Source organism: Abramis brama, assembly GCF_963993115.1.
Source record: "Abramis brama genome assembly, chromosome: 24".
NCBI lineage: Eukaryota > Metazoa > Chordata > Actinopteri > Cypriniformes > Leuciscidae > Abramis > Abramis brama.
The window spans coordinates 13,399,449-13,687,806 of NC_139986.1; the positions used below are offsets into that span (position 1 = coordinate 13,399,449).

The window sequence follows — 288,358 nt, forward strand, 5'->3', positions numbered from 1 at the left end:
AATGGAGGTTGGTTGCTGGCAAGCAGAGGTTGCACTGCACAGTTATATTTCGTTCTCCCTTCTCTTACTTTAATATGAAATGCTGTTTGAATTTCCAAGATAGAAACGCATTCTTGCCCTGGCTCTGTTGTTCCGGCTCCATCTGCTCCATCAAAATGCATGGAGTTGCCTTAATTTATTTAGAGAGTGAATAAACTCGTGAAACAGAGGTATCGTCATGTAATCCATTGATTTCAACAATGTAACTGTATTCTAAATACCAACTATTTAAATTGTAACTGTAACAGAATACAGTTACTCATAATTTGGATTCTGAATACGTAACGCCAGTACATTCCGTTACTCCCCAACACTGATCATACAGATGTAAGCTATGTGGTAAGTTAGAACAGAGAGAGTAAGTTTTCACTTAGACTTTAGTCATGATTAAAAATGTCTTATTTCAGTACATTCAGATGTTGCAAGCTAGCTAACATCGTAAGCATGTAGCAGTAGCACGTCATTACTCTAAAAGTGCATGAAAAGTGCATTTTACAAAATTCTTTTACAAAGGCTTAGCCCCCCTATATTTCCCAGAAAAAAAAAAACTTCCTGTTTGATGACATTACATTGGGGTGTTTTGCAATGTCACGTCATGAAACATGTTAAAAGGCTGTTGGCACAAAGAGGACAGTTTTAGGCACTTCTGCTTCTTATAAACTACTTTTCTGAGGTAAGAATTTTTACAGATTTTAATCTTTTACCTTTCTTTCACACACAATACATTTATAAGTGTAACGTCAGCAGGTTGAAGAAGACGAAGGTCAAGCGAAGATACAAAATACTCAATATTTATTTCCATAGACAAAATCCAAACAAACTCAAAACAGTGTGCTAGTGCACAAACAATAACCAGCAGTGAACAGAGAAACAAGGGGAGCTTAAATACACAGAGATAATGACAAGACAACAGGTGAAGGAGATGATGATGAGTGAAGACAGGTGCTGAGGATGATGACAATGTGCAAGTGAAGATGATGATGACGGAGGATTCTGGGAAGTGTAGTGCAGACACAGACGAAGACAGATGGTGAATGTGACAATATGTCTTATGTGGGCTATAATTTGATCACCAACATGTTCATTATTTCACAGTTTAGCTACACATTATCTGTAAATAACAGAAACAGTGAGATCTGAGTTGCTATGGTGAGAGTTTGCAGTAGCAGACTGTGAGTTCCTGTGAGTTTTACTGAATCAAGTAACTGTTACAGGAATTAATCTAAAAAATTGTTTGTGACAATGAGGAATTAATTTGGTATACATTTTTTTTTGTATTAATGAAGTTAAGTGAATAAAAATAATTTATGTTTGTCTGTAGCTCAAATGTATCACTTTTGCTCATGTAACCAAATGCAGTCAGGCTGATGGAGTCAGATCAAATATATAGTAAAAATTGTAATTTTGATGTTACGACATAAAGCATTTTCTTTTAGCTTATTCAACATGAATATTTACAGTGGATGAATAAAAGAAGTTAACAATCAATACAACATACATGTATCTGTGTGAGTCTTGCAGTGAAAATATAGCAACTCATTGTTCTATATCATCAATCTAACAAATATTGAAATGAACAAATGTTGTATGTGTGATGAAGTGTACTGTGATGGTGTTGTGGACTAATTTGTCATTATTGTTGAGTCCAATGTCATCCTCGCCACAAACCCTGATGGCAGGAATCCAGATCACTTCCTTCATTTTCATCAGCTCTGTATTGATACATACTTGCTCAGGTAGGTAGATCTTTGATGTCATTATGAATGAGGATGAGTATTATTATAATGTGCATTGATAGAAATTTAAACCCAAATGCTCAAATTTCTAGCTTGACTTATGTGTTTTTATGTTTCAGCTGATGATAATATCTACTCTGCAGTGATGCCTGAGACAGTAACAGCTCTGACAGGCTCTTGTGTGCAGATTCCTTGTACATTCAACACCTCCAATTTTGAGGACAAACGTAACAAGGCAAAATCTATTAATGGGATCTGGTTAAAAAATACATCAAAGTTTGCATATAAAGACAGTTTAATAGCTTTTACAGTTTTTTTCAATCGCTAACAAGCGCTTACCCATACTTCAGATACTTTTTCTAAACTCTTAACACAGACTCACACCTTCAAAACACAATTGGCCAAATGGATAATTTTCTTCTCAAAAACACATTTTGTTTTATATACTATATATACTAAATATATACTATATAAATATATACTAACTCTTCATTTCAAAATAGAACACATCTTTCTCTGCACACACTAACTTTACCAAAACACTGGAAAGCTGACTCAAAATGAAATTATTCTGTCAAAGAATAACACTTGTTTTCACTTCACAAGGTACATGCAGTCAATCAAAGTACACCAGGTTTCAAAATACTGGCTATTGTTGACATTACAAAAACTGCATAGACTTTTATGTTTCAGTTTTACAGGTATTTGCATGCAAAACATGCAATCCACCGTTTTTACACTAAATTTCTTGGTTGGGAACTGTATGTCTACATGTACAGTAATGTTCACATTCAAAAGCATTCCAGTAAAAAGCAAATCATTTTTTTTTAATTTAGTGTTTACTACAGGAGGTACAGTAGAAACACGGTATGATAGAACAGATAAAGTTTTACAGTATTGCTTACAGTGAACAAAATATCCATGAAACACACAAGAGCATTCTGAACAAAAAAAACAATAGCAAAAAGCCCAGATAAAAAGGGGGGGGGACTAAAAAAATCACAAAATTACTGTATCTAATCTCTGCGATCTTCAGGGTTAGGCCACATGTTTTCATCAACATCACATCTGATATTATCCAAGGCGATGCTCCTGGGATAAAACCGCTTCGTATGTCGGATCCACCCTTGGCAGTCATGAACTGTGATGTCCCTGCAGCCAGCATCCATGGCTTCAAGGAGGGACATCTGGTCATGTGGCTGATGGTCATAAACCTTCCACCTCCATGCAGAAAATAACTCCTCTATGGGGTTGAGGAAAGGTGAATAGAGTGAAAGGAACTTCAAACTATGTTGTTATTGCTTGCGAATGATGGAAAGCCACATTGTCCCAGGTAATTACAAAGGTCCTCATGTTTTCACCCTCCTGATCCTGCTCTGGAACCAGGCGCTGGTGGAGATCATTAAGAAAGGCAAGGAGGCGCTCGGTATTATAGGGTCCAACCTGACATCTGTGAAGGAGTAATCCTGCATTTGCAATTGCTGTACACATGGTAATGTTTGCCCCTCTCTGTCCTGGCACATCAACTGTGGCCCTTTTTCCAATTACATTTCGTCCACGTCGACGCCTTTTGGCCAGACTGAATCCTGCCTCATCTATGTATATGAATTCATGAGGGGCCTGGTTGGCCTCCAATTCCATAACTCTCTGAAACAAAGTTTATGTAAATCATGTCATCACTGTATACCATACTGTACTGTAACCTATTACTGTGTAGGTTACCTACTTGCAAAGTGCAAAGCTTATAGAACTGGACATTGAATTGAATATACACTATACCTGGACATACCTCTACAGTGTAGAGCTGCTTCATCCGCACTCTGTGTTTAGACAATGTCCACGAAATGGTTGTGAGGATGATGCTATCGATATTGTCAAATATCTCATGGTCCTCCACAATTCTAGTTTGAATTTCATGCCGTTTTATTGCATTATTTGCAACAACCATTTCTACAATGGCAAGCTCTTGATCATTATTGAGGAGCTTTCCTCTTCCCCCAGAGGGTGGAAGACGTTGCATTCTTTAGAGGGACAAAAAATTCAACATATGCATTACTGTATGACCTTATTGACATGTCAAGTGAGAATAGAAACTATCCATGTAAAATGCAATACTGTTGGTTTGTTGAAAGATACGTATAATGTAGTAGTAGTAGTAGTAGTAGTAGCTTTATTGGTCACTAGTCACAGGTACCAGCGAAATTCCGCCATCAACCTGTCCATACAAACATACATACAATATGACAAGGGGGAAGACAGGACAGGAAGACAGAGCATTGAGGAAAAAAAATACAGCATAACATGAGGAGAGGTGAGGAGGAAAAAAAGGCAACCCCCAGACTATGCTCCTGTAAGGAGTACAGTTTGGGAACAGTAAAAAAACACCTCAGCAACATTAGCACATAATCAGTACACAACATGAACACACAAGACTTGCAACAGGGGAGGGGAGTGGGGGGTGGAGGTAACCCAGCACAGGCAAGCAGCCATCCGGTCCTGCAGCCATTTTCGGCGCTGGTCAGACCCGCCTGTCAGACTGGGGGTACAAAGCGTCGAAGGCGAGGGATGGGGGGTGGGGGAGGGTGATTGCATATCTGTGTATATGTAAGAGTCCGTGTATGTGTAGGCCTCGAGAGTCGCTACGCCTGACATCCTAATCTAGGTGCTTCAGTCCGCAGGATGTCATAGCGATACACAGCAGTTGCCATGGAGTCAACCTTGATCAGGTCCCAGACAGAGTCAACAATCAGCAGGTGTCAGTGGGGAGTGGGGGAAGGAAGGCAAGAGCGTCTCGCTGCAGTGCTCTCTCCAGAGGGAGTTGTTGTTGCAGCAGCAGCCTCGGCCAAGGCCAGTGCTGGTAGAGGGGGGCCGAAAGCAGATAAGATTGGGGTTGTTTGGTCTTGGGACGAGTAGCCGCATTCCAATTTAAACAGCTCCTGGTCCATTTGGGTCTCCGAAACGATCCATTTGCCTTTGCAAAGCTGTAAGCTTCTCCAAGATGTTATCAATATTTTGGTTCATAGTCACCAAAGTCACAGTCTGAGTGCTGACAGCTCTGCCCACTGCTTCAATCATGACGGGCAGCCTTGTGGGGTTTTGGACAGCTGTCACCGTCTTCTTAATTCCTCGATAAACCAGGGCAATGCCTAATCCAAACAGCAGAAAACCTGTTATCATGGTTCCGAAAAGGTAGATATCTTCAATGTCCTCCACGGAAAGAGCCGCCAGACACACGACCCGCCACCTCTCCCACGCGTCCATCGTGTAGCCAGCTGCGAACGTTCCGGCAGGGCAGTCAGGTTCCCCCGAACCCAAGCTTCTCGTCGAGAAGATGGTGTCAATTGCGTTGAGAGACCAGTTGATCAAATCCATAATTTCTTAGTTTGGAGAGCAGTGCGGAGAGAGTCTCTCAAAGTACAAGACAGTAGACTAGACGAGACGAGAGGAGCAAAGCAGGGGAGATAAGGGAGAGGAAGGGAAGAAAATGCGACCGCCTTCGTTGAGAGCCAAAGAGAGAAGGGAGGCAACCGTTGACCGCCTCATACTGGGCTGCACTCTTTCACCAGCCTCTCTTAGTGAAAGACCGTGGTTGATTACATGGTCAATGATAGTGGCACGAATTTCATCACTGACTTCTGTTCTTGCAGCCCTTGGAATGCCACCACCACGCATTCTTACACCTCTACCTTGCCCTCTCCTTGGGCCTGCTCTTCTCTCTGGCCCTGCTCCTCTCACTGCACCTGCTCCTCTCACTGCATCTCTCACTGGGCCTGCTCTTCTCCCTGGGCCCCTTGCTCTTACTCTTCCTCGTCCAGACATTACAGTGTTTGTCTTTTTCTGTTTCTGTTTCCAAAAACATCACTCCTCAAAGTCCTCCTTTTACTGTATAAGTGTCAATGTAATAGAAAAAAAATAACCCCTGCCACTGCGTCTATGCCAGACTGGAATCAGCTGTGGTTGGCCCAATTTACCCAACATAAATCAGCTGTGTGTCGTCAATTATTCAATTGTTTGTTTATTATCAGCTGAGATATATTGTTTTTGAACTGATATCATTGCAGAAGCAGAGGTTTTTATACTGTATCTAAGGTTTGGAATATTGTTTTTGCTATTGTGGGATGTTGTGTGTTAACATTCGTAAATACTACAAAAACAATCCATAATTTTGTTGGGACTTGGGAGGTATAGCTTGTCTGTTAAGAAAATGTAAGCATTGTGGAAATGTGTTCACTGACTGCATATTGTGTGAAAACGACATGAAATGTGTGAATGGTATGGCCACAAAAGACTGTTGCTGTGCTAATTGTGTTTAGAGCTTTGAAAATGTGACAATTGGTTGGACAAAGCGACTGAAAAAAACTGTAATAGCAGCAAAAACATCATACAATGATTTAGTGACGTACAGATGACTGGAAATCTCAGTGAGAGGAACTGCACAACTGTCTTCTATAACATCGTGATGAATCATTCAGATCTTTACTACTTTAGACTGGAAATGGAGCCAAATGTGTTCAAAGCAACGTTTAACCCCGATACAGATCATTCAAGAAAGACTGTGAGGATCACTGTCAAAGGTAAACGTCATCTCCACTGAACAGACAATCTACATACTAAAGTGGAATTGTTTAACCTTTGAGAAGAATCATCATTTCTGACATGAAAATATTAGTTAATTATAATTGGTAGCTGGTATACAATGATAATAAATACATTTGTACACTTTACGATATGTACAAAAAACTGTGACTGAAACTATATCTTCAGTGTCTCAGTCTTATGGATGTTGTATTTTATAAACTAGCCCACACATAGAATTAATATAGATGGAAGATACTCACTGCATACGAAAGTGCATACTGTCTGACTAGGTACTACATTTGAATTTGAATTTACTTCCTGACCGTTAAAAAAGTATATTCTATATATTATGAATGTGGGTAGTATGAATTCAATTCAGACATTTTAATCCCTGTATATCTGCCATGTTGTTACTGTCAAATGACATACCAGCGTCAGTTGTGTCGCTTCACTTCCATTCATAAATCCTCTCCTGTGGTCTCACGGGATAGTAAAGTGCCCATCGAATGCCACTTCAGAATCTCCAAGGAAGTAGTAGGTAAGTCATGGACTTTTTGCCTACTGTTTTTCGATTACTATGTATTCAGACATATCTAATCTTTAGGGTAACACTTTATATTACGACCCGCAAACAACTGCGTAAGTAAACCGAAATTACGGTGTACGTTTCTGTAATTATAGTGTACTTCCGTGTAGGTATAAAGGAACAATAATTAAGTTTTGGGTAATAAAGGGGTAACAAGCAGATATACAACCTGCAAAGAACTTCGTAAGTAAACCGAAATTACGGTGTACGTTTCTGTAATTATAGTGTACCTCCGTGTAGGTATAAGGGAACAATATGTTAAGTTTTGGGTAATAAAGGGGTACAACCAGATATACAAGCAAATTATTTATAATGTAATTATTTTAAAACGAACAGGTACCTATTCTGTTAATATATTCCAGGCAAAAATTGTACGTCTGTTGTATATAAAAGTTTTTATCACATTTCTGGCAAAATATGTTCTTGTGCAATGTAGTTACAGGGTAATTTTGACATCTGTGGGTTGTAAATTAAACTTATATATATATGGCTGCATGTAAGCACAGTATGATAAAAATTTAATTTATTGGCTTTTCTTGCTAAACTACTTAACGTTAAGCCCAAAAAATTAGTTTCTGCTATGATTTTAATTTAGAACGTACCATGTAGTACTTAGTACTTACCTTATCACATTGTATTGCAATGACACTTAAATGTCAGGGCAAATATACTGTGTAATTAAAACGTGTTTTTTTATTTTTATTTTTTTATAAGAGTACCTTTCTCTGTAATTACTGTGCAAATAGTGTTGTTTCGTATTGTTACATAGTAAGTAGTGTTTGTTACCCCCTTGTTCTGTGTAGTTACAGGGTAAGTGTAACTCCTGCGGGCTGTAAATTAAAGTGGCGCTTGTTACCCCCTTGTTCTGTGTAGTTACAGGATAAGTGTAACTCCTGCGGGCTGTAAATTAAAGTGGTGCTTGTTACCCCCTTGTTCTGTGTAGTTAAAGGGTAAATACAACATTAAACCAGTATTCTGAAACAGACAAACCTAGCTTTACCATTAGCATTATCAACAAATTTCTAAATTAGTACTTGTAAAATAACAGTAGCACAATTAAACCAAAAACATTTATTAAAACAAGTTTAACAATAAACAATCACAATGTTGAAATGACATCAACACTGTACAAACTGTAAACAGAACAGAAATAATCTTGAAATCACACTGTACAAAGTGTATAAATAACAATAATCGCCAACAGTTGAACAGAGAAAACAAACAATTGGTTTAAACAAATTGTAAAAAAAAAAAAAAAAAAAAATCAATGCCGAAACTTATTTTTGTAGCAGCTTATTTTCTTTTTTCATGTCCTCAATTTTCTTCCGAAGTTGGGCGCAATGATCATTTTCACGTTTAGCGCCATGTTGTTTAAACAGCAAATGCATTTGCGCCCAATTTTGCGCCCATGGGTGTTCTGGTCTGAAAATGAGGTGTGTTCAGGCACATTGTTGGCGTGTTGCTATTTTGAGGCAACTAAAATAGACTACGCCATTGACCAACTAAAACCTGCTCTAAAGTCTAAAGTAAATGGCGCAATATTGTTTTTGTTATTTAATGAGCGCATTAGTAATACGGGACCATACGGGACGACAATGCGCGTTTGCTTATCACACATGGATGCGCAGCAGCACACAACCCTTTTTATAATATGAAAAATTAAAGGATTAAAATGTAAAAGATTATTATTGAGTCTCTTGGACATAAATGAGGACCGATTATGAGACAAAGCACAAGAACATATTTTGCCAGAAATGTGATAAATACTTTTATATACAACAGAGTACAATTTTTGCCTGGAATATATTAACAGAATAGGTACCTGTTAGTTTTAAAATAATTACATTATAAATAATTTGCTTGTATATCTGGTTGTACCCCTTTATTACCCAAAACTTAACATATTGTTCCCTTATACCTACACGGAGGTACACTATAATTACAGAAACGTACATCGTAATTTCGGTTTACTTACGCAGTTGTTTGCGGGTCGTAATATAAAGTGTTACCATCTTTAGATATGTCTTTCTAATCTTTTTGGCATACTGTTTTTAGCATACTACATAGTAGGGAATTATTCGATTTCTGACGTAGCAACTGTTTTAAAAATTGTCAGCAGAACAAATTTCTGATCATACTTAACTACCTATGTTCGTATCATGTAAGAATGGCTTTACGAACAGAAAAACAAAAATGCATTCTGCTCATATTTCATGAATAGGGCCAAGTAACCCTCTGGGCCCTATCATACACCCGACGCAATGCAGCGTCAAGTGCGACACAAGTGTTTTTTGTTAGTTTCAGCCCGACACAGTTATCATTTTCACGTCCTGTGCCTCGTTGTTGAAATAGCAAATGCATTTGCGTCCATTTGTGCGCCCATGGGCGTGCTGGTCTGAAAACGAGGTGTGTTCTGGCGCATTGTTGGCGGGTTGCTATTTTGAGGCAACTGAAATAGACTGTGCCATTGACCAACTGAAACCTGGTCTAAAGTCAATGGCACAGTATTTTTTAGTTATTTAAAGGGTGCATTAGTAACATGCGCCTATAGGCGGATCCACAACGCATGTACACTCTGCTTTAAGTAAAGTAATATGCCATTTATGGGTTTTGACAGTTTGCACATGCAGTGAATGTAATGTTAAAGAATGTGTTTGAAGGATGGGTAAGTTGGGCTGCACACAAATATCAGCACACCAGAATCTAAACTCCTGACCGCTGTTACACTGTGTTTAATCTGAGACGTGCAGTAGCACAGAAACATGCCAAATTTAAAAAAATAAAAGGATTACAATGTAAAAAATTATTATTGTGTACATAAAGATATGGTGGCATCCGGCTTGTCCTGTAAATGGTCTGCTCACGTGCTTTAACTTTGCGAATCTGCCATGGGAGCGAGTGTAACTGGCTTTTTAAGTGAATGGGAAATTGCACTCTGATTGTTTTTTTTGCACATTACGCCCAAAACACACCCATTAATCATTAAGAGAATAGGGACAACCCTTTTAGACCATGCGCTGGGTGCGCCGACCATTTTTCCCGTTGTTAAACTAGCCAAAGTGGATTTGGACACACCCTAAGTGCACTTGCGCAGTGTGGTTTAGAAAATGCACTTAGATCATTAAAATAGGGCCCTTTAAAGTTTTTCTCAATCGATTTGGTACATTTCTCCAAACTCAGGCAACAACTCTCAAAACAGTTAACACAGCAAACTAAACACACTCTTATGTTGGCGAAACAGTTAAGTATTCACTGCACAATGAAACACAGCATTTTATTCTAGTAATGCATTTATTAAAATTCAATATTAACATCAAAACTAAAAGTGCGTTCTCTGTTGATTTGATAACAAATTCAGCTGAAGATACACAAAGAAATAAATGAAAATGCATGTTTTTCATCAAGTTCTTTAATGAGGAGTTCAGGTGTATAACAATGAGTTGTCACCCCACAAAAAAAAAAAATATATATATTATGCAAATAAGTACATAGGTAAATCAAAAAAAAAAAAAAAAAAAAAAAAGTACTGCATTCATTGAATCAATTAATTTATTGATCATGCCTCTCAATTACATCTGGCCAGAGATTTCATCAACATCACAGCAAATATTTTCACGAGTCATGCATCGTGGGAAAAAACGCCTTGAATGCTGGATCCATCCTTGACATGCTTGTGCCCCAATATCTCCACAGGCATCTTCCATCGCTTGAAGAAGACTTACTTGGTTAGGGTTGCAATCATGTACTTTCCATCTCCAAGAGGAGAAGAATTCCTCAATTGGATTCAAGAAAGGAGAATATGGTGGAAGGAACACCATCCTGAAATGTGGGTGATTCTCAAACCACTCTCGCACTAGTGCTGAATGGTGGAATTGGACATTGTCCCAAACAACTACAAAATTCCGCACCATTTGCTCCTGATCACCCTGCGGAAAAGAGGATTTTATTGAGGAGGTTTAAATAATGTAGGAGCCTTGCTGTGTTGTATGGTCCCAAGACAGCATTGTGTGCCACAACACCAGTTGTAGAAATTGTGGCACAGAGAGTGATGTTGCCTCCTCGTTGTCCAGGGACATTGACTGAAGCACAATGGCCAATCACATTTCTCCCTCTTCTCCTTTTTTTGTGAAGATTGAAGCCTGCTTCATCAATATACAGGTAATCATAATGAGTTGCACTGCTATCCAACTCCAAGATTCTCTAGAGTAAAAAGAACACAAGGTACAATACAGTAAGTTAGTGTTTTACAGTAATGGCATTGATTGCAGTCAATACTACTGTGAAACTGTTGCTGAAGTTTGAGTTCACACTTTGAAGCAGCAGTATACATAGATATGCCTAAATCTTTTCACTTACAGTAGCATGGAATAGTTTATGGACACATACTTAAAATTCAGGAAAATATATCTTTGTGTTGACAGTAAAAGTGCAGTAATTGGGTTGCACTTACTTGAACAAACTGGAATCGCAACTCCTTCACTCTAACAGAGTTCCTCTCAAAGGGCACTTTGTATACTTGTTTCATTCGGATTGCATTTCTCCTTAGAACACAATCAATTGTGGAGAGACTGCATTGGTGGATATTGTGGAACAGCTGATTGTCCTGTGTTATTCTTTTGTAGCAACAATGACATCTGCTTTTCACATTAAGTGAATCATGTGGGTGTCGAACACATCGTCTTTGTCCTTAGGAAGACAGCGCTGGTTAGTTATTCCCCACGGGGCAATTTACCAGCGCCCATGTGGCTGGGGTTCCCCCCCCTAGTTCAGCGTGAACTTCTCATGACTTTACAGCCTCGTGACATTCCAACGCACACACACACACACACTTTGGACTTTGAAACAGATATTCCCCCACATAACCAGCCACTAAATGTTGATATGTATTCCTGTGTTTCTCAAGTGTCGTCATTTGCCATAACGGAAACACTGACAATTTTATTGTGTGTTTAATCAAACTTTATTTGTGTGTGATTATGCATATAAATGTGACGTTATGTTTCCCCTATCTTACCTGTCATATTTGGTATCTGTCTGACCGTCCTGTTTTAATTCAACCAGTCACACATAGGAGATTACAGTAAAATGTATTGTTCTGTGTGTACAATCTTACGAGGAAATATGAACTCTTTTTCTCATAAGACATATGGTCAAGGTAGGCGTTTCTTCTTCACACAAAGAAACTTTTTCCCGCTTCAGATCAGAAGACCTGATTTGCTGTTGTCCCAGAAAGAGGGCGTAAACAGATGTCTTTTAAAAAGAAGAGACCTCCACTTCTCCCTCTCTCTCATCTCTTGCTATTGCTCTGACCTCCTCTTCTCCACGCGCAGCGCTGCTCCTCCCAACGGAACCAGCTGGACAGGCCTTGCCTTGGCCTCTGGGACGCGCATGTAGGAGCTGCCCTGCCGTCTTTTGCAACTAAGCTCATCCCTGCCTTTCCCCCTCCACAAGGGAAATGATCTGAACTTTCTCGGTAACGTTAAATTCAAGTGAGTCTTACATCGTCTTGCGAAACGACACCGGAAGACGACGCTAGACGCAAACCAGCCGGACCCGTGCACACGCGCGTCCTTTTCCAGCATCCCACTGAAAGAGTACAAAATCGTGCAAGTAATTTTGATCTCTCTGTAAAGCTGATTTCAGGTGTCTGGCTCTTAGGTCTGTGAATTAAGTTACCCTCTTTTCTCTTCTCTCGATATCCTTCCTTCTTTCTTTCTTTCATTTCATTCATTCCGATCACGTTATGTCTTATGTTTTTGTTTGGTTAAATGTTTGTATGTTTTATTGTTTGCATTTTTACGTACGTTTATATTTGTAGCTCATATAATCTCTAGTCTTACATTTATTAAAATTAATTTATACTTTTAACTGTCTCTGTGTTTGAAAACCCACCATTATAAAGTCAATGAAACAAAAGATCTAATTAAGCTACAAGCTCGATATTATAGACTACATTGAGTAGTTTTAATTAATAAACTCAGAAAGTTTGATGTTCGTGGCCAGAAGATAAAACTTTCTTGGAGTTTGTAAATAGAGATACCCCTTCCTAACTGTAATAATCTTACATTTATTCGCTGGACGAATGACTGATGACCAGACCAGTTACAGAACAAGGTAATCTCGATAATTGATAAAGTAAATGTACATGCGACTTATGAATTATGACCATGAGTTATGATTATTAATATTTCCAAAATTCCCTATATCCTTGAGCTAATTCGCATTTACCCAGAGTCGTTCATGTTACACTTTGCTGAATTTCTTTGAGGCGGAGGGTGTTGTTCTGGACCACCATGTCAATGTCAAACAATGGCATGCTCTTGTTCAATTGAAAGAAGTCTTGTTCGTCCACCTGAATGTTCTCTAACTTCAATTCTGAAAAATGTTTGGACAAGCAGGAACATTTACTGTAGAATTCTAGACCTGTGTCAAACAAGACTACATGGACTCTCATTGTATAAGTAGAATGATATAGTTACTTACCGGTTTTCCCTCTGAAATGTGCAGATAATTGAAGCCACTGTGGATCTGTTTATATTGGGCTGAACTCTCTGCCCAGCTTCTCTCAGTGAGAGACCATGATTTATGACATGGTCAATAAGTGTGGCTCTGATTTCATTTGAAACACGTGTGTACCCTATCCTTCTACCTCTCCTCCCTCCCCTTACAACTTGCCCTCCTCTTACACCTTGCACTCCTCTTACACCTTGCCCTCCTCTTACACCTCGCCCTCCTCTTCCTCTCTGTCCATCTCTTCTTATATTTTCTCTTTCTCTTTCCACTATACCATCTGCATCCTCAGCTCTTCTTTCTCTTTCTCCTACATCCTCAGCTCTTCTTTCTCTTTCTCCTACATCCTCAGCTCTTCTTGCTCCTTCTCCTACATCCTCAGCTCTTCTTTCTCTCTTCTTCATCTTCAGCTCTTCTTGCTCCTTCTCCAACATCTTCAGCTCTTCTTGCTCCTTCTCCAACATCTTCAGCTCTTCTTGCTCTCTTCTTCATCTTCAGCTCTTCTTGCTCCTTCTCCAACATCTTCAGCTCTTCTTGCTCCTTCTCCTACATCCTCAGCTCTTCTTTCTCTCTTCTTCATCTTCAGCTCTTCTTGCTCCTTCTCCAACATCTTCAGCTCTTCTTGCTCCTTCTGCAACATCTTCAGCTCTTCTTGCTCCTTCTCCTACATCCTCAGCTCTTCTTGCTCCTTCTCCTACATCTTCAGCTCTTCTTGCTCTTTCTCCATCTCCTCTTCCTCTTCTTCTCCCTCTACCATGTCCACCACCTCTCACTCTTACACCTCTTCCCTTTCCATTGCTCATTCTTCTTTTTATTGTCTTTTCTCCTCATTCGTCTTCTTTGTTGTTTTTCTCTTCCCCTTTTGTAGTTGTTGTAATTAAGACAGCTGTGTGAACAATTAGGAAATTGGCTTTTTCTGTGTTGAGTGGATTACTAACTCATCAGATATCAATTTGGGGTTAATTGAGGACATAAGGTGTGCAACTGACTATTTTACAATTCACAGAGTTTTGTTTGTTGTGTTTTGGTACAAAAATGGTACACAAATGCTTGTGATCTTTGTGAAGACCATTGAAAAAGCTGCAAATGTTTTTCCTGATATATTAAAGATTTGGTTGGCTGTATGAACTGCTGTGATAACATTAGGGAATTTTGTGCATAGTGTTTTGAGAAAATGATGCTTTTGATTTGTAATTTGTATGAAATGAAGTAGAATTTACTATCTGTTTAGGACAATTACAAAGTGTACAGATCACTGTGTTAAATGTTTTGAGAGCAGTTACCTGAGTTTGGAGAAATGTACCAAATCGATTGAGAAAAACTGTAATGTATTTTAGCACGATTTCTGCGTGGAATCATATATTTTTATTTTTTTATTTGATTATGTTAAATGTGTTTTCCCCCCTTTCTCTTTTGTGTGTGCATTACAGTTTTTTACAATCGCTATGACAATTTTTTCAATGCTTTTAACAAATTTCCTAAACTCTTAACGCACCAACACACAATTGGCAAAACACTGCAAACATGTCTCAAAATTAAATAATTTTATAAAACACTAACATATGTTCTCGTCCAACAGGAAGATTTAGTCAATCATAGCACAATGTCATAAAAACACTGACATCAGATGGAATTACAGAAACTGCATTCAGAGTGCTTTATAGAATGTATGGTTAATGAAAAAACAAAGACGGAGACAGAATTGCTGCAATAAAGACTTTATTTGCAAAAGGGACATTACTGCAAGATAACCAAAATATGCAATATAGCTGCCATTTATTATGTGAAAATACAAAATATACAAACAGAAAAAGCACCAGAAGAATAAAAAAAAAAAAGAGAAAAAAAAAAGAAGTCATCTTCTAATCTGCCCGGTCTTCTGCATTTGGCCACATGTTCTCATCCACATCACACCTGATATCTTCTCTGGCAAGGCATCGTGGGAAGAATCTTTTGGCGTGCCTTATCCACCCCTGGCAGTGTTCAGCTGTGATGTCTTGGCATGCAGCATCCATTGCATCCAGGAGGGACATTTGGTCTTGTGGATGATGGTCAAAAACCTTCCATCTCCAGGATGAGAAAAACTCCTCAATGGGGTTGAGGAAAGGGGAGTAAGGAGCAAGGAAAAGGGACGTCATCCTAGGATGGGCGTCAAACCATGCTGTGACTGCACGGGAATGGTGGAATGCCACATTGTCCCATGTGATCACATATATTGGCAAGTGGTCTCTCACCTGTCCCCTTTCTACCACTGGCACAAGTCTTTCGTGCAGGTCTTCTAAAAACAGGAGAAGGTGGTTGGTGTTGTAGGGGCCAATCTCACATTTGTGCAGGAGTGCACCATCGTTGGAGATTGCGGCGCACATGGTGATGTTGTGTCCTCTCTCTTGCCCGGCACAGTAACTGTGGCCCTTTTGCCAATTATGTTTCTTCCACGCCGACGCCTTTTCGCTAAGTTAAAGCCAGCCTAATCAACGTAGATCATTACATGTGGGACTTGATTGGCCTCCAACTCCATTACTCTCTGAAAGTAATCAGACAGTGTATGTAAATGCTTTGCTGTATATCTACTGTACCTAATGTACTCCAAGTTTATAGAGTAGTTTACCTCAAAACACACAATGTATAGTACAGTAATGACTGTATTGCATAACCTTACCTGGATGTATTGGTGACGGAGTTCTTTGATGCGCTCACCGTTCCTTTCAAAAGGAACTTTGTATAATTGTTTCATTTGGACTCTGTGTTTAGCTAGAGTCTGAGAAATGGATGTTGTGCTGATTGCTGCAATGTTCCTAAAGACAAGGTTGTCCTCTACAACTCTGGACTGAATGTCCTTCAGTTTTATTTCATTGTCAGCAATCACCATGTTGACAATAGCAAGTTCCTGTTCTTCATTCAGGAGCTTTCCTCTGCCCCCTGAGGGAGGTAGACGTTGAATCCTTAGAGGGACAAAATAGTAAATACAGTTACAAATTAGAGACCGGAGGCACACAGTCACTGTAATACATGGTAAAATAATATACACTTTGCAGTAGGAGAAGCAATATCCTACCTGTTGGTTTCTCTAAAAATCCAAACAATTGATGCCACTGTGTCCCGGCTGAGATTTGGCTGTACTCGTTCACCAGCCTCTCTGTATGATAGCCTGTGGTTTATGACATGGTCTATTATAGTAGCTCTTATTTCATAAGTTACCCTAGCTCTGGCCCTTCTTTGAGCACCACCACGCATTCTAACTCCTCTCCCTCGCCCCACTCCTCTCCCTTGCCCTTGTCCTTGTCCCACTCCTCTCCCTTGCCCTTGTCCCACTCCTCTCCCTTGCCCTTGTCCCACTCCTCTCCCTTGCCCTTGTCCCACTCCTCTCCCTTGCCTTTGTCCCACTCCTCTCCCTTGCCCTTGCCCTTGCCCCACTCCTCGCCCTTGCCCTTGCCCTTGTCCTTGTCCCACTCCTCTCCCTTGTCCTTGTCCCACTCCTCGCCCTTGCCCTTGTCCTTGTCCCACTCCTCTCCCTTGCGCTTGTCCCACTCCTCTCCCTTGCCCTTGTCCCACTCCTCTCCCTTGTCCTGGTACACGTCCACGTCTTCCTCGACCTAGTGCAGACATTTTTCTTTCTTTCTTTTGTTGCTCTATATTGTTCCCTTTCCACAAAAGATCAGCCCAAAATGTCCTCTTTTATACCATATGGTCATGCGATTGAAAGAACCTCAACACCTGAGTGTGTTTCCTAGATGGGAATCAGCTGTGATTTATATATTTGCATAATTCAATCAGCTGTTTCTCAGTAACAATAGAATAAAATACAGGGGATATATTTGTGTTTCAATTCACAATATAAACAGCTGTTTACCTTGACTTTAGCCTGTAAGGTTAGGTTTAGAACATGGTGTTATCTGTTCTGACATACAGTGTTAAAGCATTGGTAAATTTGGCAGTAAAAATCCATTGTTTTGGTCTTGTTTGAGCTTGTGTATAAAAGAAGTTCAAGCATTTTAAATTTGTGTTAATTGTATGCATTTTGTGTTAAAGCAACAATAAATGTGTTAATAGTATAGCTTACACAGACGGATGTAGTGCTAACTGTGTTAACAGTTTTGGAAAATTGTTTAAAGTATTGAAAAATCTGTCATAGCAATCGTAAAAAACTGTAATATAAGATGCTTTGTTTTTTGTTTTTAGGGTGACTTTTTAACATTCTGTCAAGGGTCTACAGATGAAAAATAGCCTTTTTGCTAATTCTGGCACATTTACAGCCATGTTTATTGTTGCGCACTGCCCCTGTAAACAAACTATTTAATTGTATTCTAGCATAAAGCATAACATCGTAGACAGGTAATGAACAAACTAGCTAACATTTATAGTTTATTTACGACTGAAATGTTGCACGTATATTTAACACGCAAAGTATTTATAATGTATTTCATGTGAGCTTAAATGTTCAATTCTCTATACCTATATCAGCTTTATTTTAACTAACTTCACAACTTTTACTTGCACTGACATAGCAAGATTTTTTCTTTTAGTTGTCCTCTTTCATTGAGAGCTCTTCCTCTTGCTTTGTAAATTTGCTTACATTTTTCAATCTCGTAATATTCTGCAGAAGTGAATCGCTCTACTTCTCTCATGAAAAGTGAATTGCAGTTTCATTGTTGCTTAAAAAACCACAACATCCAGCCTTCATCTTTTAAGTAGACTTACAACATATTGTTTGTTTGTTTTGTGCTGCAGAAGCACCCAGCTCCAGAAGACTGGCTGTATAAAGAGGCTCGGGGTCTGTTCTTGGAGCCCGAGGTCGTGGACGGCCCATCTATCGATCTGAAGTGGAACGAACCTGACGAGAAGAAACTAATTCAGTTCATGTGTGCTGAGAAACAGTTCAGGTACAAACCAACTTAAATCTCTACAAATACTTTCTGCCAAAAGGGTTCTGGACTGCAGCGACTCCTAAAACATGCCAGTCTCAAACCTGGAACTACTAACATCACAAAAGTCAGTTTAAAATAAAATTATTTAAAGGTGCTCTAAGCGATGTTGGGAGACGTAACTTCTTGTTGACGTTCGAATTGTTGTCAAACAAAACGGAGGCTAGCTAGTCCCTCCCTCCTCCTCATCCCATCTCCTCCCTCCTCCCCTCCCTTCCGGCATAAAGGAAAGTCAAAGTAGTCACTACAAACAAAGTTGAGTTTTACTGATACTTCATTCAATGTGTAATGTCGCCAAGTTAGGCAAGGCAAGGCAAGGCAAGTTTATTTATATAGCACATTTCGTACACAATGGCAATTCAAAGTGCTTTACATAGAAGAAATTAAAATAATAAAAAGAAATAAGAATAATTAAAAACGGTTTAGAAAAATAGAAATAAAATACAGTACAGTACAAACAGTCGGACGAAACAGTGGCACAGTGCTTATTCAGCATAGCTAAACAGATGTGTTTTGAGTCTGGATTTGAATGTGACTATTGTAGGAGCACATCTGATCTCCTCTGGAAGCTGGTTCCAGCTGCGGCTGGCATAATAGCTAAAAGCAGATTTGCCATGCTTAGAGTGAACCCTTGGTATTTCTAGCTGATATGATCCTAATGATCTGAGTGATCTGTTGGGTTTATATTCAGTGAGCATATCTGCAATGTATTGAGGTCCTAGGCCATTGAATGATTTATATACCAGTAATAATACTTTAAAATCAATCCTAAATTTAACTGGGAGCCAGTGTAAAGACCTGAGGACTGGCGTGATATGTTCATATTTTCTGGTTCTGCTCAGAATCCTGGCGGCAGCGTTCTGTATGAGCTGCAACTGTCTTATGGTCTTTTTGGGAAGGCCAGTGAGGAGTCCATTACAATAATCCACCCTGCTGGTGATGAAAGCATGAACAAGTTTCTCTAAGTCTTGTCTGGAAACAAAGCATCTTATTTTTGCAATATTTTTCAGATGATAGTATGCTGATTTAGTTATTGCTTTGACATGACTACTGAAACTAAGGTCTGACTCTAGTGTCACACCAAGATTCCTGACTTGATGTTTAGTTGTTTAACCCCTAGAGTGAAGGTATGCGTTCACCTTGAGAACTTCATCTTTGTTTCCAAACGCAATGACTTCAGTTTTGTCTTTGTTTAACTGAAGAAAGTTTTGACACATCCAACTGTTGACTTCATCGATGCATTGGCACAGGGAGTCAATGGGGCTGTAATCGTTAGGCGATAGGGCTAAGTAGAGCTGTGTGTCGTCTGCATAGCTGTGGTAGAGTGGCTGAGTGGCGCAAGAATTGAGCCTTGAGGGACTCCGCATGTCATGGATGTCCACTCAGACTTATGATCTCCTATACTCACATAATAACCTCTCCCATCTAAGTATGACCTGAACCATTTTAGGACTATCCCAGAAAGCCCCACCCAGTTTTCCAGCCTGTCAAGAAGTATGTTATGATCGACAGTGTCAAATGCAGCACTGAGGTCGAGTAATACCAGCACTGATAATTTGCCTGAATCAGTATTTAAGCGAATATCGTTTATTATCTTTATGAGCGCTGTCTCTGTGCTGTGGTGCAGTCGGAAACCAGATTGAAAATTGTCAAAGTATCCATTCGAGCTTAAGAATTTGTTCAGCTGATTGAAGACAACTTTTTCAATGATCTTGCCTATGAAAGGAAGATTTGAGATCGGCCTATAGTTGCTTAATATGGTCTTATCCAGATTGTTCTTTTTCAGGAGGGGCTTGACAACTGCAGTTTTAAGGGAGTTTGGAAAACTCCCAGAGAGAAGTGAGGCATTTACCACTTCTAGAAGATCTGCTTCTAAACTGTTTAACACACTTTTGAAAAAAGATGTGGGAAGTGTGTCAAGGGCGCAGGTTGATGTTTTAAGGTGCTGTACGATTTCTTCCAAAATTTTGCCATCAATTTCTTTGAAATCAGACATAGTAACTATTTTCTCAGGTGGTCTGATCTGTCTGACCCCAGGGCAACTCAAGGATGTGCTGATCACCTTTCTGATATTATTGATTTTCTCAGAGAAGAAAGAAGCAAACTCACTACACTTGTTGTCTGAGAGAATTTCACTGGGAATCTGGCTTGGGGGGTTTGTCAGTCTCTCTACAGTAGCAAAAAGAGTGCGTGTGTTGTTTAAATTGCTGTTTATAATATTTGAGAAGAAAGTCTGTCTAGCTTTGCCTAGTTCCATACTGAAAGCATGAAGGCTGTCTTTGTAGATGTTATAATGGACTACAAGTTTTGTCTTCCGCCACATGTGCTCTGCTTTTCTGCATTGTCTTTTCATATTTTGCACTGCTGTTGAGTTTCTCCAAGGTGCTTTTTGTCTGCCACTCTTCTTCCTGACTTTAACAGGAGCAATATCATCAATTACACCTTTAACTTTTGAGTTAAAAGAATCAAGGAGAAAATCAACAGAGTCTGCAGATATGCTTGGTGTTAAGGATATAGCCTTCATAAATAGTACACTAGTGTTCTCATTTAAGCATCTCTTCTTAACAGACACAGATCTAGCTTCAGTGGCAGGAGAGATCAATATATCAAAGAAAATACAGAAATGATCAGACAGTGCTACATCCTTAATAACAATCAGTGAAATGTTTAGACCCTTACTGATAAGTAAATCTAGAGTGTGTCCACGATTGTGTGTGGGTCCATGTATATGCTGAGTCAGATAAAAAGTTTTTAAAACAGTATTGATTTCTTTTGCCATATTATTTTCTGCACTATCTATGTGGATGTTAAAATCTCCAGCAATGGCAAAACAGTCAAACTCTGAGGTAATTGTTGATAACAGTTCTGTAAAGTCCTCAGCAAAGGCTGGAGAGTATTTTGGAGGCCTGTAAATAATGACAAGTAAAATGCGTGGAGCACCTTTTAACACAATACCCAGATATTCGAAAGACAAGTAATTCCCAAATGATATTTGCTTACATTGATAGATATCTCTAAAAAGAGCAGCTAGACCCCCACCTCTCTTAACAGCTCTGCAGACACTCATAAAAGTAAAGTTCGGGGGGGCTGCTTCATTGAGGATTGTTGCACTGCAGCTTTCTTCTAGCCAGGTTTCATTTAGAAGCATAAAATCCAGGTTGTTTGTGGTTATTAAGTCGTTGACTAGAAGTGATTTATTTTTAAGTGAGCGAATGTTTAAAAGTGCTAACTTAACAGTCTTACTTTTTGTCCCCACAGCAATATTAGTTTGACGTGTAATAGGCACCAGATTAGTTGGGTTTGGTGTGCGGCTATTGAAGGCCTTAGACTTTCTATCTTGTAATAGAACAGCAATAGAGAAAGATACAGGCACACTGGGTTCCCGCTTGTTCTGTAAACATTTGAGAAAGTTACTGTTATCAGAGCGGGGACCCGACACATATCACTGAGAGGTGGTATCAGTTGTTTTTGGTTCACCTCGAGCAGATGGAGGAGGGTGTGGGCCCTGGCGTTGTGGCAGAGGCCGAAGAGCTCTCACAGGAGGGGGAGGGCGAGCTGGGCCCGCAGGCTTTGGTGCAGGCTTTGGTACGGGTGGTTGTGGTGCCTGTCGTTTTTTGGTTGGTATCTGGGGGCTTGCAGCAAAAGAGTGGGATAGTCTGGTTCCAGCATACACCAGTTCTTCCATTTTCTGTGAGAAGCACAGAAGTGGCGATGCTGGAGAGAGGGAAAAAGTGTCTGGTGAAAGGGGCTGTCGCTCTGGCTGTGATATGCTGTCCTGGCTTCCCTGGCTGTTTTCCAGGAAGTTGTCCTTGGGTGCTGAATCTTCGAGCAGTTCTAATATGTCTGTCTGTGGTGAGCTCTGTGGGAGCAGAGGTTGTTGTGGCGGAGTGGTGTTATCATTGTCCTTGTGTGATATGTCAACCGCATGTCCATTTTGCTGCTGAAGTGAAGTCCCGTCGTCATTCATACTGTGTCCAGGTGTGTGTGTGCCGTTCAGATTGAGTTGATTGGCACACACTGCAGAAGGATGATTGAGGGAGAAGTAGATATTGTCCTTTAACACTCTTGAACCAAGTTTGTTTGGGTGACGGCCATCCCGATGAAAAAGTTGTCTCTGACTCCAGAAAAGATTGAAATTGTCAATAAAGTTCACTCCTTTTATATAGCAGGTTTTTTGCAGCCATGTATTAAGCCCAAGCAACCGTGAAAACCTGTTTGTTCCTCTTGCTGGGAGTGGACCACTGATGAATGTTTGAACTTTAAGTCTTTTAAGTGTTTCAAAAAGTTGAAATTGAAATCCTTCTTAAGGAGTTCTGACTGCTCTTTATGAATATCATTCTTCCCCACATGAACGATGAGTCGTTTTGCAGTCTTATGTTTCATCAGAATGTTCTGAAGTTCCTTGTTTACATCAGAAGTTGTTGCTTGTGGAAGGCAGCACGTAGTTGTATCCCTGCTGCTAATGTTTCTGATTATGGAGTCCCCCACTATCAGAGTCCTGGGCTCGGCTGCGCTCTGAGCTGAGTGCCGCTGTCTGCTCGACCTTGAGTGCCAGTTAGCATCAGTGTTAGCTACTGGCCCATTCAGTCTGTGTTCGATCACATTCATCACATTTGGGGATTCCTCATTTACATTCATTAGCACTTCAAATCTGTTCTCAAGATGTATAGGCAGTGGTAGAAGACCAGTGTTTGCAATCCTTGTCAGAGCTGTATCTGGGGTAGAGGATGCTACTGCGGCAATATGTGATGCTCATGACAATCTGATGTCTCGAGTGCCTTTGGGTCTCGCTCCCTGTTTGTGCCATTGATTAGTAAGTTGATCGGCTTGTTTCTCTACCTGTCGAGGAGCACTAGTTTCATGGGACTCACCGGCTATATGCTGAGGGTGTCCATGACGAAGCTCTGTTGTGTGCTCCGCCTGGTTTGGTTGTCCCGTAAGTAACTTTGTTTCAAGAACTGCAATCCTTTGTAAAAGTCTGTGGCAGTTGGTGCAGCAAGAAGATTCTTGAACCAGAAGAGGCATTTTCTCTTATCCTTGTAGGCAGTTGTGTTTTCCTTTCCCGGAATGTAAGCTGGTCGGGTAAAAGAATTCTGCGTTTTTGTAGTAATCCAAACTTTGTCGTATGAGCACTGTGCTGATTTGCTGAAGTTAAAATTAGGTGATAAAAGGAAATAAAATATAAAAATATAGGAGATAATATGTAAAAGCGATAGAGCAAAGCGCGGAGCAGTAAGCAAGGGCGTCCGAACAGTAGCTGAGCAGGAAGAGGAGAGTTAGATAAATGCTTTTATATATTGCAGAACAGAATGCAGAAAAAGAGAAACATTATCTTAAAATCGTTTCGACACCTGAGGTTATAACTATAGTTCCCATACAAGGATGCAATAATAGCAAGATAACAATAGCTTCGCGTTTCCCAGTGAGCATAAACAACGGCGGCGTCGTAAACAAATTTAGTCAAAGTTGTCAATAGCCTATAAATGAACATTCAAATTTATAACAAACAGTGGGTGAAAACAATAATTCACACAAATTGTCACCCTACTGTGAATTTGCTTGATCATTTTCAATAGAGATTGATCGCTAGCTGCTAGAAACATATATGTTGTATTCACCAAAGTTAACGCTGACTGCATAGTTCTAGCTAATTACATCCTTGTGTTGGTTTGGCGAACATGATCGTCAATTTAGAAAGAAAAATGGATTTACCCACCTGTTCAGCAAAAACAGAGCAACCTGAATGCCTTCTGCCGGCGGAGTTCTCGCCACCTTTTGAAGGTTTTTCCGATGTAAATTCGGTACTTCGCGCGTTCCTTATCCTTGTCCCTCTTCATTGCAATTTGTTCATCGGAACGTCATCTCTTTGGTCGTGTGTCGGCCATAATTCAAACTTCCCTCTTCATGCTTCTCTCTCCTCCACACCCCCTTCATGTGTACGCGCACTAACCCCCCAAACCCCACCCTCAAATACTTCTTGCCAGTTATTGGCTGGAACACTGTTTGTTGTGTTTCGTGGTGCGGGTGAGCCCAGTTTGTTTTTGTTGCCGTTTGTGGAGCCTGTGGTGTCTACAGAGACCGCGTTTTTTTACAGTGTGACATCGCTTAGAGCACCGTTAAATTACAAATACTAGTTACACTTTATTTGGTAACACTTTATTTTACAGTGTCCTTGTTACACGCTACATGTATTTAGTATAGTAATTACCCTAAATTGTGCATAATTACATGCAACTAACCCAAAAGTACACCCTAATCCAAACCCTATAGTAAGTACATGTAGTTCATTAGTATTACTCAGTACTTAAATGTATAATTACACTGTAACACGGACACCTTAAAATAGGTGTCTTTTAAGGTGTCATTGTTACAGTGTAATTACACTCAGTACTGTGTAATATTAGTTAGCATGTACTTCTAATAGAATTAGGGCTTGATTTAGAGTTTACTGTCATATAACAAGGTCACTGTAAAGTGTTAATTTCATGTGACAATAAAAACAAAAGCACAAAATATTCACTTGTGCGAGGTATGAAGAAACACATTCACTATAATTTATGGTTGTCACGATACCAAAATTCCAGTAGTCGGTACCAGTACCATTAAAATTTTACAGTTCTCTGTACCAATTAAGGTACCACAGCAAAATCTGTTGGAACTATTTATTTTAACTATTTGAAAAAAATATTAAATTAAATTTAATGAGTTTATTATTTATGATGGTAATCATTATAAGTAAATAATACATATAAACATTTGAATGCCACATGCTCTTTAAAAGTAAACTGTTTATAAAAAAAGATCAAGTAAAACATAAGCAACCCTCTACACACACCTAGTAATAATAATTATTAGTGTTAGTATTATTATTACATTGAGACATAGCTAAATCTACTGTACAACAGTAGCCCAATATATTTCTGTCAATTTCTTAAAGTTAAACCAAACTTTTATTTTGACGGTTGCCGTGAAGACCTTGAGTTTCTGTGGGTGTATGATATGATGACAAATTTGATTTTCACAAATGAAACTGTAAAATGCTCATGAAGTGATTTATGTCTCTGGCTGATAACACAGCGAACATCACGCATGCTTCAGTGTGTGTCTGTGTGTGTGTGGTAATTGAAACCGTAATTGTAATTCACACAGAGATGCGCAGAACATCTAGCCTGGAAATCCAGACCTAAATCTAAAAGATTAATGGTCTGGTGTCGACTAATGAAAATCGGCCAACTCGAGGGGCAGCACCAAGCATGTATTTGAAAATCTCACTTCACGCAATTGGATAACAAAGCCATTTCAAACAACTGGTATTTATCCATAGCCATCTTGCAATGTTTACTAATGACTTCAACGTCACAGCGCTGTCGTCATCTGTTTAGCTCGCCTCTGGCCCGCCTATATCAGATAACCCGATGTTGCAGCTCAGATCGAGGGGCATATTTAATGAGCATCATTACTCAACACCAGAGTAACTCGCTGAGCAAATTCAACTTGTGCTCTCGCGAGAACTCTGGATTACCAGGGTACAGAACATCCAGGATTCATATTTAAATAGTCTTTTTGTGGTCAGTTAGGCTGGAGCCCTGAGCTTAGATAAACACGGAAACGACTGAAAGCAGCCATCTGTCAGCGGGTACCTAATATATCCGGTCCTCTGTACTCACTGTAAAGCTGCTTTCAAAAATCTGTATTGTAAAAAGCGCTATATAAATGAAGGTGACTTAACTTGACTACCGGTACTACAGAAATGCTGGTATCATCATATTTTCACAATTTCAGTACCGACTTGGTACCGAAGTACCAGTACTTTTGACAACCCTACTATAAATTATACATTATAAAATAATTATATTACATTAATGGGCTATACCAACAATAGTGCCTTTACTGTTAATGCTCTCATAAATATGATTACTTGTTAAACGTAGAATTTTAAACCTACACTTAATTTCTAACAAAATGATGTTTTATAAACAAAGTTTGGGAGGAGCACGTTCAAATAATCAATCAATCAACTCGTCATCAAACAATTACCATGTCTACCCTATCAGCATGAGAGGAAGCATATATATATTCACTCTGTCAACTCACCTAACATTCCTTGACAGTTTTCAGCATCCCTCCACCACCCCGACTCCTCACTCTTTCACAGCCAGGAATACGGGGGAAGTACTCTGGGTTCGGGCCGAATACCGAGCCCGGAGCCCTCTCCTCGGACAGCACGCCAAATACGCATTTATTCTATCTGACTTATTTGTAAGTGTGAACTCGTGAAACATATTTTAGCTAAATGTTTATTGTAGACAGAAATATTGCACTCCTATTCTACTGCGCTCTGTCTGTTTGATGTTCTTCCTCCACCAGCGCTTGTTCATTGAACACTGAAGTTTAACAAGACTCACTTGTCAGAATATGCAAACACTCACAATGAGGCCTGTTGTGCTGTGAGGTTTGAGATGAAACAAAGATGAAATTATTATTTTGTGTGTTGTTAGTGAGGATCGTATCCGCAACGGCTGTAAGAAGATCATGAAGAGTAGACAAGTGAGCACCCTGACAAGTCTGGACACGTTCTTTATACTGTAACCAGATCAATCTCTTCTAAGCGTAAGGTACGATGCAATGACTGGAACTAACTTGTAATAGCTATGTTGAGATAATTTAATACTCTGAAAAATATTAATACTTTCATGATTAAGTTTATGGTAATTGTGTGGATTTCTTCATGATTTTTTTTTTTTTTTTTTGCTTCATTGCAAAGTTATTTGTAAATTATTGTGTTTTTATTACTTAGGAGCCTGAAATAAAAGGATCTGCCAAGAAGAAACAGAAAACAAGCGCTACACCGGGCAAATTTAAGAAGGGTAAATTAAAGCGATTTCAGCCAGAGGAGTTCAGCACTGGTCATGCCCTTAACAGCTGTTTCATTTCATATTGACGAACAAAACATGAGAACATTATAAGTATTTTAAGTATTTTTTTAAAGTATTTTTTGGGGGGAAATAAGTTTTAAATGCCCTGTTTTTCTGTACTGTCTTGAATAAAGATAACTATTTAAAAACTATGTTCCCTTTCGAGGGAACTCGAACGGTGTCGAATGACACTTTGGGGGAACGCCCCTCAGCGTAGCACCTCTGAAGTATGAATGAAACTAAGCCAATCCTGATTGGTGTTGCGTCATGACATAATGTGTGACGGCATATGCGGAAGCTACAAAAGGACGCCGGCACACAACAGAGATAGCTTTCTGTTCTTCAGCAAGCACTCTCTGTCTTTTGTCTGTCTTATTTGGTGTTGTATTGTTACAATCACAGTATATAAAGCAATTATGGCGAGTTCAAGCAGTTACAGGAGGTGTGTGCATCCCTGCCCACGTTATATTATGGGTGGGGACACACACCAAATGTGTGTACACTGTTTGGGAGCGCAGCACGCGCGGGCAGCTCTCGAGGGGGCTGCTTGCGAGGATTGCGAAGCATTAACAATCTGTGTGCTGCGCTCCCGCCTGGCCATTTTCAATGAGGATGGCCAGGCTCACGAGCCCTGTGGTGCGGGACGGCAACGCTCTTCATGGGGCTCGCAGATGGATCTGGCAGGGGATCCCGAGACTGCCAAGCCACGTTTCTTGTGATTCATCCGCCAGTTCCGATGCGCTCCCTCCTCGTGCGGAAGCCCACTCTGCGGCTTCCTCCGCACGAGTGGAGAGCCCGATACTTGAGCTGTCTGCTTCCGAGGAAGTAGACGTGCTCAGCATCGAAAGCGGGGATTTTGGGGATGACTCGCCACCCCATGTCCCCGCATATGAGGAGCTGGTGGAGGTTGTCTCTCGTGCAGTGGCCCGTCTTAACATCAGTTGGCCACATGAGAGGCAGGAAACACTTATAAAAAGCAAGTTGGACAAGCGTTTCCTGCAGCACAGAGAGCAACCTCATCATCTGGGTTTACCGTTCTTTCCCGATTTACACCCCAAGTCCGCATCATCCCTAAAGACCCCGGTGCTGCCCACTAAACCATGCCAAGATACATCTTCGTTAGTGGGCAGGGCTTATATGGCTGCGGGTCGGGCTGGCGCTAGTCTGCACACTATGGCAGTACTTCAAGCGTACCAGGCCGACCTTCTTAAAGACATCAATGAGGGCGAGGGTCCAACTCCGGAGGACATTGTGCAGTTGAGGAAGGCTGCAGACCTGTCTCTCTGAGTCACCAAGGAAACGGCCCGTGCAATCGGCCGTTCCATGGCGGCAATTGTGGTCTTGGAAAGACATTTATGGTTAAATCTGTCGGGCATCAAGGAGAAGGACAGGGCTTTCCTCCTTGATGCCCCAATTTCGCCTTCTGGCCTGTTCGGCGACTCAGTTAACATCGTCGTCGACAGGTTTCAGGAGGCGAAGAAACAGTCTGCAGCCTTCAGACAATACCTCCCTCGCCGCTCGAAGTCTAAGAAGCCTGCCCCAGCGGGCAGCCGCAGTCATCCACCAGCTCCTCCGCCTACATACAGGCGCAAAAGGAGAGCATCGCTTCTAGAGCCCCCCCTCTAGCAGCCTGGGGACATATACGACGCTCTCAGCCGAAGCCTCAGCCTAAGCAGGGCAACCTGAGGGCCGTCCTGCAAGCAAAGAAGGCTTCGACAAAGAGGTCCTAGCCAGCCTAGGTCCTCTGCGGGCGGCCCCACCCATGGGGGAGCGATCAAGGTCGCCTCCTCCACGGAGCCCGCAGGAAATCGATGTCGACTTCCCGCCGCCAAGTGCGCTTCGGGACGCATTGGTTTCCAGCGAACGCGTCCTGCACTGTCCGCCCCACAGGCTTGCGGCCAGGCAGCACTCGCGTCCGCACATCGAGAATCGTGTTCGGTCGAACCCTGCCGGAGATCCGCTTCAGGGGGCCAAGAACAAATCCCGATTAATACCCGAAGCCAGCCTCGAGAGCCCCTTAGTAGAGTATTTCGATGCATGGAAAAATCTCACGAATATTTCTCCTTGGGCTCTGCGCACCATTCAAAAGGGGTACAGTCTACAGTTCGGTTCCCGCCCACCAAAGTTCAACGGGGTGGTCTGGACTGTAGTCGACCCAGAGCAGAGTCGGGTATTGGAACAAGAAGTAAACTCTCTGCTGGTAAAAGAGGCTATAGAACGTATTCCTCCTCCAGACAGGGAGTCCGGGTTTTACAGCCGCTACTTCATAGTTCCCATAGTGGGGGGGTTGTGTCCGATAATAGATCTCAGGCACTTGAATCGGTCTCTTCAAGATGCTCACTATTCCCATTAACGTGAACTAAATTCAATCCGAGGATTGGTTTGTTCACGATAGATCTGAAGGACGCATACTTCCACATTTCCATCCTTCCATCTCACAGGAAGTTCCTGAGGTTCGCTTTCGGGGGTGAAGCGTACCAATATCGGGTTCTTCCATTCGGCCTAGCTCTCTCCCCTCGCACATTTACAAAATGTATGGACCCAGCTCTAGCACCGCTGAGGCTTCAGGGTATCAGGGTCCTCAATTATATTGACGACCGGCTGATTCTGGCCCAGTCACAAGAGCTGGCAGTTCGGCATCGAGATGTCGTCCTTGCCCACATCCAGAGCCTGGGGTTGAGACTCAACACGAAAAAGAGCGTGTTGGCACCAGCCAAGAGAACCACGTTCCTGGGAGTGGTGTGGGATTCGGTCAAGATACAGGCACAATTGTCTCCTGCACAGATCGAATCCGTCCTGGCCACGGTGGCCAGGATAAAGCTAGGCCAGGCCATCACTGTAAAACATTTTCAGAGAGTGTTAGGGCTCATGGCAGCAGCATCCAACATCATTCCATTCGGTCTGCTGCACATGAGGCCCCTGCAGTGGTCGTTGAAAACCAAGGAGTTCTCCCCGAGGGGAAACCCATTTCTCATGATCATGGTTACGTGCAGATCTATGTGGAAGAAAGCTTGGTTTCTGTCCCAAGGTCCCATGCTGGGAGCGTCATGTCGCCGGAAAGCCATTTTGATAGACGCCTCCCTCACAGGCTGGGGCGCGGTCATGGACGGCCATTTTATGAGAGGCCTATCGCAGGACCATCATTCCTCCTGGCATATAAACTGCCTGGAAATGTTGGCGGTGTCCCGAGCACTGAGGAGCTTCCTGCCGGACCTCAAGGGTCATCACGTCCTTGTGAGGACGGACAATATGTCGGTGGTGTATATATATATATATATATATAAACCCTATATAAACCATCAGGGGGGTCTGAGGTCTCGCCCTCTATGCAGACTGGCGCATCAGATCCTCCTGTGGTCCCAAGGGAAATTGTTGTCTCTCAGAGCAACATACATCCCGGGGAATAAGAATCAGGGAGCAGACATCCTGTCGAGGCAGGGGCTGAGGCTTGGGGAATGGAGACTCCATCCCGAGGTGGTGGAGTCAATATGTCAGAGGTTCGGCCCAGTGGAAGTGGATCCATTTCTCGTCTCGAGAGATGACTCACTGTCCACTGTGGTTCTCCCTCACAAATCCAGCCCCACTGGGGTTGGATGCCATGGTACAGACGTGGCCGAGGCTGCGTCTGTATGCATTTCCCCCGATCACTTTGCTCCCGGGAGTTCTAGAGAGGGTTCGTCGCGACGGGATCAGTCTATTATTGGTAGCCCCATTGTGGCCGCAGAGTATGGTTCTCAGACATAATATCACTCCTGGACGGCCCTCCATGGGAGCTTCCCATCAGGAGGGACCTGCTGACACAGGCAGAGGGCTCAATATTTCACCCTCAGCCTGAACTGTGGAAACTGTGGATCTGGCCCCTGAGGGGGCACAGTACCAAGAGACTGGCCTGTCAGCAGGAGTAGTAGAGACCATACTCAGCTCTAGAGCTCCCTCCACAAGGAAATTGTACGGCCTAAAATGGAATGTTTTCACCGTATGGTGCCGAGAGCGTGAGGTGGACCCAGTTAACTGCCCAGTGGCTTCAGTGCTGGAGTTCCTCCAAGATCGCTTCTCGGCTGGTCTTACCCCGTCCACTCTCAAGGTGTACGTGGCTGCCATTTCGGCTTTCCATGCTCCTCTGAGTAATGGGCCTCTGGGGAGACAGCAGTTGGTCGTACGTTTCCTCCGTGGGGCTTGGAGGACGGACCTGCGGCTCGTACCAGGGTTCCCACTTGGGAGCTGGTGGTGGTTCTCGAAGGGTTGGTTGAGGCCCCCTTCAAACCGTTGGAGTCAGCTGAGGCCAAGAACCTTTCCCTAAAGGTGGCTTTCTTGTTGGCCATTACTTCTCTGAGGAGGGTAGGAGAACTGCATCCCTTCGCCACGCCTCTCCCTGCCTGGGAGCGCTTGCTTCATCACAGAAGCTATCTCTGTTGTGTGCCGGCGTCCATTTGTAGCTTCCGCATATGCCGTCACACATTATGTCATGACGCAACACCAATCAGGATTGGCTTAGTTTCATTCATACTTCAGAGGCTCTACGCTGAGGGGCATTCCCCCAAAGTGTCATTCAACGCAGTTCTCGTTCCCTTTCTCAGAGAACAAGGGTTTTGTGTGGTTTGTTTTGAGGAAATTATGTCTGGTTTTAAGATATTTAAATAACAGGCTGATTACATGAATATATTTGTTCCCATCCCTACTGTAGGTTAAACGGTAACACTTTAGAATACTGTTCCTTCATTAATGAATAATTACACAGGAACAAACGAGTAACGCATTATTAACATTCTAGTAACTACTATTAACTAACAAGAAACTCTGATTAACAAATTAGTAAGTAATAGCGCTCAGATGAATGTAGTAGTTCATTATTAGCTAATCAATAACTACTATTTTTTCATACCTCCCAGAGAACTACTATCTACAGGTTCATAATTAACATGAATAATGCATAATTTATAATAAAAGGTAATGGCAGAGGTGGAAAGAGTACTGAAAATTTGTACTCAAGTACAAGTACCGTTACATTGCTGAAATAATACTCAATTACAAGTAAAAGTACTGGTGTCAAAAAAGTACTTAAGTAAAAGTACAAATTACTCTTCTCAAAAACTACTCAGAGTATAGTTACTAGTTACTTTTTAGTTGGCGATAGTTAATGTATTGCCAATAAATATTCAACCAAATCATAGATTTATGTAGAAAATGGCTACTTTTAACATGTTTTTACCTTATTGTCGAAGGACATTAATTAGTGGTCATGATACTGGAATTTCTAACTTCAATATGACACCTTGAAATATGTCAGTATTCAGTAGGCCTAGCCTATAATTTTTAATACCATCGGGAAAACTACCACATACTTAATATTTTAATATCTACATTTTTGTCCATCCATTTTGTCAATGCATTCATTATTCTCAAGCATCAAAAAGCACAACACTCATTGTAACAGTAATCTATTTGAATAGAAAAGTTTAATTCAAGTCTTCTGAAGAGACACGCCACTTTATATGGTGAGATTTTAATTTAGGCTTTTGTTTACATATTTAAACATTGATCAATAACCATTACAATAATCTAACTTAAATATTTACTCACTCAGTGTATTTGTCTTTACAATAGGGTAACGTTAGTTACAATAGCTCACACACAGCACAAGGAAGCTTGATTTCAAACTGAATTTAATTTGCAAAAAAGACTAGATTTTTCATAACTTTTGACAACGTTTAATTCAAGAGCATGGAGAGATTGGAGCTGGACGTCATTTGAGTCTGCAGTGAGAACCACTTGGAGAGATTCGCGATTGCACATGATGACACAGTCCGAGAGCGCACACTCAATTTCCGAGTCCAGTTCATTCGTATTTGAGAGCTCGCGTCCAGTTTTCTGCGATCACATGAATGTGCCCTCGCGTTACAATATTGCACTCGTGACATTTGCCATTAAAATATGCCATAGCAACTTGCAGGTATTAATAAAATTATGCGTAATAGGCCTACCTGCAATCCCGTGCTGAGAGGAGGCGGGTGTGTCAAACTCGCTGTCGTTGAGATGAGAGAATGAGAACGCGCAGCTGGTATCGTATCGGTGTATAGGCCAAAATAAGTATTGACAGATTTTTCAGTATTGATATGTATCAAAATATAGATATTTTGACAATGTTTCTCCAACTTCCTCCTTCACTTAAAACCTGCTGCGACTGCGGCGGCTTTAATTCAGTCCAAATATCAGGGGTTTTATTGGTCCGTTTAGGATTGAATATTTTTATTGGCTACCGAAATGCCGGTCAAAGATTTGAATATCAATTCAAATTGTACTCAGTAACGAAATGTGATTTTACAAGTAGCGAAGTAGATTACTTAGTTTAATATGTACTTGAGTACAAGTAAAATTACAGATTAAAAAATAGGACAGTCCCCTTTTACAGTCCCCTAATTACTAGGTATTTACCTGGTAAATATATGGTAAGTTATAGTTGGTTATTGGTAATTACCACAGGTAACAAGAATGTAAATGCAGAGAAACTACAAACGCCTCGGTTACGACTGTAACCTCGGTTCCCTGAAGAGGGAACGAGCGTTGCGTCGAGAATGACGCTATGGGGAACGCTTTGCGTGATGACGTCTTGAAGCACATGTAAAATCAGTCCAATGGTGTAGCGGGACGTCAGAGGCGGGTGACGTCACGTACCAGGAAGCTATAAAAGCCGGCCCGAAACAGAAAACGAAAGCTTCGTAAAAGTCTGAAGTCGAGCTGACAGGCATGAAGGAGATATGGCAAGGCGACGCAACGCTCGTTCCCTCTTCAGGGAACCGAGGTTACAGTCGTAACCGAGGCGTTCCCTTTCAAGGGAACTCCCGTTGCGTCGAGAATGACGCTATGGGGAACGTCTATACCAACGCCTCCATAGCTACGAATGTCTGTCCTGTGTGTAATCTAATAGAGCAGCACTAGGATGACAAAACATGAGACCCTGGAGCAGAGTCTAGATCCAAAGAGTAAAACCTGACGAAAGTGTGCGGTGAGGACCAGCCTGCCGCATCACAGACATCCTGTAGTGAAACTCCTGAAATAAGGGCCTTAGAGGCCGCCATACTCCTTGTAGAGTGCGACCGGACAGCCAAAGGAGAAGGCTGCCCAGCCGCCTCATAAGCAAGTGAGATAGCCTCGACCACCCACTTGCTCATTCTTTGCTTAGACACCGGCCCTCCCTTGTTAGGGGAGCCAAAGCAAACAAACAACTGATCACTTCTGCGCCACAGGGCAGCTCTGTGGACGTAGGCGTCTAACGCCCGAACTGGGCAAAGCAAATTATTAGCCTCCTGGTCCGCATTCTGGAAGGGAGGAGGACAGAAGGCCTGCAGAATAATAGGTCTGGCCACATTAGTGGGGACCTTGGGGACATAACCCGGTCTGGGATGGAGAAAAGCTTTCACCATACCCGGAGCAAACTCTAAGCAGGACGGAGCAACCGACAATGCTTGAATATCCCCAATTCTCTTAAGAGAAGAAATGGCAAGAAGGAAAATAGCTTTCAAAGTCAGAAACTTTTCCGAAACCTCCTCAATGGGCTCAAAGGGGGCCAGGGACAGGCCTTGTAGAGCAATGGACAAGTCCCATGGCGGCACCCTAGAGCGGACTGCAGGCCTCAGCCTCCAAGTGCCACGAAGGAAACGAGATACCAGAGGGTCCTTCCCCACAGACATTCCACCCAAAGGAATGTGGTAAGCACCTATGGCCGCCACATAGACCTTTAAAGTGGACGGGGTCAGACCTGCAGTGAACCGGTCCTGCAGGAACTCCAGCACTGTACCAATTGGGCAGTGGACTGGGTCCAACCGACGGTCACTACACCAAGAAGTGAATACTCTCCACTTCAGGGCATAAAGTTTCCTCGTGGAGGGAGCTCTGGACTGTAGAATGGTCTCAACAACCTCAGTTGAGAGACCTGACTCTATGAGCTGGGCCCCCTCAGAGGCCAAGCCCACAGGTTCCACAGTTCTGGGCGGGGGTGAAATATTGAGCCCCCTGCCTGGGACAGAAGGTCTCTCCTGACGGGTAACTCCAGAGGATGCCCGTCGAGGAGGGAGACCAGATCGGGAAACCATACTCTGCCCGGCCAACGCGGGGCTATTAGAAGCAGGCAAACCCGGTCCCTGCGAACTCTCTCCAGAACTCCCGGGAGCAGAGCAACTGGGGGAAAGGCGTACAGACGTAGCCTCGGCCACGTCTGAACCATAGCATCCAGTCCCAGAGGAGCTGGATGCGTGAGGGAGAACCAAAGTGGACAGTGAGACGTCTCTCGAGACGCAAACAAATCCACTTGTGCTTGGCCGTACTCCCTCCATATCAGCTCCACCACCTCGGGGTGGAGCCTCCATTCCCCGGGCCTCGGCCCCTGCCTCGACAGAGTGTCTGCTCCTATATTCTGAACCCCGGGGATGTAGGCTGCTCTGAGTGACAGCAACTTCCCCTGGGACCACAAGAGGATATGGCGTGCCAGATTTGATAATGGGCGCGAGCGCAAACCCCCTTGGTGGTTGATGTAGGCGACTACCGACGTGTTGTCCGTATGCACTAACACATGGTGTCCCCTGAGGTCTGTGACAAAGCTCCTCAGAGCCCGGAAGACAGCTAACATCTCTAGGCGATTGATATGCCAGGAACGATGATGGTCTTCCCACAGACCTTGAGCTGAGCGACCCTCCAGGATCGCTCCCCAACCCGTGAGGGAAGCATCCGTCGTTAGCAGTCTGCGACGACAAGAAGCTCCCAACACTGGGCCCTGGGACAGGAACCAAGGTTTCTTCCACATAACCAAGGCACGTAGGCATCGCCGCGTGACCTTGATTGTGCGAAATGGGTTGCCCCTCGGGGAAAACCCCCTGGTCCTGAGCCACCACTGCAGGGGCCTCATGTGCAGCAGTCCAAAAGGTATCACGTTGGAAGCTGCTGCCATGAGACCCAACAGTCTCTGGAACTGTTTGACAGTGAGTAGCTGGCCTAGCTTTACACTTTTCACAGCTGCAAGGATGGACTCTATACGTGGCGGTGACAGGCGCGCCTGCATCGACACTGAGTCCCAAACCACGCCTAGGAAAGTGGTTCTCTGGAGTGGAGAAAGCACACTCTTCTTGGCGTTCAGCCGTAACCCCAGCTCTTTCATGTGGGCGAGAACAACATCTCGATGTTGAACCGCCAACTGATGCGACTGAGCTAAAATCAACCAATCGTCGATGTAGTTCATGATGCGAATCCCCTGAAGGCGCAGAGGCGCCAGAGCTGCATCCATACATTTCGTGAAAGTGCGGGGTGATAAAGCTAGGCCGAATGGAAGAACACGATATTGGTATGCTTTGCCCCCGAAAGCAAACCTCAGGAACTTCCAATGACACGGACGGATGGAAATATGGAAATATGCGTCCTTGAGATCTATCGTGACAAACCAGTCCTCGGACCTGATCTGTGGCACGATCTGTCTCAATGTCAACATTTTGAACTTGAGCTGCATGACTGACTCGTTCAGAACTCGAAGATCCAAAATGGGACGCAATCCCCCGTCCTTTTTTGGAACTATGAAGTACCGGCTGTAAAACCCGGTTTCCCTGTCGGAGGGAGGTACATATTCTATGGCCCCTTTCTCTAACAGAGTGTTTACTTCCTGTTCCATAACCAGAACCTGCTCGGGGCCCACCACTGTGGGTAGGACCCCCATAAACCGAGGTGGGCGTTTCTTGAATTGTATCTGATACCCTTTTTCTACGGTCTGCAGGACCCAACGAGAAACATTTGACAGTAGCTTCCACGCTGTCAAAGATTCTACTAGAGGTACCAGCCTCTCGAGACTGGTTTCTGGATTTTGTTGTTGTTGAGCAGTCAATTCGACGCCCTGTAACGGCGCACCGGCAGGGAGCGACCGAACAGACTGCTCTAACACCCTCCTCGGAGGGGGCGGGCATCCCGAGGCCACTACGTTTCCGGGTGGTCCTTGAGATATGTGCTCGCCGGAGACCGCTGCGCCCTGTAACACCGATGGCGGCAGGGTTGGCAGAACGGTCCCCTGAGGGTACCGAAGAGAGACGGGCACCGTAAAAAGAGGTGTTAACCGCTCTGCTTCGGGGGGGACTACCCTCATTAATCCTGAGCCCTCGGACGTCAGGATTTCTTCCCAGCAGCCTTCTTGGCGGTAATAACGGTCCGCAGATCCGTTCTACCCCTCGAAGACTGCTGGGTTTGAGCGCGCCCTCCGTGTCCCCGAGATTTTTGTGGGGGAGCACGGGAGGACACGCTCTGCTTCTGAGTGGCACGATGCTCAGCACCCTTTTTAGAGGAGTGAGGCTGCTCCCGCTCAGCAGCCTCATAGAAAGAACGGCGGGGAAGAAGCTTTTGAAGAGCAGATGCTTGTTTAGCGGCTTCTTGTGATTTTGCAACCGCAATATTTACTGCATCCCCAAATAACCCGGCAGTGGAAACCGGAGCGTCTAACAGAACATGCTTTTCTATGTCCTTAATATCGCTCAGGTTGAGCCACAGATGCCTCTCAGTGGCCACCAGGGCTGCCATAGACCACCCGATAGATTTAGCGGTCTCCTTGGTGGCTCTGAGAGAAACATCCGTGGCTCTGCGCAGTTCAGCCACAGTGTCGGGACCGATTCCCCCGCCCTCCTCTAAATCCCCCAATAATTCTGCCTGATAGGCTTGTAAAATGGACATCGTATGCAGACACGCTGCAGCTTGACCAGCGGCTGCATACGACTTATTAATCAGGGTAGATGTCAACTTTACTGGCTTTGAGGGAAGTGTAGGAGCCTTCAGGGAAGATGCCGTTGCTGGAGAGAGATAGCCCGCGAGCGTCTCTTCCACCTTCGGCATCTCCCCATAACCATGCTCTTTATATTGTGAAATGGTAGAATATAGAGAGGTGTGTGGTGTGTAAACTCTGTAGGAGACTGGTCTCCCCCACGATCTCGACACCTCGGTGTGGAGATCGGGGAAAAACGGCAGGCTCCTACGCTGGGGCTGAGCACGAGATGGCAGGAAGCGTTCGTCGAGTTTGCTTTTTGAACGAACGTCCTGCCTATCCTCTGGCCACTCAATAGACAATCTGTCAACTGCTCTCGTGATCACATCGAGCAGTTCTTCAAAAGCATGAGACTGAGGTGGCGAATCCTCAGACTCAGCATCAATACTTACAACATCCAACTCCTCAGAGCTGGATAGTTGCAGTACTGGTGCCTCTATCGGGGGGGAAGTAACCGCAACGCGTGCTTCCACACCCTGATGAGAGGCACTGGATCTATCAGAAGGAGGCTGAGATAAGGCAGAGCCCGTCTCAACATCCACTGATAGATCCATCTGCGAACCCCAGGTCTGAGATCGACGCCGTGCCTCGGCAGCGGCGGGACCAAAGCCCTGGGGAACGTGGTCGGGATTGAACCGAGCCAAGCGGGATCGGAGCGTACGCAATGGAAGCGCACAGCAATGCTCACAGTCACCACCCTCGAGTGCTGACTGGGCATGCTCCTCTCCCAAACAAACAACACAAAGAGTGTGTGTGTCACCTCCCGTTAAATAACGCGGGCAGGGATGGACACACACTCTAAACTGCTGCTTGCTCGCCATACTGAATATAATATATATATATACAGACAACACCAAATAAGACAGACAGATTTCACACAGAGCGCTACTGAAGACTCAGAAAGCTTTCGTTTTCTGTTTCGGGCCGGCTTTTATAGCTTCCTGGTACGTGACGTCACCCGCCTCTGACGTCCCGCTACACCATTGGACTGATTTTACATGTGCTTCAAGACGTCATCACGCAAAGCGTTCCCCATAGCGTCATTCTCGACGCAACGGGAGTTCCCTTGAAAGGGAACTAATAGCTTGTTTGCATATGACGTCACCTCACTGCGTTGCCATGGCGCGAAATGCAGATGGAGGGCAGGAAGTGATTTGCTACATTTAGAACCACTATAACAAACTCAAAATGCCTATGTTTTGCGTCGTTTATGGTTGCTCAAATCGATGAAACCACGAGGAGTTTTTATCGAGTACCAAAAGTTGTTGTTCATAAGGGGGAAAAAGGCAAGAAATTGACCGAAAAACGCCGGAAAAAATGGCTTGCAAACCTACGTCGGAAAATGCCTGTGTGTGCAGTGATCACTTTGTCAAAGGTGAATTAACTTATGTGGCTATGTTTGTGTAACGTACCAGTTTCTGAACTTTGTAAAGTCAAAGTAATTGTTTCTTCTTTTCTTTGAGTTTGTAAGTTACCCCTGTAACTGAAGACAAACTCGTAACGTTACAGGCAAAATCTTTCAATTCAGTTGAAAAATCGCTCCTCTTCATAACGTAAGGATAACGTCCAACATATGTTTCGATTTTTTTGTTGTATATTTCTCTTGTAATAGCGTCAAAAGTAGTCCAGTACGGACTTTCCGCCATCTCGTCCATTCCGCTCTTCACTTCCTGCCCTCCATCTGAATTTCGCGCGTCATCACAATCACGTGACTGCAAACCACCTATTACTAGGTATTTACCGGGTAAATATATGGTAAGTTATAGTTGGTTATTGGTAATTACCACAGGTAACAAGTATGTAAATGCAGAGAAACTACAAACTAATTACTAAGTATTTACCTGGTAAGCATATGGTAAATTATAGTATTTTAGTGTGTAATTACTTAAGGTGATTAGTATGCAATTACAGAGAAACTACCAGGGAAAAAAACACCACTGTTAAATATCAACTCAACGAAGTACTGTGTACTTGTTACCTGTTTAGGTTGCACTGTAAAAAATTCACCCGTAAATTTACAGTAAAATACTGGCAGCTGTGGTTCCAGCCCTTTACCGTAATTTTACGGTTTCAACAATGCTGTTATTTTACAGTAAAATACTGGCAGCTGGTTCCAGCTCTTTACCGTAATTTTACGGTTTCAACAATGCTGTAATTTTACAGTAAAATACTGGCAGCTGTGGTTCCAGCCCTTTACCGTAATTTTACGGTTTCAACAATGCTGTAATTTCACAGTAAAGTACTGGCAGCTGTGGTTCCAGCCATTTACCGTAATTCTACAGTTTTTAATTTTATGGCTGTGCTTCACAAAGTACTGGCAGTAATGGTTCCAGCTATAATTCTATAGTATAAAAAGTTAGAATATAAATACTGTTTTCTATTTACTCTATTGTCCGATATCTATTAACATCCCTATATTTACTCAATGGAAAAAATGAAGAAAATATAGATTATGGTACAGTATTGTTTGCCATTTATTTAAAACAGCTAACAAGTTTTAACAATACATTAAAAAGTCACAGAAAATACATTGTAAAATTCAATGTGAGGAACCAGTAGGCAAACAAAGAAACCTTACATTCAACATGTCACATCAGCATCCAGGCAAGAGAGGAATTCTGAGTCTGAGAGGAAAATATTGAGAACCGATGGATGAAAAATCCTTGATAGAGGCAAAAAACTGCCAAAACATCTCAAACCTGCTTTTGAAAGATCTGGTCTGAGAGGAAGTCCGGATCTGAGAGGACAAGAGATCCAATGGGTGAAAAAACGTAGGAAGAGGCAAAAAACAGCCAACACGTCCCACATCAGCTTTTGACCCATCTGGTCTGAGAGGAAATCCCGATCTGAGAGGGCAAGAGAACCAATTGGTGAAAAAACGTAAGAAGAGGCAAAAAAAAAAAACTGCCAAAACGTCCCACATCAGCTTTTGACACATCTGGTCTGAGAGGAAATCCAGATCTGAGAGGAAAGAAAATCAAGAAAATCTTAGTGGTAAAATAAATCACATGACAAAAACTAGTGATGACATATTCTACGAACACTTTTAAAAGAGACATAAAATGATCATGTTATTGTACATAACTAATCTTAGAGATTATCTATACTTTACTAAACACATCTCATTAAACATTCACAGTGCTGCAGTAAGTGAACTTCTTGTTACTTAATGACCCACAAATGTTTTTTTTTGTTTTTTTGTTTTTTTTGTAATAGTTGTTCATGATTCGCTTGTTTGTTCTGACAAGTTAAACTGTCCACTGATGTTCGGAATAAAATCATCCCCCTGGCACCCTATATAATAGTGGAGTCCTCTAACTAATGAGTAGTTCTCATTGTGAAAAGATGGGTGTTAAAACCATGCAGTCACTATTGTAAAGAGTTTAATTGTTCAGAATGTGCTGGAAAACCAAAGACTGTGCAAGACATGGTGGATTTTTCTGAAGAACATTGGGCAGTTTAACTGCTCAGATCAAACAAGGTACTCATGAACAACCATCACGAAACAAAAACAACATTTGTGGTTCATAGAGGTAACAATGTAGTCACTTACAAAATGTACATTTTTATTACACTGCACTGAGAGTGGCTAATGGGATGTTTAGTAAAGTCATGAAAGATTATAATTGTTTGTGTAGCTAACTTAAACACTTTGTTTGTCTATACATGTGACTGATGAACAAATTTTATGACAAATTAATGCAGAAAATCATCCAATTCCAAAGGATTCAGATATTTTCTTACCACTGAATGAATATGAATGCAGTTAAGAGGTGTTGATTCTTTTAGGAAGCTGCACAAATGTGAGTGTCAGTGGGCATTTAAGTTTAGTTACCTAGACGAAGTTCCATTTGAAATCGAAGAGGTTCTTCGGGAGAGAAGCAACTTTGGGATTGACAGTGGCAGACTTCTTGCTGACAAGTTTTCCAGTCTTCTTTGAAACCACCTTGCCTCTGCAGGTCTTCGAACCTCTTTCAGGGTTTATCCCAATGAATCGTCTAAGGGTAATAAAAAAAACACACCCCCACACACACATTAAAAAAGAAAACTTACTAATTTAAATATTGGATTAAATATAAATAAGCTGTAATGCAACTAATTTGTCTCTTAACTTGAAAAGAGACAAAAAAAAAATTGCAACCAGGCAGAGCACAACTAAAAGTTATATTGGAAACATGTCTGAATTCGCATGTGCCTTATAAATGCACATGGTGCTGCATGCTTGTGCACAAAGTTTGCAAGTATACATGGCGTGAAACTCACCAAAGATTAGGCCTAGGGTTGTGTACTGTCTCAGTAAAACATTTACATAAAGTGAATGATTCCTAGAAAAAAAGAAGAAATAATTATTATTTCGTCATCTTAAACCAAGCAAAGAAATTCGATGTCGAGCACGGAGAACATTGAATAGTGAAATGCCTCTTAGCTGTTGAGAACTATCTGTATTCAAAACGTGTTTCGCGCCGAAAAGTCGAGAATATCCGCCTCGTCTTTCAAAAATAACCTCTTTGACTTTTTAATAGTATGTAAGTTACATGTGAATCTCACAAAAACACTGGTAACAGTTACTCGCACCACTAAATCGAAATATATATATATAAATATATAAATATATATTTTGCTTTGGGAATTTGAACAGCTTTACATTATTTGCATGGAAACTAAACAAATTGACCACTAACTTTTAATTATTATAATGGATCTGGATATTTCGTGTAGTTTTGTAATTATTCTCCATCTTATGTGCATGATATTATGCGAATATCATTAAGCATCTGGTAAAATTCGCATCGTGTAACATTACTGAATCAGAAATTCATGTAAATCGAGTTCAGGGTACTACAAATGAAAGCCAAACTAATTTCTAAATGGTAACTTAACTTTAATCAAGCAAATAGTTCGCCGTGATAATCGGAGCTCAGAGAACATTCATTAGCAGGCGAAATGCCTCAACCGTTGAGAGCTCTGTCTACAAAACGCGATTCGCGCTCAGTAACAGCACAATCAAAAATACCTCGTGAAAATGGCGATTGTACAGGTTGGGACTGGGAGCAACATAACAGAATAACAGTAAAGAAATAAACTTACCTTGAACAATGTCCTTCTTTAAGACCGTCTAGATGAGTGTTGCGAAACAATTCTGTTATTTGACTGCTTTCTGTTCGAAAATAGACTGCGTTGAAGATGCCCCGCCCCCACGTGCTATTTTTTACAGTCCAAGACTGTTTTTTCCAGAAACAAATGGGTTTACACATAAATGCTGTAAATTTACGACAAGTAATTAATTTATGGAACATAGACTGTAAATTTACAGGATTAAACTGTTTATTGAAATAACAGTATTTTACTGTTGGAAATTCACTGTATTTTTACAGCAATTTTTAACAGTGTGGTAATAACTCAGATTTAATTGTGTACTTCCTCAGAATGTAGGCAGCCAATTTTTAGAAACACCTCCAGTATTACCCATCAATTCAAGTTAGGTGTGTAGTTATCCTAAGGTTATGTTGGTAACAGTCCATGTTTATTTATTACTACCTTGAAATTAAGATGGTAGTTTCCAATAAATTACTTTGTCTTACATAGTTGTTGTTCATTGCTACACCCATTTATAGAGGGTTTATCAAATAATTTACCTTACACTTACCTGGTAACTACCCCGCAGGAACAGTTTTCCCTAATGTCATGGCACATCTTAAATACTGGGTATGTTCTTGCAGATGTTTTTACAATTTACTCAGTAAGTAAAGTGCAACTGTACTGTAAAATGAAGCCTTGTTTATTTCCATGGAATTACCGGAATTGTACCATATAACCTGATCATTCCCTTTTCCATATAGTCACAATTTTATACCTTGTATGTCCTGCAACGTTACCAAGGAAAACATGACAATTTACTCAGTAAGTAAAGTGCAACTGTACTGTAAAATGAAGCCTTGTTTATTTCCATGGTATTACCAGAATTGTACCATATAACCTGATCATTCCCTTTTCCATATAGTCACAATTTTATACCTTGTATGTCCTGCAACGTTACCAAGGAAAACATGACAATTTACTCAGTAAGTAAAGTGCAACTGTACTGTAAAATGAAGCCTTGTTTATTTCCATGGTATTACCAGAATTGTACCATATAACCTAATCATTCCCTTTTCCATAGTCACATTTTTTTTACCTCGTATGTCCTGCAACGTTACCAAGGAAAACATGACAATTTACTCAGTAAGTAAAGTGCAACTGTACTGTAAAATGAAGCCTTGTTTATTTCCATGGAATTACTGGGATCTTACCCTATAATCTAATAGCTACGTAACTGTAGCTATTACAGATTATTGGGTAAAATCCCAGTAATTCCATGGAAATAAAAAGGCTTCCTTTTATAGTAAAGTTGCACTTTACTTACTGAGAATGTTCAACGTGATCTCATGAGAATACGTGTAGCCTATATTTTTACGTAAAGTGTAATTCTACCGTACATTTACTTACGTTTTATACACACAGAAACGTATAATACTGACGTATTTACAGCACTAAAATGTAAAATGTTTACGAATTAACAGCACAAAAACGATTAGCCTACATGCATTTAAACAAGAATACACTTTAAAACCTTAAAAATACCTTATTTAATCGTTTAACCATTTTAATATTTAGTTTATTTACAGTGAGACACAAAATGCGTTTTCTCCAATAGAACAATAATACACCAACATAAATTCACAAAATACATCAATTTTATTATACTTGATATAATCCAAATCTTTAGAATCCATACGTTTGCAAGAAAGAGATCCAAATTCAGCCCTTTATCCAGTGAGTGATCTTCATCTCCATTTCACAGGCTATCACAAGCAGCGCAGTCCGTAACTGTCAAATCCCGCGCTCGTGATGAATTCAAAATTCAAAAATTGCGCCCTCAAGAAGCGTTACGACATGTTTTACGGCAGTGATATCAAACGCTCATTGGCTCTCACCTGTTCGTCCATGTTCGTCACAGATTGCAACATGCCGTATTTCAGTCGGTAAACTACATTTGAAATGGAGAAGCGCGCGCGCATTCACACAGAGGGAAGCCGGATTAACATTTTCATGGATTAATAACTTAAATTATGCTCTGTACCTCATTCAAAACTATTATATACTGAGAGAGAGGACTGTGACTGCAACACATCGTCATGTGAACGACTTTTGGTACCGGTTTTGACATTTTCGCAATAAATAAATTATTGTGATTACACGTATGTTGTTTTTCTTCATAATTGTAGCCTATGTAGTTTTCTATCTTTGAAAATTACGTATTAATACTACTTATTAATGAGACCAGGCTGGAATGTTCCCTCAGACGGTCTTCGTTTTCCAGTCACATGCTGGGCCTTCCCGGTCAGAAGTGACCGGAGGCCTAAAAATGAAACTTCCTCCATCCCAGTAAAACCAATGCAATTTATTTTTGTTCTATAATATTTATTCTTTTTAATTTAGTATTTTGAGATCATTTTATTGAATTTATTAATATTTATGCAATATTTATGGTCTATTTTTGCCATTGAAAATAATTAAAAAATTTATATAAATATATGTATTTAAAAAAAAAAAAAAAATATACAGTATTTTAGTTTAATATAGAGTCTAGGCCTTCAAAAAAAAAATGTTTGAAGCAGATTAGCACCATCTGGTGAGAGTATGGAGGAAAAGCGTAGGAGCAGGGTGTAACCACTAGATGGCATCTACAGTTCTCTATGGATAGGCATGTGAATTCCCCAGCTGTTTATGGACACATTTACTTTTTTTTTGTACAGAATTTGTAACAAAAAATGCAATTCATTCAATTATAACACTTTTTGTAAAATAATATTACATTTTTTTATTTTTATTTTTTATTTTTTCAATTTCCCATTCATTTTCTATGGGGGACATTTTTGACCGAAGACCACAAGTGTGACTATTTTTTTTATGACCACTTAGCATGCTCGAATCATGACCTCAATTTTTTTGTGTGTGCACATACCTATTGCCATAAAAGTCACCGAGTTTCGTAACATTCCAATGAAGCTGTGATTTTTAAAAATTCAAAATAGATTTTTTGTAATCAAAATTTATTGGTGTTTATGTGTATAAAAGTGTGTGTGTATGTGTGTGTGTGTGGGTGGGTGTGTCTTTTTTGTATTCTTGATGTTGTGTAGAGTGTCACCCCTTTACAGCGGTGTACTTTTTTTTAGGATTGAGGCCGATTTGTAGATTGTACACACAAAAATTCGGAGAATTATTTTTTTTTGGTCAATTTCCCATTCATTTCCTATGGGTCGGTCATTTCTGACCGAAGACCAAAATCGTCACTATTTTTTTTACGACCACTTAGCATGCTCGGATCATGACCTCAATTTTTTTTTGTATTCACATACCTAATGCCACAAAAGTCACCAAGTTTCATAACATTCCGATGAAGCTGTGATTTTTAGAAATTCAAAACAGAAAATTTATCGGTCAGAAATGACCGAGGACCGTCTGAGGGTTAAGTTGCAGAACACACATGGTAAAAGTTTGTGATTTCAAAAATGTTTCAGCAGCAAAGGATGTGGTAAGAGTCTGGTAATACAATAGAAATAAACAAGGCTTCCTTTTACAGTACAGTTGCACTTTACTTACTGAGTAAATTGTCATGTTTTCCTTGGTAACGTTGCAGGACATACGAGGTAAAAAAATGTGACTATGGAAAAGGGAATGATCAGGTTATAGGGCAAGATCCCAGTAATTCCATGGAAATAAACAAGGCTTCATTTTACAGTACAGTTGCACTTTACTTACAGAGTAAATTGTAAAAACATCTGCAAGAACATACCCAGTATTTAAGATGTACCATGACATTAGGGAAAACTGTTCCTACGGGGTAGTTACCAGGTAAGTGTAAGGTAAATTATTTGATAAACCCTCTATAAATGGGTGTAACAATGAACAACAGCTATGTAAGACAAAGTAATTTATTGGAAACTACCATCTTAATTTCAAGGTAGTAATAAATAAACATGGACTGTTACCAACAGTTAGGATAACTACACACCTAACTTGAATTGATGGGTAATACTGGAGGTGTTTCTAAAAAATTGGCTGCCTACATTCTGAGGAAGTACACAATTAAATCTGAGTTATTACCAACCTAAACAGGTAACAAGTACACAGTACTTTGTTGAGTTGATATTTAACAGTGGTGTTTTTTTCCCTGGTAGTTTCTCTGTAATTGCATACTAATCACCTTAAGTAATTACACACTAAAATACTATAATTTACCATATGCTTACCAGGTAAATACTTAGTAATTAGTTTGTAGTTTCTCTGCATTTACATACTTGTTACCTGTGGTAATTACCAATAACCAACTATAACTTACCATATATTTACCCAGTAAATACTTAGTAATTAGTTTGTAGTTTCTCTGCATTTACATACTTGTTACCTGTGGTAATTACCAATAACCAACTATAACTTACCATATATTTACCAGGTAAATTCCTAGTAATTAGGGGACTGTAAAAGGAAGGGTTACCCTGAACGCTATGACTTACTAATTCGTTAATCAGAGTTTCTTGTTAGTTAATAGTAGTTACTACAATGTTAATAGTGTATTACTCATTCGTTCCTGTGTAGTTATTCATTAATGAAGGAACAGTATTCTAAAGTGTTACCGGTTAAACCTATAAACTTTTGGTTCCTATCCAGATCTCTAATCTACGGAAGCTTGTTTCCGCCATTGAATTAAAAAAAAATTAATTGTGACTTTTTATCTCACAACTCTGACTTTTTTTTTGCTTGCAATTGCAATTTTATATCTCGTTATTCTTTTTTCTCAGAATTACATATGAAGTCACAATTCAGAACAGTAATCTAACTCTGTACTAAAGCTTCTCTGTTCTTTGCTGATGGGTTGATAAACAGGTTTGCATGAGGACGTACAATAGACTGTTGTTTAATGCAGACAAAACAACTGTTATATGATATTCTAGTGACAAAGTACAGAAAGTTTTTAAATGTAAATAGTCGATATGCATGTTTCACAGACTTGGACATTCGGTTTATTTTATTTTATTTTATTATATTTTATTCTGGTAATATTAAATGCTTCACCTGTTGAAAGTACACATTGGGGACTCCTCGAAATAGTTAACCTCTGCATCATTACTCTTGTCTGAAAACTAGTAGTCATATCACAGAATCCTATGAGGAAATCGTGCTGGACTTCTGTTTTACTCTGAATGAATGACGGACTGTACTGCTGGAGGTGAGGCTTCTCTATCATTTTGTTGTCTCTCTTTAAGCACATTTCAGACTATCCAATTAAAAATTATTCACATTAAAATATAATTTAGAAAATATACCTTTTTAAGAGTCAAAAGAAAAAGTGATATCTGTGTGAAGCATTTTTGTAGATTGGAAACTCGTGTTTTCGTGTTTGTACCTACAGCACTTGAGATGTCTGTCTTTCCTTTCATGGTTTTTCTGTTCTTCACCAATTAACTTGTACTGGTATCTTCAGGTGAGACAGCTATTGCTGTACAACTAAAATGAAAATAATTAAAAACATTTTGTATTACAGTAATATGTACAATATTTTAAAGTGTCTTTGTTTGTTACTTTCTTTTCAGAAATTGTGTATTTTGTAAGAAAATTTATTTTGCTTAAATTTTGTACCCTGTATTACACTCATTTTGCAAAACGAGATATTCTAAGGTGTTTGTATGTTTATATTGCTGTTCTGTTTTCAGAAACTGCAGAATTGCCAAGCAAAATAACAGCACTGAGCGGCTGTTGTGTGCAGATACCTTGTACATTTGAAGTGCCAGAGAACGTACTGAAGAATGCAGAAAGTATATTTGGCTTCTGGATAAAGAATGATCCTTATCCCGAACCATGGGCTTTGGTAGTTTTTAATGGAAGTACAAACATCAGCAAAGGATTCAGTCGTATAGAGATAACTGGAAATCTTAGTCAGCGTGAATGTACCACAGTTTTCTATGATGTCATGAACAATCATTCAGACAGTTATTACTTCAGGGTGGAAATAAAGCCACAGGATTGGAAATACACATATCTGAATCCCATCAACATTTCTGTCTCAGGTAAGTGGGGCTCCACTATAAACTATATTAATCTGTTTTGACATTTTAAAATTACTTCCTGATTATGATTCATGATTGTGAAGGCCCTTATTTAATTATTTCAATATGTAACAAATATTTCAAGCATCCAAGACCAAATCCTATCTATTTGAATGGGAGAATCCTGAAATCTCAAAAACTGTTTGCTGGACAAACAATTGCATATTTCAAATCCGCAACAAAATCCCATATGTTGTTTCTTATGCTCAAATATAATTAAAAATACTTTTTTTTAAAGCTAGACCAGCCACAGCACATGTGCAGTCCTAAGTGAGAGTAACAGGTGTCTAAAGAATTTAACAATTAATTAATTAAATGAATTGCTGTTGGTGCAAATAGATTTAGCAGAAGATTTTAAAATTCATAAAGGAGGTAGCGGGTTGTGGTGAGAAACAACAGACAACACAAGTTAGATACAAACTGGTATGTAATTTGATTTCCAGTGAAAATAATAAACAGAATCAGAGAAGGTTAATTACAATATCAGGCAATGATACACAAAGTTCAAGCATGAAAATCTCCCCTTGAGTGCACTCTTCTTTTACCCCAAAAAACATACACAGACCGGTAACTGCAATGACAAAAGGAAATAAAATAAAATAAACAAAAATAATGAATAATGGAGTGGTTTCTTTTTTTCTTTTTCTTTTTAAACACTTTTCTCTCAAAATATCACAAATATCAATTGTTTAATTGAACAAGGACCTCAATATCAATAAAATTTTGGCTATGGGTAACCATACACCATAAAGAGTGTTCAATGCTCTTCAAAGCACAGATCAGTTTCCTATCAGTCCCTGTATTTGTCAGTCAATCTCAAAAGGGAACTTAATAGTCTCTAAATTGGAATTGTCTTGCTTAACAAAGCAAGACTGGAGAATGAAAGAAAGGATATTGTCCTCTTCTTTATGAATTGTTGTCCTTTCTCTGTAGCAGATTCGGGTGGCTCACCATCAAACGTGAAATTTCACAGGATATCAGATCACAATCCGTAGAACCAAGAAAAAAATAGAAATACAAAGAAGAAGAAAAAAGAAAGAGAAAAAAAACCCTGGCCTCTTGAACACTCCTATTTGTCTTTCTCACACAGGCGCATGTGACCAATAATGGTGCCGATGAACTCTATATTAATCGTCTTTGCTTTCACCCAGGCGTGTCTCACAGGCATGCATGGCCAGCAATGGCGTCGGTGAACAAGGAATACCCACGCGATTCACTATAACCCCGGAGTAAAATGTGACTCAACAACATTCACTCAGCTTCTCCATACAGTCTTCTTCTCAGCTCTCTCTCTCTTCATCTCTCTTCGTCGCTGCGTGATGACGGAGCGCTCTCATTGGTCAATCACAAATCAACTAATAATAACTACTCGGTTACTATCGTAACCTCGTTTCCCTGAGAGTTTGTATTGCGTAGCTATACGCAGTGGGGAAACTCCTTTTCCTCGATTTACTGAAGCCTAAAATGTAAAAAGCATTTTGCAGCTGCACAGCTAGCACAATGAGTGTCATGCCATTACACGTCAGAGCCCGCCAAGGGGGCACAGTCTTAGCCTATATTAGTCTCCGAAAAACGCCATTTTAGCAGGTTTAAACGACTGAAGCGACAACTTTCCAGGTTACAGTGACATAACTTGTAGACAAGACCAGACACTGTCGGGCCTTAATCATACCGAAAGTACCTTCGCCTGTAGGGAAGGTACCTCCATGTTATGTGGAAGGTGAAGACCAACCGGCCACCGCACAAATATCCTGAATAGGAAACCCAGAGGACCAAGCCCAAGACGAAACCATGCCTCTTGTCGAATGAGCTCTAATACCTATAGGTCAAACCTGACCCACTGAGGTATATGCCATAGATATGGCATCCACTATCCATCTAGACAGTCTTTGCTTCGTGACTGGATAACCCTTAGATCGGCCACCAAAGCAGACAAAGAGCTGTTCTGATCGTCTAAAGATGCAGAGTGCTCCAGATAGATTCTCAGTGCTCTGACAGGGCAGAGTAGATTAGCCTCCCCATCCTCAGCAGAAGGGGGAAGAGCTAACAATGTGATAACCAGTGCTCTAAACGGCATTGAGAGCACTTTAGGTACATAGCCATGTCTGGGTTTGAGGATGACCCTGGAGTCATCCAATCCAAACTCCAAACAGGAAGGGCTCACGGAGAGGGCCTGCAGATTCCCCACTCGCTTGATAGATGCCAGTGCCAGCAGGAGAGCAGTCTTTAGCGAGAGAGGTTTTAGATCAACCGACTGGAGCAGTTCAAAAGGTGGTCTCTTCAGGGCCCCAAGGGCCGTGGAGAGGTCCCAAGACAGCACAGACGGAGGTCTGGAGGGGTTCATCCTCCTGGCTCCTTTTAGAAACCGTACCACCAGGTCGTTTCTTCCTAATGATTGGCCAGCCACCGGAGCATGATGAGCTGCAATGGCTGCCACATAAACTTTGAGCGTGGATGGGGAACGGCCCGCATCCAACAACTCCTGTAGTAAGGAGAGTACCACAGATACTTCTCATGACCCTGGTTCAAAGAGTTTTTCCGAGCACCAGCTGGAGAACACTGACCAATTCAGAGCATAAAGGCGCCTGGTAGACGGGGCCCTAGCCTCAGTGATTGTGTTCAAGACCTTCTCAGGAAGGTCCCTGGGTACCCGTTGAGGGGCCAGACATGGAGGGCCCATAAGTCGGGTCGCGGATGCCATATCGTCCCGTTGGCCTGTGTGAGGAGGTATTTCCTCAGCGGAACAGGCCAGGGGACTCTGTCCGTCAACTGAACCAGGTCTGGAAACCACGGCCTGAATTTCCAGAGGGGGGTTACTAGAAGGACTGGGCATCTGCTCTCCTTGACCCTTTTGATGACCTGGGGGATCATTGAAATGGAGAGAAACGCATTAAAGGGGCGGCTGGGCCAGAGATGAACACTGCGCAGTGGGTATTGGTTCTTGAGGCGAAAAGGTCGACTTCGGACTCGCCGAACACATTCGATATCAGACTGACCGTCTGTGAGTTCAGGGACCACTCGCTAGGGGAGTGTTGTCCCGTGAGAGCATATCCGCACCCAGATTCTGAATGCCAGGGATATGTGCTGCCCTCAGAGAGCTCAGATTTGTCTGTACCCACAAGAGGAGGTCTCTCGCCGTGGCGTACAGGTTGCCTGACCTGACCCCGCTCTGGCGATTTATGTAGGCCACCACTGACGTGTTGTCCGTGCGGACTAAGACGTGGTGTCCTTTGATGTTTGACAGAAACGCTTTGAGGGCCAAACAAACTGCTTACATTTCCAGACAGTTGATATGTAAGCTCTGCTCCGTGCTTGACCAGAGGCCGGAGGCAGGCTTACCCTCGTGATAATACCCCGTGGTCACACCCTCGTGGTACCAGCCCTGAGCCCGCCAGGGAATCAGGGTCCGTAAACAACTGTGATTCACCATGATGCGCAGGCTGCCTGACTGCCATAAATGGGTTGGCACACGGCGTTTGAGCCAGTGCTGCAGCGGGCGCATGCGCAGTAATCCATACGGAGTACTAACGATGCCATTGCAATGAGACCGAGAAGTTTCTGAAACTTCTTTAGAGGTGTGTGCTCGCCTGCCTTGAATGAGGCTGCTAGCTTTGTACAGAGAGCGCGCACTCTTGTGTAAGCCGTGCTGTCATCGTCATAGAGTCGATAACTGTGCCCAAAAAGATCACACCCTGGCTGGGGTTCAGTTTGCTCTTGGTTACATTGATTTTGAGACACAGACATTTCAAATGGCCGAGAATCAAATCCCTGTGTGTCAGCAGTTCGGTTCTCGACTGTGCCAGGACCAGCCAGTCGTCAAGATAATTTAGCACGCGCACTCCCTGATGCCTCAGAGGAAAGAGTGCTGCATCCATGCACTTTGTAATGTACGGGGTGCTAAGGACAGACCAAACGGCAGAACGGTGTACTGATAAGCCTGCCCCTCGAAGGCGAATCTCAAGAGTGGCCTGTGACGAGGGGTTATCTGAATGTGAAAGTATGCATCTTTCAGATCCACCGTAAAAAAACGCTGGGCTAACTTGCGCGAGGATATGTTTGGTAGTCAACATTTTGAAAGGCCGTCTCATGAGAGCCTTGTTCAAATGTCTCAAATCTAGTATGGGTCTGAGACCGCCGTCTTTTTTCCGGACTAGAAAATAGCAGTAAAGCCCCAAGTGTTTGAGCGCAGGGGGGACAAATTCTATCGCCCCTATTGCTGATAGATTCTGCATTTCGGAGCGAAGCACGTGACCCACGCTGCTTCTCACCAAAGTCTCGATAACCGCCTGAAACTTTGGGGGTCTGTGAGCGAATTGGAGCGAGTAGCCTCGCTTTATTGTGTTTATAACCCAACTCGACACAATGGGAATGGCTTGCCAGGCCAGGGCTCGCGTGGCTAGGGTTTGACACATATTTTGGGACGGGCTGCCTAACACAGGGGGACCTGATACCCTTATATTGTGATTTGTGCACATACTGAGTGTTGGGCTGACTATAAAGGCTTTCGCCTGGAGCAAAGTCAGATAAACAACTGGGAGGGGGCCACCTAATGAAGGGGGACCGTGAACCCGTGTGTTGTGTTTGTGAACATATTCTTTTTGTGCTTTATGTGTTTGTTTTTAGAGGCGCGCACAGTGCAGCGGGCCTGTTTACAATAATAAAATCTCCAGCCGCCTGAGCTAGACAGGGAGCTGTGGTGGCGCGCGCTTTGTAGCGGGCGCACTGACTGCAGTGATATTGTGCGGCATGAGTGGCGTACGCTTGTAATGGGCCTAATGACTGATTTGAGAACGTTCCCAGCCACCTGTGAGCGGGGGCTGTGGGGGAACATTTATTTCTCACTCTGTTTGAGCTGCTGTGAGAACAGCGATAGTTTGCAGCTGTGCACGGTGAATTAACATGACTAACTGGCCATGCTTCATCCAATTGCACTCATGCTGGGTTTAGATGGGGGGCAGGGTCAAACTCTGAGCCCGACCAACCCCTTTTTCGGACTTGCCAAAGAGGGTGAGTCATGCGGGGGCGGGGCCGACGTGAGCTTGTTCGCTTTGGTGAAAAGATTCAGTGCAGCTGAGATTCGAAATCGGGTCTCTGGCGTGAGAGTTTCAGAATCCACCACTGAGCCACAGGGGGGGATTGACAGAGAAGAGCTCTTATAGTACTTAGAATGGCGGCTTGTTCTTGCAGTGAGAGAGAACAGTTTCAGCATGGTTGATTCCAGGCATGAAAACCGCGCTGTTGTGTCTGAATCACGGAGAAGGTTCTGCGTGATGAACAGAATGTAAGGGAGCGGTAGCTCTCGTGTTGTAAAGAGAGATAGCCGCGTGCACATCTGACCACGTGCTTCTTCTGTCGCTGCTCAATGAAGGAAGGAAGCGGGCAAGTGCATGAGAGAACATTCTCAGAGAAAACGCGCTTCTGTATGACGTGCAAAACGGAGGGCGGTGTAGCTCTCTTGTGTCGTAAAGAGAGCTAGCCACGTGAACATCTACCCGCACGCTTCTTCCATCGAGGCTCGACGAGTGAAGAAACGGGGGGAGCGCAAGAGGCGGTTTGCCATCCCAAAGGAGAGCTAGCAGCGAGCGCATGATGTAATAAGCCGATCCGCCGAGTGAGACGAGACCCGCCGCTCGAAGGGAGGGGCCCAGGTCAGCCTGAGTGAACAGGACCAGCGAGTGAGACTGAGATGGGGAGAACGAGACACGCGGGGACTAGGCCGGTGTGGGCTCGCTCACCACCATTCTTTCGGGCTGTGGCGCTTCTTTTTTCACCTTAAAAGGAAACGTCTTTGTTCAAGATCTCTTGTCTAACATAAATTCTATCTAGACAGAACAATATCACGTCTGCAAAAGTTTTCTGTTTTTAGCTGCTGCTCTTATTCACACATTTTGCTTATCTCTATTTTCATCAAAGCTGCGCACATACTTTTCACACTTGAAGTACACAATAGGTCACTTGAAGTACACATTGTCTCTTTGTTACTTAGTCTTCTAACCCAGAACATTTTGTCCCTGCAAGCTTATCTTAACTTATACATTTCTAAAACTTGATTACATATCTTTAATAATGTACTTTCGCTTATATGATTATATTTCTTTAAATGCTTATGAGTAAAAATAAATGTTCAACGTTAACACAAGTTGCACACACCTAAAAGTAAAAGAACACATCTAAATGTAAAATTTCCATTACAATCCACCCCATGTTCATTCAAAGAACATACACACAATTTGACATTTACTTCTCCATAATCATAGTTGCCTGGTTTGGCCTTTCCTATAACAATTATAAGTCAGTGACTTTAATAACACCTAATATCTCTAATCATACCATGTTCCATCTTTTACTTTAGAATACCTGTCAAATATTCCTTTAATTAGCATCCTAAGTTGTAATTAGAATACCACTTGTTTCCAATGTTACCACATACACATCTTCTCCATCTTCTTCATCTTCTTCCCAACATTCTATCTTCAAGCAATCTAATCCTATTTTCAGTAAAAAACTAAACATACCATAGTACATTGCCTGTTAACTTTGAATCAAGTTTCATTATCCTTTGCTAAATTTTGAATCACATTGATCTATTAGGCCTTTAATAGGCTGATACCTGCTGATTAACCATTTTTCTTAACCTTATTTTGCTATAGCTTTTAGGCTATTGTTTTACTTAGTCAGATCTATTTAAGGATCTGTGTAATAAAATCTAACCAAAAAATAATATAATCTTTTCATTTTTATCTTTTAACACAAATATCAATAATTGTATTATTTTGTTTCAAACAATGTCATTATTTTTTTTTAAATTATCTCTCACCCAGCTGTTGCCATGAGAATAGCTTTAGCTGCTGACATGCCATTTAATCATTAATTACCTATCCTAAAATCCTATTTTTCCAGAATTAACTGATGGACATAACATGTCCTGCCTCTATTTGTTGGCAATGCGGAATAATTCATAATGGATCCATTGATCCAGATCATTAAATCCGTAACTTCATTCTGAATTAAGAGAGCTTTTTTTAGAATTTTGCTTTATGAGCAAATATACTATTTCACTGAAATGTCTTAACTGTTTAGATTCATTTTAGTTTAAATTTAACATGTTTGGGTTACATTGTTCTTGGTCTAGGTTTTAACTTTGTGCTCCCTACCTAATTTTTTTTCTCAACAAAACAAGTCCATATTTCATTTCTGGAAGCCGGGCTAAATTAGCAAGCACTGTTACTGTATTCATAGATAGACTAGACCCGCAGTCACCTCTCAGATATCAAATACAGACATTAGACAATACATGAAAGGAACATTTCAATAATCACACTGGTAACTTCTTTAACTAATAATAATCCATAAATTAAATATGTTTCCAAAAATCAACCACCTTTTGAAAGTTTTTCTTTTGCTATTTTAACAAATGGAAAAAATATTTAATTTAGTCATTCATTCATCGCTATAGAAGTCTACCCAATTATCTATTTGGACCTAGTCCAGCAAAGTTACTTAGCCTCCCTTATTAGAGAACAATTATTACCACTATTCATTTTTTAGCATCTATGATATCTGAATTAGGGTTCTAAAACCCTCAAGTTTCTTCAAAAATAGTCCTTAGATTATTTATTATCTTTACAGTAATGTACCTATTTAGAGTCCTTATACTCTACAGAATTAAGAAATTTTCCTCTTTCCAATTTACATATACCTGAAATATTTTCAAATTCATCAGTAATTGTTCAAATCATGAGATCTAAATACTCAGTCCTACAGTTTGATTGAACTGAATAAAACATCAATTAACATCACACACAATTAATTATTATGCTAAGCTTAAACCATTAGTTGGTTCACATCTTCCTCCAGATGTGTTGATCATCTCGTTGCCCCATGGACGTTCCATCTTCACCAGGGTGATTCTTTGCGAACCGTTGCAATGGGCTTTCCTTCGCTGGCAAGGGAGGAATGTTACTAGCACATCCTTGATCCCCCACTTGATGCTTTGCGTTGTCAGGTGTTGCCGTTGTTGAGGGCTGGTTGGTGTAGTTTAAGTCGAGATGCTTGGACGGAGGTGTCACTGCACCCCAGATGGGACCTTGTTTGTGGAGTGAACCACAAGAACAACCTGTGAATGGAGACCATAAGTATTTTTGTTAGTGACAACATGTATCATGTCGCCAGACTCATCTGCTTGTCTGGCCGGTCGTCCTTTTTTGATGAGACCTGTAAAATTTCATGTTAAACAGTAACAAGACAATATTTTATACATTTGAAACAGAATCAGTTCTGTTCGCTGAGATCCATCATGACATCCTGTAAAAAGTTAAATATGGGGTGGACAGGGCAAGCTTGCTTGCTCTCTGCCTTCCCAAAGTTATACGCTGCGCATGTGGCATTGTTTATTTCTGCCACAACAATAACCCAGCTCAGGATAGTTAGCCAAAATCATCCATGGCCGTTATTTTATTAGGTATATTTTCTTCCCTGTTGGGTCATATTTTAACCTGTGGGCCCACTTTATAAATTTAGATACAGCTGTTTTGATTGACATCATTTATCTCAGTGTCTCTCAGAACACCATCTTTCACACACTCACTTTCACACACTCCACACACCCCTCTCTGGCCAGAGATTCATACATTCTTGTCTGCCTTAGCAGTTTATGAACTGAATGGGGAACATATATTTATTAGGAGTGGAATACCACCAAATATGAACGGTAACAAAGTTCGACGACGACAGAAACTACTGAACGTAGGCACACTGTGGCATTCCCCTTGCGACAGTGTCTGAACGTTAGGATATAAATTTTCAATTGTCCGATGCAGTCATCATATGTCTGAGTTTACACAGTGAACGTAAACCTAACTTTTTCAAAATCAAATAGATTAAACACTTTAAGAGCACCTGTTGCTCGGTTTTATATATCTCATCTACATAAATACATAATTAAAGTCTAACTCATAAAAGTTTATTTATGACTCAAAATTTCCTAATTATCACAGAATGCATATTCCTATTATTATTATGATTTATAATTTTATCAATTTCTTCATTTTTTGCCATTGTACTATCACACATCACTTCAACAGTTCTGATTCCCTTAATATTTTTTCTTAGTGACTGTTTGTAAACCCTGTGCTCTCAGATTGCCACACATTTTTGTCAGTGGTTGGCCACCAATCTTTTAGTGAGTCACATTGTTTCACAAAAAGCCCCAATTCTCTCCACTCTGCAGTCAGTGGTTTAGCTAAAGAGATGTGAGGGACGGCCCCCTCCAAATCATACAGTGATGCTTGGCTATCAGTCACATCATTTATCTGACCAAACTAACTCTGAGGTTTTCAGTTCCTCAATCTCTAGTTCAGACCATTTTTCATCAAAAATTTCATCTGGCTCACTGCTAACATGATATGTGCAATGCAAATCACTTTCTTCCATGAAATCATGGTCAGGAGGCATCCTATTTGTGGCTTTGTTTTGCAGACCACACTGAGGAGTGCTCCATTCAAAAACATATAATGTTTCAGTTGGCATTCGCACCATACTCATATCAGCAGTGAGGCCACTGTCATCACAATACAAGTTCAGCTTTAGTTTACACATCAAATCTCTTCCCAGAAGATTACAAGGACAGGTAGTAGTTACAAGAAAAGCATGAGAAAATGAGCGATCACCAATCTGACAAGACAAATCTGCTGTATATGGTTCCTTTACCAGATGCCCTGTGGCACTTCTGGAGGTTGCCCATTTTCCAGATAATACAGTTAAATCAGGCAATTGTTCATTTTTAATTCCTGAGTTCGTCACTCCACTGTCAATTTAGAACTTGATTTTCTTTCCCTCGACACTAATGTCAATCATTGGTAATTTTGCAAATGCTTTATACATTCGTTTAGTGTCAGCAAGCAAATTTTCTTCATTGCAAGAAACAGCAAGCACATTTTCTTCATTGCAAGGAGCAGAAAAAGAGATAAGATTAGACATATTTACCACCTGGGAGTCAGACCCTTCACCGTCGCTCCCCTCCCCCTCCTTCTTTCAATCTCCTTGTGGCTTTGGTGGCTGTTGGAATCCTCTCTTCTTTGGAGGATCCGGACAGTCATTTCTCCAGTGTCCTTTTCACCCACAATTATAACAAGCTTCAGGGTCCATTGCGGGTTGGTCACCCATTCCACATCCTCTTCCTCCTCTGCCTCGTCCTCTTCTGCCACCTCTTCCTCCTCCTCTTGAGTAATTTTCCATCATCAACCCTCCCATCTTCAGCAGAGCCAGTTGAGTGTCTTTGTCAGTCTTTTTCTGTTTGTTCTTGGCTTGGTCTCTCAGCAGCTTTTGTTGATGCGTTGCGTGTCGTTGGATTTCTTCCAGCCGCGCTTGGTGGTACCCCACACAAGACGTTTTGACCTTTTTCCATATTTCAGGGTCCAGACCGTCCAGAAAAAAACAGTTTTCAGATATTCTTCATACGTACTTATCTTTGATTGTCTGGCCTGTGCTTCTCTTTGGGTTGGTGAACATTTACGAACTTTGCAGATGGAGGAGTGTAGTCTGGAGGAGCAGAGGGCAGGGTGATCGAACCTAGCAGGCTTCGATATGGGTGTTTTGGTGGTCTTGCTTGCAGACTCGTTTCCTCTTCTTCTTTGTCTTCCTCAGGATCTTGACCTCCCATTGCTCCTGGTTGTCTTTGTGGTTCGTGGAGGGCCAGCAGTGGTGGTGGTTGGTAGGGGGAGTAGGGAGCCGGTCAGCGGTCGTCCTCAGCCAGGCGGGTTTTCATGCATCTCATTTCCTCGGAAGAATTAGAAACAGAGTTTAGTAAAGTTTTTCTGGCTTCCTCTGCCTTGTCTCTCTACTATTTGCACTCTCTAATGGTGCTAATGCTGCGTTTATCTGTCTTCTTTGTCTGGTAATTGCCTCATTTAACCATACATCTATAATTCGACCATCAAAGTCATAATTATATTTTTCTGTATATTTTTCTGTATATTTTTTATGCCACCCTGTTCCATTTTTCTTGGTCATGGAACAATAATTCCCTTTTGAGAAATCCACTGTCTCCAACTCTTTATCATTAACATTACCCATTTTTGCACTAATTTTACTCAACAGTATTTGTATTTGCGTATTTAAATTTTTCCCCTGCGTGGTCACCACGCACTATATTTACTGTATTAATTCTTTCCCCAGCGTGGCCACCACGCACCTGCCTATATTCATCAATATAGGACTTTCAAAAATGCCTGCATCCGTCGATGTAGGTCTTTCCCAAACGAGTGCCTCTGTAATGTTTGAAAATTACTATCAGGCTTATTTCAAACAAGCACCCGTCTGGTGTTGAGAAATTACTATCAGGCTTATTCTCAACTCTGGCCCTTTTGGGAAAGCAATTAACACATGGCATTTGAGAAATTACTATCAGGCTTATTCTCGAACCCTGTTTGGAAATTACTTTCAGGCTTATTCCAAATCCAAAATCCTGACCCTTTTAGGAAAAATATTCAATACGCAAATAATTTTCTTATTTACTACGTAAATAATTTTCTCTCACCGTCTTTTGATGACCTTGTGAGTTCAGTTCTAGGAGTGCATCAACCTAGGTCGTCGTGATGAGTAGAACAATTCTCTCTCCTTAAGATTTGAGGATATTGAGCCGCAGAGTATGGTCTCTCGGGATGGTCAATTGTTCCCCTCAGTCACGCCGATCGTCGGTTTACTGCATCCCATCCTCGTCGCCATTTGTCGTGGAAATTACTTTCACGACTTTAAATAATAATTGGAAGACAGCTGGAAATTTCAAAAGTTATAAAGATCTTTATTTCTTGCAAGAAATTTTGGCATTCACATACAGAGAGCATCTAATATGAGAAGGCCCTGACTTCTCCTTTTTGCCCAGCTTATATACTCTTAACACATCCTGGTCTGTCTCAAAAGATCGCCTTGGTTTACCTTAAAAGGAAACGTCTTTGTTCAAGATCTCTTGTCTAACATAAATTCTATCTAGACAGAACAATATCACGTCTGCAAAAGTTTTCTGTTTTTAGCTGCTGCTCTTATTCACACATTTTGCTTATCTCTATTTTCATCAAAGCTGCGCACATACTTTTCACACTTGAAGTACACAATAGGTCACTTGAAGTACACATTGTCTCTTTGTGACTTAGTCTTCTAACCCAGAACATTTTGTCCCTGCAAGCTTATCTTAACTTATACATTTCTAAAACTTGGTTACATATCTTTAATAATGTACTTTAGCTTATATGATTATATTTCTTTAAATGCTTATGAGTAAAAATAAATGTTCAACGTTAATACAAGTTGCACACACCTAAAAGTAAAAGAACACATCTAAATGTAAAATTTCCATTACAATACGCAATACGAAGTGACCATTCTCGAAAGGGAACTTAAAACTTCAACTGTTTTACTTAAATCGCTTTTACACATCACTTTTCAACCTTTATTAGGGAAATTAGATGTTAATAAATTGTGAAGAAGTTAAACTTGATTTCCTTTATTTAACCAGGGTTACACGAGTCTCATGCCCGTTTCACACATACTCCGTTTGCAGTGCCTATGCAGTGCGTATTTTTTTCCATACCCTTGTTAACAGGTTAGAGCTCACACTGCACGCGGATGCAGTCCGTCGATCCGTTCCAGCTGCGGTGCTTATAAAGCAGTGCAGCGATCGTTTCCGCACCGAGTCTATTTTTGCTGTGCTGCACGCGCTGAATTAAAGTGACAGCGCATGGTTCGTGGTCAAAATGAACACAGATTGACTTGAAAATGTAGTAATTTCACCATAAATGCATTTAATTAAATAAAATGTAGTAATCTCACCATAAATGTATTTAATTAAATACTTTTTTCATCTTTTTACTTTAAGATCGGGGTAAAGCAAGGAAAAACAAGGCGACCTCAACAAGGCGACATAATGAACAACACTTGTCTCATTCTGAAAAACAAATTCTTTGTGACATGCAAGATTTATTAAAAAAAATGGTTTTTGTCAATTTTAAGTTTTAATTTAAAATGTTTGCGATTTTACCATTAAGTAAATGGTTAAATATTTTACCACTTGCTTGAGCAACTTAATACCTATATATAGAAGTAATGCATGGAATAATAGGCCTACGTTGTTTAAATTGTGTTTAAACGTGCATACGTCCATTAAAGAGTGTATGTGTACAAAGAGAATCGCAATGCTGACAAAACTTCTTTTTTATATAAATAAAAGTTGCTGCATAACTTCTGGATTTGAAATAAAAATAGTAAGTATGTGTTTGTGGTACAGCCGCGGATCAGTTGCGCACTGCAAATGCAGCATATGTGAAAGCACTATAGCGTGTGCTGCTCCTGCACCGCATACACACCGCAACACGCACCGCATACGCACTGCACAAGGAGTATGTGTGAAATGGGCATCAGGTTTCTAGTAATGCAATGACTTTACGTGGGAGGTAGGCTATTCCGCCCAGGGCGCTACTCATCCATAGGGGCGCCAAAATGAGTGAACAAGAGTTTATATATATATATATATATATAAAATATATATAAAAAAAACTCCACAAAAACTTAACTAAGTCCCCCGGCGCATCAATCGCCCCAGTAAGGGCTATAAAAATGTGGCTTATTATTATATATAATTTACCTGCCGCTGACCAGTTACATAATTAACCGTAATATTTTTACTGTAAAAACTACATTTGACATCACTGTTTTATCCAGAGCGGCTACTGTATATATAAATGAACTAAATTAATAACTTTTTTACAACAAAAATTAACCATCACTGAACTTACTTAAGATGGACTGTGACGCTATTTTCTTCTCACTGAAAAAAAATTATTCTGACCCCTTGTAAATGTTACATGTTTTTATCTGGTTAATTTCACTGATTTTAATGTGTTATTTAATCCTACTTATTTATTATTATTAATTTTCAAATTCACTGCCCTTGTTTAAAACAAGTTCATTTCATTAAATTAAAAGTAATTAGAAAAAAATAAGTTTAATTTAATTTCCGCAGAATCATTGAAGGAGAAAAACGTAATGTTAAAACCGTAATTTTAAGTTACCATCACAGGGATCAGTGTGTGTTTTAGTTGGGCTCTTTACCCTTAAACCGTTAACTTTAGAATTTGTTTGGCTGCTGTACCTAAGTTTAGGGATGGGAATTGATAAGAATTTAACGATTCCGATTCCATTATCGATATTGCTTATCGATCCGATTCCTTATCGATTCTCTTATCGATTCTTATTGGGTGAGGGAATAAGTACAAATTTGTTTGTATTAACTCGCTTTAATATCTGATCAGAAGACACAGCACAGAGTATACACAAATTATGTGTAGCAACCTCAGAACAAACCTTAAAGTAGGTGAGCTACTTCTCAAAGTAAAGTCCAGGGACCTATAGCCTAGGGCAGTGTTTCTCAACCTGTGTGCCTTGAAAGATTATCAAGAAGAGTGCCTTAGGATTAGGAAATTGACAATTTTCACATTCATTGGTCCGGACAAAAAAATAAATAAAACTGCCATTTACGTGCCATAAAAACTAAAAACACAGACTGAAAACAGTTTAGGAAGAGCTTGTGTCTTTTGGAATATTAACAGTGCTCATTTGGATTAGGCTATTGAGTTACTAAAACAATCTTTGTCAAATAATACACGGGTTTTCTTCACATTTTGAACGTTTTTGTTTCCATTTGTTTAATTTCAAGATCTGATGTGACTTATCCATTGTTGTTTTTACAGCTACAAAGCTGGGAGCACTAAATGATATTCAGGCACATTATACACGCTTTTAACATTAAATAAAGCACAAAAATAGTAGGCTACCTGATTGCCACACTTTGAGATTGTTGTTCCAGCGCGACGTCGCAGTAAAATAGGATCCGTTTCAAATAGAATCGTCGCGTGTCGCGGCTGGTTAAACTTTGATTAACATGGAAAATGATACTTTTTATCGCGTGTCGCGCCGTCGCGTCGCATGTAGTTAGGACGCGGTCAGAGCGCTTCTGCCTCGATGCCATGTTTGCTCATAGTGTTTGCTACGTTCTGAACCAAAACAACGCAGCACGTGTGTGACGTCGTGTCACATTTGAACGAGCGGAACCGATAAGCGGAATCGTTAAGCAGGCATGCTAACGGTTCCAAGGAATCGATTCACTGGGCACCGGTTCTGAAGAAGAACCGGTTCTCGGTTCCCATCCCTACCTAAGTTATAACAGCCAGATGAACAATGAGAAAAGGTGATTATCAGATTATCTGATGGTGTTGGTTGTGATTTAACATTATCATTATTTCACAATCATTTTACCTGAATCATTGAATTCATATAGAGGCCAATTTCTGAGTTAGGTTTACTTTATTAATTATAGCAGCACTGTCCTTGTACAGCATAATATTTTTTAGCCTTTTCAATGAAATCCATATGATCAAATCAATTAAAAAAAATGATGAATCTCAGTAATGGTGACGATCACCTCTGATCATGAGCTCATTATTTATTCATGCAGCAATGCATGATGGGAGCCATGAATGAGTTTTGATTGGTGGCACCCAGAATGCACTGCAACATGCTTTATAATTGTCACCATTGTTGAGATTCATAGGCTGATTCTTGAAAAAATGTAGTAAATTCAACTCAAAATAGTTTAGCTATAATTATGAATATAATTAATCTGAAATTACTTATAAAATATAAGTACAACAAATTTACAAAATATAAGTACACTCACATTAAAAAATATATCTGGATTTAGATAAATTTATTTCGTGCAACCCCTTGACATAATAAAATTAAGTAAAGTCAACATAACATTTTTTTCAGTGCTGGAAACAAACTTTATTGCATTATTTTCCTGTTATCACTGTAAAGCTGCCTTGAAATAATCTGTATTGTAAAAAGCACTATAAACATAAAGGTGACTTAACTTGAATTCTAGATGTAATACTCTTGCTATTTGTGTTTTGGCTGTAATATATATATATATATATATATATATATATATATATATATATATATATATATATATATAGGCTAAATAATCATGAACACAATGACGGGGTGAAATGCAATGGGCTGTGATGCATGGGGCACCAGGTAAAATCTTGCCTAGGGCAGCAAATTGGTCAGGGCCGGCCCTGATTCCGCAATATTGTGTATTGCAGTGGAAGTGCGCCATATTTGTATATATCTGTATTATTTGATGTTGCTGCAAGAGGCAGTGGAAGTTATTTTCATAAAAAATTATGAGGGCACATGATTAAAAAAATTATATATATGGATAAATCAATTATATAAACACATTCAATAAAAAATAGAATTGTCCATTTTGATTTCATGACGACTTTAATAATTCATGCAAAATATATGATGCACATATGCGTAGGCAAATTCACTTTACATGCACAAAAAAAAACAATTCATGAAAAAAATTATATATTGGCCAAAAGCATTTCTCAAAATAAATTTATATATTCAATAAAATATTAAATAACAATAATATGTTATTTAAATGTGTCGTTGCAGTATGGCCGCAGAGTGAATGGACTTTCCATGAAAATATACTCACAAATCCAAAATGATACATAAACTCATGAAGAATTGCAATTCCAGATTCAATATTAAACTCATAAAATGTAAACATTCAAAACTTTTTGTTCACAGTTGTACATCTGTGAATTGTGTTTTGGATTTGTGAAATGTATTTTATGAATACATAATTTGATTGTGTGCACATAACTTGATTTTTGTGAAAATATAATATATTTGTGCATGTGAATTGGGTTTGTATTTTGCCTGTGCTTCACATCTTTTTTAAAAATATGGTCTTCTCAAGGGTTATTTAAAAAAACTGATTATATCCTCTATATGTTTATTGTGTTTTTGTAGCATGTAGTTTTTCTTAAATTTAACAGCAATTTATACTGTGTTCACTTTGCCCTGTAGATTCACCACAACCTCTCATCTTTAAACCCACTGATCTGAAAGCAGTGATGGAGAACACAACAGTCAATCTGAGCTGCTCTGCTGAAGCCCCCTGCCCCAAACAACCTCCTACAATATCCTGGTCCAACATCCCTGAATCTGCCCACATTACAACACAGTTACTGGAGAAACCTGATAAAACCCAGTCAGTGTTTTCACACACGACCTTCAAAGCTTCATACATGGATCACAGAAAGAACATCTCCTGCACTGCTACATATCCAAGAAAAACATCTGAAGACTCAGCTGTGGAGACCACCGTGATGCTACAAGTCCTGTGTAAGAGATTTAGAGTAGTTTTGCTCTTTCATTAGCATTATTATGTTCAGATGTGTACTATTATTACATCTAGTTTATCTAAAGAAGTTTCTATTTTGCCCTCAAGTTCCTCCAAAAGAAACTTGCATCACCATCGATCAACCTGCTTCAGTCTCTGTTGGCACTAATGTGACTTTGACCTGCAAGAGCAAAGCCAGTCCATCAAATAACATGATCTTCTCCTGGCACAAACGTGGACAGGACAATCAGCTGGATTTAGGAGAACAACTGATCTATACTGTAAATAGGAGCAGTGGAGGCTGGTACTCTTGCAAAGCAAAGAATGAACATGGTATTCAGATGTCAGAAGAGATCCAGCTGATTGTGGAAGGTGAGTTTATTTCTATGTACAGATACTAAACGTTACCTGATGATCATCATAGGTAGCTCCAGATTTATGATTTATGATTTTTGACGATCTGCACAGCCTTTTGACCAACTAATTTTGCTATATTTTTTTCAATCAGGCTCAGTCTCTTCATTAGATCGGTCTCTGATCATTGGCTGTGTAGTAGGAGTTTCAGCAATTCTGTTGACATTTCTTCTGATAACACTTTTCCTAAGGTAAGCACAGTTAGATGGTGAATTGTATGGAACAGAGCAACCTGACTTAAGAATAAATGAATTCAGACCTGTCATTTCTCTTTGAAACATATAATATGGTGTTCACAATATGGTGGTACATTGTGTATTTTATGAATTTTACAATAATGGTTTATTATGTACAGAAACCAAAAACTGAGGAAAGTGTATCCACATAAACAGTCATTTATTATGTTTGCTCTTTCAGGGTCAGGAAAAACAAGTGCAGACCATGTATGATAATGATGGTTTTGTGTCGGGCGAAGAGCTAGAGATGCCAAAGGATGAGAATGTCATAGTCCACAATGGAGAGATTGACTTCTCCACTCCCCAAACCAAAATCACCACAGTACAGGGCTCAGGACAAGAGACGAGGTCAGAGGCCCAGGGAAGGAGATGAACAAGGATTAGTTTACATTAGAATAAATGGCTTGAGTGAACTGTGTTATGTAGTATGCTTTATTGGCTTGGCTTATGGAAATAAAACATTTAGCAACTTTATTTTTTATTTTAAATATATTACTGTACATCACATTCATTGTTTTTTCTCATAGTGATTCCTGTGTCTTCCAGTCAGGTGTTTAAATGCCACATCATACGTATTCTGTAATTATAAACTTGATTTGTTTGTTTTTTCCTGTTACTTCTCAATTCCAGGTTTTCTTCATTCATTCCTCCCTAAACGGTAGTTCAGTATATCTAATTATCATCCTAAACCTCAGTGCATGCTTATGTTTTAGTCACAGATGAGCAAATATTAAACTGTTTTTTGGTAAAAGGGTGACAGAGCAAATGTATTTATAGGATTTTATAGTTTAGAGCATTACTGTCTCGGTTACTTATGGTAACCTTCGTTCCCTGAAGTAGTGCACATTGGCGTGCAATCATTTGCATCAGCTCTTCAGCCACGCAGCGCGGGTATATAATAAGCAGAGGTGCGATTGCCCTTCAGTTTTTTGCTGAGGAGCTGAGCCGATGAGCTGGCTGCCCCCAGCAGGTTGCAGCAGATGTGGTGACGGGACGTACGTCTCCGACAAATAGGAATCCCTACCAAAGCGCCACAGCTGCTGACCCCATCCACTTTCAGCTCCCTCCAAGATTTTCTATTGGGTTCAGGTCTGGAGACTGGCTAAGCCACTCCAGGACCTTGAGATGCTTCTTATGGAGCCACTCCTTAGTTGCCCTGGCTGTGTGTTTCGGGTCATTGTCATGCTGGAAGACCCAGCCATGACCCATCTTCAATGCTCTTACTGAGGGAAGGAGGTTGTTGGCCAAGATCTCGCGATAGATGGCCCCATCCATCCTCCCCTCAATATGGTGTAGTCGTCATGTCCCCTTTGCAGAAAAGCATCCCCAAAGAATGATGTTTCCATGTTTTCATGCTTCACAGTTGTTCTTGGGGTTGTACTCATCCTTCTTCTTCCTCCAAACACGGCGAGTGGAGTTTAGACCAAAAAGCTCTATTTCTGTCTCATCAGACCACATGACCTTCTCCCACTCCTCCTCTGGATCATCCAGATGGTCATTGGCAAACTTCAGACGGGCCTGGACATGCGCTGGCTTGAGCAGGGGGACCTTGCGTGCGCTGCAGGATTTTAATCCATGACGACGTAGTGTGTTACTAATGGTTTTCTTTGAGACTGTGGTCCCAGCTCTCTTCACGTCATTGACCAGGTCCTGCTGTGTAGTTCTGGGCTGATCCCTCACCTTCCTCATGATCACTGATGCCCCACGAGGTGATATCTTGCATGGTGTAGCAAATTAGCTGTATGAAATATTAATAATCAATAATAACTGGTTATAATTGATTATGAATATTTGGATCAGTTAATATAATTAACTTACTGTCCTGAATTAATATTACAATCAATTAACCTGGTTGTCCCGTGAACACTCAGGATTAATTGTTTATTAATTCTAAGAAATGTACATTTCTGGGGCATGGGAAATGTCTTTCTTAATTTATAGTACTACTAAGAGCAGTAGCCAAAATCTAAATGATTAGTGACTCCAGTTATGAGCTTGAGACACGGACAACTTTACCTGTGTCATGAACAAGATTGTATTAACTAGTCTAAACACTTAAACTACTCTAAAATACACACACATACATGCATACAGTTTACCAAGGGAAAGAGAGCTGAAGCAGAATACAGGAAAGCATTGTTTGAAATTCAGCAGATCAACAGCCTTGAGCAAACCATCAGTTTAGTTCTAACATGCCCTTCTTTAAAAGGGGTAAGGATACTGAATGTATCAAATAATGAGACTAAGGCTCAATCCCAATTCACCCCTTCCCCCTACCCCTTGGCCCTACCCCTCCGTTTTGCGCGTTCCCGTGAAGGGGTAGGGTTGTCTCGATTCTCTTTTGGTTGGAGGGGTAGGGGTAGGGGGAAGGGCCAGATAGCCCTTGTAACAAAGATTTTTCGGGACCACACTTCAAACGAAGGGGTATGAGAAATGTACCTGCATACACCGGCTACAGAGGCACATGACTGCCAATAATCATTTTCTTTATGTCACATTCAATCTTGTGTTCATATTTACGGTCATGTTCTTCAAAGAAATGGTTGCAAAAAAATCGTTAACAATATGACGCGTGTAAAAAGCAAAAGTTTGAAGCGAAGTGGACGCGCGAATGAGGCGAATTCGCGTCCACTGCGCCGCGCTAAACGCCTCATTCGCGCCGCAATACCTCCAGACGCGCGTAAACGCGTCTAAACATTGAAATCACTCGCGCCAGACACTCTATTCGCGTTTGGTGTGAACGCAGCATTAGGCGTTGAAGATATCGTCATCTCCGTTGTTTTCTGCGAACTTCAGAAGAAAAATGCAAAAAAATAGCTGTAACTCACGCAAGACTACAGCTGACGACGGCATCTTGGAAGTTTGTGATAAACATTGGCACATCTCCTGTGACGTAGGCGCTAGCAACGACGTATAATGACGTGTAACGGTGTAGTAGTGGTGTCCCATTTCTTAGGGGAATATTTTCACCCCTACGCCTTGCCACTCTGTAGGCGAAGGGTTAGGGGTAGGCAAAGGGGTATAAAATAGAATTGGCATTGGGCCTAAGTTTGATACTTGCATGCCTCGCCCATTTGAATTAAACTGTCCTGATGCAATTTGTTGAGGCTCCAGTTGATCTTTGCTGATGTGGTCTTGATGAGAGAGAACCAGTGGTAGTCAGAGTATCTTTGGTGAATGGAAAGACAAGGCCGCAGCCGGACATAAACTTGGAGGGTCCTTAGAAACTTCTAGTTCTGCATCATCTTCACGTCAGGATTCCAGAAAGGAGTAAGAGAGAGCTGATCTTGTGATCAGTGACTTTAAAGCGTGAAGATGCCACACCTTCTGGAGGTGTTTGAGCCAATAAGACGTGTTTTCCTTTGGAGGGAAAATCTTTTACTTTATGACCCATTGTTCAAGCAGGCCTTTGAACATGCAATTTGATTGGATGTTTAACACAAGAATCCTTAAGATGCTTATAATATTAATGCATCACAAAGTTAGCAAAATGTAATGTAAATTAACAAATGGGAAACGAAGACTGGAGTTTATAGAGACCAAACATGCCATACATATGATTTTGGTTAACCATAATATGCAAAGTCTGAAACATTAACCCAATAGAGTTTACAAGAATACAAAAGCAAACCACATGAAATGAAAATCATGAGATGATAGAATATATAAGATTAACAGGGTTTATTTCTCCTCCTCTGCAAGAGTTTAAGTGAGAGTCGCAGCTCTCTAGAAATTCCTTTGGGTCGTAAAACTCTTATCAGTCTCAGTGTGTGTTAGCTTCATTTGGGATGTTAGTTTTGGGGGGTAGTTTCACAGGCCTTTGTTGGGAGAGTGAGTTTGCTGGATTATTCATTAAATAAATGAATAATTTGTGTGTGTCTGATTGGTCTACACCACTAGCGGCGCCAGGATTTTGATTGCAGGTGGGCCCCCAGAAAACTGGATGGGCCAGTTAAAATAAGAAAAAAAAAAAAAGAAAAAAACGGGTTCCCCTTCATCTCCGTTTCAGCGCTTTTCTGCGGCACTGAGGACAGCGACTCAGTAGCCTACCTGAATTTAATGCGTAATTAGCATAGGTTAAAAAAAAATTAAACAGGAATTTTTTGTTGCTTTTTTAATAGGCTACAATTACAATTTCATTTAATTTATTGTTTAATAAAATTATAGGCCTATTATTTTTAGTTTATTAACAGCAACAACAACTGTAAAGATGAAGTTGACGATCGCCATCTCCGTATAGTGAACGCGCATAGAGAGAAATGCACATCATGGATTACATAACCAGAGAGTAGCCTATTTCTTTTTGTTTTAAATTGTTAAAAAGACATTTCAAGCTTTCTTAAGATATATTTCATGTCTGTGAGGCATATGCTGAGTTTCGTTAAGTTAGGATGAGATGCGCTCCTGTTCACGAGCAATGCAAGTGACCGCGCGGGCGCCTCTATGATTGTGTTGTCTGCTATATTTGCTTTTTATTTATGAAAAATCCAGGCAATTGGTTGATAAAAAAAAATATTAAAATTAAGATACAATTTATACAAAACGAAATTCACTTTAAAAAAAGTCTTTCTGCAAAACAAAACTTAATTAAGTGGTCAAAATCATGTCTGACCCGCTCCATGTCTCTCGATATTGCTCATCCTATCTTACTCGTGCGGTTCACTTTTCATAATCAACATAGATGAAAAAATAACATTATAATATTTTAACAAATATGAAACTAAATGCGCTTATTTAATGGCAACAACACAGTAGGCCTACAGACTCTCTATTTGTACAAATTGCTGCACATTCATTTTATTCTGAATTTTGCACACATAAGTTGAAAGGCATTTGTTTGTGCATGCATGTAAAACATATCTGCAACATTTATCAAGTTCACTGATAATTATGCGTGCATTTATTAATTATTATCTTAATGAATAGCCTAATGTAACAAGGAGAAGCATGTAAACTGCGCTGTTTGTTTAGAATGGAATGGATCGCAAATAGATCTGAATGAAGAAACGTACAAAACCATAGTAGAAAATGGGTGGGCCCGGACATAAAATGGGTGGGCCCAGGCCCACCCGGGCCCAATGGTAGCGCCGTGGCTGGTCTACACATGGTGCCCCAGACCGAGGGAGATTGACTGTCATGCTGAACTTCTTCCATTTTCGAATAATTGCGCCAACAGTTGTTGCCTTCTCACCAAGCTGCTTGCCTATTGTCCTGTAGCCCATCCCAGCCTTGTGCAGGTCTACAATTTTATCCCTGATGTCCTTACACAGCTCTCTGGTCTTGGCCATTGTGGAGAGGTTGGAGTCTGTTTGATTAAGCGTGTGGACAGGTGTCTTTTATACAGGTAACGAGTTCAAACAGGTGCAGTTAATACAGGTAATGAGTGGAGAACAGGAGGGCTTCTTAAAGAAAAACTAACAGGTCTGTGAGAGACGGAATTCTTACTGGTTGGTAGGTGATCAAATACTTATGATGCAATAAAATGCAAATTAATTATTTAAAAATCATACAATGTGATTTTCTGGATTTTTGTTTTAGATTCCCTCTCTCACAGTTTAAGTGTACCTATGACAAAAATTACAGACCTCTACATGCTTTGGAAGTAGGAAAACCTGTAAAATCGGCAGTGTATCAAATACATGTTCTCCCCACTGTAACTACATGGGGCATATAAGCCATCCGCAAAGTAACAGTGAATTCAAAGTATTGAGTCTTAAATTGCGTTAGCCTTAAGGCAACAGGTCATGTCTCCTTTGCTTCTCTCTTGAAGCTCCAAATATATATACTGTATATATACTTTTACATACAGTAATGCAGGCCGTGTAGTTTGGGCATAACATCTTAAACATTATTGGCTATAAATGTATTTTCGATGTGCATGTAAAGTGTTAATTGCAAATAAGATTAAGGGAATTAAGAGAAAAAACTAAATAAAGTGTCTACGTAAGAGTCACCATAACAACTTTTTGGACTGAAGCTGTTATGGTTTTGGACACCACCGTCATTAAAACACCAAATGAAAGCATATCTTTTGGACGAATGGAGCTCCCCATTTCAGAGACTTAGAGAATCTATGACAAAGAGCATGAAACTCTTCTGGGGGCACGTAGTAGCCCAACACCTTATTAAGACACTTTCTGTTGGTTATAATAATATATTTATGAACTATATAGGCAAATCTTACCTTAATCTTACCTAACATATGTCAATAGTTTGTACATGTTCAAATTAATTGGCTATGTGTTACCTATGAGAAGTCGTACATAACAGAGTTTGCATGGCTCCCACTCCACTTGCTTCCATTTTTGGCACTAAAAATAGAGAGACTTTTTCAGTTTCAAATATTTGCTATGTTTAGCAGTTATACCAATCACCAATACTTTTTCAAGACCATTACACCAATAAAAGAACATTATGTAACCTGTGTAGTGTTTTAGTGGTATTTAACCTTAATAACTTTGTATTTGGCAACCCTCTTCACAGGGTAATAATCCTGGCTCCCTGTCACTGTATGTGGGCATTCTGAAAGGAAAAAATATTACATTCACAAAGCTTAACACTACAATAAACAAACCATTACAGAATGATAAGTGGGTATTAAGCTAGCATGGGTTGTACTTAGTTACAGTTTTCATATTGTAGTTGTTAAGGTACAGAAGTTGTATTGAACACTGGTAATTTACTGTAATCAACACAAACTTTAGGGTTGGGTAGTTGTGACAAATATATTGGCAAACAAAGACAAGTTAAATCCATGAATTCAAATTAATCTCTATTGTGTAGCCTGGGAGTTGTTAATCGCTTTCTCATAGCAGAGACTAACATGCTTTTGACTGTGAAAACCAAAACCAAAAAAAAATTATGTTACTTTCTGACTATGTATGCTATTATGTTGCCAGATAATTGCCAGAAGACTGTAGCTAGATACTGCAGCTCATACTAATCAATTTTGTGGCATTCAGTCCACACTCCTATACAGAAAGCTCGACAAGCAGCACATCAACACACCTTTCCTTTTATTTGGCCGCAGTGTAGTGGGATCACGGCAGCCTCCTTCCACAACTTCATATGTTAAATACAGGGAAACATTTAAAATATGTAAAAAATATTTAAGCACAGTTTATTAGGAAGACTGGGCTTTATTTGTCAAAATGTCTTTCCATGAACAATTAAAACTTTGTTTCAGGTATTGAAGGCAGCACACAGTGAGCACTTGATACATAAATTATGCATTATGGGTGAATTATTCCTTTAAGGATAAGCAGGTTGTTACGAAACTGCTCCAAGACACGAAGGTAGATCCAAATGCAGCTTTATTAAGGGGCAATCCAGACATGTAATCCAAGAAACAGGCAATGGTCGAAACACAGGTAAGCAGTCCAAACAAACAAACAAACAAACCAGGAAACACAGGCAGGGGTCAGAGGCAGGAGAATAATCCGAGGAACAGGCAGGGGATCCGGGAAACGGGAAACGGGAAACGGGAAACCATGAAGAAACGCTCAGGAGTGCAGTGTAACAACATACAAAACTTCGCAATGATTGAATGAATGAACAAGGAATAAATAGGCTGAAACTAACAAGGATGATGAGACACAGGTGAATGCAATTAGTGATGACGAGTCCGGGCAGTGAGTTATGGGAAATGTAGTTTGTGAGAGAGTGATAATAGTCGGGTGTGGAGTGCCCTCTGGTGGTTCTCAAGGGCATTCCAGCTGGTGACCGTTACACAGGTTCTGCCATGAGCTACAGGAAAGCCTGTATGTTTCTTAGCTACAGTAAACCAACATGTTTCTTATGATTTTTTAAAAGTATAAATCATAAGAAACATGTTGTAAACATTAAGTTAATGACAACACTTATTTATTTGATAAAGGGTAACACTTTATAAATATAGCTGTAAGCAGCAATTATCGGGGCCAAGCGCAAGAAGACGATAAGACATGCCAACATGGCTGGGAGTGTCAGACAATGACACATACGCTAGAGGAATTGATTTGGTGATTTGCTATGGTGACAGGATCAGACTGTCCTCTAAAAGTGTGCCAAATTTTATAACTTTCCCACAAGCGGTTCTATGGGCTGCCATAGACTCTCCGAGCGGAAGAATAATAATAAGAACGCCAATGATTTCACTAGATGCCTACACACATTCTGTGCTTGGCCACTAATAACGTTCAGTTATAAGTCACTGATAAGTTATTAGTTAATGATTAACTTATAAATTACAAAACATGATTATACATTCATAACTAATTAATAAGTGATATGCTTACATTTTATGAATGTTTTGTTAATTCAGTTAAAAGTCATTTATAAATAATAAGTTAATGATGAACTAATCACTTACAAAACATGAATATGCATTCATAATTGATTAATAAGTGGTAACATTTTATGAACGTTTTGTTAATTCAGTTATAAGTCATTTATAAATTATTAATGATGAGCTAATTATTTACAAAACATGGCTATAACACATTTCTGTGTGATGAATAGTTTACACTTTAGATTAGGGGATGCAGAAAGTGCTGTAAATGACTTGTATAGATATACAGATCATTTGAAACAGATCAGAAAGATCTACAAATGATCTGTAACACATTTACAAGTGATGAATAATTTACACTTTAGATTAGGGTATGAAGAAAGCTTTGTAAATGATTTATTAATACGTTCACACATCATCTATAACAGGTGTTGAACACTTTGTAGTGTATACTGCAGTGTACATGTTGACTGGTTGACTGTGCACATGCTGTGAGCATCAGTTGAAGGTAAAGCCGGTTCTGAGGTTCACATTATCACTAGATCCACACACTCCACACAGAACACAAGTGTGTGCTGATGAGTGAAAGGATTTAACATAACTCACGTCATTTATAAATGTTTATCCACTTCAAAACAAATAAATGGCTCTTCTTCAAAATACTGCTTTAGCATTCCTGCATGTTTGTGCTTTTGAACACAGACCAGCTTACAACTTCACGATACATCAATAAATGATATACTAATCAATTACTAATGGTTCGTTTACCATTTGTTAATGATTAACTGTTGTTTATTGAGATAATGATACTAAAACAATGTTGACATTTATAAGTGATTAATAATGTATCAACTAATGATTTAATAACCATCTACTAATGATCTGTTTGATTTACTTAATCAATTAAAATCTTTTAAGATGACTTACAACACATTTGTAAATTGATAACATACCACTTATAAATAATTTTTGAACGTAGTCATTTTGTAAATGATTAGCTCATCATTAACTAATAATTTATAAATGACTTATAACTGAATTAACAAAACAATACATTTTAGCATATCACTTATTAATCATTCATGAATGTTTATTCATGTTTTATAAATGATTAGTTCATCACTAATAACTACAAGTGACTTATAACTGAACGTTATTAAGATATTAACCATGGGAGAGTCTGCAGTGACTGTTAACTTTCTTTAAATCTCTTTAGTTAAACACAGTGTTAAACACATAACACTCAAGCTGAAGGTAGGGGAGACCGGGGACAGTTGCAAGAGGGGATGGTTGCAACATGTCTTTTTCTCCAATCAGAAACAAGCTAGAGTGATGACACTCATACTGAACATGCACAGTTAGACCCTCCCCCCACCAAGAATACAGAAGACATATTCAACATCTGCTGCTGCATTTATTGAACAAAACTTGTTTTTGAGGTATGAAAGTAAATTTTTTCATTAGATATATTTTTGTCATGCTGTCCTGACATTTTGTATGAATTAATCAAAACTTACTTAGTTTGAATTATTGTTTTGTTGACTTCTAAGTGACATGGTTAGCATGTGTCTAGCAGGCACATGATGTTCTGTCATGGCTGATAGGGTTGGGGACGGTTGCAATAAGTTATAAATTGCATGTTTAATAAAAGTTTGTTGCATTGTAAATTGTTCAATTCTTCCTGTCTGGCACTGAAATATGGAGAGATTGAATAGCATCTGTAACACCTGCACACTGAATCTATGTAGGCCTATGTTCTACACATAAACAAACAAAACTCAATAACTGTTATTTGATAAATATGACTAAATAAATAAATTATAGGCTACAATAATATTATTGAAATAAATAATACTATAATATTATAGTAGGCCTAAAACAGTTCATATTTTCAGAATTCTATGCTCATTGAGACAAAAAGCTAAAGTTAATTAGTGAAATTTAAGGTATTTTTAACATGTTGCAACCGTCCCTGGGTTGTGTTGCAACTGTCCCCAGGGTTGTGGTCAGTTGCAACATCTGACTTCTTCCATTCAAATGAATACTGTGAACGATATGTCATATATAATCATCTTTAAATGGTATGGGTAATTAGCAGACAGATGCAAGTTTAATATATACAAATTTGGTTGGTCTAGTCCAAATAGTCTCTGAGTAACTGAGAGAAATGCAAAAAGTGTTGCAACTGTCCCCGGTCTCCCCTACAATTCATTGATTACAGTTGTGGACAGAGAAAAAAAAAATTGTTGTGGTTTTTTTTTTGGCACACAAGTATATTTAGGTTATTTCCTGTTTGTTTCAGAGCTCCAGTGATGCCTGTGTTCCAGAACATGTCCTTCATCATCATCATCATCATCATCTCTGTGTTTCTACACACTCACTCAGGTTGGTCCATATTACACTCAAATTTATTTTTTATTTTAAACAATCACATTCAGCAGAACCACAACTGATATGATACACAAGAGATAAAATGCAGGCATGTGATTGGCAAAGGACAAGAAAATGTATCGAGCAAAGACTGTTAAAGCATATGAGAAGACTTTAAATACAGGGCACAAGTCATATGTCATAATTACTTTTATGGTGCTGTTTTGTCCTTTTTGGAGCTTGACTTTCCTATGTCAGTGTACTGTACTATTTTGTTGTATACAAGAGAATTATGAAAAAAATCTTTAAAATCTTTATTTTAAGAAAAATAGTCATGCAGGTATGGAAGAATATGAAGATTTGTAACTATAAGGGTGAGAATTTTCATTTTTGGGTGAGCTGTCCCTTTAAGACCTTTATCTCTAAGGTTTAAATTATAATGCTCTAATGTGTTTTTATGTTTCAGCTGATGGTGATATCTACTCTGCAGTGATGCCTGAGACAGTAACAGCTCTGACAGGCTCCTGTGTGCAGATTCCTTGTACATTCAACATCTCCAATTTTGAGGACAAACGTAACAAGGCAAAATCTATTAATGGGATCTGGCTAAAAAATAAATCATATTTTGGTAATGAAGACAGTTTCATAGCTTTTAATAGCAGCAAAAACATCATAAGAGGATTTAGTGACATACAGATGACTGGAAATCTCAGTGAGAGGAACTGCACAACTGTCTTCTATAACATCATGATGAATCATTCAGATCTTTACTACTTCAGACTGGAAATGGAGCCAGATGTGTTCAGAGCAACGTTTTACCCCGATACAGATCATTCAAGAAAGACTGTGAGGATCACTGTCAAAGGTAAACGTCATCTCTATTGTCTTTAACATACAGGTTCTTTCCTTCACTTGTAAGTCACTTGATAAATTTAATAAATGAATACATTTAAATGTAAATATTATTTACATAATTAACTTACATCACTAAGAACAGCTTCTTAATGACGAGCTACAATCATTTATTTCTGTAGATTTACCACAACCTCCTGAACTTAAACCCACTGATCTGAAAGCAGTGATGGAGAACACAACAGTCAGTCTGAGCTGCTCTGCTGAAGCCCCCTGCCCCAAACAACCTCCTACAATATCCTGGTCCAACAGCCCTGAATCTGCCCACATTACAACACAGTTACTGGAGAAACCTGATAAAACCCAGTCAGTGTTTTCACACACGACCTTCAAAGCTTCATACATGGATCACAGAAAGAACATCTCCTGCACTGCTACATATCCAAGAAAAACATCTGAAGACTCAACTGTGGAGACCACCGTGATGCTACAAGTCCTGTGTAAGAGATTAGACTGCTTACTTCCTTTAACATAGCCCTGTGTGTGCTTAAATGCACAAAGTGCTGCTTAAACATAATTTGGTGTTTAGATTCCTATAGAAATGTCTAATGCACAGGTGTTTTACTGCTTTATATTTATGTGCTTGTGTTTCTGTCAAAGTTTCTCCAAAAGAAACTCACATCACCGTCAATCCATCTGCTTCAGTCTCTCTTAACACTAATGTGACTTTGACCTGCAAAAGCAAAGCCAGTCCATCAAGAGAAATGAACTACACCTGGTACAAACGTGGACAGGAGATGCCAATACCTCAGGGAAAGCAGATTAGTTTAATCATAACTCATAATAATACAGGATCGTACCTCTGCATTGCACAGAATAAACATGGAAAACAGTCATCAGCAGAGATCCAGCTCACAGTTGAAGGTGAGTTTACACAGTCTACTGTACATGTAAAGAACAAGGTCATTTACAGATTTAAGGCAATGAAGATTATACTGAAATACAACATTCTGGTGGAATTATAAGTGTTTCACATCCTATAGGACAAGATGGACACTTTATGCCTCTGATTGCTGGTTGTGTGGGAGGAATTGTGGCAGTTTTCACACTCTCTGCTCTTGGGTTTTGTGCAAGGTAAAAATATTCACTTTCATTCTGAATTAAACAGTAGTTGTATTCCTGTTATGCCTTTTTTGAAACATCCTGTTTTAAGATGTACTCTGCATTTTCTTGTTTAAGCATCAGTCAGTTAAAAACTGATTCACTTGTGTTTGACTTCAGAAAGCGCTTCAGTCATGCACATGCAATATATTAATAATACATTATTCTTAATTTCTTCTCATCTACCAGGATATAGAAAATTGAAATTATTTTGTTTATTGTCAAGTGTATAATATTCAATGTCAATATTGAGGCAAATGTGAAGATATTATTTATAACCATCAAACATAATGGTATTTTTCATAACATGTTTTTTTCTGCTCTTCAGAAACGAGAGGTGATACTTTTTTACACGTATTAAGAATCCCACATTGTTTTGCAAAATATTTCTGTTGTCATTGCCAATTTGCACTTGATCCGTTTGAATATAATTTTTGCCACTGCAAAAATAAACATTTCGAAAACATTTCGACCTTCCTTCTTTATTAGGAGAAAGATTTTCAATGAACCCAGTGCCAATGAAAAGAATCGTTCTGGTCAGGTAAGTTTAGTTTATTTTTGTATAGTTTTGTGTAGAAATCTGGTTCATAATAGTTCAGTTTTCTAGACATTTCTTATTGATTCATTTATGACCATTAATGTATTAAAAATTTGTTTATTCATTTTTTCCAGCTAATTATGTGAAAGTATTTTGCACATAAAACATGACTGTAATCTGTTTTCATTGTGCACAGGTTAAAATCACAGACGTGGATTATGTCAACACTGCCAGTGACATCACGACCAATGACATTTCTGATGATGAAACACTGATCATCTACTATGAAAAGACTGACATCTCAGAGCAGCAGAACTACTGCATCACAGAGACACTCTTCAAGCATGATGAATACACAGAAATAGAGTACAGAGTATCTTAGGGTTTGACTGGTTCACTTAAAGCCAATTCACACTTCACCGACAGACGCAGTTCCCCTTTTGAAATCTGTTACTGTTCGCCGCTTGTTTTCAATCATTCAATCATTTACACTCCCCTGATAAAATAGCTGAATATTTTTATTTATTTTATTTTATTTTTCCCAGGAAGCTCTTAAGAAAAATGTTTAACCCTCATACGGTCCTTATTTCCACTTTACAAAAGCTACTGTATGAAAAATATATTTTTTTAAATTTAATACAAATGATATGTAATTTTTTTAATGTTTACATCTATACATTTATGCTGTGTTTTGGGTGATTCAATTGGGGTCCGAGCGAGGGTTAAGGAAAAAACATATTGAATACATTCAAACTCTTACTAAAAAATCATAATTTAATGATGCTGATTAACCCTGAATAAAATCATCTCTTTCTGGGTTCTGTAAAATCTGCTTGGCCTTATTGCTGAAGCCATGGTCCACAATGAGCTTACAAAGGATGTGCGGGATCTCATTGTGAAGAGGTACCAATCATACCAATCAATACCAATTGGAATGTCACAATGACATTCCAAAGAACAGGAAATCTGCCAAAAACTGATGTGAAAACAAGATGAAAACTTATCAAGGACGCTGCCAAGAGACTTACAGTAACATTAAAGGACCTTCAGGAATATCTAACAAAAAATATCAAACATATCAAATATAAAAAAAAAAAACAACAACATCTGGGTCCATCTAATGTTGTCAAACCCATGAGGTAAAATGTTGTATGAACAGTATTAACTTTTAGGCCACTAAACATTTAAAAAGCTTGGGAAGAGGAAATAGTTCAGATAAAGTTAACTATGGATAGTGCCAAATACCAGACCATTTTGGCACAAACCCTGCAGGCCTCCATTCAAAATCTTAAGATGGATAGGAATTTAATCATAATAACCTCATTCACAAATCTTATCACAAAGCATTCTGGGGTTCTGAAAAAGCAAACTTTTGAAAACAGGATTTAAAGTGCACGTTTTTAGAAACAAAACTGTTATCATCTCTGTGCAAAAAGTCTCAGAACAATACTTTTTAAGAACAGTTATACATTTCCATCAAGGGAGCCGTAAACAGCCAAAACAGTGATGTTTTTGGGGAAAAAAGTAAATATTTCTCCCAACTGGATATGAATATACTAAATGATGCAAGGGTGTAGAGTTACATTCAAGCTATTTTAAGGTATGAAGAATTTTTTTTTCAGAGGAAAAACATTTAAATATGTAATTTTGGTGATCAAAGATGAGTTCTAAGGGATACAATTATTGACACAATATTACAGTTAATATTGAACTGTTAATATTTTAACACAATATATGATATTTCCACACATACATGCATATTACATATGCATATGCTTATCTCTCAGCACAAGAAAACATTGGTAACACTTTATAATAACTTTCAGTTGTAAGTCATTAATAAGTGTTTAGTTAATGATGAACTAATCATTTACAAAACATTCATAAATGATTAGTAAGTGATATACTACCATTTTATGTATGTTTTGTAAATTTCGTTATGTAAGAATTGATAAATTAGGAAATTCCAGACAGTCTGTTTTGGGGGTGACCAGGCCCTGAGAGGACAAAAGGACCTCTCTGGAGATTACCATTTGAACTAGCCCTCGTGCCCCATCGAGACGGAAGTCTCACCTCTGAGTCATCCTAATCTACATCTCTTTCCCTCTCCCTTCACCCCCTCTCTCTCATGCTCAGATGATCACCTGAATTCACCCAAGAAAATGTAGTTTAATGTGAATGATTATCACAGAGTATTTTCATGTTTGGTATCGTTTAAAATGTCACAGTGCGACTGGTACAATTCTCTCATTTCGGAATAAGTAAAACACAAGGTAATAAGGTTTTTGAAGGTTTATGGATAACTAGCATACAAGGAGGGGTTGGTCTCTCAAGCAAATGGTCACACACCCCCAAGAGGTGCTACAGTGTACCTCTGAATGCAAATTTCTATTGTTAGTACATGGTTCCTCCAGGTGAAAGGTTTGTCTATTTAAGGAAGTGCAGCAGGGAGATCGGGGCCTTTTCTGTACTTCAGATCGGTCCGTTAGGCTGAGAGATATAGATCTCTCAGCCTCACGTATTTCTTAATGTTGGGTTTGCATCTTCTCTCTATTCCAGAGCATTTGATGTTTTGTTTCGATTATCTTTGAATTGATTATGAAATTGGCATGATACATTTACCTGACATAATAAATTGTTACATTTGATTATTCTAACTGACTTTGATATTATTTTCATTGAAGAGTTAAACGGAATAGTCAAACATTCACTCATGATTAATGATCCACAGATATCATTAAAACCTTTCATTTATGGAGTCAGATGAATTAACGAGAGAATACATAACTAAATGTATTGTAAATTTAACCAACCAATACTTTGCACGAGTGAGGACAGAACACGTGATAACCTTCCCCGTGTATTGGCGGACCGGCAGATTGGGCCAATATAGCGGGCCTTACAGTTACAAGTCATTTACAAGTGATTAGTAAATGATTAACTAATTATTTATGAAACATGACTATGCATTCATAAATGATTAATAAGTGATATGTTAATTATTTTATGTATGTTTTATAGATTCAGTTATAAGTCATTTACAATTGATTAGTTAATAATTAACTAATCATTTGCAAAACATGACTATGCGTTTCATATGCGTTTCATATGCGACTATGCGATTAGCATATTCTGTCATGATAATCTATAAATCGCTTGTGTGGGAACTGTTGTAAGATGCCTACAGAGGGACACTGCATGTGAACAGACGGATGCGACAGCTTGAGCAGACTCTCAAATGTGATCTACTGCAAAAACTCTTCCTCTTCTCAACATGGACTGCATGTTCCCGGGGGCGGGGTTTATGTAAATTTTAGGGTTAGTGATGTCACTATCCCGGGAGGAATCTCGTGTAGTCCCTACCAGCCGTTTGTTGTAGTCCTTAAAAAACATTTTCTTTAAAAGCAAATATCTTCCTTTGTTTTGAACTTTGAGCGTTGTAACTTTGCAGATGTTGTTTATGCTCAAACAGCAACATTACACACTACCTAAACGGTAACACTTTACAATAAGGTTCCATTAGTTAACATTAGTTAATGCATTAGTTAACATGAACTAACCATGAACAACACCTCTGTTCATCATTAGTTAATATTTGTTAACGTTAACTCACACATGTACTAATGCATCAATTCACATTAAAAGCACGGTTAGTTAACATTAGTTAATGCATTAGTTAGCATGAACTAACCATGAACAATGCCTGTAAATAGCTTTACTGTTTTGTAAGGTTAACTTACTGGACATATTTACATTAGTTTACGTAGTTGACACACACTAAGTATGAACATTTCTAACTCACCATGTTACCCTAAATGTAAAAATACTGTTGTGTACCTTATCAACACTCTTTTATATATACAAGGCATTGATTTGTTGGTAAACATAATTATACAGCAGAAAAATATGTTGTTCATGTTTATATGCACTTTACTATCATTGCATTCAAATAAGTATTATTAATGGATTGAGTGAACCTTATTGTAAAGTGTACACTATTCGACATTAACTGATGTGTTACTAACATTTGTAGACTCTTTATTAACATGACTTACCATTAATAAAGCATTTATTGATGGAATTTATTAACCTTATTGTAAAGTGTACACTATTTCAACATTAACTTATGGATTACTAACATTTGTAGACCCTTTATTGACATGACTTACCATTAATAAAGCATTTATTGATGGAATTTATTAACCTTATTGTAAAGTGTACACTATTTCAACATTAACTTATGGATTACTAACATTTGTAGACCCTTTATTGACATGACTTACCATTAATAAAGCATTTATTGATGGAATTTTTTAACCTTATTGTAAAGTGTACACTATTCGACATTAACTGATGTGTTACTAACATTTGTAGACTCTTTATTGATATGACTTACCATAAATAAAGCATTTATTGATGGAATTTTTTAACCTTATCGTGTACACTATTCAGAATTAACTGATGTATTAGTAATATTTGTAGGTACGTAAACAGTCAATATTGAATTTACCAAACCTTAAATGTGTGAAAGCCATTCATCATTAACATTTTCAGAATGTTGAGAAAAGACCTCTTTATTACATTACAGAACTGGTCAACATTGGCAATCTTTGCCAGCACAAAAATACAAAACAAAATATTTAAGGACAAAAAAAATGTGCTGCACTATCAATTCAAGCCTAAACAAGGCAAAATATATTACTGGAATTAAACATGGGGAACACGTATGGTTCTTTTTTTTTTTTTGTTAGCGACTTTTTATAACATGAAAATGAACTATTTTCTTATTGGAAGCAACTTCCCATCCGTTTTCATTGTGTGTATTATGTTTACAATGTTCTCATCGGCCATGATTGCGTTATGTTTGATAATTTCTCTCCCTTTTCCTGTTTGTCATGGATTTCTGCATATTTCTCTGGTGCTGCAATTGCCAGTTCAGCAATAGCTGCACTCTCAATCTGCACGATTGTGTTCCGGTCCACACCATACTTCCGGAAAGCTTCTGCCATGTTGCTTCCTCTTTTGAAAATCTCCAGGACTGATTTGTACCGCTTTACCACCTGCCATGGATCAGTAACTAAGACAGTAAAAAAAAAGATTTTTTTTTTTAAAGAAGAAATTTCGGCAATTGTTAGCTTTCTAGTGATCACATTTTAAGAGGCCATTCATGTGTTTAATGGTAAACTACACAACACAGATACCAAGTTTTACATTCCTGATATAAAAAAAAAACATTTATTAAATTATTTCAATTTGCACAACCTACCCCTTTGACAGAATTTACTCATTTGCTTGTTTTTTTTCTGTTTTTTTTTTTTCACTCTTTTCTTTGCTTTCTTTCCCTTCTTCTTTCTTTTCTTCTTCTCCCTTGAAGAGTCTGAGCTAGATGACTCTGAGTCAGAAGACTCAGAAGAGTCAGAATCAGTGGAGTCACTTTCTGAATCCTCTTTAGAGATTTTCATTCTTTTGGGGATGTCTGCAGGCTTATCTTTAATTTTGTCAGGAATGTTGTTGTCCATTTTGATGGCTTTAATTGGGGGAAAAAAGAACAGTTAAAAGTCATATTCTGTATGCCTGCATTTGTGACTATAGGTTACATGTTAACTTCACTGCAAATGACAAAAAAGGAGAGACTCTTAAGTTTACTTAGTTAAAAATTTTAAGTAAAAATCGTTTCGTTTTCTCAGTTATTTCTACTATTCAAGCCAGGATCAACCGTTTTCTTGATGGTTTCATTTGTAAAACTTAATTAGTATATAAAGTTAGCTAAATTAGTTGATAAACGTGCATCATTTACCGGATTTTTCTGTGCGTTCATCCCGAGACCCGTTCATCAAATTTCTTCTGTCTCCCTCTGGTCTGATGGTTTAAATTGTCATCCGTCAGTCCACTCTCCATCATCAAACTTGCTTTGGCATTCAACACCTGTTTATCAGTCTCCACTGGATAACTGCTGGCCGCTCTATTTTTTTTTTTTTTTTTTTTTGCCGCAAAGTGCTGAAGGATTGTGGGTAGTGTAGGATTTTTTTTTCTTTAAATGAACTGCAGAAATGAAGCTTCTTTTTTTAACGAAGCTGAAATAACAATGACTGGTGGCTTCGATACAATAACATATCAGCGTCTCGGGATTTTTACTTCCGGGAACGCTACTTCCTGATGAAAAGCCGAAAAGCCCGCTCAGCTCCCACGCAAATTAACAGATGCAACGGCGAACATCACGAACAATCCAGTGACACATCATGTAAGATTTGATTACAGCTTTTAATTATGCAAAACTAAGAATTGTAATTATAAATGTTAAATAAATGCATATGTTTCTTTCTTCAGCACAAACATGAAATGTATCACAACACTATAATTGTTTTTCTGATATATTTATTCTATAACTATTTTATTGAATAAATAATTCTATATATTAGAATTATAATATATATTTTCATCTTTATTCATGAAATGCAAAAATGCATAAAACCTTACTATAGTTAATCATGATAATATTTACATTGTTTCCAGTCAATGTATTTTTTTCTGTTGCATGAATACTAAATATTAACGTATTCATTATTATTATTATTATTATTTTAAATATACTCTTTTAAATAATTGTTTATGTATTTATAAGGTGACATGGCTCCGTCATTAAATCGAAAATTGCTGTCAATGATTGAAGGACGTCAAACAAAGAGGAAGAAATTGAAGTTGATTAAATGGCTCCAGAAAAAAAAATTGCTTAAAGCAAAAATGAAGTGCAATTTATGCCAACATACAATGAAGCTGACTCATAAACCCAACAAAGCAGACAACTATGTTTGGTAAGTATTATTATTATTATTATTAATTTACAATAATTGTATGACCAGAGCTTGCTTGCTTAAATTATCTTTTTAATAATTCATTAATGTTATTGTCCAGACATAGCTGGACAATTTTAAATGTCAGCTATGGTTTTAGGAAAATTTGAACAAATATGACACAGAGTCTTACTCACTAGAATCTTTTATAACATGTTTAAAGGTCCTGTACACGAAACAGACATAAGGGAAGATTCAAGTCAGTGAGGTATGGATCACTTTTTGCCAAGTCAAAGTGTAATTTATATAAGTTCATATATCGGTATGTTTAAAACATTTTAATTGAAGTTTTAGTCTAATTTTGAAAGTAGTTGAACAGAAATATGAACACTAAAGTTTTGTCATTTTTTTTAACAAAGGTTTGCTCAAGGCCTTCAGTTGAGACAAATCGACATGATTGAAGATGGCATTGCTGGAAGCTCACGTACACTCAGCAGCATGGCCAAAAAAGTTCGAGCTATTTGTAAAGAATCCATGAAGTTGTATGCCAGAAGGAAGGGCCAAATGATAGGACAACCCAGGGAGTTCGTTATGATTGATGAGAGCAACTTCCGTCATAAGCGAAAGGTAGTTTAAATATTCCCATAAAATTTATGCCATTTATTTTAGATGAATAACCTTAGTTATGTTAGTGAAGTTGTGTTTTACATTATGTACTTTGTACATTTGGCTAAACAAAAAACAAAGTGTGTTAAGTGTTAAGTTCAAAGAGTGTTAGATTGATTGTAAGGCTGATGAGTGTTAGAATGTATAGAAGGTTTGCATTGTTTTGAATGATGTATGCCTTGTTTCCACCGAGCGCTATAGTACAGTACAGTACGATTCGTCATGGTAAACCCTGATCCGGCTTGCATTTCCACTGCCAACAGTAGGCTGACCCTTACTTGATTGGCGCGGTGTATGCCTGAAGGAAACAAACAATATAATTCTTGTAAAGTAGAAAACAACATAGAAAATAACAATGGAGTACATACAGTATAGCAGATCTTGTTCTTGCTTCTCGGCTGTTCTTCTGTTTGTCACAAGAAGAAATGGTATTGTGTTTCAACTGTATTAAAAAATGGCTCCTCTTGTGTTGTCATTCCTCTTGTAGCAGGCGCAAGTGACGATTATCTGTCAACAAATCAACGTTCTGCTAACTCCACCCTTTAGTACCAGACTACTGTGCTAGGTACCCCAACGAAAGGGTCTCAAAAAAGTGGTACGGTATGGTTCGGTTCAGAATTAGGGTATCATTCACATCTTCTGACAATCGAAACTACAAAAATTGAGTACCGTACTGAACTGTACTGTGCCGTACGGCTCAGTGGAAATGAGGCATTAAATAAATTTGAAAGCTTTGTATTTTTAAATATTGTATAGTTGTATACTTGTTTTTCAGTATGGACGTGGAAGGTTCGCAAAGACTTGGCGTAGAAGAAAGTGGGTCTTTGGGATGCTGGGGGTTGCACCAAGAAATAGCAAGCCTATTCTAAAACTCGTTCATCGAAGGTCCCGAAACCATCTTATCCCACATATTGTACGACATGTGCATCCTGGAAGTTCCATACTTAGTGATGAATGGCGTGCTTACAGAGGGGTATTAACCAATCTTGGCTATAACCATTTTCCTGTGAAGCATAATCAGTGTTTTGTAGATCCAATAACAGGCAGCCATACACAAAATCTGGAAAGAGCATGGTTAACTTACAAAGGAAAAATATGGCGTCTTAGAGGAAATAGGACAGAGGACCTACTAAAACAAAATCTAAAACTGATAGAGTGGACTTACTGGCTTGGAAATCGGCACAAAAATGGTCCTCTTGGAAGACTGTTGAAGGATATTCATCGAAAATATCACCTTTAAAACACAAAGCTGATAACTCCCAAAGCCCATTATTTCTCCAGCCTAACTTGACCATGCTGACTCACTTCCAGATCATCCTTATTTTTACTCTTTTGAAACACCTCTTCCATAGTCCCATTCATTGATACAAACAGTATATATATTTCCATATTTATATATTTCTTATTTTGTACATTTTGTAATTTTGCTGCAGATGATTTTTCTTGCTTACTTTAAATCATTTAAAAAACACTACGGTTGTACAAATGAATTTCCAATTGTCTTTTTATTCATTTGTAATATGTATACATTGTTAATTGGTACCATTGTTATGTAATGTAGTAAATGTTTTGAAAATGCAAGTGATGTGTGAACGTGTGACTTTCACTCATTTAAGGTTCAGTAAAATCAATAATCACTGCTTTGTAACAAATCTACAAATGTTAGTACATCACTTTACTATAAGGTTCATAAATAAGTCATGTTAATAAAGAGACTACAAATGTTAGTAATCCATAATTTAATGTCGAAAAGTGTACACTTTACAGTAAGGTTCATAAATTCCATCAATAAATGCTTTATTAATGGTAAGTCATGTCAATAAAGGGTCTACAAATGTTAGTAATCCATAAGTTAATGTTGAAATAGTGTACACTTTACAATAAGGTTAATAAATTCCATCAATAAATGCTTTAATAGTGGTAAGTCATGTTAATAAAGAGTCTACAAATGTTAGTAACACATCAGTTAATGTCGAATAGTGTACACTTTACAATAAGGTTAATAAATTCCATCAATAAATGCTTTATTAATGGTAAGTCATGTCAATAAAGAGTCTACAAATGTTACTAACACATCAGTTAATGTCGAATAGTGTACACTTTACAATAAGGTTAATAAATTCCATCAATAAATGCTTTATTAATGGTACGTCATGTCAATAAAGAGTCTACAAATGTTAGTAACACATCAGTTAATGTCGAATAGTGTACACTTTACAATAAGGTTCACTCAATCCATTAATAAATACTTATTTGAATGCAAGTAATGATAGTAAAGTGCATATAAACATGAACAACATATTTTTCTGCTGTATAATTATGTTTACCAACAAATCAATGCCTTGTATATATAAAAGAGTGTTGATAAGGTACACAACAGTATTTTTACATTTAGGGTAACATGGTGAGTTAGAAATGTTCATACTTAGTGTGTGTCAACTACGTAAACTAATGTAAATATGTCCAGTAAGTTAACCTTACAAAACAGTAAAGCTATTTACAGGCATTGTTCATGGTTAGTTCATGCTAACTAATGCATTAACTAATGTTAACTAACCGTGCTGTTAATGTGAATTGATGCATTAGTACATGTGTGAGTTAACGTTAACAAATATTAACTAATGCTGAACAGAGGTGTTGTTCATGGTTAGTTCATGTTAACTAATGCATTAACTAATGTTAACTAATGGAACCTTATTGTAGAGTGTTACCGAATAGGCTTTGGGTTTCAGTTCTTTTTTTTAAATTAGTTTTACACAACATCCATATCTCGTGAGCCAGCGTTCAGTCTAAAAATATATGTGAATTTGTGAGTTTAAATGTTGCAGACTTTTGCTCCAGTCACATTGAGCACAGAAGCTCCCCTGCATTCAATAGATATGTCATGGTTAGTTAGTTAGTATAGTTATAGTTAGTTTTATTGATGAGCACTGAAAAAAAGTTAGCAAAAAGTACACAAGAGTACACAATAAGCAATGAATGAGTGTGCAAATGCTAAAATTTATCAATACTATCAAACAAACATTCATGCATTGCCTTTCTTTGTTTGATATGACCTTAAAACATTATTACTGTATTTGAGTTTATCTGCATATGGTTTCCATCCTCTTTGAACGAATGACAAACATAAGCACAGAATGAGCAAAGGCTGATTGGTAATATCTCGTCCTGTAGTGCTGCTGGGAGATCGTCAAGAGTACGTCACATCACTGAGTGTTTAAGAGATCTCACATAAAGGAAGAGATTTTCATGAACTTCTGCTTTTCTTTGACTGCACTGCTCTGAGGTAAGGCTTGTCTCTTGTGAATTTTTACATTTACGCATTTGGCAGACACTTTTATCCAAAGCAACTTACATTGCATTCAAGGTACACATTTTACATTTTGTCAGTTCTTGCTTTCCCTGGGAATCGAACCCATGACTTTGGCGTTGCTAGCGCCAACGCTCTACTGTTTGAGCTACAGGAAAGCCTGTATGTTTCTTAGCTACAGTAAACCAACATGTTTCTTATGATTTTTTAAAAGTATAAATCATAAGAAACATGTTGTAAACATTAAGTTAATGACAACACTTATTTATTTGATAAAGGGTAACACTTTATAAATATAGCTGCAAGCAGCAATTATCGGGGCCAAGCGCAAGAAGACGATAAGACATGCCAACATGGCTGGGAGTGTCAGACAATGACACATACGCTAGAGGAATTGATTTGGTGATTTGCTATGGTGACAGGATCAGACTGTCCTCTAAAAGGTGCCAAATTTTATAACTTTCCCACAAGCGGTTCTATGGGCTGCCATAGACTCCCAGAGCGGAAGAAGAATAATAAGAACGCCAACGATTTCACTAGATGCCTACACACATTCTGTGCTTGGCCACTAATAACGTTCAGTTATAAGTCACTGATAAGTTATTAGTTAATAATTAACTTATAAATTACAAAACATGATTATACATTCATAACTAATTAATAAGTGATATGCTTACATTTTATGAATGTTTTGTTAATTCAGTTATAAGTCATTTATAAATAATAAGTTAATGATGAACTAATCACTTACAAAACATGAATATGCATTCATGATTAATAAGTGGTAACATTTTATGAACGTTTTGTTAATTCAGTTATAAGTCATTTATAAATTATTAATGATGAGCTAATTATTTACAAAACATGGCTATAACACATTTCTGTGTGATGAATAGTTTACACTTTAGATTAGGGGATGCAGAAAGTGCTGTAAATGACTTGTATAGATATACAGATCATTTGAAACAGATCAGAAAGATCTACAAATGATCTGTAACACATTTACAAGTGATGAATAATTTACACTTTAGATTAGGGTATGCAGAAAGCTTTGTAAATGATTAATTAATACGTTCACACATCATCTATAACAGGTGTTGAACACTTTGTAGTGTGTACTGCAGTGTACATGTTGACTGGTTGACTGTGCACATGCTGTGAGCATCAGTTGAAGGTAAAGCCGGTTCTGAGGTTCACATTATCACTAGATCCACACACTCCACACAGAACACAAGTGTGTGCTGATGAGTGAAAGGATTTAACATAACTCACGTCATTTATAAATGTTTATCCACTTCAAAACAAATAAATTACTCTTCTTCAAAATACTGCTTTAGCATTCCTGCATGTTTGTGCTTTTGAACACAGACCAGCTTACAACTTCATGATACATCAATAAATGATATACTAATCAATTACTAATGGTTCGTTTATCATTTGTTAATGATTAACTGTTGTTTATTGAGATAATGATACTAAAACAATGTTGACATTTATAAGTGATTAACAATGTATCAACTAATGATTTAATAACCATCTACTAATGATCTGTTTGATTTACTTAATCATTTAAAATCTTTTAAGATGACTTACAACACATTTGTAAATCGATAACATACCACTTATAAATAGTTTATGAACGTAGTCATTTTGTAAATGATTAGCTCATCATTAACTAATAATTTATAAATGACTTATAACTGAATTAACAAAACAATCAAAACATTTTAGCATATCACTTATTAATCATTTATGAACGTTTATTCATGTTTTGTAAATGATTAGTTCATCACTAATAACTACAAGTGACTTATAACTGAACGTTATTAAGATATTAACCATGGGAGAGTCTGCAGTGACTGTTAACTTTCTTTAAATCTCTTTAGTTAAACACAGTAATAACACTCAAGCTGAAAGTACAATTCATTGATTACAGTTGTGGACAGAGAAAAAAAAATGTTGTGGTTTTTTTTGGCACACAAGTATATTTAGGTTATTTCCTGTTTGTGTCAGAGCTCCAGTGATGTCTGTGTTCCAGAACATGTCCTTCATCATCATCATCATCATCATCATCATCATCATCAGCTCTGTGTTTCTACACACTCACTCAGGTTGGTCCATATTGCACTCGTATTTATTTTTTATTTTAAACAATCACATTCAGCAGAATCACAACTGATATGATACACAAGAGATAAAATGCAGGCATGTGATTGGCAGAGGACAAGAAAATGTATCGAGTAAAGACCGTTAAAGCATATGAGAAGACTTTAAATACAGGGCACAAGTCATATGTCATAATTACTTTTATGGTGCTGTTTTGTCCTTTTTGGAGCTTGACTTGTGAATGAAAAAACAAGTACAAGAATGAAAAAAATCTTTAAAACCTTTATTTTAAGAAAATATTAATATTTTATCTCTCTAAGGTTTAAATTATAATGCACTAATGTGTTTTTATGTTTCAGCTGATGATAATATCTACTCTGCAGTGATGCCTGAGACAGTAACAGCTCTGACAGGCTCTTGTGTGCAGATTCCTTGTACATTCAACATCTCCAATTTTGAGGATAAACGTAACAAGGCAAAATCTATTAATGGGATCTGGATAAGAAAGAAATCACATTTTGCTGATGACGACAGTTTAATAGCTTTTAATAGCAGCAAAAACATCATAAGAGGATTTAGTGACATACAGATGACTGGAAATCTCAGTGAGAGGAACTGCACAACTGTCTTCTATAACATCATGATGAATCATTCAGATCTTTACTACTTCAGACTGGAAATGGAGCCAGATGTGTTCAGAGCAACGTTTTACCCCGATAGAGATCATTCAAGAAAGACTGTGAGGATCACTGTCAAAGGTAAACGTCATCTCTATTGTCTTTAACATACAGGTTCTTATGCTTCCCTTCACTTCTAGGTCACTTGTTAAATTTAATAAATGAATACATTTAAATGTAAATATTATTTACATAATTAACAAACATCACTAAGAACAGCTTCTTAATGATGAGCTACAATCATTTATTTCTGTAGATTCACCACAACCTCCTGAACTTAAACCCACTGATCTGAAAGCAGTGATGGAGAACACAACAGTCAGTCTGAGCTGCTCTGCTGAAGCCCCCTGCCCCAAACAACCTCCTACAATATCCTGGTCCAACATCCCTGAATCTGCCCACATTACAACACAGTTACTGGAGAAACCTGATAAAACCCAGTCAGTGTTTTCACACACGACCTTCAAAGCTTCATACATGGACCACAGAAAGAACATCTCCTGCACTGCTACATATCCAAGAAAAACATCTGAAGACTCAACTGTGGAGACCACCGTGATGCTACAAGTCCTGTGTAAGAGATTAGACTGCTTACTTCCTTTAACATAGCCCTGTGTGTGCTTAAATGCACAAAGTGCTGCTTAAACATAATTTGGTGTTTAGATTCCTATAGAAATGTCTAATGCACAGGTGTTTTACTGCTTTATATTTATGTGCTTGTGTTTCTGTTAAAGTTTCTCCAAAAGAAACTCACATCACCGTCAATCCATCTGCTTCAGTCTCTGTTAACACTAATGTGACTTTGACCTGCAAAAGCAAAGCCAGTCCATCAAGAGAAATGAACTACACCTGGTACAAACGTGGACAGGAGACTCCAATAGCTCAGGGAAAGCAGATTACCTTCACTGGAACTCACAATAATGCAGGATGGTATTCCTGCACTGCACAGAATAAACTTGGAAAACAGTCATCAGAGATCCAGCTCACAGTTGAAGGTGAGTTTATACAGTCTGCATGTAAAGAACAAGGTCATTTACAGATTTAAGGCAATGAAGATTATATTTAAATATACATTCTGGTGGAATTACAAGTGTTTCACATCCTATAGGACAAGATGGACACTTTATGCCTCTGATTGCTGGTTGTGTGGGAGGAATTGTGGCAGTTTTCACACTCTCTGCTATTGGGTTTTGTGCAAGGTAAATTAAGTAACACTTTCAGTTACTTAATCATCGCTGATGTCATTTTGAAAGAGCCATTTTTAAGCATTGTGCTTGTGTTAGTTCAAGCCTCATTCACTGTTATGAGAGCTGCTAGTGTTTGACTTCATACAGTGATCAGATCAGCTATTAAAGCAATTCTGTTTAAGCAGCACTTTGTGCATTTAAGCACACACAGGGCTATGTTAAAGGAAGTAAGCAGTCTAATCTCTTACACAGGACTTGTAGCATCACGGTGGTCTCCACAGTTGAGTCTTTAGATGTTTTTCTTGGATATGTAGCAGTGCAGGAGATGTTCTTTCTGTGATCCATGTATGAAGCTTTGAAGGTCATGTTTGAAAACACTGACTGGGTTTTATCAGGTTTCTCCAGTAACTGTGTTGTAATGTGGGCAGATTCAGGGATGTTAGACCAGGATATTGTAGGAGGTTGTTTGGGGCAGGGGGCTTCAGCAGAGCAGCTCAGACTGACTGTTGTGTTCTCCATCACTGCTTTCAGATCAGTGGGTTTAAGGATGAGAGGTTGTGGTGAATCTACAGAAATAAATGATTGTAGCTCATCATTAAGAAGCTGTTCTTATGTTTGTTAATTATGTAAATAATATTTACATTTAAATGTATTAATTTATTACATTTATCAAGTGACTTACAAGTCACTTGATCAGTTTTCAGTTTAATTATTTCCTCTCACAGGACCAGGATAAAGACACACAGGGGAGACATTGTTGGAGACAAAGATTCCTTGCATCAGGTTTGTGAACTTCCTCAAACACCAGTCGGTTCACACCACTGCACAAACAACCACAAAACCATTTTTAATAGATCATTGTCATTGCTATAATGCAGATGTTCTCAGTTCTGGTCCTGCACATTCTGTATGCCTCTCTTAATAATATCTTTCTAATGCACATCTAACTAATGTAATGAATAACTAAATTCTATTTATTTTCAAATTAAATCGCATAGTTCAGTCATGAAACTCTAGATGGTGCAGGCTGATAGGTCTGTTACATGCAATAGCAAACACATAATTTACTACAGTAGCACAAACTGATTGGCCTTGAGCTTGCTAGCTTGCTCAACATTTAAATAGTCTGGTATACACCTTATTTTGCAAGGTGGAAGTAAGCTATGTGTAAGTCATGTGAATGTGCAAGACTTCTAATTAATAAATAGCTAGAAGAATAACAAAGTGCAGTAAACGGTAACTTTTTTATTCATATATATAGCATGTCTATGTATCTATTAGCAGTAGGAAGTTCATACGCTACAGCAGCATGCTTAGCAGTTCTAGTCAGTTAAAACCAAATACATTAACATAGTCATATCCATTAACTAAGAGATGTCATGTTTGAAATGCTGTTATATATACACCAAATGTTTTTGTTTTAATATTTAGGCACAGGACAAAACTATTGACAGGAATTCCACATATGAAGATGTCCACACCGTAACCACCCAGGACAACAAGATCTCTGATGATTATAGTGTGTGTGAGTTCATGACTCAGTCCGACCACAATAGAGGAAAAGACCAAAACGAAGAAGACAACCATGAAAGAGGTTTAGATGTAGTATATGCTCAGGTCCACATGATATGCAAAAAAACAAAAGCCATCAGTGTTGTGCCAGAGGACATTTATGCTCAAGTGAAAAAATAATTTTTTTTTACATCTCATAGCAAAAAAAGACAGTTTTATTTCTTTATGCTTATATATGCTAGGCTATATGTCTTCTCGTGAACAAATATATTCCTCTTTTAGCTTTATATTTTCTGATGAATAAAAGTATATCATTAAAAACGATGAGTGACTGCATTTCTCTCTATTTTCATGGGGTGGGGGTGATGGGTGGGGTGTTCTGTTGTTGCATTTCTTTAAAGAAATTATACTTCCTAGTAGAGATGTGCTATATAGGCCTATTTTAGAAAGGCTTTGTTTTTTTAACTGTTAACGTCCTATTAGTTAAATCAGTCAGTTAATTATAGTTAATTCATAGTCAAAGAAGATAAAAAATGAATGCATAACGGCCTACTTGTACAATTGGTTAACATAGGCTACTTCTGTGGTTTAAGACTGCTAGCTAAAAATAAACGGAGAGGAAAATCCTCTTACTGGAGAAATCATACAGATGTAAGCTATGTGGTAAGTTAGAACAGAGAGAGTAAGTTTTCACTATACTTTAGACTTTAATCATGATTAAAAATGTGTAATTCAGTACGTTTATGTGAGGCTGCCTTACCTGTACAGTGTAACAGATGTTGCAAGCTAGCTAACATCGTAAGCATGTAGCAGTAGCACGTCGTTAAGTGCATGAAAAGTGCATTTTACAAAATTCTTTTACAAAGGCTTAGCCCCCCTATATTTCCCAGAAAAAAAAAACTTCCTGTTTGATGACATTACACTGGGGTGTTTTGCAATGTCACGTCATGAAACGATGTTAAAAGGCTGTTGGCACAAAGAGGACAGTTTTAGGCACTTCTGCTTCTTATAAACTACTTTTCTGAGGTAAGAATTTTTACAGATTTTAATCTTTTACCTTTCTTTCACACACAATACATTTTAGTCTTAAGTGGGCTATAATTTGATCATCAACATGTTCATTATTTCACAGTTTAGCTACACATTATCTGTAAATAACAGAAACAGTGAGATCTGAGTTGCTATGGTGAGAGATTGCAGTAGCTGACTGTGAGTTCCTGTGAGTTTTACTGAATTAAGTAACTGTTACAGGAATTAATCTAAAAAAAAATTAGTTTGTGACAGTGAGGAAATAATTTGGTATACATTTTTTTTTGTATTTATGAAGTTAAGTGAATAAAAATCATTTATGTTTGTCTGTAGCTCAAATGTATCACTTTTGCTCATGTAACCAGGGATGTAGTGGAGGCTAAACACACGTAAATGCCATTTGCGCACCTCCCAAAATTCGGATATAGCGTTTACCCACCTCTAAATAGCCTATAGTTCATTTTAAATTAAGCTTATGTCGTTTTAGTTTCATATTGTTCATTATTAGTTTCATAGGTTGTTAAACCTAAGACAAAATCTTTCATATTGCGCTGAATTACTGTCAGTGTTGACCAATCTCTTGCGGTGTTGCCAGCAGGTAGCAGCAGACTGCATCAAGATTCATCAGTCACTAGCCCAAACTAGCCTACATGTCTCATGTAATGATGAATGAATTGTAAAAATGGATATTCGACAATTTTTTAAGCGCCGTCAAGACAGCAGCCCTATTCCTTCTTGAGTCTCTTTAACAAGAAGGATTAATGTATGAATTGAATAGTGATTGTGTGACCTATGATGAGGGAACAACCAGTGATACCCTTGGTAGTATCAAATGATAGCCTATAGCGATGTCATCAGGATACACATACCTTACCGGGTGACCACGTCATGGTCCACCAGAATTTATAGTTTACCCACCTCTTTTTTTACCACTACACCTCTGCATGTAACCAAATGCAGTCAGGCTGATGGAGTCAGATCAAATATATAGTAATAAATTGTAATTTTGATGTTACGACATAAAGCATCTTTTTAGCTTATTCAACATGAATATTTACAGTGGATGAATAAAAGAAGTTAACAATCAATACAACAGAATACATGTATCTGTGTGAGTCTAGCAGTGAAAATATAGCAACTCATTGTTCTATATCATCAATCTAACAAATATTGAAATGAACAAATGTTGTATGTGTGATGAAGTGTACTGTGATGGTGTTGTGGACTAATTTGTCATTATTGTTGAGTCCAATGTCATCCTCGCCACAAACCCTGATGGCAGGAATCCAGATCACTTCCTTCATTTTCATCAGCTCTGTATTGATACATACTTGCTCAGGTAGGTAGATCTTTGTTGTCATTATGAATGAGGATTAGTATTATTATAATGTGCATTGATAGAAATTTAGACCCAAATGCTCAAATAGCTAGCTTGACTTATGTGTTTTTATGTTTCAGCTGATGGTGATATCTACTCTGCAGTGATGCCTGAGACAGTAACAGCTCTGACAGGCTCTTGTGTGCAGATTCCTTGTACATTCAACATCTCCAAATTTAAGGACAAACGTAACAAGGCAAAATCTATTAATGGGATCTGGATAAGAAAGAAATCAAATTTTGCTAATGACGACAGTTTAATAGCTTTTAATAGCAGCAAAAACATCATAAGAGGATTTAGTGGCATACAGATGATTGGAAATCTCAGTGAGAGGAACTGCACAACTGTCTTCTATAACATCGTGATGAATCATTCAGATCTTTACTACTTTAGACTGGAAATGGAGCCAGATGTGTTCAGAGCAACGTTTTACCCCGATACAGATGATTCAAGAAAGACTGTGAGGATCACTGTCAAAGGTAAACGTCATCTCCACTGAACAGACAATCTACATACTAAAGTGGAATTGTTTAACCTTTGAGAAGAATCATCATTTCTGACATGAAAATATTAGTTAATTATATAATTGGTAGCTGGTATACAATGATAATAAATACATTTTTACACTTTACGATATGTGCAAAAAACTGTGACTGAAACTATATCTTCAGTGTCTCAGTCTTATGGATGTTGTATTTTATAAACTAGCCCACACATAGAATTAATATAGATGGAAGATACTCACTGCATACGAAACTGCATACTGTCTGACTAGGTACTACATTTGAATTTGAATTTACTTCCTGACCGTTAAAAAAGTATATTCTATATATTATGAATGTGGGTAGTATGAATTAAATTCAGACATTTTAATCCCTGTATATCTGCCATGTTGTTACTGTCAAATGACATACCAGCGTCAGTTGTGTCGCTTCACTTCCATTCATAAATCATCTCCTGTGGTCTCACGGGATAGTAAAGTGCCCATCGAATGCACACTTCAGAATCTCTAAGGAAGTAGTAGGTCAGTCATGGACTTTTTAATCTTTAGATATGTCTTTCTAATCTTTTTGGCGTCCTTTTTTTAGCATACTACATAGAAGGGAATTATTCGATTTCTGATGCAGCAACTGTTTTAAAAATTGGCAGCAGAACAAATTTCTGATCATATTTAACTACCTATGTTCGTATCATGTAAGAATGGCTTTACGAACAGAAAAACAAAAATTAATTCTGCTCATATTTCATGAATAGGACCAAGTAACCCTCTGGGCCCTATCATACACCCGACGCAATGCAGCGTCAAGTGCGACACAAGTGTTTTTTGTTAGTTTCAGCCCGACACAGTTCAAGTCAAGTCAAGTCAAGTTTATTTATATAGCGCTTTTCACAATACAGATTGTATCAAAGCAGCTTCACAGTATTAAATTAAAATAATACATCAATGCTTGTTTCTAGTGGAAAACGTCCACATTTGGTAATGCTGATCAATATCATTTTCATGTCCTGCGCCTTGTTGTTTAAATAGCAAATACATTTGCGCCCATTTGTGTGCCCATGGGCGTGCTGGTCTCAAAACGAGGTGTGTTCTGGCGCATTGTTAGCGTGTTGCTATTTTGAGGCAACTGAAATAGATTGCGCCATTGACCAACTAAAACCTGGTCTAAAAGTCAAGGGCGCAGTATTTTTTTTGTTATTTAAAGGGTGCATTAGTAAAATGCACCTATAGGCGGGTCCACAACGCATGTACACTCTGCTTATTACATACACAGAGATGTGCAGTAGCACAGAAACATGGCAAATTAAAAAAAAATAAAAGGATTACAATGTAAAAGATTATTATTGTGTACATAAAGATATCCGGCTTGATGGTCTTTAACCTCGCGAATCTGCCAATGGCGCGAGTGCAACTGGCTTGGGAAAAAGCGAATGGGAAATTGCACTCTGATTGTTTTTTTGTACGTTACATCCAAAACACACCTATTACTCATTAAGAGAATAGGGACAACCCTTTTAGACCATGCGCCGGGTGCGCCGACTATTTTTCCTGTCGTTAAACTAGCAAAAGTGGATTTGGACACACCCTAAGTACACTTGCGCCGTGTGGTTTAGAAAATGCGCTTAGATCGTTAAAATAGGGCCCTTTAAATCACCATTAACAACAACACAACACAAATGTACTAAACCACACCACAAGTGTGAAAACCCCACTCTCTAACATGACTATGCATTGCATGTATTCCTTAATGATGTCTACAATCATTTACCCTAGATTTACCACAACCTCCTGAACTTAAACCCATTGATCAACACTACGTGATGGAGAACACAACAGTCAGTCTGAGCTGCTCTGCTGAAGCCCCCTGCCCCAAACAACCTCCTACAATATCCTGGTCCAACAGCCCTGAATCTGCCCACATTATAACACAGTTACAGGAGAAAACTGATCAAACCCAGTCAGTGTTTTCACACATGACCTTCAAAGCTTCATACATGGATCACAGAAAGAACATCTCCTGCACTGCTACATATCCAAGAAAAACATCTGAAGACTCAACTGTGGAGACCACCGTGATGCTACAAGTCCTGTGTAAGAGATTAGACTGCTTACTTCCTTTAACATAGCCCTGTGTGTGCTTAAATGCACAAAGTGCTGCTTAAACATAATTTGGTGTTTAGATTCCTATAGAAATGTCTAATGCACAGGTGTTTTACTGCTTTATATTTATGTGCTTGTGTTTCTGTCAAAGTTTCTCCAAAAGAAACTCGCGTCACCGTCAATCCATCTGCTTCAGTCTCTGTTAACACTAATGTGACTTTGACCTGCAAAAGCAAAGCCAGTCCATCAAGAGAAATGAACTACACCTGGTACAAACGTGGACAGGAGATGCCAATAGCTCAGGGAAAGCAGATTAATTTAATCATAACTCATAATAATACAGGATCGTACCTCTGCATTGCACAGAATAAACATGGAAACCAGTCATCAGCAGAGATCCAGCTCACAGTTGAAGGTAAATGAAGCATTGGCTTCGGATGTACTGGATTTATGAATACTGTTTAAAACACAATCCTGATTAACTCTGTTGTATTTTAGAGAGTGGATTCTCTCAGCGTGTGATATATGGTTGTACAGGAGGACTTTTGGCTTTTTTTCTGTTGTCTGCAGTATTTTTTTACTGTATGAGGTAAATGTATAATAATAGAAATATATACGTATATTAATTAATTGGTAACACTTTACAATACGGGTGCACTAATCTGCATTAATTCATGCTTAACTAGTGCACAGATAATCATGTGTTAATGTATGACTCAGAACTAAACCATTAATTAATGATTACTGCATCAGCAACTAATAAAGATTCTAAATGATTAATAGATTAAGTAATATATGAATTGTTATTAATTAAATGTGTCATAATGTATTAATTCCTTAATAACTTATTTTATTAACTAAAAGTGTAAATTAATGCGTTAATTACCACAGTTGGTCAAAGCAATGTACTTCAACTTCCAGTTGTCTGCTTTAATTAATCATTAACTAAAAATTTGCAAATGTATCATTATGTTATGACTTTACTTGTTGAGGCACATGACTATTAACTAATTGTTAAGTAATATGCCATTTTGGTTTTGACATCCACCCGTATTGTAAAGTGTTACCAATTAATTAATTAAATTATTTAATTACTTGATTATTTCATTTATTTTTTACAACAGAACAAAGACATCAAGTCAGGCCCATGTCATAGGAAGAGATCAGGTGGGTTTTTTTTTTTTTTTATAAAAGTCCTACTAAAAGACATGAAACACTTCAATAAACAAGACATTAGCATCAAGTAACTTACATTTTAAACAAAATATTATCAGTTGTTTTGTCCACAACAAAAATGTTCCAAATGAATCACCGCAGAATTAACCTTTGCAATTGTAAGAGTAATTCACAATCACATAAAAAATGTGTTTAGTATGAATGTTATCCGGACGTACTACATTCGCTATGTTGTCATTATCATGTGGCCCACCAGCGGCAGTTGTGCCGCTTCGCTGCCATTCATAAATCCTCTCCCATGGCCTGGATAGTAAAGTGTCCATCGAATGTACACTTCAGAATCTCGCCAGAAGAAGTAGGTCATCCGGGTACTTTTAGCCTACTCTTTTATGAGTACTGTGAATTCGGACATACTGTACTTCTTTTGTCACATAGTCTGTTTTTCACCTACTATATAGTAGGGTAGTATGCGATTTCAGATGCTGTCGGCATCGGAAAACTTAAAAATGCTGCCTACGGAGGACGCATTTCAAGGTAGGAAGGCATCAATGCACGTCCGAATTCAATGTTAGTTTCACTTCCTGTCTCCTGAGATACCTTCATCTGATCGATTTTTGAAAACAGCGTAGATGTATCCTTTGCTGCCTTTGATATCCCACAGTCCTGTGCGTTCCATTTGTTGACAGTTGAGCTAGAAAAAGAAAGATGGCGTCTGAAAGTTGCGGTTGCTGGTCAGTTTGTGTGTGAATGTAAAAAAATTTACCAATTTTTTCCACTTCTGATGTCATTTCTAGCGAGAAATTACTACTGTAGTTATTAAATATTTGTTTAGTTCTCACCAACACTCGCTCTGTTTTGCTGTAGATCATTAAACTGTTACACTGCCTCAGATGTCTGTCCGAAATCAGTTTCAGAAGGTACCTTCGTGCGCAAACGCTGTCTGCAGAGTCATTGCCTATTAAGGCAGCGAGGCAACATGTCAGCTGCCTAAGTTTCTGGATGCAGCCTATATGAATGATTAAGTTGAGTGAATGAATTAATGATTCACTCATTAAGACAGTCCCTTACGCGACCTATTGTTGTACCAATGGAATCTGTAGAAAGAGTCACTGAATGTTGTTAAAAGTAAATTGTTTTCTTCTAATCTTCTAAAGATTCACTCATTATTGGATCTCCTCAAACAACATTTAATTTACAGAAGAATGAAAGTGATTTCAAAAATAATCATTTTAAAATGACTTCATTTCCTCAGGCTACGGATAAAAACAGTGACATGGTGGCTGTCTATGCTAACAGTTCCATTGCGACCAGCAAGAAAAGTGAAAAGAAAGAAACTGATGATCTCCACTATGGAGAGATTGACTTCTCCAAACTCCAGACGGGCGACATGACAAGAGAACACTCAAACGATGGCCCACAGACAGAGTATGCTGAGATTCAAGTGGCAGGGAGAAACAACAAGAATCAAAAGTGTTGAGCAAATGGACAAACAAATGTAACATTGCCTAAGTAGTGACCATGCTGGTTACTTCTTTTATATAAAATATAAATATATATAAAATATTAAAATAATTCAACTTTTTTTATCTTGTTAAATTATAGGTCACCGTGATTTTTTGCCATGTTCCTGGATCATCATATTTTGTTGACCCTGGAACAACATTCCTGTCTGAAAATTGAGTCTTAACCCTATCCCTACCCTTAAAACTAACCCTACCCATAACTTATCCCTAAAATCAGAGGGAAATGATAGGTGAATAACACTGATGTACTAACTCTAGTTGTAAGCCTAAACTTGGCATAAACTCTGAACTTGTCCCTCAAATCTGATTGGTTGATTGAAATGTTGTATATACACACATTCATACATACATTCACACACACACACACACACACACACATACATACATACATACATACATACATACATATATATACTGTATATAGGACCAGAATTTGATGAAATATGCTTTTTGATGTGTATATGCTGTGTACTTTTTGTGGCCATTTGAGTTAATAAATGGTTGAGAATGTTTGAGAAATTAAGTTTTATCAATCATATTTTGGAAGGCTACACTCTTTTCAGATTACCCTACACATTCAGTGTCAATTTATTTAAATTGCATTCGAATCAGAACACAATAATAAATATCCTCCTGATGCAATGTTAAAAAATCTCATCCAAGCAACTGTGTCATTGAGATGGTGGGTAGTGCTCACATCTCAGGCTTTACAAAACTTGTAAAGCCTGAGTTGCTTAGGGTTGTTGCAGGATGAGGAAATATTTGGACACTTAAGTTGTTGCAGGATGAGGAAATATTTGGATACTTCTGCTTTAAGTTCAGTTAAAACTCTTCTCAGTTTCTGAAGGAACTACATTTCACTATTTTTCTATCATTATTCACTATATTCGTATATGTAATTAACAGCTCATTCATTTAAAGTTCATACAAAATCTTTACTGTGAGGTTTGTGTGGATTTATGGTGTGAGGAGATTCTAGTTAAAACTGATTTGTCACCTCATTAAATCATACAGCAAGTTTAATTACAATACAATGTACAATAACAGACAACTGTTCTTGACACAAATTCATATAATTGTAGTCAATGTTTTAAATTTTAACTAAATAGTGCAAAAAATACTAGCAAATAGTTAGTAATAAAGAACAAATGAATATGTTCCAGGCAATGTCCATTGATTTGCCCATGATCTCAGAAAATGAAGTGCTTCTGAGTGATCAAAGGTAACAAAACCATACCCATGAAACGTTTCGGGTTACAAATATATCTATGGTTCCTTGAGAAGGGGAACGGGATACTGCGTCTGAATAAGACACTATGAGGAACTCCATCAGCGTGACCGTGTCCATGTGACTGTGAGTATAACAGGGTCACTCAAGTCCGAAGCCATGCTGAAGTGGTCTCATTGTTTCAGTGGAACCGCTGTCTTCAGCACCGACTGGACACGCTCGTTCATGAGACGTGCTGTCATAGTGACCGAGTCCAACTCCATCTCAAGAAAAGAGATGCTCCGCACTGGGGAGAGCTTGCTCTTTTCCCAGTTGACCTGAAACCCTAAGCTGAGGTGTCTGAGCACCAGGTCCCTGTGTGCACACTTTAAATCTAAGGCCCTGTTTACGCCTGGTATAAAGATGTGTTTTGGTTGATCGGATCACAAGTGGACGACGCTAAATACAGGTGTAAATGGAGTCTTTGAGCTTATCCAATTTCTACAACTTCCAGAGGTAGTCAAAAACGCATTCAACTGGATTGCATTTGTAGAGTAAATGCTCACATGGTCGAATGCGTTCGAACAGCCACAAAAGACTTCCTACTCTCCACCTACTGAACTAATGCATAAACATTATGGGAAGCGCGCTATAGCCAGACGGGATTTAAACTGTCGGCTGAAGGCCCGAGTTTTGTCTGAAGACGAAAAACGTATCAAGCACAATGTTTTCTCACCATTCCTGATTTGTAACACGTGGTCTTGTGGCTGTCAGAGCAGAAAGTGCCTGTTCATGTGTAGATTGCACAAGCTTATTTCGTCCATTAGATCGAACAATCTGAAAAAGCATATACATATACCTGCCCAGACCCTCCCTTCAAAGAAATCAGGACAGGAGTGGTCGAAAGTGGACAAAAGAGACGGATTAAAACACCAGGTGTTACGGGGATATGTCTCCCTTGATCCCAACTTGATCCGATCAACCAAAACGCATCTTAAACAGGGCCTGAGTGAGCTAGTAGAATCAGACACTCATCAAGACAATTGAGATTCGAATGGGGCAAGGGCCCACGCAAGGGACACTCGTGACGTCACAGCACCATCACTTGACATCCAGTGTTGCATTCCTTAACAGCAAAACAATAGGTTTTTACTGTTGTTGTTTTTGTTGTCCTCCTTCACAGTATGTTTTGCTAGTATAAAAAAATACATCTTATAAAATGAATAATTACAGTATTTGATGCTTACTGGTCAATAACAGTGTTTTGTGCACATTCAGTAATCAACTCAATTAACAAGATAAGATGTATACATACACAGCAGACTTACTTCTGTTCCTTGACAGTTTTCCAGCAACACTCCCTTAGCAGCATAAATATTTTTTATTCAAATATTGTATTATTAAATGTTACACTTTGTACAGTATAAAATCATTATGTCTGTAAAAAGTCCCCATAAAACATAAAAACACAACATTGCTTGGTCTTGTTGAAATGAGAGGACTGTTTGATGAAGTTTGCATAAGTATGTTTGTCAAAAACTGTAGACAGATGTATTTCGGTTGGCAAAATTACCTAATAATTTAATGAAGTATAGTGACCCCTGCTGGTTGTTATGTCCTTCAAATAGGCGGCTAAGACATAGACGTGTGTGGAAGCCCGCAGTTACCGAACTTTTATTATATGAAAGTTTTCTGTTTCAGGTATGGTACTGTTTTTTAATCGATTTATATTTAAAAAAATTATGCTTTAGGGTTCATATGTCGCGTCTTTTCAGGATGTCACAGGAATTTTCTGTTGCTGTTTACAGTCAATATTTCTACGAGAAGGATGGCATTTAATTATTTACATTGTAAAAAGTAGCATAGGCCTAATACATATTTTTGCCTTTTAATATTTTTAATATTCGCATTGTGTGGTAACCGTTTTATAAATGTAGGCTATCTCTTCCGATGGTCGCAGATTCGGAACTAATGTATTGTCATATTTGTGCTGCAGGTCTCTTCTTGGCCACTAACAATCAGTAGGCTAAATTATCTGATGATGTGAAATACCACTTTCACATTTAAATTCAATTTCACTCTTGTAGTATTTATTTGTTTTCAGATTAGGGCAGGGTGGATCCATGATGGCTGTGTTGGAGGAGTTTGTGCTTCTGCTTTAGTATTAGGTAAAGCCTTGCTTTAATTGTATGATAGTGTAGGTCTGGGGTTTTCAGCACACTTGCTACAGTAAAATAAGCACAGACGTCTCTCTTTGTTGAGTGCATGGTTGAGTGCTATTACATTTTGTAGAGTACACTCATTAATAGCAAAAAATACATAATTAGTTTGGTTTTCCATCATTTCTATGCTCACTGCTCATGTATATATTTTTTTAGCAATTTGATCAACATTTTTTGGTAACACTTTAGTTTAGGGTGCAATTCTCACTATGAACTAGTTTATTAGCTTATTAGCATGCATATTAATAGGATATTGGCTGTTTATTAGTACTTATAAAGCACATATTAATGCCTCATTCTGCATGACAATATTCTACATCCCTTAATCTTACCTTACCCAATACCTAAACTTAACAACCTTGCTAAGTATTAATAAGCATCAGTTAGGAGTTTATTGAGGTAAAAGTCATAGTTATAGTGAGTAAAATAGTGAGAATTGATTGGACCCTAATCTAAAGTGTGACCCATTTTTCCAATATGATACCTTTTGTACAGTGTTTACATGCCTTCTGCCCTTGATAGTTTACCCTTTTTTACCAATTAAAAGGCCTTTTGGTATAATTGTAAAAATGTCCCCTTCAAGTCGTGGAACACATGTTTTTTCGCTGTGAAATCTTTAATGATTTTTATAAACTGGACTGAAGCTTAGGTTTACTTCATCATCTATACATAATTTTTTAGAGAAATCAATCCTGAGTATCAAATGTGATATTAAAAACTAGATGAACACAAGAAAAACTGCATATCTATGATCATAAATGTAAGCATTTAAATTCTTTCTCAGACATATTATTGGAAGATTATTTATGTATTTATATGCATTTAAGTCTGTTGTAATCTTAAGTAGCCTGTTATGCTGTTATAAAATCTCATTGATTTACACAACCAGCTATCAGAATTTCATCTTACTTTTTGGCCATATAAATAACCTTGAGTTCCATATTCTCACCACATCATAATTTATGGACCATAAAAGCCTGATGTATCAAATCTTTTATGAAACATGTAACACATAAGCAAACTTATTTTTAAGGTTCAACTGTCCCATTAAAAAAATATGTAATTTTTTTATGACTTATTTCTTATGTCAGACTTAACAGGGTTAACTAAGAACCAAATTCAGTGTTTTATCACTGAAGAGTATTTGTTCATTTTGTAAAATTCACATTCCCAATGAATCTTATGTGACAATGTCATGTTCAAAACAGAACGGACACTCTACAAGTGAGATTTATGGCATATTGTGTGAAGTATAAAACACTTATACTTAACACACAATATCATTCCATCTTTGTTTATAGCTAATGAAAGACAGTTTATTGCAACTGTTTTATGATATAAGAAAACCGACTGACGCACATAAAGTTTGTTTTAGAGTTGTATTTATTCAGTCAGCTCAGGTAAAAACATACACATTCAAAGACTGAGACTCGTTGGTACTCTTTGGTCCAGATCCTTCAACTCCAGAATCCTGAATCACATCAATCATGTTACACGAATAAAAGTAAAAATCTTTGGAAATAAAAATTTGGTTTTCATTAGTTAACCAATGATGATATCGGTGCTTTCCTTGAAGACATGTCTGATATTACTGCTTAAAATGACTAGATAATCGGTAGTGTACTCATAAACTATACATTTTTAAGATGTTGTGGTTTAAATTCATCATGTCACCTTGTTTGAACGAAGATAATCTAAAATGGCATTTTGGTAGATAGCGTGTAAACAGTAAATAGAGTTTTTAGCTTCTACTGTAAGATAAAATAAGGCACTGATGCCATCTAGTGAACTTTTTGGCATCTAGTGAACTTTTTGGTTTTGTGTATCTCAGATGCAGTGTCCACTGCAGTGCAACAGTCAGTCACATTAAAACAGTTACCTCCACCTCAGCCCATCCTATTCCTCACATTTCCTCAACATCAGTTGGTAATCTATATCAGGCACAGGTAAAATAATCAAGTAGTGTCTGTTCAATCCCTCACTCTCTCTTCCAGCGCCTTCAGCTCTCCTTCCACTTGTGCCGGTAGATCAGCGCCAACCTGCTGGGTGAAGTAGGTCCGAAGCTCCTGAGTTTCCTTCTGCCAGAAGGGCTTGGGCAGGTCAAAGAGGGCACCCATATCAATATTCCCACCCAGGCCTTCTGTGTTTATGGCACCGTTTTGTGGAATCCATCCCACAATGCTCTTGGTGGCAGCCTCGTCTTCACTGGTACGGCTGCAACGTTTGAAGATCCACTCGAGGACACGGGCGTTCTCTCCAAACCCTGGCCACAGGAAAGAGCCGGTCTTCTGATCTTTCCGGAACCAGTTGACGTGGAAGATCTTAGGGAGCTGGGTCGGGCCCTTGCGCGTCTCCATACTCAACCAGTGGGTCAGATAGTCACCGAAGTTGTAGCCGAAGAAAGGACGCATTGCGAAGGGGTCATGCATGATTACTTTACCTGAGGAAAATTAGCCATATATATTGTCATGTATGAAAAATAGCAGTATTAGGTTTTTGTTCAGTTTGTCACAAAGTGCTTAGACTGTAGTGTACACGTTTGTGTTACCAACTATTTATCATATGAAAGTTTATGAAAAATGAAATGTAGAAATGTACCTTTATGTTCAGCAGCAGCTGTGGATTCAGATCTCATGGCTGCACCCACAAACACACCATGACGCCAGTTAAAGGACTCGTACACCAAAGGCACACCTGGGAAAATAGACAGGTACATTTTGAGATATAATGTACATCAAATATACATAGTTGTATGTAGTATAACAATATCTTGGTATAAAAGTTTTGATTCAGTGATACCCACCTTCTGGTCTTCTGCCACCAAATACAATAGCATCAATAGGGACGCCCTCATCACTCTCCCAGCGTGGGTCTATGATAGGGCACTGGCCAGCAGGGGCACAAAACCTGGAGTTTGGGTGAGCACACAGTGTAGAATCACCTGAGAAACAGAAAAAGAGCTATACAAATTAAAAGTTGCATTTATATAATAATCATATATACGTTGTTTTTTTTTGTTTTTTTTTAATTAGGCAAGGCAAGTTTATTTATATAGCACATTTCATACACTATGGCAATTCATAGTGTTTTACATAGAAAGGAATAAAAATAATCACAAAATAAAAGCAAGGATAATTAAAACAGTTATTCAAAATGCTTTACATAGAAAGGAATTAAAATATCACACTATGGCAATTCAAAGTTCTTTGCATAGAAAATAAGCACAAAATAAAATCAAGGGAAATTAAAACAGTTATAAAAGGAATTAAGAGAGATAAATGATATAGTTATAAAATTAATTAGAGTAAAATTAATTAAAGTAGTAAAAAGATGATAGATAGAATAAACTTCTTATCTGGCAAAACACCAGTGTATCTTATTTTGCATATAGTTTTACTCTTACACTGTGTCTGTGGTGTTTATTCAGCGCGCCTAAGAATTACATTGGACATCTCCAATGGCCCCGATATTTCCCTAAAATCGGACAGGAGGAGCTCTAGGACTGACCTCGGGTTCACTGCCCCATCACTCCGCAGCCCCAAAAAAACCCCATTTGTTCGGAAGCTCTAGGAATGGAGTCGATCCAGTCCGCACCCCACAGAACCTCAAGTTTAACTGACACATCAAACTCACTACTTCACCACAGACCCAGGTCATCAGCATTGTTTCATCATTCAATTTCTCCAATTAAGTGCTTTGTGTTTCTCTCTTACCCAATTCTCAGTGCCATTTGACGTTTGATGTATGTAGTCGGAAACCAGATTGAAAATTGTCAAAGTATCCATTTGAGATTAAGAATTTGTTCAGCTGATTGAAGACAACTTTTTTCAATGATCTTGCCTATGAAAGGAAGATTTGAGATTGGTCTGTAATTGCTCAATATGTTGCTATAGAGAAGTGAGGAATTTACCACTTCTAGGAGATCTGCTTCTAAGCAGTTTAACACACTTTTGAAAAAGGAAGTGGGGATTGTTTCAAGGGCACATAGGGCACAATTAATAATTTTATTTATAAATTAGATTTATATATTAATTAATGTTTCCCTTAACTGTCAGTGGGATGATTGGCGCTTTTTTTTTTTATTGCCTTTTTTCCCTATCACATATTTTATTAATCATCAATCAGGTATCATTCGAAAGCTTACACCCTCATCCTATGAAAACCATTTTGAAATCAGACATTGCATTCTTTTTGGAAACAGTACTTACATTTATTTTAGCGGGCTCCTCCCCCCTAGTGGGCGATGTCATGTTTCATATTACAAATTTTACTGCACTATTTTATAATCAAACCTTTTTCTAATCTTGACAAAACTCATATCGCTTGAAAGGTCTAAGACTCAACGTTCCTTATTTGGTGATTGTTTTGTGATAGAAGTGATCACAGACATTTATTAATTTGTGACAGGAGAACGAATAAATAAATTAAATGTAGGTGACACACGGTGGTTATTTTTGGTACAGAGTCTAAACAAAATCTCATGGTAACTTCAATTTTTATGATATCAACTTCAAATTTGGAACAAAACTTGGTTAGATACGTGGCTTTGATTTCATAGCATAAATTGTTTTGTAATATATATATTTTGTATGAAATACAAAAATGTTAGTACAGTACATTTGTTTTCTATAACCTTTTTACTTTTTTCATTTTTTGAAATGCTATATAATCTGATGAGTCTTCTTTAAAAAGAGACCAACCTTAGGTCTATTCCAAAGCATTCATGAAATACAACAATTTAAGTTTGGAGAGCACATTTTCAAAAAGGGGGGTGACAGTTAAGGGGTTAGGGATTTTTAAATATTTTGTCAAAATGACTTTACTAATCAATGATCTTACCATATTTCCAAGATTTTCCATGCCAGTCTGTGAGTTTGATTCCAGGTGCAGGCGGATCCAGACCCTCCCACCAAACCCCCCCATCGCTGGTCTCTCCTACGTTAGTGAACACTGTGTTACTGGAGATGGTTGACATGGCATGAGGGTTGGTCTTTAGGGATGTCCCGGGGGCAACTCCAAAGAAACCATTCTCTGGATTAATAGCTCTGAGTTTACCTGGTGAAGAGAGTCAAAATGCACCACCGTTTGTATTGAAAACATCTGTTTATAATCATAAACAACAGTATTCTCCTCAACAGATTCCTCACGTCATACATTAATACACTACAGCAAACCTGTTCCTGAGCAACTGTTATTTATAAAGTGTTAGCTGTGCCATGCAATTATTTCTATTTTAATTAGTTCACTCTTTGCTGCCCAATAAACATGCTAAAATAAGAGTTATGGTATCATTTACTGGCTGTCCATAAACCCACACTTGTGTCAATAGTTGCATATGCTGTCTAGGACGAGTCATATTTCTCACCCTGACTGTCAAATTTCATCCAGGCGATGTCATCGCCCACACACTCCACCTTCCAGCCTGGCAGTGATGGTTTCATCATGGCCAAGTTAGTTTTCCCACAAGCGCTCGGGAACGCAGCTGCAATGTACCGTTTTACACCCTGGGGATTTGTGATACCCAGAATCTGGAGGGAAGAGAAACAGGGACGAGTATCAACATCATGTTTTATAAATGAATACTCCAGCTAAGAGAGTAGTACAACAGTAAGATGTATTGTTGTAAACTCGCAAGCGAGAGCAAGGATTTTGTCTGATGTCCCATACCAGCATGTGTTCAGCCAACCAGCCTTCATCTTTGGCGATGCGTGACGCGATACGAAGAGCAAAGCACTTTTTTCCAAGGAGCGAGTTTCCACCGTAACCGCTGCCGAAGGATAAGATCTGCCTGGTGTCTGGGAGATGTGAGATCAACACCTTCTCTGGGTTACAAGGCCAGCTGTTTACTAAAGGAGCTGTGCGGGAAGAACAGAGAAAGAGATATAGATACGAAAAATATATACATTACCATTCAAAAGTTTGGGGGAAGTCAGCTTTTTTTTACCCCCTGGTTTCACAGACAAGGCTTAAGCTAGTCCCAGACTAAAATGCACATTTGAGCTGTTTTAACTGAAAGCAACTTGCACTGACATACCTTAAAATATGTCTTTGTATTGTCTCAAGATTCTAAAGAACAATTATAAAAGCTACTTAATTGAACTAAGGCCTAATCCTGGCTTAATCTAAACCCTGTCTGTGAAACCAGGCCTAATACTTTTATTTCAAATGGACACATTAAATTGATAATAATGCTGGTTTTGTTCAGAAAATGCAACAAAAAAGACAAAATGGGTCATTTGAAAAGAAAGGGGAACTTTAGAGTTTCATTTGATGGATTGAATCATATTTACATATTAAATTAAAGCAGTTAAGGTACCTTTGAGTGGTAAAGGTCGGCCCACAGAGTGCTGGCAGCGCACAAACTCCGCCCCCTCTGCTAGTTTCTCCAGCACAGGCGTCCCCATGCGTGTCATGATGCCCATGCTAGCCACCACATATGGAGAATCTGTCACCTGAACACCAAACTTAGCAAGAGAAGAGTTCACAGGGCCCATACTGAAGGGGATCACATACATAGTGCGTCCTACAGAGGGATAGAAAGTAAGAAATATTCAGACTTTTACAGTTTCCTCCCAGCCTATCCTACATGATCATGTGTATTATTTGGAATTTAAAGGAACATTCCAGGTTAAATACGAATGAAGCTCTACTGATGGGAATCTGTGTATGAAATTTTAATTGTATGATTTTAAACTGCAAACATGCCTCCTTTCTATACTTGTCAAGATTATTATATATAATATTTATTTTTGCTTGACGCAATTTACACTGCACTATTGCTGTCCATGAAAAGCAGGTGCCGCAGCAAAAACACAATTTGATTTAAGAGAGCTCTGGTTTGTGTACATTTACCATTGATCATGGCAGCAGTAATTCATCATATGATGATCAAGTAATGGAGAAGAGCATTATAACCGGGCATATATCCAGGCACACAATATAGACGAGTGCACTTTTAGTATTTTAAAGAGCTGATTCAGATGCCTGGATCATAATGGTGTCATTATTATTGCATGTTTTCATTGATTTTTGTCTTTGTCATATTCAATAACTTATCAATACATTTTATAATATTATTTATTAATAATGATATATTCAAAGTCAATAAAATAACTCTGTTATTTTTTTAAGACGTATTTTCCACAACTTTAATTTTTTTCTGGTGGCTGGATGAACTATTTGACAGGTTTCAGCAATGGATCAGTGATTTGAGTAACACACACCTGCCATGCAGCCAGGAAAGCGGTCCTCTCTGGCCTTCTGGAAGTCTCCCTCACTCATCCAGCTGCCCAGTTGGGACTTTGCACCTCCGGTGGGGATGGGGATAGTGTCCCTTTGGACCTTCGTGACGATCACTGTCTTACTCTCCACGCGAGCCACATCTTTAGGGTCAGTACGTGCCAGCCAGCTGCACACAGAAATGATTATGAATTAGTGGAAATTTAAATCAGGGTTATGTCAGACCATGTTTTTCTTAAAGTGCCCCTATTATGCTATTATAAAGGTTCTTCGTTTTGTTTTGGAGGTCTCCAAAAATAGGTTTACATGCATTCAAGGTAAAAAAAAAAAACACTTTTTAATGTTCTCATAATATACATTGCATCATTACCTCTTTTCTCACAGTGCCTGAAATAGTTAAAGAAAGGATCAGGTCTCTCTAAACCTCTCCATTCTGAGAGCCTACTCTCCTCTGATTGGTCCGACAGCCCAGTCTGTTGTGATTGGTCTACTGCTTACAGCGCGTGTCAGAAACAAAACGGCATTTTCTCTGATTGGATATCTATCCGATCGCGAAAAGACCAGGTGTAAATGCCGATTTAAATCCGATCACTCAAACCACATCAGGAGGTGGTCTGAGACGAAACTGGACCAGTGTAATTGCATCTGGTTATTGAAACCACATGTGTAATATCTGAAAAAGCATAATAGGTGCACTTTAAAATACTTCCAATATAATCAGCAAAAAACAACTTACCAGTTTTCATATTTGCTGAGTTTCTTTACAATGCCCTCTTTCTCCAGGTTGGCCAGGATGTCTGCTGTCTCATCTGGTGTGCCTGTGACCACGTGCACTTTAGCAGGTTTACACTCAGCCACTGCTCCAGACACAAACTCAGCCACAGACGAGGGCAGAGAGGGGATGGAGGCGAGAGACCGCACTCCCACTGAAGCTGTACTGATGGCATTTCGCCTACATGGACACATGCAAACATTAGTACATCAAATTAAAGATTAATGGCATAAGCATGGATCAACCTACAAAACACTTCATTCTTGGTTAGTTTTACACATTTAACAAGCACACACACACACACTATACACAACAGAAAATTATTATGACCAGTTAAGAGTGTTGATATACAATCCAACAATGACTTATCACCGTTTGAATCACACCGCTTGTCTGTGTTTGCATGTACCAGAAGGATTGTCAGTTTGTGCATTAGTGGTGGGAATTATTGAGCAATTTCTGTAAGTTATATCAATATGCCAGTGGGTGGCGACAAGTGACGGTCTTTCGTGAGTCATTTGAATCATTCACTCAACTGTTTTGTTCAAAACATTGATGACAGTCTGTATCTGAAATTGTCCATTCACTATTCCCAACATTACTGCACTATATATTTTACAATATATCAAATGTAATAACACTGCATAATCTTCGCTGTATCAATGAAATATAGATTCATACTTAAAGTTAAAAAGTTATTCAGTCAAGAGCAGTGATTGATTTATTTCTTTGTCTTTGGTTAACTGATTAACATAACAAACACAGACAGCAGCAGGAATATTAGACTGCTGTCACTTTGAGACGAATGCACAGATCCATTATACTGATACTGTACAATACATTGTCTTTCTCGACTGTTTACATTCATTTAAGACATAACCAACTATGTTTACTAGAATAATCACCAAGATGGGCATTTTTATATCATTTTGTGTGAATTCTCCGTTCAAACACAAGAAGAGCCTTTTTAATAATAACGAATGCAGTAAACTTGAAAACTATTTGTGTGACAAACCTGTGTGTTTATGATTACTATGCAATTTGAAGCAGCATAATAGACTGTTTGTACAGCAAAAATAACTGGAAGACTTGCATTTTCAAGTCAAAAAGGTGAGTGCTCTTATGCTAAACATAAGGTGGCTAATTTAAAAAAGCCTTCACTCCAGATTCAGGTGGAACATTTCTAAACCCAACTCAATAATATAAAGTCTAAGTTAAAGGTACTCTAAGCCAGGGGTTCCCAAACTTTTTCATTCTAGGACCCACCTAGACAAGTATAATCAATCTCAAGACCCACTTGCACTGGTGCTACCAACTTTCTCAGTTGGTCGCACCAGCATGATTTGGTCGCAATTTTTTTTTTTTTTTTTTTTTTTTGCTACATGCCATGGGATTAATCAATGCATACCCTAGTTTTGCACTGATGTAAAAAGACTGACAGTGACGAGACCTCATGTTAGCAAAATATTTTAAACTTTTAACTCTTAAAAAAACTTTAAAAAACATGTATGTTCTTTAATGTTTGATTATAATTTTACCGTCTTCACAAAGGGATGGGAAATGATAAGATTTTATCAATAATAATAATGCCACTGACGATTCTGATTATCGATCCGATTCTTTAACGATTCTCTTATCGATTCTTGATAGCACTGTGTTGAAAAATGTAGTCATATGCTTTTCAAAAAAAAAACAAGCGGTTTTATTTATTTTAAAGCTTAAGCTTGAGTAAGCAAACTGTACTTTTATGTAATTTATGTAATAAATAGAACCTTATTGTAAAGTGTTACTGATTCAGACGTCTCCTGAGTTCACTGTTGGAAAGATCAGTTGTTTTACAGTTTTTCTCGATTGTTTACACACATTTTCTGGTACTTGAGACACAATGACCACAACATGTAACTCATTCACCAACCCCCTGAACCAATTCTGCTAAACTACAAGCACAATTCCTGCTTTACACTCAAATTGCAGTTCTAAAACACACCTTTTTCAAAACACACCTTTTTCAAAACACTACACACAATTATCTGCTTTTGGCACAATTTTCATGCAGAAAATCTCGTTTTCACAAGGAACACACTGCCATTCAAATATGCACACTGACTCATCACATGGGCAAACACCCGTCACACAGTTTTACAATTAGCAATCAGAGCTTTAGCATAAAAGGGCAACAGGTGAGCTCTTCGATGGAGCAATGGATGCCAACATTGGATTTATTTATTTTTTTACTGTAACTGTATACAGTAAATTCTTCTGTTGTTTTGTATGTAGACCACTGTATGTCCAACTTTGTGTTGGTTAGGATGTACATTGTTTTTGTGGGAAATATAAAATATATTTGTTACCGTGCATTTGTGTGTTCTGAGTATAAAAACAATATTCTCAAATATTTTACAACACACTTATGTATGTACTGTCTGTAGTAAGTGTAACACTGAACAAGTCATTATGATGAATGGAGAAGAAGTGTTTTGCATTCATCATAGTGTTTTACATTGAGCACATCAGTGTTCAACTGGTTCTTATAAATGTCTATTCATATGATGGTTTGTGTGTGTCATTTGAAAACAAAATACCATTTTGAGAAGAAATAACATTGTTTTGAATGTAAAGTTTCATTTTGCAGGAGAATTGAGGGGTTTTGCCCATTGTGTGTGTTTTTTGGGATTTGTGTGTAGAGTTCTGAGAATATGAGGCATGCTTTCAGAAAATGTGTGTAAACAATCGAGAAAAACTGTAACCATTCATTAAAATGAATCGTTCAAAGGAGTCATTAGTTCGCGAATTGGACGTGTGCGCGTTGTGTGATTATCCCAGCAGTTAGGACATGGACATCCAAGATTTGTGTCAACACAGAAAACATTTCATCACTGGATAGTTTTTTTTTTTCGTTTAATTAAAGTGTTGTTTTATGTCAGCTGAATGTCTGGGACGCTTTTCAGAGAAGATAAGGCAACAACTAGCACAATTCACACCCAGCAGTAATTCAGGAAAAAAATCTCCGAATGCTCCACATGAAACTTTGATCTTCCGATCTTTTACCACCGTGTCAATTTATTTTGATTAATATGTGCGAGGGAGAGAGAGCAAGACAGCGCTTAGTTTGGAGACGGTGAAGTCTTGTTTACACTTTCGCCTGGCTCTGAAGAGAGAGAGAGAGAGAGAGAGAGAGAGAGAGAGAGCGCGCGACAGAGTCTCTCTCTCTGCTCGTTCTTTCAGTTAAACATGCACTGTGACTCTGTCACAACCGCAGCAGTTCATCTACATTACTCACCGATCAAATAAGACTTTGGCAGGACAAAAATTCACTTTGGCGGGCGCTAAAACTCACTTAAGAGTCGTTTGGTCATTAATCGGACTGGTTTTGTTTCACTCATCGTAACGTAAATTTAGCTGCAGCTAAGTTCCTTTGTGCGACCCACCTTTTCTCACTGTGTGACCCACAAGTGGGTCGCGACCCACAGTTTGAAAACCACTGCTCTAAGCGATGTTGGGTGACGTCACTTATTGTTGACGTTCGAAGTATTGTCAAACAAAACGGAGGCTAGCTTGACCCTCCCTCCTCCTCATCTCGTCCCCTCCCCCTCCCTTCCATGCTTCCTGAAACTTTCATGAACTTTTTCAAATGTAAATTCAGGACTTCGCACGTTCCTTTTCCCTCTTCTTTGCTATTTGTTCATCGGAACGTCGTCTCTTTAGTCGTGTGTCAGCCATATCAAAGTTGAAGAGAATATAATTCTAACGTTAGTCGTCGTCTAGGACATCTCTCCTCTAGCTAACTTCCCTCTTCATGCTTCTCTCTCCTCCACTCCCCACCCCCCCTTCATGTGCATGCGCACTAACCCCCCAACCCAAATCATTCTTGTCGGTTATTGGCTGCAACACTGTTTGTTATGTTTCGTGGTCCAGGCTGGGCCAGTTTGTTTTTCTTGCTGTTTGTGGAGCCTGTGGTGTCTACAGAGACCGCGTTTTTTTACAGTGTGTTCAGGGGACAGGCAGCTAGCGGATAGTGAGGAGATGTTTGCTGTATGTGACAAAAAATGTTTTGGCCTAAAAAACGCGTGACATCGCTTAGATCACCTTTAAAGACTGTAGATAATGTATAAAAAATATGAATATGTGATCCATGACATTTTTTAATTAATGACTGAACAACATTCATTTGAACTGACAGTATGTCAGCAATATGAATATTGCATCATAACTGCTGGATGTACTTTAACACAGATCTTTGACCGAAACTGAAAGATAAGTGATTTAGAAGCTGCAAGACTAATTAGTGGTGTCCTTTGGAATGTGCACAACTAGTCAAAAGTTTGCAAGGCTCAACCATTTATTTATTTATTATTACTATTTTTGCTGACCCAGTCCAGTTCAGATTTTAATTAGTCCCTTTGGGGAAAAATATGTTTTATCAGTGTCTAAAATAAATGTAAAAAAAAAATAATTTACAGCAAATAATTTACTATACTTTTAATTTACATTATTAAGTTAATGTCTTTGGTTCCCAAGAAACACACAAACTGATAAAAAGCATACCTTGAATGTCAATGCATCTACCAAATGCATAAATGTAAATTGGATAAAATGAAAAGAAACAGACAAGAGGCAGAAAATGGGGCAGAAGAGGATCATATTCTCTTTCAGTCTTTCAATTGCGTGTTTATATTTCACAATTCAGACTTTATAACTTGCAATTCAGATTTTTTTGGACCCACTTTATATGAAGTGTCTTTAACTACTATGTACTACTAACATTTAAACTAACCATTTGATACAATGCCATACATACCTTGCATAGTACTTAAGGCTATATTTAAACAATGCCTGCATGTAATTACAGTTACAGTTTTGACCCTCTTGTTTCCTCACTTTCATCAAACCACTCAGCTTTACACCATTAATTATCATAGGCAGTTACACACACCCCCATGTGAACCGGACCAATCAGACGGCCTCCTTGGCATTCACTCCCCTCCCCTCCCCTCAGAGTCTGGTTAAACAGGGTAAGGCACTATACAAGCACACCATGTTCATTCATGGACACATAACACACGTACTAATGTCAGACATGTGAGCAATAGTAAAATGGGCCAAAATGGTGCTTTCTTTCTAAACCACATGCATGCATCACGGCTATACCTCAAAGGCGTTTCAATGCAAAATAACCTGTTAAACAAGTTAGGAGGAGGATTTTTCACTCAAAACACACACATACGTCATTAACAATCAGTTCCTGTATCATGCATCTGCAGGGTAAAGTTTGGCTATATAGACTTTCACACTGAGCATATTTACTTGAAGTCCTGTGCTGATGTAATCACTCATTCTGTTGAGAGATTGGCAGAGTAGATACAGATGCAATAAAATGAGATATAGAAAACTTTTGTTTAACATCATTTGGGCTTTAAAAGAGATTTGATTGATCTCTAAATATTCCATATTACAAAGGTACATATGACTCACAAATTCTTGCTGTGACTTTGAACAAAGGTGATGGTATACTTGCTCATTCATAACCTGTTTTTCAGACTGTATACACACTGAGTCTCTAAACTCAAAAGAAAAAAGCCAGTTATACGTGACGAGGTTGTTTCAGCATTCCTGTACGTGACACACTCAATAACTCTAGTTTGAGATGTGCATAGTACACTATTACATAGTGAGATGTAATATGTGTCAAATGTCAGTATTTGGCAATAACAGACTCCATGATTTTGTATTATTATAATTTACTCTGTATTTCTACATATCTCTATCAAAGATTATTCTGCATTATAACAGGCTGTTGCAGTTTAGTAGACTCAAATAAAACAGGGGAGTTGACACTGCAATTGTACAGGGTGTTAACAAACGTTCAGGTTCAGTTCAGGTTTAAGTATCTACCCTCAAAAGAAACTATAAAACAACGATGTTTACCCAGGAAAGAGAAGGGTGTGATACAGTATACTGAATATTTTAAGACTGCAGAAAATCATTAAAGTATACCCATACCTTTAATTTTTTTTGTAGCTTTCTGATCAACTACTGGCCTATATAAACAAGGTAATAGGCAACATTACCCCTATATACTGTAATATTATTATATATAATTATATATTATTATAACAATATTATTACCTTGTTTTAAAGAGATTATTAATGACTAAAAGAGACTCACCTCCTCAGTACTCCAAGGAACAGGCAGGACATATTTCGTGTCAGTGAAATTGGTGGAGTAAACAATAAAATACAAATAAAACGATATGAGAGGGGTGGCTTGTTCCTCTTCAGTCCTGTGCACCTCTCATATCAGACTGGAGATAGTGATAATCCAGCTCTTGAGGTAGAGGAGAGTAAAGTAAGACCCTTGCACTGTAACACGTGTAACTTATCATCAGCTGATCCCACCCTCAGCTCAGATCCTGAACTAATAATGACGCTCTTCTCCCTACGAACCAGCCTGGGATGTTTCAGTAATAAATAAAGCTTTGTGCTGACAAACTTCCTAGTCGATTAAAATATTTTATAAGTTTAATTTGTTACTATAAAAAGCGTGCGCTTCCAATAAAACACGGCAAAGTGGAAAAACTAGCTGTTGCATTTCAGTCAAAAAGCTCTAGATTGATGCTTCTGAGTCATTGAAGAGGTTTAAGTCATTCAAATACAGTGAATCCCGAGGCTGACGCAAGCGCACACTGGTTCCTGTATCGACTCCGCGAAGACCTCCGCCCGGCGTCCCTGCTCAATCACGGCTGCAAAACACGGCTGAGCAAAGTTGTGTAGAAGTGAATCTTATTTTTAAAGCTTCTTTATCGAGTTCTGAAGTCACGTGAGCGTCGTCGGTATTTGCTTCGTGTCACGTCAGCAGATGTTGATAATAGTTGAGTGTTGTTCACGTTCAGTGAACATTGTAAGGCGGAAGCTTATTGGCTCCTTGTGACGTCGCTTCATTCATCATCACATCTGTGTTTATGTGGGGCTCGAGACGCATTTAAATGCATTAAAACTGTCTCACTGTGACATTTTTATATTTTCCTGATTTTGTAACCTGTAATTGAATTCTAAACTGTATTTACCACAGGCATCGTTTTAAACAAATGTTCTTAGCAATATAAAAAGAGACATTTAAATGCAAGATGTAAATGAAAATATGAGGGAAAGCGTTTGTTTTTAGTTAATAATACCTTAAAAAAAGCAACATTATATTTAAAGAAAACAAGGAAGCTATAAAATGTTTTTTTTTATATTTTGTTTAATATATTTTGATATTACTTATTTATCTTTTCTGTTTATCCTAATGTACCCCCTTTTTGTAAATCTTTAAATACAATAACTAATGTGATTCCAATAAAAACACACTTCAAAGATCATGTAGAGTAATTAGCTGGTAATTACTTGAAATAATATTATGGATATAAAAATGTCTAGACTACCTGTGTGTCTGATTCTTTTTGCATTCTGTTTACTACCTGTCAAATCGAGTAATCTAACATAAAAGTTTTTGTTATAAAATAATTGTGTTTATGTGTGTGTGTGTGTGTGTGTGTGTGTGTGTGTGTGTGTGTGTGTGTGTGTGTGTACACATACATACATTATTATATAAACAAAAACTTTTATGTTAGATGTGATTAATCGCGATTAATCAATTTGACAGCACTATTAACTCTTGGTTTTTATTCAAATGAGAAGATTTAAACTTTTAATTTGGTTATGGACTCATTATAGCTCACTTATAAATCATTTCAATGTTCAATATCATTTTATTTCAGTATTTCAATATAGAATATTAAATATTTCATTGTTCAATACTATTGTTGAAATGATAAAATAATAATATAATAAAACAACAATCAAATATTTTTTATAATTTTAATTGTGTGTATTTTTTTTTTTTTAAATGTCAGTACCACCACAGACTGCTGGCAGACAAAATACGTTTTCTGAGATGTGGTGGAAATGTTCATGACGTCTTGACTTTTTTTTTAGTGCACAAATCAGATGAACACTAATGAGAATGTAAAAAGGGACACAAGTTTGAAAACTTTACAGTTTACACACAAAAATGACCTTGAGACAAACTGTCTTTTGGTTTTATATTTCATTATGTATACAACAATAACATTTTGACATTTTCGACAAGTGTCCAAATAAGTTTTGAAGCCATGAAGAGTTGTCACTCAGTGCACACGCACGAAACACAGCTACTGTATTTACTGCATGACTAATTGTTTGCGAAGTCTTCAGTTCAATGACTTTGATCATTGAGACAGAGTGAGAACGTGAGAGGGGACAGGAACACTATGAACAGGCTAAAGATCACAGTGTTTGTGTGTGTGAAAGAGAGAGGTAGATTAGAGGATAGTGGATAAAGATAAGCTAAAAAGCCACTGTGGTTAGACTTTAATCTGGTGTGAAGTGTAACAGATCCACTGTAGCCCCACAGTTCTCATTAAACACATCCAGAGTGAAGATGAATTCATTAAAATCATTCTGTCATATGCATTCTGGCAACACATTTCTTGCAAAAGCGGCTCACATGTCCAGAGCTCTTGTACAGTTTGGGTTCAAATGCTGGTGAATCATTGTAACACACTTTTATTAGACTAAATGGGTACAATATGGCATTTAAAAAAACATTATGATAATGAATTTGTTAAATGGCTGTGCTTGTGATAGCAAGGACCATTCTTACACTCATTCACAAACCCACACACACACGCACACGTGCGCGCGCGCGCACACACACACACACACACACACACACACACACACACACTACATTTTATGAGAAAAGTGAACTTTGCCCTTTGGACTGTGCAAAAACAAAAACATGCATTGCATGGGTCATTTTAAGCAATAATGATCCTATGAACTACTATGCAACTTGCAAATTGTTTTAACCCCAAAAAAGTAACATTGAATATATATTACTCAATTCAGTTTGACTTGATTAAGATTAAGGAGATGTGTTCAGTCCTTTGATATGCAAACTGCCCATGTAAACAGTGGTTTTCTGTTTAATCAGTGGATGTCTGTGATGGAAGAGAGTACTTTTCAGTGGATGAGCGGAAAGTCAAGGAATAAACAGTGTTTTGATGATTAAATCTAGTGGCCTGCACATAACTGCAGTCTACTTTTGTTTGTTTTTATGAGAGTGCACTCTATCTCTTTCCTTACAGTGTTGTCTCTGCTTTTTGATATCAAAAGCAACTTTTAGGAATAAATTAGGGAGTCTCTTACATACAAGTTTCTTTGTTGGCCTGCACAAAACGTTACTTCGTGGATAAAGAGTATTAGCATTATTTCGCACTATAAAAACAATGGTTCTTTTGAAAACTGCTCACTGAAAGGTTCTTTGGGGAACTCCAAATGGTTCTTCTAACTATGGCATTACCGCGAAAACACCTTTTTGGAAACTGATTTTTAAAGAGTTTAAAAAAAGTCTTGCACAGACTGTTTTTCTTTGTCAGTTACAAATGATGTCTCCTATACCTTTGCACGACTTTTCCTGATCAGAAATTGATATACATGTTAAGCTTTTGCAGCATATGACAGTGTTCAATGTGAGTTGTGGCTTATGATCAGGAATAATAATGCTGTTGGGTTCCTATGGCTTTTTTTTTTTTTTTTTTTACTCATATAATGTAAATATAAAATATATTTTACAAGTTTTGTTTAAACTTTCATTTTTAAAATATATTACCAAAAGTAATTCATGGGCAATGAAATAAGCATAAAGTCATTGGTTCAATTCCCAAGGAACTCACAAATTTGGATGTACAGTATGTTGATGTAGTGTAAATAAGTTGAATAATATTTATAGATTTTCATTCAAACCCTATCAGCACAAATAACTGAAATATAGGCTATCCCAAATATTTTTTCATTACATTTGTTGTCATTTATTTTACATATATGTTTGTAAAATACATATACAGTAAAAAGAACATATTTTACACAGATTTTACAATATATTACATACATTACATAATTTTACATTATACTTTTTCTTATTTATTTTAAATATATTAGCAATATTTTGAATATTTTTTTCTATACTTTGAATACATAAAAAGGGTATACAATGTATTTTTTTTAAATATATTTTCAATTATATGTATATATTTTTATTTAACCCTTTTGCATTGTTTAAATTTACTACCTTTCGTTATGTTTCGTGGCTGAAAACAGCCACTACTTTAAACTGCTGTAAAAATGTATCAGATAAATATTTTTTTCAAATTTTTTTGCATAAATCTATTAATCAACCTCAGTCCTGCTCAAAAATATTAAATGTTTAAAAAAAATTCAGGATTTTAACTCTTTAATTGCCAAATTCGTAAATGATGTCACTGATTTGGGGAAAAAAAACACACAAAATTACTCATTTTCAATATAAAATGTGATTGTGGACTGGATTTTTTTTTACCTTTTATCACAGTCTTGGACATGTCAAAGATTAGAAACAACATTGGTTTTGATGCATTGTTAGTTTTTGTGCAGCATCAGATTTAAACTTTTTCTCCCTCATTTACTGTTCGTGGCTGTTTTTGCCCCATTGACTTCCATTATAACCACATTTTTTGATTGCAAAGTCATGACACCATATAATCATGCATTTTTGATTGTTGGTGGTTTTCCCTGTTGGGAAGAGGTAAAATTTGTAATTTTTACTGTTGATAACCAGGTGGCACCATTAACCCTTTAGATAGGCCTGTGCAAAAAAAAGCTTAGTTTCTGGCTTTTACATGGAGTTATATGGAGTATAATAGCATAATAAAGTGTGTGTGTGTGTGTGTGTGTGTGTGTGTGTGTGTGTGTGTGTGTGTGTGTGTGTGTGTGTGTGTGTGTGTGTGTGTGTGTGTGTGTGTGTGTGTGTGAACTCACCTTGATGCATCTGAGAAAATCAAAATATGCACCTCAGCTCTCAGAACTACATGGAGTAAACAAAAACAAAGTAAGTATATTTATGCATCTGCTCCCTTTTGATGGTGAGAAATGCAGACTAAACAAAAACAAAGCAAGTGGATTTAAACGCGTGCATGCAAGCCTGCTGGTCATTTGATGGTGAGACTCAGGAGAGTCAGATCCTGATTTGGATGTGGCACCTTCATCATCCTCTCTAGCTTCCACTGAAGGCGAGGAGGATTCGGAGGATCCTGGATCTGGGTGGATTGGGAGAAACGGCGAAGTGTGGTTTTCCACTAACGCGGAGACAACTCCCTTTCTTCAGCCTGCCAGAGGCGTGACTCCAGGGCCGACACGCTATGCCATCACAAGGCATAGTCATACATGTTTGTATGACTGTACAAACATGTATGTGTTGACGCAAGTCATGCTGACAATGAGGTCAATCATCTCCTCCGTAAAAAACAGATTGAACACGGAATCCATGTTCTGGACCCTTGCGAAGGCATAGCGCGTCGGCCCTGGAGTCACGCCTCTGGCAGGCTGAAGAAAGGGAGTTGTCTCCGCGTTAGTGGAAAACCACACTTCGCCGTTTCTCCCAATCCACCCAGATCCAGGATCCTCCGAATCCTCCTCGCCTTCAGTGGAAGCTAGAGAGGATGATGAGGGTGCCACATCCAAATCAGGATCTGACTCTCCTGAGTCTGTGGTGTCAGAGGGAGAAGACGATACATCCTGCAGCTCGCTGGAGGGGTCAGGCTGCATAATCATCTCTAAAACTTCACTACACAAGTCAAGCCCTTTCTCATGTTGCTTGCTGCTCTTCTCACCATCAAATGACCAGCAGGCTTGCATGCACGCGTTTAAATCCACTTGCTTTGTTTTTGTTTAGTCTGCATTTCTCACCATCAAAAGGGAGCAGATGCATAAATATACTTACTTTGTTTTTGTTTACTCCATGTAGTTCTGAGAGCTGAGGTGCATATTTTGATTTTCTCAGATGCATCAAGGTGAGTTCACACACACACACACACACACACACACACACACACACACACACACTTTATTATGCTATTATACTCCAAATAACTCCATGTAAAAGCCAGAAACTAAGCTTTTTTTTGCACAGGCCTATCTAAAGGGTTAATGGTGCCACCTGGTTATCAACAGTAAAAATTACAAATTTTACCTCTTCCCAACAGGGAAAACCACCAACAATCAAAAATGCATGATTATATGGTGTCATGACTTTGCAATCAAAAAATGTGGTTATAATGGAAGTCAATGGGGCAAAAACAGCCACGAACAGTAAATGAGGGAGAAAAAGTTTAAATCTGATGCTGCACAAAAACTAACAATGCATCAAAACCAATGTTGTTTCTAATCTTTGACATGTCCAAGACTGTGATAAAAGGTAAAAAAAAATCCAGTCCACAATCACATTTTATATTGAAAATGAGTAATTTTGTGTGTTTTTTTCCCCCAAATCAGTGACATCATTTACGAATTTGGCAATTAAAGAGTTAAAATCCTGAATTTTTTTTAAACATTTAATATTTTTGAGCAGGACTGAGGTTGATTAATAGATTTATGCAAAAAAAATTGAAAAAATATTTATCTGATACATTTTTACAGCAGTTTAAAGTAGTGGCTGTTTTCAGCCACAAACATAACGAAAGGGTAGTAAATTTGCCCACAGTGTACTGTTGAGTTTTTGAAAAATTTCAAAGCATTTTCCCAAAATATGTGTCAAAATAAGATTTGTCACCAAAAATCATTCCATTTGCTGAAACACAGAAAAAGTTATGGCCAAATTTAGACTCAAAAATACCCCATAGTGGATGAAAACATCCCCAACAGCACATAAGGGTTAAAAGAAATGTAAAAATATATCAGGATAAATAAATAACTAATAAAATAATTGAAATATATGTCAAATACATTTATCTTTGTCCTTTACAGTTATGCATATATGTATGTATGTATGTATGTATTTACATATATTTCGTTTTTTCCTCATTTATTTTAAATATCGTATCGGTATTTTGAACCTTTTTCTATACTTTAACAAAAAATGGATACAATGTATTTTTTTTTTTCTCATTTATTAAATATATATATAAATTTCTATATTTTATATTTATATTTTTAAAATACATAATATATATGAAAAAATGGCATACATTCAGATGAAGGCATCGTAAAAATAAATATAATTCTCTTGCATTCCTCATTGATCAGTCCAGTGTTTATATTATAAATATAAATATTATAAGTGACAGAACAAAATCTGCAAGAGTACAAAACAACAAGACTTTTATTCTATTTGTCAAAGCAAAGCCTGTTTCCGTAACTCGCTGAAAGCTTTTTTGATTGCTGTTGCCCCCTTTCGGTGACATCAGGAATTATTCATTTAATTCACTTTCATTTTCATTCTTTGTGCTGACTAACTGCGACTTCTCGTCGTTTCGTCGAGAACAAGTGCATTTGATCCTCTCTTTTCAAACTAAACCCCACGTTACCCAGTGGGATAAGAAATTAAACGCGTTTGTGTGCAAACAGGTTCAATAAAGTTTTGCAATAGGACAAATCGAAACGACTATCTGCAATAATGACTTCCTTAGACATGAGCCCCGCATCTAAGAAACAGGTAAGCCGCCTATTATAGGCCCGAAATCTAATTTAAAGTCATTTATGACTGTTTATTGAGCGAACAAATGAAGGAATTTGAGTTTAACCTGCATATAAACATCAGCATATATTAATGAACGCGTGTTAGTGTTGAAGTGGTAAGTTTGACAAACACTTCCTATCTACTTTGCAGGTGGATGGATTCTCCCAAAAAATCACCAAGGAGGTAATTATAAATACATTTAGTCAATTTCTTTCATCGCCTTTACAAATGTAGGGGAGACCAGGGACAGTTGTAACACTTTTAGCCATTTTTGGCAATACATCAAAAAATATTTATACTGGAATAACCAATGTTATATTATAAACTTCAATCTGTCAACTGCTGAAACAATGTATTTAAGTGGTTTTATGAAATATGTACAGGTTGCAAAATTGATTTTAATACAGTCTGTCCACTGTTACAACCGTCCCAGTGTAAAGGGCACATGTTAGGGACGGTTGTAACATGTCTAAAATATACATAATGAATCATTCATATACTCAAAATGGAAAATATTATTTATCAGTCATGTTATTGTGACTATTCATTTCATGTTTTTAAGTAATGATTACCTTTTTTCATACTATGAATTTGTTTTATATAAAAAAAAGATAATTACCTTAAAATGTGATTTGATGACATTTTACATTTAATTTGCAATGCACAGTGCACATTTTACTTTTAATTTGTACATTAAAGGGAAACTATGCAGTTTTTTTTTTTTAGCTTGATTAGTTTTTAAAATATAAATGACACTTGGTTGGTGATACTGGGACAGTTGTAACGGGGCGTCCCAGTATCATCAACCATGTTTTCATCTCATGTGAGCTAGCTTGACTGCTAGTTTGACACTTGTTAGCCATTTCTATTTTTAGCTTACAAAACAGTGATTCTACTAATACTTGTTTGAATTCATAGACATTTGATCTTATAACAGCATCCACAAAAGTACATCAGAAAGAAAAGTAATTTTTTACCTCAAAAACAACCTTTTGTAGATAACTCCGTCAGGAGATTTCAAATGTGGTTCCCTTTTTGGCAAGAATGGAGGGAAAATGTTTCTGATTGTAGGAATTCAAGGTGTTACAACCGTCCCTGGTCTCCAGTCATTTTAGTTTATGCTAAAATACCAGTTATTATAGAAAATTGTATTATACGCTATTATAATTGTGAAAGGAAATGAACCAACATGATAGAAAGATTCATGAAGCAGTTTGAAGGAGAACCAATATTAATATATTATGATTTTACACTAGTAATATAGTGAAAGTTTGTTACATGTCAATGTTTCTTTTAAACAGGCTGAACAGTTGATCTCAAACGTCTTCCCTGAGAAAATTGCAGAGATGGATAAAATATTACAGGTATGAGGTCATCCAGCAGGTGCATCTTAAACAATCAGACTCATTGAGTCATTGAGAATATTTATTTAATTTTTTTTAGGGTTCCTGTAGTCTGAAGGATCTGTCTGTTGTGAGGGCTCCTCTGGACATCCCAATCCCAGACCCGGCTAAAGAGGAGCTTAAGAAGAAGAAGAAAGAGGAGGTCATTAAAACAAGCCTAATTATTCACATTATTTCAATATGAACAAAAAAGAAATATACCTGGACAAATAAATAACTGAAATGTATCCCAGATACATTTGATTTTTACATACATTTTTGCCTTATTCAAATATATATTAGGTAATATTTTAGACATTTTCTATATTTACAGACTGTACATAATATGCATGAAAAATATCATACATTTAGATGAATGCATTGTAAAAATTAATGACATTCACTTTATATAATTCATCCTCAGTGACACTATTGTTCAGTTCAGTTTTACCAAAAAATGACACTGATTATCCACATTAATGACTTTTTAAATCAATTTAATCACTGTATCGCACCTTCAAGCCAGTTTGTGGTTTAGTTTAAGTAACCTATTTGACTTTGATGACATTTTATTCACACAGAAAGAGGCCAAAGAGGGAAAGAAGGGTGGAGAGAAAGGAGAAGAAGAGGATGAAGGTAAATGTATTGATAGAATTTCGAAAACGAAACTGAAACTGTTAATTGTTGGGTTCCATTTTCCCTGGATCTGAATTCCCCCAAATGCAAAATGACAATGTGTAATTCACAGCATGAACACAGACTGGCACTGTTGGACTGGTAATGTCATAGAAATTTTGCAGAACCATTTTGAGATATACATACTCTCTTGAGTAAATACATATTTTGAATAAGTGATTACTTCACAACCGCTTATGAATATAATCCGGACGTTCTCCATTCGCCATCATGTGACCTACAACGTCAGTTATGTCGCTTCACCGCCATTCATAAATCCTCTCCCGTGGCCTTGTGGGATAGTGAGATGTCTATCGTATGCACACTTCAGAATCTTGTCAGAAGTAGTAGGTCATCTGGATACTTTTCGCCTTTGTTTTATGAGTACTGTGAATTTGGATACTCCTTTTGTCACATACTGTTTTTTCGCCTGCTACATAGTACATAGTAGGGAAGTTTGCGATTTCGGATGCAGCCAAAGTCTTCCATCCATCTCTATCCTCACAAACTGAAGTGGTGATTTGGAGAGCACAACTTTAACTAATGATATTATTTGTGAACTGAAAGGTCCTCCCTGTGGTCCCATCGCCTGCAATGAGACAGTAGAGAAACTCTTCAAGCTCATCAAGCCTGAGATTCAGATTCTTAAGGAGTGTCTTAACACGGTGAGGAAGTGATATCATGTGGTAGCTGTGCAGATCTGAACAGTTACATTTGTCAGAAAGTAAAACTTTTTTGACTTTTTTGACATATGTAATTGCTCAACTGGTTCTATAATACTTTAATTTATAGTTCAATTTATATTGCATGTAGACTCTGCTGGCATTTAATAAAGCATTTTGGTAAATTTTTGTACATTTTTTAACATTGTGACACCTTTGTGCAGGTGTCAATGTGGATACAGCTACAGGTCCCCAGAATTGAAGATGGGAACAATTTTGGAGTTTCTGTACAGGTCAGTTAACCCTATATTGTGACAAAATAAAACAACATTTGTAAGTTTTGAATGTCTGCATATGTATAAGAGCTGTACTATATTGAAGAAAAATTTGATAACTCGTTAAATAATGCTATGCGATATGATAATGCTTTAAGTGTGTAAAATCTATTTAAATTATATTTAAATACAATTACAAACTGAAAAGTTCTGAAAGCGAACAGCAATGTTTTTTGTAGCATTACGTAAAAAGTCAGTGTCATTTTAACGTCAATGCAAACAAACAAACAAAAATACAATTCAAATACCACCATCTCTTTTATAATAGATAGTAATGGCAACCTGAAAAGTTAACATCAAGAACATTCAGGTAAACACCTCGAACTAGGGTGGACAATTATTTTTCTTATTATACTTTGTTAAGAATAAGAACAAAGATGTAAATTACAAACAATAGGATTAACACAATAAAACAAAGATACAAATTACATAAACAGTGCTTTCAATTTTTAAGGTCGGACTATGAGGTTTATTTAACATTAACATTCAAGTAAGAAATAAAAGAGAAATTGAATAAACAAATGCTGCATGAATTAAATACACACTGATTGTTGAGCAGTGAGTGATTTTCTCTTTGTCGTTTGTTGTTTGATTATGATTAATATTATCACAGACAGCTGCAGGTTTATTAGGCTGCTGTCACTTTAAGAGCTGCACAGATCCAATATACTGTTACACAATTTTTTGTTTACGTTCACTTAAGTGATTGTGTTTTTCTGAATGGTAGCCAAGACGGGCATTTAGACACAGTTTTGTGTATATTTGGTCATATAAGCGAAGCAAAACTGAACTGTATTCAGGATTGCGTGCTGTCAGAGAGCCGGCTTTCTGTGCGCGCAAGTACAACGTTGAGTTCTTTTCATTCAAGAAGAAGTGTTCAAGAGCGTATTGCTCTTAACTTATTTTAAACGGTTAGTTCATCCAAAAATGAAAATTCTGTCATTAATTCCTCACCCTCATGTCGTTCCAAACCCGTAAGACTTTCATTCATCTTCAGAACACAAATGAAGATCTTTTTGATGAAATCTGAGAACTTTCTGTCGCTCCATTGACAGTCTATGCAACTGACAGTTTGACGCTTCAAAAAGTTCGTAAAGAGATCATGGCTGGATTTCCCAAAAACTTCTTAACGCTACGTCGTTCTTAAGTTATACCTTAAGCTGTACCTTATTGTAAATACGTGTTTCCCGAAACATTCTTATTTAAGTATATCTTCTTTAAATTATGTTCAGAAGGCTGGTCTGGACCACTCTTAGCTTTACCTTATCACTGTTTACAGTTCACTCCGCTAGTGGCCACCACTGCAAAAAGCTTCTTTAGCCTTCTTTAGCCACGTTTGTTGAAGCTAAACGTGCTGCGTAACACGAGAATGAACTTCATTGGTTACTGTCGAAGCTAAACGTGCTGCGTAACACGAGAATGAACCTCATTGGTTACCGTCGAAGCTAAACGTGCTGCGTAACACGAGAATGAACCTCATTGGTTACTGTCGAAGCTAAACGTGCTGCGTAACACGAGAATGGACCTCATTGGTTACTGTCGAAGCTAAACGTGCTGCGTAACACGAGAATGAACCTTCATTGGTTACCGTCGAAGCTAAACGTGCTGCGTAACACGAGAATGAACCTCATTGGTTACCGTCGAAGCTAAACGTGCTGCGTAACACGAGAATGAACCTCATTGGTTACTGTCGAAGCTAAACGTGCTGCGTAACAGGAGAATGAACCTCATTGGTTACTGTCGAAGCTAAACGTGCTGCGTAACACGAGAATGAACCTCATTGGTTACCGTCGAAGCTAAACGTGCTGCGTAACACGAGAATGAACCTCATTGGTTACCGTCGAAGCTAAACGTGCTGCGTAACACGAGAATGAACCTCATTGGTTACCGTCGAAGCTAAACGTGCTGCGTAACACGAGAATGAACCTCATTGGTTACCGTCGAAGCTAAACGTGCTGCGTAACACGAGAATGAACCTTCATTGGTTACCGTCGAAGCTAAACGTGCTGCGTAACACGAGAATGAACCTCATTGGTTACCGTCGAAGCTAAACGTGCTGCGTAACACGAGAATGAACCTCATTGGTTACCGTCGAAGCTAAACGTGCTGCGTAACACGAGAATGAACCTCATTGGTTACCGTCGAAGCTAAACGTGCTGCGTAACACGAGAATGAACCTTCATTGGTTACCGTCGAAGCTAAACGTGCTGCGTAACACGAGAATGAACCTCATTGGTTACCGTCGAAGCTAAACGTGCTGCGTAACACGAGAATGAACCTCATTGGTTACTGTCGAAGCTAAACGTGCTGCGTAACAGGAGAATGAACCTCATTGGTTACTGTCGAAGCTAAACGTGCTGCGTAACACGAGAATGAACCTTCATTGGTTACTGTCGAAGCTAAACGTGCTGCGTAACACGAGAATGAACCTTCATTGGTTACTGTCGAAGCTAAACGTGCTGCGTAACACGAGAATGAACCTTCATTGGTTACTGTCGAAGCTAAACGTGCTGCGTAACACGAGAATGAACCTTCATTGGTTACCGTCGAAGCTAAACGTGCTGCGTAACAGGAGAATGAACCTTCATTGGTTACCGTCAAAGCTAAACGTGCTGCGTAACAGGAGAATGAACCTCATTGGTTACTGTCGAAGCTAAACGTGCTGCGTAACACGAGAATGAACCTCATTGGTTACCGTCGAAGCTAAACGTGCTGCGTAACACGAGAATGAACCTCATTGGTTACCGTCGAAGCTAAACGTGCTGCGTAACACGAGAATGAACCTTCATTGGTTCTCACATGTCAAATGAACATGCTTGAGCTTCTGTGTACCACAACTGATGTGTGAGTTGATGAATGTTTAAATGTGAATAAAAGCCTAAATTCAATCTGTTCATAATATAAAGTGATCGTGTCTCTTCAGAAAATGTATGTATTTACCAGTCATGTGTCCAGTCTATTCTCTGATATCTGTCAACCTAAAACTTTTATTATCACAAGCTATTACAATATGCATGTATGTTTGCAATCATAAAATATGTAATTTAAAATAATATAAATTGACTAATTAATAATATATATTTAATGTAAATTATTTTATATACCAAAATAATGTGTAATGTGTGCAAGTTTATGAATTTTCCACCCATGCAGTTTTTAAATTAACATTTCAAATATGAATTATAGTGTTAAATTACATTACCAATCAAACATTTGGGGTCAGTAAGCAAGGGCGCACTACATTGATCAAATAAGTAATGATAGTAATGATATCATTGTAATGATAAAAAGTAATGATGCTGAAAATTCAGCTTTGCATCACAGGAATCTAAACATATTGTACTTGAGGCGGTGGTACATAAGATAGAAAGGTTGTACTCATTTAATAATAGCATGTTGTGTGAAAAGTGAAAAAATGCAAAAATGTTCCCACAGGAAAAAGTGTTTGAACTGCTTACCAACACCCGCACCAAGATCGAGGGATTCCAGACACAGATTTCCAAGTAAGAGACCAGACAGCATCACAACCACAATCAAACACTGACCTCATGATGTCTCTATTATAAATGCATTTTTAATGTGTCATATTTCTCACTGTGTTTGTGTTTACTCAGGTACTTCAGCGAGAGGGGAGACGCTGTAGCCAAGGCTTCCAAACAGCCACATGTGGTCAGTTTATTTTGTGTTAGATTTAGACATGTTTTCAAAAATCTTTGAGCTTCTGATAATGTGATAGTTTTGTTGCTTGGAAACAGGGAGATTTCAGGCAGCTTGTCCATGAACTGGATCAGCACCAGTACTGCGAGTTACGCATCGTAGCACTGGAGATTCGCAACACTTACGTAAGTTCAGTCTCAGCTTGCCCTGAACAAAACATCTCAGTTTTAGTGTAAGTTGGTGCTTTCGTGTGACTGATCCATTCTGTTCAAATCTAGGCCATGATGTATGATGTCATCGTCAAGAACTTTGACAAGATTAAGAAGCCCAGAGGAGACTTATCTTCAAAAGCGCTTATCTACTGAGAACTGCAGCCAACACACAAACACACACACATTTGCTGAAAAGTAAAACATGTAGTCTTCAGTTTCACATCCACAGTCACAGTGCATTGGCTTGAGCTTCAATTACATCAACAGAATCAACTGTAGTACTTTTTACTCAATAAAGAGTTCTGCTAAATGTGGCATCACTCATGTTTTCATTCATAATGTCAAATAAAACATTATTTAGATGTATTATCTTTACAGTTTGACAAAACAGGAAAATAACTATAAATAATTGTTTTATTTAAGTTTAAGAAATTAATATTTTTATTCAGCAAGGTTGTAATAAATGAATCAAAAACGTTCTATTCATCAAGGATCCTGAAAGAAGTGTATCACGGTTTACACAAAAATATTAAGGAGAACACATTAATAATAATAAATGTTTTTGATTTCTGAAGGATCATGTGACTTTGAAGACTGGAGTAATGATGCTGAAAATTCAGCTTTGGATCACAGGAATAAAGTACATTTTAAAATATATTCAAATAGAAAGCAGTTTTTTTCAATTTTAATAATATTTCACAGTATTACTCTTTTTACTGTTTTGTTGATCAAATAAATGCAGACTTTTTTTTAAAGAGTTTTAAAAAACTTTTACATTTAAAACTTTGGTAACAATTTACAGTAAGGTATCATTAACTAACAATGAGCAATACATTTGTTACAGTATTTATTAGTCAGTTGACATTAGTTAATCAGAATACAACTGTTCATGTTTGCTGGACCACTAAATTAAATTAACGGATACAACTTTTGATTTAAAAAATGTATTAGGTAATTTTGAAATTAACACACACACAAACACACAGTCAAACCAAAAATTATTCAGACACCAGAAATAATGTTTTTACTAGTGGGTGCAGGACACTATAGTTCATTTGTGTAAGTGAAGATAGCAAAATAAAGTAAACAGTGACACATTATATCCAAAAATTCTTCATACAGTGGACTACCAGTAAAATATATAAAATTTTGGGACCAAACATTATTCAGACACTTTGACCTGACCATGTTTTGCTTAAGTGTTTTTTCTTTAATTTCTAATGTGACCTTTTTACACTACAGACTGAACAAAATTAAGCATTGCTTGGTAATTGGTTAACCTAAATTGGTATTATCTAATTGTGCACTTAAATTTAGCGGCTGACAGCTATTCAGCCTAACTCATTTGTGGAGACAACAGAAGGATGGCCAAAACCAGTGAAATATCAGCTGATTTGATAACTCTTATTACCATTTTTTAAACTATAGTGAAGAAACTGTGATAATGTGAAAAATGTTGAAGGTGTCTGAATACATTTTGGTTTGACATATATATATATATATATATATATATATATATATATATATTATTTCTTATTTCCTTTACTTGCATTTACTGCAGTTTTACTCGTGATGTTCGAATGCAAAGCTCTTGGTCTTCCAAGACAGCACCAGCCAGGCTTTAAAACATACCAGCCCTTATAAAGTCCCTTCCATCCCAGATACCCAAGAGCTCCCCCAACCAGCTGGGAAGGGAACTGTGGGAAGTGCGCTAGCAAGCAGAGAATCAGGAAGATCCAGAGACTCATCAACAACACACACAGCATGAAGAGAATCCTCAGTGGCGCTCCAGGAGGCTTTCCTAGAGCCATGCAGGGCCCAAAAACGGCTATTTCCTCAACAAGAATCAAACAACATAAACTTAGAATCAGGATTTCATCAGACACCTCACATCCCTGCCACTGTAGCCCGGCCTTAAGGCAGGCTGCTTTACCCTTTTCCTCTCTGAGTAGTAATAAGGGGCCCGTATCACAGTCCAGGAGCTCCCCGGGGGTCCTGCAAACTTCTGTGGTGCTTTGTAGTGGCTCAAAACAGGTTCCTGAGGCGTCCACTAGGAAGGAGAGAAGACGACGGAACAGTGTCCACAGCGTCCCGGTCACAGCGAGCCGAGAGAGGTGACGGACTGAGTGAACGAGAGAGTTACTGATGCAGTATGACAGAAGAAAGACGAAAGAGCCACATAATATGCAGGTCCAGCCCCAGCATGAATGCAGGAATACCCTATGAGATCACAACAACCAGAATCAATGAGACATCTCAGAATACAAACATTACAAAGGAAATAAAAAATGGTTCATAAACTATAAAATATTAATAAATAAATAAATAAATAAATAGTAAACTTGTGATAAATAGTCAAATTTGCACTATAATAAAAGGGTATGGAATGTATGAAAAGAGCCTTCACAAAGACTCAAAGGATTGGATTTTCCCGCAGGACAATGATCCATGCAACAACTTTGTTCTGTCACACGTTTTCTTAAATAAATTTCACAAATGAAATTTGTGATTTACCGATTGTGAAAGTATTAAGAAAATAAACGTTTGCATTGCGGCTTTGATATTTTATAATTTAATATAATTAATAGCATAATATTAAATATAATACATATTATTTAAATTAAAAAAAAATACAATAACAATTATAGGTTCAATTTATTTACATTATGCATTAACTAACATAGAAAAATATGAAAGGTTTTTAATTTCTACATATTCATTCATTTAAAGTTGTATAAGTGAATATTATGTGATGTATTATGAATAAACAACATTTATAAAATTAACATTAACCAAAATTAATGCTAAAAAAGTATTCTTTACTGATGATGCATAATTAATGTTAATAAACAAATCAATTCCAATAGGGTCCTCGCACAATACAGGGTCCTGTATTTCTTTTATTATAGAATAACTCATGTATTTTTTATAAGATAAAGAGTTGATGGAAATTAAAAGATAAATTTCACACTTAACAAAATCTGCAATAAGGTCTCATAATTAAGGAATTTCTCAGTTAACTGAAATCTTGCCTGTACAGGTAGTGGTTCTTGTTGCCAAATATGCTGTACTTGGACACCCAGAGACTCAGAACAGGTCCAAACAGCACCAGCACAGAGAGGAGGCAGTGGAAATGCCGTCTGAATAACACATGACCAAGTATTCCAGCTGTGAGATCAGTGAACAGCACCAGAGCTGAGTGCAGAAGCTTGTTGGCAGAGTTATGGGTCTTATAAAGTATCTCCTTTAGTCCACAATGATCCATCTTTGTTTGCTCAGGGCAGTACTTAACAAATCCCATAACAGCACAAATTGAGAGAAAGACAGAAATGAGATTGGTCTACCATCTGTCAGCAGTGTTATTAGCTTCCCTTTTGTTTTCACAGCTGAGTTCAACCTGCTGGTTTTTGTCACACTTCTCATCATTTACCCCCACTCACTGAGTCCATAACAACATCCCTAACAGCTCCTAACATTCCCATCTTATCAGCTTGTTGTACCCTTCACACGTGTGTGTGATATAAAGCAGTACAGCAGCATTCCCTTTGTGCTTTCAACTGTAGCATCTGTAAGTGGGCTCTTTCTTATGCATAATACAATTATGTGTCTGTGATTTAATGACAGGTTTTCTTTAAAAATGAAAACCTCTTTTTCTTTAATCTATAGATAACCCACCGATCTGTCACCTCAGTTTCAGCCCGTGGTCGGACTTTACTTTTCTACGGGCAGGTGTTCCCCTAGAACAAGTGTCCAGGCATGTTGTTGTCTCAACTCACGGGCTGGGGCGCTGCATGTGACGGATGTGCAGCTGTGGGCTCCTGGACTGGACCTTGCTTGCATTGGCATATCAATTGCCTCGAGTTGCTAGCAGTACACCTGTACACCTGCTGCGGGGCAACATGTACTGGTCCGCACGGACAACACATTGCATGTCGCGTACATCAACTGTCAAGGTGATCTACGCTCCCGTTGAATGTCGCAACTCACTCCCTATCTCCTCCTATTGAGTCAGAAGCAACTCAGGTTGCTTCATGCCATTCACATCTCTGGCGAGCTCAATCGTGTAGCCAATTTGCTTATGACAGCCCTATCCCAGGGAGAGTGGACATTCCACCCCAAGGTGGTCCAGCTGATCTCAGAATGTTTCTGGGTTGCACAAGTGGACCTGTTTGCATCTCCAGAGACATACCACTGCCAGCTATTTTATTCCCGGACCCTCCCGGGGTCTACACAAGTATCCACTTCCCTCAGTGAGCCTGCTCGCACAGACACTGTGCAAGGTCAGGGAAGACGAGGAGCAGGTCTTGATGGTTGCGCTTTACTGGCCCATCCGGACCTGGTTTTCGGACCTGACGCTGGAGGATTACCCTGAGGTAGGACCTGCTTTCTCAGTAATGGGGCACCACATGGCACCTCCGTACAGACCTCTGGAACCTCCACGTGTGGTCTCTGGATGGGACGCGAAGCACTTAAGTGGCCTAACCCAGCGGTAGTAGACACCATCACTTAAGTTAAGAGCCCCCTGTATGAGGCATGCTTACTCTTGAAGTGGATTCTCTTTGTAGATTGGTGCTCTTCCCGCAGGGAAGACCCCTGTAAATACCAGATCAATATCGTGCTTTCCTTCCTACAAGATGGGTTGGAGCGAAGGCTGTCTCCCTCCAACTTAAAAGTGTATGTTGTTTAATGTCCCCACCATTTCTTTCAGGGACCAGTTAGTGAACTTGCAAGCGCTGCCCCCGGAGGAGCCAGACCCTGGCCTTGCTCTGCTGTGTCCCGTTCGCGCTCTGCATATATATGTGGACTGCACGCAGAACTAGGAGCTATGGAGGTCAGCAGAAGGGAAAGGCTGTCTCCAAACAGCGGTTGGCCCACTGGATACCTTGGCTTATCAGTCCCAAGGAAAGCCGTGCTCGCTTAGACTGAGAGCTCATTTGGAGCATTTCTTCCTCCTGGGCTTTGGCTCACTGGTGCCTCTCTAGCAGACATATGTAGAGCTGCAGGCTGGGCAACACCTAACACATTCACAAGATTCTACAATCTCTGAGTTGAGCCGATTTCTTCCCGTGTGTTGGGTACAAACAGGTAATAGGTGGGAAAATGGGTTGGGGTCTCGCTTGCAGCGCCCTTCCCCTCTAAGAATGGTTTATGAGCGCCTATTCTGCTCCTCAGGTGAGTTCCCCATCTGGTGAACCCTGGTGGAGTTCCTCCAGCATCCTCGGCAGTCAGATGTGGCGGAGGCATCCGATGCCAGGTCTAGTATTTGTGTGTATGCCCGGCTGGTCAGCCCCTATATTAGACTAGATGCCCATTTGTTGCGATTCCCCTCTGGTGATCCCATATGTGTATTCTTCCACAGTACGGTTTCCCTATCTGCACGTCTTTCCCTCAGCAGAGCCCACTCTGCTATCTCTGTAAAACAGTACTGACACCCCCATAATATATGGGATCTACCACAGAGAACGTAGTATTGCCCTGAAGCTCAGTCTATATGTGTAACTCCATGTTACCAGGCTCGTACAAATTCCCAATTCATCACCTAACATAATGTCTTCCGTTAAAAGGTAAAAACAAAAGGTAAAAATAATTGTTATATTGTTGACCTAACAGTTAAATAAGCTATAGGCCTATATAAAGGCACCACCAGAATCCTTCCACCCAGCACTACTCCAGTAAAACGTTTTCTTACCAGTAATTTGGTCAGGACACTCTTGTTCACTTCAACCACGAGGAAAGAGCTTTAAATCTGTTCCATTAAATCTGATGTTCATTCCTTTGCTCACATTGATTCATTCTGAACGCAAGTACACAGTGTTCTCTGCCTCTATGACAAGATGATGAATTGCACTGTTGGAGGGATTTGGGATGTATTATTCAAAAGTTCAAAACCTATCTGCATACAGCGCAATACATTTTCAGATAACAGTGATAATAACCTATAATAACCTTTAAAAACACTAATAACAAACGGCATAATAATATGGCATAAGTTATAGAAATAAATATTTATGAATAGATATTTAGAGATTCAAAGTTTTTAATTCAATTATTTTTTTATAATTATTATTATACATGCATTCATATAACACATGTACAAACACAATATGAATATTAAATATTTGAAATTACACAAAATATAGTGAATATGCTACATAAATAGTCAATTTGCTCTAAGCTGCCTGGATTCGACTGTTGGTCCTTGACTTTGATTGACATACGCTGCTTATTTTGTGGAGGTGACTGGTCCACACCTGCATTGTCCTGTTGAAGGAACAGACATAATCATGTAATGCTGCACATTTAATAAGTGATTCTTAAAGAAAATCTAAAGCCAAACTGCTTTTACCATTCAATATGAGGGGTCCGAATTGAAAACGATAAGATTATCATCCCAGATTATATTACTAAAGTGTTTAATAATTTCTAAATCTAAGTAAAACTGAGAGATCGGAGGGTCTAACCAATGCTCTTTTCCGGGTCAGCTGAGACCTGGGCTGAAGGCTCCTCTGAGTTCTCTGGTTCAGTTGTGAAGTTGTCATCTGATGGGCTTGATGGTTGTAGCTCCTCAGTTTAAGATTCTGCTTCACCTTGTTGCCAATTTCCACGCATAGTTTTTATGGAGGTGCCTGACACAGACCTAAATTTTCCTGTTGAGGGAACATATATACATGTATAATCGTGCAATGCTGGGGAGGTTCAATACGTGCTACTTAGACTAAATATAAAGGTGTCTAAATCTTTTTAGCGTTTTGATGTGCATAGTTAAAGGCAATGTTTTCTTTTTTGAATAAATCTTAAAATAAGTAAAAACAAGAGATAGAAGGGACTTACAGAAGCTTCAGTGCTCCATGGACACACCCTCTTACTCCAACAGGGCATGGGTGCTCCCTGGGGAGACCCGGGAGGTTGCTGTGGGTAACACGGTGGAACAAGTGTTCTCTGTGGGGTATTGGCAGGCACAGACACTCCCTTTGGGATTTTCTTCTGCTGCTCCCACTTTTCCCTCTGATGCCAAGGAATCCTGAGGCTTGCAGGTGACACAAGCACTGGTGCATTTTGCAAATGCTGCCTCAGCAGCTCAGGGTTTTTAAGATTTATCCAGTCGGAGATCTTGTCAATAACGGGTGCTCCCTCTGCGGAACAGACAGGCGCTATCTTCAGAGAAGGGGCTAGAGACTTCTGCTGCAGTTGCTCCCGTCTCAACAGCAGAGATCTCTGTGAGATCTTGTCAGGCATGCATGTTCCCTGCAGAAAAGCTTGAGGCTTCTGTTGCAGCAGCTCCTGTCTCAGTGGCTCAGGAATCTTTAGTTTTCACCTATCTGCGATCTTGTCTGGCATGGGTGCTCCATGTGGGGAGCATGCGAGCGCCTTTGAGGCAGCCACAGGTGTCCTCTGTAGAGACTTGACAGGCTTGGACATTTCAAAAAAGGCTTTTTGCAAATGTTTTGTCAGATACTCAGGGATCTTGAGTTTTCCTCTTTGTTTGGACCCGATGTGCACAGATGGTTCCTGGGGGGACTCAGCAGGCACAGGTGATATCTGTGGCTTTTTCTGCCTCCACTTTCTCCTCCGGTCCGAGGACTTTAGTGTTGCATCTGAGAAACCTGACAGCTGGGCTTTCTCAGATGCATCACTGTAGACCAGGGATAGATTCTGCTGGGACCTGATGAGCAAACATTCTTCTTGTGTGGATCTGGAGGGCACAGGTGCTCCCTGTGTGGATCTGGCAGAAAAAGGTGCTCCCTGCATCCTCTTCTGCCTCCACTGCTTTGTGGTCTTTAGTGTAAAATCCGAGAAGCCTGATTGCTGGGACTGAGCCTTCTCAGATGAAGACCACTGAAGACCAGGAATGTGGGGCATGAAGTATATCCTGCCTCCACTGTTCCCCAACACTGGCCTGAGATGAGGTCCCCATACACAGGCTCCTCAAATATGGGGTCTGAAACTTCCATGATTGCCCACCATCGCCCCGCAGCAAGAGCCGTACTGAGCTAATCTGAGAATTCAGCAGATGAGGACTGCTCTGCACTCTCAAAAATGGTGGGCATGGTTCACATACTGATATTGATGTTAAATTTGATGATGAAAGATGATCTAGAAGTGAACAATACTTTTTGCAATCTATATCTGTGAAACACTATGAAAAAAAGAGAAAAGGAAGAGATGAGTTGAGTTGAGTAAGAACCTGAAAGCTTGTTTTCTTAAGCCTAACGTATACTAATGTCGTTCGCACATAGCAATTTTTGTTATCTGAGGGTCCACGGACACCTGTGTGCAGCCCAATTTTTGTGTTCGCACTGACGGTGCATGTACAATAATGCATACGAAGAATGAAGAATGCTGACACAACTCAGCGCTGCTTGTAGAGTATAAATAAGCAATTGTGCTGTGCATGTGTCGAACTTGTCAATCCCTTAATTGCTGTGCAGACACGACTGGGTGCGAGATGAAGCGGAAAGCAGAAAATAAAGTATACCTGGGCCTTTAGTTTCCGAAAAATAAATAAATAAATAAATTAGGCTATACAGTGTATGCCCATTGGCGGTCCATCAGATGAGCCAAGGGTGGCTAAGAGAGTCATTAAAATGTATCCAAAAATCAATGAAACTGAAAAAGTAAAAAAAAAAAATTCTTTACTAATGTGCATAACTCAGATGCACATAATGTAAAAGCATTTATTTAAAAGTTAGGTTGCTATACAATGCTAAGATATATGTACAATATATGTGTACAATAACAATTTTCGGAAAATATAACATTACGATGTCCATAAATCAATTTCAATAGTACATTGGGTTTAATCTGCCATTTAATGAGATCTAATTACTAATATATATTGTTAGTGGCGAGAATTTTGAATAAATATTGTAGCTTGTGTATTTTCATGGTCTAGTGGCAGAACTTTTGCCAAGCGTTCAAATCCGCACTCGCATGTTTTTTTTTTCCCTAATCAAAACCGAATATGTTTATCAGTGGTTGTATATCAAGCAGGGACACGTTTGTGTGCATTTTGTTTTGTGATATAGAGAGTCTCCGCAGCGGCGATAGATTGAAGCGTGCGTCCGAGTGATGACTGTACGCGAGCCACAAGAGAACACTGCATCCATGCAACTGACAGCAACGAGCAGCTTGATTTAAAAAACAACACATTTCAGCACTAGAACGCCTCTTATTTGACAAACGAAGAAACTGAATGCCCTGCTAGTTAACTGGAGATGTTTTATTTACTTGTATTAGGTACATCCGTGCCGCGAGTTGTTTCAAAAAGTGGTGGCAACAATATCGACCCTGGCAAAAGCCCATATTGCTCCGCGACATGTCAACATGGTCGCTTCGCTTTAGCCAGGTGGTGCTTATAGCATAGGGGGCGGGACGCTTTACATTCTAAAGAGCATTTGATTGGACAGATGATGTGATGAGACGCTGAAGTCCGCGGTGACGTCATAAAAATCCATGATCCATTTTAGCGGAAGTGTGGGACTGTAAGTTTTGAATGCTTAGGCTATATCTCCTAAATGCGAATTTTGTCATTGGTTTGGAACACACCAGCTTATTCATAACCTTAAGCCTAACATATTCATACTAAAAGCTAAAAAACTTAAATCTTGATTTCAGGGGAGGCTCCTTTAAGGCTTGCCAGTAAATGGCCACTGTTTGATTGGCTAACGTTATTGCATATTAAACTCCATCAACATCAACTCAACTCGCTATTGCACGCTAGTAATGTTAAGTGTTTTGAAAACATTATCCATATAAAACTTGAAGCTGCTGTCAGATCCAATAATACAGCTGACTGCCTATAATCTTTCAACAAGAGTTTCTTTGCGAAATCTCAATTACACTGTGCTTCGTTTACAAAACAAAATGTTTCGAACAAACATATCCTCTGACGCGATGTGGGACGCCATTAAAATAAGCCATTCACTCGTTTCCAATGCTGGGATCCTTCTGAAGTCTGTACCTAAATTTACAACTACATTACTAACTATTAAAACACAGTATTTAGGAGTTTGAGGCAAAAGTTGTAGTTAATAGTTACAATTGGACCCTAATCTAAAGTGTAACCCACCTCTTAGTCAAAACACCAAGGCAATGTCATGACCCCTTTAGTGTTTTTAAAAGAAGTCTCTTATGCTCACCAATGCTGAATTTATTTTAAACAGTAATACTGTGAAATGTTACTACAATTTTCTATATTAATATATTTTAAAATGTAAATGTATTTTCTGTAACTTTTGATAAATTTTACGGACTCCAAATGTTTGAACGGTATTGTATATGTTCACAGATCAAGTTTAGAAAAGAGCATGTTCTCTTTAGCTTTACCTACTATCATTACAATATAGCAAACTCTTGTACAGGGTATCTGCACAATTTTTAAAGTCAAATTTAAGGCTTTTTAAGACCTTTTTAAAACCTGAAGAAATCAAAATTAATACCGTACATTAGGGGTGCGCAATATTGACAAAAATATGTCTAGATATTTTCAAAGTTTTGTTGATAATAATTAAATGATATTTTACTGATTGTATTTTTGTACTGGTACCCTGGCTGGTTTAGGCCTGTTGTTGACAGAAGACTCACGAAGATATTCATATTTTTTTATATTCTATGCAGTGGTCACAGTTCACAGTAGTGACCGAAATTAACATTTTTATTAAGGGGCAATATTTGCCACCTTAAATTGATTTCCAGGGGCATTTTCACCTATATATGGATATTGTTTCTAAACGTATTTAGAGGTATGCATCACCTTTTATGTCAAATTCTAACATTCAAATTAAATTATATTAGAATAACACAGTACCAATGTCAAATTAAATCATTAAATTAAAATCCATCCTTGCAGTGCAGAAATGACACAGAAGCGGCATCAAAACTGGCATTACTATATTTACACTTCATTTACAATTGCATAAATAAAGCTATTCAATATTTAAATATGAAATGATTTATAATTTGAACGTTTTAATTAAAGGATACTTTAAATATGAAACTGAAACCACCAGTAGGTGGCGGCAAGTCACTGTCTTAATAAGCGAGTTGTTGGAGTCAACCGATTTGTTCAAACGGCTGATTCATTCAAAAAACAAGTGATTGTTCATTGAATCGTTAAAATGATTCGTTCAAAACGCGGATTTCAGTAAAAAAAAATAAAAAATAAAAAAATAATCATCGCTGTCTGTTGGACCACGGCTTCATTATGAAAATCTCGTCGGCAATATAAAGTGAAAATTGACAATATTGTGTCTAAAAAGTAACTGACAATGTTAACTTTATTGTTAATTTAACTGTTGTATAAAATAAATAGCACATTTGCAATTGTGCAAAGGAAAACGGCACTCTTGATAGCCTATTCTAATATAACAACATATAATATAAATATAAGACAAAAACTCATTTGGGGACATCTATAAACTGACACATCACGCAGTGAAATCAATCATGAGAGAAACGTGATGTCAGCTCGCACTCGCAGTGCCTCGTACATAGTTAAAACAATGATTACAATATCATCATAGTTCATAGAAAATATCGCACACTCCTAAGCACATAAAGAATGAACTTACAATTGAACTGACATTTACTCGTTTTCTTCTCTCCTCTCGCGTGCAAGAGACAGACGTAGGCTAATATGCTGCCGTAAGTGACGCGAATTGTCACGTGAACAAGCAAATCCACCAAGATAGAATTAAAAAAATAATAAGAGCCGCTAATTAGATAGTTTTAATTTCGAAACCATTTAGATAAGTCTAAGTCAAAGTGTCATCTAAAATTTAAGACCTTTCATCAATAAAAATAAGACATTTTTACAAAAATTATAATTTTTAAGACTTTTTATGGCCTTAAATTTAAAAAATCTAATTTAAGACTTTTTAAGGATCCACGGGGACCCTGTTGTACAGACTATGTGAGACACTGCGGCAATGTGCGTACATAAAATCTGACCTTCCTATAAATTGTTTGAAAAATTATTTTGATTGCATGTAGGACATAAGAAATTGGCTTGAAATGCAACCCGACTGTATTGCTTGCAGCTGGCTGAAAATATTTGAGATATGATTTATAGTCCAAACAAACAAAGTTGTGCGCATAAGTTTAATTATTCTTGTAAAACAATTCTGAGTGTTTTAATGAATTCTAAATGCACTTGAATCATACACAAATCAAACCATTCTGTCAACAGAAACATATTTACACACACGCTCCCACGCATAAAGAAACGCACTCCCGCACCCATAAACCCACGACTACATCTCCACACACACACTTTTAACACACAATCAGTTTTGACAAAGTTGGTTTTTTTTTACATTGTACTACAAAATCAAATCCTGGACATTAATAGCAATAAAATATCTTACAATATTTAGAATTATTCCCAGAATTCTTTGCACTTTTAGAAACATGTCCATTATGTCTAAATTATTTTTGCTATATTACCGTACAGTAATTTTTCAAGCAAAGCAGTTGTTTTGTGCCTGTCTGAAATCATGCGTCCTTTATATCGGTGAAATTCACACAAAGTCTTTCACTAAAGCTTAAACCTGCAGTTAAAAGGTCACCCCCGAGCTGAAAAAGAGGTGTAACAGTAGGCGTAAAAGAGAAATCACAAAACGCCCTGTCCATTAATTAAATGTCAATGATTCTTTTAGCTTAAACACATTTGTATCATCTTTTTGTGCCGTTAGGGGGGAGCAATGTGGAATCAAACAAACAACACTTGAAGATCCTGCCTGACACTATATCAGCATGATTTTACAAAATTCTCTGCACAAAATTAATTGTCTTTTGTGATTTATTTCCCCCGTTTCTCTTTATTCCTCCATCATCGCATTCCCGCAGTGACGGCACCATCTACCTCTGATGTCATCAAAATCCTTTTGTTTTCATCTCCACCACATCCACGTTCATCCTCTCTCTGTCTTTGTCCAGAGGGTGGTTCTGCGTGTGTTCCCACAAACGTATGGCGCCATCCCACTGAGCGAACATGAAAGAGAAAAGAGCGCCAATGAGTACAGTGTTGATGCACTTACTTTTTTTTGTATTTAGGGCTGCAACTAATGGTTATTTTGTGGATTAATCTAATGATTATTTTTGCGATTAATCTATTGATGATTAGTCAATTAATCCTAAAATATCACCGTATCAATGATGGTGATGTCCATAACACCAGGAGACCAGGAGATCCGTCAGATATTTTAAACAACCAACAACAACTTTAAACGCTTTGTAACCGAGTGCAGAGAGTACGTCTGAGCCACACGCCTCATGGCAGCTCCGGTGAATCTTCGGATCATTTCTTGGTCTCCGTGAGTAATTTACCCCTCATGATTATACAGATCAGTGTGTCTCTTACATTATATGATCTTGACAGACAACTATTTGACGTGGCACACAACTATTTGCATTCCAAGCAAATCGACGTATTTTTGCAATTGTCCACATGTCGTAACAGCCCTAATAGTATTTAACAGGGGTTTTACTTACAGAGCTGCTGACCATGTTGTTTTGATACGGGTGCCAGCTGACGTCCCTCACACATGCGTCATGATTGGACAATTTGCACTCGACGGATCCCGTCAACACATTGTAGACTACAAAAAAGATAAAAGGAAGTGAAATTAAGCAGATTTGAATAATAATACGACTATTTTGCACTTTGTTATGCATTTTTTTGAACAACTTACTGACGATTTTGCCTGTTGAACAGCCTGTGTAAATAAACTTCTGTCCAGTGCTGAATTCAGGGGAAAAGCGGCACCGAATGAGCGTGTGCAAAACCCCGTGACCCCTGTAGGTCATCACAGAGGTGTCACCGCTCAGCTTATGCCTCTTTAGTGCTGCAGGGCAACAAAATAACGAGTGAAAACAGGAGCTTTGTGTTTATGTGTACAACTAAGGTTGAAAATAAACCAGTTTGTCTATTAAAGTTCCTCAAGCATGCGAACACACCTCTCTGAGGAACCTGCTGCCAGCGGTAGTCCCAGTTCTGTTGTGTGACAGCGAGTCGTGAGGCCGCAAGTCCTTCTTTGGGTGAAAACTTCCTCACATCCCACAGCTTTATGCTCTGATCTTTGGAGTTGCTGATCAAGTATCGAGCGTCGCCCTTCAGGACAACATATAAACGCTGCTTAAAAAGTGCTTGAAGGGAAGCAACTAATGTATTGCAATTATATTTAGAGGGCAATAGGGGATGTTCTGCAACTGTATAAAAGGATTTGAAGCTTTTTGAACAGTTCTGCTCTTTAAGTGTTTAATAACAGTACCTTCATCTTGTTCACTGTGACATATACTATATGGCCAAAAGTATCTGGACACCCACTGTTTGTTTTTAAGCACCTGAGTGCAGCTGAAATAGTCAAAGCCATTAATTAAAAGTGTGTGTCCGCATATTTTTGGCATGTAGTTTAAATAAATACTTCATATTAGGTAGCTACACAAAAGGCTTCTCTGATATCTTGAGTGTATGTTTATGGAGAACCAGGACTACTTAATAATACAATACAGAAATCAATCAATCAGTGCATTCATTCAAAAAAAGAACATGTAAATGATCACTTTTCTAAGTGACAAATATTGTTATATTATTAATAATTAAATTATTAATAATATTCATGTTTTAAAATTTAGTTAAAATGTATTAATAAATTAGTTGTTTTTTAAATACTATTTAAAAGTTGTTTAAATTAGTTTCATTATTATTCATTTTAAACATGAATGTCAATTTGAAAAGTGGTTTGTTTACTTATTTTTACATTAAACTAGAGCTGTAGAGCATATTGAACTGTGGTGATTTATAACAATACTTTAGCTATAATTCACACCAGTAAAAGAATTGTGCAATGTGTTGATGTAATAACTGTATTGTAAATCACAGCGTCTTGACAATGACAGTATGGATTGCTATTATACTTTGCTGTGTATGAAGGTGATTCCATCTCTGTGTCCAGCCAGTTGACCCACAGGCTGTGGTCTGTCTTCTCTGAGTGTACGTCTGTCCCACACTTTACAAAGAGCATCGTCACTGCCTGAGAACAGCAGCTGCGATGAACTGTCTGCAAATGCTACAGCATTCACATCATCCTCATGAGCGTCAATCTGAAAGACGAAGAGATAAAAAAAATAAAGAAATACACAAGTCATTCTACAGAGGGCAATGTCTGGATAATGTTCTCACTAAATTTATCATGCTTATCAATGATCACATTCAGTTTAGAGCGAAAGACCTTTGCTTTGATGCACTGAGACCGGGAAGCTGTAAAGATTATGCAAGGAATAAGATCACAGGATGGCTGAGATTTATAACAGATTGACAGTAGAGCTAACTTATTTTTGATAAAGAAATAATGATCCATTAGAAGGTAAAAATCTTGCACATTAATCCAAGGAAATAAAGCTGTAATTCAGATGCCAATGGAAGAGAAAAAGTGACAAGTGCAGCAGGTGAAAGGTGACAAAACCTTTTTGATTTTTCATTTACTGATGATAGGGTTCTTGTCACTTTTTAATATTCTAAATACAAATTTTATCTATGGTGCAGGTTTTTTTCCTTCTACGACTTCACAACTTGTGAACCATACCTTTAGAGTTCTCTTGTTTTGTTCGCGATCAAACACATACAGGCAGCCATCGTTTGCACTGTTTGATAGAGATAAAGGTATTTCAGGAAGAGTAGAAGAGTATTTTAGACATACACTTTATTTTTTCCAGGTAAGGTAGGTAGTTATTATAGATTGTTATTGAGTTATTAAAGGACAAGTATGAAGGCCATAGCATAAGATACTGACCCGCCTAAAATCTCTTTTCCATCTGTGGACGCTGTCAGTGAGAAAACACAGAACCTCCTTTCATCAGGACTGAAAGAAGAAAAGACTCCTGTCAGCATCAGCAACATTGAACATGAACCACTACAGTCATTTCTATGGCAGTTAAATATACCTGATAGGCTACAGTGGGAAGAACAAGTATTTGATACACTGCCGATTTTGCAGGTTTTCCTACTTACAAAGCATGTAGAGGTCTGTAATATTTTTTTTATTCACAAGCTTGCAATTCGATTCGATTTCGATTCAATTTGATATTGATTATTTTGGAAATCAGGTGCAATACATGGCAAATTTCAAATATTTTAATAAATCTCTTAACTAATGCTATGGGAGTCAGTTATAGTCTACTAGGCTTCATTAGCCTACTATAATATTGAAGGCAAAAATTAACTGATTAAAAACTTAAATTACACTTTTATTTATTTTTATAATAATAAAGTTATATGAAATGTAAACATTTAAATGGTGGCTGTCATAAAAACTTGCTAGATTTATTCAAACATGCATTAAATATTGAAGAACATTAAAAATGATAATGAATATGTAATATGGTGCATATATTTTGCAAAATGCTCCTCTCTAGAGTTAATTGTTCTAGCTGACTGACGAGTTTATGGTCACTGGATATGGTTTTTCTGAGGTAAATGTGACGTTACATGACATTGTTTACAAGCCGTTTTAATGACATCTTTCCACGGTTGAAACACTGATTGAGCGATTCCATGTGACATGATACGGATTTCGATAAGTTGTACTCTATCTTTTAACACACTTTCAGATGCTCATTCATGTTTATTTCGTGCTGTAACTGGTGTTATTAAGGCGGAAGAGAAGATCATGTTGCTTCTCTTGAGCTGAGCTGCGCCAGAGCGATCTCACGCCACAGCGCCAAAACTGTATTTATGTTTTGGAATTTTCATAAGAAAATGGACGTAATCTGAAATCTGAGACTTTGTTTCATATCAATAGTAACAAAGCACAAAGATTACTGCGATTTATTAGATGGGATGCACGCTACAATGTTCCATTCATTCATCAACTGAAAACAGGATGACTATTTGATTCTTGGGATTTAAGAATCGATATCGGTTTGTAAAAATGAGAATTGATTAAAATCGAGAAATCGATATTTTTTAACCAGCCCTAATAGGTACACTTCAACTGTGAGAGACAGAATCTAAAACAAAAATCCAGAAAATCACATTGTATGATTTTTAAATAATTAATTTGCATTTTATTGCATCATAAGTATTTGATCACCTACCAACCAGTAAGAATTCCGGCTCTCACAGACCTGTTAGTTTTTCTTTAAGAAGCCCTCCTGTTCTCCATTCATTACCTGTATTAACTGCACCTGTTTGAACTTGTTACCTGTATAAAAGACACCTGTCCACACACTCAATCAAACAGACTCCAACCTCTCCACAATGGCCAAGACCAGAGAGCTGTGCAAGGACATCAGGGATAAAATTGTAGACCTGCACAAGGCTGGGATGGGCTACAGGACAATAGGCAAGCAGCTTGGTGAGAAGGCAACAACTGTTGGCGCAATTATTAGAAAATGGAAGAAGTTCAAGATGACGGTCAATCTCCCTCGGTCTGGGGCACCATGTATAAATAAAATGCAAATTAATTACTTAAAAATCATACAATGTGATTTTCTGGATTTTTGTTTTAGATTCCGTCACTCACAGTTGAAGAGTACCTATGATAAAAATTACAGACCTCTACATGCTCTGTAAGTGGGAAAACCTGCAAAATCAGCAGTGTATCAAATACTTGTTCTCCCCACTGTATATTGAAACAAATACAAACAAATATAAATCTTTGAACATAAGAACGTATTTCCATTCACACAGCTCTACCTTACTTGGGGATGAACAGAGCAAGACCAAACCTCTAAAAGCATAATATTACAATTATGACAGCATTATCACAGCATAGTCACTAAATGTCATGCAATGCAGAGAAGACGTCAAAATGGTTATGTGAATTTAATGGGAGAGGCAAAAAGACACGCTGGAAAAGTCATCTATTGGCATTATTAGCATATCTGAGTGGTGTTATGACACTTTAATTACAATTTAAATATAGGAGGGTTGCTGTTCTTACATATCGAGAATCAACAAATACCAGTTCTTAGTGCTATATTTTTATTATCCTGAAGTGTGTTATTTCTACAACACTTCCTTCAGATTTCACTTTGCCAGCGTGTTCAGTTTTGGTTAGCTCACATCACAGTCATGTGATGGTTGTTGTGATGAACGGTTATGGAAATCTGTTCTACTGTCTGTCACTCACATGAAGAGGAAGCGTACCGGTGATTACCTGAATTTTAATGCTATAATGTACTATGAGGAAACACTAACTTGAGGTCCAGAGCGGTGTGTGTTTCATTGTCTCCATCTACACTGCACACATGAACTAAAGAAAGAGAGAGCACAGACGCATGTGCATTAGAACAGTCAATGACAGCAGTGGCAACAAAGCAGCTTAAGTGACCTGTCCCTGTCTTACTGTAGTCAGACCAACTGGAGTAAAGCACACAACGTGCATCAGGTGTAAAACACACATCCAGAATGCTCCAGCCCACGTCTCTGGCCTTCACTGTCTTCTTTAGAGCAAAACGACCCCTACTAGTATCATATAACCTGATATTCTGGTCTATAAAAACAGAGACAGAAAAAAGAGGTTATAAGACATGCACTATCATTCAAAAGTTTGGAGTCAGTAAGACTTATTAAATGTTTTTGAAAGAGGTCTCTTAGCCTGGGCCATCGTTTCAAAGTAGAAAACTAAACTAAAGAGACCGAACAACAACAACAAAATATCGGAGTCTGCAACATCAAAAGACATTGAAAAGGGGTTATGAGATAGCCGCAATTTTAGTTTAAAAGAATACAAAGACATTTTATCAGTCGTTAGTTCCGGATTAAACTTTGCATGTGCATGTGCAAAGTGCATGTGTCGATCGCCTGTGTTCACAGCAATATTGTGAAATATTATTACTATTTAAAATAACTGTTTTCAATTTTAATATATTGTAAAATGTAATTTATTCCTGCAAAGCTAAATTTCAGCATCATCACTATTTCTTATTATTATCTAAGTTGAAAACAGTTGTGTTGCTTAATATTTTGGAGGATTGTTCAGGATTATTTGATAAGTATAAAGTTTATATGAAATATAAATCTTTTGTAACATTATAAATGTCTTTATTGTCATCAATTAATAACAATTTATGTTAATATCAATTTAATGCATCCTTTTTGAATACTGACCCCAAACTTTTGAATGGTAGTGTAAATAAACTCAAATTAAAGACAGAAACATTTACACTACAGGACTTTAGTAGAGCTTTGTTATGCACTTGAACATGTCTGAGATGTGCATTTGGAAAATACTAAGCATAGAAAATAAACACTAATAACAAAGTCTTGAATTGCAGTTTCACCTTGGCATGCAGACAGGAACATGTTTCCCTCATCACTGTAGACTCCACAAAAAACTTTCTGCTGATACGTGTCCTTGTATACCACATGATTGGGCAAGAAACTATGAAGAAATAAATATGGATTATTACATGTTATGCAAAGACTGATAAGTTTAGAAGCAGAAAGAATTTGAAATGTAAAACCATCTGTGCCTGAGTATCTATGCCCGATTGCATAAAGCACCTTAAGTGTAATTTCCCCTTAAGATCGCCCTTAGGTTTCCCATACACTTAAGGGTGTTGCACTTAATAATCAACAATATTATTGACTCCGCTGACACTACTGAATAATATTTAAAATATGCACTATTATTGTTGAAGCATAGCGTTTATATTACACTTACTGTGAGCGGATACGGCTGCACTCTCCATGAGAAAAACTTGACCCACGACAACGTCCCTGTTCCCGCTTTAGAAAGAAATACACAGTTAGATTATAGGAAATTGTACACTTCTGAACTCAACTATGCATATTTTTTGATAATTTGTGAAAATGTGAAAATTCATTTTCTGAATTCGTTATCAGAAAAATCACAAATCTGTAATAAGAAATAAAATAGCTGATAACTAATAACTCAGACTCATTGTATTGTTAGTAGAAATATCCTGTAAATGAAAGATACACAAGTATAAACATCTATCTTAGTATCTTACCTCTGCCAGCATATTTGTGAAACTGTATCTGCCCTTTAAGCCTGAGGAAGCAGTGGCAAGCATGATCTGAGTGTGGATCTCACTGCGGTCCACTTCCTGTGTGTCTGGTTGGGCATCCACTGCGAGATAATAAATAAGGCATAGTAAATTACCACAGAAGTGTGTATTCAATGGTATTCATGGCACCATTTCTCACTTTTATAGACTGAAAATTAGGCCAAAGAGGCTGTTGATTCTTTTAGATTCTTTTTTTCTTATTCTTGATTATTTTCGATTCTTTATATTAATGGTTGAATATATCCTTGCAAACGATCCTCACTTTTCTAAATAACAACGAAGGTTGGAATGGAGTCTGTGCACACCAAGATTGACTGCTCAGCATTTAAATAGTCTGGTTCATTGCTTGCTGTAAGTTCCTACAGAGTACTATCAGAGTTCCTCTGAAACCCTCCACCTCCCCTAGCTCCACCTGCCTAGATCTGCCTAGCATGCTTAAACTATTCCAAGAGTTGTCATGATTAAAACATATATATAATTAACTTTAGTAAACATGACATTTATTATATTTATTTATTGTATTAAAACAAAGTGTTAATACTGAGTCCCAGAAGCTTTAAATACCTTTACCGTAAACATGGGTTATATTAGTATCGCTTTGTCCTGCTGTGGGACACTTCCTCAAGATTAAATTTTGTGCTTATTTGCTTAATTTCCTCACAGTTTCCATACACTGAGCTAGTAGAAACTAAGGGCTAAATACGGAGGCAATTGTGCATAGAGTGAATTATCCTCACCTGGAGGGTCATATCGATGTCCTAACCGCCCATCCCAGGCCCCATCGCTGTCCTCGTCAGAGTCTGAATATGACTGCACAAGCTGCAGGCCTGTCGCTCCACTTCCATGGACCAGGCGCACCTGGCCCCTATAGTAGAGAAAAAAAGGAACACTGTGAAATATCAATTTGAATAAAAAAAGAGGAACTGGTAGTGTTGCAAAACATGTATAAAATGCAGCCGAGGCAAAGGTTTCTTCAAATAAATGTCATGTGGGTTATTTATATATTTACCTCCGCAGTAGGTACGCCAGAACTTGAGCTAAGTCAACGTCCTCTTCTGATTCTGACTGTCTCTCTGCCTGTGTGCGACCCGTCTGGTTAGAATTCTGGCTGGGTTCGGGTTCTGACTGGTCTGGGTTGTTACCAGAACCCCGACCGGACATCCCAGAACTGGACTGAGAGCCCATAGACTGCTTGTCTGGAAAAATTATTTATTCAGCCATAAGCAATACAGAAAGTCAAATTCATGACATTATAAAAAAGCAAGATAGAAGGCTAGAATTTCCTTTAAGACATTGAACACCAGTAATACAGTGAATGATATGACATGCGCTCAAACAATAAAAAAAATTCAGCATCATTACTCTTCAGTCTTCAGTGTCACATGATTCTTCAGAAATCATTTTAATATGCTGATTTGCTGCTTAAGAAACATTTCTTATTATTATCAATGTTGAAAATGGTTGTTGCTTAATATTTTTGTGGAAACTGTGATACATTTTTCAGGACTCTTTGATGAATAGAAAGTTCAATAGAACAGCATTTGTTTTGCAGCAAAAAATCTTTTGCAACATTATAAATGTCATTACTGTCACTTTTGATCAATTTAATGCATCCTTGCTGAATAAACGTATAAATATCTTTCTAAACAAAATTCTTACTGGACGATAGTGTACTTAAATGAGTGCCAAAAAAGATAGAAAGATGTGCACTACAGGACTTTAGAAAGTCTGAGATGTGGATTTGAAAAATACAAAGCATAGAAAATTATTTTTTTTAAAAAGATAAAGAAGCAAGATATATTATAAATAATGCTAGGATTTCCTTAAAGATATTGAACATCATATTTTAGTAATACTGCAAATAAGAGGACATACACCCAAGATATACCTGTCTGTCCAAAAAGTTGTGATTAACATGTAACAATGCATAAATATATATCACGACAAAATTAACACTGATGTAGTGCATTTATTGTGGGGTGTGTCAGTATTTTTGTCTTGGGAAATTTTAACACTAAATAGGCGATTTAAATTAGGTAAACACATGCTGACATGCAGCTGACAAAAGTCCGTGATATAACTGACAGCCGACTATGCTAGAATGACAGGCTAGAATTGAAAACAGCAATTGACATGGGGCGAACACTTCATATAGTGGTTGCATATTTACAAACGAAGACCTTAAAAAAGCAAAATACGTAAAAGCATCCTTATTACACTAAATATCCATCCAAAACAACCTTTTGTTTATAAGTTAGCGCTCACGCTAGCATACTGTGAGCGACCGACCTACAAAAGAGAGACACCTACCAATTTATTTGATAACAGCGCTTTGACAGCTCTTTTACTCCTTTGTTTTCTTCCTGCAAAACCTCGGTAAATAACCACAAAATAGTGTTGTCAAAAATGAAGCTTGTAAACGTGAGAGTTCAGTATCCTGAGCGCTTCTATTTCCCTGAGTTGTTTTCAAGATTCTCCTGGTTCGTAACGCGCCATGTTGTTTACGGTCTCGAGACTCCTCTGGTCACATGACACACTCAGAGCAAACACAAAAATAATAGAAACAGTACATTGAGATAAGTGAATGTTGGTCATTGACAGTGAAGCTGTGTATTTTTAAAATATTTATTTTCCAGCCACAATCCTTTAGCACTATACTACAAATAGGGAGAAATAGCATTTTTTTTTTGCTTTGTCGTAAGTTCCCAAAAAATCCTAATGTGCTATTCAGTGTCCTACTCAAAAATGTCAACTGCTAAACTATGTTTAGAGAAACTAGCTACACTACACTAAGCTATACTTGACAAAAATTGCTAACTTTCTTAAACTACCATATTTGTAGCTTTAATATGCCTACAATAAGCAGTCTACTACTAGAAGCAGTCCAGAAACATGGATTGGCATCTGCATTTTTTTTGCCATCGCATGGATAATGGGGACAGAAAAATAAATAAATAAGAATGGTTTTGTGTGGAACATTTACGCCTATTTACTTATTGTCCAAAATATTCACTGAAATCCATACGGAAAAAACAACACCAACAATACTGTAAGCACAGTCATGAAAATGCGGTTTTAAATTATAACCAATAATGCTAAGTATGGAAGGAGAAATCATATCTAAATTTCTTATTTATATAGATTTTATATGAGGCCTATTTTTTGAAATGTATGTTAGTTGCTAATTCTGTTTCTAGTATAGGTACAATTTGCTCCCTCTGCTGGCCTTTTTTATTTTTTTAGATGTAGTATGTTTCATTGACCTATAGTGTAATATATCTGTTTTTATTTGGATGGTATTATTTTTATGTAAAGGTTTAGGAATATTCAATACCGGTTTGTGTTTTTGACCTTTGTTCCTCAAGGTACCTACCTAACTAAGTTAACTAAATCTGCAGTGTGTGTTTGGACTTTTCTGAGCTTACCTTTGTTAGAACTACTTGTATCAATATACTAACATTACATCATTATTTCAAGTTATTTTTGTTCATTTCTAATGTTTCTGAAGATTATGCTAAATGAAATCTCATTTTTGAATTTCACACACCAAGGTTTAATTACACATAGGGGGACTTTTATTTACGAGGCACATTTTTGAACCGGAAGTGTTCAGTTGTACTCAGCGCCTGTGTTTCTCAACTTGTTTTACTGTTTTACATTCGTGGTAAGTGTGACAGTTGTACATTTATTACTCACAATATTGATTTGTATTAATTGATCCACTCAGAGAAGAAACGATATGATATTGCGATTTATCGTTTTCAAAATTATTTGTTTAAAATACCCTGCTATTTGCTGTTGTGACCGTGACAATATTCTCTTGTGAGACTGTTTATAAAGAATAAGAACACATATGAAATGACCAAGTACAGCAAAAGAGAATAATTACATAAACTAGCCAATATTTTAGGAAGACTTAGAGGGTTTTTGGTTACTGTTCACACGTTAATAAGTAAAAAACCATAAGGTTTCATTTGTTAACATTAGTTAATGTATTAACTATTACGAACTAACCATGCGCTATACATTTGTTACTGTATCTGTTAATCTTTGTTAACGTTAGTTAATAAAAAATAGTGCTGTTGTTCATCGTTTGTTTATGTTACTTCACTGTGCATTATTTAATGTTTAACTTTTGATTTGAATAATGTATTAGTACGTTGAAATTAACAAGGATTAATAAATGCTGAAGAAGTGCAGTTCATTATTAGTTCATGTTAAGTAATGTAGTTAATTAATATGAACTAATGAAATCTTATTGTAAAGTGGTACCAAAAAAACTAATAAGGATTCAGCCTCGTCATCATATAATATCATATAATATCTCATAATTTTGTTTGAAATTCGCAACTTTCTAGTTCTCTCTCCTTCTCATATGCTGACTAATAATAATTGATCCCTTAACCTATGCAATAATCCATAATCCTAATGTTTTGTTCTGTTGTTTGCAGGAATAACACAGTGCCTGTGAAACAATGGGTTTGTATTGGACTTTTATTTATTTGCAAATAGGAAACTGTAATATCTCGATCAGCTTGTGTGCTGTTTGCAGATGCTTTTAATGGTTGGATCCTCATCAATTCATTATTAATCCATTCATTCATGATCTGTTCTGGTAAATTTGCTCATATGCTTGAGTCGGCCTAGCTTCCATTTCCCCCTAAAGTGTTCAAATAACATTTTCCAGCAGATATTGAAGAAAGGACTTATGGTGGTTGTGAGGGCCCAGATGCCATGTATGTAAAGCTGATCTCTTCAGACGGGCAAGAGTTTATTGTGAAGCGAGAGCACGCGTTAACCTCTGGCACAATCAAGGCTATGCTGAGTGGACCTGGTGAGTATGGTTCAAAATCCTGCTGTGATGAAACAGCATTTGTTTATTGTGGAATTCTTCCATCACTCCATTTTTTTTTTTTTTTATATTTGATTAGGAGGAGGAAGTTCTAACATTTTGCATGTTTACTTCAAGGTCAGTTTGCTGAAAATGAAACCAATGAGGTGAACTTCCGGGAGATCCCGTCTCATGTTCTCTCCAAAGTTTGCATGTATTTTACCTATAAAGTGCGTTACACCAACAGCTCAACAGAAATCCCAGAATTTCCCATTGCTCCTGAGATTGCCTTGGAACTGCTCATGGCTGCAAACTTCCTGGACTGTTAGATAGGAATAGGAGTATGCGTTATGCTGTGACCGACATTCATGCCGTTTGGTTTCCATATATGTTCCAATGATTTTTTGAGTGTGTATTTATAAATGTTTCGCTTTATTGATCAATTTAGTTTTTTGTTGTTATGTTGTACTTTGAAATGACTAGATAGTTTGTTTTGTATGCAGAGTTTTTAAATGTCTTACATTCATTTTGTATTTGCAAGTCGTTTGCAGTTGTCCTAGTCTCGCACAAGGAATAAATGTGGATGAACCAAATGTATCACTGTCACACCTCTTTGTTTTGGCTGTGTCTTTCTGTTTTACAGTAGAAAAATTACAAAATGGCGTGAATAAGTGAACACGGGGTAAAGGAAATATCTTTTTATATTTATATATACTTCAAATTATGGCATGATTGTAACATTAAAAGGATGTTGATAAAAAAAAAAGTCACCCAAAAATAAAAGAACGTTGAAAGTCGCTCCAAACCCAGGTTACTGACTTTCTTCATTCACAGAATAATTAATTAGTAGACTTAATATGTATTAATAGATAATAATAATATTAATTAATATTTAATAAACAATTAAAAAGATACTTCACCAGAAATAACAAAATCTATATCTTAAAAGTTGTTCCAAACCGATGGCTTTCTTCTGTAACTAATGAATTAATAGACACTAATATTTATTGAAACGGAATATATATTTATTAATTATAACTATTCAAAATAAATAAATAAATATTCATAATTAAAAGAATACCTTTTAAATCTGTATTTTGAAAGTTCCAAAATGTGGCCTTCTTTGCTCTGACAATGTTTTTTTACAGAATAATGAAATAATGTACATTTATATTTATCAAAAAATAATAGATGTTTATTAATTATAACTGTTCATATTAATAAACAATTATTAATTAATTAATAATTAAAAAGAGTAAAAAAAAAAAAAATCTGTTTATTGAAAGCAAGTCGTTCCAAACCCATGTGACTATCTTCTGTGACAGAATAATACATTTATATTTATTAAAAATAACAATAATAACTATTCATAATGAATAAATAAATTATTAATTAACTGATTAAAAAGAATACTAAAACCGAAAATAAAAAATATAGCCTATCTTGAACGTCTGTCGAAAACCAGGTCGTAACCTATGTGACTTATAATGGATAACAGAATAATTAAATAATAGGTATTTATTATTTATTATCGCTATGATTAATTAACATGTAACTAGTATTAATTTATTAGAATAAAGAGACAATGTATGGGGTAGATTTTGGACTATCATTCTATCAGAGCGTGTCCTCAAAACAGAAGCTCTCGTGTGTCACGTGACGGTGACGTCAGGCCCTGCGTTACTGTGCGCCACTGATGCAGGGGGATCCATCATGGCGTCGATGCAGGTAAGATCACAGCTGACATCTAACCCTGTTTAATCTATCAATCACTTCTTGATCAGTTGTCGAGTGTGTCGTCTATGATAGTGTAAATGGTGTTTTTTTGGATACGCCTAATAAGGGGATCGAATATTGCTGTGTTATTTCTGAAATCATAACTTGTCCTCCTCGCTGTTCCTGAGCTGCCAGGGTGAGAATTATCGGTGCTTTCAAAGCAACAGCTGGCGAGCAGGACTCACATAAACTACTGATTTACCACAAACACAGTGAATGTAATGAGTAGAATCAACGCGTTCTTTCTAGAACTTTCATGTGTCTGCTATTTTAATTGCTTGAAATCATGATATCAATGTCTATTTATTTTTATCCAGCCTTGCAAGGTTGTTTGTGACTGTGCAGGACGTATGAAGTTATATTTTCATTCAACTTGACTTAATATTATTCAGTATCACTGTTTTATGTTGAATAGAATATTGGCAATTACAAAAAATAGGCAATGTTTGTTGCCACTGTTTTCAGTGGTTATTAGTGCTGATGAATCGAATCTAACTTAAAAGTTTATATATATACCGAACACACATAATATATATTTACAAACTTGTTTGATGCGATTAATCGATTTGACAGCATTAATATAATATCTACAATTAATGTATTGAAACTGTGAATTATAGTAGTTTTAAAAAATATATTAACTTATACTGTGATGTTGCAATGCTCGAATTAGTGCTGTTAAAACGATTAATCGCATCTAATATAGATTTTGTTTACATAATATTTGTGTGTATACATATATATACACATATTATATTTCAAAAACCTTTATGTTAGATGTGATTAATCTTATATGTCTATATGTAATAATATGTTCTTATGACTTTTTGAAGAGCTATTTTGGACTGATATATTCCTGTGCATATTCTTTAGATTAAGGGGTTTTATTTAATTAAGAACCTCTGCTTTAGATTTTTTTCTTTCTTTCCTTTGTTTGTTCAATACTTTCTTTCTCTCTATTTCTCAACAGAAAAGGTTACAGAAAGAACTGCTAGCCTTGCAGAATGATCCACCCCCTGGAATGACCCTAAATGAGAAGAGCGTACAGAACACGATCACACAGTAAGGCCAACGCTTCCTGACTCTTTGTTTAATCTTATACCCATGTGTGTGATCACGCTGTACTTATTAACAGGCTAGATTTCTCAAGCCGCCCTGTATCAGGGATCGTCATATTTAAAAGTGCAATATGACTCTTTGCATTACGCTATTGTTGTCTTGTCAGGCCTGGAAAACTCACCCATTGTGGGCATATTTTCTAAATTTTAAACAAAACATTTCCCATGTGGTGTCAATTGTAAGGCTGCTCTGCCCGATGTATAGTGATGTCTGCTCTGACTAATCAAAAATTAAAGCTCGAGAGGGTAGTATTGCTGTAACAAACCTTATTGACCTCTTTTTGGCTTGTGCATGGTCGTATCCGTGTCTAGGAATATATAGCAGTCTTTTGAGAAAAACTGTCACAAGACAAAAGAGTGTACATCACATGTGTACATCACATAGTTCCAGAAAGGATTACTTATCTGAATCTCAATATAACCAGTCTTGTGCACAGTGGTGCATCTATTTGGAAACGAACTGACTTCACATACAGTATGTGTTTATATCTTTCTGTGCTGCAGTAATGAGAATAAATGATTGACATAATTACTCGGTTTCAGAAAGCTAAACTTTGACAGCCAAGGGTTATAAATGTAATGTTTTCTTTTACGGATCTCTGGTCGGTATTACGGGAACATAATGTAATGTGGGTTAGCCTAGCATTTTTATTCAGCCGTGTAGCCTTGTCTTGGTTTGTGTCAAAGAAATGTCAGGTATGAGCTATAAGTATAGCAGCTTGCCAAACGTGTTTGTCCTGACTAATTGCTGTAATTATGTTCATTGTTGTCCTTCAAGTTTTTTGGAGGATGTTCTCTGTGATGTCGATTTGATTTTAGGGCAGTTGTGGTGGGTTGAAACAAGCCCAACCAAATCCAACCTTGTTTTAAGATGCATTTGAACAGTATTACCTGTAGCGATTTGATAACTCGTCTCATCATGGTTATACAATATAATTGCAAATATGTGAGATAACTCCAATAATTGTGCTGTTTAAATTTCAATCACATATTGGAGGGATGCTCCGATCGATTGGCCGCAGACGGGGTATCGGCCGATAATCACGTTGTATGGGTGTATGCATCTCAATCAGCTCCCCAGTTCAGTAGTCAGGGCACTAATTAGGGTGTCGGTCATTAAAGGGCTGTCTCAATCGCAAAATCCTTCATGTGCACTGGAACATTCCCTAAAAAATCCCACAATGCATCTCAAAAACCAGGGAGCATCAATGCTCACTATGCTCCCTTAACGGAAATCACGTCACATTTCTGAAGCGTCAAATCTAAAACGCAAGAGCCAACTCAATAAATATAATGAAACGCAATAGAAGATTTGTCGAAAGAACAGGAATTATGGTGGACTCCAGGTTTATTCTTGCCTATTTCTTGGGGAAATCTTGTTAAAGCCAACATTTATTGAAGACATTTAATTCTGAATAAAATGTAGCGTCACATTCTTTGACAAGCAAACATTTACCGCACTATCTAGATTTGAATTTTGGTCAAATACATGCTCTTTTTGCTGTGTATAAACATAAAATGTGCTTCAAATGGCACTTTTCATATTTGCATTACTTTAACGACAAGACAAGGCGATGAAGCTGTTGTGGAAAAAACTAATAAATAATACCAGTCACGGCAGCAATCGTTCTCCCCTCTGCTATGTTTAAAGGTGCAGTATGTAATATTGACAGCTAGTGGTTGAAATGGGTACTGCAGTACAAATTAAAATATTGGAGGGAGTTTTTTCCCCGCCCCCTCCTCCTTAGACTCGATGCGGGTTGCCAGATTGAGGACACACAACAGGAGTGAATACAATTGACAATGGAAGGTGAGGAGACTTGCACACTGTAAACTGATGAGGTCATTTATCCACGTTTTATGATGTTTCCGTTCATAGATTTATTTTTTGAGCCAGTTCGTTTGCTGGCTTCCATAACTGCAATATGCAGTGTTTTCCGCCAACTGGCAACCCGGGGGTGTCGAGATACTATTGGATAAATTGCCATTCTGCCATTCTGACAAAGAATGCACATTTCAAAGTAAAATAACTGGAACTATACAATAACAAAATCACATATAAGCAAGTCTAAAAAAGTGAGTTTTAAACAAGGATTCAAGCAAGCATGTTTATTCTCATATGGAATAGAGTTCCAGAGTTTTCAAGCCCTGTCACCCATAGAGCGCAAGCGAGTTGAGGGAACAACTAGTCCTGGTCCCTGTCAAGATTCTAGCAGCTGATTTTTGGACATATTGCAATTTATTTAGGGTATTTTTCAAGGCCCGTGCAAGCAAAGCATTTCAATAATCAATAGGGGAGAAAACAAATGTATTGATACATTTTTCTGCCACAGTAAATGATTACATGGGGCGCAATCTTGCAATATTTCTGCGATGAAAAAATTACGTTTTAACAGTGTTCTGGACATAAGGGACACATGTTAAGTGAGCGTCAAAAATCACCCTTTTTTTTTAAAACTCCGAGACAGAGCCATCAACAGGCTTTACGTAACTGGTGGGTTGAACCAATGATCATAACCTCTGTTTTATCTCTGTTAAGGCAAAGAAAATTGATTCATCCAATTTTTTTATCTCAGAAATGCAGTGTTCCAGAAAAACAACAGCCACATGATCACCCAGTTTTGAGTGAATGTAAATCTGGGTGTCATCTCCATACAAGTGAATCTTAAGTCCAAGATATCTAAGGAGCTGACCAACAGGAAAAATATACGTTAAAAAGTAATGGACTCAGAGTCGACCCCTGGGGAACACCAAATTTGACTGAGCTAATTTTGGACTTGTGTCCACCTGTGGCAACAAACTGTCTGAAAGGTAAGACTAAAACCTGTTTAATGCAGTCTCAGAGATGCCAAACACAGATTCCATACGAGTGAGTAATCTGGAATGATGGACTGTGTCAAAAGCCGCACTGATGTCAAGAAGAATCAGAATTAACAGGCAGCCCAAGTCCGCAGCAATTAACAATTGCTGTTTCAGTGCTATGATATTTGCAAAATCCAGATTGAAGGGGCTCAAACTAATTATTTAGTGTAAGATGAGTATACAATTGGGATGGCACAGTTCACTCGAATTTTGGCTGAGAAGTAGAGATTAGAAATGGGACGATAATTATTGAAATTGTCCAAATCAACATCGTCTTTTTTGGTACAGGTGTAACGGCATTCATTTTAAAGGCTGAGCGTAGAGAGTCGTTTAAAATACTCAAAACAACAGAGTTTACAGAGTCAAAACATGCTTTAAAAAGCAAGTTAGTACAGGATCAACTATTGAGGTGGCAGCCTTCATTTGTGAAACTTCTTTGCCCAGAGAGATCAAATCAAGTGTGGAGAATTTCTGAGAGCCGAATCAGCTGGGACAGAAGTAAATATTTATACAACTTTGAGCCTTATCAATCTTAGAGCTGAGAAAATCATCACAGAGATAAGCAACAGGTTTTTTGGAAGACATGATACCTTTAAGCTGTCTGTTAATGACTTGAAACTTTTTAAACAATTTTATTAACAATTATCAGCTAAACTTGACGGTTGCAATCTCTGCCTTTATATAGATTTAAGTGGTCCTTCCAAGCTTGGTGATGTACATTATGGCACTGCCAACTCTGGTATAAAAATTATTTCAGAGTTTCCCAGTATTAAATACAACTTGAGAGGGGGGTTCATGTCCAATTTCCGACTAGGAAATATTTCCTAGGCATTAAAAATATATCAGTCAGAAATAGCTTTTTAAATTAAAATTAAAAAGACATATGAGATATATATTATTACTTTTCGAGCAATGGAATATCTCATTACAATTTTTAAAAATGTGAACAAGTTGTGCCCTTCATTATTATACACATCGATACAAACGATATTGTCCAATCCTAGGGGAAAACTTTGAAATTACGTTCTACACACAGAGAAGTTCGCTACACATTTGTACAGAATGGAAAGACCTGCACCAATCATTTTCGGTACAATTACACCCCTATATCTATAATAGCATCTTCTTTCATGTGAGGTAATGTTTCATGCAACTAAGGCAGAAATGTGAGCTCCTGTGCTGACGCGGCACTGATGGTCCAGGAATATTTTCACTTTGCCTCCGGAATGTTCTCACTCTTCTGAAAACAAACTGCTGTTGTTGATATGATAATGCCGTGGCAGGAAAATGGCATTGTGGGATGTCACTTTATCTGACGCTGGAGTTATTCGCAAGAATTTTCTGTTTTCAGTTGTTCTGACATTGATACTGCAAATTTAAATGTATGCTTTTACTAGGGGGGGGGTGTGCTTCTACTAAATTAACTTGTGATTCATTAATTAAATATGGTTAAATCTGTTAATAATATATTTTTAAATGCATTTATATATTTATTTGTTACATTTTAGGGTAACATGTCAACATGAGAAATGATCTCATTATATAATGTAGTGCATTTCTGTTCCCAAAAACTAAAGTTCATTCTTTTAACCACATTTATATCGCTCTCTGTGCCAGATGTTTCCTCCAGTGATATCAGGCCTTGTATGCTAGTAATCTCAGTGTGAAATGCTTTAGAGCAGGGGTCCCCAACTAAATTGGCAAGAGGTCCACTAACCCGATCAGCCCAGTAAACGAGGGTCCGGACATGCAAAAACACCCAGCAATAATTCAGTTTTCTTTCCTTTTATTAAATTGTAACAATGTCAACAAATTGACAATAAAACCTATGACAATAAAATCTTTATCTTTAAATGTATTCAACTGATTTTGTTGAAATTCATTCAAGTATGTTATTTCATTTTAGTGCAAATATTCAAATGTCAAACCTTTCAACATCAATAACAGCAACAGGAAGCATAAAAATAAATACTGAAAGTCACAATCTTAATATATTAGGTGCAAATGATTTACCTTCATAACCACTCAAAGAAAATACATTCAGTGTTGTGAACAGCTGCTATTGCACATAAACTTGCAAACACTGTATTTCAAAAGTGCAAAAAGGGAACAAATAATGAACCTCATAATGCATTATATAAAAAATTGTTAAACAATACTTCTATTAGTGCAACAAAAAATAAAGTAAACATTTTTGTAAACTTAGCTCAGTGTGAGAAATTTGCATTGGCACTGGCAGCCAATCTCTTAAATCTGGGTAGGAATGGAGTCAAAGCCATTCTCAGACATGCATGCACATGGTCATTGGTCAGTTGTGAGCGGTACTTATTCTTAATGATGTTTAGCGTAGAGAAGGCTGACTCACAGCTATAGGTAGAGCCAAACATTGTTAATGTGTACACTGCCACTTTAAGTACAGGAAACTTTGCCTTTGGCACAGTCTGCAGCCAAAATGTGACAGGGTCAGAGGATTCACATTGCTCTCTTAACACTACATCAGCCTGTAAATCTATTAGCTCCATTTGAAGGGCCTGTGCATTAGCCCATTTGTACATATGTACTGCCTCCTTTGAGAAAGAAATAACATTCTTAACAAAAAACTCCTAACAAAGAGCATCAGCTGATCTCCCAATGTAAAGCCATCAAAGCGAGCCTTAAAGTTTTCAATCAACTTTTGGATAAAGTCAGAATGAGCAGTGACATTGCTCTCCTGTATCTCCTTCATTGAAGGAAAATGTGTACAGTCCTGCTCAAGATCCATTTTCAGAATGTCCAGTTTCCTCTGAAAAGACTGGACTGCAGCCACCAAGTCACACACAGAATTGTCTTTCCCTTGAAGCTTCAGATTGAGGTCATTTAAATGCCCTGTGATGTCAACCAGAAAGGCCAGTGTGTCCATGTTACTTTCCTCTTCTAAAAAGTGCAAAAACACCTGAGCCTTGTGACTCTTTTGTTGTGCAAGGAAATCTTTAATTTCATTTCTTATCTTCCAAAAGCGAGCCAGCACTTTTCCTTTACTCAACCATCTGACATTGGAGTGCAAGAGCAGGTCATTGGCAGGAGCATCTACTTCTGCTAAGAACTCCCTGAGCAGACGATGCTGGTGAGCTGATGAAGCCCTGAGAAAGTTAACTAGTTTGGTGATGGTGTTCATAACTTCTGCGTGGTGCTCTGAAAGTGTGGAGCAGAGAACAGACATGTGGATAATGCAGTGATATGACAAGAGCTCTGGGTTGTCTTCTTTCAGTCGACTGACTGCACCCTTTTCTCTTCCCATCATAGACGGTGCCCCGTCAGTGGTGATGGAGACAACATTTTTTACATCAATTCTCCTCTGTGTCAGCATTTCCTTTATGGCCAAATATATGTCCTCTCCCCTGGTATGCGTTTTTAAAGCTGTGACGCCTAAAATGTCCTCTACAAATGTTTTAGTCTCCTCATGATAGAATTGGACATACACCAAGAGCTGAGCGTTGTCACTCACGTCAGTTGATTCATCAGCAGCTAACGCAATGCACGGGGCACTTTGGATGGCGCTGTCAAGCTGGGACTGCACATCTTCCGACAGCAGCTCAGCTCTTCTTGTTGTTGTTGTGGATGATAAAGGAATCTGACGAACCTTTTGTTTTAGCTGCTGTCCTTCTTTACCCTCAAACAGCGTGTCTGCCAACGCCTCCATACATTCTTTCACCATTCCGGAGTCAGTAAAATGCTTTTTATGTTTGCCCAAAATCCACTGTACTCGAAGTGAGCACTCGTAGGCTCGTTGCTGTGCTGTAAGGGACTGTGTTATCACCCGTGTTGCACGCTCATACTGTCCTTTCAGTTCACCAATTGTCCTCGCGGGTGATCCTGGCGGGTAATTTTCATTGAAAGTTGTGTGTCTTGTCTCGAAATGCCGCTTGATGTTTCCACTTTTAACAAGAGCAACAGACTCCGAACAAATAAGACACACGGGCCTCGTAGAGCTCGATGACGGCAAAATGTACGCGTACGCTTCAGTCCACTCATCTTGAAAGATGCGGTTTTCAGAGTCCACTTTTCTAATTTTTGACAAAGCCATAATAATCCATTCACGAATCTCATAGTAATGTGTGTACAAGCCAAAGTTTGTGATCTCTCCGGACCCCGCTCTTGCAAAGGACCTGACATAGACATAGCTGCCCTCGCGCACGCCTGTTCAAAAATAACTTTCGGTAAAAATTAATTTTTATTTTTATTCCAAAACTTTTTAACAAAAATGTTTAGAGGTCCGGATAAAAAGGTCTTGGGGTCCGGACCTGGACCCCAGTCCGCCAGTTGGGGACCCCTGCTTTAGAGTGAAGGACACACATGTGAGCTGTGAGCACCTAGTGATATTATATCCCAGTGAGTCCCATGCGTTGAGTCAGGAAAATCACCTCCCTCTTTAGTTCTGTCTATTTTCACTCTCACTTAAATACCTTTGTTTCTAGGAAAGGACGGCTTGTTAAATTGCTCTCTATAAGTTTATGATAGCCAAAATGACTGAAAATTGACCAGAATATCCCAGAGTGACTTCAGTCAAGGGTTTTCTGCCAGAAAGAGCCATCATCTGTTTGACCTCTGACATAGTGACGCTTCCTTTATTGTTTAGTTCAGGATATTTAATGGTTGTCTTGTCTTTCATTGCTCATTATTTTGCTACTTCCTGTCTCTTTCTTTTTTATTGCTGAAGTTATGGCTGGCAGTAGAGTAGGCATTTTTTTTCTCTTTCTCAATAGAGAGAGAGAGAGAGAGAGAGAGAGAGAGAGAGAGAGAAACACAAGGGAGATGAAAGTCAATGATTGATCAGAGATGCATCATAAGAAGGGAGACAGATGGTATCAAATACGTAAGGAATAATTGACGACAGGCCGTTGAATTATTAGAAAAATAATGCACACCCGAGGTGGTAATGCGGTCACGACGCGAAGCGGAGTGGCCGTTCACCTCGGGTGTGCATTATTTTTCTAATAATTCAACGGCCTGAAGTCAATTATTCCGCTTATACTACAGTTACCACACCTCGAAACATTGTTCAGATTATGTATTTCAAGACGTTTGTAAAGTTTTTGTCATTAAAACGCTCTTATACTACAGGGCCGTTGAATGCTTGAATCTGATTGGTTGACAAACGTTCTAAGGTGTGCATTATTTTCAGGGAAACGCACAGCTAAAGTAGTTCCAGGCAGGTCTTGACCGCATTACAGTTCCATATCACTTCGCGTAGTCAACTGTAATAACGGAAAATAGGATACAATTCATAACAAGAAAAAACATTTAGCCCCATGCGCTTGATCTGCAATTTTCAATGTCTAGCTTCACAATCAATGGAAACATGCAGTTTAATTTTAATATATAAAGTATATAGTCCTATATAATCAATAGAAAATTAAACTGAATATAGGCTAAATAAATGGATAGTCCTGCAGCACGGATTTTTATTGCCGATAATTTAACAAATAAATAATTATTGATAGGCCTACTTGTTAAAAGGGCTTTGTGTTTCATTTATTTGGCTAGTCTGTCATCTGTCAATAATAGAAAAAAATGAACGAATTAATTAAAACGAAATGAATAAATAAATAAATAATAATTTTGACGCACATGCTTTTTCTGTCTCATTATTGCATCATCTCTCTCTAATAACTGCATAAAGCCGGGGACACAGTTAAAGGCCGGTTATGAATGTAATTTGATACTTATGACTGATCATGTCCAAATGCGTGTTCAGCGCGTTCAGTCTGTGTTCAAAGTCGGTGTTTAAAATCTGCAGTCGATGAAAACAGTCAGAGAATGTGTCAGCTAGTCGTGTGTCCCAGCATTAGTCTGCTATCAGCGGCTCAAACCTCCGTTACTAACTCTAAAATGACGTTTTGTAATTAGCAACGGAGGCATGGGATTAGATGCGTAAGAAATTAGTCCTACATACAAGAGCGTTTTAATGACAAAAACTTTACAAACGTCTTGAAATACATCATCTGAACAATGTTTCGAGGTGTGGTAACTGTAGTATAAGCGGAATAATTGACTTCAGGCCGTTGAATTATTAGAAAAATAATGCACACCGAGGTGTAACGGCCACTCCGCTTCGCGTCGTGACCGCATTACCACCTCGGGTGTGCATTATTTTTCTAATAATTCAACGGCCTGTCGTCAATTATTCCTTACTTGTATGTAGGACTAATTTCTTACGCATCTAATCCCATGCCTCCGTTGCTAATTCCAAAACGTCATTTTAGAGTTAGTAACGGAGGTTTGAGCCACTGATAGCAGACTAATGCTGGGACACACGACTAGCTGACACACTCTCTGACTGTTTTCATCGCAGCATATTTTAAACACCGACTCTGAACACAGACTGAACGCGCTGAACACGCGTTTGGGCATGATCAGTCATAAGTATCAAATTACATTCATAACCGGCCTTAAAGTGTGTCCCCGGCTTTATGCAGTTATTAATGCAGTTATTAGAGAGAGATGTGCAATAATGAGACAGAAAAGCATGTGCGTCAATATTATTATTTATTTATTAATTCAATTCGTTTTAATTAATTCGTTCATTCTTTTGTTTCTATTATTGACAGATGACAGTAGACTAGCCAAATAAATGAAACACAAAGCCCTTTTAACAAGTAGGCCAATCAATAATTATTTATTTGTTAAATTATCTGCAATAAAAATCCGTGCTGCAGGACTATCCATTTATTTAGCCTATATTCAGTTTAATTTTCTATTGATTATATAGGACTATATACTTTATTTATTAAAATTAAACTGCATGTTTCCATTGATTGTGAAGCTAGACATTGAAAATTGCAGATCAAGCGCATGGGGCTAAATGTTTTTTCTTGTTATGAATTGTATCCTATTTTCCGTTATTACAGTTGACTACGCGAAGTGATATGGAACTGTAATGCGGTCGAGACCTGCCTGGAACTACTTTAGCTGTGCGTTTCCCTGAAAATAATGCACACCTTAGAACGTTCGTCAACCAATCAGATTCAAGCATTCAACGGCCCTGTAGTATAAAGCATTTTACATTCCAGAATGTATGCCATGTGATACTGTAAACCGATTACCATGGTAGAGACTTCCACATTACTGTAACTCACCCTTATACAGGTCAACTGCAGTATTCAGTCATGTGGCACAGTGAGAACATTTACTGTATTGCCAGCAAACTCTGTTCTAGCGCAAAACCTCATGACAGTTTCATAAATTCATCACACCTTTTGATAACACACTGAATAGATACTATTACAAACATTATGGATTTTATGTTACGTAAGTTAGGTAATGGTATTTTCTAATGCGGCATCTGTAGCCTGTATTACTGTAATTATTTAAGCAAAAAGTGTGATGTATTTTGCTTTGTTTGCTATTAAATTAACTGATTGTTAAAAGTACTAAATTGAAAGATGATCAGACTGTTGTGTTTTGGTGATTAAACCAAATGTTCTCATTACATATAGCAGTAATCTTGTGTTTGACACAATAGTTATGTGGACTGAAATGTGTATAACTGTTATGAAAGCATGGGATCAGGATTTGAAAGAATGACCAGCTGTGTTACAAGTGCAATAAGTTTGGATTTTTGTAGTAAGAGTTTTGAAAATGTACACCTAAAGTACCAAAGCGAAAAAAAAAAAAAAAAACTGTAATCTCTTTCTGTTTCTCTTTACAGATGGATTGTGGATATGGAAGGAGCATCTGGTACTCTTTATGAAGGGGAGAAATTTCAGCTTCTATTTAAATTTAGTGGTCGTTATCCCTTTGACTCGCCTCAGGTAATTCAAAATATTTTTTATTCACTTTCTTTAATTCTAAATAAAGTGTATTTAATATGGTCAAAATATATATTTTTAGAATATATTTTTAATTGCAAAATGAATAGGAATGAATTAATTATTATTATTTTTTTAATTAATTTCTTTGCCAAATTTCTGGCCAGTGTTATATACTATTATAGTTTTTATTAACATTTTGTATTAGCTTTTATTTTTATATTTTCAGTTTTCATGTATAATTTTTTTGTTTAAAATATTTGTAAATGGTTTATTTAAATCTTAGTTTTAGTGGTTGTTTTAATATTTTAACCTAAACTTATTTCATTTAAAAATTCATTTAGTTTGTTTATCATCTAATATTTATATTTTATTTCATTTAAGCTTTCAGTTAACAAAAATACTTTTAATAATTTTAGTTTTAGACAACAGTAACACTGGTTTTCCATCTACCATTTTATTATATTTCTGTATGTAGGCAGAGACAAATCATATATCGCTGATGATTGATCACTCATGGTAACATTAACTTCTCCTCCATTTGCTTACACTCAACTACAATCACTCACAGTGGGCGGATCACATGTACCTGCTCATTTGCATAAAATCACATTTTGTGCATTGCTATACTCACTTTAATATTCATTTGTAGTAGCTAAGTGTACATTATAGGGTCAATCTACACAAGATTGAGCTTGTAGACTGCGGATTTAAAGGCCAACTTTGAGGGGATTAGCTCTGATCTTATTTTACATATCAGTCCCACTATAAATAACAGACCGGTATAGACCAAATTAGATAAACATGCTCACACACCACTTTAGAGTTAAGAACTGCATGACTCTATGGAGGCAGGGACTGTTATAGTCGAAAAAATGCATTAGAACAAGTGACAGAAATGCTGTTGATGGTTTAGAGCTGATACAAAGTCTAAATGGAGCAAGGTAAGTGTATGCCTTAGTGTATATTCTTAGTCAAATGACTTTTACATGTGATAAAGGAAGGAAGCACTTAAGATTAAAAGTTACTCAATCTTTTTCGTTGCTGAAGTAGCCCTAGCAGAGTTTGTGTGCATTTAATCGGAAGTGAGACTGGCTGTATTATGATCGCGAGCGCTCTATGCTTTTCCGTATGTAAGTCCGGATCTGGCGCCGGCTTCTCATTCAGCCGGCTGTCTCTGTCTCCACGTCCTAATCTAGCGGCCTCATGCCAATTGTGAGGACTAAGCACTGGCTTATGATTTAAAGGGATAGTTCACCCCAAAATTAACATTCTGTCATCATTTGCTCGTCCTTGTGTTGTTCCAAATCCAAATGACATTCAAAAGGAGAAGTTTTGAAGAATGTCTATGCTGCTCTTTTCCATAAAGTGAATGTGGACTGAAGCTCTCAATCTCTGAAAAGGACAAAAATCACCATAAAAGCATCATAAAATTATAGTCTAAACTAAATGCACTAAATCTCAAGTCCTCTGAATTTATATAATAGCTTTGTAGGAGGAACAGGTCAAAATTTAAGTTATTCATGGAAAATATTGCTTGACCACCATAGTCGAGTCAAGTCACCTTTATTTATACAGCGCTTTATACAATACATATTGTTTCAAAGCAGCTTCTCAGTGATGAACAGAAAAATAACAATCAATGATGCAAACTTCATCAAATACGAGATATTTTAAATTCTGCTGTACAGAAGACAATAGTGTCATTATTCAGCTGAAGTTTGAATTTCAGTGTTAGTTCAGTTCAATGACTGTGTAAAGTTCATTATGAAATTAGTTTAATTCACCTGTAAGCAGAAGACTAGTGTTGTTGTTCACTTTGAGTCAGTTCAGTGTTAGTTCAATTTAGTTCAATAACTTGTCGATGTTGCAAAATTTGTCAAAAAAAGTTTAATCTGGTTACGGGTACAAGGCAGCTGTGGTGTCGTCATCGTTCAAGTTTTCTTCAAGTGTCTATCAGATGGTCACCATTTATTTTCATTGTATTGAAAAGAGCAGCTTGGAGCAAGGCAAGCACACATGGTCATATAGTGTGCCATATTGAAAGATTTTTTTTTTAATTGTGTTTATGTTGTGTTTTGACAGGTAATGTTCACAGGAGACAATATACCTGTCCATCCCCATGTTTATAGCAATGGCCACATCTGCCTGTCCATCTTAACGGAGGATTGGTCACCAGCTCTTTCGGTGCAGTCTGTTTGTCTTAGCATTATTAGCATGCTGTCTAGCTGCAAAGAGAAGGTAAGTGTCTCGCGTCACAGTGCAATAGTTTTCTTGATGTGTACTAGAGCTGCACAATTCTGGATGAATTGAGAATCACAGTTTAAAAATAGAGATCACAGTTCTCCCACTATTCTGGCAAAATGTTAATTGCTACAGTTAAAAAAGTATGTTCTATATGGTATGAATGCGTGTAGTATAAATGAAATTCGGACATACTACACCCGCCATGTTGTCACTGTCATGTGACTTACGGCTACAGTTGTGATGCTTCACCTTTTTTCACAAGTCCTCTCCCGTGGCCTCATGGGATAGTGAAGTGTCCATTGAATGTACTCTTCAGAACCTGCCGGAAGTAGTAGGTCATCCAGGGACTTTTCACCTACTGTTTTTTTTTTTATTAATACTACAAATTCGGACATACTTCTACTACTCGGTTGTTTTTATGCCTATCATATAGGATGGGAGCATATTCAGACGCAGCGAGCATTTTTGAACGAATCTCTTGAATGAATGTTCACTTGTCGCCATCTACAGGTGTAATATAATTGATACAATCTTTATTTGAATCATCAAATTACTTTCATGAGGTGGTTTCCTCTATTTTGATCACTAACGTAGATATCAGAGTTTATATCCGAACTATAAACCTTTATCCCAGTACTTCTGTGATCATTTAAATAAGTGTAACACAGAAATAATGATACTGTCTGGTTGAAATATACCTACACAAATGCTGTCTCTGGATCAGCGGAAGTGCCAACAGAGATTTGAATGTTCGCTGTGATCGTACTCGTCAAATGTTTAATAGACATAGCCGAATCGTCGTCATTTAGGAATAAGATCATGTGGGTGTTTAGATTTTTAGATTTTGGTTATTGTATCTCTTTGGATTCTAAAGTAACAGTGCAGATGAATGTGTAAAGATGGCACACTTAGATTCTAATATGGGACATATTAGACGGATATGTTTGTTCATTAGTTACAATAGTAAGACATTAACCGCATCACACAGCTATATTTGGTGCCTTTCTGAATCAATGGCTTACTTATTATAGTACGTGCTTAAATGTGTCTTAACGCTGACTTTTTGACTGGTTGACCTTAGTGACAGGATAGGAAAACAGTCGAAAATTAAGCATTTATAATCTGTTAAATTTACACCCACTTATTCAAACATTTAATGACATTTTCTTGACAAAATGTAAAAGAAACTCCAAAAAGCTTAAAAGCGTCATACATTTGCATTGATTTTTGTAAACATTGTCTCTGTGAACTAGTTTCATATATGTAGTATATACACTACCGTTCAAAAGGAGATTTTTATTTTTTATTTTTATTTTAGAAATTAATACATTTATAATGCAAGGATGCATTACATTAATTAAAAGTGACAGTAAAGACATTTATAAAGTTGCAAAAGTTTTCCATTTTAAATGCTGTTCTTTTGAACTTTTTTTATTCATTAAAGAATCATGAGAAAAATGTAGCAGTTTCCACAAAATATTACTGTTTTTACTGTATTTTTGATCAAATAAATGCAGCTTTAGTGAGCATAAGAGACTACTTTTAAAAACATTAAAAAAACATGCCGTCCCCAAACTTGAACGGTAGTTTATATAAAAATATATGTATTATAATTATTATTATTTGTATTTATTTATGACTTTTTCTTTACAGAGGCGGCCACCTGATAACTCCTTTTATGTACGGACATGTAATAAAAATCCAAAGAAGACAAAATGGTGGTATCATGGTAAGAACTAATGTTTTATTTGAAAATTGATAAAACATTTCTAGTGGAAATGCATTTTAAATGTATTTAAAATATGCCTTTTTTTCACAGATGATACCTGTTAATATGAACTTTCTAGAACTTCCGGAGGGAAGAAGTCCTACTGACCTATAAAAGCACTTTTTTAAAATCATATGGTCTCTGAACTTTTACCTTGGACTCAAACTCAAGCATGGACTCCACCACAAACATGGGAGATGATGTCAGCTGTGTTACCGGTAACCAGTTGGATGCATGTTTAGGGGGAAAAAAAACGATGGAAGAATGGAAATAAATTTGAGAGAGGATGGAAACGGACCCATCGTTTGTTTGGTGTGGAGAAATTTAAATTTATCCAGGAAGAATGATTTTTTTTTTCAATATTGAGATTATTGTTGTCTTGGATCGCACATGTTCCTGTTCTGTTTTGTCATTGGTATATTTTAAGGTCCATGTGTCACGTGCAATAACAAGAATGGGTGCATATCAGGGCCAATAATGAGAAATCCAAATCATATTGTAGAAATATGGATCCAAAACAAATCTGGAAAAGATTGTAATGTCCCTTTGATTTTCTCTTTCCTTTTATTCCTACTGAAATTATATGCACTGTGAAACAATCTAAGAAAAGAACAGTTTATTGTTATGCAGACATGCAGTTCTAATGATGGCGAGCCACTCCAGCAGGGAGAATTTGGATGCTCCACTGTAAATAGTTTAATTTAAGAACGGTACAGTTTTATCTCATTCCCCTCCAGTTCTGACATCAAATGGCGGTTTCATTGTCACTTGTGCTTGTTGGGACTATATTTGGTCTGTATGAGCATTAGAACCAACCTTGACCATCCATGAACTCATATTTACCTCTACCAAGTCATATGGGATGGAACCAGTGTTCTGTGTAGTTTTGGCATTAAAGCTAAGCTAGGTAACCCAATATACTGAATGTTGGCAAGAATGTTCTGTATTCTTATTTGTATAAAATGTTTTGTATTGAGATGTAAGCTCAAATCTCTTTAAACTATTCCATCTTAAAAGTTTTCTTCCTTGTTTTCTTCCACATATTTTTGGTCATGCTTTTACTTTTTTGTGCAAGTAATGAAAAAAAAAAAGAGTAGAAGAATGGCAGTATGTTTGGGAGTGTATGTCTTATTTAATTCTGGGTACTTTATTCTCTGTAACCTCAGATGGTTTGGAAGTTATTGTGGTTTGTATATTCTCAAGATGTTGATTATCCTGGTCATACTTGTCTGGCTCAGGTAATTTTTTTCAAGGAAAAAAAAAAAATCACAAATATTCCTAAATATTTTCCATTCGAATATATTTTCCCTTAAAGGACTGTTACATAGTTTAATAAAAATGTATGCATAATATTACTCTTAAAAGTGATATTAACTAAACTGGCAGCATGGTCTACATGTAGATAGACAAATGAAATAAATGCAGAGCACATATTTGATAATGTTTGGATCCTGCACTTTTTCCACAAATTATTTCTCCAAAAATGAGTGTTACTAGGGTCAGAGATTATCGGTAGTTTGGCATTTGTCATCTGGAATAATAATAATAATAAAGATAATCTGTCCCCAACGGTTATATATGTTTTATGTACAATATCTAACCCTAACCCTAATGTATTGATTAACTTCATACACTCCAAAGATGTATTTTTTAGCCATTTATTCAGAAATACTTGAATATTCCAAACCTGGTTGGCTTGTCGTCTTTTCCATTGTCTGTGATACTTCCAAGTGAATGTGTTGGAGTAGAAAAAAATGGAGATGGCCATGATTCTTCCCTCTGCACACAATATCAAGATACTTTATTTTGTGTTACACATGTAGTTGTCCTTACTACTGAAAGAAAATGTGTGACAACAGGGCTAAACTTGAATGTGTGATTGGTGGTTGAGAATTATATTGGTATTATATTGGACACCTGTCATCATTTGAAAGGAAGCCAATAAGTGTACACGGTTAAGTAGACTTGGGTATCTAAACTTTTTTTTTTTTTTTTTGTTAATGAAGGGTTCTAATAAAATTTTGGGTTGCAAGTTATAAGATGTAATATGAGTTATTGTTTTTCTTCTTTTTTGGTATGTACAAATTATGTAAGTTGTGCCTGTTAATTTAAAAATAAAAATACAGGTTTTGAGTGAGTCTTTATCATTTACTCTCTGCATAACCACAGTTGTTCACTTTTATATATACAGTATATATATATATATATATATATATATATATATATATATATATATATACAAAATATAACAGTACTTGCGTGACTGTATTGTGCCAAGTGTAAAGTTTGGTGGAGGGGGGGTTATGGTGTGGGGGTTTTTTTTCAGTTGTTGGCCCCTTAGTTACAGTGAAAGGAACTCTTAATGCTTCAGCATACCAAGACATTTTGGACAATTTCATGCTCCCAACTTTGTCGGAACAGTTTGGGGATGGACCCTTCCTGTTCCAACATGACTGCGCACCAGTGCACAAAGCAAGGTCCATAAATTGATGAGCGAGTTTGGTGTGAAGGAACTTGACTGGCCTGCACAGAGTCCAGATAGAACACCTTTGGGATGAATTAGAGCGGAGACTGCGAGCCAACATCAGTGCCTGACCTCACAAATGCGCTTCTAGAAGAAAACATTTTATCACGATAAAACGTGATAATTTAAGTTGAGAAAACTTAATTTCTTTAGGTGTTACCAATTGAAGTAATTTTTTTAAGTTGATCCAACTGTTCACTTTTTACAATGTATATATATATTGTTTTATGGTGTGTACTTTACTCTTAACACCTTTTACCTATTTATTTATTATTCTCAGGTAAGGTAAAGAAAGTCAAATCTGACCTAAACCATAAGCATTCAAAAGGTACTTACAATTTGGTCAGGAGACTCCTCTGTGGTATGTTCTCATTAAAAGTCTTCCAGCATCATAAATCTAAGTCTCAGTAGGCAGATTTTGTAATCAATTAAATTTCTTTTAATTGGTTACTTTTCTTTTTATAATAAACAAAAATAGAAAGGCAAATAGAACTTCATCATTTAAGTATAAAATACAATAATCACGTTTTGAAACAAAGGTGTAGTAAGCTCTGAGCTTCTTATCTTCTGCTTGGGGTTTCTTGTCCTCAGCTCTGGGCTTCTAGGATGTCGGGGGCACTGCCGTATCAGTATCCCAAGAGGCAAACAGTTCATCAGTCTTTTATACTTCTGTTGTTTACAACAGGCGTTAGGTTGGTACTCCTCCAAAGTTTCCCAGATCCTTCTCCAGGCAGGTGCAAGCGGTCCACCTCTTCATGTCCTTGAACTCCAGTAAACTCAACTAAAATGGCTGAGTTCATTTAAAGTTCTAGGAGTCCTCTAGCGCACACACATAATCGCACTTTTCTGCTCCTCTTAACATGGGTTAGCACAGTCACATATACATACAAGTACATCTATGCCAAAACAATATAAGCCATCTTTTACAAACAAAATAAATAACAACAATGAATGCAATGCATTATATCCAATACATTGGCTAAATATGTGTAACAAAAAGGCATCTACAATAAACAAGGAGGCAGGTAATTGCATTTTCTTGATATTATACAACTATATATATATATATATATATATATATATACAGCGGGGGAAATAAGTATTGAACACGTCATCATTTTTCTCAGTAAATATATTTCCAAAGGTGCTATTGACATGAAATTTTCACCAGTTGTTGGTAACAACCCAAGTAAGCCATACATACAAAGAAACAAACAAAAATAAGTTCAGAAATTAAGTTATGTGTAATAATGTGAAATGACACAGGGAAAAAGTATTGAACACATGAAGAAAGGGAGGCGCAAAAAGGCATGGAAAGCCAGGACAACTGCTGAAAACTTACAGTAATTAAAAAGCAATCCAGCCCCCTGTCAGTGGAAATTCATAACAGCTGGTTCAGTCCCAAATGATGGCCTACAAAAAGGTCTCATTGCCAAGGTGTCACACAAGACACATCTCATGATGGGTAAAAGCAAAGAGCTGTCTCAAGACCTTCGCAACCTAATTGTTGCAAAGCATAATGATGGCATTGGTTATAGGCGCCATTCTAAGCTTCTGAATGGTCCAGTGAGCACTTTTGGGGCCAATACGGAAGTGGAAAGACAATAATTTCACCATAAATTTGACCAGTGCTCCTCGCAAGATTTCTGATAGAGGAGTGAAAAGAATAATCAGAAGAGTTGTCCAAGAGCCAAGGATCACTTGTGGAGAGCTTCAAAAAGACCTGCAGATAGCAGGTACTGTTGTCTCAAAGAAAACAGTAAGTAATGCACTCCACCGCCATGGCCTGTATGCACGCTCACCACGCAAGACTCCATTACTGAAAAAAAAAGCATGTTGAAGCTCATTTAAAGTTTGCTGCACAACATTTGGAAAAGCCAGTGAAATACTGGGAGAATATAGTGTTAGGGGTTAACAGTTTAGGACCCATGGACCAGATGTTTGAAAAGAAGACCTGGAGTCAGAATTATAAAAAATTGAAGAAAAGTTTTACTGAAGATAGTTTGCAGTTTCATCAGCAGAAGTCAGCTTCAAGACTCACACAGGAGTTCGTAGGCCGCCCCGCTTACAGTTACAAAGATCACAGCAGTTATACCATTTCCAAGGTCTAAGCTACGTCATTGCTTACAGGCTGAATGATTCTCATTGGCTAAGAAATAGATAAACATAGTAATTTTCCATACATATACAGATAGACTGAAGCATATCTCCATAGATTATGCCGCTGACACTCGGACCCTGAAGTTAGGCACGTCGTGACCTTCCAGGTCGCAAATTTGGGTTGCTGGGTGCCAGCTTGTCTCAAACAACAACTCAGTCAATCCCCAACAATGCCAGTGGTTCCTTAACCTGTAAGCAAGAAGACTAACACACACCCCGACACACATCTTTTCCAAGGTTGGATTTGGCCAGGCTCTAACTATAAACAGGAGTCTCGTCTCAAAACATGATAAGTTCTTTCTCTCAGGATAGGACACTTTATTCTAAATGGAAAGTATAGGCTTTAAATGACAAATGGTCCCTTAAACTATAGACTTTAATGATCCCTATGTGTTTTAACATGTTGAAGACCTTTCTCAAACACAAAACAAGTCCTTATTTAATTTCTGGAAGCCGGGATAAATAGGCAAGCAATGTTACTACATTCAAATATCAAATACTGACATTAAAGAATACATGAAAATAACATTTCAGTAATCACACTGGTAACTTCAATAACAAAGTAAAATCTCCAGAGAAGTCATCCAACTCATGTGATATTTAGAAGGAAAAATATTGATTAATACCTTGATGATAATCACTCATTACATATACATTGAAGCAGCAGTGGATTCCAATCCACCCCCTTCAATAGTGTGGACACATGAGAGCAAAATTGAACTGTTTGGATGCCATAATACACACCATATTTGGAGGAGAAATGGCAGTGCACATTACCCTAAAAACACCATACAACTTGGTGTTGGCTCTTGGACAACTCTTCTGATTATTTTTTTTCACTCCTCTATCAGAAATCTTGCGAGGAGCACTGGTCGAAGCAAATTTATGGTGAAATTATTGTCTTTCCACTTCCGTATTATGGCCCCAAAAGTGCTCACTGGACCATTCAGAAGCTTAGAATGGCGCCTATAACCAATGCCATCATTATGCTTTGCAACAATTAGGTTGCGAAGGCCTTGAGACAGCTCTTTGCTTTTACCCATCATGAGATGTGTCTTGTGTGACACCTTGGCAATGAGACCTTTTTGTAGGCCATCATTTGGGACTGAACCCTGTTATGAATTTCCACTGACAGGGGGCTGGATTGCTTTTTAATTACTGTAAGTTTTCAGCAGTTGTCTTGGCTTTCCATGCCTTTTTGCGCCTCCCTTTCTTCATGTGTTCAATACTTTTTCCCTGTGTCATTTCACATTATTACACATAATTTAATTTCTGAACTTATTTTTGTTTGTTTCTTTGTATGTATGGCTTACTTTGGTTGTTACCAACATCTGGTGAAAATGTCATGTCAATAGCACCTTTGGAAATATATTTACTGAGAAAAATGATGATGTGTTCAATACTTATTTCCCCCACTGTATGTACTTGTATGTATATATACAGTATACATGTGTATGTATGTATCCAATCCAGCACTTCATCACAACTGCTGCTGGGTTCGTCAACCATAACTCCATCTAGGACAGTCAGGAACCTTGGAGTTGTGATTGATGATCAGTTAAACTTCACAGACCACATTGCTAGAACTGCCCCATCCTGCAGATTTGCCTTATACAACATATTAAGGAGGATCAGGCCCTTCCTATCGGAGCATGCTACACAACTCCTTGTCGAAGCTCTTGTTCTATCCAGACTGGACTATTGTAAATGCTCTCTTAGCAGTCCTTCCAGCATCAACTGTCAGACCACTGAAACAGATCCAGAATGCTGCTGCAAGAGTGGTCTTTAACACACATCACACCTCTCCACATAAAATTGCACTGCAGTGTAAATTAGACTAATGTAAATATAGGATTGAATGAACTCAAATAATATAAGTGTGATTGACCTAGTGAAATGAAGTTGATAAAATGTGATAATTTAAGTTGAGAAAACTTAATTTTTTTAGGTGTTACCAATTGAAGTATTTTTTTAAAGTTGATCCAACTGTTCACTTTTTACAGTGTGCTTGCAATTGCCGTTCACATCAAATTCAAGGTAATTATGTTTGCAGAACAGAACAACCACTGCCTCTGCACCCCTATATCTAAACTCATTACTTCATTTCAGACCAACGTGCCATCCAGAAGCTTGCGTTCATCCCAAAGAGGCACTAAATCTCTTTCACAGACCTTTACCTGGACTGTTCCAAGCTGGTGGAATGACCTGCCTAATTCAACCCGAGCTGCTGAGTCTTTAGCCATCCTCAAGATTAGACGCATCTCTTTTGCCAACATTTGACAATATATTAAATGTTTTTTTGTTTTTTTTTTAAATCATAGAAATAGAAATATTAAATAATTTATTAAACAGAAATCTTTTATAACATTATACATGTTTTCATTGTCACTTTTGATCAATTGAAAACACACACACCGTATTAAACAAGTTTTAAAAAGTCATGTAGTGTGGTATTTAAATGTACAGAGCCTGAATTCATCCCTAGTCGGTATCAGGAAGCCGGGCTGTACCATCTGTGCGACAGGGGAGGGGTGCACTCTTTTCGCTGTCCTCAAATAATTCAATACAAAATTGACCGAAACTGTGCTAATTATAAGCTTAAACACATACAATTCACAAAGTAGTGCTGTGCCGTCGTCATATTTGTCTCATTTCTGGGGAAAAACGTGTTGTTAATATGTTGGTTCGGTCTTGGTACCATCAGTTCTCTTTAGTGTTTGCCAATGTTGGAGGTGTAACTGGGGTCTGGCCCTGGACGAAGGTAAACTATTATTATTGAATGCGTTATGGTTTGAAGAAGCGATGAATTCAGAATGCCACTTGAAACTACGCTCTGTCGTTTGGTTGTTTAGCGGCAGCTCAGGCAGTGTGCATCGATGAGATGTGAGGGGTATTTAGTCGTTCAGCCATGATGTCTGCACATTCCCAGCTGAGTTCAGACCGGTGGCCTGTGTGCTGGAAAGGAAGGTTGTGTTTCAAAACCCAGATTAGGGTTTGAGACAGCCCTAGACTAGTTTATATTACTGTTTAAGAAAATATAACACATCCTAACATCGTGTCTTGTTGATTATAACAGACCTTAGAAAATGACAACCTCAGTGAGTGCATAGTCAGAGACAACTGGGAAGAGAGTGACCTCACTTTTGAGAGTCAGGTTTACAAAGAAAGCTGTCTTCTGATTCTCTGCTCTAATAATGTCCTGGATCAGGATGGATCCTAGTGGTCAAATGTCACTCCACTGTCTTGATGCTGACTTGCTTCCAGTCCGTCATTTGTCACACTGGGTTTGTTTGTTTAAGGATGGATGTCATGCAGTGAAATCATTTGATGTTATTGTAGTGTGAAGATGTATAGTACATTATGGAAATATATGGGGCTTTTTAAAGGGTGATTTCCTAAGCCCATAGAAGTGATACAAATAGTAAAGATTATTGTGAAAGTCACTGATATTTATTTAGTAAATATATGTTTTCCTAGCACACCTAGGTCTTTTCATTAATTTATTAACTTTTGTTTTCTTTTTCCTTTTCATTATTAGCATTTTCATTCATAATTGTTTCTGGAGCCGATAGTATATCCACCACATTTCTCTTAAATACAGAAGTGTTAGTTTAGTATTATTTATATGCTATTAGTATTTATTAATCTTTTTTTAATTAGCTTTTATTTAGGCTATATATTTTAAGTTAGCATTTTAATGTCAGTTTAAAGGGTTAGGTCACCCAAAAATGAAAATTCTGTCATCATTTGCTCTAAGTTGTTCCAAACATGTGAATTTCTTTCTTCTGCTGAACACAAATGAAGATCTTTTTGATGAAATCTGAGAGCTTTCTGTTCCTCTATTTACAGCTACACAACTGACACTTTGACACTTCAAAAAGTTCATAAACAGATTGTTAAACTAATCCATATGAATTGAGCGGTTTAGTTTAAATTTTCTGAAGAGACTCGATTGCTTTATATGATGAACAGATTTTAATGTAGGTAAAACATTTTATTCACATATAAACATTGATCAGCGAACAAAAACAGAAGCTCAACTGAACCTGTTTGATGCACGAGAACAAACCTCTTGCAGAAGTTCAAACGTGCTGCGTAACACGAGAATGAACCTCATTGGTTCTTGCTGAAGCTCAAACGTGCTGCGTAACACGAGAATGAACCTCATTGGTTCTTGCTGAAGCTCAAACGTGCTGCGTAACACGAGAATGAACCTCATTGGTTCTTGCTGAAGCTCAAACGTGCTGCGTGACACGAGAATGAACCTCATTGGTTCTTGCTGAAGCTCAAACGTGCTGCGTGACACGAGAATGAACCTCATTGGTTCTTGCTGAAGCTCAAACGTGCTGCGTAACACGAGAATGAACCTCATTGGTTCTTGCTGAAGCTCAAACGTGCTGCGTAACACGAGAATGAACCTCATTGGTCCTTGCTGAAGCTCAAACGTGCTGCGTAACACGAGAATGAACCTCATTGGTTCTTGCTGAAGCTCAAACGTGCTGCGTAACACGAGAATGAACCTCATTGGTCCTTGCTGAAGCTCAAACGTGCTGCGTAACACGAGAATGAACCTCATTGGTTCTTGCTGAAGCTCAAATGTGCTGCGTAACACGAGAATGAACCTCATTGGTTCTTGCTGAAGCTCAAACGTGCTGCGTAACACGAGAATGAACCTCACTGGTTCTTGCTGAAGCTCAAACGTGCTGTGTAACACGAGAATGAACCTCATTGGTCCTTGCTGAAGCTCAAACGTGCTGCGTAACACGAGAATGAACCTCATTGGTCCTTGCTGAAGCTCAAACGTGCTGCGTAACACGAGAATGAACCTCATTGGTTCTTGCTGAAGCTCAAACGTGCTGCGTAACACGAGAATGAACCTCATTGGTTCTTGCTGAAGCTCAAACATGCTGCGTGACACGAGAATGAACCTCATTGGTTCTTGCTGAAGCTCAAACGTGCTGCGTAACACGAGAATGAACCTCATTGGTTCTTGCTGAAGCTCAAACGTGCTGCATAACACAAGAATGAACCTCATTGGTTCTCATCAGTGGTGCGAAGTAACGAATTACAAATACTCACGTTACTGTAATTATTGTAAAATTGAAGTTTTTTTCAGAAATTTAACTTTTTTGAGTAGTTTAAAAATTGTGTAATTTTACTTTTACTTGAGTACATTTTAAGTGATTTATCGGTAATTTTACTCCGCTACTTTCCTTTTGTTTGTGGTCGTTACTCGATACATCTCTCCCTAGCGCTCGACATGCAGGAGTCACTTGGAGAAGTCGGCAGCTCGTTGCGCTTGGTGCGTGCGCGCTGTGAAGGTGCGTTGGGGACTCTCTAAAACTGTAGAAAAACACCTTCTGTATAATCACAGACTCAGTATACAGTGCACCTTATGAACCATGGCGTTAACTTGAACTGCATTTCTGTCAGTGCGTGACTACAGCTCGTTAATAAACAACGTTTTTTGATTGATCCATTTCATACAATCTGCCTTCATTTAGCATGTGTACAACAAAATTTTTCAAGTTCAACATTTGTTGTTGTTGTGGATGCTAGTGATAAAACAGCTTCGCCGAGACTACAAAGAGATATGCATTTGTTTGTGTGTGTTTCTTTTGTAAAAGTTTCCCTGGATATAGCCTACTTCCCTATTTAATGCACAATTGTCCTTACAAATTATATTATCAGCATTACAATTTGAGTAAATGTAGCTGTGTAAAATGTAAGGGATGATGCCACCCTTCTAGAACAATGTGCATTTACGTGCATTTAAATTGTAACATATTTAATGGCATGGAATTACAGTGTAATAGCCTTTTTCAGTGAATCAGATGAGGTAAACTGATAATATTAGTGATTCTCATTTCTTTATCAAAACACAAAAACTGGTACCGTTTTGGAGATAAATTGGGTAGTTTTTTATCTCTCTATTTAACCCATCTCATGATGTGTGATGCTGATCATTTTTTTCAAACAATATGATTTAAATGGTGATGAGTGTACTGTTTTGATGCATTTTAAAAAGATGGTTGATATATATTCTCCAATCTTTCTGACAAAGAACAAAAGATAATGTGAATTACAGTATGTACAGTGTTTTTTTTTTTTTTACTTTATTAATTGTAGTGCATTGTGTTTATTATAAGGGGGTAGAATCCGCAGCTCAGTACTCACTACTCACTACTCACTACTCATGAGTACTTTTAAATAAGCTACTTTTTTACTCTTACTCAAGTAGTTTTTTACTCATTTTTTGGAATGTAATGGTACTTTTACTTGAGTGTGTTTTTTCAGTACTCTTTCCACCACTGGTTCTCACACGTCAAGTGAAGCCTGCTTGAGCTTCTGTTTACCACAACTGATGAGTGAGCATGTTGCTGACAAATGTTTATATGTGAATAAAAGCCTAAATTCAGTCTGTTCATAATATAAAGCGATCATGTCTCTTTATAAAATTTAGGACTAAACCGCTCGATTTATATGGATTAGTTTTACGCTCTCTTTATTAACTTTTTGAAGTGTCAAAGTGTCAGTTGCGTAGCTATCTACTGTATGGAGGGACAGAAAGCTCTCAGATTTCATCAAAAAGATCTTCATTTGTGTTCCGAAGATGAACAATAGTCTTACGGGTTTGCAACGACATGAGGGTGAGTAATTACTGACAGAATTTACATTTTTGGATGAATTAACCCTATAAGGCTTAGTAATTTTATGTAACTTTAATAATTTTTCTGTTTAGCTTTAATTTATTAAGTTTTTCATGTTATATTTATATTTAATTTCTGCTTTGTCAATGACAAAGATGCTTTTTAATAGGTGTAGTCTTAGTTTTAGTTAACAATAACACTGAAATAGTCATTTTACAATGATCGTATCCATTTTAGTAGTTGTTCAGTTTGAATACACCCCTATGAATTGAAAGTCATGTTGATGGTTTCTGAGCCACTTTTCTTCACCAAAGCAGTGATTGTCACTGCAGTCCCTTTGTTTGACGTCTACTTAGACATGAAAATACTGATCTGACAGCCTGCCAGTACATAAGTTATTGTCTGACGGAGTTAACTTTGAGTTAAAGAAGATACAGCCTTGTTTATTTTGAAAAATAGTGCGCTTGGCTTATCCAGTTTGAAATGATTTCATGGCCTTGACCACGTCTGCCCTATAATGGACTGGAAAGGGCTTTTGACTTGCAACCTACAATACTACAGTCGACATAGTTGATGTTGAGAAAGATTGTTTCATGTTAAATCATGTTGTTTTAACAGCGATAGAGCATGGCTCAAGTGAAAGTGCAGACCTCAGCCCCCTTGTCTGGACCTGGCCTGACCGCCGTGGTGCCCGCTGTGGCCATGCCCAGCCCAGGAGCTCTGGGTCTGCAGCCCACCATCAATGGCACAGTGCCAGCCACAACGCCCACCTGCCCCAGCCCTGCCTCTGGCTTTGTGGACTCCACTGTACCATCCAGCCCAACAGGTACCAGGATGCTGAGTGCAAACAAATCTGATGCGTTTTGCCTGTTTAGTCAAAGTACCTTTAAAGGCCCCGATATACTCACGGCAAAGTTCTTTTTCATTCTTAGCTTAGGGGTACAACGAAATATTAAATACGTGGGCAGCGATATTCTGTAAGCGAATATCCCGCCGCCGCCCACACTGCTGAGAACGACTTTTAGATTAATATGTAAATATGAGATGCCTTCGTGCTTTCCTCTCGATAACAAAATAAACGCACAAAGTTATAAGCAAGCACTTTAAAAAAAGAAAGCATAGGAAAAGCATCTGATCAAATCACTGTGGATATGTTTGCACGCGCTGTGCAATTCGGCACTCCAGTAAAGTCATGTCACGTTTATTTATATAGCACTTTATACAACAGATTGCTTAAAAGTAAGAAGCTTTACTGTAGTAAACTTGAAAAACAGTGTCAGTGTCTCATTTAATCAGAAATACAACTTCATTTTCTACTATAAATCGACTCTCTGTTTGTACCCGTGGACGTCTGATCTCCATGGACTCAACAGAACAAATAAACCAGAGAAGATTTCCATGTGAAAGAAGGCAGAGCCTCAGCACACCTACATATTACGTAATTGCCACGGACCAATGGGAGTTCGAAGGTGTTTACCAGCCAGAGTGAACTTTTCCAGAAAGTTAGCTTTGGCAAGCTGTTTCGAACTTCGTTTTGGCCTGATTTTGTTTGAAATCACATCATATCAGTTCGTTCTTTGATTCCGCTTGAAGAATATCGGGGCCTTTAAAGGGTTAGTTCACTTCATAATAAAAATGTCCTTATAATTTACTCACCCCCATGTCATTCAATATGTTCATGTCTTTCTTTCTTCAGTCGAAAATAAATGAAGGTTTTTGAGGAAAACATTCCAGGATTTTTCTCCATATAGTAGACTTCAACGGGAGCCAACAGGTTGAAGGTCCAAATTGCAGTTTCAATGCAGCTTCAAAGGGCTCTACACGATCCCAGCCGAAGAATAAGTGTCTTATCTAGCGAAATGATCCGTCATTTTCAAATTTATTTTAATATATATATACTTTTTAATAGGGCTGGGCGATATATCGCATGACATTGTTATGCGCATCTCGCCAGTAAAGCCGGTTCCTTGATTAGTAGTAAATCGCCATCACCTGCTTTCAGATGGAGCGGCATTTACTACACAGAGCCGTAGTTCACTGACAAGCTGAGCCATATCGCATTGATTATCGCAGGCGATACGTCCGTGATAATTAATGCGATATGGCTCAGCTTGTCAGTGAACTACGGCTCTGTGTAGTAAATGCCGCTCCAATGTCAACAATGTCATGCGATATATCGCCCAACCCTACTTTTTAACCACAAATGCTCGTCTTGCACGTCCACGACTTCACGCATTACATAATCACGTTGGAAAGGTCAGGTGGTAACCTGATGTAGGCAGAATATGTAGGGTAGGGTGAAAAACTTCTAAATCGCTTTGTAAACACTAGGTCGGTGCTTCCGCCTACGTCACGTGTGACCTTTCAATGTGTTGTGGCGCATCACAGCTAGATCAAGACATATTTTATATATACAAAAAGTATATAAATGTTTATTTTTTTTAGAAAATGACAGATCGTTTCACTAGATAAGACCCTTATTCCTCCGCTGGGATCGTGTAGAGCCCTTTGAAGCTGCATTGAAATTGCAATTTGGACCTTCAACCCATTGGTTCCCATTGAAGTCCACTATATGGAGAAACATCCTGGAATGTTTTCCTCAAAAATCTTCATTTCTTTTTGACTGAAGAAAGAAAGACATGAATATCTTGGATGATGTGGGGGTGAGTAAATTATCAGGACACTTTAATTCTGAAGTGAACTAATCCTTTAAGGCAAGTCATTTCACTCGGCGGCCATCTTTGAAACGCCTCTCGGGCAGCTATTTCTGTCATGCAAGTATAACTCCTATCTCTTTGAATGGGGAAACATCTGATTTTCAAAAGCTGTTTGTTCACCAAGCTTATGATTACATTTTATATTTGAAATCACCTATGAAATCTTTTTTGTTTAGAAATTTTGTTTCTAAACGCTCATTTTTATTTGTAACATTATAAATCCCTGTCATTTTACATCAAGCATAAAAGTATTAATTTCTTAAATCTTACTGACTCCAAACTTTTGAACCATAGTGTACCTTTGGGTCCGCTGTATGTATCTGTTTTGGAACAATATGTAAAATACTGTGAAAAAACTTGACATGCATTTGTTCATTCTTTCTGACAGGCCCTCCTCAAGAAAACATGGCAAACCCTAAAGAGAAAACTCCCATGTGTTTGGTGAATGAGTTAGCCCGTTTCAACAGGATTCAACCTCAATACAAGCTGCTGAATGAGAAAGGGCCTGCACATGCTAAGGTAATGTTAAAGGGTCAACGAAACCCTAAAGCACGTTTTTTGTACAGGATGCACATCAATGAAAACATCAATAGCGCTCATTATATTTTTTATTGAGGGAAAAGTGGCTATTTCGTTTATCCGGTTAAAAAGCAAAGTTGAACCAATGCCACGAAAAGTGAGTTATATGCATTCATTCGAAATGGTGATTGGCTGCCATGGCTGGAGAGTCTACATCATCAGCATTTCTCTGCATTATTCATAAGAATTAACTCTTTTAATCCAATCACTGCCCTGTATTAAGCATGAGATTGCCTTACAGCAGAGAAATCAAATGTCACAAAAGACAAAAGTTTCAGCACTGTTCGTTCACCTGCCTGTATATATTTGCATTTGGACACATGTTGTAAGTATACAAAGTAGAGTATACTGTATGTATGGAGACTGTAATTATACAGTAGAACAAAAGTGTTGTTTGCATTTTCCTCATGCGGTCAGAGCTGCAGTTTGACTGCCAACATATGGAAAATATGACTAACAATATTTAATATTTAACACGCACATGAGAGCGGTTTCTGCACGGAATGTCACAATGAGTTTAATATAACTCGCAACACAGGTATCACATTATGTATTCGGACCGTTTTTAATGGACATATTTCATATACGCTAGTGCTCAAAACATGAATCACATATTTCATCATGTCTTCTTCAAATGAAATATATATGTGCAAATAAGGACACTGATCATTTCAGTATGCATGGATATGTCTGCAAATTTATATTCCTGATTTGTTGATATTTCGAAGAATAATTTATAATGTATTTGATTTGTTATTAATAGTTGTTAGTAGTCTGTTACAAGATTTTTGGGAGTTTGTTGTCATAGAGTTACAGTATACTTCTAAAATACATTGATGGCCCCAACTCTGTTTTTTTTTTTCTCTGCTTATATTTTAATATTCATTTGTCTGTACGAGTTTGTTGTAGGTCTGTGTTTGTTGTTGACTCCCCTGTTCCCACCCTCTACACTCCCACTTTTTTTCCACAGCTTTACACGGCTGTTTCTTGAGTCTTTTTCAAATCTGAGGTGTGACGACATACATTTTGATGATTAAATATGTATTGACTTAAACTAATTAAAAATGAGTTGACTTGAACTACTGAAAATATGTTCTATTAATAACGTCATATGTTAACGTGTTTTTTGACTGAGCACACAAAAATCAGCATATAGTCTGTACAGGGTAAATATAAAGTATTATATAAAGACCAAAAAGGGTTAAATAAATGCAGGAAGGATATGTCCAATCACAATTCAGTATGCAAATGAAGTCATTATTGCTTTCACTACATTCTGAATGGTGAACAATTTATAAATGCAAGACAGTGGGAGATTTTAATCTTAAACTGAATATATATATATATATATAAGCTATATATAGAGAGAGAGAGAGTGAGAGAGACGTGTATATATATATATATATATATATATATATATATATATATATATATATATAATAAATCGGTAACCCTTTAAAATAAGGTTTTATCTGTTAACATTAGCTAATCACATTAAAATCCAAAGTTGTATTTGTTAACATTAGTTAATGCACTGTGAACTAGCATGAACAAACAATAAACATTTATATTTTTACTAAGTAGCATTGACAAAGATTAATAAATGCTTTAAAAAGATTGCTCATTGTTAGTTCATGTTAGCTAATGTGCTAATGTTAAACTTAGGGTAGGCTATTTTCAGAGCGGCTAGCGATAGCAAGTTAGCTTTGAAAGCAAGAGATCTCATCCTCCCTTCAGAGCATCTCCAAAGCCATGTCTTCTTCAAAATACATGAACGCATAGAGCAGGGAGCAAATATAAGTGTCACGAGACGAGAGACGATGTTAAATTACCTCATGTCTCAAAGCACATAACATTAGAATAACAATGAAAAAATACACTGACCTGTACCACCTGACTGCTGCAGATTCATTTCGGTGTTGATAGTGTTGCCATTAAAACGCATAAATTAGAGTCACAAACCGCTTCGAGTATAACGTCACAGGTTTCCATCTCTTACAAGTTACAGTAGTTATGGCGTGAATGCAGCATAAGATCATTGTTTTGGTTCAGGCTTTTTCATTGCTCAGTGACTAAGGTCTGTCTAAAGCCCTATTCGGACGGGATTAGTTTTACATGGAGAGATGGGGTAAAGTAATTATTACCAGAGCAGTCTGAATGTGTCATTTCCGTAATCATTACGGACAGTGTCAGTTAGGATTACGGTGACTTTTACCTTTTGTAAAAAGATCTGGAAAAATTACCTCAGGTAATGCCAATCCAGTCCAAATGCGAATGTCTTGAATGTGATTAATGATGTTGTATTATCCTAACGTATCCCCCTTGTGTGTTTTTTGACTTACCTGAGCTACCGTTTGGACACCAGTCTTCAGCATGCTTTCATTTAATTTCAATATGGATGGTATCCGATGAAAAAATACAATTATAAAATTAGCCATATCGCAAAAAACAAAACAAACAAAAAAAGTTTTAATATCAGTGTCAAGTAAGAGTAAGATGCTTGTCTAGCAAGCTCTGCACATGACCTTCTGTATCGCCCACGTCTAGAAAACACACACTCACACCTCTGTAAAAAACACGGAGGTGTAAGTCCTGTCCGAATTGGTACATGAAATCACAGATGTTGAGTGATAATAAATTGTCGTTTAGAAAACTAGTCCCGCCCGAATAGGGCTTAACTCTGCATAACATGAAACACGCTGATGACGTAGAAATAATCTTGAACAATTACCTACCCTGCCTTTAACAAATGAAACCTTATTGTAAAGTATTACCAATAAATTTAAGACATATTAATTTAATTAGTACATTAATTTTATTTATTAAACTTAATACAAATATTTAACCTAAAAATATTTATAGTGTTGTCTTGCAAGAACTCAAATCATGTCACTCAAGACAGTCCCTCAGGTGATCCTTTTAGATCATCTTGCAAAAGTTAGGTGTATTGCTGCCAAGAGCCCAGATCTGTAAAAAAATAATGCTTAGGAAGTATGGGATAATGTGCAGTCATTAATGCAAAATAAAACCTGACATGGCAATCAGGATCTTGCATAATCTTGAAAGCTTTTATTTTGCAAAAATGACTTGCTGACGGTACATTATCCTACTTATTACATAAATAAATAAATACCCGGATGTGAACTATTGATTTGAGTTATTTTGTTACTTGTAGACAATGTCTAGATTAGATAAAATCTTTCACTTATAAAATAGTCCACTATAACAGAAAACAATCAGCCTAGCTCTCCTGCTTGATTTTGTGTGCAGATCTTCACGGTGCAGCTGTGCTTGGGGAACCAGGTTTGGGAGTCAGAAGGCAGCAGCATCAAAAAGGCCCAGCACTCCACAGCTACCATGGCCCTGACAGAGAGCAGTCTCCCCCGACCTCCTCCCCGCTCCCCTAAAGCCGACAGCAACAGCAACCCAGGTACACACATCTCTCTGGGACATTATAACTGGGCATCATATGCTGTAGCAGAGCAGCGTTCTTCACAGGGGTCCGGGGTGGGATTGTAGGTAAACCATTTTAGCATCTTATCCGAAGGACGGTGCTTTTTGACAATATGGTGTCCTCATCACTATACTGGGGCGTTAGGACCCACACAGACCACATGGTGAGCACCCCCTGCTGGCCTCACTAACAGCAACCTTCCTTTCTCAGGAGGTCTCCCAACAGCATTTGGGAGATTCCAACAGCAACCTTTTTTTCTCAGGAGGTCTCCCATCCAGGTACTGACCAGGCTCAACCCTGCTTAGCTTCACTGGGCAACCAGTTTTGGGCTACAGGGTGAAATGGCTGCTGGCGCTAAGTAATAGGCTGTAAAGTAGAGCAGTGTTCTTTAGTGGGGGTCCAGGGTGGGCTTTCAGGTCAACATGCAGAAGGGGTTAACCACTATAAATATTTAGCCAAATGCATTATATATATATATATATATATATATATATATATATATATATATATATATATATATATAGATACAGTGAGGAAAATAAGTATTTGAACACCCTGCTATTTTGCAAGTTCTCCCACTTAGAAATCATGGAGGGGTCTGAAATTGTCATCGTAGGTGCATGTCCACTGTGAGAGACATAATCAAAAAAAAATAAAAATCCAGAAATCACAATGTATGTTTTTTTAACTATTTATTTGTATGATACAGCTGCAAATAAGTATTTGAACACCTGAGAAAATCAATGTTAATATTTGGTACAGTAGCCTTTGTTTGCAATTACAGAGGTCAAACGTTTCCTGTAGTTTTTCACCAGGTTTGCACACACTGCAGGAGGGATTTTGGCCCACTCCTCCACACAGATCTTCTCTAGATCAGTCAGGTTTCTGGGCTGTCGCTGAGAAACACGGAGTTTGAGCTCCCTCCAAAGATTCTCTATTGGGTTTAGGTCTGGAGACTGGCTAGACCACGCCAGAACCTTGATATGCTTCTTACAGAGCCACTCCTTGGTTATCCTGGCTGTGTGCTTCGGGTCATTGTCATGTTGGAAGACCCAGCCTCGACCCATCTTCAATGCTCTAACTGAGGGAAGGAGGTTGTTCCCCAAAATTTCGCAATACATGGCCCCGGTCATCCTCTGCTTAATACAGTGCAGTCGCCCTGTCCCATGTGCAGAAAAACACCCCCAAAGCATGATGCTACCACCCCCATGCTTCACAGTAGGGATGGTGTTCTTGGGATGGTACTCATCATTCTTCTTCATCCAAACACGTTTAGTGGAATTATGACCAAAAAGTTCTATTTTGGTCTCATCTGACCACATGACTTTCTCCCATGACTCCTCTGGATCATCCAAATGGTCATTGGCAAACTTAAGACGGGCCTTGACATGTGCTGGTTTAAGCAGGGGAACCTTCCGTGCCATGCATGATTTCAAACCATGACGTCTTAGTGTATTACCAACAGTAACCTTGGAAACGGTGGTCCCAGCTCTTTTCAGGTCATTGACCAGCTCCTCCCGTGTAGGTCTGGGCTGATTTCTCACCTTTCTTAGGATCATTGAGACCCCACGAGGTGAGATCTTGCATGGAGCCCCAGTCCGAGGGAGATTGACAGTCATGTTTAGCTTCTTCCATTTTCTAATGATTGGCAATTTCCCCGTAGCCATTTCCAGCCTTGTGGAGGTGTACAATTTTGTCTCTAGTGTCTTTGGACAGCTCTTTGGTCTTGGCCATGTTAGTAGTTGGATTCTTACTGATTGTATGGGGTGGACAGGTGTCTTTATGCAGCTAACGACCTCAAACAGGTGCATCTAATTTAGGATAATAAATGGAGTGGAGGTGGACATTTTAAAGGCAGACTAACAGGTCTTTGAGGGTCAGAATTCTAGCTGATAGACAGGTGTTCAAATACTTATTTGCAGCTGTATCATACAAATAAATAGTTAAAAAATCATATATTGTGATTTCTGGATTTTTTTTTTTTAGATTATATCTCTCACAGTGGACATGCACCTACGATGACAATTTCAGACCCCTCCATGATTTCCAAGTGGGAGAACTTGCAAAATAGTAGGGTGTTCAAATACTTATTTTCCTCACTGTATATATATATATATAATATTATATAAATCTAATCTAAAGTACAGCATTGTTCTTAACACATTTAAGTATTTCTTCACCATGAATTCTGCTGTTAAACACTTATTATAAAAAATAAGTTGAAATTATTATTATTATTAATTCAATAATTTATTTATTTTAATTATAATTTATTATATTTTTCATTTTTTTCTGTAAATTTTTCAGTACATTATGGATCAGGGGGTCACTGATCCATCTTTTTCCTTTTTGCAGGCAGCATCACTCCTACAGTGGAGTTGAATGGCTTGGCCATGAAGCGAGGGGAGCCAGCTATCTACAGACCCCTGGACCCCAAACCCATTCCCAACTACAGAGCCAATTACAACTTTAGAGGAATGTTCAACCAGAGGTATGTGCTTCAGCCTGAGGATTTTGTATTAGGACGTCAATGTCTCTGAAGCAGAACTGTTATCATGAACGCTAGATTCTAGGAGGTTCAGTTTCTGGTAGATGTATTATTTGTCAGTACTGCCATCCAGTGGTGTCATACTTGTGTTAGGTCAAACATAAAGTGCACAGTGAACTCAGATTGGCTGTCCAAATAGGGTCTGATTTTAGAGATTGACCACTGTATTCAACATTTTAAAGATTAAGATGCATGGTTTGATTTTGTACTAAGCTTTCACTGTTGGTCAAGAGAACATCTTTTGGGAATGTGATAGAAATTTTGCTCATTACCATTAGGTGGCAGTATTGCTCTTTTTTTCTTGTGTAAGAGGTCTGACTGCACCCATATTTTGCACATCAAGAGGAAACCCAACACACTAACAGAAATATAAAAGTAAACAAAACATTATTTATACATGTATTAATATTGCCATATGTTTGGATGATGATGTGTTGGAAAAACTGACTTTCATAGTCCTTTTTGAATGTTTGGTTTGTAAATATCTTTTGAATCATGATGGCTTCATGCTCTTGACAGAAAATAATTTACAAAGCACACACACACACACACACACATTGTGGTTGGCATGAATTGCAAGTGAACTCTTTTATTAAGTTGGCTTGAGAGCTTTTATTAAATAAGCTTGGCTCTTATTTAATGTAGTCTGGGTCATATTTTCTTGTACCTTTCCTTTCGTTCATTGTTATCGAGGATGAGGGCTTGTCTCACAACCTGCCCATGTCGACATCTGCCCTATTTGATTTGTTCTGCAAAATATCCAATTAGATATCATTTAAGTATTTAATTCTATTTCTAGCGATATTTTGGAAGATTCGCTATACTTTTGTATATGCTTAGAGCTTGAGTGAACATTTAGCTCCGTTTTTGCAAACTTTGAGTCGTTGTTGGTGAGGTTTATTCCAGCTGAACTGGCAAGAATGAAAAGAAACACGCCGACACTGACGTATTCATCCGCTAAAAGGCATGAACAGCGAGAAGCAATGTTGACGCTAATCTGAAAACTACACATTACAAGGAGCACATTACACCTTAATCCTGTTGTCATTTGAAGCTTTTATTTAGACATTTGCTTTCGATTGAAGCTCTATGGACACTGTGAGAACAAAGACGAGGTAAGAAACCTGAGTCTTGTAATGCTAAGATCCCAACCTGGTATCAAAAAGCATTAAAGGGCCTGCGTGTAGTGATTTTATGGAAAAAAATGCATACACGTTTCTTCGCTGCACATCTAGAATTTCTGTGATGTAGTCTTTGAAATAGTAATACAACAAGGAGCCAAAGTAAATCGGATCCTCCGTGTGCTTACATCATTTTGGTGCGGAGCCTGGCCGGAGACCACCGTGAGGGACTGTTGTAGATATTAATGGTGTTGCAAATGTATTCTACGCTTGAGTTTTCTGCCCTCTCCTCAATCAACACAGATTCTCTCAGAGGTGTTACAACCCTTGTATAATTTAAGCACAGATTCACTTATTCACAGCTCTCTAATTGAAAGGCTTTATTAGAATATTGATGTTGTGACTTCATTATGGAGAAGAGTAATTGCATGGCTGTAGTGAGTTGAGGGATTATGAGACTGAGAGTATTGGCTATATATATATATATCAGGAAGGATATTGATTAGCAAAAATGTATTTTGATTTATGAATTGGTTAAAGGGGTCATATCATGAGGAATCTTTTGAGATGTATAATAACATAGTCTGACTTCTGTAAATCAGAGTAAGCTTGTTTTGTGCTTCTGAAACTTTGTTAGAGAGATGAATAAATTTGAGTGCGGTGAGTTAATAAGGAAGAAGTGGGATGTTATTATCGGAAAATCTTAGTTTAGTGTAGCACCTACAGCTCTGCATATCCTTCTGAAAGTTACCAGTGTTAGAAACAAGTGACTGATTTTTCTTGGCTTAATTTAAATAAAACACATTATGAATGGACCCTTGATCGACATTTTAAGTATTAACGAAATACTTAATGCATTTTAAAAGCTTTTTATACTTCAGTATTTTTTTAAAACTGTTTTTGAAAGAAGTCTCTTGTGGTTACCAAGGCTGAATTTATTTAATTAAAAATACAGTAAAAACACTCATAATTGTGAAATATTTCTATTTTAGTATATTTTTCAAATGTAATTTTCTTTCTGTGATTGCAAAACTGAATTTTTAGCAGCCATTACTTCGTCACATGATCCTTCAGAAATCATTCTGATATGCTGGTTTGGTTCTTAATAAAAGTTCACAATAAAAGCATTTTTGTTAAATAGAAATATTTTGTAACTACCATTTTTTGAATGGTAGTCTATACTTGGAAAGAAAGATTTAGCTTGGTTATACCTTTGCTTGTATTTACTGATATCCACTTATTACAGTCCTGGCTAACTGAGTCTGAGCTGTATTAACTCACTCGTCATATCCTCTCTCAGTCCATAGAGACTGCAGTGGTGCAGATTAACAAAAGCATCTTCTCTGAGAAACAAATCATGTACCCAAGAGTTTAAAGTGGAGCTGTAAATTCCTCATTATCCCAGCTTAGTTAGACTCGGACCAAATCTACACTCATCCTGGCTCAGCTTATGTGCGGATCTGAGTAAGAATTAAGCTGCAGTCTGGTAGCATCACACAGTTACCTCAGTTATACAGGCCTTTGCTCTGACTAACATCAGCCTTTGTGTTCCTAACAACATTTTGTATGCATCTGCCTTGGGGAGCACCTGCATTCTTCCAGAGTCGAAATTTGGATGGGTTTTTTCCGGGACGACCTCACCTTCTCTTATTTGGGCATGACAGTAACGTTGTGTCTGTGCTTAACTGTTACAATAATGAGGATAATTACTGTTGAGCCTCTCCAGTGATATTTCCTGGTCTGATATTGAGCTGTGGCAGCAAAGACTGGAAGCTCAGTGGAAGAGAGCTTGTTAGCCGAGCCGGCGTAGTGGAGGTGGAAATGCGTCACTGTCTAGGCCAAATCAGCACCTTGGTTTGTTTTGATTGCAATAAAGATAAAATGGCTCTGAGATAGGGTTGGCTCAATACCAGATTTTGCCTTTATTCTGGTACCCCAGCATCCATACCTTCCTCCATGCAAAAAGATGGTAGGTATAGGCTACTAAATATGGGTGATAGATTTGCATGTCATTTAAGTGGAATGTTTACTCATAGGCTAATTGAAGTATACCGTATTTTGATCAGGTAAAGTCAAAGGATGAACAACTATCCATTAATAGTGTATAATATTTATCTAGAAAAAATTATCACAAGGTGTGCATCGTAGCATATTTTCACATTGAATTTCCAAATTGGAATTTTCTACTTATATTCCAGAATACAAAAATTGATCAAGAAAATATTGAGCATTACCTTACTTGATGAAATGGAAACACTTAAATATGAATGACACCATTACTGTGCGTGCTCGACAGGGAGTTCCTCAAGGTTCAGTGTTGGGCCCAACTCTGTTTAGCATATATGGTTCCACTTGGGCATATTAATAGGAAGTATGGCCTTGGGTATCACTGTTGTGCTTATGATACTCAAATTTGCATCGCCACTAGCCCTGATGTCAGCTGCACGTTAGCTGTTTTGAGGGAGATACTCAAAATCAGAATTTGAATGCACCATCATTTCCTGAGACTGAATTGCTCCAAAACTGGGCTTATGCTGATTGGTACAATGGCGACTTCTTGGAATGTTAATTATGTTAGTTTGGTTGTCGATTCCAATATACTTCCCACTTCACAGGTGTCATTTTTTTTATCCTTACCAAACATTTAATGAGCTTACAAACCATATTTCAAAAATATTGGCCGTTTTTTTACTTTTCTCTGATGCAGAAAGGCACATACATGTCCAGATTTGACTATTGTAATGCTCTGTTCTCTGGCCTTCTGGGTAAATCTTTGTGTAGGCATCAGTATATTAAAAACTCTGCTGCTCGTGTGCTCACCCATACTTCTCCACGCGAACAAATTACACTGGTGCTCTCAGTTGCACTGGCTTTCCATTCTCGCTGGAATTTATTTTAAAGTTCTCGTTTTAACATTAAAAAAACATTACATGGGATGGTGTATCTTTGTGATCTCATTAATCCATGTACTCCATCATGGTCTCTCTGTTCTACTAACACTTTCTTTTCATCAGCCTTCATGTGAATTTCATTGTAAAAAGATCATGGGGGAAAGAACCTTTTTCTACAAAAGCTTTCTTACAGAGTTATGGAATGCTCTTCACTTCACTAATAGGAATGCTCCTCTGGAACATTTACAATAGTTAAATCACATTTATCTAAGGTTGTTTTTAACTAACTTACTGTTTTCTTTGATCTCTTTTATCCTTTTTGCTCATTATTTTCCTTTTGTCTGTTTTTACTGTAGTGCTTTGGGTGTGAGAAAAGCACATTATAAACAAAATGTATTATTATTAGTTAATTGTTGGTAATTAGTGATGCACCAAAATTTAGGCAAATATTTCCGTTTGCCTAAATTAGTGTCACTAATTACTAATAAATTATTAATACTAGTACTAAGAGTTTTAGAGGGCTGAAATGGTGGTTTAATTGGCTCTATTCTGTCTGTGTTTATTTCGTGCACACAATATGGATAAGTTACAACAGGTAAACAGCTGTGTGAACACTAGGGCTGGGTTGACAATATTGATTTATTATTTTTAATCTTCATTTTTGATGAACCGAATGTTTTTAGCAATGCTGTATTCAGTCGATGTGTGAGCAGAAACTTCTCTAAACATTTGTGGCACACCTACGTACCATCCAATAATCACAATAAGCTCTGTGCATGTTTCTTTTACATTCTGTCAATTTTATCATGACATTTAAAGAACAAATGTGGTTTTGACACTCTTTAATTTGGCATACTGGCATATCACATTTTTGACAGGGTTTGATATTTGCTGAACTTTAAAATGTTCTATTTTTTCCTACTGTGTAACCCACAAACCTACACTAAAGAGCAGAGATTGAGAGATAAGTATAGAAACCTGTTTGCTCTTGTAGATGTGACTTTCAGAATGAAATCTGTCCTTCATGACCGACAGTTGTTTCGTTTTTAGTAGGTTGCTTTTGTTATCTCTTTGGCATCCTCTGAATATTTTGGAAAATAATAGGATGATTTATGTTTGTGGCATTGCTGTTAGCAAGATAAGATAGTAAAAGGACGGTGCTTTACACTCAACAACTACTCCCTCAACCCTGAGCAAAACACACTGGCTTACAAAGAAATGCAATGTTTAGTCAATACACTATCATTCCTGATTTCAGTATTTCAGTGTTTCTCATGCATGTTCATTTTGGTGAATGGGAAATCTTCTTTCAGTGGAAGTGATTTATCTTTCCAGTTACATCTGAGTCATATTTTAGGAATCATGTTGGTCACCCTCAAACATTCCAAAGATAAATCTGGTGAACATGACTGGCGTTAAGATAGTCATGCATAAATTGACTCTTGCTCAAAGCAGAGGAGGATGAGTTTACAGGGCTATTGTAGTCAACTAAAACTGAAACTAAAAACATTTTAAAAAAAACATTTAAAAAGCTACTTGAATTAAAATAAACAGTTTATTGCAACTATTTGCCAATGCAACATTTCTCATTTTCATTTAGTTTAACTTGATGTATTAAAATTTCTTATACTGTGTATATATGTATATGTATGCGTGTGTGTATATATATACACACACATATATACACACACATATTTAACAAAACTTTTAAAACTGACAAAAACACACAACAGTAGTTGTGTTTACTAAAAATTTAACTAATATGAAAATGAATATGGAAAATATAAAAATAAAAACCGATTCAAAATATCAATTAAAAATATTTGTATCTCAGTTACTAAAATAACACTGGCTGGTTACAGGAAAGGGATGAAATGTTATTTGCATAATGAAAATTGCAGAAGAAATCTTCTGACCTCACAGGAATTCATTTAGGTATAATTTCAAACACTCTTTACTAGAGTACTGTGTTTTACAGAATTACTGTCTGCATCCATTTAACACTTTAGCTGCCAAGCCAGACACATGCCGTTAACCCTCTATTTTTTTCACTTATTCGCTGTTCAGAAAAAATGGCAACAAATTGCATTGCTGAATTTAAAAGGAAAAATAATTTAATAATTATTAATAACATTCTGTTTTTAAGTCACAAGACATTTGTTGTTCTCTCAGGGAATTCTGAAAAGGATTCCCTTAACTCTAGATCCAAATGTATTAATCTATAAAAGAAGCATGATGTTAACTAGAGTACAAATCGATAACTTTAAAGAAATTCAAAAATGTATATACACTACCTTTTAAAAGTTTGGGGTCAGTAAGATTTTTTTTTAAGAAATGAATGTTTATTTAGCAAGGGTGGATTAAATTGACAGTAAAGATTTATAATGTTGCAAAAAATGTCAATTTCAAATGAATGTTCTCCTTTTGAACTTTCTATTCATTAAATAGTCCAAAAGAAATAAGTCATTCTAATCAAACATCTACTTGATAATACTCCCTGAGAAGAAACATTATCTTTGCCTGGAGTGCAACAACCCAGCCATTGAATTTACAAGGGACACAGAGCTGAAAACTAGGCCAGCAACAACAGTAAACTTCCAATTAAATTCTGTATGATGTCTCACTAATAATCAAGTCATTTCATATTCATTAACCAGTGGCCAGGACTGTAATCTTATGAAGGCCCACCAAACAGCACTTTGGAGAATCCATTAAGCATTCCAACAATATGATGTCTGTGTCCAGACGTACATCCAGGAGGCTGCCAGAATCCACAGTTCATAAACGATTGAATAAAAGTGCTGTTATTAGGGTTCTGTGCTTCTCGCATAAGCAGCTGCCAGAATAATCACTTATTTACCCAATATCAGTATCAAATGCAGAAATGACCCCAGCCCTGCTTCTGTTTGAGGGCTTCAGGCAGAAAATTTTGTCATCAGGGCAAATTGCCAGAAACTCATAAAGCAAAGGTTTATGTGCAGCTCTTGGGTTACGGTGGAATAGTGCACGATTCTGGAACGTTAAAAAATGGACTTCTTTTAATTGATTGTGTTTTAAATGACCTTGTGGATCACTATTCTATTTTTTTTGTTTTTATTCTAAGTTGATTTTAACTTATGAAGAAAATCTGAATTTCTCCACTGAAATGCTTGGGTGTTGCTGTGGTTGATAGGATAATTGGAGGGTATTTTTTGTTCGTTTTTTTGTTTTTGCATTTCCATGTGGTTGCTATGGTGTTCCGGGTGGTTGCTAGGCTATTCTGAGTGCTTACTGGCCCGGGTCAAACGAGCCTTTATGATATTTTGGTCTCCAGGTATGATATTAAATGCAAATCTGAGATTTTGCCCATTTTATCATCTGCAGGTATAGGTTTCTTCAAGCGTACTAGTGGTGTGCAAAAGTCTTGGGCACTTTAGTATTTTTACCCCCCTAAAAAATGGTTTAAGCGGTACCCATATATTGTGCATATTGTGCTTTTGAATCTCTTTTTCTTGGCATGTTTGCAGTCAACTACAACCCAGCTGCAGAGCTGCTCCACGTAATGGATCTCCCAGGTCAAATGAGGTCTTTTTGTGTGAGCTGGAGCAGTGTGAGGCTAGCTCATTGTTCTGGAGGTCTCATGCTCAGCCCAGCTGTTGTGGTCCAGCCTCATACTTGTGGTTTGTTAGCATGAATCACTCCAAAACTCACATTTATATTAAAAGGCCGGACCAGCAACTCCTTCGTAGATTCAGTGGTTCCTTTTCCGCTCTTATCTTGTTCCTTTCCGAGGGGCGTCAGAACACATGACTTCCTGTAAATGATGAGGTGAGGGGTGTTTGTTGGAAATGTGTGTTTTGGAGTACTCGGCGGAGACCCTCCCTGTTGTTGCACAAGTCATGTGCCTCCCTTCACACAGAGGTGGAGTTGCTATGAAAATGCTTTTTTTGATGGTGGCATTGTTTTGTTTGGGCGAGTCATTAATGCGCTTGTGGCTTGCAGTTGGAGGACAGCTGCTTGTCTTTAAGTCATACAGTGTGTTTCTCTTCTGTGTTTGGCTCCAGGTGCTCGCTGCTTACAGAGCCACACAGGTGTGTCTCACAAGGGGTCTGTTTTGGTGTCTGTCCTTCTTTATGGTTTGATCTCTCATGGCAACCATCCAACATTTACAGTAAAGCAAATATGGGATGTCCCGAGCTGATCTCAGGGATCGGTATCGGGCCGATTAAGTATTTTTTTACTGATCAGTATCCGCTATCCTACTAAGCCCGATCCTTTATTTTACACCAGCTGTCATGCGGGTGTTGTGCAGTAGGTGGCGGTAAGCACCTTTTAAGTGGGTTTGTCAACCGCCATTAAAAGGAAAAGAAGAAGCTTGAATGTGTGTGAGAGACGCGAGATCCAATGAGGTCTGTTCTAGCGCATAACACACGTTCAAGATTCCGTGTTTAGCATATTTGATGCACACTTTTGTAACGAAACACTTAACTTAATTTATTTACTGTTTATTTTAATCTGTCGTCAGACTACCTGAGATGTCGTTGCCATAACACGTTGCTGTGGGTTGAGTCTTGCTTCGAACTTGACTGACAGATTGGCATTCTGACACCATTAGCTTAATGCTTTCTAACCTTAAATCCACTTATTTTCTTATTGTTGCAACTATTCTGCTTGCATATAAAATCAAGAAGTTTAAGATGTCCTTTTTTTCTTTCTTTCTTTTTTACATTTGAGCGCCTGAGAAACTTTCTGCTCATTCCTGTATATACATTGGATTGAATTTATTAAAGGCACACTATGCAGTTTCCGTTTTTCTCAAACAGCGACCCCTAGAGTCGCTGTGGAGTACTTGTATTTAACGTTACTGTCGTAAATACCACTCACGCAGACCCGTCTCTGCACTCTTCCGACCGTGCTTTCTTCGTTTTCTTCGTCGACTCTGCCATGATTCACGTCTGAAATGCGTGCTAGTGTCTTCCATAGAGGCTGCTTCATATGTTGTTGATGTGACGTCGTGCGTCGTGATGTATGTGACGTCGCCCTACTACGAGTTCGTTTACCATTGAAATTATTTCAAAGCTGTTATATTAAGGTACAAATCTTGCATAGTGTGCCTTTAACTTTAATGTACTTGAAGTGTGGACTTTTACAATACTTTTACAATAATTATGTACTTTTAATCTAAAAATTTAGATTTTTTGATATATATCAATACTGAAATACCTGAAACGCTTCCAATACTCATTTTCCGCAGATACACGATACCAGCTTTGCTTTTTCACTCGTCTCATCTCCCCGACAGCGAATTGACACACAAACTCGTCTCCACTCACTCACTTGTTTCATTTGCTCCGGATTAATATTGTTGCTGTTACAGGACTTGAATTTCGCCATTGCGCATAATTTTACTCATTACCGGAGATTTTGTGCTCACACCCAAAGCTGCCTCTCAGTTCTAAATTGAGTTCTTTTTAGCTGCTTATTGCACTTAAACAGTCAAATACACACTTAATATGCTGGTCTTGGCGAGTATTCACGTAAACACAGTCAGTTATGTTTTAAGTGAACATAAACAGAGAAAGAAAACACATAATGGATCCGTGCTTCAGGTCTTAAACTGATAGCAGCCTAATACAACTGCTGTCAAATTATGAGATAATATTAAATATATTTATATGGCAGTTGTCAAAATTGTGGCCAGTGAAAATGCTAAGTGGCTATTAACTTTGGAAAACCACTAGCCACAGTGGCTGGTGAGCAAAAAAGTTGATTTCAAGCCCTGACTACATGTATCGTCTACATGAGCCAATGATGCTTGGACCCCGATAATCGCTGCTTGTGGCTATATTTTAGTTTGTTTTTATTTATTCAGGTGACTGACGGAGTCCGTAACGCCTCTGAACGATTCATTAATTGTGTCTGATTCAGATCACCAGCAGTTTCATGAATCTTGTACATCAGGATTTTGTGAAACTTTTTTACTGACTAATTTGTTTTAAGGCCTTGTCCCAAATGGAACCCTAAGCCCTTGCGATCTTCCTCCAAGTTCACATTTTCCTGACGTAGGCTAATGTCACTTTGACTGTCGGGTTAAAGTCTGCTGCAGAGCTCACTTCAGTGCGGGCTTGGAAAAAGGTGTGCATCGAGGGCTCATATCAACCACAAAGGGAGTGCTTGCGAGCACCTTTCTGAAAACTGAAATGAAAAACGGGACATCATATGGTCTTGTTGACAAGTTGAAGTGTGCCATTTGGGACATGGCCTAACATCAGAATATTGTGAATCTTTTTGGATAATTCAGTAAAAAGAACTGGTTCATAAGAGTCATTTGTTCACCACTGGGGATATTTAGGGTTTTAATTGACTCATTAAAAAGAACCGGTTGATTAGTCATTTGTTTGTGAATCAGGATTTTTGTGATTGACTCATTGAACAGAGCTGGTTCATTAGAATCATTTGTTTATTTATTTGCAGTAGAATGACATGTTTGTTGATATTATGTAAATTACACTATAGATTAGGGTAGTTAACAAATAGCGTGTACAAAAAATGAAAAAAAGCTCAGATCATGGCACTACAATCGCAGATAAACCTTTTCTAATAAATTCCATCTGAAAGTTGTGATCACAGCAGTTGCTATACTGTCTTAATTAAAACAATCAGCTACTAGCATTTAAACTAATGCTGTAAATGAGGACAGAAGCAGCTGTGCCGGGCATCAGTCCAGCTTTAAACCATAGTGCCAAAGTTTTTTCATTAGCAGTAAATGGACTGACACTAAGCGCTCCTGGTCCAATTTGAAGAGTTTGATGTATGAGTTATATCAGCCACTGTCTCTTCCTGCAAATGAGAATGACCTGAAGTCCAATTAAAACTCAAGATGTGCAAATACAATCTTAATAAGCCAGTGTCATTTTAAATCAACCATAACGAACCGAGGAGGGTCGGAATTTGACTCGCTGCTGCATTTCTGAAGTGATAAAACAGGGGAAACCTACTGATTAAACAGCAGAAAGCTTTGTAATCTCATGTTTGCAAGAGGAACCATAACACACACTGCAGAGGAATTTGGGTTTAGCTGACCTTTAATTAACATTATAAACACTGAAGTTCTGTACTATGTCATCCGAAAGGGGCTTTTTAATGGGGTATCTTGCTTATTTTGCCATTCTGGCTGTACTCTCTATTGTTAAGGACCATCAACCTCTGCTACAGCCCAATTAATGCCGGACCATGAATACTTAGCCGTGATTTTATACAGTTTTCGAGTCCAATGTGGATTGGGTTCAACACCACCTGCTGATTTATTACAACGCTTTTGAAAGTGGCATGCTACCAAAATAAGTCTTTTGTACTACTTTAATACCAGCCAAGTATTCCTGTATTATGTTGGTTCATACAATAATTCTGGTGAAAAAGCCCCATGGTGCCCCTGCCTGTGCTGTTGTATGTCAGTGGATGGTGTTTTTGAAGGCATCACACATCTTCCTTTCTTCATGGGGGGTTTGGTTTGCTCCATGTCTGTTGCCTTTCCATATCCCTTCCTGTGACAAGTCGCATGTAGGAGGTCTTCACCCCCTGATGACAAACCTTTTGTGCTCAAGTGGGACGCTTTGTGGTATCATTTTGTCATTTTCCTTTACTCACATGGAAAAAGCTCCAGCATTGTGGAAGAAATCGACACATGGAGGGGATAACAGGAAGAAGTATCCATATTTACCTTCTTTCTCAGGGGTACGTTGTCCTTTCTTCTGCAGAGGTTTTGAAGTAAATCTGTGCCACAGGGACATGACCATGATTCAGGGACTGGTCAATAAAGTGCCATTGTCCTGTTGACCCATTTGATTGTGATTTATTAGTTATTGGCCAAAATATTAGACATACTATAATAGTATATAATTAATGTTAAAATGACTGATATGGTGATGGCTAAATTCACTTGTAGCATTTAAAATGATTGATTTAGAGTTTGTTTCATTTCTTATTTATTTATACAAAATAATATAGAATTTTAAGAATCTGTGCGTCAAACATCTATTTTATACAGGCAAGCACCACTTGCTTTTTCTTTTTCAGGAAAATGTCAAAATTAAATTGTATATGTTTCAGTTTCAGCACTTACATATTCCATAGCACTTTTAAGGTACAATTAAATTCGAAATTTCATGATGAAATGATGATGAAATGTCATGGGCAAAAAAAGGTCCATTGTCAATAATGTAGTGATGCATGAAGCAAAGTTCACAAAGAAGTCACTATCAATCCAAGCAGCTTTATGTTGGTCAACAAATTGCATAATTAACACAAGTGAAATCTGAATATTTTCACCCGCTTTCATCCTCATGCCAAATGCACAGATTCATGCACTGGACTTTGCATATGAAAATTCTCAGAGCAAAGGTAAATGTTACTGCACCTTTAGACAGAGGCTTGCAATTTACTTTCCAGTAGTTTTATTTAGGCATCTGACTAGAGAGACCCATCTGTGGGTTAAGGTCCTTGCACATAGAGTCCGAAATTCTCGTTCGAAATTTTCACACGTTAAAAAATAAATATGACCTCACGTTGTGTCAATCATGTTTACACACTGCCTCCGAAACTTTCGTCCGTCATAAAATATTTTTTATAAATTTTTCTGCGTTTTTCGCATCTGTAGCAAGCATTTTGAGAGGTGTTTTGACAATTCAGACCCACCGTACAAGTGAATGCCAAAATCCAGGACTGTTCAGGATCAATTGGTTCACGGAAATTGGTGGTCTTCTTTTTAATATGTGGCTCCAGTATCGCTAGCAAAGCATCAAACTGAGCCACTGACATCCTGAAGTGAACTTTGAATCCTGCAGCTCCTTGATAAGGAGGTGGAATTCTCCTTCCTCTCTATGCAATCTCAGGATTGTTGGATGGACCCAATATTTCTTCTTTCTTTTTCTATTTTTAAGAAGAGAGAGGACAACAAAATCAACCTCACTGCTTGAAGACTCCATTTTTTCGCAACGGGTTCATTAATACGCATCGGACTCAGTGTGCAGGGTTTCTGTGTGTGACAAATTTTTAGGAAGAGGAATACAAAAAACGCATTCAAAAATTTCGGACTCCGTGTGCGGGATCTTTAGTCAGACTGTTTTATCATGCAGCTGGAGAATCTATAACACCTGTTAGCATGGTTAAACTCTTTTTCTTTAATCCTCACAGGAATTTCAGTCCTCTACACTGAAAAGTGATGTTTATATATGTCTATGTAAAGGGTCTGGGCCTCCTGTTAGCAGTTAAAATGGCAAGAGATAGATTGAAGTCATCAGAGGCCCAGCATGTGCTGCTAGCTCTTACGTTATGTTAGTAACACGGATGATCAATCAATGATGAGAGAGAAATATTCTGGCGTATTGCCTGGCTGTTAAAAAGCCTGTCCAGGTGACTGATCAGTAGTCAAGACCCAGTCTATCCATTGCTTGTGTGTTTACCCAAAGTCACTGTACTGCAAGCCAGTTCACTTGGCGGCCATCTTGAAAACAGCTCCAGACACTTACTTCACTAAGCCCAAAGTATACTTAGTATAAGTTTTGAAATGAATGTTAAAGGTGCAGTAGGACATCTGGGAAAATGCTAACTTTAGCCTGATTGCACTAAAAGCGTAAGTCCCACCCTCCCTGCAAATCGACCTCCAAACAGGGGGGTAATTGAGCGCTCGATTTCCGTACCACCCCCGGGCGCCGCCATTGGCTAGCGGACCCCCACCTGCTGTTAGCATCCCATTGACTCCCATTCATTTTGGCATCACTTTGACAGCGAATAACTTTACATCTGAGGCGTTTAAAGACTCCATTTGTCCATTATTTATTTCTAAAGAAACACGACAATGTATAAAAGGCTCCATTACCTTGTAGCTTACGTTATGGCCCCGTAGAAGCAATTTTTGTAAAAATAGGCTAACGATTGCGTCATAACCACGCGACTCTCTGTCGCACAGTAGGAAATTACCGTATGGACAGGAGGAGAAGCTCGCGGGCAATCGGGGGGACGTGGAGGCAAAATGACAAAGTAATTAATCAGAATACCTACTAAAAGTTTCTCCTGCTCCTAGCTCATGGACACCTCCTACTCACACTCTCCGTCTCTGCAAGTTTCGGAAGGGAACGATTCAGATTTCTCTTGGCACAGCTACTAGAAGACAGACGGGCTACTCACGTCACATATACAGTACGTCGTCAAGCTCAGTTTGAGTCTGCGCAGTACGCTCGACCCCCAGGAAGTGAAAGCTTCTAATTGACTTCACTTGTCTCCGTTGAATCCAATGGGGTCGCTGTGTCCAGTTTATATACTGACTATGCCTCCAAAGCATAGCTCAGAAGACCGGAGACAACGTTACTGCAATACATCATGCGTCATTCACCGGTGAGAGAACTTTATAGTACAGTTAGTAACAGTACTACAACTACAATACGAAACGAAAACAAATTCTTAAAAATCGAATTAGATGCAGCAAGTTTTGGGTAAAAGCATAATTAGAATGGAAACGCCACTTTTAAGATTGACCGTATTTTCGTTTTCGGTCAAAATGCCTTTAGAATGGGAGTGCTAGGGGCACTACAATGATAGCATCAAAATTGCTATTTTTAACACACTAAGAAGGCTCGACACAACATGAAACTTTGCTTGAAGCATCACCAGGGGCTCTACACATGAACTTGAGCATTGACTACATTGTTTGTGTACAGAGTTTACTAAAAAGAAAGGTTTTGTACGACTCACTTTATCAGTTAGTGTTTCCGCTGGCTGGAATTTTGTCAGTCAAAAGTAGTCCATCTCCGAATGCAACGTAATGAACTGAGCTTTCCATCTTTACTCTCCTCATGTTACATTGCATTCGGAGATCGACTGCTTTTGAATGACAAAATTCCAGCCACCGGAAACACTTAACTGATAAAGTGAGTCGTACAAAACCTTTCTTTGTAGTAAACTTTGTGTATATACATTAATTATTGTATATTGTAACAGTAACATTAATAATATAATAAAATACAATATGAATATCCCACATTTTTGCCACAATACCATGGTGCAGTTGGTGTTACTACAGTAAATCCATGGTAAATAATGGTCATTTGTAGATTGAAAAGCCTTCAGTCTGCATCATGTTTCTCCTGTTAGTCAGCGCTGCTTCATCTGGCTGTAAACTAGTTTAAATGACAGAGTAGGGCTGTGCGATATTGCAAAATAAATGATCACGATATAATGTTTCATATCGTTTGGTATCAATAATTATTGAAAGTTGAAAAGTTGGAATTTAAACCACTGTTTTTTGTTTATCCACATTATTAAGGCAAACAACACATTAGTTTTAGCAGTCAAAAACAAAATAAAATGTAAACAAAAACATCTTCTTTATGTCTAATATTAAGATAAAGTGTTAACGAAACTCTTGAACTTAAATGAAATGTTACAAAATGCGTGCGGTGTAAATGTAGAACAATCAAGGCAAACTTTCTAGGCAAAAGGTCTACTTACGAATCACGGTCAAATGGAACGCACCTTCATTCAACATGATGTGGAGAGCGCAGTTCATGGTTGCATAGCAACGACAGACGCCACGGGAACGCAAACGCTTTGGAAACACGCGTTTTTAGACACGATATGTGTACGGCGATGCGCACGCATTTTAATGAAAATATCAAGCGCTATATCGAACATTTTTCGTTCATATATCGTTACCGACAATGGTGTACCGTCGATAAATACCGAGACCGTTTTATTGCCCAGCTCTATCATAGAGACATATGTGTTCTTTGCTGAATTCAAGCGCTTGCTCACAGCGCTGTTTAGTGGTCACGTGATCGAGATCAATCAGCGAATAAACGCATCTGCTCAAGAAAGCTCGCTCTGCGCTGTTGTTTGAGCCGAGCGGATAAATGGTCCATGTTGCGCGGTTCAAATAAGTAGCGCCATTTTGTTCTGCTTTTGGCGCGTACACATTTATTGAACTGTTGTTATCGGTTTATCAAGGAAAATCATATCGCAATAATTATCGTTATTGTTTTATCGCCCAGCCCTACATGCAATCCCTAAATGCTTTATTCATCAAAACCATACCGAATGACAATTTTCACAACTTCTAAAACTCCAGAGAAGATCGCCAGTACATCCTGGCCAATGCTGAAATGCAATCCTACATCTGGGTTAAGGAACTCCGCTCGAGATTTGGGCGTGAGCCTCCTCCCGGGGGAGTTGAGGTGGTTTTAGGCTTGAATAACTACAGGAAGGGAGTCTTGTCTTGTTTTTGAAAGGATACATGAGCTTTTGTTAAAAAAATAGTGTGTTTGTGATGATCCATGTGCGAATGAAACTTGAGGGAGTAGTATTGCATGTTGATCAGGATCGCTAGTCACAAATCATGTCATTTTTTTGACTGTTCCAAATTAGAAAGAGTTTTTACATACTAGCATCTATCAATTTGTAATGTGTAAATGCTTTCTTCCATAAAAATGTGACAGAACGTTGATTGGTTTTGATGGCCTCACACGAATGTGTTGCTCTTTCCTTTGAATTGAACTACAATGCAGCACTTTGGAATGGAAATCTAAATGATGGCTCTCCCATCTGATGTTTTCTTTGAAATCTAGGATCAATTAAGATGTCTTGCTGAGAAGTGTGTTCTGGAATCACAAATCCAGGCTATTAAAAACTTTGAAATGTCAACTAAATGCTGAGCTAGTTTTGGGTTGCTGTATCTTGATATATGTCGTGTTCTTTGGAAAGTAATACTTTAATGACTCATTAAGTCATAAAGGGATAGTTGACCCAAAAATAAAAAAAAATTGTCATCATTTACTCAACCTCATGCCGTGCCAAACCCGAAGAAGATATGTCTCAGTGTTTTGGTCCCCACTGTCACTCATTGTATGGACATTGTTTGTATTTTTCCTAATACAATTTTATTGCTATTTTTTTGTTTTTAACAGGTTTTCTGTGCTTCTTTGCTGGAATGCACAATTTGTACAAAAATGTTTCATCAGTATGACTCATGGAATCATTACTATGATCATATTATGATCATATCATTATTATTATTATTATTGTTGTTAATAATAATATTACTAATATACAACTGTAAAATTACAATACTACAATTTCTTAATTTCTTATTTTTTTGGTGTTCCACAAAAGGAAGAAAGTCATTTAGGTTTGGAACAGCATGAGGGTGAGTAAATAATGACATTTTTTGGGTGAACCATCCCTTTTAAATGTCACAACAGTGTCTTTCTGATTGTGGCTCAATAGGTTTCAGTCATCGCTCGCTGACTCGTTTCGCAGATTAGCTGTTCCTGAAACCACATCTTCAAAGTCTTTTTCACAGTCATTTGTTGTGAGTTATCATTTTATTGAGTCATTCCCCATCTCTTTTCATCATTCCTTCTTGCTCTGTTCTCTCATCCTGTCTTCAGGCGGCCACATTCACACGCATAAATAAAAGACAACACTAATGATTGCCTTCCAGTGGGTTTCTCTCCCTGTCCTCTCACTAGGTGTTCCCGCTTTGGCTTGTGTTCCTTTCTAATGCAGACCAGACAGGCCTGGCTGGTGTGTGTGCTGATAGATTATTGGGTCTAATGTGGCTCAGAGTGTGTCAGCAACGACTTTCCCACGTTGCACAAAGGGGCCTCCTACGAGCCGGGGCCGCAGCCACTCTCCCTGCACCTGTAACCAGAAAATCGACCGCCCCAACATCCTGGCTGGGTCCCATGTTGCACTTGGCATTTCCTCCAAGCGTCTGGGACCACGCTTGACATGCAAGGGCAGGCTCCGCCTCCCTCGGAGGGGCTGTGGTCAGCCGAGCGCAGAACCCCTTGGAATTCTGGGAGAGAAATGCTGAATCACTGTTGGAGCAGACAGGGGACATGCAGGATGCTGGCGCAGAGATGTGGCTCCGAACGCACATGTGCTGGAATGATTGTACATCCATAAAAAAAAACATAGACAAAACCTCCCACTCAGTTTGAGGAATCAAGGAAGGAATTACCATAAAATACCGGTAGACACAAACGCATGCTAAATTATCATAATTTATTCATTTAATTTGATTCCATATTAGATTTTAAAAAAAAACTTGAATGAAAAAATTGACTTGGCAACTAATTGAAATAAAATAAGTTTAAGTTAAAGTACGAAAACTGAAATAAAAATACATTTAAGCTAAACAGAAATAATTAAAAAACAAAAACAAATTCACAAAAATGTAAACTAAAATTAATAATACTAAATATAACTAAAGTAATACCAATGCTAAAAATAATATTTGTAAAATCAACCTCTTGGTTATCAAATGCTTTTTATTACCATTCAAGTTATAAAAAGCCTGGTAGACACATTTATGATGCAGAACTGAAACAACAGCAACACAAGCACATGCTAAATTATCATTTAACCTATTTTAGCTGGTTAACTGTGTGTGTTCTGGTAGTGGGACACTTTATGTACTTTTTTAGTCTTTATAGTCTTTTTCCCCCATCACATATGTTTGTTATCATCATAAATTATAAAAAATATTTTTTTGTGATATCAACTCTAAATTTAGACAAATGGCTTTGATTTTCTAGCAATTTTAGAATCGGAATTTTGTAAAATACATATTTAGTGTAAAATAAAAATGTTTATTACTGTACTTTTGCATTACAGTAAACTTAAACTTCTATAATTTTGACTTTTTTTCTGCAATTCCTGAATTGCAACCATTTAAGTCAGATCTATGCTCAAAAAAGGGGGTGACAGTTAACAGGTTAAAATATAATTTAAGTTTAAAATTATAGTTAATTTCTTTTTCATATAAAATTATTATTTATTATAATAAATTATACAATTATTATTTAATTATTTTATGTTCAACATATGCTTTTATTTACTGGATTTTTACATAACATATTTAAAATATAAGGTTTGTGCTGAGCTTATTGTTTCCAGAATTAAATACAGATATATTTAATGTCTTAGAGACCCACATTCATGATTTATGGGGTTGTACTAGTTACTCAGCCATTGTGGAATTATTATGGTATAATTTTATTGGGCAGGGAAATAGTTCTGCGTTTCATTATCATGCATGTAACACTATCTTTTCTTCTTTCCTGGTGGCTTTGGCATGCCCTTTGATTTCAACATCTCCCAGATGGCTTCAATTGGTATCAAATCTAATATCACAAGACCTGCAATGAAATTGAAGTTCTCTATTAGCTGAAACTAAATAACCTGAACATTTACGGAAAAGTATATGTAGATCAAATGACCCTTAGTTTAGTATGATTCAGAACACTTCACATGTCTGTTTCAGTTTTAGACTTTTTTTCCACTCTTTTCAAGTTTAAACAAGTTAAAACCTTTAACCAGTGGCCAATGATGCTGTTTTCTGCCTGCATGGTTTCACCACGAATCAACTGTATTTCACATTATAAACCTTTATGTTAAAGTCAGCTGTTCAAAACCCATTTTACATTATTATTCAGAAGTACAGTACTGTTCAAACGTTTGTGGTCAGTAAGTGGTCAGTCTGAAGGATTATTTATATATATATATATTCAGAAAAGATGAATTAAATTGATCAAAAGTGACATTCAGTCTTTTGTAACATTTTAAATGCCCTTACTATTTCAAATAAATTCTATTCATCAAAGAATCCTGAAAAAATGTATCCCAATATAAAATTATTAAGCAGCACAAAAGTTTTCAACATTGATAAAACAAAATCCAAATCAGTATATTAGAATGATTTCTGAAGGATCATGTGACATTGAAGACTGGAGTTAATGATGCTGAAAATTAAGTTTTGCAATCACAGGAATAAGTTACATTTTAAAATATATTAAAATAGGAAACAGTGGTTTTAAGTTGTAATATTACACTCACATTTACTTTGTTAGATACACCTTGCTAGTACCGGGTTGAACCTTTTGCCTTCAGGGCTGCCTTAATTCTTTGTAGCATAGATTAAACTGTGCTGGAAACATTCCTGAGATTTTGGTCTATATTGACACGATTGCATCAAGCAGTTGCTACATATTTGTCGGCTACACATCCATGATGCAAATCTCCAGTTCCACCACATCCCAAAGGTGCTCAATTGGATTGAGATCTTGTGACTGTGGAGGCCATTTGAGTATAGTGAACTCATTGTTATGTTCAAGAAACCAGTTTGAGATGATTTGAGCTTGACATGGCACGTTATCCTGCTGGAAGTAGCCATCATTCAGAAGATGGGTAAACTGAGGTCATAAAGGGATGGACATTGTCGGCAACAAAACTCAGGCTGTGGCATTTAAATTATGTTCAATTTGAATTAAGGAACCCAAAGTCTGCCAAGAAAATATGCCCCATACCATTACACCACCAGCACCAGCCTGATCCATTGATACAAGGCAGGATGGATCCATACTTTCATGTTGTTTACTATCAATTTTGACCCTACCATTTTCGGTCACAGCAGAAATCGAGACTCATCAAACCAGGCAACATTTTTCCAATCTTCTATTGTCCAATTTTGTTGGACAGTAGAAAAGCAAAAGGGGTTGAGAACAGTTGACTTTAGCAAGATGTACCGTTTACTTCCATGATCTGATGTATTTCATCACATGTTGACCTTGTTCATGACTGTTGTTGATGCATTTTTAATTCCCCAAATGCTGATAAGAGCTAAAACCGTGAGAGCGTGATGATTTTGGAAAGCAGCAGCTACTTTTTAGCACAATTTGGTCCCCAGACGCTACAGAGGAGTGTGAATGGGTTCTCCCCATCGAGGGAAGGGGGAGAGCTGACGCTAGGTCAGTCGGTACCGTTCCTCATAAAGGCCTTAAAGTGCAAACAGACCCTTAAATCTGCCCACTGAACAGCGGCCTGACAGCCCTGCATGGGTGAGCCAAAGTTAAGATAAAGAAAGCTGGATATATGTGAAGCTGCTTTTGTTCCGTGCTCCTTCGCTTGGAGCCAATGGGAGTCATTATTTCACCAACTCATTGTTATGTCATTGACCCCATGGAAGAAGGGCCCTTTAATTTGACCATTTATTACTCTACCAATATTGTTCAGGTTCCACCTCAGAAATAAATCTGCCTTTTCTCTAGTTGTTTTAAAGCTTTGTACACCACTCCCATCAGCCATTGTGTCTTTAGACACTTACTTCATTGGAGCTCCGTGACAGCGGAATGAAGCGGGTACATAATAATGTACGATATGACTGCATCCATAGCAAGAATGGGTCACGATGCTCAACTAGACCTCAGTTATACACAGTACACATTCAGAAGGATGTCCTCGACTGTTGCCTCATGCTGTTTTTCTTGTGTGTGTTTTTTAAATACTCAATGTATCGGCCGATTTTGTTTATTTAATTGTGAATGCTTCCCCTATTTTTACATTTATATTACCTTTGCCGTCATCTGCGCTCACCTAAAGTAAACTAATAATTTAATAACATGGCAAAATGTAATCTTTAGCAAATCACTAAATAAATGTCAATTTTTCATACTGAATATCCACTTTTACATATTGCATGATTAATCGTTAAAGTCCACCTGTGGTGAAAATCAAGCTTTTAGTGTTGTTTATGTCTATCTGGTGTTTTTAATATGCTTAAAGACAAACCATGTGCAAATTCATAAGTCAACACCATTGCTGTGTATTTTCTCCTTAAAACTGCAGTGAACCAAAGACAGTCTCAAAATTGCGGTTTGAAATCGCTGGTGTTTCTGACATCACAAACTACCTTGTAACCAATCACGTCAACGTGTGATCGTCAACGAGTGGATCTCTGAGTTGGTGTGAGTGGAGGCGGGGCTAATTTGCATATTCATAGAACCGCGTATACTAAATGAGGCAAGGGTGTAGAGTTACATTCAAGCTATTTTAGGGCATGAAGAAATTTTTTTTCAAGGAAAAAACTTTTAAATATGCAATTTTGGTGATCAAAGATGAGTTTCAAGGGATAAAATTATTGACTACAGGGAGACTTTAAGAGATCGATATCTCAATTCAAACATCCACATGATCTTATTCCTAAATGACAACGATTTGTCTGTCTATTAAGCCTTTGACAAGTACGATTACAGTGGAATATTCATATGTGCGTTGGCACTGTCGCTGATTCAGAGAGAGCAGTTTTTTTGTATATGTATGAAACCGCTTCAAAAATAGTATTTTCAACCCCACAGTATCATTATGTCTGTGTTACAATAGTTCAAATGATCACAGAAGTACTGGGACAAATGCCTATAGTTCGGATGTGGATTGTATCAGCCTGTGTTCGGATGTCAAATTAAGATTGCATTACATCGTTATACCAGTAGGTGGCGACAAGTTAAACAATGTATTTGTCGTTGAATCAATAATTCAAGAGATTCGTTCAATAACGCTGATTCATTGAATCACATTTTGATGAAACAAGATAAGTCTTTAAGAGTGAGTCATTGAATCATTCAAACTGTCACTTTTCTTTTTGCTCAAAATTTACAACATTTATATAATGAGCGAGTACATCATGAATCCATCTTCCAAACCATGATTTTGTCTTATCCTGAATCATTACGCCTATAATAAGTGTTTATATTCAGACTAGTTTAGACTGAGTGGGACAACGAGTAGCCCAGTTCCTGTGTGACTCGTCATTTACATAAACAGAGAGAAGTAGATCCGGCTACAATGTTCTTCCACATGCAGTTTTGTTTATTAACTGCTAGAGCACCAAAAGTTACATAGTGTACCTTTAAAATAATTCAACTACATATTTTTTAAATAGTCTGCAGCAATTAACATTTTGTCAGAACAGTAAATTAGACTACATGTTATTTTGTTTAGTTGTCTTTTCAGAACCGCGGGAGAATCGTGATTTCTATTTTAAGCAAAACTAATCATGATTCTCAATTTATCCAGGATCGAATTTATCTAGTCCGTTATCTAATTTAACTAATTGTTTTTGGTATGTTTATCCATATACAGTGCGAGAATTGGGAATCTGTTTATGAATAACATAAACAAAAAATTCTCTTTCTATTACAAATTTCCCAATTTGTAACAGATTTTTATTTTATTTAAATTTAAATTCAAATGAGAATAATTTTTACAAGTGTTATAATGTTGTCATGCCTTTAATTTGTTTAGACAAAATCGTATGGAATTTTAATGATAGATTTTACATATGCCATTATTTATGGATCAGTTGCCATGACAGGGAATTCAATTATCTGCTGATCTCATCAGCTGGAATTTTAATAGTGCTGCACCCTTGATATTTACCTTGATAGCCAGGAAATGAAATCCTTATATTTATTTAGCTTCTTCCTTTCCGTCACAAGTTGTGTTTTTCCCGTCATTCCTCCCAATTAGCGACTGGCATGTTTAATTCAATTCCTGGTTGCTTTCTATCATTTCCATTCTAGAGCTTGCACAGTAATAAAACTGCCAAGTTTCGATAAGATAATCCTCTTATAAATCAAAGGGCTTTTTTCCCCTTTTACCTGCCTTTTTCTCTTTCACTCAACCTTTCCTTCTCTGTCTCTTGGCCCTCTCCCAAACCTAGGTACCATTACCCAGTGCCTAAGGTATTTTATGTGCAGCTGACAGTGGGGAGCAACGAGTTTATCGGAGAGGGGCGGACTCGCCAAGCTGCCCGACACAATGCGGCCATGAAAGCCCTTCAGGCCCTGAAGAACGAACCCATTCCAGAAAGACCAACTCAGGTAACCTGTCCCACCAAACAGACCGCACACGACACAGCCTTGCAAACCTCACATAGCATCTTAAAGAAATCTTACATACACTACAGTTAAACCGTTTTTAAAGGTAATTGTTTTGTTTTTTAAAGAAAGTAATGCTTTAATTTAGAAATAATGCATTCAATTGATCAAAAGTGACAGTAAAAAAATAAAATAAAATTGTTAAAATAAATAAATGCAATTCTTTTGAACTTTCTATTTATCAGAATCCTGAAATAAAATGTATAACGTTTTCCACAAAAATTAAGCAGCACATCTGATTTCAACATTGATAGTAATAACACATATTTTATGAGATTTCTGAAGGTTCATGTGACTGAAGAAAATTTAAATCACTGATTTTAAATTGTCCTAACATTTCACAGTATTGTTTTTGCTATGGTTTTTTTTTCTTTCTATTAAATAAAGGCAGCCTTGGTGAGATAGTAAATGTTGAAAATTCATTTTTAAAAGTGTACAATTTGATGTATTTTAACTAATGGTCTCAGACATTTTATGTGGTTTCCAGTTTCCTGTGTTTCAGTCTGTGCACTTGAAAGCCTATCATGCTCTGAATAATCATAACCTCTTGTTAGGTAAAAGTCATATTCAGGCTGATGAAATTTAAGATGACACGACTGTCCTGTTTCCTCATCATCTGTCAATGTTCACAACATCTCCTCTGAACTTTAGTTTAGCTTCGGGCTATCCTTCAAAATACTAATTTCTCCCACCGGAAATCATATTACATTGTGCCCCAAATGCCTGGCATCGACCAAGGTTATTTAAACCGTAGTGGCGCCTCTCTTGTTTGGTCTTGTCCCCCTTCTGTCTCCATAATGAGGGCTTTGTCAGACACCTTTTCCGTGTATTGCTTTACAAATTGATACACACCATACCTCAGGGCAAAACTGTGTTCGTCTGCATGTCTCCTCACTCCTGTACCAGATCTCAAACCTCGAGGATGAGTATCATGCTCACACAAACAAACACACACACAATTCACACGTATTTGTGCGCACATCTTTACTATCTTTACTTTTTTAAATCAGTAAATGTGTGTACATGCTCCATTTAATCCAATAATCCAGATTTATTGACATTAGAACGAGAATAAGAGCAAATTTATGTGTATACATGTTGCCAATCTTTTTTGCTCATAAATAAGGACACTTACACAGTTATTGGTCAATGAGAATCAGTGTAATATATAGACTCATATATAGATCATACAGCTTCTCAATAAGTAATATTTTTTATATTTATACATCTGTGGTCCTGACTAATTATTTATTGTAAACTGATATTATGATTATTATTATTAATAATATAAAAATAATATTTTTTGTATTTATTTACTGACACACTGCAACTATGCAGTAATATTTTTTGTCCACGTTTTTGAAAACGATACCATTATACTAGTCTCCTTGTAAACTACAAAAATGCACATTTGTGAAAACATTGACGTCATGCGTAGAGTTGGGTATAGTTTGAATCGTTTGACTTTAACTGCTTATTGATTCCAATTCTTATCAATTCTTAATTTCGATTCCAATAAGATAAAAAACAAAAAAACTTGGATATCATTCACATTCACAGGCTAAAAAACACTTACACAAGCAACTTTTTCCAGTAGTTTAAAAATAGCATATAAAAAACAACTAATATAAATACATTTCAGGCATTATTAAAGACAAGTAAACACTCATCAACAAGAAAAGAACAAATAGACAAATTAGCAATCGCACAAATAAATACAACTGAAAAAATCTTAAATTGAAATAACCAGTGCTATAGGATTTTCAGGTATTTAGGTACAGAAACTGTAATCAAATGTAAAATAACGCTGCACTTTATATAAAATAAAATATACATTACAAATATAGTTAAAGTTATTGAGTCAAGATCAGTGAGTGAATTTTCTCTTGATTAATGTTATTATAGAGGCGGCAACAGGAATCTGGCTGCTGTCACTTCAACAGCTGCACGGACCCAATATACTGTTCTAATGCGTTTTCTTTGTCAACTTTTTACGTTTACGAGAATATTTTGACATATTTTTGCGTTTATTTGTGGAAGAAAACTCAGAATCGCACACTATACAGTATGAGAGGCGGCTTTCTATGCGTGCGCCGCACAGAAAACAGCGCTTGAGTCGTCTTGCACTTGATTGGTTTAAAATCACATTAAAAATATTTTTTTCTGTACATGCGTTATACATGCAAAAATGGTTTAAAGTCATAATAAAATGCACACAAAGGAATCAATAAAACAAATTGAAATTTTAGTTTATTATAACAAGTATCCAATTCCTGATCTTAAGTATCTGATTCCATAATTGGAATTGATTTTCGATTCCCAACCCTAGTCATGTGCATACGTATTACATGTTCAGTCTATAGACGTGTAGTGTTGCTTTACAAAGTGACATCGCCAACTGCTGGCCTGGCATGAAATACAGCGTTTTTAGTCATTCTTGCAGATTCGGATCGTTTTGACAACACTGTTGTCTGTACGTGAAAAACGTTTCCGTTTTAGTACATTGTTGCTGTGTACACGTACCCTTAAAGGGGTGGTTGAATATGATTTCACTTTTCTAACTTTAGTTAGTGTGTAATGTTGCTGTTTGAGTATAAACAACATCTGCAAAGTTACGAAGCTCAAAGTTCAAAGCAAAGGGAGATATTTGCTTTTAAAGAAATCGTTTTTTAAGGACTATAACAAACGGCTGGTCGGGACTACACGACATTCCTCCCGGGTTAGTGACATCACCAACCCTAGAATTTACATAAATCCCACCCCTGGGAATGCGATGTATAGACCTTATGCGTCAGAGAAACGAGGGCGCCGCCATCTTTAGAATATTGTCATTGAACTTCCGTTTTTGCGGTCGCTCTGTATATTCCTATGGCATTGCTGTCCAGGAGTAAAGCTTTTGAAGTGAATTTACTTAATGTAAAGTTAACAAAAGTTATCATGAGGATTGTAATGTTTAAAGCAGATGTCTTAACAAATGACAGTAGACCAGGAAGATTTTAAAATGAGCCGTTCATTCATAAATATGCAATATCACTGTGAAAATACAGACCGGCAGTCAAAAGACAACGAGCGTAGCGCTGAAAAGGGGCGGGGCTACATAAGGTCTATAGATTATCATGACAGAATATGCTAATCAATGACTAGAAGATAGCTACACATAAGCTACCTACATTCATCAACTAACCATTCAGAAATGTCCTGTTACATTCTACATGTTGTCACTTCTTCTTGAGTCTCTCCTTTATTGTCTGACTCCGGTTTGAACATAAACATTGACATTTTCAGTACATGTCTGTGTGAGGTAAAAGGACACAAGCTCTTGTAGCTCCGCCCCCTGTGCCGGGAGCAGCAGCTCATTTGCATTTAAAGGGACAGACACAAAAACGGTGCGTTTTTGCTCACCCTCAAAAAGTGACAATTTTAACATGCTATATAAAAATATCTGTGGGGTATTTTGAGCTAAAACTTCACATACACACTCTGGGGACATCAGAGACTTATTTTACATCTTGTGAAAAGGGCATCATACCACCCCTTTAAATAAAGAACACTTATCCTATTATTAGTCAATTTGAGTCAGTGTTATTTGTGGCTCAGCTGATTTTTATTGTCTAGTACACCATGTTTTCCTTCCTCCCAACACGCTCATGAACTCGCAAAGCCAATTGTTTACCATGTGCTAACAGGCAACTGAGCTCATGCCAGGGTTGTCGAGGGAATAAACAACACCACGGTATGCAGTCAGCACAGCTCTAAATAGTTAGTAAACAGACATTGGGAAGCTCCTCAGTTTCGTTCAAGTCTGAGTGAAGGTTTTCGTCCAGTGGTTATCATGGGAACAGTGACCGCACACTGTAAGCAGGAAATCTCTCAGATGAAGAGATGCTGACAGAAATGTGGATTTAAAGGGTTTTCAAAGAGAAGCGGATGATTAATCCATCAGAGATGTTGATTTTCAATTTGCCCTATTTAGCAGAAGAGCCTAAATGATGTTTGGAAGACATTTGTTTTATATCAAACACTAGTGGTTTGTTATTTTAGAAAAAAAGAAATGAGGCTCAGCTTTATTGGTTCAAATATTTTTGAAACATACGACATGTGTGCATCCAAAATAAACAAATCTGTGTGTTGAAAATATCAGAATAATTTGCGCACCTAAAGGGTTCGTTTTGGGGCTATTTTTTCTTGCTTTTTTTTTTTTTGCTAGTCTATGCCGTAAAATAGCTCCATCAACTGACTTTAATAAGGACATTTATAAGCTGTGATAGGTTCTCAAAAAGTAATCTTTTTTTTTTTATGTCTGCATCTGTGATCCTGATGTATTACAGTATATATTATAAACTGATATTAATTATAATACTAATGTAAAATATTTATTTATTTATTTATTTTACTTGTAGTGTTTGCTTGACAATATATGCAACTTTTTGTTGTAGGTTCTCAAAAAGTAATATTTTTAAATATTTCTACATCTATGGTCCTAATTTAATATCCATTATTAGCTGATAATAATAATAATAGAAAATTGTTGTTATTGTTTATTTATTACATACAAGCATACATTTTTATTTGTGTTAATCTGATGCTATGCATAAATTGTGACAAAGGTTTTTTTTTACTGGGTTCTTCCCACGATCCTGGAAAATGTCAAAGGCCAATAAAATCTTAAAGTTTGGTAGAATTTATGGAAATTGTTATACTCAACATTTTTCTACTTCTGGATGCTTTGCAGTTTGATGAAGAGCAGTATGCTCTCAAAAAAGATTTGTTGTGCAAATCTTTTACTACTTTTGTGTTTGATACATACAGAACATTCAAATCTTATGAAAAGTACCATGACTTTGTGTTTGTAAACTGATATTTTAGCAAATCTCTCTGCTTTTGGACCATCATAACACACAGCGCATTGATATAACACATCACATTTAGCTTGTGGCCTGTCAGATCAGTTGAAGGGCACACAAACGTTTCACAGTCTGTAATACAAACTCTCACACTCTCCAGACCACCTGATGTCTCTTCATCCCAGACATCATTAACAGGCGTTTGAAGGAAACGAACAATGACATCATGCCGTGTGATCGCTATAAGGACGACAGTGAGAACACAGTATTAAATGTCTACGAAAAAGCACAACTTGATCGAGCGCTCTTAGATCACACACTCCTGTTCATGTATTGCATGAGAACACACTGAAAAAAGAAATGTCAGTACTGTAATGGAGGTGACCAAGATAATATGCTGCAGGGATCATATTAAAAGTCACTCTTTGGAACTTTTGTGAGCGTACTATTGCAGCTCCTTTTATAGTTGATAAGATATAAATCGGAACTAAGGGGAACTGCTTTTGGATCAGTTTGAAAGCTTTTTCTTCTCACAAAACCAAGCCACTTTCTCCAGAATCTCAACTGTTTAACAAAACCTGAAGCATCTATTTTCAGCAGAGTTACATGAGAAACTGCAGCCATGCGTTGAAGCAGACTCACCATCAGGTCTGAGATCATAAAGCCTGTTCTTAAGATTCCTGGCAGGTCTTCATTCTGTTAGAGGGTGCAATGTAGGTTTGAGGCTGAATTGAGGTCAGTGACAGAAATCTGTGTACCGTAATAAAGGGATTGTTGAGAAAAGGTAATCAAATCAAGGCGATGTAATGCATTGAGATTTGTGAGTTCTCTCAAAATGTAATAATAATAATTGTTCAATGTTGTAATGCTGCTTTAAGCTGTTTTGTATTCACTAATGCAAAATGTGGTCACACTAGACTTAGAGCATGCTCTGTGGTGTCTTTTTAAAAAAAAACATAAATTCAACCTATAACAAATAATTAAAAATCCAGAATGCAAGAATGTACAATCTACTCCACTTTGCTTAAAGTTTGTATTCTTTTAATTCAGCCAAGATGTCACGCTGTGACATATCGATCTTCTATTGGTGACATATTCATGAATCTCCTGGTCAGAGTTCACCAAACTTAAACTTTGTAATGCAGCAAAATGTAAACCTTCCGATCTTCCGAAAAAAAAGTTTCCGATCTCCGGCATTCAAACGCATATGAATGGAAGTGAATAAATCAAAAAGTGTGTTGTTAGCTGCGCCTTTAGCTAAATTATTGTGAAGGCAGATTTCTACTACAGACTAGTACAGGTTTCTTGTTCAACAAATTATTTCATACAAATATGCATATACATTTTCATTTAAGTTTTACATACAAATATTATTTATGTACTTCCTTTTTAATCAAACATTAGGTAAAAAGATTTTCAAACAAACTTGTGATTAAATAAAGCCATCCAACAGAAAAACGGTAAACCTATTTATTTTTTTATTTGAAAAAATGTATTTGTGCTAGCAAATCCGCAACATTGTTGAATAAGAATAGTTCAGACACCTCTGTTACTACAATAGGGGGAATTGTGTTGGTCTAACATGTGCTTTTCTGTCAAATCAAAGTAATATACTATTATCCGTGACCCAGAAAGTCCTATCCAACTTTCTAACTCGGAAGTAAGCTGTTTTCTGTGTATGTGTGAGACTTATTTAGTCTCAGATGTATTAGTCTCTATAGGTACATTGCTAGAAGAATAATGGTGTGCTGTAAACTGTAAAACTATTTGCATTACAAATCAATGCGTTAATGATTACAATAAGTTATTATCAATAATAATAAATTACGCTAATAAATGTTTTAATACAATTTTACAATTATGATAACAAATACCAGGTAGCAATATCAAGCAGCATAATTAACTGTTTTTGTTCTGCTAAAATAACTGGAAGCAGATGATAAGGTAAGCCTGGCAAATTCAAGTTACAAATGGCTGCAACTGCTTTTATGTTAAAATGAATGTGGATGTACTGGATAAAATGTAACTGCATTCATGTAGTTGGTCTGTATTGTTTTTTACCCTTTCAGTGTTCAGAGGAGAAGAAAGAAACGGAGGAAAACAGCGATGCAAGTAAATCCGAGATCAGCCTGGTCTATGAGATCGCCCTGAAGAGGAACCTGCCTGTTAGTTTTGAGGTAAACTAAGCAAATTTAATTAACCATATAAAGAAATGTAACACTCATCAGGAAATTTCAACAATAGTTTTCATAGCAAGGTTATTCCTAGCTCTAATGACCCTATTCAGCCCATTAACTTTTTTCTTAGTCTTTGTACTCTAAAACAGTTGTATGCTTTTGACCTTTTTCTCAGCCAGACAGCTGAATATAACCTCAGTGTCATATGTTATTGCTAGTTCTTTGGAATCAAAGCCAATTAAGCTGAAAATAATTTCAAATGATAGTTAGCTTCCTACATGGGTAGCTGACCTCTAAGAAAGCATCCTTATTGCAATTTACCCTGATTTGAAACACTCTTCATATGCAGAAAGGTAGTGAAGACATCGTTAAAATAATCCATGTGACTACAGTCTTCAGGGCCCTTTATGCCCAGTGGCATGTTGGGCAGCAACAAAGGTTTGCCACTTCTGTCTGTTTTGGGCCAGCTTCTGGATGGTACCCCAGGTGTGGTTCAGGGCCTTCAGTTCTGCTTCCACTGTTTGACGCCAGGTGTTCTTGGGTCTTTCTCTCTTTCGTTTACCCTCTGGTGTCCAGAAGAGGGCAATCCAGGCGATTGTTCCCTCCGGATGACGTGTCCAATCCATCTCCTTCGCCTTTTCTGATGATGGTGTACATATTTTTTAGCTTGCACTGGGCAAATAGTTGTTGGTTAGAGATGGTTTTGGGCCAAAAGATTTGCAGAATTCTCCGGAAGTTCTTCGTGTTGGAAAGCTGATAATTTAGTAAGGTTGTTCTTTGTCATTCTCTAACTTTCCTAGCCGCAAAGTAGGTTGGAAAGGACGCAGCTCTGGTACAGTCTCAGTTTATTGTGGGTGCTATATTGTGTGGACCTCCACACATTGTTTAACATACTAAAGGTGTTTCTGGCTTTGCTGAGACTGTTCTTGATGTCACTGCCTGCTCCGTCGTGTCGAATGGTGCTGCCCAGGTAAATATATTTTTAAGTTGTGGTTCTACTTGGACTGGTGAGGGGTTGGGGGTGTTCATTGTCATCACCTCTGTTTTCTTCTTGCTGATCTTCAAGCCTACTTGCTGCGCATAGGTGGTAAGACGAGATGCTTTCTCCTGCATGTGCTGGTTGGGTATGTGAAAGCAGCACCAAGTCAAGATCTTCCAGTGTTGAGAAGAGAGTCCATCTGATGCCTGTTGGTTGGTCTTTGGTTTTCTATTGCATCACCCAGACAATGGTCATGTTGAAGAGCATTGCTGACATTACTTCGAAACTGTGATTGCTGCTTCCTAGTTTGCATGTGTAGTTAGTGTGGAAACACTTGATAAGAAGAATGATCTGTTGTGGAATCCCGTATCCATGGAGCATACGCCATAGACTGTCCCTGTGGATGCTGTCAAAAGCCTTCTCAAAGTTGATATAATGTCTCTGCCACTCTGTGCACTGTTCAATTATGTTGCGCAGAAAGCTCTCAGATTTCATCAAAAAATTATTTAATTTGTGTTCTGAAGATGAACGAAGGTCTTACGGGTTTGGAACGACATGAAGGTAATTAATGACAGAAATTTCATTTTTGGGTGAACTAACCCTTTAAGCACACAGGAGTCTCAATTCACAATGAATTCTTGTAGATTCTAGTTAACATGTTTCTAAGCTAACTGCTATACTCTTACAAGCATAAAATTACACTGTACACAAAAATATTGGCTAAAAGTATTTTAATAAATAGAAATTTGTTTCTTTACATTTTAATACAAAATTAAATATTTCTCTGGTTCCGTCCACCATTTTGGATAAAAATGTTCCCCAATGAAATCATTATTCTGGGATTGCTCATTGTATGATGTATGCAATGCTGCCTTAGACATCTAAAAGAAGATACCTTAAAACTTTTGGAGCAGGCTTTGTGTTGGGTGAATGCTTAAAATACTGTCTAGAAAGTCATCTCAATGGGTTTTGGACTCTTAACTGGAATTTTTTTTTCCCCTGCCCTTCCAATGTTCATTCCAATTTAATCAAATACATCCATCACAATATACTTGGATATCCGTTCAATCGATAAATTGAAAATTACTAGCTTCAAGTAAAGAGGATAAAGTGGGAAAGTGATTATATTGAACGGCTATTCTTGGTCAAGCTCTGTCAGCATCAGTTAAATCCAGTAATTGTAATTGCTTTAACACTTAAATGCATTTATTGTGGGAAGGAGGTCGATTTGGACAACATTCAAAATCACCATTTCATTAAAGAGCTGCATCAATGACATTTCAAATCAACACACACCTCTACGTTCAACACTGGAAGAAGTCTGAGGAGCTCTATAGCCTCAATACTACTGCATCCATGTTTATCTTAAATAATTTTCCATGGCTGTCTCCAACTTCATAATCTGCAATCATCTGCTTGGCTTTGGTCAACTAGAATCTTCCTGACGTACATTCTCCAAGAATCCCTTGTACTTGCATGCAATTTGTTTCGTCTGGGGACCCCAATCTAACTGCATTTGGACACAATGTAGCTTTTTCTTTTTCTTTCTTTCTTTAAAGTTTTGACTAAGTCATCTGTGAGAGCCTGGACTGGTTTCAACCTTGTTAGATCTTTTCAGGAATTTTCTCCCTTGCTATTTGTAGGAATGGAAATGTTCTTGGTCCTGATTCAATTAGCATACAAACACGGAATATTGCAGTGTTACTGTGTGAGAAAGAAATCATGAAGACAATCATTTGTTGTTCAAAGATGTGAGACCCCCCCCCCCCCCCCCCCCCAAAAAAAAAAAATGTGTTCATCGTTTTCTCACCCTAATGTTGTTCTAAAACTCTGACTTTCTTTCTGAGGAACGTCATAGAAGATATTTTTGTCTAAACAGTGAATTTCAGTGGGGACAAATGTTGTCTTCCTTCCTTCCTTCTGTCCAGTACAAAGAAAGTCATACAGGTTTGGAATGGGCTCAGGTCAACCAGAACAGTGCCTCATTGGTCCCCTTATGAAGTTAAGGACCACTCGGTAATCTACACACCTTCACCTTCTTGTCGGTGTCAAGCGATATCAAACAGATGCCAACTTCAAAAGGCAAATGCATTAATCACAGTTTCTGTCATGGATGACGCCTTACAGAGGTACAAGAGTGGAAACCCGTGCCAAGAACCACCCATCGAGTACATAAGTATTTTCCCTCAGGGAATACACATCAACAATCCATACAAAAGAGCTTTTCTTCATTATATCAGTCCTTGTCATTGTCCCACCCTGGCCTGGTATCCTGCCTTTTCACCAGGCTGAGGACACGGCGGTCTCACTAATACCATATCTCCCCTGGCATCCATGGAGGGGATGAAGAATGAGCAACCTCATGTTACAGTGATTCCTTCCTACAACTTGATCTCCGTTGCCAGCCATGCAAGACTGGAGCGTAGACAGAGGAACTGGCCACCATCAGACACAAGAATCAAACACTTGCTGAAACCCCATCGCTGCCTGAGGATGCCATATCATCTGTTGTAGACAACACAACATCGTCTGCCGCCATGAAGAGAGTCGGGATCACTCCAGTGCCAAGACCTCCTCACAGTCCTCATTCACCCGATGAGGCTTATTCACCGGTTGGAACTGCCGCCCACCTACCTTAGTGTTTTATAGCTGCTTTGGAAACTGTGTCAGGAGGCCAACTTGAGTTACAAGGCCTGTTTTGACTTCTTGTTGGTGTAGTTAGTTACCTCCGCTTGTGCTCACTAACAACTGATTTTTGTTAAAGCCTAAATCTAATAAAAGTGCAAAATAAGATATAAAAGGACAGTTCATTTAAAAAATTTAATTGTCGTCATTTACTCACTCATTCCAAACCTGCATGACTTTCTCTCTGTGGAAACAAGATATTTTGAAGAATGTTTCAACTGTTTTTGTACATATAATGGAAGTCAATGGGGTCCCCATTGGCTTTCATTGTACAAACAAAAAAGCATTGAGACATATTTCAAAATATCTTCTTTTGTGTCATACAGAAGAAAGAAAGGTTTGGAAAGATATGAGAGTGAGTAGATGATGACAGAAATGTCATTTTTGCGTGAACTGTCCCTTTAATGTGACATTCTTGTCTATTTTTTCTCCTGGAGATTGTGCTTTTGATTGTGTAATTTGTAACAGAATTTGCAAAAATAATAAGTGTAAAAATAATGTAAGTTTCCAAGTCTTCCATTGTTTGACACAATAGGTATTTCCATTACATTGAAATTACATAAATAGTGTGGCGGGAAGAGCAAACTACTGACAAAGTGGGAGTGGTGTCAGGCCTCAGAGAGGCATTTATTAAAGTAAATAAAATGTACATAAAATGTCCAAAAATGGGGGAAATAAAGTGTTAAAACAAAAGGGGATCTGGTGTCCTCGTCGTGCCAGGGAATCGTGAAGGATGGGTAGTGAAGAGATGGGATGGGTCCAGGTAAGGGCGTGGTGTCCGGCGGTCGCACACGCTTCTCTCTCTCCTCTCTCTCTTTGGTCTGAGGCGCGAGGGGGCGGCAGCTTCGGCATCGCGGCTTGTCCTCTCTAGGCCCCGACAGCTGACGGGAATAGCGGCCCGGCATCCTAGCCCGTCAGCAGCGGCACGCATGTTTCTCCATTCTGGACTGTGGGTCCGGCGACTCACATATTCCGCGCTCCCTTCCTGGACCCACGAGGACACCAGTGTTCATGCACAGGGAAGAGACCGGTCTCTCGAGGAGAGGCGCGCTCAGCATTTAACTGCGGCGTTGATGAGGCTTTATATTCTTCAGGTGTGCCTCATCACACGCCGCCAATTCTCCTCTTCAACGCCCCTCCTCTCCAATCACACCCACTCCAGTCGGGAACCTGGCGAAGGGACGGGGTGACGCTAATTACAAGGGAGAGGCAGCCATTCCGTCACAATAGCTTTATGCCTTATTTTGGGACTCAAGCAGTAATCTACATTTAAGTTATTTGAGTTATTTCAGAAATTTCTCAAGGAGAATCTCAGAGAAGTTCACATCTCGTTGGAGTCTTGGTCTCTTTTTCTCATTTTCACATTTTTTTCCATTTTCTAGCTGAATTGAGTTAGTTGTATAATCAGAGACTGTGAGTATAGTTTTGATCTACGTAACTCAGTGCAGTCCTAGATAAATCTCCACTCTCAACCCATGGACTAGACCATGTGGGAGTTCCCTCAATGACGAGCTTGCAGCTTTAAGCCCTTTTCCTTCCTCCCCACACCTCATCCTCGCAAGAGAACTTAAAATGATATGATGATATTTCCAAGAGGGAAGTATAGCAGAATTTCGTCATAGAGTGATGCTCACCCGGAGGAATTCTCAATACTTATGTAACATCTAAGTGTGATGATCAAATGCATTCCACATCAAGGCCTAGTAAATATTGGGTTATGCCGCTCTGTCAAGTGTGCGGGAAATGCACAGTGCTCTCTTGTGTTTCTCAGTTCCTGGCCATCTTCAGATGAAAGCCCAGATTGTTGAGGACTAGAAGTGTACAGATGAAGATTAATGATGTTTGTCTATGCTTCCAATCATTCATGAGCTTTAAAGATAGAGTTCTCCCAGAAATGACATTTCTTTCATCATTTACTCACCCTCATGTTGTTTGAAACCCGGATGATTTTCTTTCCTCTGTGGAACACTAAAGATGACAGTGAATGGGAACTGGGGCGGTAGAGATCAAAAAGTACCATCAACACAGCCCATATTTATAGTTTTCTTCATTCACTTATAGTTTCTCCATTTTATACCATTGTACTATGAATATGTAACATTACATAACACACACAGTTATGCCAAAATGCCCGTTTTGTTGAGTATTCTCATAAGAGCAGTCTTAAAGGAGTTACATATATTAGTGCTGTCACAATAACGTTTAAAAACATTACTCTCCACATTAATGTAAAAAGAATATTTGTTTATTTTATATTTGTGTATTTTATTTTTGTTTATATTTATTTATTTATTATTCATTTATTTTGGCTCAAATTTTTAAAAATGACTTACATTTTGATTTATTTTTATTGATTTGTTTTGAATTTCCAGTAAAATTTCATCAATATTAAAATATCATAATTTTGCTTCAGAAGACTAGTTTATGAATGATATGGACCTATACATTGTGGTACTTTTTTCACCCATTTTCAAGCTGCGGAACATTCATAAAATTTCTCCTTTTGTTTTGCATGGAAAAATTAACAGTGCACAAAATTGATGGGGATTAATGACAATTTTCATTTTTCGATGAACTATCCCTTTAAGGCATTGTGCGTGGTTTGAAATGACATGGGCATCCAAGCTTCATTTATGTAAGTCATGAAGCTTATTGAAGTTTGCCACTGTATTTGAATCGGCTCTCAGCTGAGCCTGTTTCACTGCAGTGTCACATGTTTGTATGAATGCCAGAATGGTCATGTGTGTGAAGAGAGGATGTGAGGAGGGAGCACATAGAGGCCCACCCTCAGCTGTGTGAAACTCAATCCCCCCAGTGTTGCTCTTAAAGAGCTCAGAGCAGCTCACCTGTTTTGTTGACCATCTTGATGATGTCACAGGAAGTAAATACGATTACATGTGCATTACATTAAATTTAGGTTTCTCACGACATGCATTCGTGAGAAATGAATAGTAGCAGCAGAACAGAGTTTGAACAGTCAGCACAAAATTGTGACGCAGAAATGCAGAAATCAGCCGTAAAACAATAACTAAAATATATTTTTTTTTAGTGTTGTTTATATACTATTATAGTTTTTTTTTTTTTTTTTTTTTAATTGGTGATCATTTTAAAATGGTCATTTTTTCATTTTTGTTTACATTTTGTAATTTTGTTATGTGCTTTTGGCATTTTTATTATTTTTTGTTTTATAATATTTCTATATTTTGGATTAATTTATTTTTATTTCAATTTTCAATTTTAGTTTTTCTTCTAATATTGAAATTTTATTTTATTTAATCTGCATTGAATGGAAATAATAATAATAGTTGTAGTTTAATAGTTTTAGTTTACAATAACAGCACTGATATTTTTTTAATAAAGTTTTAATATTAAACATATATATTCTATGTATTTATACTCTATATACTATATATATATATATATATATATATATATATATATATATATATATATATGTATGTATGTGTGTATGTGTGTGTGTATATATATATAGTCTGCCTTTAAAATGTCCACCTCCACTCCATTTATTATCCTAAATTAAATGCACCTGTTTGAGGTCGTTTGCTGCATAAAGACACCTGTCCACCCCATACAATCAGTAAGAATCCAACTACTAACATGGCCAAGACCAAAGAGCTGTCCAAAGACACTAGAGACAAAATTGTACACCTCCACAAGGCTGGAAAGGGCTACGGGGAAATTGCCAAGCAGCTTGGTGAAAAAAGGTCCACTGTTGGAGCAATCATTAGAAAATGGAAGAAGCTAAACTTGACTGGCAATCTCCCTCGGACTGGGGCTCCATGCAAGATCGTGGGGTCTCAATGATCCTAAGAAAGGTGAGAAATCAGCCCAGAACTACACGGGAGGAGCTGGTCAATGACCTGAAAAGAGCTGGGACCACCGTTTCCAAGGTTACTGTTGGTAATACACTAAGACGTCATGGTTTGAAATCATGCATGGCACGGAAGGTTCCCCTGCTTAAACCAGCACATGTCAAGGCCCGTCTTAAGTTTGCCAATGACCATTTTGATGATCCAGAGGAGTCATGGGAGAAAGTCATGTGGTCAGATGAGACCAAAATAGAACTTTTTGGTCATAATTCCACTAAACGTGTTTGGAGGAAGAAGAATGATGAGTACCATCCCAAGAACACCATCCCTACTGTGAAGCATGGGGGTGGTAGCATCATGCTTTGGGGGTGTTTTTCTGCACATGGGACAGGGCGACTGTACTGTATTAAGGAGAGGATGACCGGGGCCATGTATTGCGAGATTTTGGGGAACAACCTCCTTCCCTCAGTTAGAGCATTGAAGATGGGTCGAGGCTGGGTCTTCCAACATGACAATGACCCGAAGCACACAGGATAACCAAGGAGTGGCTCTGTAAGAAGCATATCAAGGTTCTGGCGTGGCCTAGCCAGTCTCCAGACCTAAACCCAATAGAGAATCTTTGGAGGGAGCTCAAACTCTGTGTTTCTCAGCGACAGCCCAGAAACCTGACTGATCTAGAGAAGATCTGTGTGGAGGAGTGGGCCAAAATCCCTCCTGCAGTGTGTGCAAACCTGGTGAAAAACTACAGGAAACGTTTGACCTCTGTAATTGCAAACAAAGGCTACTGTACCAAATATTAACATTGATTTTCTCAGGTGTTCAAATACTTATTTGCAGCTGTATCATACAAATAAATAGTTAAAAAATCATACATTGTGATTTCTGTTTTTTTTTTTTTTTGATTATGTCTCTCACAGTGGACATGCACCTACGATGACAATTTCAGACCCCTCCATGATTTCTAAGTGGGAGAACTTGCAAAATAGCAGGGTGTTCAAATACTTATTTTCCTCGCTGTATATATATATATATAAACATTTTATGATCAAATATGTTTTTTTAAATAAAATATAATGTTTTAGTCTTGCAAAAAAGGAAATCTGCTAGATTCTTTTTAACAACCCTAAAATATCCTTAAGTCTGCATTAATGTGTGTGCTTCTGATTTATATTCTTCCATATGCATATTCATGTACGTATATATTTATATTCATATATTCATACTTAGTGTGTGTCTGTTTAAGAACCAGGTGCAGTCTCTTAAGTTCCAGTGGTCTCTTTCCCCATATGAGTTATTAATATGTGTGTTAAAGCGGACAGCTCGAATGTAGTAAGTCTAATTAGCAGTATTCCCATTTACTGAGAAAGAGGAAGAGAAAGGGCAGAAAGAAGAGAGCGTGCAGCAGACATGGCCTAAGGGGCTGAGGGAAAGAGAGCATGACTGGAATAACCGCTGTTCCCACTTCTGCATGCATGTGTGTTCTCTTGTGTAACGTGTTCTTTACGTGGCCCTCAGGTGCTGAAGGAGAGTGGACCCCCACACATGAAGAGTTTCCTCACACGTGTGACGGTGGGGGAGTTCTCGACCGAGGGTGAGGGGAATAGTAAGAAACTCTCCAAAAAGAGAGCAGCCCTCTCCATATTACAGGAACTGAAGACACTGCCAGTCCTTCCTGTGGTAGAGAAACCCAAAGTGCATTACAAGAAGCGGCCCAAGACCATATTAAAGGTGGGTAGATTTAGGAGCAGAACTAATTCCTGAGTGGTCGATGTAACTGGAATATTACATTGACTTTTTAATTCACTCGACTTGTATGCATTTATTATGGGATGTGTTTTGGAGGATGTAAAGTTGAGGCGTGTAATTTCTGCACTGCTAGCGGCATCAAAAGGAATTGCCAAATGAAAGGCTTCGTACTTTTGTACTTCGTACAAATTAAACACCTACTGTACCAACAACCCTATCAATGAATAAAGCACAAACTCTGTTGTCAATATTAAATTGTTTTTATGGAGATTTGTGTTAAAAAAATACAGTAAAAAAAAATGTAATATTGTGAAACATTATTATGATTTAAAATAACTGTTTCATTTATTCCTGTGATGACCCAGTTGGATTTTCAGCAGCCATTACTCCAATCTTCAGTGTCACGTGATCCTTCAGAAATCATTTTAATATGATGATTTGGTGTTCAATAGACATTTCTAATGTGTTGAAAACAGTTGTTTTTTTTCTAAATTATTTGATGAATATAAAGTTCTAAGCAACAGCATTTATTTGAAATAGAAATCTTTTGTAACATTATAAATGTCTTTACTGTCACTTTTGATCAATTTAATGCATTCTTGCTGAATAAAAGTATTAATTTCTTAATCGTACTGACACCAAACTTTGGAACGGTAGTGTATATTTAAACAAAAAAACTGCTGCTCAAGTGTAGAATTTGATCCTTGGTTCAAGTCAGGCCTGATGATCAACCAACACACAGAACCTGAAGGAATAATAGTTCACTCAAATATGATAAACAATGCTTGCTCTTTTATATATAATGAAAATAAATGAGCATTGAGTCAACTAAAAAGTCATAAAAATGGTCCACCTGACAAACTTCTGAAACGATTTGATAATTTTTTTGTGACAAACAGAGTGAAATTGACATCATATTCATTGAAAATCATTGAGTCTGACTACCCTAATTCAAATTTATTTTCATAAATCATTTTAATATGATTTATGTGGCATTTAAATGGAAATGGAAGTTGTTCAGAAATTCGCTTTTGTGTTGCACAGAAAACCTGTTTTGGAACAACATGAGAGAGAATAAATCATGACAGAATAATCCTTTTTGGGTGAACCATACTTTTAGTTCACTCAGGCTGTTCTCTTTTGAAATTCTAGAAATTTTTGGAGCCTTTTACATCATACAGATGTTTATTGCCTCACTCATTCGCTCACTCAGTCAGTCACTCATTCACACACGCTTATTCACTCTTTTGTCATTCCCCTGACAGGGTTACTGACGTGAACATTAACCAGCCGTCCATCTGTCCCTTTGCTGCTTTATCTGTGTCTCTCATCCTCATTCTCATTTTCTTTTTCATTCTCAATTTCTCTCTCAGACAGGACCAGAATACGGACAGGGCATGAACCCTATTAGCAGACTGGCTCAGATTCAACAGGCCAAAAAGGAGAAGGAGCCCGAATATATGCTGCTTTCAGAGAGAGGAATGCCTCGCCGTAGAGAATTCATCATGCAGGTACATTTAATAAGAGAGGGATTCAGGAGGTATAAAGTAAAAGAAAAACTTGGCCGAGGGGGGGAGTGAAGGACAGAGGAGTCCTGCACAAACACTGATAACCTCCCACTGTGCAATCTGTCTTAATCAGAAAGACTGTCACCTCCTCTGGCTCTGATTACCACTGACCTTCAGCTCTGTCAAAGTCAGGCAGAGACTCTTTTTACACACACACATGCACACACACACACAGTTGCTCATTTACTCTTGGAAATATTATCTCACTGCAGTCGTTAATGGATAATTAGTCTTCATTTAGATCATTTAGGTGATGGCAATAACTAGCCCTATTGTGCTGTAGGTCCAAGCACATTTCAAAGCTTAAAGGAATTGTTCACTTCAAAATGAAAATTCTGTCATAATTTACTCACCCTCAAGTTGTTTCAAACCGGTATGAATTTCTTTCTTCTGCTGAAGACAGAAGATGATATTTTGAAGAATGTCGGTAACCAGACAGTTGATGTACCCCATTGATTTCCATAGTAGGAGAAAAAATACTATGTAAAATAGTATTCTGTAATCTGTGTTCAGCAGAAGAAAGAAATTCATACAGGTTTGAAACAACTTGAGGGTGAGTAAATGATGACAGAATTTTCATTTTGAAGTGCTTTGTGCAAAAGCTTCTGTCCAGCTCAACAAATATGTGCATTTATGCCTTTGACCTCTTGCATGAAGGTATATGCAAATCCCAGGCAGGCATGGTAATTGACTGCTGGCTTGTATTTAATCTTTTTCTGATTGCTCACTGCATCACACATGCACTTAGCCGCTGGTTTATTACAGGCCATTAAAACAACAATAACTGTACTGCTCGCTGCCCAGTGAAAAAAATGACTTTACCTCATACAGTAAAAATGAAGCCCCCTGTAGCCATAACAGCAGTGTTTAGTCCCTGTGAACAAAGACGCACTAATACTAGCAGAACTGGCTCAAAATCACCTCAGATTTCCACATATGTTTTGAAATGCCTCCAACTTGGATCTGGTTTTGGACTCTTAAATCATGAAAGATTCTTAACCATGGCCTCAAGATGACCAATCAGAACTTGTACAACTTAGCTAATTTGCACTGAGATATCTGCACTTGTTCATTGAGCATTTTGTAGTATAGTGTATGGAGCACAGCAGATTAGAGCAGAATAGAGTGGAGTGGTAGAGTGCAGTAGATTAGAGTTGAATAGAACATTATACATTGGATTCAAGTAGAGTAATATTGATTAGTGTTAAAAGAGAAGATTTGTATACATAGTACAGTAGTGTAGAGTATTATAGAGTTAAAATGGTAGTGAACATTGTATTTAGTAGTGTTGAGTAAATAGGCAGAATAGTATATAATGGTGTGGAGCTGAAACGAGTAAATTTGTGTAAAGTAGGGATGTACCGATCCAATATTCAGTATCGGCTTTGATACTGCAACTTTTGCCAGATTCTGTCCTGTCAGACATCCGATACTGTGCATACTCACGGTTGTTATTGTTAAGCTCCACAAAAGGCAAAAAACACTTTATAAAGCACCATAAAAGATTTTGTGCACTAAATATTTCAAGTCTTCCATAGCCATTCTGTAGCTTAATGTGAAAGAAACAGACAAATATTTTTTTTTACGCCAGTACATTAAATAAAGCTCACGTAAACTCTTCCTCCGCTGCGCTGATCAAGAAAAAAGCAGCTTTATGGGTAGGGCAGAGTTGTATGGAGTAGGGCAGAGTTGTATGGAGTAGGGCAGAGTTGTATGGAGTAGGGCAGAGTTGTATGGAGTAGGGCAGAGTTGTATGGAGTAGGGCAGAGTTGTATGGAGTAGGGCAGAGTTGTATTGAGTAGGGCAGAGTTGTATGGAGTAAGGTAGAGTTGTATGGAGTAGGGTAGCGTTGTATGGAGTAGGGTTTTATGGGGTAGGGTAGAGTTGTATGGAGTAGGGCAGAGATGTATGGAGTAGGGCAGAGATGTATGGAGTAGGGCAGAGTTGTATGGAGTAGGGTAGAGTTGTATGGAGTAAGGTAGAGTTGTATGGAGTAGGGTTTTATGGGGTAGGGTAGAGTTGTATGGAGTAGGGCAGTGTTTTATGGAGTAGGGCAGAGTTGTATTGAGTAGGGCAGAGTTGTATGGAGTAAGGTAGACTTGTATGGAGTAAGGTAGAGTTGTATGGAGTAGGGTTTTATGGGGTAGGGTAGAGTTGTATGGAGTAGGGCAGAGATGTATGGAGTAGGGCAGAGTTGTATGGAGTAGGGCAGAGTTGTATGGAGTAGGGTAGAGTTGTATGGAGTAGGGTAGAGTTGTATGGAGTAGGGCAGAGTTGTATGGAGTAGGGCAGAGTTGTATGGGGTAGGGTAGAGTTGTATGGAGTAGGGCAGAGTTGTATGGAGTAGGGCAGAATTGTATGGAGTAGGGCAGAGTTGTATGGAGTAGGGCAGAGTTGTATGGAGTAGGGCAGAGTTGTATGGAGTAGGGCAGAGTTGTATGGAGTAGGGCAGAGTTGTATGGAGTAGGGCAGAATTGTATGGAGTAGGGCAGAGTTGTATGGAGTAGGGCAGAGATGTATGGAGTAGGGCAGAGTTGTATGGAGTAGGGCAGAGTTGTATGGAGTAGGGCAGAATTGTATGGAGTAGGGCAGAGTTGTATGGAGTAGGGCAGAGTTGTATGGAGTAGGGCAGAATTGTATGGAGTAGGGCAGAGTTGTATGGAGTAGGGCAGAGTTGTATGGAGTAGGGCAGAATTGTATGGAGTAGGGCAGAGTTGTATGGAGTAGGGCAGAGTTGTATGGAGTAGGGCAGAATTGTATGGAGTAGGGCAGAGTTGTATGGAGTAGGGCAGAGTTGTATGGAGTAGGGTAGAGTTGTATGGAGTAGGGCAGAGTTGTATGGAGTAGGGCAGAGTTGTATGGAGTAGGGCAGAGTTGTATGGAGTAGGGCAGAGTTGTATGGAGTAGGGCAGAGTTGTATGGAGTAGGGCAGAGTTGTATGAAGTAGGGCAGTGTTGTATGAAGTAGGGCAGAGTTGTATGGAGTAGGGCAGAGTTGTATGGAGTAGGGCAGTGTTGTATGAAGTAGGGTAGCGTTGTATGGAGTAGGGTTGTATGGGGTAGGGTAGAGTTGTTGAATGGAGTTGTGTACACAAGATACGATGGATTGGAGTAGAGTAGATTGGATAGAGTACATTTGTATAGAGTAGTGTATGAGTTGTATGGAGTAGAGTAGTGTAGAGTTGCTTAGACTAGGGAAGAGTTGTTAAATGGAGTAGTGTAGACTAGATAGGATAGAGTAGATTTGTATAGAGCATTGTAAAAGTTGTATGGAGTAAATTTGGGTAGAGTTGTATAAAATAGGGCTGAGTTGTATAGAGTTTTACAGAATAGGGTAGAATTTTACAGCGTGTGGTAGATAGGGTAGAGTAGAATAGATAGGGTAGATGGGAGCAGGTCAGAGTTAAATAGTATGGATAGAATGAATACCGTAAAACTTCAAATAATAGCCCGGGCTTTTATTTTCCCAAATCGCCGAACTGCACCGGCTTGTATTTGAGACAGGCGTCTATATGAGACAGGCCTTTAATTTAGTGTTGAGACTTCACCCTGTGCTGCAATATTCATTTAGTTTTACATTCATTTACAGAAATCAGCTGGTTGAATGAAAATTGCTTATGTTATCAGATTTTCAGGTGATATTCTCAATTCATTCAGTTAACGGACGCTCTGAGGTAAAGTGAATTCAGACTGCAGACTAAGCAACGATTGTATTTAATTGTACAGTTCAATCATAACATCGTACAGACATGATCTTAATTCCATAATGTCCTTAAACACAACAATATTGCTGGCCATTAACTGACAAAGTGCGCATCCGGTGTGCGATACCTCGAGTTGTCATAGACGCGACGCGGCGCTTCTCGTCCGGTGTGCGAAACCTCGAGTTGTCATAGACGCGACACGGCGCTGACTCTCTCTGCCTGCCTTGCTTGCGCTAACAGCTCCCGCCCAGATGCGCAGGGCTCTCTTGCGTGCGCAATCTGCTCCATAGAACTGGCTTAAACAGACGATCTGACGGGTTTTAGAAGATTAAATACAACCCGAAACTAAAAAACAGACCAGGCCTCTATTTGAGACCGGCCTTTATTTATCCAAACCTGTAGCCACACCAGGCGTGTAAAAGAGACTGGCGTCTATTTGGGACTCAGCTATTATTTGAAGTTTTACGGTAGTATGGCGTAAAGTATTACGTTGTTGAATGGAAATGACGACAAGATAGGATAGGATGGATTGCAGTAGAGTAGGAAATATAGAGTGATATTGTATAGAATAGTGTGGAGTTGAAGGGTATAGTAGTTAGGGTGGAGCAGATAGGCTAGGGTAAAATAGGCTCAGAGTTAAATAGAATACTATGGCATAGAGTACACAACTCTGTTCCATTTCAACTCCGTATTAGACTAGATAGGATAGATTGAAGTAGAGCAGAAAGGATATTGCCGAGCTGAGTAAATTAGCATATAATGGAGTAAAGTAGTGCAGAATAAATTACATAGATAAGTGTGGTGGAGTGAAATAGAGTGAAGTAGAGTTGAGTACAGAAAAAACCTAATTTCCCGCCGAGAGGGAAGCTGCAGTATTTCAGAAGCTGCAGTATTTCAGAAGCAGAAGTGGTACAATGAACACTACAGTTAATGAAACAACATCATGTTGACTGTCATTCTGAATGATCTGTCAGAGTCTCATCCAGCACTACCACACGTAAACAAGTATCAAGCAGCATCCAAGTTGGAGAAGTTTCTCTTCCCAGTCTCCTGTCCGATAATCCCTCGCTTTAAAGCACTCCGTGCATCTCTGAGCGTGTGGTAACGCAGCCTCTAACTGATTCTCCATGCTCCTTTCACTGTCGCATTAGACTCTGCTTGTGTGTGTTTCTTTTGTGTTGCCCAGTCGCTTCTAAAATTTCCACATTGTTCCCCCTCTGGTCTGTGGGCATCAATACGTGTCTGTTTTCAGGTTTTCAGGGCCACACCATCTCTCCCCTCCTGCTGCTTTGCTCCTTATAAATATGAAAAGATGGTTGTCTGGGTTTAGAGACAGATTGACAACAAAATGGATTTATCTTTTATAACTATTAGAGAATATAGTACTATACCGATTGGTTGTTGGTTGTGTTTTCATTCAGATTCTGGTCTGCTTATAATTTGCTCGCCTCTTTTTTCATTATTAATATAGGCAATATAGCCTTTTTTCAACTTTTCAGACCACATTTGTATTGTTGTTGTTTTTTTATTATCAATCCTGATTTTGTATCTGTATGAAGAGCAAAAAGCTCAATGTAATGTAGCCTAATGCAACTGCCATTTAGTCATCAGCACTACTAATTTTTAATGACTTAGTTACAATTTTACAGTAATGGCGGACATCCAGACAGCACTAAACATCTACCACTGTTTGTTGGCAGGTGAAAGTAGGTACCGAGGTCACCACAGGAACTGGACCCAATAAGAAAGTGGCCAAGCGTAATGCAGCGGAGGCCATGCTTCTTCAACTGGGCTACAAGGCTTCTACACCATTACAGAACACACCGGAAAAGGTCAGTTTCAGTCAGTGCTTGGGAAGATACTTTGAAACTTTTACAGCTAGTAGCTATTAACCTACAACCTACTATTAGGCTATTTTTCACATACTTTCAAAATAAAAGCAATTTATCCCAAGAACAGTATTTATCCCAAAAACATGATATTAAGTATCTTAATTAGTGTTCATAATTTGGAAAGACATTTCACACAAAAAAAAAAACGTCACTACTAAAAAGTGAATATTATTGTAATGGGGGCATGACGGCAATTCATTTTTTGTTTTTTAACTGAATCTTTTAAATGAACCATCCAAAAAAAAATTCAGACTCCTGTTTTTACTGTGTCATTAATAATTGCAGCACATCAACTTTAAATTCGGGGGGGGGGGGGGTATTTAGTTTAAACATTAAACTAAAATGTTTAATGTTACTAAACATTTTAGTAACAATTCTGTTAGATGTCTCTCATTTAACAAGCCAGTTGTCCCAAATGAAATGAAAATGGAATGAAATGAAAACTTTTTGCTAAAATGTTCAGACTCTCTCTCTCTCTTTTTTTTTTTTTTTGTAACACATCAGCTTTTAAGTAATTGTTTTACATTTAGATAACAATTCTATTAGATGTCTCTCTCATTTAGTTCATTATCCCATTTGGTTGCCACATTCAGTATGAACAGCATGGCGAAGGCATCAGTAAGAGAGGATGTATACGTTTGTATCATCACGTTGCTTCTTGTTTCAGTGCGCACAACCCTAATCTTTAAATCTCCCATCTACTTAGTCTTTGCAAGTTAGTGACACTTATGCCGTGATATCTCAATTTGGTAGGGATTCTCCCTTTCTAATGGAAACAAGGGAAAGCGACTTGTCTGACATGCATGAAAAAGGGTTTGCTAAACCGGCCCTCTCTCTCTCTCTTTCCAATATCTTTCCGCTCCTCTATTATCTTAACATTGGCTACAGATGGACAACAAAGGCTGGAATGGACAAAGGGCTGCTTTTCCTGAAACAACAACCAACAGTAAGTGTTTTTCTCTCCGTCTGTGTTCCTCAATGTAGGTGATGCCAGGCCGTTTAATCTATCTGACTGATTAATAAGGAACCCAGTCGGCTCAATCACAAACTCGCTTCTATGGAGAGCCTGTGAATTCTTCCTTTTCACGTAGACTTATGTGCTTTCCCAGGGGGTCTGTGAGACCACTGTATTAAACGCTCACACACACACACATTAACCACCCAAACAGTTTTTCAGGATACAACTGTGGTCTTCCAGATGGGTTTACACACACACACACACACACATCCATTTTCCAACAAAATGGTGCTGGTTTTTGAGCTGTGCTCGGCTGGGAGCCCACGTTTCCACTGACTTTGAGAGACGAGTAATGACGTAACTGACTATGTTACTATTACCTGCCAACAAACAAACATAGCACATCACTGTCTTTGTTTATGAGCATTAAGAATATATTTTATCATCCAAAGTAATTCCAATCACTGTCTTATGTAATCACAAGCTGCTTTTGATGCGGTTAGAAGTGTAATGAGTAAAAATCATAGCAGTCATTTCACACTTATGATATTTATAAATAAAATCATTTTTGACAGATGGAGAAACAAACAGAATTAGAATATACACACAGAGTGTCTGTTAATTGAACATCTCTGTAAACAGTTTCATGATTATAATGGCAGGGATCTAGTTTTGTTTTGTTGTTTTGAACTTGCTGACATTATTGCACCCCTGGCCTTTGCCGTTATTGTTTCCTGGTTCAATATTTCCTGGCCAGAACCGTCTTTTTTTTTCTACTGTGTGGATCTGGCACTAGATAACACTTGAGTTGAAAATAAAATGAAATTGCATGATAACAAACGATTTTCTTTTTTAAAACCGCCTTAACAGCAGGCCTCGGAGAAATGCAGGTTTCAGGAACGTTTTTGCAGAGTATATGAACAACATCTTTGTATATACAACCCTCCCTCAGTGACTCGAAATGAGTGCATTGTGTAATTAAACCCGCAGTTTTGTTGCTTACTTGATTTGAAGCAGTGTTTGACAACTGTTTTGGATGAATCTATGAAAACAACAGCTTCTCTAAATCAGGTCACTCGTGGTCTAATGTTGGAGAGTATTTGACCTAACTATGTAGTGGCATTCCTGGAACTTGCACACATGCTGACGAAAGCTCTTGGCTGATGGGAAAACCTTTATCATAGTGTTTGCGGCAAGCATTTCGTTTTCTTCCCCGCAATTTTCTACAGTTAATTCAGCTTGAACTGCTTAACATGCTGCATTCAAACTTGTTTTAAAGATCATTTCAGCCTTAGGTGTGCTGCCTATTTTTCATCTTTATTATCCTTAAACTTTTTTTAAGAAATGTAAGGTTAAATTAAGAAAGAAAATCTCCTGACTTTCATCATTTGCATACTAAATTGTAATTAAAGGGATAGTTCACCCAAAAATGAAAATTTGTATCATCACTTGAATGAGTTTCTTTCTCCTGCAATATCACAAAAGAAGATATTTTAAAGAATGTCGGTAACCAGACAGTTGACGATAGCCATTGACTTCCATGGTATGGAAAAAATAATACTATGAAAATCAATGGCTATTGTCAACTGTCTGGTTACCGACATTCTTTAAAATATCTTCTTTTGTGTTCAACAGAAGAAAGAAACTCATACAGGTTTGGAACAACTTGAGGCTGAGTAAATTATGACAAAATATTCATTTTTGGGTGAACTATCCCTTTAAATAAATATACCAGTTTCAGTTCAAGTTAAACTCAATGAGCAAAAATCTGGGTTACAGTGAGGCACTTATAATGAAAGGGAATGCGGCTAATTTGTAAGTGTTACAATGCTCACTGTTTCAATAGTATAGCTTTTTCTCATTTTTATCTAATTTTACAACACATAACACCATTAAACAACTGTAAAAATGTTTTTTTTATTTAAACAGCTGTACAGCCCAAATAATTCACCCGTATATAGCCCTAATATTTCACATTTAACATGAGTATTAGTGTGCGGTATGTAAAATTACAAGCTTTTCATTTTTGCTTTTGAATCCCCCAAAAATTGTCCTTCTTCACTTCCATTGTAAGCGCCTCACCATAACCTTGATTTATGCTTTTTGTAAAGAAAACGAGGGAAAGGTTGAAATAATTGTTTGTGCTAATCAGCATTATGCCACAAATGTTGATTGTGCTTCACTTGTTTTGAACCCGGAATATTCTTGTAAGCTTCTATTTTTGTTGACTTCTGTTTCAGTACTAAATTGGTCTTTAAAGATTATACAAGTTCTGCATCTGAAGCTGCATGTATCCCAAAAAAAATGTGCATTATCCATCTCTTTCTTCATCTCTCTTTTTATCTTTTGGCCTTTGCTCTGTTTTGGAGAGGATCCATTCTCCAGCTTGACTTCGTCACACTGATGTTGTTAGACTCCATCTATCTCCTAATTGACTTCACAGACTTTCTCAACCGTAGAGTCTTTAATGTCAGAATAATGCTAGTTAATTTACGGTTCCTGAGATCTGCCAGTGAGAGAATCAACGTCTCTAAGGGGCGTAAACTCAATTCAGAGCAGATGTACGTGTCAGTGACCTGCGAACTAAGTTTTTCCTTTCCACCCTTGTGAACACATAACCAGGTTCTCTAAAGCAGATTTATGGTACCTTGTCCATCGCTGCTAAATGTGCAGATTTATCTGCATTTTGATTATGCAAGAGCAATGATTTTGATCCTTAGCTCTGCATTCTTGGGTGTTTCTTCAACTATGCACATTTTTTGGCCCTGTGGACTCTCTGAAAACAGTTTTCACACTCTCACTAGTTGTCCAACATTGTATCACGGGATAATTCTGTCAGTTCTATCATTTTTTCCTCTAAAAGTTTTGGATCATTTCCTCTACAGTGTCATTTCCACCACATCAAATTATGGGTTTAATGGCATTCTGTAGTGGAAATGATGTTGGTGGATATGACATTTAAAAAAAATAAAAAAATAAGATGAGTCGCTCATTTCTTAGCTAGAATTGTATGTATCCTAAATGCAATTAAATAATAATAATATTAAATAATAGTTTCACGCTTTTTGCATCATTTGACAAAGTTACAGCACGGAAATGATGCACAATAGTAATATTCTCCTTACTAGTTTTCCTTGATTTTTCATTCTTTTCTTCATTTTCCATCTCAAGCTCTTTACTAACACTGTTGTCTCTTTTATAAACTGGTACACTGTTTGATAACTGACTTAGAATCAAACTTTTTGTTTTTAATGGAAATTACGCAACATAAAAATTGATGATAATTTTCACATGATACCTATTAACATGGTTTATTTAACTCTGTTTATAATACCATTTTTTATCTAATGGTTATTTTTACAATTGATTTTCATATTGTTTAAATCATTCTGACACAAGGCTAAAAGTTTCCAGACTGTATTAATTTGTCACTTTCACTTAAAAAAAAAAAAAAAAGTGCTTTAAAAGCCAAATGTCTTTAATAGTTATGTTTCCATCCAAATTAGTGAATTTAACTTCTGCACAAAATTGGAATATCACATAAAACATTTGCGAATAAAGCCGCGTTTCCATCTAGTGAGTCGAAGAGAACAAGATTTGTCTCTGGTGTTAAATATCACTAAGAAAAGTTGGAGAAGCCATTGTATATAATACTTTTCGTAAATAATAAATGACTTGCGTCTCAGAGCGCACAGACGAAACACAATAAACGTGTTATCTTGCTTTCGGAAGCATATGCCTGCTGTTTGGGATGGTTCTGGAAGTTATTATAACAAACCACTTTGATGACAGACTTTGCTGGCATTTCAGAACAACCAAAACTGCATTTCAGATGCTGTGCAAAAAGATCGGTCTGCTGGTTAGTCTAGTTATGTCGTCCCATCGCGCAAAGTCATGGAAACATAGCTAATGTGACAAATGAGCTAAATGCCCACTATTGTATCTCTCTCTTATGTGTGTAATGGTACAAGATGAGGAGGAAGACTATGAAACAAAAAGAGAATTTTGTCAAAATTGCACATTGAGTCACGGCCGCCACAGCCATATGGTCTTAGGGCTTGTGGAACATGGTGTATTTAAAACAACAAGACAGTGTGTCAGGCATTATTAATACATTTCCTGCACTGGTATCCTGCACTTGAAGGTTTGAGCTTTAATCCCGTGATGCATTCTTTTGAATGTACAAACCCACAGAAATACATGGCAAATGTGTTATATTTTTGTGTGTGGCGTCATGAACGGATTAAGGAAATGGGGCGGGAGGGACGGATTAAGGGACACATGGGAGGTCTTAGTGTTGCGTTGTGTCCCAGAAAGGCAACACATCTTCTTAACTGAGTTTTTTATTTTTTATTCCTATACAATCATCCACAGCTATGAGAAAGCAAAAAATATGAGAACCCCATTTTTGATAAGCTTTTCAGCAGCTTTTGGTCTGCAAAGTGGCCATAATTTATTTCCTGGTGCATGTTTCTGGTTGCTGGAGTGTGCGTGTGAGAAAGAGTCTGTTTGTGTGTATAAAGGGAAAAAAGTAGAGCAGGATTCCACGAAAACTGAATGTATGAGTAAGACAGCACTACGCTATGCTTGTGTGTGTGTGTGAATATGTCAGTGTGTTAGTGTTTAGTGTCTTGGAGCATTGCTTCATTGTGTTGATTTACAGTTGGGCCTTGTGTGTTATCTGTTTTAAATCACAGCTTGGGCCATGAGCTGGCCAATCTCCAGCCCACCATTCTCAAATTCAGCCCATTATACTGGGTGGAACATGTTGGAACGGAGAAAGAGAGAAAGAATGAAAAAAGAAAGAGAAATGATGGTGCCGATGGGGTGGTGGTATTGTTTTTTCTTAGCGTTTATGTGCTTTTTGTCGCAATTCCCAATTGATGTCATTCTGGCTCACAGCTCTCGTTTTATACCATTTTAAGTATGCATTTTTCTCATGCGGGCTTGGGATGCTGATTTGTCTAATATGAAATGCATGTTGTTGTGTGACATTTTAAGGATTCAATGTCAGTTGCCTCCTTGCCAATCAGCCTTGTTGAAATGGCCGACGGGAACTCCAAACTGCTGGTTTTCATTTACATTCTCACTCCATGAATTAAAGGGCTGCGTCAACGGCACACTGCAGCGTTTGGAGAAACTGCCTATTTACATTTCTCACAATTTTCTGAGATAATATTTACCAGTTTTATGATCCGAACACTAAGTTAAATCAGTTGTTGCTTGTTCTGAGTTGTCAGAAATTGTGGAGACCAGCCGGCTGCTTTTAGAGACTTCGTTCGAGACGGAAAACACAAACAGGAAGCAGAATCTGTGCACAGATGAGAACATTTGCTGCAGCTGCTCTGTTTCTCTCATCTTTTTTTCCTTTTCACTCTGTATTGGCTTCTGTAAGAACCCCAAAATTAGAGTTTTGTGGCTTTTTGTCCTTGTCTGTCAGATTTGAGGTTATTTATATGCTGTGTAGTGTTCTCATAAAAGATGACAAAACTTAATTTTTAACAGATGGACATGTTTAAAATTGACCCTTTTGGGGAAAGAAGCCCCTGTTATCATCCATCAAGTGAAAATCATCAGTCAGATCAAAAGTAATAGTACAGCACACCTGAAAAAGCCTTATGATTTGAGATATCCTTCATTCCTGAAACACATAAATGTTGTTAAGGACACAAACAAAAAAATATTTAAAGGTATAGCGGAGGATTTTCCCGAATTTTAGAAAAGAACCGCCCTCTCCACTTTTTGAAAAAATATACATGCGCAACACTCTACCTGCTCCCGAGAGGGAACGCCTATTAAACGTGTGCACAACGCGAGAGAGCATGCATGAGCCTAGTTCTCCCCGTGCACGCTCTGTTTACAAGTTGCAAGATCGCTAATCATAGCTTACATTAACTTTTACTAGCAGTGATTTTAAATGGATTTCTCCAAATAGCATGCCAAACTTTACCTGTCGAGTAGAAACTTCGCGACTGAGGCATCAGTGGGAAGCCCAACCTGTGCTTTTAGCTCACGCCAGCATGTGAAATATTCTCCCAAAAACACTCTGGTCTTGTTTCTTTCTTCAGAGGCCTTTCTCTTCTTGTCATACAATTCGTAGACACTTTTTCTCTTACGACCCTCAGACATTTTGAAAAAACCCGGTGAGAACGGCGAGCTTCAATGAATGGCTGAAACCGTAGCTCACCCATAGACAGCTCACCACACATAATACACCTGAAAGTGCGCATGCACAGAAAGGACGAGCACGTACGACGGCCTTACGTAAACATATCACCAGAATGATTGACAATTAGGAGGACCAATAGTCTTGATGATCCACCTGGAAAAAAAGAAAATCCTCCGCTATACCTTTAAACATATACAGTATATATGTGCCATCTGAAATTTTCTTCTAGAATGATCATTTTTATCAAGCTTGTATATTTAAGTTCAGTAATTTCACTTAAATGACAATTCATAGGTAATTTTCATTGCCATTTAAGTTAAATTACTTAACTTAAATATACGAGCTTGATAAAAATGATCATTCTAGAAGAAAATTTCAGATGGCACTTAGAGGCTTTTGCATCTGAACTCTTCATATATATATATATATATATATACTGTATATACAGTGGGGAGAACAAGTATTTGATACACTGCCGATTTTGCAGGTTTACCTACTTACATGTAGAGGTCTGTAATTTTTATCATAGGTACACTTCAACTGTGAGAGACGGAATCTAAAACAAAAATCCAGAAAATCACATTCTATGAATTTTAAATAATTAATTTGCGTTTTATTGCATGACATAAGTATTTGATCACCTACCAACCAGTAAGAATTCCGGCTCTCACAGACCTGTTCGTTTTTCTTTAAGAAGCCCTCCTGTTCTCCACTCATTACCTGTATTAACTGCACCTGTTTGAACTTGTTACCTGTATAAAAGACACCTGTCCACACACTCAATCAAACAGACTCCAACCTCTCCACAATGGCCAAGACCAGAGAGCTGTGCAAGGACATCAGGGATAAAATTGTAGACCTGCACAAGGCTGGGATGGGCTACAGGACAATAGGCAAGCAGCTTGGTGAGAAGGCAACAACTGTTGGCGCAATTATTAGAAAATGGAAGAAGTTCAAGATGACAGTCAGTCTCCCTCGGTCTGGGGCGCCATGCAAGATCTCACCTCGTGGGGCATCAATGATCATGAGGAAGGTGAGGGATCAGCCCAGAACTACACGGCAGGACCTGGTCAATGACCTGAAGAGACCTGGGACCACAGTCTCAAAGAAAACCATTAGTAAAACACTACGCCGTCATGGATTAAAATCCTGCACCACACACAAGATCCCCCTGCTCAAGCCAGCGCATGTCCAGGCCCGTCTGAAGTTTGCCAATGACCATCTGGATGATCCAGAGGAGTGGGAGAAGGTCATGTGGTCTGATGAGACAAAAATAGAGCTTTTTGGTCTAAACTCCACTCGCCGTGTTTGGAGGAAGAAGAAGGATGAGTACAACCCCAAGAACACCATCCCAATCGTGAAGCATGGAGGTGGAAACATCATTCTTTGGGGATGCTTTTCTGCAAAGGGGACAGGACGACTGCACCGTATTGAGGGGAGGATGGATGGGGCCATGTATCGCGAGATCTTGGCCAACAACCTCCTTCCCTCAGTAAGAGCATTGAAGATGGGTCGTGGCTGGGTCTTCCAGCATGACAACGACCTGCAACACACAGCCAGGGCAACTAAGGAGTGGCTCCGTAAGAAGCATCTCAAGGTCCTGGAGTGGCCTAGCCAGTCTCCAGACCTGAACCCAATAGAAAATCTTTGCAGGGAGCTGAAAGTCCGTATTGCCCAGCGACAGCCCCGAAACCTGAAGGATCTGGAGAAGGTCTGTATGGAGGAGTGGGCCAAAATCCCTGCTGCAGTGTGTGCAAACCTGGTCAAGAACTACAGGAAACGAATGATCTCTGTAATTGCAAACAAAGGTTTCTGTACCAAATATTAAGTTCTGCTTTTCTGATGTATCAAATACTTATGCCATACAATAAAATGCAAATTAATTACTTAAAAATCATACAGTGTGATTTTCTGGATTTTTGTTTTAGATTCTGTCACTCACAGTTGAAGAGTACCTATGATAAAAATTACAGACTTCTACATGCTTTGTAAGTGGGAAAACCTGCAAAATCGGCAGTGTATCAAATACTTGTTCTCCCCACTGTATGTATGTAGTGTATATATATATGTGTGTGTGTTTATACAGTGTATATGAATCATTGTAATATGCTGATTTGCTGCTCTGTATGTTTTGCTGTTTAATATTTTGGTGGAAACTGGGCTAAAAAAAATTCTGGACTCTTTGATGATTGTAAAGATCAAAAGAACAGTGTTTGTTCAAAAAGTCTTTACTGTCAATTTAATATTTCCTTGCTGAATAAAAGTATTAGTTTCTTTAAAAATGTATTATGAAAATGTGTATATATACGTATTTATGACCTTTTTAACTTTCAGAATGTGTCTTATTCCATCCCTATATAGCACAAAAAGGAATTCTTCACCTCTCCCCGGATGTGTATCAAGAAATGGAAGCAAGCAGGAATAAGGGAGTCCCTGGAAACTATCTGACACCCAAAGACATTGGCCAAGGTTCCGCGGGGCCGTTCTACACCCCATCGGTGGGAAACACCGCAGCCATTGCGAGAGAGCTGCTGCTGAGCGGGACGTCACCCACCGCTGAGGCCCTGGTCCTGAAGGGGAAAGCACCTGCTTTGGCCTGTGGCTCCATCCAGCCTTCCCAGCAGCTGGAGTATTTAGCCCATATTCAAGGCTTCCAGGTATGGAATAAATGAAGTGATTTTGCAGATTTGTTTATCTCTCTTTTTCGCTTTCCACTGCTAGCTCTACCCAGAGAACCAGACTTCAAATTTCATAACATCTCTTGCGGAGCCTAAACTTGATCTGCTTGGCTTGCACTGTTCATCCATCTGGATGAAACTGTGGAAATGTGGAAGTGCCTGCTTCTGTCACTGATGTTCCTACAGGCCAGGGACATTTCTCACAGTTACATTTCCAAAGGATAACAACCTGTCTTTAGCTGATTCGTCTTCCACTGCTCTGTTTGTCCTAGGGCTGCATAATTATGACACTTTATTGTTGTTGAATACTTCTTTTAAAATATCATGGTTATTAATCTATATGAATCGAGTTTAGATTAAAATGCTTATTTTGTGTGGAGCAGCTGCACTTTATATTCGAAATGCAGGCTACACAGGGCTCAACAAAAAGGATGGCCCACACCACACCATATCTTTTTTTTTATCATGTACATGAATTATTTTTTATTATCCTTTGGAAACTTTGTAATACGTACTACTGTTCAAAAGTTTGTGGTCAGTACAATTTTTTGATGTTTTTGAAAGAAATCACCAAGGCTGCATTTATTTGATCAAAATACAATAAAAACAGTAATAATTGTGAAATATTATTACAATTTATGATAACTGTTTTCTACTTTAATATATTTGTAATACATTAATATAAAATGTAATTTATTCCTGTGATGGGAAAGCTAAATTACGGTAGCAGCCATTATTCCAGTCTTCAGTGTCACATTATCCTCTAGAAACTTGCTTAAGAAACATGTATATTACATATATATTACATTTATAGTTTATGCATGTACAATTTATAGTTTATGTGAAGATTGAAGTTCACTTAAATTAAAAAGGTTTTATTTTTGTAAAGCCTATTGAATGTTAAAAATTTCAATTGTACTGTAATGTTGAATGGCTATATTTAATGGCTAAAATACTACATTATTTTGGGGATTCAATGTGACATTATTACAATATAAAACTATTATGTTAATATGCGATTAATCAGGATTAATTACATAAATGTGTGATTAGTTAATAAAATAAAATAAAATATATAATAATCCTAAATTTAGACAATTTTGTGTGACTCTTTTTAATAACTGTTGAAATGTGTTGTAAAGAGAAACAGAAGTAGATCTAAATGGAATGCTTTAATCAGCACTTTTAATATTTGTAATCTCGATTATCCGATTAATTGTACCCTTCTCGGTCCCCCATGTGTACAGTATGTCCTCAATCTCTTCCACAGCTTTTTGTGACTGTAAAGTGGCCTCCAGTACCTGAGCCGGCCCTCTTAATTTAGCAGCAGGTGCTTTTCATATTGGACAGTAAAAACATTTTATCTTAACCTGCTGAGGTTGCCTTTGAAAAAGCCTTTGTTTTTGCTCAGAGCTTTCCTGTAGTCTGAAACCCGATGAAGAAGAGCGAGGCAGCCAAACGTAAACACGGGGGGAAAACAGCAGGTTTCATTTAAAGGGCCAGCTGCAAGGGATGAGCCGACCTGCCTGTGTGAATCACTCCATGTTTTCCCCCTCGAATACCCAGATAAGAATCCCGAACGCTTTATCCCCCCATTCCTTGGTGTCTTCTATCAGGAGGGGTTTGAGGATGTAATGGAGGAAAGCAGGAAATATGTGTTTCATTGAGACGATACACCAAGCGATGTGGGTTGGGAATGAAAACCTGAACGTACCAAAAGCAAAACAAAACCGCCGAGCTGCAACTTTAGTGCTGAAAGGCAGATTCCAGACTTTTATATGTTTGTTGGCAGATGCTCTTGTGCAAAATAGTATGCGCTTATTGGCAAACACCTAACTGTTTCTAATCAGAGCTGCAGACATGCTATCCACACTGCCAACTGCCAAAGGACATGTTTAAATCAGACCAGGTCTGTCTGCTCAGTGATTCAATTTGGTCTTGACAGAGATGTTATGAAAGCCCCTATGAGGCCCTTTTTGTTGGCATTGGAGCAACAGAAACACCTGCAACAGTTTGGAAAAGCCACAACGAGAACCGATGTTCAATCAGTTTCCTAAACGCATTGACGTGCGGTTATTCGTGCGTCTGTTTCCTCTAAAGCCAGATTCTGATCTCAAAAACTCTTAACGGAGAAGTTAATTGAAAAATACGGTCGTGCCTTGTAAAAATAAGGACCAAGCACAGGCTGTCTTTGGCGTTCTTGGAATTTACTTGCAGTTGATATTGGTTCATTCAGGTCTTTTGCTCTTGTTAGACACATGGGGCCTCAGAGAGTAAAGATATTTGATTGATGGAATTTAGCCAGAGGTTGAAAATTAGATGGGGGCATCAGCATATTGGCTTTTTGGAAGCAATGCTGGTGCAGAAAGAGTTGGAGAAAACTCTTTTGCTTTTAATTTCCCTGTTGTCTCAGGCCACTTGTAATGGAAGTAGGGCAGAAATAATGTTCGTTTGAGTAATGCACAACATGTGCTCTCTCTTTCTTTTTCGTTCTCTTTATCTCTGTTGTATAAGTGAAATGTTATTGTTCTGTTGATGAGCTTTACATCTCAGTTTTTGCCCACGCTCTAGCTAACCTTCACATAGGGATCTGACCAAATCTTTATTGGCATAAAGTCTGGTCCAGCTTATTCTAGACAAGAATCACTCATTTAGACAGGAAGAGGCCATTTAACCAACATGTAAAGGGCTTTTTACAGTACATTTAATCCAGTGCAAATATTTGTACCCAAACTTCCAATTGTTGCATAAAAACTGCCAGTCATGGCTTGTATGAGGAACACAACTACCACTTTTGTGAACTGGATCAACTGATTCATTGAAAAGATCCTCAAAAGAACAATTCATTCAACGATTCAATGATTCAGATACAAATCACCATTTGGTCCCAAACTAACTTGTCTCTACTAAATGAGAACTTAATTTAGGCAACCATTACAACCCTATTACCCATTTTGACTTGATCAGTCTGATTGAGAACAAAGCATTCTTACCACTTTTGTGAACTGGATCACTTAATTGAAAACATCCAATTTGAAAGAATGATTTGTTCACATCCATTTGAAGCTTGAAACATCAGTCACCTTTCATTGTAGTTGAATGGAAAAGAGCGACCAGTCAGAATTTCTCCTTTTATGTTCCACATATGAAAGAAAAGCATATGTGTTTGTAATGATATGAGGGTACGTATGACAGAATTTTTTGGTGAACTGAGGCTTTGCTTTTATAGAGTGCACAGCTAAAGCTGCATTAAAACACAAAACATATTTTTTCTGTATCAAGTCCCCTTGACTGATCTGACATGCTTCAGATTATTTAGTAAGCTTCAGTGGTCCGGTTAAACTCTGGAGCCTCTTTTGGTCAACTGGGTGACTTATTTGGTGCAAGTAGCACCAGCTTTAGACGAACCCAGAGATGGATCTTTCCCCAAATCTCCCTTTGGTCGAGCAACCGGAGCCCTGCCAGCTAATGCTCATTCCCCAGACTGGGGACACAGAGATTCGGAGAGGACGAAAGCGAGAGGAGAGGTGGAGCAGTGAAGCCAATCTCTGTGGGAACGCTGCTCTTCGCCGCATGTCAGGTGCACATCATAAAGGGCCTTTTGTGCTGAGCCTGTGAGCTGCAAAGCAGTCTGGGAGAGCAGAGAGCAGGAGGTAGAGCTCATGTTAGGGATGAGTCCCAACGCCTTTTCATTTTATGAACCCCATTCATCTTATCACACCATATGAGGCTGCGTGAAACATACTGTAGTACCACAGTCCTGCACTCTACAGGATAGTTTGGCACTTTCCATGAATACGGTATATTTTGGTGTCTCACATCTTTTTGTTGTGAGACCTATTAGAGATGTTTGATAAACGAACACAAAATTAACCCAGCATCAAAAGCATCTTCAGATGTTATGACCTTTTCGTAGTAAATAATCTCTTCTCTTTTTGTCCCTCAATTTTTACAGATATTGCTGTTTACTTCATTACCAAAAGTATAATAAGTTTTTCAGTATCTTCAAACCAACATTTGTTCCCAAACTAAATGAGAGAGAACTTAATTTAGGCCACATTTACAGCCGTGTTTCCCATTCTAGTCTAGTATTGTACATTTTTAATAAAAATAAATAAAAATTAAACCTAATTAAACCAGTAGGATCCCACTTTTTAAGAATGCAGTTGCATTAAATGTTAATACTTGTTATTTTTAGAACTGTCAATCAATAAAAATAAAAATAAACTAATTAGTCGCACATTTTTCAGTTATTAATAATTTAAGTGAACTCAAAACAATCTTCACACAAACCCAGTATAATAAATGTCACATTTACCTCTGCCTACAATAAATCAGGGCTAATTTTTTTCTATTGGCTGAGTCAGACTGGTTAATATTTTTACTTGCCCTGTCAAAATGCACAAAAAGTTATTGTTTTCGTTGTTTTTGACCCATGTAAACAGTGCTTTAAGATTTTCAGGTAGGTCTAACAAGTAGGATATATACAGAAATTATAAATTAAATATAGATTAATCCTTATTAAAGCTAAAAATGTTATTCAGTCAAGAGCAGTGAGTGAGTGATTTTCTCTTTTTCTTTTGTTCTTTGATTATCCTTAATGACAGCAGGTTTTATTAGGCTTCTGTCACTTTAAGATCACACACACATGACGCAGATCTAACACGCATCCCATTTCATCACTCTTTACATTTATTTAAGACTTCATTTAACTCATTTAAGACTGTGCTTGCGAGGATACTCAAATTTGGGCATTTTGGTCATGTCTGAAGCGGCCTTCTGTGCGCATGAGTCTTGTGTGTGTCACAGACAAGATATTCAAAGACAGTGTGCACCATTACTGCACTGCGTTCTTTTTTGTGTCTTATCACACTTGAATGGTTTAAAAGCATTCGCATGAATTAGTGTCATCATATAATGTAACGCTAGCCAAACGTTGATGGGGGAAAAAATACTGTGTTAATTGCGTTAAATATTTTAACACGTTAAAGGATGGCCTTTTCACAAGATGTAAAATAAGTCTCTGAGTGTGTGTGTGAAGTTTTAGCTCAAAATACCCCACAGATATTTTTAAATAGCATGTTAAAATTGTCACTTTTTGAGGGTGAGCAAAAACGCATCGTTTTTGTGTCTGTCCCTTTAAATGCAAATGAGCTGCTGCTCCCGGCACTGGGGGCGGAGCTTCAAGAGCTCGTGTTCTTTTACCTCACACAGACATGCACTGAAAATGTCAAAAACTTTTAGCCTTTTATGTTCAAACCGGATTCAGACAATGATGGAGAGACTCAAGAAGAAGTGACAACATGTAGAAGCAACAGGACATTTCTGAATGGTTAGTTGATGAATTTATGTAGCTTATGTGTAGTTATCTTCTAGTCATTGATTAGCATATTCTGTCTTGATCATCTATAAATCGTATTCAGGGGGCGGGGTTTATGTAAATTCTATGGTTTGTGATGTCACTAACCCGGGAGGAATGTCATGTAGTCTCTACCAGCCATTTGTTGTAGTCCTTAAAAAGCGATTTCTTTAAAAGCAAATATCTCCCTTTGCTTTGAACTTTGAGCTTCGTAACTTTGCAGATGTTGTTTATGCTCAAACAGCAACATTACACACTAACTAAAGTTAGAAAAGTGAAATCACATTAAACCACCCCTTTAAACTGAAAAAATTAATCGCATACGTTAATGCATTAATTTTGACTGCACTATTTATTTTCTATTTCTATTTTTTATGAGCTATATATAATGAATAGAAAATATCACTTCATTTATCGTGTAACATAGTTGACGATCAAACTTTTCTAGAAGTTAAGCATCTCTTTTCACAGATCATTTGTTCGAACCAAGCAAAAAGAAAACTTTTTTTGTACTTTAAAACAAAAATTAAAGTTTCAGACTGAATCTCACCTTATCGCTCTCCCCCCCCCCCCCGCTCATTTCAGCTTTCCCTCTCCCTTTTTTAATCTCGCTCTTTCTGTTCCCTCCCTCCTTGCTCACTACCCGTCTGTTTCTCTTTCTGTTTGTCTCTTTCTCACAAAGTTTCTAACCTTGGCTAGAAATACCAGCATACCTAGATTGAGAGCAAAGACTCTCAGTTATTTTTTTTCAAATAGCGCCCATTGATGTTTTCTGACCTTCTAGTGAATCGCGGCTTCGTTTTGAGATGAATGGAGACGAGCTGATAGAAGAACCCGTGCTTATATTTCTCATCTTGCCAGCTCTGGGCACACATGCATCTCTGTGAGGTGCTGGCGGCTTTGATCGCGGGCGTCAGCGTTCAGCATCTATATGCCAACTGCTGTGTAGTCATGCCATTAATCACTTCATATATCGCTTCATATACAGCTGATGGAAGCGTCTGTGATGCATCCGTTTGATATTTTATATCAGTGCGGGACCTCCTCCAGTGATAACCTTGCTTTCAACTGAAAGTCTGCATGGGGATTATGATAAAGCTCTAGTGACTTGACCAGAATATTAAAATAATAATAAATAAAAAAGATATATAATTTATGAATATCTGCCAATTCAATATATATTGTCAGATATTGAATATTTAATTGTGCATGTACAAAATAGTACAGTCATTTTATTATCGGCATATCAGTTATCTGCCATAACATGATGACGTTAACAGACAGAATTTTATTATCAGTGCATCCCTAATACTTATTCATTAATTACAAAGCTAAGCCCAAACATGAAAACCGGCCTTCAAGTCAATGTTATGACCGACCATTCATAAGTTTTAATCACGCTTTAATTTCCGTGCTGACCACCTGCAGAATTTATAACCTGTAACCGTCCTGCCCTTAATGGCAAAGCACTGACTGATGATATGAAAGTGATTTAATTTGATCCGAGAACATCTGGAGTTGTATAACTCAGCAGTAGCTTCAGGTTCATAATTTCAATTATAGAAGTGGATTGATGTGGGCTTTTGAAGGTGACTCGCTCCATTTATGGCCAAGGATATGATTCACAAGATGTTTTTGGCACTGGTATGCCTCGTATTTGATCCAATAATATGTGAATAATTGTTTTTTGGATGAATTATGAGGCGATTAAAGATATATTTATGTTATAACTATGAAATCCGGCATGTATCAAATTTGTTGATGTGCAGTGTTTGCTTTAATGGTAAAAGGAGCCATATTTGGTAAGGAAAAGTGAAGCTTTAATCTAACCCACTTCAGATGATATGCACTATAAAAAAATATAATAATAAAATAAAACAAAGATTATTGGACTACGTTTCACAAGAAAATACTATCAGTCTTCTACTTCAAAATATATATATATATATATATTTTGGTAATTATTTTCAGTCAAATTAAATTTGATAAAATTGGTTAATGGACATTTTTTCCAGCATTTATTAATTTAGATTAATTCCATATGCATATTTAATATGACAATTTTTGTTTAATTGCTCATTCATGTTTGTTCATATCTAATGTTAATTATATATATATATATAATTTTTTTTTTTTTTATTATTATTATTTTTTTTTATCCCAAATTAATAAATGCTATAAAAATACTGTTCATTGTTAGTAAATTAATTCTTTTTAGACTTTTCCCTCCTTTTCGATATAGAAATGTTCACCCCAGTTGTCCAAGAGAGCATTAAATACACATGCTGAAGCTAGACGTATCATAAACAGTCTTGTTATGACTTGAACTGCTGGTTTAGCGCATGTTTAACTGCAATATGATGTTATCAGACGTACTCATGTGTTAAATCCACCAGCAATATCATCCTGATAAAGATCACTGGTCCATGCGCTTAAGTCAAAGGCAAGATGTTGCTCCATTTTGTTTTAATTTTCTCTTCCTCGCTATGTAGCAAATCCCACTTTAATGAAAATAAAAACTATGGGATGATGTATGTTTTGAACATCTGCGCCAAAAGATCCGCCTTGTGACGCGGTTTATTCTTTTTTGTTTTTCTTACCCCCCATACTCTGCTCTGTTGTGTGTGTGTGAAAAGCACTTCAAATAGCACTGGCAGCGTCCTACGCTTGGCTTGGCTCCTTTTCCACTGCACATCTCCGTCTTATACACAGTCGACATCAAACGCATCTCCTGTCCAAGCATCAAAGTGCGGGACGGTTTGTTTCTGTCCCTCTTGCCCTTTCCCTGTTCCTGGAGCTGGTGTTTATGCTGGGATTTTCATTAGCAAACACATGCTAGACGTGCTAATCCCTTATGCTCTTATTTTTGCTTCGTTCTGATGGGGCCCATCTGCATGACTGTGGCGTATTTGAGCGAGGAGCGATCTTTGAAAACAAAGTTTGTCAGGGACATGAATCTTGGGGCTGACAGGAAGCTGGCACTGATCTTGGTGTCTTGAGCTTGATGGTGGCCCGCAGTTATTTGCTCAAAGTGACGGTACTCCACCAAAATTAAGTGCATTTGGAAAAGTTTTAAATCAAATCCAGCACCACTAACGGATACACAGTCAGCGTATGTTTGCGCTATAGCTCAAACATATTAGATTAAGTTGAAATAAATTTCATTTGGTCCAGGTGTTGTGTTGTGCTCCATAATGGTGATATAAAATATGTAAAGAAATATCTATATTCGCTTTCCGAAATGGATAATATAATATAATATAATAGTGTATATATACTTTGAACTTTGTAGAGCAAAATATAAAGTAGTTAAATTAACTACTTTATATTTTGCTCTCCAAAGTTTTGGTAATGTATACAAATATTTTAAATATATATTTAAAGATCTATATTCTTATATTAAACAATTTATAGTGTTACTATACTGTATGATAATAATATGGTTATAATTAGGATTATATTTTTATAAAATAGTGTTGTTTATTGAATAAACATTTTAATCAAATCAGTTACTAATTATGTGATGGTTAATTAATCAACCAAATTACAATGTTGTGCATTTAACATTATTTTCTGAGAAACATGATTTGAAAATCTTAATGATAAATTGCTGTTTTAAAATGACAGCCCTATTAAGATGAAGAGAACGATCTGTTCATGTAGAATACAACAGAAATATTAACCAACTCAGCAGACACAAGATGTTTGTATATGTCAGGAGTTCCTGTTTCCTGGAGCTGTGAACGGCAATCACACATTGTGCTTCTTGCAAACCGTGTTGTTAACATTGTCTTTAAAACACACTTCACAGCGGAATGCCCCGTGGATCTGGCCCATCAAACCACTTGAAGACTAAACATAAACACACGTTCATGGAGTGAGAGATTCCTTCAGTCTGCAATTGCAGCCATTGATCTGTTTTTCTTCTCCTGAGGATTCTCAGTTTTATGCATTGACCTTGTATTCAGTAGTATATAGTGGGCGCTTTTTAAAATATATGGCTACATGACAGCAACTCTCCCCTACTTATATCTCTGTTCTCTGTTAAAAATCAGCTAGCCTGATCATCTTTTGGGCTTTGCAACTGTCAACTGTGTTTGTTTTTGTCTGTATCCATGCATCAGAGGAGAAAAAGGACAGGATAGGACAGAGAAGCATCTTTCTGGGATTTTCTTTTGTCTATAAATGTATGAGCATTAGTCCAAGATATTTCTCGTGCTAAGGAGCTCTCCAGAAGCAGTCAGTAACACATTGTATCCAGTCATCCAGACAGCCATATGCATTTTTCCCATAGAACGACTGAAAATCTTCCAAAATCTGTACAATAAGACCATATAAGAGTGCTTTTAAGAAATAGTTCACCCAAAAACAAAATTGAGGCATTGAGGCATCTACCAAATCCAATCTAAAAGTAATAACATGAAAAAGCTATTACTTTTTTTAGTTCAGTGTGTTCTGCATGTAAAGAAGTCTTTAGAATGGCCTGGATATGTATATAGGTCAGGCATAACATGATCAAAGTGGCCCAGTATAGTGTCCAAAATCCTTACACACACACACACACACAATCCTTTGGGTGTTGCTGAGTGGAGTTTGACATGCAGAGGTGTTCTCAGAAACCCCAAACGGGGCCAAAGCTCAGCTATAAATCACCATATTGCTTGCCATCAGCTCACTTGAGAAAGCTAGATTGTGAACCATTCACAAGGATGAAGATTAAAATCTAAAACCACTGCGGTTATTGAGTAAAACTGAGCACAAACCACCAGCCAAGTCTGAGGATCCAGTTCATACTTTTCCCACAAAAGGTTTTCCAAGGTCAGAACCGCAGTGCAGTACATGCTGTAAATTGCATCATGTAATATTTAATACTCCCTTGCCTTCTCTTGTGTCATGCAGGTGCAATACTCAGATCGGCAAACTGACAAAGAGTTCATGACCTACCTGACCCTCTCACCTGTGCAGATGACTTTCCACGGCATTGGGAGCTCCATTCCAGCTAGCCATGACCAGGTAATATAACTGCAATGGCTGTCTGTCTGTCTGTCGTTTAATTGTTTGTTCTAAAAATGGTCACACTTTAGATTAAGGTCCAATTCTCTCTATTAACTAACTATTGCTATGACTTTTGTCTCAAACCCCTAATTACTGCTTATTAATAGCTAGTAAGGAAGTTGTTAAGGGATTTAGGGATGTAGAATATGTACATGCAGAATAAGGCATTAATTTGTGCTTTATAAGTACTAATAAACAGCAAAAATTATTGTAATATGCATGCTAATAAGCAACTAGTTAATAGTGAGAATTGGAGCATACACTAAAGTGTTAATGGAAAAAGCAACAAATGCCCAAAGCTGGGTGTCTTTTCATTAGTTGGTACAGTACAGCCTTTCTTTAGTGTATTAAGCAGTAAACAGAATGCACTTTTGCATAGGTCGTATTTTTTGCAGGGCTGATAAAAAACAAAAGGCATCAGCTACAAAACTGAGAAGCATCTCGTGTTATAAAAGTACAAAATAAATAGAATAATGAAAAATTAACTTGCACGTTAGTAGTGTTATAATTTGCTTCACTTAAACTATATTTAAACATACAAAGCTTAAGCCCAACCCTCCTAAACTTAATTTTCCACATTCCACTCAGTTTCATGCACACCCTTTCAAAGTATACTCCTTTGTCCATCCAGCATTCGGCGTCCAGTGGACTTTGTTTTCAAGTGCAAATGGCGTTGTATTGCCGTTGGATTGGAGTGTGGATCTCCTCTGACTGACTGTATTCGTCGTCTGATTTGACTGACTGACACAGACCACTAAAACACTAATCACCTTAAAGTCTCCGTGAACCAGAAGTTGCAACCGACTTTACTTCAGTGTTGTTAAACAGAATTTTGAGTAGAGGGCAGGGTTTTATTTTAGCTCACCTCCTCTCTATCCCTCGCTCATACTGTAGCAGACTGGCGGTTGGAGGGGAGTGGTTTAGGATACTCTACACACGCCATCAAACTGACATCATTAGAGAAGGAACGCCATTCCAGAGCAGAAGCAAAGTTTCAGTTTTTGATTAAAGATTAGGTTCACCGCAAGACTAGTAATGTGCGCTAACTAATTAAATAGGGTCAATTTAGATTTCATGACGACTTTAACACCATTTGGAGGAAAGTCATAAAACAAATTGCGAAAACATGTTCTGAAAAACTTCAGCAGCGTTTTGTTTGCAGATGCCACTGATATTTTAGGTCTGATACAGTGACATTGAGACATGGTCCGTGTGACCTAAATGAATGTTAAATGAGTTTCAGATACAGAGGATTTTAGAGAAATGATTTATTGAACAGGCTGGTATTTTCCCACAGTTTTTCTAGCCAGTAGACCGTATTCCATGCCGATTCATTGATTGCGTTGGAATACAAAATGAATTAATATTGGGAAAATGGCAAACCGATTGTTTCATCACGGAGTGTGCTGTCAATAAGAGGTGTTCATTATGAAGATTCATTGGGGAGAACATGCTGTGCACAGATATTTTATTGCATTGTTTGTTTGCAGAGTTTCCTTGGATATATCCTACTATATGCAGGCAGTTACTTACCAGCGCAATCTCACTCGTCAAGATTTTATCAGCGCCAGCATTCAGGCAATCAGAACACGCACAGCCATTATTCCCATTGTTAATGATAATTGTGATTTAGTGACAGACCAGACTGCATTTGATTAGGTTTTCTTATTTCATTTTTCTTGCTGTAATTATGAAACAAAAAGAGCCCTAGGATCTGGACTGGCTAGTATTCATGAGGTGGCTTATTGTGTAGTGTCATCCATGCAGAAAAGCAGTTGCTTACATTATCTAATCTAAACATAGGACACTCTTTTGTTCTGCCCTTCAAAGCTCCACTCTCTAATAAAGCCTGTTCTATAACCAGTAATAGGGATTTCTGTTGTGGGGACACAGCCGCCAGAGCAAAATGAAGGCAATATAGGCCATGGACTTGTTGTTGCCAAAAGCACTGGTGCATGACCGACTGTTAGGGAGTCTTTCTTTTCCAGATTCCTTAGTACAGTGGCGTCCAGCCACAAAAGGAGTCAGAACAATGAACCCAGGGTGGTTCTGGATTGTGACACTTTTTGGCCCAAGTTGCTCCACTGCCCCACAGTTTGCAGTCATTGCTTCTAACGATAATCCACTTCAGATAGATAAGAACAGGGCTCTTTCATTGTCACTGTGTAGTATGTGTGGGACTAGTTTTAACACTTTTTACTGCATTGAATATTTCTCAGGGTTATTTTTTGAAAGATTTCTGTATAGGAAACAAATGGTGACTTTTTGTGACAACATGCCCCAATGGCGGGAGGTGTTGTCACACTTAATGGGGGAATTTGTAATGTTCAAAGTACTAAACCGGCAAAACATAGTCATTTTGTCTAAATGGACTTCCGACCGAAATTACAAGGGACTTACACAATGATCTTTGTTTGTAACAGACAAGTTGGTCTCACTCTCAACTATGCTGAGATTTTGAAAATGTGTATCAAATCAATCAAAAACCAGTTTAAGGACTTTGAAGTCTTCTTTTTCATTTCATTTACTGTTGGAATAGTTATGCTTTTCTTCCATAGTTCAGCATTGGTTCGCCGAACTTTGCCCTACAAATAATATAAATGTATACAAATGTATAAAATATGTATATATACTACTACTTAATAATAATCATCATGTATAATGTATTTTATACACACACTTGTGTGTGTGTGTGTGTATATATATATATATACACACACACAAACTTTTAGTTTGATGCGCTTAATCGCGATTATTGATTTAACAGCACTAATTATAATATTATATAACAATAATAAATGTATAGAATTATAATATATAATTTAAATATAATTTTATGTATATTTGTGTGTGTGTGTGTGTGTGTGTATATGTATGTATATATATATATATATATATATATATATATATATATATATATATATATATATATATATATATATATATATGCCAGTTGTAGAAAATGTGTATATACTACTACTAAATAATCATAATAATAATTATAGTAATAATGTATTTTATTGCTATAATAATGAATTGATGCTATTTTTTATTATTATTATTATTATTATTATTATTATTATTATTATTATGTTTTTTCATAATTATATTACATTTTGTTTGGAGGACAATTCACAACAAATGTTGTTCTGATTTTAGAGGGTTTTAAACCAGATATTTCTAACCAACATGCTAAATCACTGCTTGAGAAAACACATTTGTGTAATTTTGACTTTTAAACCTTATAGCTACTGAGATGTGACAACTAGACTCGGTTAACCTTAAAATGTTTCAGGGAAAGTACAGTGCTGTCAATTATAACTTTAATATTAACGACTCAGAGTAGGTGGACATGCGTGATCAAGGTTGAGGAATCAACCTCACATGTATACGGATGGGGTTTGTGATGCATGTGGGCTGAGGCACGTGTGCTGGGAGTTGTTCAGATGGACTCTCTTATCTCACTAACTAGCCTACTCTATGTAGCCAGTGGGAATGTCATGGGGTCCATTGATAACTCTTTCCTGGAGATTACAGTATAAGATTATCAGTGCACAAGAGAAGAGTCTATCCGTGTGTAACATTTTATTAATCCATCATAATTGATTTGTCTTCTTGATTTAGCTTCTTAAACCAGCCACACTTAATTTTGTATCATATATATCACAGATAGCATTAGGATGTTGAACATTGAGTGGCTGTAATCTACGTGATGTTTCCCCATAGTCACTTTTTGACACTAACTCATTGGTAGAATTGACAGAGTCCTGTGGAGAAGCGTGTAGAGTTGCTCCTGCACTTTCCTGGCTCCTGCAGAGCCTGTCAGTTCACAGGGCCCAGGGCCCTGCTCTTTCTCACTGCCAAAGAAGGCCTCAAGCCCCTATAGCCTGACACCCCTCCTGTCCTGATCCTTGGCCATCCATGTGCATTCCTGGAGGGTCTGGGCGTCTTAGATATACAGCTGAGCGCCCCCGCCGACCCTGTGCCAGCCACGTAATGCCATCTGCCCAACATATGTTTGCATTCACTCGTCTGCCTTGAGCTCCGAACTCACTGGAGGCCAAAATACATACTAAGCTACACATCTCTCTTGGCTCTTAATGTCTTTTTTTCGAATGCTGTATATGTAGGTTTTGATTTTCTGAATCGATTTTAATGTTGTCATTAGTGCGCTTGTGAAAATAGTACTTGAAAAGTTGCTCGAACTGGTCCAGCATGTTGATCCCAGAGTGTTTGATTCCCGGAACACCGTGTCCATTTTTGGCTTGTTAAGGCCTTTAAATTGTCCATGTTCTACAGAGCTGAAGTAACATAAGTGTCAGCCCACAGCGGCAACAAACATGTCAAAGCGGGGAGCTCACAGAGCCCCTGCACGAGGTGTTGCTTATACAACATGGAGGCCCTGAAATCGAATGTGACAGGGCGAATTTGGCTGCTGCTGCGTGTGCACGCTGTGCTCAGCTGGCTGCTCTTTTCCCAAGAGCCTTTGCATCCAGCCTTCAAGCTGAGTCCTGGGAATAGTGCAACCTCATACATCAGGGGAGATCTGAAGTTGGCAGATTCTGAAGCTCTAAAATGAAGACCAAGGGCTGACTGTCAGAGTCCAGAAGTTCTTGAGTATCTATCTATCTATCTATCTATCTATCTATACATCTATACATCTATACTATCTATCTATCTATCTATACATCTATATTATCTATCTATCTATCTATACATCTATACTATCTATCTGTCTATCTATACATCTATTCTATCTATCTATCTATCTATACATCTGTACTATCTATCTATCTAAACAAAATGTCAAACAAACAAAGTGACATTTATTTCAAAGAAATTTAGACAAAACACACTCTGACAAAAGGTTATAAAACTAAAAATTGCCTGAACACCCTAACATTTAGAGCAAGAGCACTAGAGTTGGTTTAGATAAAAGGGTTAGTTCTCCCAAAATGAATTTTTTGTCATCATTTACAATCTCTTTTTTGTCCATACAAAGAAAGTCAATGGTGTCCAAAACATTAATTGGACCTCATTTTTATTGTATAGACAAATACAAATTTTCCAAATATCTTCTTTTGTTTTGCACAGAATTTTTCAAGTTTTCATTTTTGAGTGAACTATCCATTTAAAGCTTCAGCCAGATTGTTTGAGTTCAGTCTGCGGGGAAGCATAAAAACCATGAAAAGTTCTTAAAGGCTAGTTGTTGTTGCTTTTCCCCCCACATAACTGGAAAGACTTTGAGACCATTTCTCCTGGCATCTTCACTTCCTAACAGAACTGAGACATTGTTCTCGAGCAATTAATTGTAGCCCTTGGATCTTGTATCTTTCATTATGTGCTTGTTTGTTTGCAACAGAAAACTCGTTCATGGTGAGAACGCTTTCCTCTTGTTGGAAAACGGCTCTTTCATTATGTCAGGCGAGGAGAAAGTGATTGTGCGACAATTCGGACACCTGTTGAGAGGATGGGCAGCTATTGACAGGCCTGATTCATGGGCGAGAGGCTGCTGTGTACATCTTCAGAAGATCTCCCGCCGGGTGCTGGGCCGTTTGAAGTCTTCTCCGGCCCAGGGCTGGAGACGTTAGTACAGCAGGCCGCCTCTGTCAGGGGTCTCGGCATGTTACTCAACTCGGCAGCTGTTCTCGTCTTCTCCCTTTGACACGGACTAAGCCTTGCATAATGTCTGTGTCTCCTACAACGGCACCTGTAGGAAATCCGTTTACGTAAAAACACAACCAAAAGGGCCTTGCCTAATCTTCATTGTTTGGAGGAGGATTATTTTTCGAAGAGGATTATTTTTCCACCAAGCAAAAACCTGTTAAATGAATGGCGTGATGAGAGAAGTTCATTATAGGTTTGAAAAATAATTTACAAAATGTAGTAGTAAAATAGTATGATCTTTGGGTATGTTAAAAATGGCATCAACCCATTCAATATTATAAAGGCTTTGGGCAAATTAAGCAAAATTCGATTCTAAATTATAACAGACATGGTTTGGGAAGGGTTATCCCATTCTAATATGGAAGTGTTGTGTAATTTTGACTCAGCTATTGCGCTACACTACAACAAATTAATAATATTTTTATCTTTAAGATTTCTTCAGCACAAATCAACTGAAGCTTGGGCTTCTAAAATTATACACTACCATTCAAATGTTTGTGGTCAGAAGGATGTTTTATTGTTTTAAGGGTGCATTTATTTGATAAGAAATATGGTAAAACAGTAATATTGTACAATATTATTAATATTTTTAAAAACTGCTTTCTATTTTCAGATAGTTTAAAATGTAATTTATTCCTGCAATGGCAAAATCGTCATTACTCCAAGTCTTCAGTGTCACATGATCCTTCAAAAATCATTCTAATATGATGATTTTGTGCTTAAGAAATATTTGGTGCTTATGAAAACAGGTGTGCTGCTTAATATTTTGTGGAAACCATGAAACATTTATGTTTTCAGGGTTCTTTGATGAATCAAAAGTTCAAAAGAACAGCATTTTTAATAGAAATCAATAGAAATAAAAATTAATTAAAAAAAATCTAACTTTTGAATGGTAGTTTAAACACTAAAAAGAGCTAACTATCCCATAAATGTTAATGACAAGAATAACAGTGCATACATATAATACAATATATGCAAATACATACAATAAAAGTGCATACATGTCTAATAATAAGAGCTGTTCTGCCTATTTATGCAGACATTTTTAAATGGGCATCTACATATGTACACACACACAAAAAAAGTTCTTAAAGTTGGTATTGTGTTGGAGCCTTCGTCATGTGGTTTCCTCAAGAACGTTTCCTGCAATTTCTTGCCTAATAGAAGCAGCTGGATTTTCACTGACCTTAGACTGGTCACACTGAAAGACTTGTTTGTGGAATCACATGAGGTTGTTATATTGGGACGGGTGCATTTTTGAGATAAATGACTCAATTATTATAGGTTAATCCACTGAGTAGTGAATCAAATAGGACCTCAATGGGTTTCTCTGCTTTTATTATAGTCAATCCCTCCTTTTAATGAAGATTCAGTCTCCCTTTGGCTTGTTTAAGATTTTTAGGGTCATTAAACGTTGCTCATTCATGCTTTTGGACATTCGTCATAAGTCGTCCGGGTCAAATGTCAGCTCTTATCATCACCGCTTGTAACGTGTCGGGGTGAAAACGAATAATGATAACGTGAGGTCGCGGTTTAGTGATACCAGTCCCTTTTCTCTCTACATCCCCCAAAGCCCACCATCCTAGAGGCGACTTTTCCCCTTTTTTGCAGCCCCTGCTTTCAGCAGGAGGTAGCGGGTTGATCAGCACCCATTTGTCAAGCGGTCCCACACTGCGGCGAGACCCCATTAGCCTGTCTTTGAACGTCGCTGTCTCAAACCGTCCCACCGAGACCCCCCTGACGGCCCGTCGCACCAGCAGCCGCGGGCTTTGGTGAGAAAACAAAGCCCTTCCATTGCACCATCACTCACCCTTGCGTGTCTGTCATCTGTTTTTCTTAGGAAACGACTTTCAAAGTTGGGCGTATTAGAATGCGGGGGACCTCAAACGAAGCGTCAAGAGATGATAGGGCGAAGGGGAGGGAAACGTCTTTTCTTTTCCCCTCACTGACCCCCCTCAAATGCCCATCCCTCAACAAGCTTTGAATCGGCCTGCCAGAGGATACGATTGTCGGGCCGCTAATCTAAACATGAACTTGCACATTAAGGGCAACTTGTTGATACCTAAAGAGGCCTCTCCAAACACAAAGGGTTTGATAATAGGGCATTAAGCACCTTGACGGACTCTTAAGTGCCAGACTCATTGGAGTTAACTACGGTGCCAGAGTCGTGCTTCCCACTCGATTTTTCAAAGCCACAATATTTTAATCACTCTGAGATTTCTTTCGCACACAAGTTTGCTCTGGTGTTGAGTTGTGCAATGAGTATAATTAAGTTGGTTTGGCTCTGATTCACCAAGACGAAATGACCATATTTGTGTCATGTTTTACAACTATTACCATTTAAATAGGGCTCATTTTAAACATTTATGCAGCCTTGATTCCAAGCGATCTCACGCACCAAATACTAAAGGGCTCCTTTTGAATTTTATTTTATTTTTTTACGTTTTTATTGAATTAACCCATTTTATCTAATCTGTTTGTTGAGTTAGCCTATAAAAAAATCTGTTCGTCATACCCATAGACCAAAGTTGTGAGGAATGTTTGTTGACTTGAGCTCTGTGGATTTTGTCAGCTCACGTCAAAACTGGTTTTCATTTTCCGTTTGTTAATCTTTGTTAAAAAGCTTTTGTTTATTCTTCAAGGAGCAAAACAAAACAAAGGCTTAGTTGCAGAGTGAGAACATATGCTTGCCTTATCTGCAAGTTCATTGCATTTGTGGGTGTTAGTGGTAAAATGATTATTTCAGACCACAACACCTCTATTGAGTTCTTCTGACACGAAGCTGCTGTTTTTTCGCACCCTGGCTAAGTGCTACATTCATTAGCACCTTGGTGCCAACAGGGCACAGTGTTTTGCCAATGGCCATTGATTAGTGTTATTTGGGGAGGTGTGTGTGAATTTATTGTTTGCCCAAACTGCAGAGTGGGCTGTGATTATCAGTTAATCGATTCATTCTGTTTGGTCCCTTTGAAATGAACAGACGAGTGAATCTCATGAAACCTATTAAGAACATGCCCATGCGAGATTTTACCTCAAAATTAAAAGGAAAAAATAAGAGATGATATTTTGCAAGAAAATGAAGTGTACATTATTGAATACATTTGCAATAATATCCAATATATAAATATATGTTTGTATTAATATACAGTTGCGTTTGAAAGTTTGGGGTATTTTTTATGTTTTTGAAAGTCTCTTATGCTCACCAATGCTACATTTATATGGTCAAAATAACAGTAATGTTTTGAAATATTACAATATTTCTTTTTAAATAAGCAATTTATTCTTGTGATGGCAAATCTGAATTTTCAGCATCATTACTCTTCAGTGTCACATGATCCTTCAAAAATCATTCTTATATGCTGATTTGGTGATCAAGAAATATATTTAAAAAATAATAATAATAATAATTTTAAGCGGCACAACTGTTTTCAAAACTGATAATAATAAAGTTTTGAAAACAGTTGTGCCGCTTAATATTTTTGTGGAATCCTAAACATTTATTTTAGGATTTTTTGATAAATAGAACATCTTATACAGTATTTGATGCAGAATTCTTTTGTAACTTTGTAAATGTCTTGACTGTCAGTTTTGATCATTTTAATGCATCCTTGCAGAATAAAAGTATTCATTTATTTAAATTAAAAATCTAAATTTAAATTTTAAAAAATCCTTATTTCTGTAGTGTAAAGAAAATGTTAAATAATGTTAATTGTGAAGTGTGTATACATACAGTATAATAGCATTTTCTGTACAGCCTTTGACGCGTTTATTTGAAAAAATATATAATTTATGAGCGAAAAAGAATATTGAGAATAATGGTATTAATGATGCTCAATAGTGAATGTATGGATCAAGTGTGCTTAATTGCCACTAATATACTGTTACAAAACAAAAAAATATATAACTTCAACCAGGACATGTTTTGTGACTTGCTGTACACCCACACGTCTTTTGTACATATTTTTCCTTTATGAATCCTTTTCTCAGGGTTCCTTGTATAACCGCAGTAGTCATCGCTCTTCTCTATTCTCAAGGTGAGAGGAAGGAGAGCTTTATTAAACCACATTTACAAGCGCATGGGAACGACTGGGTTTCACGCACAACCCGATCTACAGACCTGAAATAGTCTCTTGATTCCAGTTTTCTCGATCGCTGTCACAGTGGCACTGAAAGACTCAGTCAGGAGCAAACTAACACTGACATTTAGAGATTCCTTCCCTGAAACAAACCCTATCCTTTGTCTGCTTTCTTAGTTATGCTTTAGTGCAAAAACCAGGGATTGAGATCCTCCCTTAACTTGATATGTGACACGCGTCTTGCGGTTAAGAGCTGTTCTACATTAATCATCGCAGAGCGCTTCTGAGAACAAACTTTCAGAGGGGAATTGTAAGGATATACTAGACAATGAAACTCATTGTTGCGTAATTAACCGCGAGTAGTAGGAAACACTATCCCGAGATGTGTTGATTTATTCATTTAAAAAAATATTTTTTGACAACCTGTAATTAAGGATGTCCTTGCCCAAATTATGGACTATTACTTTCGCTCAGTGTCTTAAGTGACAGTCTTGTTTAAAGCCTCAGCACAAGAGGATACGTTTGCTTTTAGCGAGCCACTGATGGACAAGTGAGCGAACATGTCCTGCAGACCTCACAATGAGGATTGTGGATTCATTAGTTCATTAGTTGGCCAATCAGCCTTAATCAGACTTCTCTAATGGAAATGAGAGGAGCGATTTGAGAATGTTTTTCTGTCTGTCTGGAACCCCCTCTCATCTTTCAGACATCATGAAATTCCCGTGAACAACGAGTGCACCAGGGGTTAATGCGGATTACGACCGAGGTGTCACACACTCCTGCTGCTAAAGCAAACAACAGGCTTTTTGTGTGTGTGTGTGTGTGTTTGTGTGTGTGTTTGTCTGGTATGTCTTAGGACAAGGAGCTTGATGAGTTGCCCCAATGTTGTCAGGATCCATATATCCATATAGTTAATAAGAGAACGCTTTCCTTTTATTTCACTATTTCTTTTTTTTAGAAAGATTATTATTATTACAGATGTTGGCTGCCTTTTGTCGCTGGTATTTCGGAGATGTACGTGCCGGAGGAAGTGTTCAGAAATGCATGACAGGTTCTATATGTCAGATTAATATACCCTTTGCATTTTCTGATTGGAAAAGGAAACTCTGCCTGCGTGGTCCTATCATATCTTCCTCTACTCTCATGTGCATAGATTAGACAGGAGGAACACGCGGACAAGTCATATAGCAAAATTGATGATGGGACTGTCAGTGTCATAATATGACATTTGTTTTTCAGTTTTAGAAACTGAAAGTGAAGGTTGATGTGCAGTTGTGTGATGAACACAGATTGCTGGTAGATATTGAAATCTGATCTGTTAGTGTATTAAAAATTTTAATGCGCTACCGTTCAAAAGTTTGGGGTACTTTTTTTTTTTAAAGAAAGAAAGAAAGAAATGGATACCTTCATTCAGGGAGGATGCTTTAAATTGATCAAAAGTGACAGGAACACTTTTTATGGTCCAATTCTCACTATTAACTAACTATTAACTATGACTTTTGCTTCAATAAACTCCTAATTACTGCTTATTATAGTTAGTTAGGTAGTTGTTAAGTTTAGGTATTGGGTAAGATTAAGGGATGTAGAATATTGTTATGCAGAATATATTAATATGTGCTTTATAAGTACTAATAAACAGCCAATATCCTAGTAATATGCATGCCAATAAGCAACTACTTAAAGGGATAGTTCACCCAAAAATGAAAATGCTGTCATCATTTACTCTTCCTCAAGTTGTTCCAAACCTGTATGACTTTCTTTCTTCTGCTGAACACAAAAGAAGATATTTTAAAGAAGGTTGGTAATGAAACAGTTGCTGGTCCCCATTGACTTCCATAGTATTTTGTTTTTCCTACTATGGAAGTCAATGGGGTCCATCAGTCGTTTGGTTACCGACTTTCTTCAAAATATCTTCTTTTGTGTTCAGCAAAAGAAAGAAAGTCATACAGGTTTGGAACAACTTGAGGAAGAGTAAATGATGACAGCATTTTCATTTTTGGGTGAACTATCCCTTTGGACCCTTAACTAATTGGACCCTTAACTAAAGTGTTGCCAACAATTTTATTTTAGATAAATGCGGTTCTTTTGACATTTCTAGTCATTCAAGAATGATGATTCACAAATGACAAATAAAGCAACAACAAAAACTATACAACTTGTACTATATTATAAGAGCCACATTTGGCACTTGTAATTGCCACAATTTTACATTTTAATTTTATTTACATTACATTTTAATACAATTTGTGACTGATCATCACACAAAGCTGTCGAAATGGCTTCAGAGGTCTTGGAATATCGTGCATAAATTGTATGGACCAACAGTCCTAGTGGGTTGAATAGATTATTTAGAAATGCATAAAGTTGTATTTAATTTAACTAAATCATGTGTCATTGCGATTTTTTTAACTGCGTCTGATAATGCTGCAGCATTATCCAGACAATCTCCATAACAACAAGTACTTGATACCTGGAACAAGGATGCCAACCTTGAGTGAAACAGCTCTGCTTAACATCAAGGTTTCCTATTCAAAGTAGGCGCATTGTAAATATATTCTTCTCAAGGATCTTGAGATTCCCTCTTTTTCATGCAGTCCCCATAACTTAGGAGTCTAGACGTGTAGCCTTGCGAGGATAACGGGATGTGACTTTGAAATGAGATTTGCAGGATGAAAAGACAAGTGCATTGATTTATAAGAAGCCAGTGGGCAAGAAAATGTTTTCAGAGGCTGCAGAAGGCCACAAGGTCCTCCATTAATCCCCTGACCTCTGATAGGAGCAAAGAAGAAAGAACAACAGGCGAAAGAGGATAGGGAGAGAAGACCTTGTCTGCTCTGTTGCATGATGGGTTCAGCTGCAGGAATCTTCGGCTCTTTTGTTTGAGGCGCTTTGTTCGTCTTGCGCTCCACTCTTTTACGACTCCCCTATTAGTTTTACTGTCTACGATCTAATTAGCTCCGTCCTAATCATGTGTTAAATTGCATTACCTGGTGTTTACTGTCTGTTTGCTAGGTTGTAAAAACGTGTGAGGGTGCCTGTAAACTCAGATCGCAATGAATTTGATGACTTTCCCCTCCTTTTAAAGAGCTTCTGGTACGGGAGTCGCGGGGCTTCAGGAAGATATGTAACCTGAGAGCGTGGTATTTAGAGAATCATGTCCTGCACAGAGAATTCTGGGATTTTATTATCTGCTACAAAAAAAAATAGTTTTTACTGTCTGTGCATCTTGTTGATTTTATTGGACTGTAGCCAGAAAGTAAAATCATACAATTGCATAATTTTTTAGATAATCTTTTAATTACCCAAAAACAAAAATATGATTGTCTTGTTTCAACATGATTTTTCCCATGTTAGAAGACATTCATTAATATGTGACACCCAAGAAGCAACATTTGATTTATTTATTAAATAATATTATCTTTAAATTTTTCACAAGTTTTAGTGTCTGCATTTGCTAAGAGTTGCTAAGGCTGCATTCGCAAGATCAACCTTGTTACTTTATAATAAAAAAATCAAACAATTAAATTAAAGGAAATATGTGTTTGTACACTACTAACTTCTTACTGTATAAACTGTATTTGACAAAAGTTTGGTAACCGGGTTGAAAAAAATGAAAGGAATGAAAGATTGGGATTTGTAATACTTTTTGAGTTAACACTTTATAATAAGGTTCATTAGATAATCTTTGTTAATGTTAAAATACAACTTTTGATTTTAACAATGTATTAGTAAATGTTGAAATTAATATTAACTTAGATGAATAAATCCTGTAGAAGTATTGTTCCTTAATTCATGTTAACTAAGGTAGTTAACTAATATGAACTAATGAACCTTATTGTTAAGTGTTACCGTTTTTTGATTAAAAAGTGTAAAACAGCAATATAACTATAGTCTTCAGTGTCACATGATTTTGATGCGCAAAATATTATTTTTTATTTATTATTATCATTGTTGAAAATAGTTGTGCTGCTTTACATTTTTTGTGGAAACTGCAATTTTTTCCAGGATTCTTTGATGAATAAAAAGTTGATTTATTAACGAACAGCATTTATTTTTAATGGATGTAACATTATAAATGACTTTACTGTCACTTTTGATCAACTTAATGCATCCTTACTGAATAAGAACATTAATTTATATATAGAAAAAAAAGATCTTACTAACCCCAAACATTTGAACGGAAGTGTTTTATTCAACCTTCTGAGGTAGTTGATAAAAAGTTTTTTTACTTCAAAATGAGAATAATATTTTATTCCAGATATTGGCCAGTCTCTCACAGACATACTTTCTCTTTGTTTCCCAAGGAAACACACTGACATTTCTGTAATTAACTCAGCATGACGCATTTAACATTCTTGGATTTCCTATAAAACGCCATTATTTGCACACCTCCTCTTATGTAATCAGAGCCTCTGACATCACCATTACGAAAATACGACTCGGTTTCCTCGAACAACATGCGAATGCTCTGAAATACATACGCGTCACTTAAACTAATAGTCCAATCAGGCACATGTTATACATTCATCAAGTCCAAGGCACATGGGTCCAAAAGTGCCAGGATTCCAACTATACGTCAGATCCCTCGAGTGGCCAGCCTCTTTGATACAAGCAATCCACAATGAATTGTTTTTGTGTAAACACATCTCAATGATGAAACGTCCACTGATTGTGCCGCACGTTCTCCTGGCAACAAGGTCAAGTTTTTCCCCTACAAATTGGCCAGTGTTTTGGGGGTGGAGAGGGAGGGTTTTGTAATCAGCATCGAGTGGCATGTTTGGTGGGAAACGCAGATGGAGAGGGGCGTCCGAACTCAGCGTGTTTGAGTAATGGGGAATCTTGCACGCCATCAGGGATGGGCCCTGCTCATTACACCGTGCATTCGAGCGTTTTATTGGTGCGTCCCGTTTGGATATGTAGTGGTTAGTCCTTCCTCTGAGGCCGCTATGGGGGGTGTGGAATTGCGGATCGGGACTGAGGGGTGTAAAACGCTGTCTGACTGCAGACACTCTCTAGTTACAGGTTTTGGTTACAATCATACACACACATATGCACACCTTTGATCCTGTCCAGACTGTCAATGTCATGAGAGAAAAAGAAAGGTGAGAGGATTATGGCAGAAAATGATTCATTTTTGCCTTATACAAGATCAGGCACAAATATATAGGGGTGTAACAATATATTGTGTATATGTATCGTGGATAGTGACAATCTGTATTGTGCATGAAAATTACTGTGCGTGAAAAAATTCAAGTTTTACATTTACATTAAACTATATAATGTTGAATATAATGTATAATAATGCAATGGGGGAATATTTGTGGGTCCTGATAATGACAAAACTCTTATGTTACCAGTAAAAAGTGGCCTACATTATTTTTAAATATATCTAGTCAGTGAAAGAGTGTAAGCATATTCGTCTAAAATAATTTGATTCTGGTCAAATGGACCAAATTTAGCATTTTAATCAACAGTACACTTTCTTGTTAATAATATTGGCAAATATCTTGGCAATAATATTGTATTGTGAGTTCAGTATTGTGATATGTATCGAATCGTAACATGAGAGTATTGTTACACCCCTACAAATATACCGTATTGTTCTTATGTTCAGGGTCTATACTTTTACATGTCAATAATACACCTGCAACAATAGGGAGTGCCAAATACGTGTGAAATGTGGATATGTTTGCACAAGCTCTGCAATTCAGTCACGTTTATTTATATAGCTCTTTATACAATAGATTGCTTAAAATCAAGCAGCTTTGCCGTATTAAACACGTGAACACGTTTTCACGTAAAAGAAGGCGAAGCCTCCGCACACAAACCTATTATGTAATCTCCACGGACCAATGGTAGTACAAAGGTGTTAACCAGAAAATTCCACCGATAATAGAATTGAAACAAGGAAATCATGCCAAAATAACTATTTAAGCACTGAAAATGGCGTAATATAGTCAGTCTCCCTTTGCGCTCAAATTTTTATATATCTCCATTGTTTTTAATTTGATGTCATTCGCAATGCTTCTTTAGGCTGTAGTTTTTTCCCCTCAAGTCGTTAAGTACAGTCTTTGTTGTTTTTCCACTTTTTAGCTTCAAATAAAAGTTTGTAATGTTGCGATGTATCTCATAGCTGGTTGTTTTGATTCATGCTACTTTTTTTTATAAAATCCCTATGGGAAAAATAGTTCCGTAACCAAGGCTGCCGACAAAGTGGGCGGGCACTGTTGCGCTCTGAGTATTGCGTTGTTATCTTTGTAACATGCTTACATCAAGCTCCAAAGAGTTCTTTTCTTCTGCAATGACAGTGTTGTTAGAATAGTGAAACGCTAATGTCAAATTCTAATGGAAGCCTAGTCTCTTGTATGCCTCACGCGAGGAGCGCTGTTTGTGTGGCAGGGGAGTTGGCACCTTTACAGAATTTTTTTTTTTTTTTTTTTTTTGAGTAGTCAAATTAGCCTTATTAAGGTAGATGTCGATGTAGGCAGCAAAGCAGCTCGCTTGGTTTTGATGCTAATATACCTCAAGCAAACAATGAATGGCCTACAGTGGACATGGGGGCTGCAATCTCAGTGGTCAGTTTATTATTTATGCAAATGACAGGAAGTGATTACACGCCCACACCAAACCACGGTTTCCTCACTGTTGAGCTTATGAAATAAAGGTCTTTTCCACTAGGTATGCAGTGACATGACAGCTGCCTGCTGATAAGCAAACCTCCATTTGCATTTGTTATGTTTTTTTTCCGGTCTGCATATATGTGCTATGATGAAATCTATAAATGGGAAGGAAAAGAAATGGTTGTGGAGGGAAGCCCACCATATACAGGTGTCTGATAGGCCGGGTCCTCGTGTCCACCCACAGTTTTCCATTTTGCTTTAGGCAACCTGTACGGACCGGATTATAATATGAGGGAGAGAGGTGATAAAAGATGCTCCGGGCAGAGAGGAAGGGAATCCTATTTCCATGGTGGCATCCCTGTATCATAGAAAGTTTAACTGTATGATGTCAGTGGAAGACTAGTTTCATGATTCATTTGTTAAAAATGCGTAATTTCCCACTGTGAATCATTTGATGATCAGGGTTTACTGTTCTCAAGATGACTGACAAAGTGGTCAATTTAGATGTGGGCACAACATTGATATATATATATATATATAGTTTTTTATCTTTGACATTTAAATTTGAAGTTGCTTTGGTACCTTGCTTATCTGATTCTTGGATCTCTTGTTCATTTTCTTTCTTTTTTTTTTAGCATGAAACATGTAAAGTAAAATTTCAAACAAAAAGTAAATCCTGTTATCATTTAATTTTGAGAAAATTTGATCTGTTATTTGAAAATCCAGTTCCACGTATATAAAAGATGAATTTTGCAAAGTTTGATTTCCTTTCTGCCAAACAGCATTGGTTTTCATGCATGTTTCTTTATAGTTTGCAAAATGCAAAAGTGCAAATCAGATTTGAAAACTACAGCAGAGAGCAAGATTTTCAAAATTTGATGTTTTTTCCCAGAAGCAAGAAACAAACTTGTTTTACTGAAACATTTTCACTAAGTCACTAAGCTTAACTTATTTATATGATGCCATATCGAAGACATACAGTAGATAGATGATTTTTTTTATTTCATGTTTTATTACTCCCTGATTTATGGCGGAGCAGGTTAGTGTAAGTATTTTCTCTGATTAATTAAATACAGGGAGTGACTGTTTCAAGATGTTGAGGTATGCGGTACCCTGCACCTCTCCCATGTGGTTTGTGTTTTGACATGGGAGGTGCCATCCACGGTGTCCGAATGACGAACAGATAAAGCAGCCCTCTCCGGCCCTAATGACGCATGACATGCTGCTGCTTTTTGGGTCCTAATTTATGGCTTCCTATGTCAGCAGAGCCCTTCTCTCCAGGGAGGTTCAGGCAATTATTGACCCTGCATTCTGGACACGTTCCATGAGAAGGCAGAATCTGGAATTTTGATTACGGTTCTCCGGGCCTGTGTGAATGCAGATGTCTCAGACTTGTTTTAAACACAGTTCACTTACGTCCAATGACGGGCAGGTGTTTAAAAGCATATTATTTCTTTTTCTAAGAAGAAATACATTATAATCTCCAATCTGGAAACGGTTCATTTTGATGTTGTGTAATTTGTAGCATAGGCCTGTATGTTGTGAAACATAATTTAGATAGATTTTATCAATAAAGAACGACTTTTAGGGATGTTTACACATGGTCCAAAAGAATTCATGCACTTTAACTTTAATGGAGTAGCTTGGACCACTTCCATTTTGGACATTGATTTTAGAGCTCTACATGAATCTCACTTCAGGTATTATTTTCCAAATGATCAGCCAACATAATTTTATTATATTTATTTTTATTTATTTATTTTATTCCAAATTACTATGACTTATTTTTATTTTTAATTATTGTTTTGTGCTGTTTGTTCAGCATATGTAATCCACATTTGCATTGTTTAATGTCCACTTGCTCATGCAAATGAATGTGATATTCTAAATTCGTAGGTGTACTATCATTTTTAAAAAACATTCAAGATTTATTCTCAAAAAAGTAGGTATCGGTATAATTTCGTTTTTACTATAATTCTATTTTTAGTTAATTATTTCAATGTAATTTAGTTAAGTTTCACCTCATTTTAGTTCAAAATTAATGTTGTTTTAGTTCATGAAACCGCATTTTGGTTTCATTTTCCATTTTTTTTTATATTAATTTTATATTAAGTTTTTTAGTTTTTGTTAACAGTAACACTTGTTCCTAACGGTTCTTCACGCCTAACCCTCGTGTTCTTTTCTCACCTGTCTGATTAGATAATCCTCAATCAACAATTGGTGTTGAGAGCATGTGTTCATGTGAAAGACGATGTGAAACGCTTAGGGGGCAGGGTGGCTTTTTATTTTGACCTTGTTCGCATAACAGGGAGCAGGTTTTATCTCTTCAAGCACTGAAAAAATGTAACGCTTCCACTCTGTGCTGAGTGCAACTGATGTTTTTACAATCAGCTTGGAGCCCAGCAGACGCGAGTTTAGAACGTGTTGATGAGCGGCAATAAATTACGTGTGAATGTGCGGAGCATTTATCACTCGCCATTTTCACCATTATCGCTTCAACAACAGACAGAAAAGAGGGTCTCTTTGTTCTTGTCTGAAGAGGGGTTGTGTACTCATCTCTCTGATGCTCCTACAGAAGTGTTGAAATAGTCTGGAAGCTGGATTTGATAAGCGGCTGAAATTCCACATCTCCCTCCTATTGGTTTCTTCTTTATGTGTGATTTCACAGCCCATTGAGCCGAGGGCTCTGGTATGTCCTGCTTCCAGAGTGGCTCATTCGGAATGGTGCTCATCTGCTCCTCGTCTGATATCTGGCCTGTTCCAGACTTTATGGATGTGAAATATAGGTGGTGTAGGACGGGGAGCCTCTCCTCTCCGGGCGCTCTGGGCGCAGGACGGCAAGTTTCCAAACGAGAGGCAGGAATGTTACTGTGAGTTGTCTCCAGAGCTTTGATGTCTGGAGAACGGTGGGCTTTCTGTGGGATCTTCTTTCCATCGGCCTCTCACGTTACTGCTGCGCTCCGGAGGGTCGCTGGCAGAACGGATTTATATGCCCCTATTAAAAATGGGAACAACAGTTTTTCCCCACTGTACAATAACCTGCACATGCAGCTGATCGTTCATAAAGTGATTTAGCAAAAGTGATAGTACACACAAAAATGATGATTCTGTCATCATTTACTCACCTTCAGGTTGTTACAAACCATACACTTTTTTATTTTATTTTTGTGAGAAACTTTTTTTTTTTTTTTTTATCTCAGGAAAGCAACATAAAAGTGGTCCATGAAACAGTCCAAATGAAAGTAGTAGCAAATTAAATCATTCAGAATCAAATGATTAATTTCACTCTAAAGAATGATTCATATATGAATTCAACATTGCTACATCTCAGAAGAGCTAAGGTAGATTTTCAGTCAATAACGCAATAAAGTTTCATAATTAAAACGTAATATAGACTACCTTTGACACATTTTTGGTGCTTTTGGATCCATTTTGAATCTTCATTGTAATTGCATGGAAAAGAGCAACCAGCACATTCTTAAATTTCTTATTTGTTTTCCACAAAAGAAAGTAAGTAACACAGATTTTATTCATTGAGATTTTAAAAGTCATGCAGATTTATTGTGTAGTATCCAGTGAGTAAAGACCTGTTCACACCAAAGACGACTATAATGAAAACATATATATAGATATAAAGTTTTAATAATCACTCTTCTGTGAGAATAGTTAAGTCCACACTACAGCAATTTTGGATAATGACACAGAGGAACAATACTGTTGAATAACTTCCAGAGTGATTTTTTTTTTTATAGCTGATGAACGATAAAAACACTGACAGCCAATAAGAATCTATCCAACTTTAAAAAGCTTGATCATTTCAAGTGGCAGTGCACAGAAAGTTTTCATGTGTTGGTGTGGACACCAATGTAGTTATCGTTATAGTTATCTTTAAAGTAAAATTTCTTGGTGTTTAATCATGACAGAATTTTCATATTTTGGTGAACAGTCCATTTAAACCACAATAAAGAGATTTTCTTTCGTCTCCCCTCCTTAGCGGCTGTAATAATTGTTTAGTCTAGGATGAGATATGTCACAACTTCACTGCTGTGAGTCATCCATAAATTTTAATTCTTCCATTTAGCTCTGATCCTGTGGCATTAGCGATTTGACGAGAAAGCAGCTCTGACTCTTTTGATGTCAACAGCCTGTAAAGTTGTGTAATAAATAAAACAAATAGCAGGATTTGTGTTTCCATTCACTCACGCGAGCTTTGGACGGCTCAGAAACCCATCTGTTGGACAGTGGGGGAAAAGCCACTTGTGAGGGTGAGCACGAGCAAAAGAGATTGTGTCTGTGTGTACACCTGCAGAGTGTTTGATTGCGTTTCAGATTGTGGGCCTGTTTATAGTGCTGCCAAAGACGCAGCGAGCGGTTCCTCGTCGTCAGTGGTTAATGGAGGACTAAATGGGCTGTGTCTTCAGCAGCATGTCTCATAGAGATGAGGTGGCAGAGAAAACAAATGATGAAATGCCGATCAAAGGCCAGCAGGGGACCAGGACTGATGCTCTTGGAGTGGACCGTGGATGAGCTTTGGTGGGAAGCTGTGCCGGACCATGGGAAAAACCCACCGGTCCACCAGATGAGAGCTAAAGCCTGGGCTTCATCTCTCCCCAGTAAAAACAGGAGATGATCAGGTCTAATAACATACACTACTACGCCCATCTTGCAAATGTTCCCTCTAGTCTATACAAAGAAGTTGGACTGAATGTTCTCAGAATCATAGACACTTATTGGAGCCATGGCCTAGTGCAGTGGTTCCCACACTTTTTCTGCCAACCCCCCTTTTGTAGATTTTCAAGCACCCCCCTCCACTCTCAGCCATGACCTTGCTTGCAAAATCCTATAGAATTTATTTGAATTTGTAATTAATACAGTACTACAACTTTTTTACACAACACACTGTGGTCTCTCTTCATTACCTACCGTTGAACTGGTTAATCCGAGGGAGAGATATGCCTCATTTTTTATTGTATTTTTGTCTTGAGGGTGTCCACGCTGGACGCGACCAAGCGGACATTGCAAATCCAATTGTTCTTTGTGTAAGATGTTGCGTGAGCGCTTGACGTACGTCAGAAATAGAATGGGAATCAGTTTACTGTCGGGAAATTGTTGTGTTGCACCGCATCCGTTGTAGACAGCATCACTGATCATAATGGGTTCTATTTGCTTTTATCGCATCACGACGTGCTGCTCACGTCTAGTGAAGACAGGATGTATTGGTAGTTGTGATGTTTGAAGTAGATTCATCGTCTGCTTTACATTTGCCTGGCACTCGCAGTCCATTCACAAACTTGTCCATATACTTAGTGCAGAATCTTGCATCATTCATTTATATTG

The 288,358-nt window shown here is 37.8% G+C and overlaps 12 protein-coding genes and 4 long non-coding RNA genes across 24 annotated transcripts in view; 9 read left to right on the plus strand and 7 right to left on the minus strand.

Annotated features, from left to right (window-relative positions):
* Positions 1-1,558: 1,558 nt before the first annotated feature.
* LOC311075400 (myelin-associated glycoprotein-like) lies at positions 1,559-81,141 on the plus strand. The gene is made up of 7 exons (XM_084102792.1): positions 1,559-1,775; positions 78,229-78,627; positions 78,797-79,114; positions 79,275-79,538; positions 79,658-79,748; positions 80,265-80,316; positions 80,510-81,141. The coding sequence occupies exons 1-7, from the start codon at positions 1,634-1,636 to the stop codon at positions 80,693-80,695; spliced, it is 1,452 nt and encodes a 483-aa protein (XP_083958918.1). The 5' UTR covers positions 1,559-1,633; the 3' UTR covers positions 80,696-81,141.
* LOC311075402 lies at positions 18,110-27,340 on the plus strand. Its single transcript, XR_014604487.1, has 3 exons — positions 18,110-18,329; positions 26,870-26,986; positions 27,169-27,340. It is a non-coding gene; the product is annotated as an uncharacterized lncRNA (long non-coding RNA).
* On the minus strand, positions 40,531-43,447 carry LOC311075517. Its single transcript, XR_014604507.1, has 4 exons — positions 43,158-43,447; positions 42,333-42,394; positions 41,905-42,067; positions 40,531-41,030 (listed from the first exon to the last, which is right to left on the minus strand). It is a non-coding gene; the product is annotated as an uncharacterized lncRNA (long non-coding RNA).
* LOC311075483 (uncharacterized protein) lies at positions 49,087-67,636 on the plus strand. Its single transcript, XM_084102930.1, has 5 exons — positions 49,087-49,177; positions 66,158-66,475; positions 66,582-66,845; positions 66,982-67,078; positions 67,305-67,636. Exons 2-5 carry the CDS (start codon positions 66,205-66,207, stop codon positions 67,366-67,368), a joined length of 696 nt encoding a protein of 231 aa, XP_083959056.1. The 5' UTR covers positions 49,087-49,177; positions 66,158-66,204; the 3' UTR covers positions 67,369-67,636.
* On the minus strand, positions 56,388-60,454 carry LOC311075484. 2 transcript variants are annotated; one of them, XR_014604499.1, is made up of 2 exons: positions 59,204-60,454; positions 56,388-57,332 (listed from the first exon to the last, which is right to left on the minus strand). It is a non-coding gene; the product is annotated as an uncharacterized lncRNA (long non-coding RNA). The 2 variants fall into 2 exon arrangements; XR_014604500.1 differs by having other exon boundaries at positions 59,201-60,454.
* Positions 81,142-84,912: 3,771 nt separating the features above from the next.
* LOC311075763 (uncharacterized protein) lies at positions 84,913-86,248 on the minus strand. Its single transcript, XM_084103350.1, has 3 exons — positions 86,111-86,248; positions 85,580-85,840; positions 84,913-85,390 (listed from the first exon to the last, which is right to left on the minus strand). The coding sequence occupies exons 1-3, from the start codon at positions 86,145-86,147 to the stop codon at positions 85,143-85,145; spliced, it is 546 nt and encodes a 181-aa protein (XP_083959476.1). The 5' UTR covers positions 86,148-86,248; the 3' UTR covers positions 84,913-85,142.
* A 4,749-nt stretch (positions 86,249-90,997) lies between these two features.
* On the plus strand, positions 90,998-96,886 carry LOC311075398 (sialic acid-binding Ig-like lectin 13). The gene is made up of 8 exons (XM_084102788.1): positions 90,998-91,056; positions 93,094-93,191; positions 93,546-93,944; positions 94,120-94,437; positions 94,598-94,858; positions 94,972-95,062; positions 95,776-95,833; positions 96,482-96,886. The coding sequence occupies exons 2-8, from the start codon at positions 93,104-93,106 to the stop codon at positions 96,740-96,742; spliced, it is 1,476 nt and encodes a 491-aa protein (XP_083958914.1). The 5' UTR covers positions 90,998-91,056; positions 93,094-93,103; the 3' UTR covers positions 96,743-96,886.
* A 598-nt stretch (positions 96,887-97,484) lies between these two features.
* On the plus strand, positions 97,485-104,790 carry LOC311075397 (myelin-associated glycoprotein-like). Of its 6 annotated transcripts, XM_084102787.1 has the most exons (9): positions 97,558-97,588; positions 98,839-98,930; positions 99,050-99,448; positions 101,242-101,559; positions 101,720-101,983; positions 102,067-102,157; positions 102,693-102,735; positions 103,997-104,239; positions 104,347-104,790. In XM_084102787.1, exons 2-8 carry the CDS (start codon positions 98,843-98,845, stop codon positions 104,219-104,221), a joined length of 1,428 nt encoding a protein of 475 aa, XP_083958913.1. In that variant the 5' UTR covers positions 97,558-97,588; positions 98,839-98,842; the 3' UTR covers positions 104,222-104,239; positions 104,347-104,790. The 6 variants fall into 6 exon arrangements, 5 of the variants coding, with proteins under 5 accessions (XP_083958911.1, XP_083958913.1, XP_083958910.1 ...); XM_084102785.1 differs by having other exon boundaries at positions 97,485-97,588; positions 103,997-104,790; XR_014604486.1 differs by lacking the exons at positions 97,558-97,588; positions 104,347-104,790 and adding an exon at positions 103,609-103,869 and having other exon boundaries at positions 97,596-98,930; positions 103,997-104,121.
* A 4,271-nt stretch (positions 104,791-109,061) lies between these two features.
* Positions 109,062-122,641, minus strand: pck2 (phosphoenolpyruvate carboxykinase 2 (mitochondrial)). Its single transcript, XM_084102532.1, has 10 exons — positions 121,874-122,641; positions 115,672-115,887; positions 114,920-115,104; positions 114,013-114,219; positions 113,364-113,551; positions 113,062-113,224; positions 112,536-112,751; positions 110,500-110,637; positions 110,295-110,390; positions 109,062-110,136 (listed from the first exon to the last, which is right to left on the minus strand). Exons 1-10 carry the CDS (start codon positions 121,903-121,905, stop codon positions 109,667-109,669), a joined length of 1,911 nt encoding a protein of 636 aa, XP_083958658.1. The 5' UTR covers positions 121,906-122,641; the 3' UTR covers positions 109,062-109,666.
* A 6,353-nt stretch (positions 122,642-128,994) lies between these two features.
* psme1 (proteasome activator subunit 1) lies at positions 128,995-136,514 on the plus strand. The gene is made up of 11 exons (XM_084103399.1): positions 128,995-129,253; positions 129,428-129,460; positions 130,579-130,641; positions 130,721-130,822; positions 131,241-131,295; positions 131,902-131,999; positions 132,221-132,289; positions 135,767-135,834; positions 135,946-136,000; positions 136,087-136,173; positions 136,267-136,514. Exons 1-11 carry the CDS (start codon positions 129,215-129,217, stop codon positions 136,351-136,353), a joined length of 756 nt encoding a protein of 251 aa, XP_083959525.1. The 5' UTR covers positions 128,995-129,214; the 3' UTR covers positions 136,354-136,514.
* Positions 136,515-137,710: 1,196 nt separating this feature from the next.
* fitm1 (fat storage inducing transmembrane protein 1) lies at positions 137,711-139,623 on the minus strand. Its single transcript, XM_084103400.1, has 2 exons — positions 139,233-139,623; positions 137,711-138,420 (listed from the first exon to the last, which is right to left on the minus strand). The coding sequence occupies exons 1-2, from the start codon at positions 139,499-139,501 to the stop codon at positions 137,727-137,729; spliced, it is 963 nt and encodes a 320-aa protein (XP_083959526.1). The 5' UTR covers positions 139,502-139,623; the 3' UTR covers positions 137,711-137,726.
* A 2,600-nt stretch (positions 139,624-142,223) lies between these two features.
* Positions 142,224-144,323, minus strand: LOC311075796. Its single transcript, XR_014604581.1, has 3 exons — positions 143,032-144,323; positions 142,662-142,847; positions 142,224-142,461 (listed from the first exon to the last, which is right to left on the minus strand). It is a non-coding gene; the product is annotated as an uncharacterized lncRNA (long non-coding RNA).
* Positions 144,324-148,285: 3,962 nt separating this feature from the next.
* dcaf11 (ddb1 and cul4 associated factor 11) lies at positions 148,286-158,771 on the minus strand. Its single transcript, XM_084103398.1, has 15 exons — positions 158,545-158,771; positions 157,244-157,430; positions 156,972-157,099; positions 156,178-156,296; positions 155,868-155,932; positions 155,485-155,585; positions 154,548-154,694; positions 154,400-154,454; positions 151,992-152,060; positions 151,785-151,842; positions 151,117-151,302; positions 150,157-150,310; positions 149,892-150,044; positions 149,692-149,798; positions 148,286-149,181 (listed from the first exon to the last, which is right to left on the minus strand). Exons 2-15 carry the CDS (start codon positions 157,417-157,419, stop codon positions 149,074-149,076), a joined length of 1,626 nt encoding a protein of 541 aa, XP_083959524.1. The 5' UTR covers positions 157,420-157,430; positions 158,545-158,771; the 3' UTR covers positions 148,286-149,073.
* Positions 158,772-159,801: 1,030 nt separating this feature from the next.
* Positions 159,802-161,658, plus strand: eloca (elongin C paralog a). 2 transcript variants are annotated; one of them, XM_084103012.1, is made up of 4 exons: positions 159,802-159,898; positions 160,686-160,713; positions 160,922-161,068; positions 161,204-161,658. In XM_084103012.1, exons 2-4 carry the CDS (start codon positions 160,710-160,712, stop codon positions 161,392-161,394), a joined length of 342 nt encoding a protein of 113 aa, XP_083959138.1. In that variant the 5' UTR covers positions 159,802-159,898; positions 160,686-160,709; the 3' UTR covers positions 161,395-161,658. The 2 variants fall into 2 exon arrangements, with proteins under 2 accessions (XP_083959138.1, XP_083959139.1); XM_084103013.1 differs by having other exon boundaries at positions 159,808-159,898; positions 160,925-161,068.
* A 1,077-nt stretch (positions 161,659-162,735) lies between these two features.
* Positions 162,736-180,756, plus strand: ube2wb (ubiquitin conjugating enzyme E2 Wb). Its single transcript, XM_084102124.1, has 6 exons — positions 162,736-162,793; positions 163,812-163,903; positions 174,509-174,611; positions 176,694-176,849; positions 178,509-178,584; positions 178,675-180,756. The coding sequence occupies exons 1-6, from the start codon at positions 162,779-162,781 to the stop codon at positions 178,686-178,688; spliced, it is 456 nt and encodes a 151-aa protein (XP_083958250.1). The 5' UTR covers positions 162,736-162,778; the 3' UTR covers positions 178,689-180,756.
* Positions 180,757-185,925: 5,169 nt separating this feature from the next.
* Positions 185,926-288,358, plus strand: part of stau2 (staufen double-stranded RNA binding protein 2) — a 117,389-nt gene continuing 14,956 nt past the window's right edge. For both annotated transcript variants that reach the window (XM_084102596.1, XM_084102597.1), the window contains exons 1-13: positions 185,926-186,068; positions 190,576-190,783; positions 193,063-193,193; positions 196,524-196,683; positions 199,063-199,198; positions 222,799-222,958; positions 229,929-230,036; positions 239,046-239,258; positions 240,650-240,787; positions 246,248-246,379; positions 247,328-247,385; positions 255,928-256,223; positions 266,503-266,616. In XM_084102596.1, coding sequence (XP_083958722.1) covers positions 190,585-190,783; positions 193,063-193,193; positions 196,524-196,683; positions 199,063-199,198; positions 222,799-222,958; positions 229,929-230,036; positions 239,046-239,258; positions 240,650-240,787; positions 246,248-246,379; positions 247,328-247,385; positions 255,928-256,223; positions 266,503-266,616 — 1,845 coding nt within the window. In that variant the 5' untranslated portion in view covers positions 185,926-186,068; positions 190,576-190,584. The remainder of the gene's footprint in view (positions 186,069-190,575; positions 190,784-193,062; positions 193,194-196,523; positions 196,684-199,062; positions 199,199-222,798; positions 222,959-229,928; positions 230,037-239,045; positions 239,259-240,649; positions 240,788-246,247; positions 246,380-247,327; positions 247,386-255,927; positions 256,224-266,502; positions 266,617-288,358) is intronic.

Bases quoted from the DNA above. Each gene is read 5' to 3' on its own strand.
- dcaf11 (XM_084103398.1), bottom strand. From the start codon at position 157,419: ATGGGCTCTCAGTCCAGTTCTGGGATGTCCGGTCGGGGTTCTGGTAAC. The intron at 155,586-155,867 runs GTAAGTGTAATA...ATTTCTTCATAG, and splicing joins TGCAGCCGTATCCGCTCACA to TTTCTTGCCCAATCATGTGG. The intron at 149,799-149,891 runs GTAAGTTGTTCA...TCTTTTTTGTAG, and splicing joins TTCAACAGGCAAAATCGTCA to TCTACAATGTGTTGACGGGA.
- fitm1 (XM_084103400.1), bottom strand. From the start codon at position 139,501: ATGGGATTTGTTAAGTACTGCCCTGAGCAAACAAAGATGGATCATTGT. The intron at 138,421-139,232 runs GCAAGATTTCAG...GTGATCTCATAG, and splicing joins AAGAACCACTACCTGTACAG to GGTATTCCTGCATTCATGCT.
- eloca (XM_084103012.1), top strand. The intron at 161,069-161,203 runs GTGAGTATGGTT...GTTTACTTCAAG, and splicing joins GGCTATGCTGAGTGGACCTG to GTCAGTTTGCTGAAAATGAA.
- LOC311075398 (XM_084102788.1), top strand. From the start codon at position 93,104: ATGTCTGTGTTCCAGAACATGTCCTTCATCATCATCATCATCATCATC. The intron at 93,192-93,545 runs GTTGGTCCATAT...TTTATGTTTCAG, and splicing joins GTTTCTACACACTCACTCAG to CTGATGATAATATCTACTCT. The intron at 95,834-96,481 runs GTTTGTGAACTT...TTTAATATTTAG, and splicing joins ACAAAGATTCCTTGCATCAG to GCACAGGACAAAACTATTGA.
- LOC311075763 (XM_084103350.1), bottom strand. From the start codon at position 86,147: ATGAACGGGTCTCGGGATGAACGCACAGAAAAATCCG. The intron at 85,841-86,110 runs GTAAATGATGCA...CCCCAATTAAAG, and splicing joins TGAACGCACAGAAAAATCCG to CCATCAAAATGGACAACAAC. The intron at 85,391-85,579 runs GTAGGTTGTGCA...TTACTGTCTTAG, and splicing joins GAGTAAATTCTGTCAAAGGG to TTACTGATCCATGGCAGGTG.
- pck2 (XM_084102532.1), bottom strand. From the start codon at position 121,905: ATGTCCTGCCTGTTCCTTGGAGTACTGAGGAG. The intron at 112,752-113,061 runs GTGAGAAATATG...TCTCTTCACCAG, and splicing joins GATGAAATTTGACAGTCAGG to GTAAACTCAGAGCTATTAAT. The intron at 110,391-110,499 runs GTGGGTATCACT...CTATTTTCCCAG, and splicing joins TGGTGGCAGAAGACCAGAAG to GTGTGCCTTTGGTGTACGAG.
- ube2wb (XM_084102124.1), top strand. The intron at 163,904-174,508 runs GTAAGGCCAACG...TTCTCTTTACAG, and splicing joins GTACAGAACACGATCACACA to ATGGATTGTGGATATGGAAG. The intron at 174,612-176,693 runs GTAATTCAAAAT...GTGTTTTGACAG, and splicing joins ATCCCTTTGACTCGCCTCAG to GTAATGTTCACAGGAGACAA.
- LOC311075400 (XM_084102792.1), top strand. From the start codon at position 1,634: ATGAAGTGTACTGTGATGGTGTTGTGGACTAATTTGTCATTATTGTTG. The intron at 1,776-78,228 runs GTAGGTAGATCT...TTTATGTTTCAG, and splicing joins ATTGATACATACTTGCTCAG to CTGATGGTGATATCTACTCT. The intron at 78,628-78,796 runs GTAAACGTCATC...TTATTTCTGTAG, and splicing joins TGTGAGGATCACTGTCAAAG to ATTTACCACAACCTCCTGAA.
- psme1 (XM_084103399.1), top strand. From the start codon at position 129,215: ATGACTTCCTTAGACATGAGCCCCGCATCTAAGAAACAG. The intron at 130,823-131,240 runs GTCATTAAAACA...TTATTCACACAG, and splicing joins AGAAGAAGAAGAAAGAGGAG to AAAGAGGCCAAAGAGGGAAA. The intron at 131,296-131,901 runs GTAAATGTATTG...GTGAACTGAAAG, and splicing joins AGGAGAAGAAGAGGATGAAG to GTCCTCCCTGTGGTCCCATC.
- LOC311075397 (XM_084102783.1), top strand. From the start codon at position 98,789: ATGAAGTGTACTGTGATGGTGTTGTGGACTAATTTGTCATTATTGTTG. The intron at 99,449-101,241 runs GTAAACGTCATC...CATTTACCCTAG, and splicing joins TGTGAGGATCACTGTCAAAG to ATTTACCACAACCTCCTGAA. The intron at 101,560-101,719 runs GTAAGAGATTAG...TTTCTGTCAAAG, and splicing joins CGTGATGCTACAAGTCCTGT to TTTCTCCAAAAGAAACTCGC.
- LOC311075483 (XM_084102930.1), top strand. From the start codon at position 66,205: ATGGAGAACACAACAGTCAATCTGAGCTGCTCTGCTGAAGCCCCCTGC. The intron at 66,846-66,981 runs GTGAGTTTATTT...TTTTTCAATCAG, and splicing joins GATCCAGCTGATTGTGGAAG to GCTCAGTCTCTTCATTAGAT. The intron at 67,079-67,304 runs GTAAGCACAGTT...TTGCTCTTTCAG, and splicing joins CTGATAACACTTTTCCTAAG to GGTCAGGAAAAACAAGTGCA.